Source organism: Nelumbo lutea, chromosome 3, assembly GCF_056320005.1.
Source record: "Nelumbo lutea isolate HS-2025 chromosome 3, American lotus-T2T, whole genome shotgun sequence".
Taxonomy (NCBI): Eukaryota; Viridiplantae; Streptophyta; class Magnoliopsida; order Proteales; family Nelumbonaceae; genus Nelumbo; species Nelumbo lutea.
Window position 1 is genome coordinate 114,437,256 of NC_142686.1, and position 288,358 is coordinate 114,725,613.

At 38.9% G+C, this 288,358-nt stretch overlaps 5 protein-coding genes and 2 long non-coding RNA genes across 14 annotated transcripts; 3 read left to right on the forward strand and 4 right to left on the reverse strand.

The window, feature by feature from the left end:
* The first annotated feature begins 12,537 nt into the window (after positions 1-12,537).
* LOC148867787 (uncharacterized) lies at positions 12,538-13,371 on the forward strand. The gene has a single exon (XM_088976061.1). The coding sequence runs from the start codon at positions 12,722-12,724 to the stop codon at positions 13,214-13,216; it is 495 nt and encodes a 164-aa protein (XP_088832187.1). The 5' UTR covers positions 12,538-12,721; the 3' UTR covers positions 13,217-13,371.
* A 27,649-nt stretch (positions 13,372-41,020) lies between these two features.
* UPL6 (ubiquitin protein ligase 6) lies at positions 41,021-175,351 on the reverse strand. 8 transcript variants are annotated; one of them, XM_088976063.1, is made up of 28 exons: positions 175,141-175,351; positions 174,603-174,772; positions 173,297-173,394; positions 172,573-172,700; positions 171,552-171,660; positions 167,508-167,688; positions 163,076-163,258; positions 156,373-156,555; positions 140,747-140,828; positions 140,437-140,555; positions 139,974-140,278; positions 139,661-139,757; positions 138,736-138,879; positions 138,376-138,462; positions 135,710-135,757; positions 135,110-135,196; positions 134,744-134,884; positions 134,495-134,620; positions 128,311-128,409; positions 107,933-108,000; positions 92,756-92,822; positions 80,496-80,666; positions 80,321-80,410; positions 49,779-49,859; positions 46,376-46,449; positions 44,835-44,906; positions 44,673-44,762; positions 41,021-41,495 (listed from the first exon to the last, which is right to left on the reverse strand). In XM_088976063.1, the coding sequence occupies exons 2-28, from the start codon at positions 174,759-174,761 to the stop codon at positions 41,429-41,431; spliced, it is 3,156 nt and encodes a 1,051-aa protein (XP_088832189.1). In that variant the 5' UTR covers positions 174,762-174,772; positions 175,141-175,351; the 3' UTR covers positions 41,021-41,428. The 8 variants fall into 8 exon arrangements, with proteins under 8 accessions (XP_088832189.1, XP_088832191.1, XP_088832188.1 ...); XM_088976065.1 differs by lacking the exon at positions 135,710-135,757; XM_088976062.1 differs by lacking the exon at positions 175,141-175,351 and having other exon boundaries at positions 174,603-175,106.
* Positions 175,352-194,596: 19,245 nt separating this feature from the next.
* On the reverse strand, positions 194,597-196,115 carry LOC148867789 (uncharacterized). Its single transcript, XR_016110229.1, has 2 exons — positions 195,892-196,115; positions 194,597-195,260 (listed from the first exon to the last, which is right to left on the reverse strand). It is a non-coding gene; the product is annotated as an uncharacterized LOC148867789 (long non-coding RNA).
* Positions 196,116-203,031: 6,916 nt separating this feature from the next.
* LOC148867790 (transcription factor MYB108-like) lies at positions 203,032-205,180 on the forward strand. The gene is made up of 3 exons (XM_088974673.1): positions 203,032-203,418; positions 204,004-204,133; positions 204,238-205,180. The coding sequence occupies exons 1-3, from the start codon at positions 203,262-203,264 to the stop codon at positions 204,854-204,856; spliced, it is 906 nt and encodes a 301-aa protein (XP_088830799.1). The 5' UTR covers positions 203,032-203,261; the 3' UTR covers positions 204,857-205,180.
* A 45,159-nt stretch (positions 205,181-250,339) lies between these two features.
* LOC148867791 (uncharacterized) lies at positions 250,340-254,339 on the reverse strand. Its single transcript, XR_016110538.1, has 4 exons — positions 253,417-254,339; positions 252,983-253,099; positions 252,016-252,190; positions 250,340-250,710 (listed from the first exon to the last, which is right to left on the reverse strand). It is a non-coding gene; the product is annotated as an uncharacterized LOC148867791 (long non-coding RNA).
* A 12,867-nt stretch (positions 254,340-267,206) lies between these two features.
* Positions 267,207-274,820, forward strand: A/N-INVA (Plant neutral invertase family protein). Its single transcript, XM_088979841.1, has 6 exons — positions 267,207-268,344; positions 269,002-269,167; positions 269,395-269,606; positions 272,395-272,888; positions 273,687-273,735; positions 274,078-274,820. The coding sequence occupies exons 1-6, from the start codon at positions 267,571-267,573 to the stop codon at positions 274,402-274,404; spliced, it is 2,022 nt and encodes a 673-aa protein (XP_088835967.1). The 5' UTR covers positions 267,207-267,570; the 3' UTR covers positions 274,405-274,820.
* A 9,188-nt stretch (positions 274,821-284,008) lies between these two features.
* Positions 284,009-286,829, reverse strand: LOC148867793 (gibberellin 2-beta-dioxygenase 2-like). Its single transcript, XM_088981077.1, has 3 exons — positions 286,352-286,829; positions 284,843-285,215; positions 284,009-284,466 (listed from the first exon to the last, which is right to left on the reverse strand). Exons 1-3 carry the CDS (start codon positions 286,744-286,746, stop codon positions 284,173-284,175), a joined length of 1,062 nt encoding a protein of 353 aa, XP_088837203.1. The 5' UTR covers positions 286,747-286,829; the 3' UTR covers positions 284,009-284,172.
* Positions 286,830-288,358: the final 1,529 nt, after the last annotated feature.

Consider the following 288,358-nt stretch of genomic DNA (forward strand, 5'->3'; position numbering starts at 1 on the left):
TAAATTTAAGATCAAAATGATCACAAAATAGTATATAAATACATAAAAATATAAATATTAAGGACATATATGAAGAAATATATTATGATTAGTAAACCGGGATGCATAATTTTATTTTTAGTACATCAATCAAGAGTCCAAGACACTAAACATATGCATCTATTGTATTTTAATTATCATATCATTTTTTTTATTTTACTATTTTAATTTTTTAACATTAATAAAAAGTCAACTAAATATTAAATTTTCAAGTGCGAATTAAAATATCAATTAATAATTTATAAAAATATAATCTTAACTTAAATTATATCAAATTTATTAAAATTTCTAAGATACATATCATATCATATACAAATTCATAGTTTTAAATTACTAAAATAATTAGTCCATTATTAATAGTTTTATTTCTATAAATTTTATGAAATAAAAAATCACTGTTTGAAATAAAGGTAGATTAGCGGATTTAATAGATTCAATTTAATATTATATTTTTCAATATTTTGTAAATAATAGATATGTTATTATTACTTATTAATGTAAATTAAAATATTAGTTAATAACTAATAAAAGTATATAAAAAATTTAAGATTTATATCATGTGTATATTTATAAATTTTAAGTATTAAAATAATTATTCTATTATTAATATTATATTTGTATAAATTTCTTGATATTAAAAATATTTTTTATATAAATGTGGATTTGATACATTATTTATTCTATTAGTTTATAAAATACTATTCTTAAATATTATTTTTTAATTTTTAGTTTGAGTTGTTAAATATAAATGTGTTTTTTATTAAAATTGCACGTGAACACAAAAAGTTAATAAAACCTATTTTATTTTACTATGTATCACAGTTAATTGTGGCTTAGTGGTTTAGAATTGCAGCAAGTTCTAAACATGTGTTATATGCCCTGAGCTTGAATCACCTCATTTGCAATTTTTTTGGAGATTATATATTGTGCAGATGCGTATTGACTAATACAATGTGATACAGGCCGATACACATCTGTATCCATACAATTGTTTAAAACTTCCTTACCAATAACGTCCGTTAACAATTTACCTATTATTCTCTTCAAGTTTTCAAAATCAAAGCATTGCTGATGGACGGTGGAACGGGGGAGGGCAGAGGCAAGGAGACCGGAAGACGATTCTGTTCTGTCAGAACATGGCCTCCTGTTTCTGTTATCGTTTAAGGTCTCAGTTTCACTCTCTGCTATTACCGAGAAAGGGGGTTCTGGCCAGCTCTGCTTCAGCTTATTGCTGGAAAGAAGGTTTAAAGTTTATTGCGAACAGGACACACATAAAAAATAACACTTGAGCTTGGGACTTAGGAGTGCCTTCCAATCGAACGAGAGCCAGTGGATGATCTAGATCTCAGGGCTCAAGCATTAGAAGCTATTTATTTGATTGCTATGCAGGAGGCAGGTCGACACGTATACTGCAGGTTGGTTATGAAGATGAGGAGGACGACCCAAAGTAATGGAAACATATAAGCAAATTGGCTCCTTGCTGGTTCAAGGTAGCGAGATTGAGGAAACACCTAGTCAGACGTTGAGTTAGCATTATGGTTGTTCAATAAATTAAGATTTTAAGCACAATTTCAAAACTAATTGCAAAAGCTACCGTGTCTAATTAAAACCCAAGTGGCAACTTTTGATTATAAGTTCATTTTGGAGATTAAAACCCAAGCAGTAGCTTTTAATTATCAGTTTGGGTGGAGGTCAGCGGGCTTCGTGTACCAAGGAAATTTATGTTGAATCCCTAGCTTTCTTGATCTGTTTGATTTATACTCTATTGATACATTGAACTTGAAATTCACAAGAAGAATATCTCTAGTATTCTTTGTTACCAAAATATATGCGGACTGTCATTAATGGAGGGCAGAGTATGGGAGATCACTTTGTTCGCTTGTTGATTGAAACGGCTAGAAATGTCTCTATTGCTCTTCGTTACTGTAATGTTCCCTATTATGACTATTGGTAGCTCTGTTGTTCTGTTCTTAGTGCAGTACAAGTCTGAATTTTTTGAGAAGATTTTGAGATCCATAGGAAACAACACGGAGGCCATAGGTCTTGTGGAATTGGAGGTGCAGATTGTTCGGCAATCCAATCTATGGGAAGCTGTTACAATCCAAAAACCCTCCAAAACCATGCTTCATATGCATTTAACAGCTACTGAACTTTTTCTTGAAATCGATGCCAAGAATATTGGAATCACTGTCGTCCCAAGTCATAATCATCTTCTTCCCCACAAATGAAATCAATGCTCCACCCCAATCCCAAGATGACTGAGATCTTCGTTGGTGATGGAATGTTACAGTAAGGGAAGTTCTAAACAATTGTCAAAAAATTTAGGGGTACTCTAAGATAAAATGTAAATAGTAAGGATAGAGTTAATCAATTAGCTAAACCATAAGGGTAGTTTAAGAAATAGGCCCCAGTATTGATACATGATATGAAATTTTGAAAGAGAAAGAAAAAGGAATTGGAAGATGTTTGTAAGAGAGAGAGAGAGAGAGAGAGAGAGAGAGAGAGAGGATAAAATGGGAAGAATGGGATAACAAAGAAAAGAGAGGGGTCAGGAGAAAAATTGTAATAATAGATATGGAAGTCTCCCCCACTAACTCTACTTGCACCCTGAAATGCTAGCATCCACCCGTGCATCAAGAACATCTCTCCATGAATTTAACACACATGTATGGTAGATATTTTTAATGTGTGGGTAAGTTACTTACTTAGGTAAATGTAATTATTTGGGTAAATTTTTCCCAGGAAACACTTACCCATGTAAGTGCATTTACCCATGTTCTTTTATTTTCCAAGTAAAAATGGAAATAACTATTTTAATCATAAAAATTCATTATCAAATAGGCACTTTTGTCCTATTCTAGTGTTTGAAAATTTTCCCTCAAGTGGGAAAGTTATTTGTCCACCTAGGAGATCCGGGTAAATGATACCTATTGGATTTTAATCTCATAAGAGATTAAATTCAATGGGTTTGATTGGTCAATTACATGAGAAATTGTACCTCCACACTTGATTGAAAAATCAGTTTTTCTCTTACAAAATCCAGTTTTGAACTTGTTCCACATTGGAAAATTATAAGTTTTGTTTTTAGTATTTCAATAGAAGTTGATTTACATTCCTTAGAATTAATAGATGACAGTATGGGGATTCGATACCGCGCAACGCGCGTGCACGCGTGTGCACGATGCAATGAGGCGTTTTAGAGGCGCACTTTTTTCACACTTCGCGCACACCCGCGTGGCTCACGATGGGTGGCTTTGGTTTTGGTGCGTTGCTGACCGTTGATACGATTCGATCGGGTGTGATCAAGAGGCACAATTCAAAGTTAACAGTCACTAACTGTTAACTACTTTTTAAACAATCACAATGTTTGAAATTGTGACTGTTCAAGGTGCATTCTCTAAACCAGCACCTACTTTTTCTTCATACCTCTTTACAAATTATTTAAGGAGCATGAATTAGACTCCAAAATACACAATTTCAAAATTCACTCACTCTCTCAGTCCGGTTTGCTATAGTCTCACAAAAGGTTTATTTGGAGATTCTTCAACTTTGCTGGTTGTAGTTCTCGCCCAATGCTCTGTTGTATCCTGTGAACGAATTTTCCTGTAACCCAACAGCAAACTCAGTAAAATTGAGTGGGGGCAAATAACATTCTAAAGACAGTGTCTTCAGACGCGCCTCATATCTTCTCCTCCAAAGTTATAATGACCCTATTTTCTCTAACAATACCCAGGAAAATAAACTTTCCTTGGTCCTCACATTAACCTAAAAAAAGAATTTGGGATTCTTGGTCAATGGGAACCAAAATCCCATTGACCAACTTTCCCCCCTCTTAAAATCCAAAAAAAAGAATACCCCCTAAAGGTAAATGCAGAGTTTTCATAAGGAATGAAACTCTTTAGCTGGGTCAATGATAATGTTCCATGCCAATGATAAAATATATGAAGCCCAAAGTGAGAGATTCAATAGTTTTGGGTCTCAAATATTTTATGACTGGTGTGGAGCATCATTATTGATTCTACAGTTTGCTGAACAACTATTGCATTCACTTAATCCCTAGATATGTGGTTGACCCAAAAGAGTGAAAGTGCATCTGCAAACCTATCCTTCACGGAAAGTGTGTACCTTGGAGGTGTACACGTTGCCCTATAAAGATTCTGTTAACATTATTAGTGCCAGTTTGATTTAACTTCAAACAAATAACTTTTTTTACAAGTAATTAATAAAAGTGATGGGACCACACATTAGGTGTTTCCTCACTGCACCGTTGAACCATTACAAAATTGGAGGTGGACTTAACATGTTATAAGGCGAAGTTATTGCTGTAAATGCTTAGTACATGATGGTGATGGAACTAGCTTGCTTCGCTGGTCTAATGGCCAATGGCCAAATGCCTTTGCCTTTGTCTCATGTCTCTTGATCTCAATTACCTTATAAGTCTAGACGTTTTTATGGATGCATCCTAAGTCGGTGCTGCTCTGTCTACCACCACAACCATCTGACCATCTCTCTCTCATCTATATACTGTCCAAATCAATTAAATCAGCCATGGACCATCGATTAACTTCCAACACAAGGAATTTATCATCAGCAATCTTTTTATATGAACAATATGGACAAGCAAGACAAATTAAGATTGGGCTATGTATGTATTTGGTATAGTTTTAGTTTATTAAATAAATGTTTAATATTTGATTTGTCTTCAAAATCAAGAAAATTATTTGATAAATCATTTATTGACAATTAGGTGCTACATCAGTGGAACAGTGAATAAATGTTCAACTATTGGGGGAAATGTTAAAATGAAGATTCTCCCAATGGTTGGTGCATAAAAAAAATTAAAATCCACTTTTGTAAATATTAATACATATGGATGAATATGATGGAAAAAATGCTGATTTGCTGATGAAATGACAACGTTTTGATAAACGCCCATGAAACAAAACACATGCTATATATACATTAACCATTTTCTCAAACAAGAGGGGTAGATTTCAATCAAATGTTAAGGTTGTGTTTGGTTTGAAGGAAAAAAATAGAGAAAGGTAGGAAAATCTTTACAAACCTTGTATATATTTTCTTATCTTTCTCTTCAAACCAAACATAGCTTAACGGATGTCCAAATCCAATATTTGGATTTGATCATGATCGTATGGGATTAAAATCCAATCCATTGACAGCCATAATTTCAGAGAAAATCATGAAATAGCAATGTTGTAACATGTGAGTGTTGGTAACAATCGATGCTTGCCCCCATTTAGCAAGGATTAGTGGCCATTGCTTGGTGGAAGTCATCCATTCAAAAGCAAGGTTTTTGAATTGGTTTTTATTCTCTAAAACACCCCCTAAGTTTATTGTACTTGGAGCGTAAATAAGTACAAGTCCATCCGTATCTTGTGTTGAAATTTAATTAATTATAATGGGGTGGCAAAGATTGAATAGTAAATTATATAGTCAATCAAACTTGAAAGAATGATAGGATCCATCTAATGGACGCCAAGAAAGGTGCGGAATGGGGGCGAATTTCAAAAAAAAATTTCCTACATTCTTCCAACTGGGAATCATATTATTCAAGGATCCTACTTGAACTATAAACAAACCAGATCTGAACCAAAAGGAAACAGGAAAGATTATACCTGATCCGGAGAAATAATATCTCCCAAAGTTGGTGTTCACGCCCAAAGAAGTGACCAAGATCCGCTCCTACTAAAGATGACACAGCTATGGATGGAACTGAACTAGCAGGGTGCGTCCTACACACTGGATTTTTCACAAGAACCCTCTGGAAACCTTGAACACTGAATCCTTTTGTCTTTCTTGCAAGACTATTGTCAAGAACTGCTTTCTTGACTTCCTGTTGCTACAAAGATCCAATCTTCCAACAGGTAGTGGCGGCGGCTGAAGGAGGAGAAGTCCATGGACGAAGAGGGCTGAATTGTCTCTTCTCTCTGGAGTCTGTGAGAGATCAAATCTCAGATTACAGGATGTGTTTCTTGCTTCCTCAAACCCCCAGTTCGAAATCTGATATTTCTGCTGGGGTTTTCTCCTCATTCTTCTTGATTAAGAAACCTCCCAATATTTTTGGGAGTTATCCCAATCCAAATTAGTATTTGGATAGAGGTTAATCTTAATCCTATCTGCAGATTAAGTTAGTTAACTCCTGATCTTATCAGGAGGTTACCAGATTCAAATCTAATTTGAATTTGGTCTCTTAGAGTGGATAAGGTCAATGGCCCAATCCTTTTACTAACACTAATCTCAGATTCGCCTCATGAACTGGTGATCATATCAGCCCAGTTCGAAATGGGCTTTTGGCCCATTAAGTGTTCAGTGTTTAACCAGTTTTCAACCTGCTGCCCAGTTGGGTTTCTTTGTATGGCGTGGGACCCAAGCATTGATCTACACACCAGCCACATGGGTTCGGCCCAACCTTTACAAGGCCCAGCCGAATTCACTGAAAGACTCAGTGACCCCCTTGATCCCATCACATGGACCCTATGGGCCCAACACTTACATTAAGTGGTCCCTGGGCCAAGCCATCTTATAAAAACCCAGGGACTGTGGGCAGGTGCAAGATTAGCCCATCAGGTATTATCCTAAATGGTCTTACACTTAACCTCTCAGCCCTTAATGATCAAGCACTGCCCGACAAGAGAAGACCTATCTCTCGGCTGCAAGGAACAGTGCCGCACTCTCCACTCACATGGATCCCGGGAATTAAAACCTTTTGCAAATCTTTTTGAAACCGTACATATATATATACATATATATATATATATATATCTTATTTTATATATATATATATATATATATATATATATCTTATTTTATATATATATATATATATATATATATATCTTATTTTTGCAAAACAAAATTCCAACGATTGAAATCAACTGCCGGCAGTTTGGTTTCCATCAGAGAGAGTGCATTACTGATCATTACCATTGTTCGACAAAGGGGCTGATCCAGTCACTATGACCACTCACTCAGATGAATTCTCAGACTGCCCCAACATGTCCAGGTTTTGACCCCCACTAAGGATCTCACTGATTGACACATCAAAGACAGCTCGATCTGACACCTAGTGATGTGTCATAATCGAATCTAGGGGTTAGGTGTAACTTTTCAGTTTTTCCCATCTGTCTCCAAGGTGTAGGGCAACACTAGAAATCTGGTCCAGTTCAAGGGTTCAAGCAATCCCATACTGCATGTGCCTTGGGTCTTATCCTGATGGCCAAAACAAGCCATCCCAACACTTGGTGGCACACCAGTATCAGCCTTAGCAGGATAAATCTCCCCATACTTATCCAATGGCTGTGAACATTTAAAACTAACACAAGTTTCTATAAGTGTTCAGTTTTAGGGTTTTACACAAAATTATACCAAACAACATGAATCAAACATGCACTTAAATTTATTTCCACTAAATAACAAAAGTACATCAAATCCGATTGAAGCTAAGGGCATACAAGACTGTTTAACAAAACTCTGATGCCATTTCAAAAAATCTTTAAATCTAAAAGCTTAAACTATTAGAATTGAATAGATTTTATTCTCCAGCACTAATTAGTAATTTAAAACACTTTGAATGGGAATCTAAATAGTTAGTAATTCAAAACGCCTTGGGCAGTGAGGCCATGTATGTGAGTAGGGTAGTTGTTGGGCTGGGCATGTACTAGATTATTTCTAAGTTATGAATGTAATAAACTAGGTTCTACCCCAAATATATATATAAAGAAAAACAGAATGTAACAAAGTAGGAGTGATGTGGGCCAGTATCAATTTTTCATTTGTCCTTTAAAGAGGGTTTTAAGCAATAAGAGATTTTCTGTGGAAGCACAGGCATTCAGCCGCCGTTGAGAGTATTTCTATGAATTTAACATACATGTAATGTTATTATTGGATGCTGTGCTTTTAAGAAATCCGGGCTCTAAACTTTTTTTTTTTTGCTTTATTTTTGTATTATATGATACCCATCAGAAGGGATTAAGTAGTGGAGAATTTGGCCCTACCACGAGTTACATGGGTTTGATTCTGTGCACGGTTCCATTTTTTCGAAGAACAATGACCCTGCCACCAGTGACCACCTAAGGTTGTGTTTGGAACCAATATCATTTTTCTATTGTTAGAAACCGGTGATGTAATGATGTGAGATTTTTATTAGAAAATGACACTATTTTTTGTTTGGTTTCATTGCTGTTACTAAAGTGTTTTTTATTGCCACATCAATTAATCGTTGCTAGTAACAGTATAAAAATAAGAAAACACTCTTTCTAGTGTTTTCCCATACTATGTCTTTCCGATTTCTTAGGTGTAGTCAGTTTTTCAGAGTTTTCCAAAAAAAAAAAGCCAATCAAACAAAGTATATACATCAAGGTCGCACTGATGTATTGCCATATTTTCGAAAACCAAATTGATTCCAAACACCTCCTTTGTAAAAAAAAAAAAAAAAAAAGAAAACTTTGATAAAGTCAGAGTAACCCGCCCCCATAGTCCCATATCCAAATTGATGCCAAAATCTCTGCTCCCAACCTCTAGGTTCAGCTCATGATCATCTCTTAAGGCTCAGATCAGAATGTAAAATCTTGTATTTTATATGTATCTAAACTATACATATTTGTATTTATCTTCCTTCCAAACTGAGCTAAGGAAGAGATCACATCTGCTGCAATCTATACAAGGGGCATTCTACTCTTATTTTAAACTCATAATAATCTGTTCTTTGATTGAGTTGGGTTGAGTATTCTTGTCTTTATTGATTGGTCAAAAGAAGTAATGATGTTATGACGTGAAGGGGTTGTTTGCCAACGGCTGGATTGGTTGAACTTGTGGCTGAACATAACTTATTGAATTATCTTTTTGGTGAATTACCTGATTTGAAGATTTTATACTCCATCGGTGTCGGCCATTTTTAAAATTTAACAAATGCTCAACAGTAGCCCACCCAAAGTTCTAAATGGCTCCATGGCCATTTTCAAGTCTATGCTTCACGGTTCACGCTTGGGTCTTCCTCTGTTTTATTTTGTATTGATATTTCGTTGGGAGATGAAAGGCAAAAGGAAATGTTGCCCCTTCTCAGTTCAGTTGATATTTCTCATGTTTCAATGTTGAATAATTCAATATTTCTTTCTTTCTTTTAAAATTTTCTTTTTCAGTAAGCTGTTAAATCAAAGGTACCTACTGGCTCAGGTGGTAAAATCAACAGGGGTTTGACAAAGTTTCTTCTTTTTTCAGCCTTAAGGAATCCATTATGAAAAAAGTATCTAAATCCAGAAAAAATTGTTTCTAATAATTTTCATAAATCCAAACTTCAAAATGATTCTTTAATTGAGAATTAATTCTCTTAATAGGGAAAAATTTGACTGTTCATGGTCGAGACTCGAGAGCCTTGGGCTGTTAATAGGGCTACCCCTACATGATACATTAATTCGCACAGAATACTTAATATGGGTGCAATTTGGATTGGCCCGAGGTAGCATATTACATTACTTTTGAGTTTGGGTCTTTCAACTGGGCCATTAAAATTTTGACAAGAATCCAACTTTAACCTGAGTTAGTGATGATAATTTTTCCTATCCCCCGTGGGTATTCAACTTCTTCAACCCAATGGGACCGAGGATGGGATTGTTTTGGCGGGGCAAGAATGGAGACTGGGATTAATAGGAATCCTTGATCAGGGCCCGTCCGACCCCGATTATATATATATACATATTATATGTATATTTTTACTAAATATATTATTATATTATCTGTAATATTATATATATCAAAATATATTTTAAATATTATTTATAATTTATAATTTTTATTTATTTTAAAAAATACTGTTATCTGAAAGCATTTTAGAGATTTGGGTCTCCACGGGGAACCCATCCCCGTCGGGGATCAGGGATGGAGGACAAATTTTATCCCCAACGGGGATTGGGGACGGGGATGGGGGTTAATTTCAGAATCGGGGTTGGGGACGAGGAATATGATCCCTGCCCCAAACTCGCCCCATTGCCATTCTTAACTTGAGCCTGCCTAAGTCTACATTTGACATTCTTTATTTTAAGGACATATCTCCTTTTTGTAGTTAAAAATCTCATAAGGGCATTTTAACTACAAAAACCTTAGTGTTCATATGGTCATTTTAACTGTAAAAAAGAGATAAGCCCTTAAAATAAGGAATACCAAATGTAGCCTAAATTGCACCCCAACACAAAACAGCCTGGATTGTAATGAAGTTCATGTGCATGACACATTAACAAGGCTGTGGGGTAAAAGAGTAATTACAATCAGTATTCTTTTTAGGGTGTTTGACAACATGGTTGGGATGTTATTCAATATCCCCTTAATTAAAAATACAAATAAGGAATTTATGGGGTAACTTTTTTTTTAACCCTGAAATTTACTCCAAGTGGAGGGATTGCCACCTTAGCATTTTATTAATCATCCCACATCTAGGGGTGTTGATTTTTATTCTCTAAATATCAAAGAACAGTTTGTCTCTAAACAGAATTTTATTCTCTAACATGCCCTCTTCACAAAAGCCTATTGGGCTTGAAGTGTGGATAAGTACAAACCCATCCATATCCTATGCTTAAACTAGCACCAGACCATTTGGTTAAAGAGGTTTTGAAGCGATCTCAAAGAGTGTTCAACTTAAAAGCTTAAACTGGTAGGTGATGTCAATGAATGGGTTTTTATTCTTTAACATAAAAGTATAGGAAAAATTAAAGGATTTGTGAAAAAGCACATGGGGAAATGGTTTACATTTTTGGGTTATTTACCCAAAATATTGCTGCCTCCTGCCTGTGTCATCGACATTAAGCCCCACCAATTCAGACTTGACCACGACATCAAAATTAACCTTCACGAACCAGTTTTCAACTTTTGCTGATTCGAATGAAAAGATGAATCATGAAAGTCATTCAGATCTTCTATCTGCAAGAACTCTATCTACAACTACCCATACGATACTATAGCCACACATTGAAACATCTTCCTTACATGAGGTTTGTTAAGAGTAGGAGATCTGGATTGGTCATATCCATCGCCTATATTTACTATCGGTATCAATTGGCTAAATAATTAAGGCTCAATTTAAAAAGAATATAAATACAAATATATATAATATAAATACATACAAAATAATACAAAATATAAGATTTTACACTCTACATATTTGCATTTATACTCCTTCCAAACTGACCCTAAGGCTTTTGACTGGCTGTAGTGAAGACTTGCGAAATAAATCCCAGATATAGTCATCGAATCTCTAACCGACAGTGAAATAACTCAAATTAATGGGTTCGGTTGGTTCGGTTGGCTTCCTTTTAAAAAAATCAAATTAAAAAATCACCTCCTATCTTTTTAGTCAAACTAAATCTAATTTAATTTTCCCAAAAAGAAAAACTCAATACAAAGGAACTTGGGATCACATCCCATTGCCACCAAATTTTGGTGACCAACCAGATTTTCTTTCTTCTTCTTGTTCAGATTATTAAATTATACTATTATAATTTTAAGTAATTGAATGCATTGCTCGTATAGATGAATGAATAAAGCATTAAATGTATTATAAGTACGTGTTAAAACATGGGAGCTGCAAGTAGCTTTCCGATGGCTTGCACTGAGGAGTCAATTAGCTTATTAATTTTTTCTTCCTACTTTCCCAGCTGATGACAGGACACAAGGAGATGTTCTGGAACAGATGTTCAACCGTGGAGGATTAAAAAAAATGTCGATGATCGGTTCGGACGATGGGTTTCTGTTGCTGGTGGGCACCCAGTTGGTCAGCCTATTTGGTGATTCCAATTCTAAGCTTTTATTATTTAATATTAACTAATCACTATTCACTTCACAACCCACCTTCTCCTTCTCTCCCCCCATTTTATTAATTTATTATGATGTGTGTATTGCTTTGCTGTTTGTGGTATTTAATTGGAATTGGCTTATTGGCCCAACTCCCCAACCAATCACATGGGCGTTTATGGAAATCGGTTTAGACTCTAGGGTACCTGTTGTTGATCGAGACGAGTCATCGATTAAGGCCCACTGTTGCGTGTGTGAAATGTGATGGAGGGGGCCCACGGTTGAAGGATCATCACCGAAACATCAAACAAAAGTCCACATACATGATATGACCACTAAGCCATAAATTATTTTTGTCACAGAGTTATTTACATTTCTCTTCGCACGAGGATTCTTGTGGTACGAGGCCCCATTCAGTCATTCAATTAGGGGTGTCAATTGGATCGGATTTAGTCCGATCCAGTATGAATCTATTACAGATGGATAGGTCCAATCCAATCCGATGATTATTTAGACCATTTTGGATCGGTCTAATTCAATGTCCGGTCCATTCAACCTGTTCAGATTAGTTTTAATTTAGATTGGTTCCAACCTAAGTCTGATTTATTGACACCCATATTCATATTTTACACCATTAATCTAAACTGGCCTAATTCAATATGTCTTATTAGTTTATCCAAATTGATTTTGATTTGGACGGTTTTTAACCCAAAACCGATGACACCCCTACACCCACCTTGTCTGGAGACACAATGGCATAATGAGTAAATCTATCCCAGAACAAGGAGCAGATTCGTGGCTTTCTCCTATAAAAATTTAGCCCAACTGAGGAAAGGAGAGTAGGCCTTGAAGAGTTAAGAGAGGAGAGTGAAGTTTGTGATAGATGGACAAGTCTCCGATCACACCAGAAATTAGAGCCAAAGCTGAGGTGTATGTTGGAGATGAGGTTTGTCAAGAGAAATTCCAGCTGTTGCTGAGGGAGGTAGGATTGCCTAGTGGTCTCCTCCCAGTAAAAGATGCAGAAGAATGTGGGTACATAGAGGAAACAGGCTTCGTTTGGCTGAAACAGAAGAAGAAGACTGAGCACAAATTCAAGTCGATTGGGAAGCCAGTGTCCTATGCACCCTATGTCACAGCCCATGTTGAGAAAAGCAGGATCAAGAAGCTGACCGGAGTGAAGGCCAAGGAGCTCTTGATCTGGGTCACCATAAGCGAGATTTACGTCGACGATCCACCCACCGGCAAGATCACCTTCAAGACTCCGACGGGTATGACCAGAACCTTTCCTGTTTCTGCATTCGAGATCCAGGAGGAGGTCAATAAGGAAGCGAAGCAAACCAAGGAAGCTAATGCCACAATTACAGTAAATGCCAAGTAGTGAAGTGAAAGCCTGATTAATGAACTCGCTAGCTTTCTCTCTCTGTACGTTTGTTATTCTGCTTTTTCTCCTTTTTTAAGTGTGCATGGGTCGACTTTTCTTAACCCACCCAATAATAATCCCTCCAATAATTGAATAAATTTGTCTTATTTTCATCCATGGGCTATTAGTAGGATCTCCACCAAGAAGGTGGAAATTAAATTAAAAACATGCAATATATGCATCCTCTTCTTAAAACAAAATTCATTCCCATTTCATTTTAACTCGATCGTCTTCACTGGTGGCCGGTTTCGTTTTAGGCTATGTTTGGTTTAAAAGAAAAGGTCCCTATTTTTTCTTTCAAACCAAGAACAGCATCACTGCTTTAAATTCTTCTTCTCTTCCAACATATTTCTTCCCAAATTGCACCAAGCCAACCATTAATATTTTACATTTAAACTGTGTTTGTTTTGAAACATAAAGGTAAAAAATTGAGGGGAATGGAGATGTTTGAGAAATAACTCTCTGTGTATCTCACGGTGCCGCATGGTCACCACCAAGTGAGTTTAGCTGATCAGGTACACGATTGGACTTATTCAAAAAAAGAGAGAGGGAAGATAAAATTGCAGGGATGAGAGAAAAGAAAGGGATTGTTGAGAGAGAGAGGCTCAGTTTGAAAGTGAGTAAAAATGCAAATAAATACGTACAAAATAATACAAAATGCAAGGTTTTGTATGAACAATGGAGTACCCACAACGCAACATGACCGAAGCCACTAGGGCTGGGTTTGGGCTGGGCCCAATCCAAAATGCACACAAAATTGCGAGGTGGACTTATCAGGTTTCAAGACGAAGTTATTGCTCACTTGCTCCGCTGTGTTAATGGTTAATCGCCAAATGCCTTTGCCTTGAGTTCAAATCAGCCCCCCACTAGATTGTCCCTTACAATGTCGCACAGTATATTTCCACCGTGTAATGAGAACATTTCCTGATGATGATATCATCATTTATGGGATTATCATCGGGAGATGTTCCCAATTCACAACGGAGATGTGCTGTAGAATGTTATGAGAGACAATCTTGTGAGGGGTTGATTTGGTCTCATCTTGGAGAGTTCATATCAGCCCCCCATAACATCTCACAGGACATTTTGGCTGTATAATGAGAGCATCTCCATGATGACATCATCATTTATAGGATTATCATCCAATACACCACAGAGATGTGCCGTGGGATGGTGTGGGGGACTGATTTGGTCTCATCCAAGAGAGTTCCCAATACACGGCGGGGTCGCAAGTTGTGAATACGTGGGTTTACGAGAAGCGTGAACCTAGCAACCAGAAATTACCACATCGTCAACTTAAAGATTGACTAATTTTAACGGGAATTTAGTGTTAGGTGATGCAATCCGGTTGGACCGGCGCCTCTACAAACTTCGGTCCGACTTATCTCAATCTGCCGAACAATTTTCATCAGATTAGGAGCAACAATGGAGAGGGGATCGAATTCGATTGTTTACAGTTGGATCAGCTCTTTCAAGCTGCTGGGTGCTTCGGATCCAAGGAATCACAGTCCACACTGATGATATTGGAGCGGCTCAATCAGCCTGCAATTTCCAATGGAATAGCCGCTTAGAGAGCTGCGTTTTATTTCAAAGAAGCTCTCGTTTCGCGTCTCACTGGCTCCAACCGGATTGACTATTCTCTCTCTCTTCATCCGAGATAATTTACAAGATCATAGCCTATAAGGCCCTTTAGTATATCTCTCCCGTTGTTCAATTTGCGAATTTCATCGCTAATCAGGCGCTTTTAGAGGCTGTTGGTGGAGCCATGTTCATACACATAATAGACTTCGAGATTGGGCTCGGAGGTCAATGGTCGTTGTTCATTCAAGCGATCGCAAGCAAGTCCAGGTCTCGCAACGTTCCTCCCTCCTCTCTTCGAATTCTGTTGTTGTACCAGCAGAATCGTTTCCTGAGGCGAACATGATAAAGGACAATCTCTGTCAGTTCACGCGTGAACTCGGAATTCGATTTGATATTGATTTCGTGATCATTCATGTTTTTGAAGTCATAGTGTTCGACTCTATCAAGTGTCTCAATAGTGAGATGTCCGCCATTAATCTCTCTCCAACTATTTTTAGGCATCTCAATACTTCCAATTCCATCCCAGCATTCCTCTAAGTTCTCTCACGGATGTCACCTTAGATCATCGTGTTCGTGGACGTTGATGGCTGTAGAGATACTGCAATGCCATTGTTTCATCGTAATTTTATTGGCGCTCTTGAATTCTACACTTCGGTCCTGGAGTTCGACACAAATACGAGAATACGAAGAAGAAAAAGATGATGACGATGACTGATGATCGTCAGTTGATTTCTTATCGCCGCCGGTGCATGTCACGTACACGGACGCAGGTAGGAAGCATCTGTTTTAAGTCTCGGCAGAGGAAAAGAGAAAATGAGAGGAAATTCGAAAATCTCCAAATGATTCAAAGAATTGGATTTTTTTGTCCTTTTGTATCCGATTCAATGGAATTACCTCACCTAACGATAGAATTCCCGTTAACGGTGCCTTGTTGGTGATTTTGTTTATGCACCCCCTAATAAATCTGAACAAAGAGTTGCCTGAAAATGGATTAAAGGCATTTGGGATTCAATAACTGAGCGTTGGTGCCTTTTTGGTGATTTCAATTCTTTCAAGATAAGTGATAATAAGAAAAGAGGGAGAGAGGTCATGGCGAGCCAAACAAGAGATTTCAACCAGCTCCTTAATGATTATAACCTTATGGAGTTGGAAATGAAGGGTCTCCCATTCACATGGAAAAATAAATTCACTTGGGAGCGTTTGGATTGGACTCTTGTTAACGATGATTAGAGGAGACTTTTCCCAAATAGAACCCTGCAAAATTTGCCATTCCTTTCCTTAGACCACACTCCCCTCATCTTTCATATGGACCCTCCTCAATATAAAGGTCTGAGGCCCTTTAGATTCGAACAGATGTGGTGCTTAGATCCGAGTGTGCAAGAGGTCATATCTAAAGCTTGGAACGTTGAATGCTCTGTATCTAAAGCAATCCAATTCGTAAAGAGAAGAAATAAAGTGGCGACAATGCTGGAAATTTGGAATGAAAAACACTTTGGAAATATTTTTAAGAAAAAACAAAACATTTTAAACTCTCTTGAAGATGTCCAAAAATGTTTGTTGAATGAAAATAATAATAGATCTTTGTAGAACTTGGAAGGTGCCTTGCAAAAACAACTAAATAATATTCTTACTAAAGAGGAAGCGTATTGTGCACAAAAATCAAGAATCAAGTGGGTTAAACTTAGGGAATAAAAACAATAAGTTTTTTCATAATTCAGCAATTATAAAAAAATCTAGAAACAAAATTACTGCTATTAAAAATGACAAGGGTGAAAGAATTGAAGATCAAGAGGGAGTATTATGTTTCTTTTATGAGAAATTCAAAAAGAGATTTCAAACATATGGGACAAGAGGAATACATGACTTTATTAAAGAGATCAATAAACGTACAACTGAGGATCAAAATAAATCAATTATTAGGGAGGTCATTGATGAGGAAATTGTTGAGGCTCTTAAATCAATCAAAGATCTTAAACCTTCTGGTCCAGATGGTCTTAATGCCCTATTTTTTAGAAACTTCTGGGACATCACAAAAGATTCCGTTTGTAAATCTGTCAAGGCTTTCTTCCACTCTAGGAAATTGTGCTGAATTCTGAACAAAACTTTATCACACTCATCCTAAAAAATGGGAACCCTGAAAATGTTAACAACTATAGGCCCATAAGTTTATGCAATATCATCTACAAAATTATTTAAAAAATCATTGTTAATAGGATTAAACCTTTCTTGGATAATATTATATCTCCATACCAAAGTGCCTTTGTGCCTAACAGGCAGATTAATGAAAACATTCTTATCGCTCATGAAATGTTACATACAATGAGAAAGAAAAAAAGGAAAAACTGGTATACTTGCTTGCAAAATTGATATGGAAAAAACTTATGATAGAATAGAATGAGATTTCATTAAGAAAGTCTTAAGGAAATTTGGATTTCATGATAAATGGATTACCTGGGTTATGGAATGTATAAAAAAGATATCTTTTCAAATTTTAATTAATGGTAGCCCCTCTATGGAATTTACCCCTTCTTGAGGGATCAGACAAGGAGATCTTCTTTCTCCCTATACTTTTGTTCTTTGAGCAGAAGCATTAACAAAGAAACTTGAAAACGAATCTCTATGTAAGAAAAGTCCAATTGTTCTTTGCGTAGTGCCCAAAATTTTCAAAATCTACACTCCAATGCTCAAAAAAACACACCAACGAGATTCAAAAAAATCATAGCAAAAATTTTGAAAATCCTGATCCAAGCAAAGTCTGATATTTATTTTGGGAGCCCCCATAATAAATGGTAGAGTTTTAAAGAGCACATTCTTGAATCTTAAGGAAAGGGTTAATAACAAACTAGCAAGCTGAAAAAAAAAACACTTTATCTTTGATAGGTAGAATGGCCCTTATGAATGCTACAACGAATACAATGCCACAATTTCTCATGAGTTCTTTCAAGCTTCCCCAAAGTATCATTGATGAAATTGATAAAAGCCAAAGTAACTTCTTATGGACAAATTCTAATGAAAAAAAACTGGTTCATTTAATTGGTTGGAACAAGGTGTGTACCCCAAAATGTTGGGGTGGTTTGGGGCTAAAAAACCTCCATTGGATTAATGAAGCCAACCTAGCAAAGTTGGGCTGGAAAACATTAATTAACAGTGATAACCTTTGGGTTAAAATTATTAAAATAAAGTACATTCAGAACGAGGACTTTTGGAATGTGAAGGAAAAGAAAGGTAAATCATGGGCATGGAGAGGTATCGTTAAGGGGAGAGATCTCCTTAAAAAAGGGTTAGGTTGGGAAATAAACAATGGCAAATCTATCAAGTTTTGGAAAAATACTTGGGTTGCAATACATCATTGGACCAAATTATTCCTCCTGATAGGATTGAAAATGATAATCTTATTCTTAGTGAGGTTATTGATCAGAATAGGAGTGCATGGATTGAAAATATAATTTGTAGCTTAGTTCCTTTGAATATTTGGGGGAAAATAAAATCTATATTTATCCCCTCAAATAAAAAAGAAGATAAATTAGTGTGGAGACTTATCTGTGATGGAAAATTTTCAATTAAGTCTGCTTATAAATTAAAATGTAACTTGTCTATTCATGAAGAGTTGAACCTAAAGTGGAATTCGACTGTTTGGAAGGTTAATTGTCCACCAAAATTGAAAACTTTTCTCTATCTCCTTCTTCATAAAAGACTCCCAACAAAATTGCTTCTGCAAAATAGAGGTTTAAGTGTGGATGGAAAATGTAGTTTTTGTGGAGATAATGAGGATGTGGATCATATTTTTAAAAATTGTACATTTGTTAAACAAATTTGGGATGCAATAAATCCCATTTTGGAGGGTCCTTCAGGTTTTAATCTTTCATTGGAATATTGGTGGCTTAAAATTGGTAAGAAAAATTCAAATGGAGGAAACAATGAAAGAGAAAAGTGTGCATTCTTATTATGGTACACCTGGAAAAATAGAAATAAAAAATCCTTTAATAATGCAACAACCCCTTTTTAGGTGGTAATTGAAAGAGCTCTATCGGCCTCTTCGGAATACTATGAAACCAATTTGAAGATCAATGGGGTGGATTCCCATAAGTCATGCAAATATGTTGTGTGGCAAACTCCAAAAATTGGCACTATTAAAATTAACTTTGATGCGTCCTAGCTAAACAATGGGTTGGGCTAAGTCGCAACCATAGGTATGAACTTCATGGGTGATGTGGTAGATTACAAGGCTTACCATTTAGGTTCTACGACAATCAACTTGGCGGAACCTTGGGCTGCATGGGAGGCCCACAACTTGGCAATGAATTTCCCAAACCACTCCATTATCATTGAAGGTGACTCCTTGATCATGATTTCTTGTCTGAAATGACTCATTGACCCCCCCTAGAACCTTTGGAACATCATTGAAGAGTGTTTGGATATGAAGAATCGAGCAAATGAAGACTTGGTCTACAATCATGTCTATCGGGAAGCTAATCAAGCGACAGATTGGCTCACCAATCAATCCTTTTCGTCCCTACAAGGTACAATAAGTCTCAATCTTAGTGATCTTCCTTGGAATCTAACTTGTATTTGTAAGTATGATTTATGGGGACGTGCTACCCCTTGTCTTGTGTAGGCCCTCTTGGTTTCTATAAAAAAAAAGAATTCCCGTTAACTTGGTATTTTTTAGGTTGATGATGTAACCATTTTTAATTGGCGGGTTCGTGCTTTCCGTAAATCTATGGGTTCACAGGATGCAAACTTATTCTCCCTCAATCTCAATCACCTGTTTAGTCCCAAGTTTGGCCGTTTTTTAGTATAGTCTGGATCTCTTGCCAATACAAAGTCTGTCCATGTCTACCCACATAAAATTGCAACTACACATGGAGAACATCTTATCCTCCTACATAGTATTATGTAGAAGAAGATATTCCTAATTCATGAGGTAGTGTGTTATGGGTAGACGTGGACAGAGTTCTCGTGGGCAGGTGATCTAGAGTCTTTCAAGTATGCATCTCAAGTTGGTCCTGTTTTATCTTCTCTTTCTCTAGTCCAAATCAATTAAGCTAGTCATGGTTGCTGCCATGAATCTATATAAATATATTAAGCTAAAATGTGTACGTAAGAAGGCCTAAGGATGAGGAAAATGGAAAAATTTTCATTGAAATTACAAGAATGCCACTCTCTACCAACTCTCTCTTTGTTTTTTTTTTGTTTTATTTCAAGTTACAAGAATGCCACACTCTCTCCTACCAACTTTCTTTCTCTCTCTCTCTCTCTCTCTCCTTATAAATTACAAGAATGCCACTCTCTCTCCAACTGAGGGAGACCTTAGCTCGGCATCTTGACTGCTATGGGACTTGCAATCAAAGGTAGTCGAGTTTGAGCCAAGCTGAGCTTGAACTTCTGAGCTGAAGCTTAAGTCTCTAATTTGAATCGAGTTTGAGCTAGACGACACCTCGACTATTAAGGGAGACATTGGCTCGACACCTCGGTCACTGAGGGAGATCTCGACTCAACACCTCGACAAATGAGGGAGACCTTAGCTTGACACCTTGTCAACTAAGGGAGACTTTAGCTCAACACCTCTCTTGCTAGGTAAACCCCTTAGCTCGACACTTCAGTAGTTGAGAGAGACCTCGATTTGGCACCTTGGCAATTGAGGGAGACCTCGGCTTGGTACCTTGATTGCTTGAGAGACCTAAAATTAAAGGTAGCCGAGCTCGAACTTCCAAACTTTTGACTCGAGCCAAGCTTGAGCTCAAGTCTCTAGTTCAAATTGAGCTTGAGCCTGATAGTTTATGAGCGAGCCCTTGTAATGCAAGGCCCCCTCCTCTAGTCATTTAATTAACTTGTAACATAAGTAACCCATTATTCCAACAATCTCTTTATATGGATAGTAGTACGAACAAGCGAGAACAATTAAGATTGACTATATACCTCAACCATTTTCTCAAACAAGAGGGCGGAGATCTCAATTAAACATTAATGGAATTTGGATTGAATCGGGATCATATGGGATAGGGGTGTCAATGGATAGGATTTGGGCGGATTGGACGGTTCAAAAGATGTATCGAGTCGGACTTGCCCAAATTTCTTGGACCATGCAAACAATGGATGGGAAGAGTCCAAAGAAGGGTGTCAATGGACCGGTTTTGGATTGGATCCCATCTAGACCAAATGTAATTTGGACGGTTCATAATTTTGTATTGGATTGGACTGGTCCACGTTTTTATGGTCTGCTATAATTAGTGAACCGAAATGGAAAAACCATATTGCTCTACAAACCGACTGAAAATTAATCAAAAGCAAAAGCTTTGGACTAGGTTTTCTCAAATAAGGTGGCTAGTTCTTTTCGCAATATTTCAAGGGCTTCTTCTTCCCTTTTGTTTTGCGATCAAACGCCTAGGGACACAAATCTATATCTATACTATATATAAAAGTGTGAATGTAGTGTGAAACTTTTTTTGGACTTAAATTACTCTCTATTTTTTGTTTTGAGAAAGAGTATGAAAGTTATTTTATTATAGTTTTAATGTCAGTTTTAATGGATACTATAATCACCATATTTGTGTATTTAATCCATCTCTAATTGTAAGGGTTGAAAAATAATTTCAACTATTACTTTTCACCTTATTTAATCCTATCTCATTAATCTTATACTTAAAGTTATTAAATCCTATATTTTTCTTTTATTAAATCCTATATTTAAGTTAATTTTCACTAATAAATGGTAGTAATTAGATCCATGTTAATATTTTTAACAATATAAACTCATATATTTTAAAACTGGCTAAAAAAACATTATTTATCCAAGTGATGGTTTAGCAATTTAACCATTCGAACCAAATTGATAATAAAAATGAAATACATTAGAACTCACAAAAAATGAAATTATTTTACTATTTGGCAAAGATCAATAGTTAAACTTTTGGATCAAATGTATTAACATTTAATATCAGAAATAGATTATAAAAATACAAAAATGAAAAAAATACATAAAAAATGCAAAAAAAAAAAAAAAATTCAAGCACATGTATGAGATTAATTAATTATCATATTAAACAAAAAGTAAGTGTGGCATATCGGAGTTATTTTTACACAGAAATATAAAACAAATATCGAAAAAATGAAAACATCTATAATTCTATATTTATTCTACTATTAAAAATATAGATAAGATTGTAAGACTTTCTTTTGACTAAAATCAATGTTTTAAAAACCGAACAAAAAACAAAACTGCTTTGACTTTTGATTTCTGAGTCAGCGGTTCAACCATTGCTACATCACCATTTGCCCTTTTCTTACATCCCTCTTCTCTCTAAATCTCTCTCTAATCCCAGATCATTTGATTCATTGGTGAATCTCAAAATGTAATATAAGATCGGTGTTTGATCTCTCATCTCTTGCATCAATTTTCAATTTCTTCATTGGAGTTGCAATTTTTTTTGTTGTTGCAACTTAAAAATAATAACAAAAATGAGAAAACTCAAAATCAAAATTGAATAACTAAAAACCCTAACTAATTTTGGCCATTAGGAATAATCAAACAAGATTTTGAGATATAAAAGTTTCTTTTATCATTTTTTATTTTCTAATTTCTATTTTTAAAATAAATAAAATTTTTGAATTAGTTTGAAAGCAATCTATATTTTTAAAGGGTATGAAAGTCATTTTGTTACAACTTTAATGCCAACTTTTGTTGGCTACTAAAATGCCCATATTTGTCTATTTATTACATCTTTAATCGTAAGGGTTGAAAATGTAACTTAAATTATTACTTTCCACCTCATTTAATCCACTTTCATTAAGTCTTATACTTAAAGGTATTAGCTTCCATTTTCTCTTATTAAATCCTATATTTAAGTTATTTTCACCAATAAATGGTACTAATTAAATCTATGTCAATATTTTTAATAATATAAAACCATATATTTTAAAACTAACTAGAAAACAAAAACATTCTTTATCCAAGTGATGACTAAGCAATTCAACCATTCGAATAAAATTGATAAACCTATGAAGTCATAGTTAGGTAATAAAATTTCTAAAATATTAATAAATATAAAAATTTCAAAAGTTGTAGAAAAAATTAAACACATTTAAGATACATTTATTAATCAAATTTAAAAATTAACTGTAATGAAAAGAATTATTTTTATTGAAAATGAAAATGAAATACATGCTTTAGAACTTACCAAAAATGAAATTATTTTACTATTTGGCAAAGATCAATAGTTCAACTTTTGAGTCAAATGTATTAACATTTAATGTCATAAATAAATAATAAAAAATAAATTACAAAAAAGAAAAAAATATATAAATGTTGCAAAAAAAAATCAGACACATGTATAATATTAATTAATTATCATATTAAACAAAAATTAAGTGTGACATATCAGAATTATTTTTACACAGAAATATAAAAAATAGAAAAAAATGACCACATCTATAATTCTATATTTACACTACTATTAAAAATATAAAGTGGAACTTTCTTTTGACTAAAATACTTATTTTTAAAATTGGTATTTATTTAATTGTGAAGTTTAAATTGTAAATTAAACTACTATTTTTCACTTCACTCAATTCCCTTTATTTAAATCTTACTTTGTTTTGATAAATGAACAAAAAAAGACACCAAAAAGATAAAATGTTATAAAAGAAGATTCTAATGAAGCAGGTAGACCTGTCAATGATACTTGGAACTTCACAACTCGATCTGATTATCACATACTTACATGAGATGTTTATGTAATCAGATTTGGATTTTGCAATATGCACTCGATTAATAATAAAAAACAAAAAACATATAAAAATAAAAAATAAATATACATATTTATAGAAATTTTTGGATGCATTATTAATCCATCATCTAGAATTACCACATGCAAAGCACATGGATGCTTATTAGTCACCGAAAAAGTGTAAATAGATGGTAGGTATTTTGAGACACAAATCCAACTCCAACTTCTGGCTTGTGCAAAGGAGAAGCCACTATTCAACATTCAAACGATTTTGCTTTGGAGTTCTTGGTTTCAAAGAAAAGTCATGGTTTTTACCACTCTGTAAATAGTATGTTTTCTTTTTCTAATCCTTGAAAATCACTAGAGAGGATACTGTATTAATACTTTGTCTCTTTTTGTTCTTTCTCCCACCTCTCTCTCTCTCGTATATATAATTTCAAAAGAGGTTGTTTTTGTTGTCGTAAGATCTCCTCATTGGATAGTGATGATGCACGATTCGATCGGTCCTAGCTGTCGGTAACCTTGCCACTAACGGAGCGGGAGATGCCTGAAACAGGGAGGAAACAAGAGATCCCCGGGGAAGGAACCCAGTGGGAATGCTCCGATGCTCAAGTTAGCACTCTTGAGAAAGCAAGGAAGATGAGAGACTCTAAGACCAGAAGGCGCAAAAGTATCACTTACCTTTACTTTGGGGGAAGAGGGCCTTTTATAACAACCCTAGTGCACTCACTCCCAAGCTTCTGCCAGATCAGGTGTAACCTCCTCTGTGGGGGCAGGCATAACCGCCACTGTCTTCTCTGTCAGGGCCATCTCTTTAACTACTGAGATGGCGGTAGCAGGTGGCCGTTGGAGCACAATTGTCATTTGTCAAATCCCTGATCAATCAGGCGCGCCGTCTCAGAGTACGGACTTCTTTGTCAGGTACGGTTATTCAGTCATGCAACCTGGAGCCGAAGTGCCAGGGTGGTTCCCGAGGTGAAGTCTTGAGTTCGGATAGGAGTTTGGCCCGGACTGACCCATTCTCCTTTCGCGGGGTTCCTTGTAAGGCTTGGGATTTCTAGGGAAAGCTCGGGTTCTACCTCCTGGGAAAAGTGGGTTTCTTTTGGGGAGCTCGGGCATCTTCTTGGGATATGGCTATGTTGCTGTGCCGAGCTGACGCTCCTGCTAGGTCATACCCGGTTGCTTCCACGTGTCACATAGCCAAGGGGTTGGGCCAAATCTACCTCTATCAATTGCTCCCCACTCCCCGTGCCCTGGGTCTTGACCCGACATGGGGAGTTCACGAACTGACGGGTGGATTTGCCCCGTGGCGTGCTTCGTCCAGTTCGGAGATCCTTCGGTCTGACTCGCCTATGCTCTTGACTCGACCAAGGTTGGCTCAGCTCGACCAAAGGTCAACCCGGGTCGCGTACAGCTCACGCGTGGATGTCAAACAATTATCAGATTTTGGACGTCAAAAATTCGTGCTAAACTGGTTTCACCTCTAGGGTCGTGTAGTCAGTTTTCTTGAGAGCCGTTGGATGGCTTTGATCTTGACCGATGATGCGCGGGTATAGCGGCTATAAATAGTGGGGGCCCTGGTCACTTTTCCTTCGCCAGTCTTCAACACTTGTTTCTTGAGCTCGCGTCCAAGGTCTTCAGCTCGTGTCACCTTTCCTAGTTCGGTAGTTTTTCCTTGGTGAGTCCCCTTAGCTTCATTCAATTTCCTTTCCTTTCAATGTCTAGTTCAGGTAGCTCGGGTAGCTTAGTCTTTTAGAAGGGTCTAAGGCGGAGACCTCGGGTCGGACTGCTTCTTTCGACAGCCTTCTGGATGAGCCAGAGGTAGGGCCTTTAGTCCGGGTCACCTCTAGCAGCCTGGCATCCACTTCTCGTCGAGTTCGGATGCCAGATAAGTTTGGATCCTCCACCATGACGTCTGAGAGACTTCGGTCTCTTGTTTGTCAGTTCAACCTGCCCAGGGAGTACACTTATAGCTTACCTTTGGGCGACTTCCCTTGGGAGCACGGTCCAGATGAGATCGTGATTTTTCGGGATCAGCTCATTGTCGGGCTACGCCTTCCTTTTCATCCCCTAATCGTTGAAGTCTTGAATCACTTCGGCGTGACCATTGGTTAACTCCACCCGAACTCCATCTGCAATGTTGTTGGGACCATCTCCCTATGCTGTGAATATGTCCTTCCTTTAGACTTAGAAATTTTCTCCGCTCTCCTCATGCTTAAGAAGCAAGCGAGCTTCCTCCCCGAGCACAGGCGGGCCTATTACCAGTCTCCTCGCCTAGGATTTAAACTTCTACACAAGCTTCTAAGTAAGGTCCCGATGTGGAAGCAATACTACTTTGTGGTCCAAAGTGCTATAGGGTGGCCGTTTCCCACTCATTGGAGGGCAGCTGTTCCCAAACCTGGTGTCATGTTGGATAAAGACACGACGGAGACCTTCTAGTCTTGGGCCCAACTCGGGTTCGAGTGCCAAGATTACCTTACGGAGGATAAGCTTATCCAGGTTGGTCTGAGTCTGGGTAGGTTTCTTACTCAGATTTTTTATTTTACTGATGCCGAGCTCTTTTTGCAGGTGTCATGCAGGTGGAGAAGACCAGTGGTGTCAACTTGCTTGATGGGATGAAGAGAAGAAAGTGGGTTACTAAGCAGGCTCGCGTCGAGTCTTCTCGGGCTATGGAGCCCGAAGTCCCAAGCCATCCTCTAGTCATCAACCTGGAGTCTCCTAGGGAGCCCGAGGTGGCTGGGCCTATCTCGGAGGTTACGGCGGAGCCCGAGGTCGCAGAGGCTCGGGATGCTGATACTATGGAAGCTTCCCATACCTAGACAGTATTCTCCAGTTCGGGGAGCCAGGAGGGGGCTGGTAGCGTGCTGACTCCGAGCTGTGCTCTCCGTAAGAGCAAGAAGGTTGTCTATCATGGAGAGGTCGCGAAATGGGTTGACCTTCCTCCGGGTCACATTGGCACACATGCTGCATCTCATGCCATGGTGGTAAGTCGGAGTGGTTTCCCTTGGTGTTTTCCTATGCTATTATTCTCTTCTTGCCGGACTGATTTGTTCTTGCTTGGTAGGTAAACTCCTCCATCCATGCCTTGACTATTCAATCGGAGAGGAACCTGAAGCGGGCAAAGGCTGTCGAAGAGGCTTCCCATGTAGCGCATGCCGAGCTAAGGGCAGCTCGGGAGCGGATCTATCACCTTGAGGGTGACACTTCGGCTCAGAAGAACGAGTTGGAGAGGCTCTAGAGAGAGAATGACACCTTGAGGCTCATTGTAAAGCACCTCGCGACCTCAAAAGGGGTCTTGGAGCACGAGGTGGAATACCTTAAGGCCGATATCAAGGAGAAGTCTGAAATCTTCTTCTAGGCCCTCAAGGACACTAAAGTGAAGGCCGTCGATGAGTATATCGCGTCAGAGCGCTTTGACGACCTAATGGTGGGCTCGTACTAGAGGGGTTTCAAACTTAGCCGGTGGATGATAAGGAATACGTACCCCGAACTCGATACCCGTTCCATAACCACCTCGCGCATTACTCCGGAGATGGCTCTGGCAGCTGGTGACGACCCGGATTCTAAAGATGAAGTAGACCCTCCGAGTGCTGCCAAGGTTCCTTCTTAGGGCAAGGGAGGTGTGCCTCTGAAGTGATATGCACCGAGCCTGCGATCTTGTTTTTTCTTCTTTTTGTCTTTGCATTGAATCGATTGTAAATGAAACATTGGTAATGAAATACCTTTTTGTTTAAGTGTTGTGCACAGTCATTCTTTCTTTTTGTCGAAGTGACTATATTGCTGAACTGTTAGAATTAGGTCCCCAAAGCGAGGGGGTTTCTCAAGGTGAGTTAACATAGTAAGGCTATACGCCCGATCCGTTCTTCGCCTGGGTCCGAGTTATTGGTTTTCAATAGGCCTGACTCAGAGCGGGCAATGCACCTCAGGTTTCACACCCGTGCTGCTTGCTCTTTCGGCACTAACACTTGGTCTGCATTGATGAGGTGCCAAGGTCATCATTAGCTCGGCGCTTTAGCCCTTTGGCTAGGATACTTTCCAAGGGTTTTCCCATGCCGAAGAGGCGACTGGGTCTTATGGTGCCGAGGTCCTTGTTAGCTCGACATTCTGGTTCTTAGGCTTTGGGAGTGGCTCATAGTCCACTTAGTTCGGTAATTTACAAGTAATATCGCCTTAAGTTGATGATGTTCCATGCCCGGGGTATTTGTCTACCCTCCAGGATTTTGAGCTCGTATGCTCCTCTGAGTACTCTCTTTACTCGGTAAGGTCCTTCCCAGTTTGGTCCGAGTTTGCCAACGCTGGGCTCAGGTACCATGACCTTGCGGAGAACCAGGTCACTGATGCGGAAGCTTCGCTTCTTGACTCTGGCATTGTAGTACCGAGCTACCCTTTGTTGGTACGCTGCGGTCTTGATGTAGGCGAGGTCCCTCACCTCGTCGAGTAGGTTGAGGTTGGTACGTAGCTCGTCGTCATTGGTCTTGTTGCCATATGCTTCCAATCATAATGAGGGGATTTCGATTTTGGTTGGGATGACTGCCTCCATGCCGTAGGTGATGTTGAAGGGAGTTTCTCTGGTGGCGGTCTTTTCTGTAGTTTGGTAGGCCCATAGGACGCTGGGTAGCTCATCCGCCCATAGTCCTTTAGCTCGGTCTAGCCTGGCCTTCAGTCCGTGGAGGATAGCTTTGTTCGTGACTTCTACCTGACCATTTTCTTGCGGGTGCGCGACTGATGTGAAGTTCTGCCGAATCCCCATGTCTTGGCACCATTCCTGGAATTTGATATCCTCGAACTACTTGCCATTGTCAGAAATCAATACCCAAGATAACCCGAAGCGGCACACTATGTTCTTCGAAAAGAAGTTCTGGACGTTTCGAACTGTGATTGTCACGAGAGGTTCAGCTTCTTCCCACTTTGTGAAGTAATCTACCGCTACTACTAGGAACTTCCTCCCACCTATTGCTGGCGGGAATGACCCAAGTAGGTCGATGCCCCATTGCGCAAAGGGCCATGGACTGGTGAGATACTTGAGGTTAGCGGCGGGCTGATGGTGGATATTGGCATGCTTCTAGCACTTATCACATTTTCTGACCAACTCAATGGCGTCTGCTTTCATTGTTGGCCAATAGTACCCTTGTCGTAGTGCCTTTTGAGCGAGGGCCCTACCCCCCAGGTGTCCGCCGCACAGGCCTTCATGAATGTTGTGGAGTACAAGCTCGGCTTCGGGAAGTGTAGGATTTTCGGTACAATCGTCCGTCTATTATGACATATTTGGCTGCTTGGCGCTCTACCCTCCTGGTGGCATTGCGGTCTGTAGGGAGGGATCCCATGTAGCAGGAAGCTTGCAAGTGGATCGATCCAGCTCAACTCTGCTTGGACGACAGGAGCTACCTCCTCTGCCACCCCCCCACCCCCCGAGAATTCTAGGCCGAGGTAAGTCTTCTATGTACACGGTCATAGTTGGTTCGCGAGCTTCGTATTCGCCTGTAACCTAATTGACCACGAGTTGGGAATCATTGCAGATGACGATGTGTTTTGCTCTTACCTCTTGGGCTAGGGCTAGCCCGGCTACCAATGCCTCATGCTCTGCCTCACTGTTGGATGTCGTGAACTCGAAGCGTAGTGCGTACTCCAGTTTTGTGCCACTCGGACCGTGAAGAACTACTCCGGCTCCACTGCCCTGCTGATTTGAGGAGCCATCTATGTTAAGGATCCAAGGCTTTTCATCCCAGTTCACGCTTGGCCTAACCAGGAGAGATACTGAACTGGGTGTGACCTCACGGTGCTCAGACTCAACCGGCCTGGGAGTGCTGAGCTCGCCCGGACTAGGGGCTTTATGCTCAACCGGGCTAGGAACTTCGGAGCTGAATGTGCATTCCACAACAAAATCTCCCAAGGCTTGGGCCTTGATAGCAGTTCACGGCTTGTACTGGAGGTTGTACTCACTGAGCTCGATGACCCACTTCGTCAATCGACTAGAGACCTCGGGCCTGAGTAACACTTGCCTCAAGGGTTTGTCAGTGAGGATGATAATGGTATGGGCTTGGAAGTATGGGCAGAGCTTGCGGGCTGCAATGACCAATGCGTAGGCTAGTTTTTCTATCTTCGGATATCTCATCTCCGCTCCCTGCAACACTTTACTAACATAGTAGATGGGTCGTTGGACCCGATCTACTACATTTATTAGTACCGAGCTGACCACTTTGTCACTTGCTGAGAGATACAACTCTAGGACATCGCCCTCTTCGGGCTGGGTCAAAATTGGGATGCTGGCGAGGTATCTTTTGAGCTTGTCAAACGTGAGCTGGCAACCTGGGTTCCATTCGAACCCTTTTCTTTTCATTGCCTTAAAGAAAGGCAAGCAGCAGTTTGCCGATTTGGACATAAAATGACTAAGATCGGCTATTCTGTCGTTCAACCTCTGAATCTCTTTTACTTTTCGGGGTGGTCTCATATTTAGGATGACCTTTATTTTGTTCGGGTTGGCCTCAATACTGTGCCGGTTGACGATGTACCCAAGGAATTTACCCGAGGTGACACCGAAGACACACTTGTTTAGGTTTAGCTTCATGCTAAATTGGCGCAGAATTTGAAAGACAGAAAGCAAATCTTGTATTAACTCATGTGAAAATTGGGTTTTAACAACCATGTCGTCTACATAACATTCTATTTTAGTGCCAACTAAGGGTTTAAATAGTTTATTCAGAAGCCTTTGAAAGGTTGCCCCAACATTTTTCAGTCCGAAGGGCATAACCTTGTAGCAGTACAAGCCAAACTTGGTTATGAAGGTGGTCTTTTCCTCGTCGGCCAGGTCCATCCCGATTTGGTTGTAGCCCGAGTAGGCATCCAAGAAGCTTAGCAACTTGTGCCCCGAGGTCGCATCCACTAGGCGGTCGATCATGGGGAGGGGGAAGCAATCTTTCAGGCAAGCTCGGTTCAGGTCGGTGTAGTCGACACACATGCGCCACTTGCCGTTGGCCTTTTTCAATAGAACAGGGTTGGCCACCCAGTTCGGGTAATGAACTTCCCTTATGAAGTCTGCTGCAAGGAACTTCCCGACCTCCTCGTTGACCGCCCTCCATCGTTCTGGGTCTAGGTTGCATTTCTTCTGTCTAATGAGCCTAACTATAGGGTCAGTATTGAGTTTGTGAGTTATGAGGTTAGGGTCTATGCCGGGCATTTCTGCCGCGAACCAAGAGAAAACATCTAAGTTACTGAGTAAGAAGCGTACCAGTTCGGATCGCAAGGGATCCTCTAGGGAAGCACCGATCTGAAGTGTTCAGGCTGGGTCCTCTGCCGAAACAGGGATGGGAACGATCTCCTCCATGGGCACAACTTGCTCCTCGTCCTGTTCCACGGGTCGCTCCAGCTCGAGGTAGCTGGCCACCTTGGCTTTTCCCTTGAGGGTGGCAACGTAGCATTTGCGGAATTCAAGCTGGTCGCCCCGCACTACCCCAATGCCGAAGTCCGTAGGGAATTTCATGGCTAAATAGTAGGTGGACACCACAACCCTTAAAGCGTGGGTGATCGGTCGACCTACTATGGCATTGTATGGGGAGGGGGTCACAACCACCAAGAAGTCATGTTTGAGCCTCACCATGCTAGGCCACGTGCCGACTTCCACAGGTACCGTAACCTTTCCCAGGGGCCTTACTTCTTCTCCGCTGAAGCCGACCAGTGGGGTGTTCACAGGTTTCAAGTCACTCTCTTGGAACTGGAGTTTGTCGAAAGCCACTTTGAATTTGCCAAACTGCCTGAGTCGACGAGGATGCGTCGGACTTCGAAATCATGGGGGTAGTGAACTCTGCGTGCGTCGTCCTCGGTGAAGAGTATGAGGTCTCCTGTCCTCAGCCATTTTCGGGAATTTTGTTCTTTTCTGGCGGCCTCATGGGTTGATGCCTGAGCTGCTGCCGAGGTGCAACCTGCTACAATCAATCCTCCAACAATCACATGGATTGTTCCCCGAACTGGCCTTTCCTCTCGTGGCTGCTTCTGTGATTGCTCTGCTGGCCTGTTGCTGGACTCAGGAGCATCCCTACTATGCTCCCCCTGCCGACCTGCCTTATTGTTATTATTATTACCATTATTCTTTACAAAATTCCTTAGGTATCCGTGACGAATGAGTTCATCTATTTCGTTGCAGAGATTCTTACAGTGCTCGGTACTATGACCATGGTCTCTGTGAAAGCTGCATTTGGGCTTGCATGGCCCACATGTATTGCATCAAATCATCGAGTTGGTTCTGGCTGGTCGCCAGGGGGACAATGGTTGGTTCAGCGAAGGTTGTCTCAACAGAGAGGGGAAGGGGAACATTCACAGGCGCCACTGTTCATGGCACATTTAGGCTAGGGATTCCATCCACCGAGAGGGGGATGGTGAACTGCCCGATGCAGATAGTGGGGGGCTGAGGGTGTTCCCTGACGGCATTCAGGTCGGCATTACGTCTATCATTGCCGAAGGAAGACATGAATGCTAAGTTTTCTTTCTTTAGAAAAGAGCTAGAGGTTGGGGGAGGCTTTTTGAAGCGTTCCCACAGACGGCACCTAATGATGATGCACGATCCGGTCGGTCCTATCTGTCGGTAACCTTGCCTCTAACGGAGCGGGCGATGCCTGAAACAGGGAGGAAACAAGAGATCCCTGGGGAAGGAACCCGGTGGGAATGCTCCGATGCTCAAGTTAGCACTCTTTAGAAAGCAAGGAAGATGAGAGATTCTGAGACCATAAGGCACAAAAGTATCACTTACCTTTACTCTAGGGGAAGAGGGCCTTTTATAACCACCCTGGTGCACTCATTCCCAAGCCTTTGCCATATCAGGTGTAACCGCCTCTATGGGGGCAGGCATAATCGCCACTGTCTTCTCTGTCAGGGCCGTCTCTGCAACAACTGAGATGACGGTAGCAGGTGGCCGTTGGAGCGCGATTGTCATTTGTCAAATCCCTGATCAATAAGGTGCGCCGCCTCAGAGTACAAACTTCTTTGTTAGGTACGGTTATTCAGTCATGCGACCTGGAGCCGAAGTGCCGGGGTGGTGCCCTAGGTGAAGTCTTGAGTTCGGATAGGAGTGTGGCCCAGATTGACCCAAGGTGCCAGGGTGTGGCCCGAATTGACCCGAGGTGGGTCAGTCCGGGCTTCGCCCTTCGCGGGGTTCCTTGTAAAGCTCGGGATTTCTAGGAAAAGCTCGGGTTCTACCTCCTGGGAAGCGTGGGTTCCTTTTGGGGAGCTCGGGCCTCTTTTTGGGAAATGACTATGTTGTTATGCCGAACTGACGCTCCTGCCAGATCATACCCGATTGCTTCCACGTGTCGCACAACCAAGAGGTCGAGCCAAATCTAGCTCCATCAGATAGCTTTTCTATTTTCTAGGGTTTTCAGATTCGTTTGTCAATGTAAGTTCTCTGTGTTTTGTTAGTGGCATCGGCTTGGTTCAAAGAACAAATGGCATTAATGAGGATGGCTTGATGTCTGGTGAAGCATTTGAATGGTTTTCTTTCCGAAACTTTGATGGGTTTATGTCTCCGTGTTGGCAACACAACTTTCACTAATGGCAACATAGTTTTTGTTTAAATGAAGTGACACTGTTTTCAGTAATGGCAACACGACAATTGAGGAAATAGCTAATAGTGGCTGGGTTGGCCTCAAATTCTCTATTTAAAGGAAGGCAAGTTGATATATATATATATATGTATGTATATATATTTACGATGTTTTTTAACTATGCAATTAATCAGAAGTTGTGCAGCCATCTGTTTTTGTAAATTCCCCTATGTGTAATTTCTTGTTCTACGGGGGTGTTGTTTCTCTGTTAGTATTTTAATGAATTTACTTCACATGGTGAGGTTAAAGGTAACATATGGTTGATCGGATACAGTAATTTATTTGATCAGATGCAAGATTTAGTTTAATTCTATGCACAAAAGAGCATATAATTGGTTCTGCTAGAACATATATATAGTTGAAGAGGAACATGGTCGTCTTACTTGTTCATCAGATACAGTAATTTCTTTGAAAGGAATGCTGATTAGATACAATGATTTCTACCTAGAACACATGGTTCATATAGCTCCATGGGAGTGTTTTGCCAATGAAGATTAGGAAAGAGGTCTCAACATTAGAGTTTTCACTTTTGGTGTTATTGACAAAGCAAGAAAGGCCCCAACATCATTTATAAGACATTTGATTAGGAAAGAGAAAAAAGGAAATGAAGAAGGCATTTTTTATATTTTTCTGAAAATTTTAATATATTTTTGCAATTTTTTTATATTTTTTTTCTGGGATTTCAAGTAATTTTGAAGTTTCATTTAATTTGAACCCAATTGGACCAACGCATTTCAATTGGTTTGGATTGGATCCTGTCTATATGGATTTGGACCGGATTTGTAGAGCTGTAAATGGGGCCATGCTGGGCCTATGGTTTTAGGTCTATGGGCCGGTACGACATGACCCATGCAACATGGCCGATATATATTTATATATATATATATGATAATTATATATTAATATATAATATATAATATATATAAAATTTTGTTTTCAATTTTATTATACTATTTTATTTAATTAGTGTATATATAAACAATTGTATACATCAAAATTCATATAAAATAAAAGTTTAAACATTTTTTTAAATAAGCCTCTCATAGATTGGTCCAATCTGGGGCCTGGCCCAAGGCTCAGCCCATGGACCAACCCTGCCCATGACATGACACGGCATGGGCCCACACGGGCTTGGGCCATAGGCCATGCTGTGCCATCCTAGGAGAGGGAGGCACAGCTTGAGACAGCCCGCGGGCCGTGCCATACCAGCCTAGCATGACCCGATTTACACCTTTACGGATTTGATCCAATCCATTTGTAAATAAAACAATGTTCGATTGGATTAGATTGGACCGAATCCAGTCCAATTGACACCTTTATGCTTGCAACAATGGGAAGGACTCGAAGATTGCCCGTCCAGTGAATTTAGACTCAGAAAGGAGAAAGGAAAAGAAGAGTAATGGTGATTGTTGGTCCTTGTAAATCTTGGGTAAATCTGAACCAACCAAAACAATCATTGAGAAGGCTAAGGACTGGGGCATCCAGAGTAAGACTGACATTCGAATAATAGGAAACGGTTTTTTCATATTCGAACAATAGGAAATGGTTTCTTCTTATTGTCCTTTTCCTCCATTGATGACTATATTTTGATTCTAAAGGAGGCCCCGTGGCTAGTGAATGGCAAATGCTTTGTAACCTTTCAGTGGAAGGTACGCTTCAACCCATTTACAACTAAGCTTGAAGATGTTGATCTTTGGATTAGGCTTCCTGGGCTCCCTCTGGATTGTTGGTCCAGGAAGAAATAGGGGTCATTCTCTATGATGTCGGTACTGTCATCAACTTGGATCCCAATCAAGACCATGTACCCTCGTGTCTGTGTAAGAGTTGATCTCACTTGACCATTCAAATTATATTGCAATCTCCTCTTACTTCAGATGGGCAAGAACACACTATCAGAGTTTTTTATGACAACATCTACCATCTTTGTGTGAACTGTGGGAGATGAGGACATAAAGCCATTAACTGCCCAATATCCCAAAAACCTATGGATGAGGGGGATTGCGAAATAATTTTAATTCAAAGAAACCTCCAACAGGACCAAGGTGTGCTAGACTTGGGAAGACTAAGGGCAAAGGATGGACCACTAAAAAGAATAATTGGTCCCATGATAGGAACCAAAGTCCAAAGGCAAGATCGAGGAAAGAGCATAACCAAGGCTAGATATATTAATCCTGGCCACACGACCATTGAACTCGTCCAACCATCGATGCCTAAGTTGAGGTGGGTTTAGAAAGGTGGTTCAAGTGGGGAAGAGAATGGGAGTAACCCTCCTAATATCAGCAACTCTAGACCAAGCATGAATAAATTTGATGATGGAGAGGACAATATAGAGGGGGAAGAGGAAGGTGAACATGACATAGAGGAAGAGTGGTGATGAGAGGTAATTTGGCCCAACTTGTTAGCATGTGGACACGTGGAACGACCTAATGATTGGATGGAAATTCTGTATTTTCGAATACCTCAGCAGGCCAAGTCAGCTCGGGCGCCTCGGCCAAGACCGAGGTCTGAGCAGCTTGTGGTGACCCGACCTGCTGAGGTGCCACATAGTCCTCTTCTAGAAGCTAGCCAGTCGTCTCCTATCTTTTTGGGGTCACATCGCATGTCAGCGATCCTTTTCCTTATCCCGCCCGGATCGGATGGATTTGATAAGCCTTATAAGTTCACACGAAGTCCATCTCCGAGTGCAAAACAGACTCCTGGTTATACTGGCAGGAGATCTCAGATATGTTACGTGAGGCCTACAACAACTCACCTATATAAGGGCATCACCTCTAGCCTCAGAAGATTTGTGCAAATTAGCTTTCATACTCTATTATCCTAAAAGCAAATCAAACTTGGTACAAACTCTTTGCTAAATTAAGCATCAGAGCGCCCACACCGGGTAAAACACCCCGGACCTCTGATCTATTTGTCTTCAATTCAATCCAACCATGTAGCAGACCAACGCTCGAGTTACCTTCCAGTCAGGAGCAACCAGATCATGCATCATCAAGTGGGATGGCCAAGAAGTTCATGAGGACACTCTGTTTTTCAATGAGAGTAATAAGATGATGGAAAATAAGCTAAATGAAAATGAACCTCAGAAGATAAATATGGTTAAGGACAATATGGGTCCCAAAACAAAGACAATAACAAATGAAGATATTATCTTGAAATTTTAGAGGGATGGGTAGACTCTAAGTTAGATGACAGGTTTTTGAGCTTGTCAAGTCTCACAAGATTGGTGGTTGTTTTTTAATGGACACTAGAGTCAATCCGGTTTGTGCTAGGAAATTAGCTATGTCTTTGCCTTTTATGATTGTATTGTTGATTATGTTGATTTTCAGGTGGGCTTTGGATTTTGTGGAACAAAAGCCAATGTAATTTCAATATTATAATGACTAATGAAAGATTGGTTCATGCTTTAATTACTGACTTTTTTTTTGCAATTTATCTTGGTTTTGAACCTTTGTCTATGCCCCCTAATCGTATGGAGCAAAGAATATTTTGGAATTGGATTAAGGAAATATCCATAAACATTAATCAAGTTTGGTGCTTAATGGGGGATTTCAATTCTCTGAGAAATTGTGATAAGAAATTAGGTGGTAGGAGAGTGACTACGAAGGTTTAAAATTTTGATACGATACGTTCGATATGGGGTGCATCATATCATTTCTTTGAAAAATAGATATGGGATACACATGAAAATCGGGTGTCTCATCTTTTTTCATGTGTATTGGACCCGTATCGGGGGTGTATCAGGGCGTATTGGTAGCATATCGACAAAAAAGATACGACTAAAAACTAAAAAAAAAATAAAGGGGGAAAACAAGCTTCTTTTCCTTGAAATAATCCTTCTTTCACCCCCAAGTGACTCTAAAACTCCAAACCTCATTCCTAGAGTGCTAGATTTGCAAAAATTTGCAAGAAACAAGTGTAAATCGTTGATTTTTGAAGATTTTTCAAAATTTGGAAAAATGCGGTAAAAATAGGTAAAATTTTTCAATTTTTTATAATATCATATGATTTTTTCCTTGAATGTTTAAATTTATGTTGGTCTACATTTCTTTCATTCAAAATCACATTTTTTTTGTGTTATCAGTAGATTTATGGAAATTTCATGAACATATTTGGGGAAAATATAAATTAACAAAAAATTTGAAAAGTAATTTTTTCTTTGCCCATAAAGACTAAATATGTTTTAAATCTATGGATCTATCTATCATATCCATAGAGCAATTGGAATTTCTTCTTTAATGTTTTTTTTCTATTTTCTATTTTTAAAATTAAAAAATAAATAATAATTAATTATATTTTATCATTTGATCACAACAATAGAATAAATTATAATTCTATGGATGACCTATCATATCCACATGCCAATTGAAAATTCTTCTTTAATAATTATTTTTTATTTTTATATTTTTAGAATAAATAAATAAATAAATAAATAAATAAATAATTATATTTTATCATTTGATCACAACAATTGAGTATATAATAATTCTGATGAGGGGTAATTTGGTCCTCCAATGACATCATAACACATGGCATTGCAGAACAACCAAGAGATACCTCGACACCATGTAAGCAGATCACTTCGGACACTTCACAACTACACCAGTGACCTTGGGGACACCCTGGTAGACCGAACTACAAACATTTAGGTGGGACCTCAAGTCGGTGTATGAGGCGACTAGCTTCCACTAGACTACCCTAGCCTCGACAAGACATCAGATTGGCATGAGGGGCGACCCACTTTTGCCAACCTGACTAGAGTTCAGCTAGCGACCTATTTGGTGACCTCCTCCTTAAGCGGGTTATCGTCTCTGACTTTCTCAAGATCACGATGCCACATTGGAAGAGCTGAGTATCACTCCGCCCGCTTCGGGTGCGGCTGGATAAGCCTTATCTATTTACATAGAATCCATCTTCAGGCATGAACCCACATCTGAATTAGATGGGTCGGAGATCCTAGATGTGTTTCGTGAGGCTTACGACAGCCTGGCTATATAAGTGCCTTGCCTCCAACCTTAGAATGTATGGACAATTCAGCTCTCAAGCTAACAAAGAATGGAGCTTCGAGAAGTGGAGTATCGTGTCTTTAGAGAAGCTAACAAATTTGCTGACAAACTAGTTAATTATGCTCATCATCCTCTCTTAATGTAAAAAACTTTTGAAAGATTTAGGTGGCATTTGATTGCACTACTAAGATGTTTGAGGTTTGAATCAGTGGCTTTTTAGACATCACAAACGTTTGAATTTTCTTACTAGATCTGAAATACATTTTCAAATCTTAATTCATAAGTGCTGGGGCGGGTGCTTAACTCACTCAGATGGTATTTAAACATTAGTAAAAGACAGTACTGTCTTCATAGAAATTTTAAAATGAGAAAGTTTTATTCTTCCTATACATTCAACCCTCTCTTTGTATTGAAGAAGCTCACCGCCGTTTCCAATATCTTTGAACCCTCTTTGCACCTGAGCAAACTCCACCACCGTTTCTTCTCTTCAAACCCTCTCTACACATGAGCAAACTCTACCGCCGTTTCTTCTCTTCCGACCCTCTCTTCGAACTGAAGAACCCTCTCTGCAGGTTGGTGACGAAGGAAATGAAGCTGGGTTTGGAGGAAGTAGAATGCCGTTTTGACGTGCATCCACATTCTTGTTTTAATTGCCCTAGGTTTGGATGTTATTACTGAAAATTTCTGAACACTTAGGTTATCACTGATGTGATCAAGTACTATGATCTTATAAACTGCTCTGAACTTGCCGCTGACGACTCTTCCATGGGACTTAAGGTTCTTGGTGTGTGTAAGACTGTTGGGGTTTTTTCCTCTTTAAAGTCAATAGTTTGGTCTCAAGGAATCCGACTCATACCGTTGAATGGCATGGATCAGTTAGACTTTGTTCTGCAACCGTTCGTTGAGGTTTCAACCTTTCAATATTTGAAAACATTCCTTGACCCGACATAATATTCATTCCTTCCTCCACCCGTCCAGTCTCTAGCCATGTCGAAGTAATTCAGGGAACAGGTATCGGCAAAACGGTTGTCTACGTACTCGATGTGCAGACACCAGACAGGTGGCAGACTCAAAGGCCTCATCTTTTCCTTCCTCTGCTTCTTCTGTTTCTCCTCTCCCTCCCATTGAAGCTCTCTACATCAACAACCGAAGCCCAAGCTCTGGTCAAGTGGAAGAACAGTTTAGCTTCTTCGGATGCTTTCCGTTCTTGGTCCCTCACCAATATCGTAACCATTAATTTATATTGATTATTTTAACTTTTATTAAATTTTAATCATTTTATTATTTTTAATAGTGAGTAATTATTTTTTATTAATTTAATTATGTTATTTGTTAATTATTAAATATTTTTTGTAATAATTATAAAATATTATGTATTTAATTATTTTTTATTCGTGTTAGTTTAATATAATTAATTATTAATTAGCAACCATTAATTTTTTTTTTGTATGATTTCAATATTATTTTGAATTTGATAAATTATTTTATATAAAATAATACAAATTGAGCTCAAATTTACCAAATAGTTTATTTTAGGAGTAAAATAATAAAATCAGGGCATTTCAAATGTTAACATCTTGGTCCAGCACAAACAAGTATTCAAAGACTCTAAAAAGTAGAAAAGCATCATATAGCCTTGTTCAGATTTCAGTCACTTTTAATATCTTTTTAACTTTCCAGATTTCAGATTTATCAAACGCCACCTTAGTTATTATTAAGGATAAAAGATTAAAACCTCTCCTAATACTTCATTCAAATACTGAAACATCCCTTCATTTTTCAAATTGGACTTAAACCTCCACTCTCATATTTATAAACTGTTATCCTTGACGAAAAAATAAATTGACTAATACACCCCAAAAACTGGGGATTAAAACCACATTACAGATAATAGCTGAAGAGATCCTCTGATTGGTTTCATTGAAACCGCTTCACATTTGTTTGTATATTTTACAAAAAATTGTTTAGAAAAAGTAAAAAAGAGATTTAATTTTTTATAAATAAGGTCTTTTGTTCAAGTTTGCTTTTGATCAGTGAGGAGCAATGTTCAAAATATCGTTACATATTGGCCCATATCAGCTTATCCTATCATAGTGGGGCCTTCCTGATACACCCCTACAGGGGGTGTTTCGGGTCAGGCCATGGTTCAGAAGGTAATCAGGACTTAAACTAACCCCTGTACTGGTTTTGAAAAAAAAAAATAAAATAAAACACAAAAAACACCGATACAGACCGATACGCAGGTAGGTTTAACACTTTTACTCTATTATTAATTGTTTAGATTTCTGGGGACATGTAGCCCATTTTTGTGTTGCCCCTCTTCGCCAGTTATCAAAAAAGAGAAAAAAGAGGCAGGGAATTTAGGAGAATTTGGGAACCCGCTACAGAAACTGTCGGACTCGTACAAACTATCGGGGAGTGAATCTTTCAGGTCACCATAGTGGTATTTGAGGACAAATCCAGATGAATTACCTTATCCTTATGGAATGACTTTCCATTTGATTGCTTAAGATGCATTGAAAAAGTAGGAGTTTCGATCTGGAGCCAGACGCATGCTAAATGCTGGATTCATGCTGCAATCTTTATGGCCGATCTAATCCATGTGACGATGCGAGTCAAAATCCTTGGTAAATGTACATTTATTTGGAGCTTGAGTGTATTCATGAACTAGACGCATCCAATAGTAGTGTCTGAAACAGAATAAATGAACAGAACATTTTGACGACCACGCCTCACACACACAAAAATGAGGCGTGGGGAAATGTATCTTTATCATTAGTCAAAGTCTTCTTGTCGTTGAAAAGATATTTGCAACAAGTAAACCAATTCACGGAAAGTGACGTCTCCAACCTTAAGCCATTATTTACAGAAAAGTCATTAATAAATGAGAGATCAACCATGGATACTTGTAATTGATAGCCATTCTTTGTTGCCTTGTTGGTACTTGGTACGCCAAGGTTACCAAACTCGTTTATAGACGAATTAACCTTCCAAGGCTGAGACATTTTTTCAGACTTTACATGTATACATAAAGTACACTAATCTAGCGCATCGCTCAATAATACATTATGTGGCTTCAAATTAAAAAAAAAAAAAGATTATGTACAGACTTCTCTTTTCATATTTCGTTCTGTTGGTTAGGCCTCCTTACCTGATTCCAAAGAACTTTTCACCGTCTAACAACTTTGAGCAGAACAAATATTCATCTAAAACTTTAAGGTGGTGGCCTCTATAACTATGTGGTAGCATTGAACACGTTACTAGATCTTATCAGCTCAAATCAAAACCAGCTTCAGCATTTATTGCATACATCAACTTCATTTCCAATTGTTCTTTACTGCATCATGAACGTCCACATAAAAATGCAGTTAATAACAAAATAGTTCATGAATCTTTTATGGAAACTCACTTTCATGTTAACAGAATTAGCTTACTGAAGCAATGTTGCATCACTGACATGGAATTTGGAACTGTTAAGCCAATGTACTCTTTTGACTACTAGATCAGATATGTACTTAAAAGGTCAATTAGGGTTTATGTTCATATAAAGGGGGAGGGGGGGGGGGTGTAAAAATGAAAAATAAATGCAAACGATACAATCCAATTCATTGCATGGATTCACCATTTTATAACAATGTGTATTTTTTTGATAAGTATTTTATAACAATGTGTGTTTCACAAATAATTGCCAAAGAGAAAACATGAGAACTTGAGTAAAATGGTTTGGTTCATTATGGTGCATGGTTGATCCTTCTATTATATTGGTTGGTAAAAAATGAGGGATGCTATGTGTATTCATAAAATTAGATGGAGTGATACGATTTTTTTTTTGTGGAACAGGTAAGTATTGTAATGTATGAAAATATGAGTGAATGCCAATAATATCATTCCATGTACAGTGAGAGCCTGTACATTGGGAATATACAAAAAGATTCAATGAAAAAAAAAGGTCCTGCTTGCAAAGAAGAGAAAAGCTGGACACCCTTGAAAGCCCTTATACACTTAACCAGGAACACAAAAAGTTTATAACCTTGTTTCTAACTGAAGCTACACCATAACAATTGTTATCAAAGATTTGGCTGTTTCTTTTCTTCCAGAATACTTAGGTAAAGTAAAATTTTTAAGAAATATACCCAGATGCATCTTAGCTAACTAAAAATTAGTTAAAAGCCTATAACCTTAGCATCAAGCAGAAAATACATAAACAAGTTTTAAAAGGTGAAAACATCCCTATTGAAAGCAAAATTTATAAGAAGATATACCCAGACGCATCTTAACTTTTTTTTTTTTTCCTTTTCTTAGAGAAAAAGAATCCCATGGAACCCAATACCTAAAGCCTATCCAAATTAAGTGGGTTAGACCATATCTATAAAATAGTGCTAATGGGCTAAATGAAGCACATTTATACCACTAAAAGAGTGTCCATAACTAAATCTTCTACTCATTAAATGTGAGGCTAGGTGTCATTCACTTGAAAAGAGGGGTGGTTACATAACCACCTTAACCCCTATTTCATCTCTTTACTGGGAGGCTAAAGCCCCCCTTTCCCATATCCAAACAACACTTCTTTGAGTCTAAGGAGTTCAATCTCTAGAGTGAAGAAAGAAAGACAAAAAGGTTATAGAGAAGAAACGAGGAAGAAATAGAAAGAAAAATGAAGAAAGAAAAAACATACATCTATTTTGTTATCTTCCAGGAGAGAGTTAAGCCTGTTTCTCTCTCTTTGGAGCGCTGTAACTAAATTCTTTTAATCTAATGAATTCCAGTTATTGATCAAAAGAACAAAAAAAAAAACAGAAGACAAAAGAACCATTTTTCTAAATACCAACAGGTAAAGGAAGGTTTCTTTTGAAAATATCTTCTTTAAAAATGTCCTCTCTCTCATATTACAATCTTCTCATAATCTTTTGCTCAGTCTCTAAACCTCATTGTGAAAGAGGAAATTGCAGTTGTAGAAGGAAAAATCATATAAAACGAGTGCTTTTTAATTTCTAAAGAGAGTTGCCACGAGGAACATATAGGGATCAAGCCAGATATAGCCTTGTTCTTTGACTTGGCTGAATATGGCTCCATAAAATCGTAGATTAAATGATTGAAGAATAAGGGTAAAAACTGCCAACAGTCCATTCGTTTAATCCAACTGATTGTGGTTCCCTTCCAAGTGCAAGATCTGGAAGAATATAGTTGGATGGCTATGACATGCTATGAAGAAAAGAAATAAGATGGGAACTTGTAATCCAGGAAGTGTTTGTACTAATCATTACAAATGTACAAAAAATAAGAGATATGATGTTGTAAAGTTGTTTCTTAGTTGTATTTGTAATTTTCATTTTTATAAGATTTTGATATAAAAAGAAATATAAATGGATTTTTTTATATAAGAGTTTATTTCTCTCTGTCCGAATCAAATGGATTTCTCTGCAAGATGTAATCAAGGTGACTGTTTGTATGATAAATTGATACTAGAAAAAAATGGCCTTACCCAAAAAATAAAAAAATCAATTATTTAATTGAGTGAACTACATTGTATGAAACTTTCTTCAAATTTTAAACCAACAATCACCAAATTCTGACTTTCACCATTGCAAGCATGGTTTCTTTGTTTTTACACTAAGAATGTACTGGGATTATAAAAACGTGATCTGCCTGATTCAGTTCCCTAAACCAAAACATTCTTCACTTGCATACCATCCTACATTCGTCCATTTCAGTGGTTCCTCAATTATCAACAGGGGAGTGATTTGAGCAAAAAAAAAAACCATCTAGGAGACTAGCATGACCAAAACAAGAACATAGAAGTAGATTTCCGTCTTGTACATGAGAAACTTTCAGATAGACAGATTTGTAATCCATGCATAACAACACTTACACAACTAGCTGACATCTTCACTGAAGGTGTCTTAGGAGTGTGTCTATTGCAGATTGTAAACAAGTTGAGCATGAGAGATACATTTGTTCCAACTTGAGGGGGAGTGTGGATATGGTCATTATATTTCTTGCTTTATGGACTGCTCCTAACATCTAAACAATCCAATGCTTGCCTTGACATTGCTACACCCAAGGTTCAAAGTATTGGTACGTATCAGCCCATATCGGCTGATATGTATCGTATTGGGAGCTTCCCAATGCACCCCTACAGAGTGTGTATCGGGGTTTTGACCGGTTCAGGGGGTGGACGGACCTTAAACCGGCCCGTCTGAACCGGATTTGAAAAAAAAAAAACTACCGATACGCCTCTACTGGCATATCGGGCATATCGATATTTTGAACCTTGGCTACACTAAAAGGCAAGATACTGAGGTAAGATTGTATGGCTTTGGTATTAAGGTTTCATTTGGCATTTTTCTACAAAAAATACACTTAAATTGAATATCCTTCATTTCTATTTATCTACAAATATACCTCCTTGATTGGTTTTCCATACAGATTTCCTATGGATCTTGCTGGGAAGTATCCGAAATCATAGTAAATGAACTGCATTATTTAGCTGTAGAATTTAATTAGAGTAACACACCTTCTATAGGGTGGAAGCTTCAAAAGATTCATGCAAGTTGCTGAAGTTGGTAGTCGATCAAGAGCTTCTTCAGAAGCATCACCAGCAGTCCTGAATTAAACAGCTCGAATGAACAATCCAGTTAGAGAAAGGGAACAATACACAACAGTTATAAAATGCTACCTTTGTATGCAGAATTGGGGCTCTAGGTATTTGAAACCAAGCAGTGGTCCTCGAGAGCATCCAGTGACAAACCTAGATAGAACATGGGGTCAGTTTGTACCATAGTTGATAGCGATTTTAAATTCTACTAGAAAGCATCCAAGGAGCAAGACATGAATGAACACAGTAATTGCGAGTTGTAAGAAAATATTTAATTCCGTAAACCAACTTGTAATCGCGAGTTGTAAGAAAATATTTAATTCCGGAAATCAAATGCAACATCTTGATTTGATATTGGATAATGGACATTGTTATATGAGTGATACATTCTAAACCTTTTGAAGAAGCGCTATAATAAGTAATACATGAATACTGGCGTGGATATGAATGAACATTGATGTTATAACTAATTTTTAGGTTGCTCAACTTATCCTTTGTAATACATTGATACTTTTGAGTGGAGTAGGGAAATGGATTTAGTTGAGACGCTGAGGAGATAACTGAAGGCATAACTTCTGAACTGATTATGTTTCAATAGAATACCAAATCATGATGGAGTATTAAGACGTGTGTTGACAGTAGTAAGCACTCAGAAATCCTTCCCTGTCCAAAACTTAATCTGCTTATATACTTCTGTTGGGGTGCTCATGGTTCAGTTAATTGAACCGTGGGCTGTTTTTTTGAAACTGAACTAGTCCTACCACTTTTTGCAATTCTCTGAACCGAAACAAACCAGTACCACTGGTTAACCAGTTTTGGGTTTTGACCAGTTCAGTTCTTCAGTTTTTTATATTTATAATATATTATAAATATATAATATATGCATATTTATATATATAATAAATATATCTATACATAATATGTGACATATTAAAAAAATATATAATATACATATAAATATGTACTGGTCGGTTCGGTTAACCTCCATTTTTTCTAAGTTAACCGAAAACTGAACCAGTCCTTCAATTTTTCAGAAATACTGAAATGAAACCAAACCAATCGATTTGGCTAACCACATTTTCAATTCGGTTTTTTTTTTTATTTTTTTATTTTTTTATGAGAACCCTATACTTCTGAACGTTTCTTAAGGTAGTAATTGTTCTTTGCTGATGTCTAAGGTAAAATCTTTCACTGCTTTGAAAATTTCATGCTAGCTACCAACTCCTAGATTCTGGTTCATCAGGTACATCAGGTGGAAGATATATATATTAATCCCTTATTTGCTTACATGCATATGCACTCATTTATGCATGTCAAGTAATCCAGAAAAATTGTAATGAATGATGAACAAGATGCTTTGATCTTTTCCCTTGAAGACATTAAACACTAAGGACCCATGTGGGAGCTTTGGATGTCATCCAAAATTGCAATTTGTATAGACCTATGTACAGTCTCTCAATGTACATGGGTTGGTGTATATGTTGGCAGTTTTATATTGATACGATACTTTACCATTCCAAAAAAAAAATGCAATTTATCTTGCTGAGCATAACATTACTATCAATCAATACAAGAGATGGAAATATAGCTAAAGAATCTTATGGCATATATTATTAACTCACTTCAAGAATTTTATCTGATTCTCCAAAGAGAAGTTCTTGAGAACTTCCCAAAACATCTTGATCACATAGTGTTCCTGCCAAAGAGAAAAGTTCAAGGATTATCAGACAGTCTCTGTACAACTGTGAGATTACAGGACAAATACCAGCTTCCTGGCTGAGAAATAATGGAATGCAATAAAAATGAACAAATACTGTAACCATGAATCTAAATGCATTAGTAACGGATGAATCAATACTAGTTCCCACTTAAAGAAGAAAGAGAAATATAGAAGAGACATACAACATGGATTGAATGGAATATAACCCAAATGCATTTATACATGCATGGCTTTAATAACATATATCTCAACCGAGCAGAAAACTTAGGAGCAATATTTTGCAGCTCTAGAATCTCTGCAGCTTATACGTCAATCTGGTGTGGCAGATCACAACAGACAATCCATGAAGTTATTCAAGGATTGAGCATAGCACAAGCAGATTGAGTGTCCGGTAGAGACCATGAATACAAAAACACATTGGGTACAGAGATCTGCAAATGGGTTGGCTGATGCTTTAGCTAAGCAAGGGGTTAACAGGAGTCAATTGTATTGGGTTACATTCTAGTTTGTATGACGATGCTGCGGCAGGGTAGTAAATGCTACCTACACAATGGTTCTTCGTAATGCTTTGTAATACTTCTGTTGTATATTAATAAAATGCTTCAGTAACTAATCAAAAAGGGGAATAACACAAGGAACAACTAGTCAACCACAAAGTTATTTTAAAGCTTTATTTGTTTCTTTGTATTTCTAATTATCTGAAATAATATAGAACACATATGAAAGAAATAAAACAAAAGAAGGTAGTAGAGGAGTCCTTTTAAAATTTCTTCCAATCAATGCTCTTCTGGTACAGAGTTGTCACACACAAAGGGAACATCAAATAGTTAAGGTTGCACTCTTTCTTTGGAGAATGAAGGCAACAATTCCTATCCTAGCCTATCTAGCCCAACTTTGAATATTTGCAAAATGAAAGGCCATGTTTGGGAGTGCTAAAGATAAGTGTTTATTTGGGATGGGACCACACCACTAAGCACTTATGGCTGTCTGGGAAATAAGCCTTAAAAAATAAGGGCTTATTTTTTAAGCCCAAAATTTCAGCATTTTTAAGTGCTTATACAATAAGCACTTATTCAATTTTTTCTTCCAAAATTATCCCTAGTTGAATTTTAAAATACAAATTATAAAACTACCCCTAGTTGAATTTTATAAAAGTACTTTTGTAAAAGCGCTTTCAAAAATGTACTTTTATAAAAGTTCTGTAAAAGTGCTTTTATAAATGTATTTCCTTAAAAGTGCTTTTATAAAAGTACTTGCATAAAAGTGCTTTTGTAAAAGTGATTTTATAAAAGTTTTCATAAAAGTTCTTTCACAAAAGTACTTTTATAAAAGTGCCTTCATAAAATGCCTTTATAAAATTGCATTCATAAAAGTAGTTTTGTAAAAGTGCTTTTACAAAAGTGTTTTTGTAAAATTTGAAAGAAAATGAAGGACAAAATAGTCATGGATGCTTATTTAAGTGCTTATTGGAGAAAAAGACTACCATATGCCCAATATGAAATAAGTGCTTATTTTAAAAAACAAGCACTTGAAAAAGTTGGGTGCCAAATGCAAATTAAGTGCTTATTCGAATAAGCACATGTTTTTAAGAACTTATTTTTAACATAAGCACTCCCAAACATGGCTGAAGACTGCAAACTATATATTGAATTAGACCTGTTCATGGGCCGGGTGGCCTGACGGGCTTGAACACGCAAATGATCCTGCGGGCTTAACCCCGGGCCAAAAAGCCTAGCCCGCGATAAATTCGAGCCGAGCTCGGGATTTGCCAAAATAGCCCGGCCCGAGCCCGGTCCAACCCGACCTATAGACTAAACTTAAAAAACCCTAACTCCCTAAGCCAGACCTCTCTTCTCTTCAGTCTTCACATCCTCTTCAGTCCTCGCACTCTCAGGCAGCCACACAACCGGTGGTGAGTCCTTTTTCTCTCTCTTTCTCTCTCGTTTTTCTTCTCACTTCTCTTTCAAATCTCAAACACCGGCGAGGCGACGAATATAGGCATTGGCGGCGGTGGTGAGTTCTCTCTCTCTCTCTCTCTCTCTCTCTCTCTCTCTCTTTCTCATATGCGAACTAACACACTTTTCACGTCGGGCTTTGGGCTCGGGCTCGGGCTTCGGGCTTTTTATTAGGGCTGGGCTCGGGCCCAAGTTGTAGGCCCATTGGTCGGGTTCGGGTCGGGCTCGGGCTCGGGCCTAACAAATTTCTATTCATGAAGAGTAAAAGCCCGGCCCGGGCCGGTCCATGAACAAGTCTATATTCAATATCACTCTTTTATTGCATGGTTGTAGTTTTATTAACCTGTTTATGAAATTGCATCAATTCCTTAGTTTAGAACATATCTCTTTCAATTGACTAATCAAGACCTCACATTGACAAAAAGGCCAGAATGACTAGTCATCAAACTCATCACATCACTATATAGATAACAGTGGTTGCAACTTGCAACTATCAATGATGAGTCTAGGCCCTTGTCTATTTCCATGTCTACACCTCTGACATACAATCTCTCGTCTCAAGAGATCTCTTGTTGCTTCCAAGTGGAGTTTGAGAACGAAGACAAGTATTTGAGTCAAATAGAAAGCATTGTGGGAGCTTCTTTAGGCATTGGTTCTACTTTTGCATATTCTCACTTAGGTACACACCACTGCAAATCATGCTTACTATTCAAGTAATCAGGTCTCTACTTGGATTATAAATATAGACTTTGGGGCTTTTGACAGCATGACCGATGTCTCACTTTTATTGCAGTCTTCTAAGCTCTATTCTAGAAAAGACAAGGTATTGATTACTGATGGCCCCTAACACCCATCTCTAGGAAGAGAAACATTACTGTGTCTGATAGTTTAAACCTTTCTTCTTTATAGATGTTTCCAAACTTATATAGTTTGTGAGAAATCTTACTGAATTTTTAAATTGTTAAACCCCTCTTTTCCTTGATCAATTTGTGCCCAAGATTTGGAGATGAATGGGATTTAGGAATAGCCATTAGGCGAATGATGTCTGCCTTCTTGACACTTACCGATGAGGACATAGTTTGACATTTGGATTTATTGGGTCCAAGTCTATGGATCAATTAATGCTATTGTCATACTCAGTTGGGTCATTGTCTTTTTCTTTCTTGAGTTTATTGTTTCTTTCATTTAAGTCGTAGGATTCTTAAAAGCAGCAGAAAGAGGCTATAAAGTCCTCAATTCAACTTCTATAAGATAATACTATAAAATATGAAATAATGATGAATGTGACTTGAAAGGTGAATGAATTTTGCACCGCACTCTTGCTTTTTTGAATGCAAAAGAACCACTTACATTATGATAGCCACCAGCATAGTTAGTATGGCAGCGCAGGTCTTCAACATCCAATCCCTCCAGTGAGCCTGATATCAAAATCTGGGAAAACACTTATTGTCAAACAAGGAATAGGGATTGCATATATAATAATGTCTTGCCAATTTAAAAGTAACTTGTAGTTTAAATACAGTGATCTACGAATTCATGCATGTAAACATAAATTTCATGTTTTTTGATGGGTAACTTGTAAGCTTTATTAACAAACAATACAAAGAATGTTATATACAAAGAAAACAGTCCCTTATGTTAGATTAGTTTCTACCACCTAACCCTTTTGCATACTTTTTACGAAACCATTAAGTGGTTGTCTCCCAAAACGGTTCTTCCCTGGCCCGGCTTTCCCCATTCTTCACTGAGCAGTTGACAAAGCTATTCACTGATCTATGCACCCATCTGAAATTGTCAATCAGTTCCCTTGCTAAGTATTTTTGCTTCTCTCGATGTATGCCAATGTTGCCATGTTTCCTGCAGTCCTGCTACCTGTTATTTCTAACCCAATCCATCACTGTCTTGCTGTCCCCTTCCACTATGAAGTTTCTTCAGTTTAGAGGTTCCCTATCCTCTGCAGCTTGGCTTTGAAAAAACCCCTGCAGCACAGGTAGCAGTTCAGTCATGGTATTATCACCATTGCCCAAATGGAGCTCCTAGAATTGAGTCATAACTGTCATTAAACACACCTCCTATGCCTGACATTAGTGGGTTACCCATGCTACAACCATCAAAATTGAGTTTTATTTGGTTCTGAGCAGGTGGGGCCCAATTGAAGGTAGTATTGTGTCTTGAACTGGAAGAGTTGGCTACAATCTGCCACCTGCACAGAATATCCTCCTTTTGAAAAGGAATGAAGATTTCAGCAATCTTGATCCAATTGACCACTCTTATAGAGATCTCAATAATTGCTTCCTTAGTTTGCTTCTCCTCCAAGTAGGCCAAAGGATGGCTGCCCTAGTGCACCTCTATATGATTTTCCTCTTCTCCTAGGTGGATAAAAAAATAATGCTTAAAAAGGTTTTCCAAATTTTCTAGTGGGGACTACTTGCAACCAAAGAGAGCGAAAAACCAACCCCAGATGGAATAAGTAAAAGGGCAGGAGATTAGTAGGTGAAGTGTAGTTTCCCCACTTGCATCGCAAAGGAAGAATTTATGAGTTGACAGGCATCAGTTAGGTCTCTGATTTGGTAAAGTCTCACAATTGTTGATCTTCATATGGTAGCTTCCCAATCCCAGAAAAAAGACCTTATTTTGGGTACGTACCAGTCCGTTTCAAATGGACTTGAATGGGATCACTAGAAAATGCTTTCCTATTTTACCAATGGTGAACTAAGTATAAATTTCTATAAAAGGCTGTACAAGGGATGAAGATTGAGATCAGTTCTAGATGGGCTCCAAATTGATATATTGTCAAAAGAACAAAAAGATGAAAAAACAGAGAGGATGGTGGGGCAAGAGGGGGAAAGATGGTGCGATAGGTGGAAGGGGAGGCTGAAGTTAAAAGATAAGGCAGGGATAAATGATGTGATGGTGAAATGAAGATTATAAGTTGGAATGTTAGAGGCTTGGAGAGGGTAGAAAAGAGAAGACTCATAAAAGAAGTGTTAAGAAGAGAAAAGCCAGATGCGGTGATGCTCCAAGAGTCTAAGGCACAAGAGGTTGATAGAAGGTGGGTGAGGTGTCTGGGGAGGCAGAGATATTGGATGGGCCATGGCCCCATCGTGTGGAGCTTCAGGAGGAATAGCCACTATGTGGAATGATAATACGATGGAATGTGTGGAGGAATTAATAGGTAGGTTCTCAGTGTCAATAAAGTTGCAGAATCTGTATGATAATTTTAATTGGGTGTTGACCAATGTTTATGGGCCTAATTCGTATAGGGAAAGAAATGAGATGTGGGAAGAACTGACAGATGTGAGAGGTTTGTGGCAAGGCCCATGGTGATTGGGGGGGATTTAAATGCGATCAAACATACTGCTGAGTCGAACAATCCGAGACAAAGGATAACCACCAACATGAAAAGATTTAATAATTTTATAGACACATTTGAATTGAAGGAAATCGGGATTGGACAACACAATATACTTGGACTAATTGCCAGGAGAATCTGATGTGCTCAAAGTTGGATAGGTTTCTTGTGTCTTGGGATTGGGATGAACATTAGAGTAACATGGTGGGTAGGACACTACCTAGGGTCGTCTTAGATCATTGGCCGATATGTATCGGACAAGGGATAGACGAGGTGGGGCCGTCGCCCTTTAGGTTTGAAAACATGTAGTTAACGACCTCGGAGTTTGTGCGGAAGGTTGAGGAGTGGTGGAAGGAGGATAACCCCTAGGCTGTGTGGGAAGGGATTAGATTTCGTAGAAAGCTTCAGAATTTAAAAGTAAAAATCAAGGAATGGAATCTTAACAAATTTGGGAGATTAGAAGAGAGGAAGGCTAGTTTAATAAACAGAATTGAAGAAATAAATAAGGAGGAATCAGGTTCATTGGCTGCAGGGGAAAGAGATGAGAGGTTTAATTTAAGAAAAGAGTTGGAATCCACACTCCTTAGAGAAGAAATGACCTGGAGGCAGAAATCAAGAGTGTGTTGGATCAAAGAAGGGGATGGGAACACAAAATACTTTCACATGATTGCGAACGGGAGGAAAAGGAAGAATCTGATTTCTTTGTTAGAAGTGAAGGATCGTACAATAACTAGTCATGATGAGATTGCAGAGGCTTTGGTGGATCATTTTAAATCAATCTTAAGAAGGCCTATCTCAGGAAGATGGAAGCTGGAGGGTTTAGATTGGCCAGTCCTTGAAGGTGCTGTTAGTAGGAGCATGGAGAGAAATTTTGAATTAGATGAGGTGAAGGAAGCAATTTTTTATATGGATCGCTCTAAAGCTCCCGGGCCCGATGGATTCACTATGGCTTTCTACCAGGATTGTTGGGAGTGGCTAAAGGATCATTTAATGCGAGTTTCTGAGGAGTTTTATAATAGGAGGAGTGTCAGTAAAGGGGTAAATGCCACTTTTATTGTGTTGGTCCCCAAGAAATCTGGTGCTTGCCATCCTAAGGACTTCAGGCCAATCGGTTTGGTGACAAGTCAATACAAAATACTTGCAAAAGTCCTCTCCCTTCAGTTAAAAAAGGCCCTCCCATCAATCATTTCTCAATTCCAAGGGACTTTTACCCTAGATAAAAAAATATCAGATCAAACTCATTGCCAATGAGTGTGTGGAGGATTTCAAGATAACAGGAAGGAAGGGCATTGTGTGTAAATTGGATCTAGAGAAAGCCCATGACTTGGTGGATTGGGAGTTCTTAATTGAAGCATTGAGGATGTAAATAAACCCTAGTTGTTTCTAGGTCAAAGTAGAGAAGAATAAAGAAGAAAGTAAAGAGAGAAGGAGAGAAGAAGAGTATTCGGCCAGACTAGAAGAGAGGATGTTCAAAAGTCACTCTCCTAGCCGACCCACTTGACTTTTATTCATGAAAAACTTGAGTTACAAGAAAGACAATTTTGTCCCTCATAGAAGATGGGACACATAACTTAAACTCAGATACAATAGACATTTCACTTTCAATAAGATACACCAAAATGACCAAAATACCCCTGACTCGAGCATTCTAACACTCCCCCTCAAGCTGGAGAGTATATATCATATAGTCCCAGCTTGTTACAAATGTAATCTACTCTTCCCCGAGACAATCCTTTTGTGAAGATATCTGCCCACTGATTTCCTGAGCTCACATGAGATGTAGTTATTACCCCACTTATCACTTTCTCTCTCACAAAGTGACAATCCACCTCAATATGTTTAGTTTTTTCATGGAAGACAGGATTGGATGAGATGTGAAAAGCAACTTGGTTATCACAGTATAGTTTCTTGGGTTTGTCAATTGAGAAACCCATATCCTGTAGTAGGTTCTTCAGCCATACTAGTTCACATGTGGTATGGGCTACAACCCTGTACTTTGCTTCCGCACTACTTCTTGCCACCACTATTTGCTTCTTGCTTTTTCAAGTTACAAGATTGCCACCTAGGAAGGTACAATACCCTGTGGTTGACCTCCTATAAGATATAGAGCCAGCCCAATCAGCATCTATGTACCCTACTATCTCAAGAGGTCCTCCTTTTTGGTATAACAAACCACGACCTGGAGCACCCTTTAGGTAGGAACCCGGGGATGTTGCATAAACTGACTCACCACACTCACAGCAAATGATATATCTGGTCGGGTAATGGTCGGGTAGTTCAACTTTCCCACCAACCTTCTGTATCTTCCAGGATCATCAAACTCTTCACCTGCATCCACACTTAACTTGGCATTGAATTCCATAGGAGTCTCTGCTGGTTTAGCACCTAACAACCCTGTTTCTTCAAGTAGATCAAGAACATATTTCCTCTGACAGGTTGATCCCCTATTTTGACCTCGCAACTTCTATTCCTAAGAAATACTTTAGCTTCCCTAGATCTTTCGTATTGAAGTGGTCCTGTAAGAATTTTTTTAGCCTGTCAATTCCATTGTTGTCACTTCTAGTTATGACAACCTGACACTATTTCATCCCAAAGGCCTTCACCACTTCACTGAACCTGCCGAACCATGCACGAGGAGATTGTTTCAATCCATAGATTACCTTTTTGAGCCTGCACACCTTACCAGCCTCCCCCTGAGCCACAAACCTTGGTCGTTGCTCCATATACACCTCCTCAACAAGATCACCATGTAGGAAGGCATTTTTGATGTCAAGTTGTAGGAGAGGCCAATCATACATAGTAGCCAATGAGATCAACACCCGAACTGAACCAATTTTAGCCACAGGAGAGAATGTCTCCATATAGTCCACACCATATAACTGAGAATAGCCCTTGGCCACTAACCGTGCCTTCAACCGTTCCACATTGCCATCAAGAAGATGCTTCATTGTATAGACCCATTTACACCCAATAGTGTGCTTACCAGGAGGAAGGGTGGTGAGTTCCCACGTATGATTATGTTGTAGAGTAGAGAGTTCTTCTTCCATGGCTTGCTGCCACCCTGGAGAGGCAAGGGCTTCCTGTACAGTCTTGGGAGTGGGAACCGATGAGAGTAATGATATAAACTTGCAATGAGAAGCAGAAAGGTGAGCAGTGGAAACATAGTCTGAAATGGGATGAGAAGTACAAGTATGTCTACCTTTCTGCAAAGCAATAGGGAGATAAAGATCTGAGGGAGGAGGAGCAGTAGCAGGATCTGTCGGCAGGTGCTGAAGTGGAGGAGGAGCCGAAGAACTTCTGCGAGTATACACTTGAGTAATTGGCGACCTCTCTATAGTAACTGGCATATGATGTGCATCTGCAGTAGGAGTGAGAGCTACGGGAAGGGGGTCCACAACCGGAACAGGAAGAGGAACCACAGAGGGAGAAGAAGAGACCCCAACATTGGAGAAAAAAGGAATGAAATCAAAGAAGGTGACATCAGGGCACACAAACGATTTATGAAACTTAGGGTTATAACACTTGTACCCTTTCTAAGTCCTTGAGTAGCCAAGAAAAATACACTTCGTAGCCCGAGCATTTAGCTTGTCTACTCCAGGCCCCAAGTGTTGAACAAAACAAACACAACCAAAGACTCTTGGGGTGAGAGGAAAGGAAGACAAAGTGGGGAACAACACGGAGAAAGGGGATTGACTTCCAAGGATTGACATCGACATCCGATTTATTAAAAAACAGGATGTAAGAACAACATCACTCCAAAAGTGCTTTCGGACATGCATATTGATCATCAAGGACCGAGCAGTTTCAAGAAGATGTCTATTTTTCCGTTCAGCTACACCGTTTTGTTGCGGGGTGTAGGCACAAGAAGTTTGATGAATTATTCCATGATGTCCTAGGTATTGCTGAAATGATGAGGAGATGTATTCTTTGGCATTATCAGAGCGAAGTATTTTCATATAAACACCAAACTTAATGAATATTTCAGCATGAAATTTCTGAAAAATAGAGAACAATTCACTACGGTCTTTCATAAGATAGATCCATGTCATCCTTGAAAAGTCATCAACAAAGATTACAAAATACTTAAACCCATTGTATGACACCACTTTAACTGGACCCCATACATCAGAATGAACTAAAGCAAAAGGACTCGAGACACGACTATCAGTTCTTGGACTGAATGAGACTTGATGATGTTTTCCCAACTGACATGACTCACAATCTAATGATGAAAGATGACTCAAGGAAGGAACTAGCAGCTTCAAAGCCTTGAGAGAGGGATGACCAAGTCTATAGTGCCATTGGAGAGGAGTAAGAGACGATTGAAAAGCCACTAGAGGGCCACCACCATCAAGGTAATACAAACCACCGGCTTCATGCCCTCTACCAATCTTCGTCCCCGTCTTGAGATCCTGAAACACACAAGAAGAAGGATAGAAGGTTACAGAACAATTAAGGGACTTGGTTAATCTACTAACAGACATAAGGTTAAAAGGGAACTTAAGAACATATAAAACAGATGCTAAAGACAATGAGGAGAGATCAACATCACCAACACCACAAATAGGAGATGTAGAACCATTAGCAAGTGTAACTGTTTGAGATGTGGAGGTGCGAGAAAGGGAGGAAAATACATTAGGAGTCCCAGACATATGGTCCGAGGCGCCAGAATCAATGATCCAAGGTGAGGCTTTGGAAGCTAAACAAGTCATACTTGAATGGGCAAGTGTAGCTGTGTTCTGTTGAGATGTTTGAAGGAACTGCTCATATATTGCCCATGGTACACTCACCATTTCCTGCTCGGAAGCACAAGTGGGTGTGGAGGGGGTTGGTGCAGTTTGTTGGCTTTCAGTAATTGTGCTACTACTCTTAGATGTAACATGGTTAGCCCAAGTGTTGGGTGGACCACGCAAATCATAGCAGAAATTAACTGTGTGCCCCTCTAAGCCACAATGTGTACATTTTCTCTGAGCATTAACCCTTCCTTTTCCACGGCCTCCCCCTGACTCACGGCCTCCAGTCCGGCCACTGGCCCGGTTAAACATGTGTCCACCACGGTTGCTTGGAGGACCACTGCTGCCACCACCACTTCTACTTCCACGACTACTCCCTTTAGTCACTACCAAACCAGATCTATCGGAGAAGGAAGAATGTTCCACTGGCTCGATGGATGTCCTCTTAAGACAGGCAAAAACTTCTTCAAGTGAGGGGAGAGCTGATCCCCCCAATATCTGTGCTCTGATAGGCTCATACTCAGCCTTCAAGCCCACAAGAAACCTAGTCACATCAAGTTGTTCGTGTTGCTGTTGTTGGATCTGGACATCTGATGTTAGAGGGTGATACACATTTAGCTCATTGTAGATGTTTCTCAAACTTGCATAATACTCTTCTAAGCTTTGACTTCCTTGCTTCAAATTGAAGTACTCTTAGTATAACTGATATACCCTAGTTGTGTTGTCTTGTCCAGAGTACAACTTTTTAGCATGATCCCAGATCTCTTTGGCTGTATCTAGGAACATGAAGTTCACACTAATCTTTGGTTCCATGCTGTTCCAAAGCCATGTCATTATCTATGCATCATCTTGTTCCCAATCACTGAACCCGGGAGAATCAGAGGAAGGTTTCTCCTCCCTCACATGTTTTACTTTCCTCTTGGCCTTCAAGAACACCTCCACAGATTTTGCCCATGGTACATAGTTCTCACCATTCAATTTGATGGATGTCATTTGAACACTTGGATAATCTGAAGAGAGCATGATGCCTGTTTTGTTGTCATTCCCAACTACAGTTGAAGCCATCTCAATTATGTCTCCTCTGAATATACACCACAATCTCACACTTGTCATAAGACTTATCTCACTTACAATACCACCAACCCACTTTCTTCAACTGCACATTACACACTACACTCTAAAGCTGAAATCATTCAGTCAACACATCAAACACTTGGACTGCACACTGCAGGACCATTTACCACCAACACACCACTACTGAAATTACTCAATCATTTCATCGAACACTTGTTCTGCATACTGCAGAACTGATTACACACAAGGTCTAGGGGCTCACTTTTAAGCATTTAAAAACACAGATATGTCAGTCACCACAACACAATCAACATCACACCACTGCTATCGTGGACATCAGCAGTCTACCACTCTTCTTTCAGCACAGATGTGAGCAAGAAAACACAAAAAAAACATGATTGATATGTGTATCAGTTTCACTCAGCACCACAACAACTAACTTTCGAAGCACACAAAAAAAATCAGCATTCACAGTCCATCTTTGAACACACGACAACAGTGTCCATACCTGTATACGACCAGCCCTCTTCGTACACTGAATAGAGGGTCTAGTATACCACTTCAACGACCACAACAGCACCGGCCAGAGGCATTCTCACCTCCAGGCCCTCAAAACGACAACTCCTTTCCAACCCTTTATCGAGTCTTCAATCAGATCAGCTGTAGGATGATGAAACCTACTGTGAAGTTGGCGGCGAACCCAGGAAGAAGACAACAGCAAGAAAACGAACACCAGACTTTAATGCTCTGATACCATGTAAATAAACCCTAGTTGTTTCTAGGTCAAAGTAGAGAAGAATAAAGAAGAAAGAAAAGAGAAAGAAGAAGGAGAGGAGAAGAGTATTCGGCCAGACTAGAAGAGAGGATGTTCAAAAGTCACTCTCCTAGCCGACCCACTTGACTTTTATTCATGAAAAACTTGAGTTACAAGAAAGACAATTTTGTCCCTCATAGAAGATGGGACACATAACTTAAACTCAGATACAATAGACATTTCACTTTCAATAAGATACACTAGAATGACCAAAATACCCCTAACTCGAGCATACAAACAGAGGAAGTGTGGTTTTGGTGCAAGATGGTGTAAATGGATTAAAGGATGCCTACAATCTTCTCACTTCTCTGTGTTGGTAAATGGTGCAGTCAAGGATTTCCCTAAGACAAGTGAGACAAGGGGACCCTTTATCCCCTTTCCTCTTCACTATTTTAGCCGAGGTCTTTAGCAGATTGATTTCGAAGGCAGAGGAGACTGGTTTGTTAAAGGGTTGGAAAGTAGGAAGGGAGAGGGTGGTGTTAACTCATCTACAATTCATGGATGACATTATTATTTTTTGTGAGGATGGAGATGAGTTAAGAGCAAGAAACCTGAGAATGCTGGTAAAACTCTTTGAAAAAGTGACAAATCTGAGAGTGAACCTTAATAAGAGTCAGGTGGCAGGGATCAATTTAGCACAAGAAGATGTTAGTGTATGGGTTGAGGAGCTAGGTTGCTTAAGAAGTGATTGGCCACTCAAGTATTTAGGCCTCCCCCTTGGTGCAAATCCTAGAAGCATAGGATTTTGGAATCCAATCGTGGAAAGGTTTGAAAAAAAACTTGATGAACTATATTTCTTTGGGGGGAAGGATTACTCTTATTAAGTCTACCCTAACAAACCTACCAGTTTACTACCTCTTGGTGTTTAGCATGCTTCAAGCTGTGGGAAAGAAACTAGAGAGAATAATGAGGGACATTATGTGGGAACCGGGCGAGAAGAAGAAAGATCACTAAGATGAGAGCTAGTATCTAGGAGGAAAGAATGTGGAGGATTGGGCTTATGAAGGTTGAAGGGAAAGAACGTGGCTTTGCTAGGAAAGTGGTTATGGAGGTACTCACAAGAAACTGACAGGCTGTGGCACAAGATTGTGACTAGTATTCTTGGGCTCTTTGAAAATGGTTGGGATGCTGGAGTGTCTTATAGGGTTTCTAGTGCTTCACCGTGGAAAGTGATTCACAAGCTCCTCCCATTGTTCCTCAATCATGTCAGGTTTGATCTCAACTCTAGTAGCAAAGTTAAATTTTGGGAAGATGTATGGGTGGGCGATTCTTCTTTAAAGACCTTGTTCCCATCAATTTATGCCTTGTCCTGCCTTAAGGGAAAACCGGTTGCTGATTTCCTGTCCCCTTCTCCATCACAATCTGATTTTGCCTGGAATCTGGGTCTCCGCAGAAATGTGTGAGACTCGGAGTTGGATTTGGTGTCTTCTATCGTTCAGCTGCTTGACGGGGTTTTTATAGATCCTGCTAAGCAAGGTACTAGAATCTGGATTCCTAACCCTCTTGGAGATTTCAGTTGTGTGTCCTTCAAAACCTTGACATCTTTTCAACCTAGGGTCCAATTTCCAGTCCAAGAAGTCTGGTGTGGCCCTATTCCCCCTAAAGTGGGTGCTTTTTGTTGGGAGGTTTACCATGGTGCAATTAACACCTATGATCTGATGCAGAGGAAGATGCCTGGTTGGTGTCTATCACCAAATTGGTGCTGTTTGTGTGAATCTAATGGTGAAACTGCTCTTCATTGTTTCCTGTCTTGTAGCTAGTAGCATCTGGGATTGGTTTTTTCCTCTCTTTGGACGCAGGTGGGACACCCCGGTGAGCTTGGCAAGACTGTTTGAAGCCTCCACTTTCAGGTGGCCAAAAATAAGAGGAAAAACTCTCTGGAGATGCACACAGGCAGCAGTACTTTGGATGTTATGGGAGGAAAGAAATCAGAGAATTTTTTAAGGAAAGAAAAGGTGCAAGCAAATACTGATAGAAGGGATTATGTTAAAAGTGACTTCATGGGTAAAACCGATGGAATTATTCTCAGATTTTACTGTGGATGATATTTTCAGAAATTTGAGGACTGTTGCATCCTCGTCATCTGCAAAAAAGAAGGCAGTAAGGAGTTGGGATCCTCCTGAATCTGGTTGCCTCAAATTAAACTTTGATGGGAGCAGTTTTGGCAACCCGGCCATGGCTGGAATTGGTGTGGTTATTAGAGATGACACGGGGAGTGTAGTGGGGCTCTTTTCTGGCCCTATTGGGTGGGGGGACTCCATTACAGCTGAACTAAAAGCAATGGTCTTCGGAATACAAAAAGCCATGGAAATAGGTGTGAGAAAGTTGGTTGTGGAAGGCAACTCCAAAGTGATTATAAGCTGGCTAAAACAGGACGGAAAGACTCCATGGATATTCAGAAATGAGATCAAGAAAATTAATCACATTACAAAGGATATCCAGTTAATAGTTCAGTGAACTCCAAGAGTAGCAAATGGGTTTGCGGATCAGCTAGCAAAGCAAGGGGCTAATAGGGAACAGTGTTTTTGGGCTATGTTGTAAGATTGTAAGAAAAATATTGGGTGGAATGTTATTGGACATTGGGGTAGCTGAGGCTACCCAAACTCTGTACTAATTCTCATATCTTTTTATTAATAAAATTACTTTCACTGATAAAAAAAAAGATGAATTGAAGAGCCATTAGAACAGGAGCTGTTGGAATGGTACAAGGGACTTGGAAGGGATGGATTATTATGGTTTTACGTAATGTTCTGTTACAGTTGTTGGAATAGTGAAGTGAGATGTAATGAACGGGTTTAAACAATTTCATGCTATTTCACCTTATAAAAGAAGCATAGACATGCCAAGAAACAAATTCAAGGATATTTCAAGCATAGACACTGCATCTTATTTCAGGTGCAGTGTTATGGGTGATCTGGCAAGAAAGAAATTCAAGGATATTTCAAAACAAAAGCTGTCAACAAGATGCAGTGTGGCAGAAGATTGTGGGGAAGCTCTGTTCTTGGTCATCGACTAAGTTTAAAGTTGACAGTTCTTTTTGTAGCTCTCTGTTTAATTTTGACAGCCTGTTTGTATCTCCTAATGGTTTTGTAGTTTGAATCTATTCTTCTATCTCCTTTGTACAACCCCTGGTTGTACTTTTCTCTTGAATCAATTGATACTTTACTTCTTATAAAAAAAAAAAAAGCAGCACAGACACAACTTTGTTATTCAGATTCTTAAAATTGCCAGGGTGGTGGAATTGAAAGACTGCAGGCCAATAAGCATCATGAAAATTTCATAAGATATTTGGAAGTACCTTGCATATATTCAAGCCTTAGAGTGCTTTTGTTTCAGGAATACAAATGCACGGTGTGGTCCTCATGGTGAATGGACTGATCAATTCAAACACAATATTTTGTAGATCAGAATTTTGTGCAATGTCAATGTAAACAAAGCTTATGACCATGCCATCTGGAATTTCCTCGATTATATATTGGGGACGATGGGTTTGGGAATGAGATGGCACAGCTGGATGAAAGTGTGTTATTACCCCCACATCTTTACTCTTAAAAGTAACTCCAACCAGAAGTTCTTTTAAGAGTTCCGGGGGTATTTAAACAGGGAAACCTCTCATCACCACTTCTTTTCATATGCATAAAAGAGGCTTCTGATCAAATCACAAGGAGGGTGGCTGGTGGTGGCTAGGTTTTGGGTTGAGGATGGATTTGATAAGGTTGAACTTCTTCAAAATGCAGCCAACACCATTTTTTCCTTGGAGACCTCCGAAGAGAATCTCCACAACTTACTAGGAGTCCTGTAATTAGAAGTGATATTGAAACTGCACATTAATATCAAAAAGAGTTCAATCATTCTTGTTGACCACGTAGGAAAGATGGAAGATTTGGCTGATTTTTAGCTGTAAATTGATCTATGCATCAATCAAGCATTTGGGGTAACTTATCAGTGCAAGAGATTTTTTTTTTTTTTTTGTGATGAATGAAAGAGAATTTAATTATCAAAAGACGAGAACATTACAAGAAGCCCAAGGAGGGGCACAAGATGCGACCTCTCCTTAGTGAGAATTATATCAATGTAAGCTGACGTTCATATTCCTTGTTAACCAGTTAGCATTCCTCAAGATGTCCTTGTAGCACCATATGACTGAACGTGGAATTGTCAACCAGTCCACAACAACTTTGGAATCTCCTTCAATTATTAGGTTCTCCACTCCAAATTGGTTTGCAATCTGAATGCCTTGTATAGCCACTAATAATTCAGCCCTATCAGGGTCTCTTATTCCCACTGGGCTAATGAACAAGGCTAAAATGTTTCTTTCCTTATTTCTCAATATCCATTCTATGCTAGCAGGGCTTGGGTTGCCTTGACTACTTCCATCAAAATTCAGCTTTACACAACCTTTAGGAGGACTCTCTAATCCCAACTGCAGTAATCCCATCCTTCCTGGAAGAGCTATTTGCCACAACTAACCAATTCCTCCAAAAATCATCAAAGGAAAAGGATTGAAAGGAGTCCAAAATTTCCAACTGTAGTAATACAGTGGACCAGACCTGATATTCTTATTTTTGGCTTTATGCATGCTTTCTTGTACTATTATAGGTAGCAGGGCATTTTTGTCCTTTTACCTAATGTTATGTTAAACATATAAATAATACTGCTTGGGGCGGCAGTAAGATACTTTTCGCCCATTTCTCTCTTGTTCTTCTATTCTCTTCCATCTTCTTCTCCCTTCTTTTCTCTTCTTCTCTCTTCTTCCTATTGATTTCTGATTTTCTCTTCTACCTAGAAGTTCTGCTAACAACAGTAACTTCAAGTTGGTATCAGAGCAGGTTTAGTTCTGCTTGTGAATCTCATGTAGGCTCTTCCCAGCCGGCTACAGGAGGTTTTAATAGGGATGGAGTTTTAGTTCTGTTCGTGGCCTGATTCTTGGAGATTGGTGGAGTTTGAAGACTTGCCTAGGACGCTTCTGTTCTTGGAGTTTGCCCAGCAATAAAGAAGAATTAGAGAAACTATTTTTGAGATGAAATTTAGGGTTCAAATCTCGGATTGAAGGTGCTGCCCAGAAGTTTCTGGGTAGTTTTTTCAGCTCTCTAGAAGTTTATAACTAAAAGTAGGGTTTTTCTGAAACCTCTGAGAGGTGCGGCTACTTTTTGGAGTTTACTTGACTGAGTAGGGTTTTCTGAAATCTCTGAGGGGTGCGGCTATTTTTTCTAGAATTTTCTGAACCGGGTAGTTGCTTCTCTTTTGTTCTCTCATTTTTTATTCAAAAAGGGAGCCAAGTGTGTTTTTGTGCTTCTGTGTGTTGGACTCAACATGGAGTTCTTTGGGGGTGAAGAGAAACCTACTGGAGAGGGTGCTGAAAGGGCTATTAATATGACTGATAACAACTCTTTTCAGGTCACCACAATCAGGTTTTATGGTTCTAACTATTTGGAGTGGGCTCAATCTGGCATGATGGCAATTGGAGGAAGGGGAAAGTTAGGCTATGTGACTGGAGACACTAAGGAGCCAGCCAAGGATGACCCTTCCTATGCCAAATGGGTTCAAGAAAATTATCTTGTGATGACATGGTTGTGCAACTTGATGCAGCCCCATATTAGTTGGTTGAGAACTGAAGTAAACAATTTGAAGCAGGGGGAGAAACCCGTATCAATTTATTTCTCTACTCTGAAATCCTTATGGCATGAGATAGATCATCTTGAAACAATTGAGTAGGAGAGTAACAAGGATGCAATGACCTATAACAAGTTGGTTGAGAGAAATAGAGTTTTTGAATTTCTTGCGGGTCTGAATTTTGATTTTGACGTTGTTAGGCAACAGCTTCTCACTAGGGAAAATGTTACCTTGTCTCAAGCCTATTCCCTAGTACATAGTGAAGATAGTAGGAGGAAGGTTATGCTACAAAATTCTCAAATGGAAGTGGCATTAGTAGCTGCAAGACACAAGTATAGAGGTGAGAGGGAGAAAGAAGTTGAGAATGAAGGAAAGAGAGGTGTGTTTTGTGAATATTGCAAAAAACCTAGGCACACAAAAGACACTTGTTGGAAACTTCACCCAATCTTGTACCAGAAACACTCAGGAATAAGAAGGGAAATGCAAATGCAGCTATTACATCAGATGGTTCTTCCCTTTAAGGGCCTTGATCTACTTCTTTGGAGGCCTTAGCTACAATCAAGGCAGCTTTGACTCAGTTGGAGAATGAAGCTAGGCTTCCAGGATCATCTCAGTTTGTCTCTACTACTACTGCACCTCCTTCCTCTACATCAATCTTTGCCCACTCAGGTACAAGAGCCATTGTTTTTCATGCCTCTACTCTAGGTAACACTAACCCTACTTGGATTATAGACTCTGGTGCATCAGATCACATGACAAGCTTGTCTTCATTATTCACTTCATACAATTTGTCTTCAAGCAGAGATAAAGTATCCATAGCTGATGGATCCCTTGTCCCCATTTTTCGCAAGGGAAACATTAGAATCTCTTATGCCATTACCTTGTCCTCAGCTTTGCATGAACCTAAGCTTAGTACTAATTTACTTTCAATTAGTAGCCTTACAAAAATCAAGAATTGCTCAATAACCTTCTTTCCTGACCATTGTATTTTCCAGGATTTGGTGACAAGGAACGAACTAGCCATGAGATGAATGGAACCTACTTGTTTGAGCACCTACTTGGAAGTGATAAAGGAGTTGCAAAGTCTTTTGTTTCTTAGTCTGTGAGTCAGATTATGCTTTGGCATAATCGTTTGGGTCATTTGTCTTTTGGGCCTTTAAAACACTTGTTTCCTGCTTTGTTTAAGTCAGTTTAAATGTCTTTTTTGATGTGTGAGAGTTGTGAACTTGCAAAGCATTGTAGATCCTCCTATTTTTTGAGTATTAAAAGAAGCAATAGTCCTTTTAAAATTGTACATACTGATGTATGGGGCCATATCGTATTCCTGCTATTGGGGGGTGGGGGGACAAGTACAAGTATTTCTTATTGTTTGTTGATGATTACTCCCATTTCTCATGGGTTTATCTTATGCGTTCTCGAGATGAGGTTCCCACCTTAACCTGTGCTTTTCATCAAACGGTCCTCACTCAATTTGAAGTTAGAATCAAAATTTGCAAATATGATAATATCAAAGAATATTTCACTAAACATCTGAATTAATATTTTCTTGAGTATGGGGTTGTTCATCAGAGCACTTGTCCCCATACACCTCAGCAAAATGGGGTAGCCGAGAGAAAAAAATAGGCACATCCTAGAAGTTGCAAGAAGTATTATGCTGAATTCTCAAGTTCCCATTTGTTTTTGGGGGGGATGCTATTAATACAACTATGTATTTCATCATCCCTCTTAAAGTTTTTGGGTGCACTTGTTTTGTCCAAATTCTAGGACTCCATCGTTCTAAGTTTGATCCTAAAGATGTGTAGGGAGTTGAGAGTTTACCACAGGAGGTGGAGGCAGGTTGATTTTGGTGTTCATAATCAGTCCAGGCCAGTTCCTCTCTCCTCTGTAGTTCTGGATTCAAGTACTTTTCCCTCCTTGCCTGTTGATACATCACCCTCACCTTCTGCCACCCCCTCTAGATGATCTTGATCTTCCCATTGTAGTTCGCAAGGGAAAGCGTTAGTACACTTCATCTACTGCCCATTGCATATCTCAGTTTACCACCTATGATCATCCTTCACCATCCTATGGGTCCTTCTTGGCATCTATCTTTGCTATATCTATTCCTAGGTCTATCCAGGAAGCTCTTGCAGTACCTGAGTGGAAGAATGCAATGGAGGAAGAGATGGGTGCTCTCATTAAAAATAAGACCTAGGAGCTAATTGACAAGTCAGAAGGGAAGAAACTAGTTGGGTGCAGATTGGTGTTCACTGTGAAGCATAATGCAAATGGCTTAGTTGAAAGGTATAAAGCTCGACTGGTAACAAAGGGGTATACTTAGACTTATGGCATTGACTACCTAGAAACCTTTGCACTTGTTGCCAAGATGAATACCATTAGAATTCTTTTATCCCTTGCAACGAATTTTTCATGGCCTCTGTTCCAATTAGATGTGAAGAATGCTTTCCTTAATGGAGACTTGTAGGTAAAGGTGTATATGGAGCTACCTCCTAGGTTTTATGATGACGTTGTAGGGAAGAAAGTTTGCTAATTGCAAAAGGCTCCATATGGTTTAAAGCAATCTCCAAGAGCCTGGTTTGACATATTTAGATTGGCTCTTGAAAGGTTTGGTTATGTATAGGCCCACTCCAATCACGCTCTATTCATTAAGATAAATGGTGCTTCTCTCACCCTTCTTGTAGTGTATGTTGACGACATTGTTGTGACTGGTTGTGATGTTGATGAGATTGATTCCCTCAAACAATTACTTAATGAGGAATTTGAAGTGAAAGGCCTTGGTGATCTTCGATATTTCTTGGGAATTGAAGTGGCCCGCTCTAGCCATAGTATCTTCATTTCACAGAGGAAATATGTCCTTGATTTCCTTGAGGACACTGGGAAACTAGGGATTAAACCAGTAGACACACCTATTGAATTGAATCATAAGATAAGTGACGAAGGGGGTGAGCCTCTTGAAGACAAAGTAATGTACCAACGACTAGTTGGAAAGCTCCTTTGTCTTACTTGTCCTGACATCTCCTATGTTGTTAGTGTTGTCAACCAATACATGCATTCTCCTAGAGCCACTCGTCTATTGGTTGTGGAAAGAATCCGTGCTTACTTGAAGAAATGTCCAGGTCGTGGAATACTCCTTAAAAATAATGGTCATATGAAAATTGATGTGTACACTAATGCTGATTGGGCTGGATGTGTTGATGATAGAAGATCGACTTCAGGGTACTGTGCTTTTGTTCAAAGTAACCTAGTGTCATGGTGTAGCAAGAAGCAAAATGTTGTTGTCCGTTTAAGTGCTGAGGCAAAATACAGGTCCATGGCTCATGGTGTGGCTGAAGTGTTATGGCTGAGATCCCTTCTTGAGGAACTAGGGATTGAGTATGAGAAACCATTGAGGTTGTATTGTGATAACCAAGCTGCTGTCGATATCGCTCATAACCCCATCCAACATGAGAGAACTAAACATATTGAGGTTGACCTTCATTTCATCCCCGAGAAAGTTGCTTTTCAAGATGTTTGCTTGCCTAATGTCGCCTCTGATATGCAGCTTGCTGATCATTTCACCAAAGCAGTCACCAAAGTCGAATTGGAATCAGATTTGTGCAAGTTGGGAATGATGAATATCTATTCCCAACTTGAGGAGGAGTGTAGTGATACAGTGAACCAGACCTGATATTTTTATGTGTGGTCCCATGAGTTCAGTCTTTTATTTCTTATTTTTGTCTTTATGCTTGCTTTCTTGTACTGTTATAGGTAGCAGGGCATTTTGTCCTTTTACCTAATGTTATGTTAAACATATAAACAATACTGCTTAGGGCGGCAATAAAATACTTTTCACCCATTCCTCTCTTGTTCTTCTTCTAATCACTTCTATCTTCTTCTCCCTTTTCTCTTCTCTCTTCTTCTTCCTATCTATTTCTGATTTTCTCTTCTACCTAGAAGTTCTGCTAACAGCAGTAACTTCAAGTCCAACCAATGAATTGCCCTAGTCAAAATGCAATCCTTGACAATTAGAAGGCTTCTTTCCTTTTCTTGGAAGCGTCTCGTGATTCTTCCCAAATTGTCCAAAGTTTAGCTGCTTTGATACTTCTACATAATTCTAACTCTTTTTGTGCGCCACACAAAAAAGGAAGGATCAAACAGCAGGCTTACCTCTGTAGTTATGTTCCACCTGCACCAAAACAAGGCAAAGATCCAATTCCAATTAGCAATAGAAAAAGAATAGGATAAAAATAAGTGGGAACAGTCCTCATCATTAGCCTTGCAAAGTATACACCAGTTAGGAGACCAGCACATGAAAGGCTTTTTCTTCTGCAAGCAGTCCAAAGTATTGTTTATTCACAAAACATCTTCTAGCAAAAAATAATTTTAGGGGGAACAAGCCTAGTCCTAATCTCTATAACTAGAAAACCCAATTGTACAAAGAAGAGCAAAGGGTTTAAAGAACGAAGCAAAAGTAAAATAACCTTTCGGATGAGGGGACCAAATTCTCAAATCCAACTTAAGAGGATCCCAGCAGATATTGCCAAGGAGCAAAAGAAGATCCAAAACACAGCCAAGTTCATCATCATCCCTAAGACCCCTTCGAAAGCTAAAGTTCAAGTCAAGGGAGAGGATAAGGATGGGAGATGAGAAACAACCTCTTTTTTAAGTAGAGAAAGAGAGTAGAGCAGGGGAGAAAGGTCCTAGTTAAGTTGCCCACCCAAATCTCTTCCCAAAAGAAAACAAAATTCCTAGAATAAACATCATGCCTAACAAAAAGGAAGGATACTATGAATTGCTTTTTTGGGAGTTTCCAAAGTAGCTCAACGTGATACACCAGCATCCCATCCATTTTTCAAGCATCACAAATTCTTGTTACCACCTCATGCAACAACCTCGCCCTTGCTAACAACCATCTCCACAACCATTTTTCCTAAAAGAGCTACATTTTTGAGAACTAAGTTTCCTAGACCCAAGCCACCCTCCTTACACTTGCAAACAACCTCCCACCTTATTAAATGGTCCTTTTTCTCCTCTCCTGGTTCCCAAAGAAAATTCCTCATTAATCTCTCCAATTTTTTAGCTTCCTTCACAGGAATCCTAAACACAACGAGGTAATAAACTGGCAAGTTAGCTAGAGTGGCTCTTATTAAGGTACTCTACCCCCTAGTGAAATATAATTCTTTTCCATGACACCAACCTTTTTTTCAAACTTTTCCAAAATTGGGGTCCAAAAATAGCTCTCCTTTGGATTGACACCTAGGAGACCTAGATAAGACAAGGGCCAGAAAGAGATGGACTACTTAAGTGTTGTGAGGATTATTTAATTGTTATTTTACAATTGCTGTTAGTGTGCTGTCAGCCAGTTAGTTTCTTTCTTTCTTATTAGCTTGTTACTAGGGAGTGCCACCAGGGGCATACTTGTAATTTCTCATTCCTTTATATTAAGTTAATGTAAATAAACAAACTGGCTGCCGCCATCTATAGTTTTGAGACTCTCAATCGTATCTTCCTCTTCTCCTCTCTTCTCTCTTCTCTTCTCTCTCTCTCTCTCTCTCTCTCCATGAATGATTACATGGTATCAGAGCATCATTCTAGGCTATAAAAAAAAAAAAACTGTTTCTCTCATCTGAACCTAGCATCATTCTGGGCTATTCTCAGTTCCTTGTTTTTCTTTGATTTCTTGGACATGGAAAACAGAGAAACCTAAATGGACTGGTCAGGCCACTTGCGGCTACTTCCTTGGTCGTAACACCAAGGAAACCCTAGCAGAAGAAGGGCGATGCAGTAAAGACTCCCTTCTCTTTGTTCAATGTTGTGAAAATTAATTTCTGGGTTTGCACCTTCGTACAGGTGCTGGACAAGGTATGTGTTCTTGTGTTTTTTCTGTGGCCAATGGTGTGAAGGCCTTATTTTTTGGTTTTACACCTTCATTTAGATGCTAGACTGTTAGTAAGCATGTGCTGTAGTCGAACTGCTAGTATACTATTCTAATGGCTGGTTGCTGGACTGATTTCTGGACTGTTTTAATGGTTGAACCATTACTGGGTTGATTTCAGCAGTTTTTTTTTTCCTCTCATTCCAGAAGTAAATTTCTTGGGGGTTTAGTATTCTGATTGTGCTTGTTGTGTAGTTGTGTGAGATTTGTCTGGTACACTTGTGATTCTGGTTCTTGTAGTGTAGACTCTCTCCCTCAATGGCAAATTATGATTCAGCTTCTTTGGGGGTTACACCAACCCGTAGTACAACTGGTAATGGGAGGTAAAAACATGATGTTTCCCATGCTCATTACCCCTTTAAATGGTTTAAACTACTTGGAGTGGGCTAAAAGTGTAAAACTTTATGTAACAACAAGGGGAAAAATTGGTTACATAAATGGAAGAGGGAAAGAACCCGAGAGTGAGACAGCTGAACATGATAGGTGGGACCAAGAAAACAATATGATGATGTCTTGGCTCCTTGCAGCCATGGAACCTGATGTGAAGAACTTTATGTGGGCACCGCTAGTGAGATTTGGGAACAGGCCAAAACCACCTATTCTGAGCAAAGGCATTATGCCAAGAGTTACCAGTTGCAAGCTGAATCCTCAACCTGTAAACAGGGGAATCGTAGTTTGTTTGCCTATTATTCAGCCCTTATTTCAGTGTGGAAAGAATTGGATCACTATCAGGCTATAGAATGGAAACATGATGATGATGCTAAGGCCTATAAGAAGTTGGTTTCTCAGCAGTGGGTTTTTGCATTCTTGTTGGGTCTAAACCCTACTTATGAACCCTTGAGAGTTCAGATCTTAGGAAGTAAAGAGTTGCCTTCTGTTCAAGAGGTGTATGCCCTCGTTCAATCTGAGGAAAGTAGGCGGAGTGTGATGGTTACAAGTGGGGGAGCAACAAGTAGCATTGGCTGCAATGGGTAGTAACAATATGGGAAAGAAAAGTGACTCCAAAAAGGTTGATGATAAAGACAATTTGTTTTGTACCCACTGTTGGCACTCGAGACATACACGTGAGACATGTTGGGAGATTCACGGGAAGCCCAAGTGGGTAGTGAAGAACCAAGAACAGGGTAGAGTACATGGTTAGAAGAAGCCGAATACAACACATAATGCAACACATGTGGCAACCCAAGATACTCAGGACCACTTTATTGGTTTTGACCCCAAGGAAGATATCATGAATTCCTTCAGAGATCACTTGGAGTCATATGGTAGGGCTTTGCGACAGATGGATAGTTCAGTTACTAGTACTCCTACTTCATTTGCGTCTACATCAGGTAATGCGACTTCTGCATTCCATGTCACCACTACCATCGACTCCCCTTGTATCATTGACTCAATGGCCTCTAACCACATAATCGGTAAGCTAAACTTGTTTCAGACTTATAGCCTTTTGTCAGGAAGGGATAAAGTGAGGCTTGAAGATGGATCATTCTCCTCCATTGTAGGCCAAGGATCAATATCACTTCCCCATGGCGTTAACCTGAATTGTGTATTGCATGTCCCTCAACTTCCTATAAATTTGCTTTCAATCAGTAGTATCACAAACTCTTTAAACTATAGTGTAACCTTTTTTCCTGGTTCATGTGTTTTTCAATATCTAACTTTTGGGAGGACGATTGGTAGGGGGAGCCTAGTAGATGGTCTCTACATTCTCGACAACAAAGCTGGTTTCTTAGTGTCGTCCTCAGAGTCATATAGTCAATCAAATAAGAGTCAAATTTTTTTGTGGCATAGTTGGTTAGGTCATGTTTCTTTTGAAATAGTAAAGTCCTTGTTTCTAATTTTATTTAAGTTATGTTTAGTGTTAGAATTCCAGTGTCAAACATGTCAATTGAGCAAACAATGTAGAACAACTTTTCACTCAAATAATAAAAGATCAAGTTTTCCTTTTCATGTTGTGTATTTTGATGTATAGGGGCCTACTACTATAATATTTGAGGGCGGGTATAAGTACTTTATCACATTGATCAATGATTTTTATCGCTATACATGGGTATTCCCTATGCGTAGTAGAGACGAAGTTCCAAAGATTGTGAAAGACTTCCAAAAGATGGTGTTTACACAATTCCATGTTGAAAAACAGATCTTTCAATCAAACAATGCAAAGGAATATTTCCATGGTGAGCTCAATGAGTTCTTTGCCTCCCATGGATTCATTCATAAGAGCTCATGCACAAAAACACCACAACAAAATGGTGTGGCAAAAAGAAAAAATAGACACCTCCTTGAGGTAGCTCAAGGGGTGATGTTACACATGAATGTTCCAAAAAAGTTTTGGATGGATGCTATACTTGCAGCTGCTTATGTCATCAATCACATGCCCTCTAGAGTGTTGAACTACATGCCCTCGAGGTAAGTTAGACCCTCGATCCGTTCCTTGTATCTTTCTAGGGTATCCCTCCTCTCAAAAAGGGTATCGGTGCTTTGATCCTGTTAGTCGCAAGTTTTTTGTGTCTATGGATGTGTCCTTGTTTGAGTCTGAACTGTTCTTCCCTGCTTCTACTCAGGGGGAGAGTAGTGTGGAAGAGGAGAAGCAGGTTCAGGTCCGCCAAGTCTCTCTTCCTTCTATTCCAAACCTTTCTCCCTTTCGTGTCTTCCAACATACATGTCGTAGAGATTAGCAATGTGATAAAGATGTGGAGCAGCCAAAAATTGAGCAACCGACACCGTTAGACTCCCAGGTGGTAAGTCCAAACCCTATTGTAGCTATTGATACTCCTACTCCCACTGTGGATGACCTTGACATTCCTATTGCTCAAAGAAAGGGAGTCGGGTCATGCACTACCGAACACCCCATTACCCATTATGTCTCTATGATCGCAATTCCCCCTCATACCGAGCCTTCCTATTTGTAGTTGATTGCATCCATGTACCCAAAAATGTTGCATAAGCCTTAAAATGCCCTAAATGGACAGATACTATGAAGGAGGAGATTAATGCCCTCCATAAAAATCAAACTTGGGAATTGGTGGATCTTCCAAGGGGGAAAGACCCAGTGGGGTGTAAGTGGGTGTATACAGTTAAACACAAAGCGGACGGGACAGTTCAAAGGTACAAAGCAAGATTAGTAGCCAAGGGGTACCCTCAAGTTACGAGGTTGAATATGATGAGATTTTTGCTCAAGTAGCTAAGATGAACTCAATTAGGGTCCTCTTGTTATTAGCTGCTAACCTTGACTGGGAATTGCATCAACTGGACATAAAGAATGATTTTTTAAATGGTGACCTAGAGGAGAAGGTGTACATGGTTCAACCGCCTGGATTCTGTGCCAAGGGAAGTGAAAATAAGGTGTGCAAGCTGAGAAAGTCTCTTTATGGTTTAAAACAATCTCCCAGGGCTTGGTTCAGTAAGTTTCACATGACAGTTCAGCGGATAGGGTTCAAATAATGTCAGTATGATCACACACTCTTTGTGAAGAGATGTCAGGAACAGGTTGTTGTATTGATAGTGTATGTGGATGATATTATCATTATGCGTTCTCGAGATGAGGTTCCCACCTTAACCTGTGCTTTTCATCAAACGGTCCTCACTCAATTTGAAGTTAAAATCAAAATTTGCAAATATGATAATATCAAAGAATATTTCACTAAACATTTGAATTCATATTTTCTTGAGTATGGGGTTGTTCATCAGAGTACTTGTCCCCATGCACCTCAGCAAAATGGGGTAGCCGAGAAAAAAAATAGGCACATCCTAGAAGTCGCAAGAAGTATTATGCTGAATTCTCAAGTTCCCATTTGTTTTTGTGGGGGATGCTATTAATACAACAATGTATTTCATCAACTGAATCCCTTCCCGTGTTTTGGATATGAAAACTTTTTCATTATTGCATCCTAAGAAAGATTTGTACACCATCCCTCTTAAAGTTTTTGGGTGCACTTGTTTTGTCCAAATTCTAGGACCCCATCGTTCTAAGTTTGATCCTAAAGATGTGTAGGGAGTTGAGAGTTTACCACAAGAGGTGGAGGCAGGTTGATTTTGGTGCTCATAATCAGTCCAGACTAGTTACTCTCTCCTTTGTAGTTCCGGATTTAGGTACTTTTCCCTCCTTGCCTGTTGATACATCACCCTCACCTTCTGCCACCCCCTCTAGATGATCTTGATCTTCCCATTGTAGTCTGCAAGGGAAAGCGTTAGCACACTTCATCTACTGCCCATTGCATATCTCAGTTTACCACCTATGATCATCCTTCACCATCCTATGGGTCCTTCTTGGCATCTATCTCCGCTATACCTATTCCTAGGTCTATCCAGGAAGCTCTTGCAGTACCTGAGTGGAAGAATGCAATGGAGGAAGAGATGGGTGCTCTCATTAAAAATAAGACCTAGGAGCTAATTGACAAACAGCTATAGCCCTCTCATCCACTAGCTATAGTTTTGAGACTCTCAATCGCATCTTCCTCTTCTCCTCTCTTCTCTCTTCTCTTCTCTCTCTCTCTCCATGAATGATTACATTAAGCATTCTATTGCAGACTCAGTAGCCCTCTCATCCACATTTACACCCACCACACAACTCTTATCCAAGTTTATTTTGAAGTTGGAAACACTCTCAAAGTACTATATTAAACCTTTGAGTCACCGGGACTTATTCCTTCCTATCCTCAACGCATTACTACCTCTTCCTTATCTGCTTTGGAGATTTAACCTATTGAAAAACATTTGCTACTAGGGTAACGATAAAGTGGGAGAGGGGGTCACCTTGCCTTAGACCTCTACAAGATGGAAAAAATCCCTTAACCACACCATTGACCAATACTGAATAGTGATAGGAGCTGATACAACCCTTCCACCAACTACACCATCTCTCTCCAAAGCCACAACTTCTAAGAACCTCTAGCAAAAAGCTCCAATCCACCAAATAGTAGTCGATCAAGACTACAGTCAGTCTTGAATTTAAAAGTAAAAAGGTTTCAGATGGTGAAAAGAGAAGAAAGAAGAAGAAAAGAAGGAGAAAGAAAAGTACACAAGGGTTTTAGAAAAGAGAGAGAGAGGGACTGATTAATTGAATCTGCCGCCCCACTCTTAATATTTATATGTTTACTAATTGTAGAAAAGGCAAAATTGCCCTTAATGCTTACATGGCAAATAAACTAATAATAAGCTGTTTGAAATAACTACCAATTAACACTGACATAACTAACAAAGAGTACATGCTGAGCTGTCATATGAACATAGTGGGGACCACAGCCGTGGGGTCCACATCAGTGTTATCTACACTCCCCCTCAAGTTGGGAATAGATATTTATCATTCCCAACTTGCATAAGTCTGCCTCTAACTTCTTCCTTGGTACAGCCTTGGTGAGAAGATTTGCGAGCTGCATGCTGGAGGTGATATACGGGAGACACACTTCTTGAGATGAAACCCTTTTTCTGACAAAATGTCGATCAACTTCGATATGCTTAGTTCTGTCATGTTGTATCGGATTGTGAGCTGTATTAATAGTAGCCTGATTATCGCAATACAACATCAAGGGCTTCTCATAATCAATACCCAACTCTTCAAGTAATGACTCCAGCCATTGGATTTCAGCCACTCTATTAGCCATCGATTTGTATTCAGCTTCAGCACTGGAGCGAGAAACAACACTTCGCTTCTTACTCCAAGAGACAAGGTTACCTCCTACAAAGGCACAATATCCAGAGGTAGACCTCTTGTCATCAACACTCCCAGCCCAATCAACATTTGTATAGACCTTTATCTTCAAGTATGCCAATATTCTCTCAACTGCAAGGAGGTGAGTAGTTCTATGAGAATGCATTTACTGACTGATAACACTGACTGCATAACTGATGTCTGGTCGGGTAAGACAAATATATAGGAGTTTTCCAACCAACCGTTGGAACATAGCTTTGTCTTTAAGAGGCTCTCCACCATTTGCACTGATCTTGTGATTTTGTTCAATGGGTGTATCTGCAAGCTTAACACCCAACTTTTTAGTTTCTGCTAACAGATCTAGAACATACTTCCTTTGAGAAATGAAGATCCCATGTTTAGATCTAGCAACCTCAATACCCAAAAAGTATCATAGTGCACCCAGATCTTTCACCTCAAACACTTGATGAAGGAATTGTTTGAGGGACTCAATCTCACTATTATCATTCCCTGTCACCACGATATCATCCACATATACAGCAAGGTTAAAGAAGAGTCCAGTCTTTTAAAGAACAATGTATGGTCTGACTGGGCCTATACATAGCTGAATTTTCCAAGGGCTTGTCTGAATCTATCAACCCAAGCTCTGGGGGACTGCTTTAGTCCATACAAGGCTTTATTCAACCAGAAAACCTTCTTACCTGTCTCTACATCATAAAATCCAATGGGTAATTGCATGTAGACTTCTTCCTATAAGTCTCCATTTAGAAAGGCATTTTTAACATCCATCTGGAGCAAAGGCCAAGAATAACTCGCTGCAAGGGCTAACAGAACTCGAATAGTGGTCATCTTTGCTACTGGGGAAAAATTCTCCAAGTAGTCTATACCATAAGTCTGAATAAATCCCTTTGCAACTAACTGGGCTTTATACCTTTCAATGGAGCCATCAACATTATGTTTCACGGTAAATTTGGCTTGGTCAACTAGCTCCCAAGTATTATTCCTCAGAAGGGCATCCATTTCAACCTTCATTGCATCTTTCCACTCAGGAACTGACAAGGCTTCCTGCATTGTTCTGGGGATAGGAATATCAACAATGGAAGTGAGAAAGGACCTGTAAGAGGGAGACAGGCGATTATAGGACAAAAATTGGGAAATGCAGTGAGTTGTAGATGTGGTGCAACGCCGTTTCCCTTTACGGACTACAATAGGGAGGTCAAGTTCATCCAAAGAAAGTGAAGTAGCAACAATGGAAGGTATCTCAGTGGGACCTGGATCCGAATCCGCAGAAGGAACTGGGGCTGGCCTGGATTGTTGACGACCGAAATCAACCTGCTGCCACCGCCTGTGATAGACTTTCAACTCCTGACACCTCTGACAACCCTCCCCATTATAGTCCTCATCACTCAATGGAATGGCTAAAGGAACTTCAGATGAGTTAACCCCACTCTCATTGCTCTCCCCTTGAGGAAAAAAAAAACCCCATTCTCACTACTCTGCCCCCAAGGAGAAACCCTAGGGTAATAGGGGGCCTCCTCAAAGAAAGTAACATCCATCGAGACAAATCTCCTCCCAAAAGTAGGGCCATAGCAGCAATAACCCTTTTGAGTGTGTGCATAACCGAGAAAAATGGAGGCCTTAGGGTCAAATTTTGAACGATAAGGTCCAAGAATCTGAACAAAGCAGGTGCAACCAAAGGTTTTAAGGGGAATAGTAAATAAATCTTCATCTGGGTATAGAAGGGTAAACGGAGGCTTCATGTCAAGAACCCGTGAAGGAACCCGATTAACGAGATACACTGCTGTGAGAATAGCATCACCCCAGAAACGGATAGGCACATTGGAGGTAAGCATAATGCTTCTAGCCACCTCCAAAATGTGCCTATTCTTCCTCTCGGCAACCCCATTCTATTGTGGTGTATAAGAACAAGTGCTCTGGTGAATAATCCCACGATCAAGCAGATAAGAAACTAGTGGCTTTGTGAAGTATTCTTTCGCATTATCAGATCTAAAGATTTTGATTTGGACCCCGAACTAGGTTAAAATCATCTGATGAAAGGTTTGGGTCAAAGCAAGAACCTCATCTCGAGAACGCATAAGGTAAACCCAAGAAAAACGGGTAAAGTCATCAACAATTAACAAAAAATATCTATACCCCACCATAGAAGGGATGTGATACGGGCCCCAAACATTGGTGCACAACATCAAAAGAATTACTACTTCTTTTATCACTCCATCCGAATACAATATTCTTTAGAAAAGTAAAATGAAGGCAGAAGCATGAAATATAGACAAATCCAAGGCAACTTCAGCAGGAAACTTTAGAGAAGAATAAAAAGACCTCCAATAAACACCAAAGAATTAGGGCATCACAAACTAGGGCTCCAAGGACTGATAACCAAGAGAAGAAAATATCCTAGGGCAGCACAAAAACTAGGGTTCCAAGGAATGATCACAGTTGATTATGACAATAGTGTGATGCACCAACCTGAAATGAGAAGTTTTCTAGGTTAGATTGAAGAGAGGACCTGATGTCAGTTGAAGTTCCTCAGTCAGAAGCAAAAGGAACCTGGTTCGAAACTGCTACTGTTGAGGGAGGAAGAAGCCAGACTGTTGAGATTCCTTAATTTGTGACTGTTCAAAACTGAACCAAGAAAAGCTGTTGCCGCACTGGAGAAATCAGTACACAGACGGAGGAAGAAAACAAATCTGCTGCAACCCAGGAGAGAAGACCAGAACTCCAAGACTTGTTAGTTTCCGCTGATTTTATGAGAGAAGGTTCTGGAAGACAGCCAATCAGAAATCCTTCCAGACATAAACTTTCAAGAGGAACAAGGGTTAGGATTAAAGAGAACAGCCTTAACACCAGCCAAAACACCCTGAGAACAAAAAACCCTAAAATGCCCAACGAATGAGCAAGGAAAGAGAAGAAATTATAGAGCAGTTTGCTCTGATACCATGTCAACAGACACAGCAGAATACAGAATTCTAGGGATGAAGAATGGATGATTCGACCCTTCCCCAAGGGTCCTTTACATAGAAAGTGAAGTTAAAGAAATTACAGAAAGGCCCTTGTAGGGCAACACAATTTAGAGAATTTACAGAGAGGCCCTTGAAAGGCTGAAGTGAAAATAATAATAAATACGAGAAATAATACAATAAGGACTACAATAAAATGGTACATCAGGGAGTTTCTTCACACAAGCCAACATCCTAAACTGAGGGACAATTTCAGATATTGATTCTGTTCTTGTTGAACTCTTATGAGAGAAATCCTTGCACATATTCAGTGTTTTGAGTGGCATCTCATGATAAGAAAAGACACCTATGTGTCTACTGCAACCTGTTAGGACATGTTCTTCTAGAATGTACAATAAAACCCCTTGGAATGATAATCCTAGATAGCCCAAAGGATAACTCAAGGGTTATTGATGGTATATCTAAAGAAATGAAGCAATTTTTCTGGAGTATCGTTTCTATGGCAATGTCCTCTGCATTCTCTTCTATCAGTTCCTACTTGCTCTAGTCCTTTCTAGGTCATAGATTCTAGTGCATCTTAATCACATGACAGGTGCTACCACGGGTAAGCTCCTTCCAAATCATACTTTGAGGATAAATATATTGTAACTGCCCATGATGAAAAATAGGAGATTATTGGCACTAATATTTCCTTTTTCCGCATCTATAACTATTCTTATAAATTGCCCAATGTGCTAATTCCTAGATTAACTACAAACTTGATCTCCATCAGTCAAGTAGTAGTTGATGGTCATATTGTAACATTTTCTCATAATGACTGTGGCATTCATGACCAACAGACTTGGGACAATGAGAGGGAAAGGGTGCAAGATAGGATGGTTTTTCACTTTGGAGTTTAAAAGATAGATATCAGAAGTTATTGATCTAATATTAGTTTCTTGACTTCTTTTGTTATTTCTAATGCATTTGACAACGTTTGGAACTTGTGGCATCATCACCAAGACAACCCACATTCTGAGAGATTAGACTGTTTATGAATTATCTTTAATCAATAAATATCCATCTATTTTGAATTTAGTTGAAAGCTTTTGCATTACTTGTTCCTTATGCAAAAAAAAAAGACACTTATTGAGAAGTTATTCATTAAAGAGTGCTTTCCTCATGGTCATCTAAAAGAAATTGCATATATGAAGTCATCTCTTGGACATCATAATGATAAACCAATGGAATGCAAGTTGAAGAAATTTTTGCATGGCTTGATTTCATGATTATTCATTCAGGACCTCAATGTATCACTTTCCTATTTCTCATTTGTCATTACCAGCTAATTTACTATATGCCAGAAGTGACATCAGATCAACGTGCTTGTCCAAATTCTTCATACTGAGGGCATTCAATCAGATTGTTTGATGGATTCTATGCAAATCAGCATCAAACTCTCAACTAAATTCAACACAAAAATGCCTAAATACCTTAGCTAAATAGATTTTTTTTTTATCAGTAAACCTTAGCTAAATAGATTATTCTATGCAAATAAGACTTATTTGATGGATTCTATCAAATCAGCATTGAACTCTCAACTCAACATAACTAATCCACCGACCACCTCCCAACTATATGGGGTCAGCTGCATGAATCCTGTTCTGCCATTCCACTCTATTCAGTACCATGCCAAATAAGCAACAAATATTCAAGCAAAGAAAAAAAGAAATAGTAACTATGGGATAGGTCTTAGCCAGCAGACTATATCAAAATCCATACTACCTGAAGTTCATGCTCATTGAACATATCAATCCAGTCTTTCTGTATAAGTTGCTGAAATCCCCATAAGAAGTGTGAACTTTGCTGGCGTATCTGCCAAAGGAGCATTTCATAATATCAAACAATAAGATGTACTCCTAAAAATAATAAAGTAATCTCATTTAATGGATTATATTACCTGAAAATTTAGACGATGGTTGGCAATAAGATGAATAAATGTAATGACATTCTCGTTTGTAACACGTATATCTTTTCCTCCTGGGAGTAGCTCCTCTTCAGTTTGCTCTCCATACTCATTGTTTACAATAACAAAGTATAGTTCTAATTCTGAAATGTCACCTTCATAATGCTACAGATTGCAATAAAAGATAGAACATGGAAATTTGTAAATAAACCAGTGTGTTAATATGAATCTGTAAAGTCCTTGAAAGAGGATATATTGATAAATTGAAACTGCATAAAGAGAACATTGCAAATCCAGCATCACCATTTTAATGCTCAAATAAACAAAACAGCTATGACAAAAAATGCACTACAAAAGGTATCGTCTTCAGCGCCAATTTTCATTACACTAATGTAAGCATTTCATAACAAGCTTGGTTGGTGAAACTTGTTGGATTGGGTTGGACCTGGTCCATCTGTAATGGAATTATATTAGACTGGGTTGAATTGAACCAATTACTGGTCCATTGATAGAAGATAAAGAGCATGGGTGTCAATGGGCCAGGAGCACAAAGTTTGGGTTGGACCCAATCTAAATTGAAACCAATTTGAACAGATTGGACAGTCCAGACATTGAAATGGACCAGTCTATAATGGTCCAAAGTATTCATAAAATCGGATTGGACCTGGTCCATCTGTAATGGACTCATATTGGACCAAGTTGGGTTGGAACAATATCCGGTCCATTGGCAGCCCTGCTTCCACTTAGGTTTAGCAAGTGCTTCATATACAAACTTGTGAGTAAACACAAAGGAATAGATGTAAGGCCTTATAGTAAGGAGATAAGTGGTAGGTCAATTGTTGTGAAATACAAAGAACAGAAGTGCTGCTTAGATCAGGATCATCAAACACATTGGGAAGGGTGAATTGCATACCTAAAACTGGACTTCCAAAGACAACTAAGGGTGTTAGAGGCTCCTCTAAAGTTACAAGAACAACCTTCTTGTATCATTGGTAAACTGTACACCAGCACTCATTCTACAGTACATCTCTCACCTCATTGGTGTGTTTTTTGTAAAGCAAGTTGGAAGTCTATATACCATTTACTAACTTGATAACATAAGAGAGCTCTCTGGTGACAAGGCTGTCTTTCAATCACATGCTTTGTGAAGGCAGTCGGGTTGCAGACACACTTGTAAATTTAGCTTGCAGCCATCAAGCTTCCTTATGTTTTAATGTTCCTTCTGATATTCCTAGCCACACCCGTCATCTGGTTTTTGAGGATTAGCTCCAAATTCCTCTTATTAGGAGCTAGTTTCTTTCTGTTCTCAGGTTTCCAGATGATTCTATTGTTATATTATGAGCTGGTTGCCTGTTGTATAGCTTTTCCTGAGGGGTAAGGCATTACATCCCCCTCCTAGGTCTTTTTGACTACTCTAATAAGATTTTTGGTAGCCACCCCTCTACCAGGAGTAAATTTTGGGGTTTAAAAATAAAATTCATTGTCTAACTACTGATAAATAACAAGTTAATATTCAATTTTAGAATATGAACAACACAGATGAGGAAATTAGATACTCATATTTCCAATATCAAACCGATCTCCAACCACATAGACTTCTCCCCTTCAAGTTGTTTATCTCACATTTGAGTTGATATGCCCTTAACACAATGACATAACCATGTAATTCTGTTAACCTACCAAGGATGACTTGGATTTGTAGCTTCTGTTTCCTTCAATACACCACTCAAATAACCAAGTTTAAATGTCCTCCAATATGCATATGTACATATTGAGACCAATGTTTTAAACAGTGTGGGAGGTGTATGCCTGGAGGTGCCCTCAAAATGTCCTGAGGAGCAAGCTGGAAGCATTTATGCTTTTGAGGTGTATGCCTCTGTAAATAGGTAGATTAATCCTATTCAGTTCTAGGTTCAAAGTATGTAAGAAGAATAAGAAGAAGAAGAAGAGGAGAAAGAGGAGAAGAAGGGTTCGACCAGAAGAGAAAAGGTCACTCTACACAGCCGACCCACTATGTATTTATAATGTATAAGCTGAATTACAAAAGACAGTATTGTCCCTCATTAAAGGTGGGACACATAACTTACACTTGAAAAAAACAAACCATTCACTCTCAATTAGATAGACAAAAGACCAAATACCCTTGTATTGTCGACTCTAACACTCCCCCTCAAGCTGGGGAATATATGACATATAGCCAGCTTGTCACATATGCAATCTACTCTGCCCCGAGACCGCCCCTTTGTAAATAGATCTGCCCACTGGTTTCCTGAACTCACATGAGTTGTAGTTATCACTCCACCTATCACATTTTCTCTTACAAAGTGGCTGTCAACTTCAATATGCTTTGTTTTCTCATGGAAGACTGTATTAGAAGAAATGTGTACAACAGCTTGATTATCACAGTTTAACCTTGTTATGATTCGGCCTGCCTTCGAGTTCTATTTGTTTGAGATCAATTATGTAGAAAGAGGTAGAAAGGTGGAAGAAAGAAAGAAAGAGAGGGAGAGAAAGAGAAAAGGAGAAAGTCTGGTTCGAACTAGAAGTCTCAAGAACATAACTCCCATTTGGCTAGACAATGCTTTTTATTATTAAAATAACTGAAAAGACATACGTGCCCTTATTTAAGGAAGGAGCACTGGTTCAAACACAACATTACAGATCAACAACCTTAATCTGGGTATAAGGACAGAAATACCCCTACGCTAACACTCCCCCTCAAGCTGGTGAGTATATATCATATACTCCCAGCTTGTTACATATGTAGTCCACTCTTCCCCGACTCAAGCCTTTTGTAAATAAGTCAGCCCACTGGTTTCTTGTATTAACATATGTAGTGTCTAGCTCTCCATTCAGCTTGGTTCTTTCATGAAACACCGGATTAGAGGAAATATGAACACCAGCTTGATTGTCACAATAGAGCTTCATTGGAGTATTGATGTTGTACCCTACTTCCTGTAGAAGGTTCCTTAGCCATACTAATTCACAAGCAGTGTGCGCCATAGCCCTATATTCTGCTTCTGCACTACTTCTTGTAATGGTCAGTGGTAAACCGTCTATCAGACATAGAACCGGCCAAGTTAGCATCAGAATACCCTTCTATTTCAAGTTTTCCGCCACTCTTGTATATCGGACCGCGACCCGAAGCCCCTTTTAAATACCTCAATTTTCTCAGAACTGCATTCCAATGAGGAATCATAGGTTTCTGCATGAACTGGCTTACCACAAGTCGTCGGTATCTGCCAGGGTCTTCAAACACTTCACCCATATCACTGCTTAGCCTGGTATTTGTGTCCATAGGTGTTTCAGTTGGTTTAGCACCCAACAAGCCTATTTCTTCCAGCAAATCAAGCACATATTTCCTCTGGCAAAGATTAATACCATACTTGGATCTTGCTACCTCTATCCCCAAGAAATATTTCAGTTTACCAAGATCCTTTGTCTGAATATGATCCTACAGATAAGTCTTTAGCCTGTCAATACCCATGTTACCATTCCCGGTAATAACAATATCATCTACATACACCACCAACAGTATTTTTCCTCCCGTAGAGTCATGACTAAATACAAAATGATCAACTTTGCACTGTTTCATACCAAACTTCTTTACTACCTCACTGAACCTACCAAACCATGCTCGAGGAGACTGTTTAAGCCCATATATAGCCTTCCTTAGTCTGCACACCTTACCATCCTCCCCCTGAGCAACAAACCCTGGAGGTTGCTCCATGTAGACCTCCTAAAGTATGTCACCATGCAAAAAGGAATTCTTGATATCAAGTTGATATAGCGGCCAATCATACATGGCTGCAAGAGAGATCACAACACGAACTGACCCTATCTTAGCAACCGGTGAGAAGGTCTCTGTGTAGTCAATACCATAGGTTTGGGAGTACCCTTTTGCAACCAACTGCGCTTTCAGGCGTTCAACACTACCATCAGGCAGATACTTAACCGTATAAACCCATTTACAACCAACAACTTGCTTCCCAAGAGGAAGAGCGGTGAGGTCCCAAGTATGATTATGATGAAGGGCAGAGAGTTCTTCTTCCATCGCTCGGCACCACCCTGGAGAGGCAAGGGCTTCCTGGACATCCTTAGGGACAACAATAGATGATAACAAGGTGACAAACTGACGATGGGAGGCGGAAAGGTGAGTAAGTGAAGCATAATTAGAAATAGGATGAAGGGTGCAAGTACGTTTACCTTTCCGCAAGGCAATGGAACTGGAGTCACTAGTCGCGGCATGATTGGCCTAGGTTGAGGGTGGACCATGTAGATCATAACAATAGTTAATGGTATGTCCATCCATACCACAATGAGTGCACTTCCTCGGGCCTGAACCATGTCCTCTACCACGGGCTCCCCTTGAATCTCTGCCCCTAGTACGACCACCACCACGATAATAAGTGGGCCCACCATTGCCACTTCGGCCATACACAGGACTACTACTACCACCACGACCAGACTGAGCTCCCCGAGCTCCACCTCTAGCACCATGGCCTTTCGATACAACAAAGGCAGATCTATCGGAAATATTAGAGTTCTCAATAAACATGAACTTTATTGAAGGCGGATCTATCGGAGATATTAGAGTCCCACACATCTTTGGCAATGTCAAGAAACATGAAGTTTACACTAATCCTGGGTTCCATACTATTCCACAACCATGTGATGATCTAAGCATCCTCTTGTTCCCAGTCTTCATACACGTGAGAGTCGGTGGAGGGTTTCTCCTCTTTTATGTGTTTTACCTTCTTTGCCTTCAGGAAGACTTCGACGGATTTAGCCCAAGGCACATAACTCTCTCCATTTAGTATAATGGAGGTCATCTGAACATTCAAGTAGTCTGCAGGCACAATCACATTAGGTTTACAATCACTGTTATCTCCCATTCTATTATCACCGATTCTGCACATTTGCTGAATTCTATTACCACTGAATTCTGCACACTGCACACGACTAGATCACACTCGTCACACTGATTTCAGCCCTTGTTGTTGCTGAAAAGTGTGCTCTTTACACCATAAACCCTACTCCTACGGCTACTTGAAATCTCACCACTATATGATCACAACTCTTCCTTCGAAATACACAAAAAAAGAATAAACCCTAGCACGCTACTGTCTGAAACCCCAGCATATGATCTGAAACACACTTCCTATTTGATCCATAATAGATATCATGCATAGAAATCTCTTACCTTATCACCGAAGGAACAACCACACGAGCAGGAAATCAATCCACACAAGGCAGCCACTTCACCACATAGATCGACCCTCTATTCTTCATCGATTAGGGGAGGGCGATCTTAGAAACCATAGCAACCGACCACACAAGACCCGACTGAAGGCATAGAAACCTCCAAGGGAAGAGGGCGATCACTCCTTTTCAGCCCTTTCCCTTATCTCCAGTTGAATGCAGAAAATCAAGAGAAACCCTAGACAGGGTGCGTAGAGAATAGAAATCTAGGCAGATAGAAATCTAAGTAGATTCAAGTGGCTCTGATACCATGTTATGATTCGGCCTGCCTTGGAGTTCTATTTGTCTGAGATCGATTATGTAGAAAGAGGTAGAAAGGTGGAAGAAAGAGAGAGAGAGAGAGAGAGAAAGAGAAAAGGAGAAAGTCTAGTTCGAACTGGAAGTCTCAAGAACATAACTCCCATTCGGCCATACAGTGCTTTTTATTATTAAAATAATTGAAAAGACATATGTGCCCTTATTTAAGGAAGGAGCATTGGTTCTAACACAACATTACAGATCAGCAACCTTAATCTGGGTATAAGGACAGAAATACCCCTACGCTAGCAAACCTCATGGGTATAAGCATTGCTCCTTGCCACCACTGTTTGTTTCTTGCTCTTACAAGTTACAAGATTGCTGCCACGGAAGGTACAATATCCTGTAGTTGACCATTGGTCTGACACAAAACCAACCCACTTAGCATCTGTATACCCTTCTATCTCAAGAGTTCCTCCACTTGTATAACATACAACGACCTAGAGCACCCTTCAAATACCTATCCTTAGAACTACTTCCCAATGTGGAACCCGAGGATGTTGCATAAACTGACTCATCATACTTATAGCAAATGATATATCCTTTGATACAAGTACCTTCCAGGATCATCAAACTCTTCACCCGTATCAATACTCAACTTAGAATTCGATTCCATAGGTGTTTCAGCAAGTTTGGCACCTAACAACCCTGTTTCTTCAAGTAGGTCAAGGACATATTTCCTTTGATACAAGTTATTTCCATGCCTTGACCTTGCAACTTTTATTCCCATGAAGTATTTCATCGTAACAAGATCCTTCATGTGGAAGTGATCCTATAGGAAGTTTTTCAATCTGTCAATCCCATTGTTGTCACTGCCAGTTATGACAGTATCATCCTCATACACCACTATCAACATTTTCCCATCTTTTGAGTCACGACTAAACACAAAATCTACCCAACTACGCACGTGGAGATTGTTTCAGTCCATAGATCGCCTTTTTAAGTCTACAAACTTTACCATCCTCCCCCTGAGCAACAAACCCTAGTAGTTGCTCCATATATACTTCCTCAATCAGATCATCGTTTAGGAAGGCATTCTTGATGTTTAGTTGCAAGAGAGGCCAATCATACATTGTTGCTAATGAAATTAATACCCAAACTGAGCCAATTTTAGCCACGGGAGAGAATGTCTCCGTATAGTCAACACCGTATAACTTAGAATAGCACTGGCCACTAACCTGGCCGTAATCATTGTATGATACCAACGTATGACACCACTTTCATAACCTGGCCGTAATCATTGTATGATACCAATGTATGACACCACTAACCTGGCCCTAAAAGAGATTCTATGGTGTTTCCCAACCTGGCACGACTCACAATTCAACGATGGAAGATGACTTAAGGACGGAATCAACAACTTCGGAGCCTTGAGAGATGGATGACCAAGTTTGCAATGCCATTGGAGAGGAGTAAGAGATGACTAAAAGGCAAATGGTGGGCCATCACCATCAAGGTAATACAATCCACCTGCCCCATGCCCTCCACCAATCTTCATCCCCGTCCTGAGATCCTGAAACACACAAGAAGAGGATAAAAGGTTATAGAACAATTAAGTGACTTTGTTAATCTACTAACAAACATAATGTTAAAATGGAACATGAGTACATATAAAACAGAGGATAAATATAAGGAGGTAAGATCAACATCACCAACACCACAAATGGGAAAGGTAAAACCGTTAGCAAGGGTAACTATTTGGGATGTAGAAGACTGAGAAAGTGAAGAAAACACATTTGGAGTCCCAGACATATGATCTGAAGCTCTAGAGTCAATGATCCAACATGAGCGTTGGGAAGCCAAGCAAACCATACTTGAACGGGCAAGAGTAGTTGTATTCTGCTGAGAGGATGTCTGAAAGAACTTCTCGTATACATCACGTGGTACACTCACCATTTCCTTCCTAGAAGCACCAAGTGTTAGGTGGACCATGTAAATCACAACAGAAATTAATAGTATGTCGCTCTAATCCACAGTAATGTGCATTTTCTAGTTCCATTACTTCTTCCTTTACCACGACCTCCCCCTGACTCTCGACCTCCATTGCGGCCACTAGAACGATTAAATATAGGACCACCTTGATTTCCTAGAACCCACGGCCACCACCTCTATTTCCACAACCTCCCCCACTAGTCACCACAAAACCAAATTTGTCCGAGAGAGAAGAAGACTCTGCACAATCAATAGAAATCCTCCGAAGACGGGCAAACACTTCTTCAAGAGAGGGGAGAGCAGACTCTCCCAAGATTTGTACTTGAACGGGTTCATATTCAGCCTTCAAACTCACTTGAAACCTTGTCACATCAAGTTGCTCTTGTTGTTGTTGTTGAACTTGAACATCTGGTGTCAGAGGATGATATACATTAAGCTCATTACGGAGATCTCTCATTCTTGCATAGTATTTCTCCAAGCTTTGCTTACCCTGCTTCGGATTAAAGTACTCTTGGTAAAGTTGATATACTCTAGTGGTATTATCTTGGCCAGAATAAAGTTTCTTAGCATAGTCCCAGATTTCTTTAGTTGTATCCAGGTATATAAAATTAACACTAATTTTAGGTTCCATGCTATTCCACAACCAAGTCATAATCTGTGCATCCTCCTATTCCCAATCACTAAACCCTAGAGAATCAGAGGGGGGTTTCTCCTCTCTCACATGTTTTACCTTTTTCTTGCCTTTTAAAAACACTTCCACAGACTTGGCCCACGACACATAGTTCTCATTGATCAACTTAATAGAGGTCATTTGAACATTTAAGTAATCAGAAGAAATCATAACACCTGCCTTATTGTCACTACCATCTCTAGTTGATGCCATCCTAACTGATTCACCTCACTTCACAAAGAAATCACTATTATAAACAAAGTAGTCACCTTCTACTATTCAGCACCACACCACACACTACTCGACAAAATATAATTATGACCACACTACTACTGTCATGAATTCAGCATTCATAAACCCTACTTTCAACTCACATATCCAAGTATAAACAAAAGAAAAAGAGGTTCATATGCAAACCATCGAATAGAGGGTATTTAGTACACCACCACAACGATAACCACCACAGCAACTTGAGGCATATTTACCTCCAAGAACAAAAACGACCGCTCCTTTTTGAACCCTTAACGAACTTCCAATCTGTCTAAGAGATACTCAAAAAAAAAATCTGATATGGCGATGATCCCAAGAAGACAAAGGGCGATGAGAGAAGATTAAAAAATCGAATTGGTTATACCATGTAAATAGGTAGATTAATCCTATTCAGTTCAAGTTTCGAAGTATGTAAGAAGAAGAAGAAGAAGAAGAAGAAGAAAAGAAGGAGGAGAAGAAGGGTTCGGCCAGAAGAGAAAAGGTCACTCTACCCAGCAAGCCCACTTTGTATTTATAATGTATAAGCTGAAATACAAAATACAGTATTGTCCCTCATTAAAGATGGGACAAATAACTTAAAATTGAATAAAACAGACTATTCACTCTCAATTAGATAGACAAAAGACCAAAATACCCTTGTACTATCGACTCTAACAGCCTCAAACACCTTTTAAATGAGGCGTATCAGAGGCATATGCCTCATGCCTCCGAGAAAAAGAAAAACAAGAACTCCTCCCCCCATCTTCCTCTTAAGGCTTATGTTAGATAGTGTATGCCCTTAACTCCAACCAGCTTGATGTACATTATGACATTTATTGTAAATGAATAAAGTACATATTTGGTTCATGTTTTATTAGTGTGTTTTTGTGTAATACCCTTAAATTGGACACTTATGAGACTCGTGTTAGTTTAGAATCTTCATAGCTGTTGGATAGATCTGGGGAGATTTATCCTGCCAAGGCTGACACTGATGTGCCGCCAAATGGATTGGGGTGGCTTGTCTCAACTACCAGGGTGAGACCTGAGGTACATGCAGTGTGGGTTTTCTTGAAACCCTGAACCAGACCAAATTCCAGTATTGCCCTAGACCTTGTAAATAGATGGGCAAAACTGGATTGTTACACCTGACCCCTATACCTGACTATGGTACTACACTAGGTGTCGGATTAGGCTGTCTTCGATATGCCAATTAGTGATATCTTAAAGGGGATCAAAACATTTCACAAAAGGTTTGCAAAAGGTTTTAATTTCCGGGATTCATGTGAGTAGAGAGTGCAACACTGTACCTTGCAGCTGAGGGAGAGGTCATCTCGTGTCGAATAGTGTTTGATTATTATGGGCTGAGAGGTTAAGTGTAAGACCATTTAGGGATAATAAACCTGATGGGCTAATCTCACATCTGCCCATAGTCCTTGGGCCTTCATAAGATGACTGGACCCAAGGACCATCTAGTGTAAATGTTGGGCCCATTAAGAGCTCATACTGATGGAATCAATGTTTCACTGTATTCAGTAGTGAATTCGACCAGGCCTTGCAACAAAGGCTAGGCTGAACCCATTGGCTTATGTGGAGATCAATGATAAGGCCCCACGCCATACAAAGAGAGCCAAGCTAGCCAGCATTAAAAGTGAGCCTAAAAGCTTAATGGGCCTAAAGCCCATTTTGAATTGGGTTAATTGGATTGATTAAATAAGGGGCAAATCTGGGTATGGATTAGCATATTAGGATAAGAGGATAACTCCTATCCACTTAAAGAGTCCAGATCCAAATAGAAATTTGGATCAGGAAACTTCTAATTTGATTAGGAGTAGCTGATCTTGATCTGTAGATAAGATAAGGGATTATCCTTATCACTTAAAGAGTTTGATGCAAATAAAGATTTGGATCAAGAAACTCCTAATCAGATTAGGAGATTGACTCTTTAAGGTCTATATAAAGGAGGAGGGTGAACTGGAATGTACATACACAGTTCTATTGTTTTCTGCATTCAACTCTCTCTCCTTCTGCTCTTGCCGCCCTACCTTGTTCAATCTCCACCTCTTGGAGTGGTCAAGATTGAATCTTGATATTGTTTCTTGGTGGAAGAAACAATCTTGAAGTTGTGCTCACATCCCTACACATATCTTGCTGAAGAATTGGGGTTCTTGCTGAAGATTCTATTGCTGATCCTGTCGCACCCTAAGTTGTGTCATCTTCAGTGGAGGAAGTATTTGGTACTCTCTTTGGATTTTGAAACACACCTCATGCCTTCGGGTAGTGGAACACCTCATGCCTTCGGGTAGTGGAACACCTCACATCATGCCTGTGTGTTTTTAAGCAATGGATAGTTCTATTTTGTATTAGGGTTTTTGGTTGTAATGGGAAGAATTGTATATCCTCTGTTCAGCTTCTCATTGTATAGGGGTTTCTTTGTATGCGTTTTTTGATATTAATGAAATACTTTACCTTATAGTTTCAAAAAAAAAAGGGTAGGTTTCTCTCCAACCCACTAGGAATATCTCAGATATTTGTACCACCCCTAATCTCTCCTCTGCAAGTATTTGTTAAGTATTTTCCCTCAACTGTATCCCTAGAGAGAAATCTTCCCTGGTGCCACTGGGAGAAACAGGAAAAAGTAAGCTCATTCAGTCCAGGGACTCCAACTGTTTCCAAAATCAAAGACGAACACTATAAACTGCAAAATAGAGCCTAGAAAAAATTTAAGCACCACCACCAGTAGCACCAAGAGATGATCTTTAAGCATTTCTATGACTTCTTGATCTTCTAGAATCTACTCCAAGAATCTCCTTGGGCATCAATCTATGGAGTAAAAAAATCTCAAAAAAACATCTATGCCAAGGATAAAACAATAGATCAATTAGCTTCCAAATCATTCCATGCAGTTTGTTGATCTTGAAACTGCACGGGCTTCACTAGGGGATGGGGTGTAATTTCTCTAATACCAACTTGTTATTCGGTATTTCAGTTAAAGTAGAAATTTAGAAGTGTAAGAATATGAGAGAAGAATAAAGAAGAAACAGTTCAGATTATAGTTGAAAGAGCGTAGAAGAAGAGAACAGAATGTTGAAGAAAAACATCTAATCTAGACAGCTATCCTTACATTCATATATCTACCAGTGCAAAAAATGATCAACTTACCACTGCTGCCAGACTTTAACAAAAATGATACACTACAAACAGAAAATAACCAATAACAATAACAATAAAACAGGAAAAACCACAAGAATAAAACCAGCACCAAACAGAGGAGATGGAATGAAGTCTTCCATCTCCTTTAAAGCATCTTCTCTGTAGAGATAATTTAAAGAACAACCTCACAGCAAAAAGATTTCATCTGTGGGGGCAAGTGACCAGCCTAAATAGCTTTACAAGGGAAGGCTTGAAAAGAAGAATTTGATTAGTAAAGATTTTCTGTCTATAACGATTCCATCAAGTTGAAAATATTTCTCATTCTGAAATTTTCTATGAAGTTTCCCATAAAATTTCTGATAAGAATTGAAATGTTCCTTCAAATCAAGATCACCTATATTGATCTCAAGTAAGAGAAGTGGTTGAGGAGAAAGGGAATAAGACAATTGCTATTTATTTAACTTTGTTTTATTTGTTTCACAAAGACCTTGCATTTAAATGTCCTCTTTATGAAACAATTTTAGGGTAGATTACCACTTGGATAAGATCCAATAAAAGTATCTATCAACTTTGATCTATAGCACAATTTCATAGTCAGCAATGATAAATTTCAAATCTGATTTATTACATGCTTCTACAAATTATGATATGCAAGTATGGCAAAATGGGAAAATATATTAGAAGTAAATATCACCTTTAAGAAAATGAGGTGACGATATAATTCTGGATCTAGTGAGGGCAAGTCATTTAAATAGTTGTACCTGAGCAATAGAACCAATGGAAGTACCGTTATTAGAGCAACAGAAAAGGAAAACCATACTATCAAGTGAAGAAAGGGAACAAGAAATCTCTTCATTAAAAGAAGACTCTTAACTAAAACTGAGAACCCTAAACCATGAGAAAATTGCATGTGTTAACCATTATGGATGCTATAAAGCAAGTTTAAAAAAAAATGGTTTCAGTCTAAACCTGGGACCCAGGGTAACGGAGTTAATTAGCAGTTAGAAAAGCTTATGGAAACAATTGTAACTAGCAAAAAGGGTTTTTCTATTTGGTGCAATTAGAATTCTTCTCCATACAGTGTAGTGAACCAAACTGGCCATCAAATAGATACCCTTTGAATCAGCCATGCTCTTACTCCCCCAGTTTTCACATCAGCATATAGCCCACCATTTTTTTGAAGAAATTCCCCCAGTTGTGTTGAATACCCAAATGAAATAGGGCCATCACCAAATGTAAATGATAGTCCTGGCTACCCAGCCATAGTTGTCAAGGTGACGCCTACGCAGGCCCATAGGCGATAAGGCACCCCTTGAAGCTCACCTCGCCTAACTGCCAAGCAGATATTATAAAATACTTTTTAATTCTTTATTTTTTAACATTATAATTATAAAATAGACATTATTAACCTAAAATGTTCATTTTGCGTGTTTACATACTAATTTCTTTTTATTATTTTCTTATTTGTTAGGGATTAATCAACACAAACATTGCTAAATGCTGTATTAAACTCTCAAAGACTAATAAATAAGGAAGAACTTGAAATTTTGTCTACTACTACTTTTTCTTTTCTTCTCATGAATATGTTGATTTTCTATATTTTAACATGAACTCTATACTTTTCTTATGAAAAATATGAATAATTATTAAGGAAATATGGTTATGGTACCCAGGGAACTACCCCAGGATCTATGCTTTCTACATAAAAAATCCATCACCTAGGTGACTAGGCAACAAGGCACCCCCTTGTTGCCTAGCCTCGCTTTGGTGCCTTGAAAACTATGTACCAGCATCTTCGGAAAGGTAGACTAGATGTCAACCTAACCTTTGACATTATTTTGCACTAAGTGGCAACTCTCACACTTGAACCAATGTGGTGTGCTAGTGTCAGTGAGCTCACATTTTGATTCATGCTGCTAGCACATGCTGAACTTTAAGCTTAATTGCACTTATTCTGGACAATAGGCAAGGTCTTCAGGAGTGAAATTTGCTCTACAAATAGATGGTGGCTAGAAGGAAGAAGGGATCTTATTGTAGCCCCAGCCATCGTGCCATGTCAAAGATTATTCATAATTTACAGTTCTTCAGCGAACAACATAACTGATAAAGAGAGCCTCTTCATACCAAGAAAGAGCAGGAATTTTTGTCTTTGTCCACCCTAATATAAATAGAAGAGCTGGTGCTGCCAGCCTAACTTTGACTCAAAATCGGTTTTGGGTTTAAAGACAGTTCAATCAAGTGTATCTTCAGATTTTTTTTCTTCTTTTTTGGATCGAATCTAGAGGGAAAGTACATCTGCTGATCTCTAAGTGGTTCCTGCATTGTTTCTTCCCTTTTTTTCTTGGTTGTGTGCAGAGAAACCCTCTGTAAGAGGGGTGAACAGATGCTGTGAAGGTGTTTTTAGTCCTATGTGGACCATGTGATCCTTTTTTGTTCCCAGGTAGGAGGGTTGTGTTGGACTGGATGAGCTGTACCTGCTGTGACAGCAGCTTTATCCATTTTCTAGGTGGTTGTAGTACTCATGTTGCCTAAAATAGGATGAAGTGATCCTCGTAGGGGCTATCCAGACCAAAAATATATTTAGTTTTACTTCTGCAATTCTTTTTCAGCAGTGTAATAGTGCTTTTCTTTGGTTTCAACAGAGGGGAATGATCCTATAGTTCTGGTTTGTGTGAAATCAAGTGTGTTAGTGACAGTGGTGACAATTTCCTTCTTTTTCTGCTGTTCTTTGTGATTGAATAGTGCAATCAACTCATTCCTAACATGTCTTCTGAGGATTCAGTTGTCTCAGGTGTCTTCAAGCCACAGTGGAGTGAGTGGGGGATTTGATATGAACTTGTCTATGGCTGTAATTCCCTTTGATGGACTCAATTACCTAGAATGGTCGAAGGGGATTAAACTCTATATAACTGCAAGGGAAAAATAGGTTATAATTAATGATAAGACTAAAAAACCAAAGCCTGGGAGTGCAGACCATGATAGGTGGGATGAAGAAAACAGAATGGTGAAGTTGTGGCTGTAACTATCCATGCTGCCATAGGTGAGGAAGGCCTTCATGTGGGCAGAAACTGCTTATGAGATTTGGGAGCAATCTAAAATTACTTATTCAGAGCAACGACACCATGCAAACATATCAGTTGCTAGCTGCTCCTTCAACTTGCAAGCAGGGTAAAAGGAGTCCCTCATCATACTACTCAGATTTGACCTCCACTTGGAAAGAATTAGATCACTATCAGAATATGGAATGGAAATGTGATGTGGATGCCAAGGCCTACAAGTCTGAATTCTCAGCAACAGGTCTTTGCCTTTCTTTTGGGGCTGAACCCTATGTATGAATCTATTAGGGTTCAGATATTGGGTAGTACAGATCTGCCATCAGTATAGGAAGTGTATCTAGTACAGTCAGAAGAGAGCAAGAAAAATGTGATGAATTATTCAGAGGGGGAGCCAGTTGGTCTGGCAGTTAGGGGAGGTGCAAATATTAGTGGAAGTTCCTTACGAAGGGTGATTCTCAAAAAAAGGGTGGATGAAAAAGATAACTATGGTGTACTCATTGCCACTAGGGACACCTGTTGGGATCTCCATGGAAAGCCTAAGTGGGCATAAGAACTAAGTAAGAAATCAGTTCAAGAACATAATAAAAATCCTAGTTAGTAGGGTCAAAAGAAGTATGACTCCGCAAACATTGTTTCTCAAGAACATTAGATTTCAGATCCCACTATGAACCAAGGTAGCCCTTCTGATTCCAATCCAAATGAAGATATCATCAACTCATTCTGTGACCATTTTGAGTTGTATGGTAGGACACTTGTTAGATGGATTCTGGCACTACTCCCTCCACTTCCTTTGCGTCTACATTAGGTAACTCTGCCATAGCCTTCCATGTATCTTCTCTTACTTCAAAGTCTCCCTAGATCATGACACTAGAGTCTCGAACCATATGACGGGCAAGTGCAATTTATTTCAGTTTTAAAATCCACTTTTTGAGAAAGATAAGGTGAGACTAGTTGATGGTTCATTTTGCATCATATTTGGTCAAGGAACAATTTCCCTCCCATTGGTCATTACTCTCTCAAATGCAATGCATGTACCAAATTTCCCATAAACTTGTTTTCCATTACAAATTCATTGAAAGGCTCAGTAACCTTTTTTTCCTTCTTGTCTTAGATTTGAACACGATGGAGGTGATTAGTGTAGGTAGTATGGTCAATGGTCTCTATGTGTTGGAGAATAAAGCTAGTTTTGAAGCCACATATTCTTGTTTTGTAGCTGTAGAGTCCATGAATTAGGCTTATTTATAGCAGTCGTTTTAGTTATTTATCTATTAAAGTCAATGTCCATGTTTGAGTTGAAATATCAAACTTGTCAGTTGAGCAAACATTGTAGAAATGAGTTCCTTTAAAGAATAATAACGTTGGATTTCCTTTTCATATTATTCATTTTGATGTTTGGGGCTCTATTACTTTACCCTCTGAGTAGGGCTGTCAATTGGACTGGATTTGGCCCAATCCGGTCCAATCCAATATTGGTCCATTTACAAATGGACTGGACCAAATCCATATAAACCAAGTCCAATCCAGTCCAAATAAAATGCAAATGGACCGGATTGGGTCCAATCCAATCCAAATTGAATCAAACACCAAAATAACATGAGAAATCCAATAAATATATGAAAAAGCTACAACACTTGCTACATTCCAATCCCGTCCAATTAAAATGCAAACGGACCAGATTGGGTCCAATCCAATCCAAAGTGAATGAATAGAAGTACATTAACAAAAGTTCTTTCATAAAAGTACATTTGTAAAAATGCTTTTGTAAAAGTGCTTTCATAAATGTACTTTGATAAAAGTAATTTCGTAAAAGTGCTTTCATAAATGTACTTTGATCAAAGTACTTCGTAAAAGTACTTTCATAAAAGTGCTTTTATAAAAGTACTTTCGTAAAGGTACATTCGATCGTCCAAACTTAATTGTCCAATGTATTTAATGGATTGGATTGGACATTCGATCGTAACGGATTTATAGTGAACTAAATCAGATTGAACAAATATCCGGTCCATTGATAGAAAAGAATATAGGTGTCAATGGACCCAGTTTGGGATGGAACTGATCTAAATTAAAATCAATTTGAATAGATTGGACAGTTCAAGCATTGAATTGGACCAATCCAAAGTGGTCCAAAATTACTCAAATTGGACCGGATTGGGTTGGACCAAATCTGATCCAACTGACACTACTAACAAATAATAGAAAATACAAAAAATAAGAGAGATCTAAAAAACGAAAGTGGATAAAAACAAGAACATTCCAATTGGACCGGATTAAGTCCGATCTGATCCAATCTAACATAGGTCCATTCACAAATGAACTAGGCCTAATCCAATCCAAATCCATACAAACCAAGTCCAAACCGGTCCAATTGAAACGCAAATGGACCAAATTGGGTCCAATCCGATCCAAATTGAAAAAAATTTCAAAAATTACATAAAAACCCCATAGATTATAAAAATCTACAATAATATATAACAAATTCACAAAATATAAAAATGCAGAAATATGGCTGCAAAAGATGCAAACAGTTTATCCAAACAAAAATACAAATATTAAGAAATTTATTGAAAAATACAAGTATTAATAAAAACACCAAAATTACAAAAAAAAAAATGAAAAACACAAAAAATTATATAAATTCGGAAGAAAAAGGAAAATAATAAAATTAAGAAAACATTGTTTTAAAAAGTAGAAATTCAAAGAAATACCTAAATTGAAAAAAAAAAATGAATACACTTCAACAAAAAACCTGTGAAAGAATAAAAAATGACAAAATTCAAGAAAAGTAATTTTTAAATAAGAAAATAAAAATGTATAAAAACAAAAAAAAAACAGAAAACCATAAATTATAGAAAATGGGAAACAAAAATTAAAAATTGCAAAAAAAAATAATAGAAGTTGCAAAAAAAATTACAAAAAAGCAAAAAATAACCGAAAATTATAAGAAATTTCATATAAATAATAGAAACTATAAAAAATCAACAAAAAATATAGAAAAAACAAAAATTGTAAATTAAAATACACGAAATTGTATAAATTTCAAAAAAAAAAAGCAAATAGTGCTCTACAATGGTGAAACACCAGAGAACTGATCGAGAAGCGGTTGCAACTACGAAAGAAAACAAACAAAATAACATGTGTGTTAGGTAATGGTTGAAAGACCAAAGAGGCAACACAAACCCAATATCAGTCATTGGTTGTCGTTGCACGGGTAAAAAAAAAATCTCTAGCCTTGTTTTGCAATGTCAGAAAGACAGATCTACTTTGTTTCCATTAGAGGTGAAGAAAAAAACAATGCAGGCAACAATGGAGCTATTGGAACCGTTGTTTGTAAATCGTCGGCCGCCGCTTACGTCTCCCTTATCTCCTTTTGTTGTTGATGAAGAAAAGCTATGCCCCAACTGAAACAAATAGTGAGGAACCGCTATTGGATGTGGGAAAAAGTGATTCCGTAACAAAGCTTGTAGAGAGAGTGGTTGGACGCTCCAGGGAGATTGAAATACAAAGCGTTGCCATCGCTGGAGAAATAAAGGGATAGAAAGTAATGCCACTGGAGACAGAGAAAGCATTGTCAGAGAAATACAGTGCCAATGGAGAGAATGTGAGAGAGAGAGAGAGAGTCATGTTCCATTGTTCATTGTTCCAATATATGTCTTTGGTTGTTGTTTAAATAATTTAGTTATTTGTGTTAGGGTCCGTTTGGCTAGTTAAAGCATTTTTTCTGTTATTTCTGTTATTGTACTCACTTACAGCAGGGGCACAAGGGTCTTTTCCCTTCTTATTTCAGACGCCCTATATAATATAATAGAAGCTAGCGCCGCCAGCACGGTTCTATTGCTCCAAACCTTTTCTTCTTCCTTTCTTTCTTCTCCTTTTCTCTCTTCTTCCCTTCTCTACTCTACTTCCTCATATTTCAATCGGATTTATTGCCAAGATGGTATCAGAGCAAGGTTGTTGAATCTGGGCGACCAAGTTTTTTTCTCTTCAAGTTGCTGAATCTGGGCAGAACAGAGGACTGAATCTGGGTTGATCAAATCAGATCTGCAACTGGTACAACCCTAAAGTTTTTCTTTCTTCTTTTATTTCTTTCCTTGGTCATGTACCAACTGGAGAACAAATGAATCCAAACCACTGAATATAGGCAGATTTTTGTGAGGGTTATATTTTTTATTTGTTGGATCGTGTGATCCTGTACCTATGAAAAGGTGACTGTAGGTCATAGATGACTTGTTTTCTCTGCTCGTTAGTCTGATTTCATGTGTGTTAGGATCTCTCTTATTGATTAATGTTGTGGTGGAACTTACTGGAAAACCAGTAGGCTGGGACTGTTCTTCATGCAGATCTGAAAATCAGTCTCGTCATAGTTCTTCTTTGGAAATTGGTGCCAATTTTTGTGCTCAGATTAAATCCAGAACCGAATTGTTGCGCGTGGAGCTTTTGTCAATATAAGGAGGGTTCCTAAGTTGAGAGTTTAGATAAAAAAACCTTGTGTTTATCATGTCGTCTGAGAATTCTGCTACTTCAGAGATTTCAGAGAGCCACAATGGAGTGTGTGGGGTAATGGCTATGAATTTACCATGGCTGTATTCCCTTTGATGATCTGAACTACCTTGAGTGGTCTAGGGGAATAAAACTCTACATCACTGCTAGGGGGAAAATAGGATACATCAATGGGAGAGTAATGGAACCAAAGAACAGAAGTGTTGAATATGATAGGTGGAACCAAGAGAATAGTATGGTGATGTCATGGCTCTTGGTTTCCATGCTGCCACAGGTAAGGAAGACTTTTATGTGGGTTGAAACTGCTTGTGAGATATGGGAACAGTCCACCTATTCAGAGCAGAGACACTATGCCAAGATATACCAACTGCAAGCTAAATCCTCTACTTGCAAGCAGAGGGAGCGGAGTCTCTCGATGTACTATTCTGGTTTGACATCGATATGGAAAGAACTTGATCACTACCAGAATGTGAATTGGAAGTGTGATTAAGATGCAAAGGCGTATAAGTCACTTGTATCTCAGCAACAGATCTTTGCATTCCTCCTAGGGCTGAATCCTTCATATGAGTCCATCAGGATGCAGATCATGGGTAGTAAAGACTCGCCATCAATTCAGGAAGTGTATGCCTTTGTGCAATCAGAAGAGAGTAGAAGAAGTATGATGTTTGGGGCCCTGTTACTCTACCCACTGAGGTTGGATATAAGTACTTCATTACCTTGATTGATGATTACTCTAGATACACTTAGGTTTACCCTATGCGATCTCGAGATGAAGTGCCAAAAATTGTGAGACTTTCAACGCATGGTTCAATCAGTTCCAAACTGAAATCCATATCTTCCAGACGGACAATGCGAAGGAATACTTCCATAGTGATCTCACGGAGTCTTTTTGCTTCGAGTGGATCACTTCAACGAAGCTCTTGTGCCAAGACACCCTAACAAAATGGTGTTGCTGAACGAATGAACCGTCACCTTCTCGAAGTAGCTCGTGGCTTATTAATTCATATGAATGTGCCAAAACGCTTTTGGATGGATGCAGTTTTGTGTGCTACATACATCTTCAACTGTACGCCATCTCGGTTACTAGAGTATAAGGCCCCACATCGGCTTCAGTTTCCTACAGCTCCGTTGTCCACCATTCCGATTCGTGTTTTTGGGTGTCGTTGCTTTGTCCATAACTTGTCCCCTACTCGTGGTAAGCTTGATCCTTGGGTTATTCTTTGTGTTTTCCTTGGTTACCCTTTATCTCAAAGGGGGTATCGTTGCTATGATCCTACCTCTCACAAGTACTATGTCTCCATTGATGTATCATTCTTTGAGAATCAACCTTTCTTTTCGGTTTCTCCTCAGGGAGAGAGTAGGGTTGAGGAGAAACAGGCGGCTCAAACTCAACTACCTCCTTTACCCGATCCTCCTCCATTCCGGGTCTTTCATCATTGCCATAAAAGCCAGCAGAGTTCAAGAGTCGTGGAACCTAACACTATGCAACCAACATCATCGGATTCGCCAGAGGCAGATCCATCTCACCAGCCAGGTACACTTGCTCCTATTGATATGCCTGTTCCTCTCAATGTTGATTCCCCTGTCATCAATGATCTTGATGTTCCTATTGCTAAGAGAAAGGGTGTTAGATCTTGTACCACTAATCATCCTATCTCTAATTTTGTGTCCTATGATCACATTTCACCTTCATTTCGTGCATTCCTATCTTTTGTGGACAGTGTCCCCGTTCCTAAGAATGTAGCAAAAGCTTTATCTAAACTTGAATGGATAGATGCAATGCAGGAAGAAATTGATACATTACACAAAAATGGCACTCGGGAGTTGGTGGATCTTCCTGAAGGGAGGGAACCAGTGGGATGCAAGTGGGTGTTCACAGTGAAACGCAAGGCTGATGGAACTGTTGAAAAGTACAAGGCTAGACTGGTAGCAAGAGGTTTTACATAGATATATGGAGTGGACTATGCAGAAACTTTTGCTCCAATAGCCAAGATGAACTCTATCAGGATTCTTCTTTGATTGGCAACAAATCTTGACTGGGAACTTCACCAATTGGACATCAAAAATGCTTTCTTGAATGGTGACTTGGAAGAGGAAGTGTACATGACCCAACCTCCAGGTTTTTGTGCCAAAAGCAGTGAACAAAAGGTGTGTAGGTTAAGAAAATTTTTATATGGGTTGAAACAATCACCTCGGGCTTGGTTTAGTATGTTCCACTTAGTAGTTCAAGAGATGGGGTTCAAACAATGTCAGTCAGATCACACTTTATTTGTGAAAAGAGGTGAAGGGAAAATTGCAGCTCTAATTGTATATGTGGATGACATAGTGATCACAGGAGATTAGGAGGCTGAAATACGGAGACCAAAAAAAGTCTTAGCCACTCAATTTGAGGTGAAAGATTTAGGCCCCTTACGTTATTTCCTTGGAATTGATGTTGCTCGCTCTCACAAGGGCATCTTTATTTCCCAACGGAAATATGTACTAGATCTACTAGAAGATACAAGCAACTTGGGGGTAAAACCAAGTGATTCACCAATTTAATCTAATCACCAGCTGGGAGACAATCAGGGAGAGTTTTTGAAAGATGTGAAGAAGTTCTAGAGACTCGTAGGGAGACTCTTGTATTTGTCTATGACCAGGCCTGATATTGCTTATGTAGCGGGTGTCCTTAGTCAGTTAATGCACAATCCTAGGACAACTCACTTTGAAACTGCAGAGAGGATCCTTAGATACCTCAAGAAGTTTTCTGGAGCTGGTTTGTTGTTCCAGAAACATGGTCACTTAAAGGTGGAAGTATATACTGATGTTGATTGGGTAGGAGCAGTTGATAACCGAAAGTCTACCAGTGGGTATTGTGCCTTTGTAGGAGGAAACCTGGTCTCATGGGATTGCTCCAATCATGTGGATAAGAAATCTGTTAGGTGAACTGGGTTTTGTAGTGAGCAATCCTATGTCACTCTACTGTGACAATAAAGCTACCATCAATATTGCTGCTTACATGATAGGATGAAACACATTAAAGTGGACAAGCATTTTATTAGAGAGAAACTTGTAAATGGAGAAGTGTGTACTCCATATGCCAACTCAGACGAACAACTTGTAGATATCTTCACCAAAGGTCTTCATCATGTGTGGCACAATGATTTGTGTGACAAGTTGGGCATGATTAACATCTATGCTCCAACTTGAGGGGGAGTGTTGAAATAATTTAGTTATTTGTGTTAGGGTCTGTTTGGCTAGTTAAAGTGTTCTTTTTTTGTTATTTCTATTATTGTACTCACTTACAACAAGGGCACAAGGGTCTTTTCCCTTCTTATTTCTGCTACCCTATATAATATAATAGAAGTTGGCGCCACCAGCACGGTTCTATCTCTACTTCCTCATATTTCAATCGGATTTATTGCCAAGAGTTGTTGTTTTGTTCATGACCTATCTCCCCCTGTGGTAAGCTTGACCCTTGTGACATTTCATGTGTCTTCTTGTGTTATCCTTCTTTTCAAAAGGGTTATCAGTGTTTTGATCCTATCTCCAAGAAATACTCTCTCTCTATGGATGTATCCTTCTTTGAAAGTGACCTTATTCCCTATTTCTCCTTAGGGGGAGAGTAGGATTGAGGAGAAACACATACAAGTTCAACCTCCTCCTCTTTCTAATCCACCATTCTGTGTTTTCCTTCGTTTCCAAAAGAGCCAATTGGATTCGAAAGCAATAGAGCAACTTGAAGCCACACCACTGACATCATCAGAATGGATATAAGTGTGGGCCAATTGATTCTCCTATCAATCCTAAACACAAGTTGGGTGATTCTGATGATGAAACAATAAAGGATGTGAAACAGTTCCAGAGACGTGGGGAGGCTCTGTATTTGTCTATGACTAGGCCTAACATTGCATATGCTATAGGTGTCCTTAGCCAATTCATGTATGCTCCTAAGGCTACCCACATGGAGGCCACTGAGAGGATTCTTAGGTATGTGAAGAAGCATGCAATGGATGGTTTATTATTCCAGAAGCATGGGTCTTTAAAGGTGGAAGTGTATACAAGTGTTGATTAGGTTGAATCTATAGATGTTTGGAAATTTACCAGAGCTATGTCACATAGTGTTGCTGAAATGTCATTGTATTGTGACAATAAGGAATCTATCAATATTGTTGCCAATCTAGTTCTTCATGATAGGACAAGCATATGGAAGTGGACAAACATTTTATCACGGAGAAGATTGTGATTGGCGAAGTATGCATCCCTTATGTTAGTTCTAAAGAGAAAATTGCAGATATCTTCACAAAGGACCTTCATCACCTAGGGCACAATGACTTAATGTGACATGACAAGTAGGACATGATTGATATCTAAATCCCAACTTGAGGGGGAGTCTTAACAGTAGTTGTACTTAGGCCATAGGGCATTTTTGTCTTTGTACTTTTACTTTTCTTATTAGTTGGGTTGCCCTAATATAAATAGAAGAGCTAGCATTGCCAATGTAACTTTGTGATTCCAAATCTATCTTTCTCTATAATACCTCCTACTAAGAAAACATTTCCCAAGTCTTGTCCAGGATTTGTCACCATCTCATGGTAAACTTGGCCCACATTCAATTCCTTGTGTTTTTCTTAGTTATCCCTCAGCCCAAAAGGGATATAAGTGTTATAATCCATTTCTCGACGTACATTCATTTCTATGGATGTGTCCTTTGTTGAGAAGAATAATACTCTAGATGAGAAGCATGTTTGTGTTCCTTTTGTTCCCGTTCAATTTGTTATTGCTTCTAACTCCATCTATTGCCTCTCATTGTTCTCTTGTTTGTGCCCCCTGTTCAACATGTTTACTCCTTGACCTGCATCTCCTAAACCAATGGGCTCTTAGGAGTCAAACATAAAGAGTAGTATGTGTCCTGTTGAACCAAGTACACTTTCCTTGTGTGACCCTAAGTGTGATCTTGAACTCCCTATTGTTGTGCAAAAAGGTACTCGCCCATGCACTACTAAGCACCTTATTAGCCATTTCACCACTTGTAGCAACTTGTCTCCTTGTCGTCCCTTTTTTTGCAATATCCAATGTTTTTGTCCCCAAGTTTGTTGTAGAGGCCCTAAACTCTCTTGAGTGGAAGAAAATTATGCTAGAGGAAATTGATACTCTTTGTAAGAATTGCATGCGGAATTTGGTCAACCTTCATTAAGGGAAAAAACCTATGGGGTGCAAGTGGATTTTGCAATTAAGAATAATGTTGATGTTTTAATAGAAAGGTATAAAGCCAAGTTGGTGGTCAAGGGCTTCTCCTAGACATATGGTGTCGATTACATAAAGATGTTAGCTCCAATTACTAACATGAATTCTATCCATCTTCTTCTCTCCCTTGCTCAGAAATTGGACTAGTAGTTACATCCAATTGGATGCTAAGCATGCCTTCCTGAATGGTAATCTTGAGGAGGAAATGTACATGGTTCAACCTTTGGGTTTTTCTTCAAAGGAAACAAAAGTAAAAGTGTGTCATCATAGGAAGTCGATGTATGGCCTAAAACAATCTCCCAAGACTTGGTTTGGCAAACTCAATAATTCAATCAAGCAAGATGGCTTTAGACAGTGCCAGAGTGACAATACCATCTTTCTTACAAGGAACTAGGAGTCAAAGATACAGAAACTAAAGAAGTTTTTGGGAGCTCAGTTCGAATTTAAAGATCTAGGCCCTTAAAGTATTTCCTTGAGATTGACGTTGCAAAGTCAAACAAGGGCATCTTTATTTCCTAGAGGAAGTACATCCTAGATGGCTAGATCTCCTATAGGACATCGGTAAACTTGGTGTTAAACTAGTAAACACTCCAATTGATGTTAATGGGGTGGCTGAAATGTTGTGGTTGAAGAATATGCTTGATGGAGATGGGAGTGGAAGTTCAGCATCCAATGTCATTGTATTGTGACAATAAGGCAACAATTAATATAGCCCACAATCTTGTGATGCATGAGAGAAACAAGAATATCGAAGTAGACAAGCACTTCATTCATGAGAAGATCAAAGTGGGTGACATTTGCATTCTGTATGCTAACTATATTTATCAATTAGGTGATATTTTCACCAAGGGTGTGGCAAGTACCCATCATGTTGGCATTTGTACCAAGTTGGGAATGATAGATATATAGAGCCCAACTTGAGGGGTACTTAATGTCATTTTTCACACCTTTTAAACACCCTGATATGTAAGTCAATCTAGGGAAGAGAACTGAGAATCAATCTCTGTTGGCCTATAAATCAATGAACTGTTTGGCTAATGCCATGGCCAAAGAAGAGGTAAATTAAGTCCAATTGTTTTGGGGTAAATTTATTGAGCAAAAAATTTAAATAGAGAAAGATTAGGGAAACTTGGCATGTTTGTATAAAATTAAAAAAAAAAATGGAGCCAGGGCTAAAAATACATATACTCATTAAAGATCTTTGTCTTGGAAAATAAAAACATATTGACCTATTAAGGTTTGAGTCTAGACTAGATTCAACTAGGTATCAAGAAACAACATGTTATTCGAATGTTATTATTTCTCATTCTCTGTATAGGAGATTCTACATTTGGTGAGCAAGAATAAAAATACAATTTGTTGAGAAGACATGCAAAGACTGTCTTAATAGCATTTAGATATAGAGATCCATAAAAAAAAATAGCATATAGATATATCAGGTATAATATTTGTTCTAGGAATTTAGTCAGGCTACTTTGGCTTCACTGTGGAAAGCAATCTCAGGGATCCTCCCCCAGTTCCTTCGATATATCAGGTATGATGTTTGTTCTGGGAATTAGTCAGGTTTTGGGAAGATATTTGGGTGGATAAATCAGCCCTTGAGGAGTTATTTCCTTCTCTCTATTCAGTTTCCCTGAGGAAGAATAAGATTGTGGCCAGGTGCCTCTCTTCTCCTATCACCCTTGACACTTTGAATTGGGACTTAGTTTGGAAGAGGGATAAGGGAGGAAGAATTGACTTGTGTGACAGACCTTTTGCCTCTCTTGGCTAATGTTTGTCTGAACTCCATTAAGTCAGATGAAAGGATTTGCCCCCTTCGCCTAAAGGTTCCTTTTCAGTTGCTTCCTTTTTCAAAATGTTTTGCATGACCCGTCTCTTCTCCCTTTCCTATTAAGGAAGTTTGGACTAAGCCTATCCCCTCATAAGTCTCTATATCTTGTTGGGAAATGTTCCTTGGGAAGGTTAGTATTTTGGACATGGTGCAGAAGAAAAGGCCTTATTTGTGGTTGTCCCCAAATTGGTGTTCTCTTTGCAAATCCAATGGTGAGGATTGTTTTCACTTGTTTTTATCTTGCCCTATTGCTACAACTATCTGGTTGTGGATTTTTTCCCTTTTAGGTTGCAGGTGGTTGCTGCAAGCAAAAGTCTGTCAGCTGTTTGAACCCTCAGTGCTTAGTAGGCAATCCAAAAGAGGAAAACTGGTGTGGAGGTGCATTAGAGCAGCTTCCTTATAGACTATTTGGGATAAGAGGAACACTAGAATCTTCCACAATAAGAAGAGAAGTCTTTCTGAATTGAAGGACTTCATAATGATAAGGGCAATACACTGGTTAAGAACAAACCTAACCCAACTCTTTTCCTTTGATGACTTCTGGAGGAACTGATCAACAGTGGCTAGCAATTCATCCTCAAAACAGAGTTATGTTGCATATTGAATCCCTCCTGCTGAGGATTTTGTTACACTAAACTTTGACAGGGGCAGCCAAGGTAACCTTGGTCCCTTTGGCATAGGAGTCTTGAGAGATAAGGACAGAAATGTTTTAGCTTTATTCTCAAGCCCAGTTGGCTTAGGAGACTCTACCAAAGCTGAGCTACTACTGCTGTATAGGGGACTCAGCTAGCCAGTCAACTTGGTATAGGAAGGCTAATAATTGAAGGTGATTCCCAGGTCGTTGTGGGATGGTTACTGGATCCGGATTCGACTGTCTGGGGATTAAGAGACCTCCTTAAGAATATGACAGTGAAGATCCAATGGGTAAGAAGATCAGCTAATGAGATGGCTGATACTCATGGAAAACAAGAGGTTAACAGGGATTCTCTGTTCTGGGCAGCTTTGTAATTGTTTAATCTCTCTTTTAGTGAGTTTTGTACTTTTCATGTAATTGTGTTTGTCTTAAGAGTGTGGCTGCACCTCAAGCCTCTCCCTGGGCTTATTTGTAACAGTTCTACCTTTATTAATGAATTTATTTTCAATTATCAAAAAAAAAAGCATATAGATACAGAGAATCACCACTAATTTGAACTTTCTTGGAATAAAAGAAAACAATACCAGATAGCAAATATACAGAGTAAGAGACCAGAAGGAACCATACTTTTGTTTTAATTTGCTCAGGAAGAATGTGGCAAATGGTATATCAACAAGAATCCCTTCAAACATTGCCTGCAAGATAAAATAGAACATAAACATGATATTCCACCAAAAAGCAATATAGATGTATTTGTTTTGGTTTTGATAACCAAGGATAATAAAGCAAGCAGTATAAACAATATTTGAATTTATGTTGATGAACAATGTCATAAACTTAGAATAACCTTTTGAAATGGAGGGTTAATGAATAAAAAGCATAATTAACTGTTCCATAAAAGGTTAATAATAGAAAGTTCATAAGCTAAATCTGGTAATTAATTGTGTCATTTGACAGCAGACTCTGTTGGCCTAGCACCCAACAACCTTGTCTTGTTAAGCAAATCAAGCACATATTTCTTTTGAGACAAATTAATGCCATTACTGAATATCCCCACCTCAATGCTTAGAGTATAACTTAGAGACTGTTCAGCAACGTTCCGCAGGAGTGTTTCTCTCATTCCTGGTGCTCCCGTGGAACAGAAACAAGTTTGAAAAAAAATGCGAGATGCAAGTCATTCCTGAGTGAGAACACCCGCCCAAAAAATATGTTCTTTGGGAATGAGAAATCAACACTCCCGGAGAACACATTCTCAAGGAACGCGTGATTCCCACATTGTCCCAGTTTATTTACGAACACATATTCGCCCTTCCCACATGAGAGAAGGGGCAACGTCGTCATTTCGCATTGATGACATAAACTCTCCACCCCTCCAAGCCCTAACCCTCGAGCAGACTTCTTCATTTGTTCCCAGTGATCCCGCTACAAACCCACTGCACATCAAGGACCAACGGTGAACAACCAGTTTATCATCTCCGATGACCATTTTCTAGTCAGAATCTCATACACATAAGGTTTTATTCGTTGTTAGCGTTTCTAACTGTGTATTCTCTGTTTTTTTGTCCTAAAACTTTATCCATGCTCTGTTTTTTCTTCCTAAATGTATCTCCTCCTTTGCTGTTATCTTCACGAACTCAAGCTACTATATGCTGATTTGGTGAAACATCTCCTACTACTACACAGATCTTGTCTCAGGAAGTAGGTAACTTCAATGTGAGGATCATGATTGGAGTGCTGATTTAGATCCCCAGGCCTCCACCCCCCCCCTCCCCTGTTCTCAAAACAATCAGAAAAAAAAAATTATATAAATGTTAACAGATTGTATGATTGTAGGTCTCTAATGGCTGTCAATTAATCAAGCCGATTTTCTAACCATGACAATTTGCTCGTTATGACTTGACACATGTTTTGTATGGTTAAATTAATGCTTAATGTGGATGGATTTGCACAACAGATGTTAAGGAATAGTTTTGTTATCCAAATGCTATTTCTGTTTTTATAGAACAAAAATCCGTTCTCGAAAAACAATTTGCCAAACACCTATGTTGCTCCTGAGGAACAAGAAATAAAATTCTTGTTACAAAAAGTGCCTAAGCTTCTCTATACCCTGAGTATCACACTCAATGATGACAATGTCATCACCATGGACTGCCTGTATAATGCTACCAGAGGTGGTAATGCAACTTAATACAAAAGCATCAACTTAGCACCAAGCCAGCACTTCATCCCAAACTCTTTCACTACCTCACGAAATCTTCAAAGCAAGGCACTTGGCAACTTCCCATCAGCAACAAACCCAAGAGGTCGCTCCATACACAGTTCCTCCACTAGAGTGTAACCATTATATAGAAAGGCATTATTAATGATGATTTGGAGAACTGACCTATGATTAGCTACCAGCCTACCACTAGAGTGTATGCACCTTGCCTAGGTCCTAGGTGCAACACTTTCAAAAGGCGTGTGCATGGTGCACCTTGTGCTTCAGCCCAGGCGTGCTCCTTTGTTATTTTTTGAACCTAATGGCTGGGCCGGGGGCTTCGCCCCCTATTTGCTACAAAGGCAGATACCCATTGGCTAATGTTCGTCCTTAGTAAAATATCTTTTTAAAAGGCAATTCATATTATAAAATCATTTATTTTTGTGTAAGGATTAAGAATTGAAGACCCTAACAAGGATTTGTTTGGGCTTGCCTCAAGGGGCTTGGTACGGATCATAGAATCAAGAATGCAAGATGTTTTAAAGTAGAACCCGTAAGACAGTAATGTAGCTGCTAGGCCCAACCCAACCCAAGCCATAATCACCTTTAGTGGCATTGTTATTTTGGTTAGCAACTAGACAAGGTGCTCATACTCATTACATGTTAAAAGAGCACTATTTTGGGTGCATTTGGGTGGCAGGCTAGTTAAGAAATTTCATCTCAGATTTAGGACATTCCCGTCCACTAGTTCCTCACCTCAGGGACCTACTACTTTATAGTTGATGAGGTAAAGATCCTTAGCCGAGCCATGGCATAGTTAAGGAGCACCTTCCTTGCTTCCTCTTCCTTTGCAAAAGCAAGTAATGCCTCGGCACATAGTGTTACTGGTCCTTTGCATTCCTGCTCCTAGATTATTCATTCAGGAGCTACAGATCATATGACTCATTTGTCCTCATTATTTACTTCATATCAACTCATGTCTGGACCTGGTTAAGACAAAGTGAGAGTAACCGGTGGTTCCCTCTCCACCTTCTCTGGTAAAGGTAAGGTTCACCTCAGTAAGGAGCGGTCATGAAGCTAGGGGTGTTTATTATTTTGACAAAGATATCAGTTTAGTTCTGCAGTCATCAGCTTTTGGCGGTTGTTAGGACAAAAAGTCAATAACTAAGGTGCATCTATGACATGCTAGACTAGGTCATATGTCTTTTCTTTATTAAAAGAGTTGTTTCTATAATTGTTTCAGTCAATTTCAAGTCAAATTTGGCTATTGGTACTTTATCAGTTTGTCCCATTTCAAACAGTGAGGTTTGTACTCCTTTTTTATTTGGTTCACTCTGATGTTTAGGGCCCTTCACCTCCTTGTTTCTATAAATGACTATTGGTACTTTCAGTTTTACTGATTATTATTCTCAACACATGTGGATATACTTTCTAAAAAATCACACAGACGTACCAAGGGCAACAACAATAATGCTCTATAAAATGAGGGAAACTCAATTCAATGTTCTCCATCAGTCTTACAATGCAGCAGAACACTTTGAGAGTTGCTTGGATGTGTTCTTGGAGGAAGCTAATGTTCTACATCAGTCTTCTTGTGCTCGTACTCCTCACCAAAATGGGATCATTCAATGCAATAATAGACATTTATTGGAGACTGCCCAGGCCTCATTATTTCAGCAGCAGGTGCCGAAGAATTATTGGTCTCAACCAGTTCTTACAGGCTCCTTTTTGATAAACTAAATGTCATCTAGGGTGTTGGGCATAAAAACCCCATATTCTATCCTGTGTCCTATGTAAGTTGACTTTCTCTTGCCTCATAACATCTTTGGATGTGTCTGTTTCATTCATATTAAGGATCCTAAGCAAACAAAGTTGGATCCTAAGGCTATTCATGGTATTTTCTTTGGGTATTCTCCTACACAGAAAGGCTACAAGCATTATGATCCAATTTTTGGATAAAAGTTTGTAACCAAGGATGTTGTCTTCTTTGAGTCTCAAGCTTTCTTTGAGTATTCCAAGAATCCCCTTCAAGGGGAGACTAGTAGGGTGGAAGAGGATTCTTCCTCTCCTTTTGTCCCTTTTCCTACATCCTCTTCCCTAACCCTTCTAGTTCTGACACTTCAGGTGAACCTAGTGAGACTCCAGTTGACTCTACAGGTAATGATGGTGCACATGCAAGACTTTAGAAGCATCTGGAACTGCTTACCTACAGAAAAAGAAAAAGAAACCCTCTAGCTTGTGATGATAACCAACCTGACTCCATCCAGTCAGATCTTGCTAATCCAAGTAACTCTTCACCTATTGTTTCTCCTCCTAATTCTAACTTGGACCTTCCCATTGCTCTTTACAAAGTTGTTCGTTCCTATACTACTCACCATCCCATTGCCAAATATATGGCATATTCTAGCTTGTCTCCTAGTTATTATACCTTTTCTCTCTGTTCTTTCTTCTATTCATGTCCTTCCAAGTACTCTGAAGCTACACTGAAGCTATAAATGATCCCAAATGGAGGGAGGAAATGAATGAGGATATGTGGAATTTGATGAAAGAAAAACAATGTAAATTAGTGGACTTACCAAAGGGGAAGAGTATTGTGAGATGTAAGTGGGCATTCCCAATGAAGTATAGGGTAGATGGCTTAGCGGAAAGGTCCAAGGCACAACTTGTAGCAAAAGGATTTAAAGGAGGGGATTGATTACAAGGAGACATTTACACCTATTTCCAAGTGCAATACTGTTTGTGTTTTGTTATCCTTAACGGATAATTTTTCATGGGAACTACACCAGCTAGAGATAGAGAATGTGTTTCTGAATGTAAACTTGCAAGAGGAAGTATTTATGAATCCCCCTCCTAGCTATGATTTTCATGGGAAGGTGTGCAGGTTAGTGAAGGTTTTACATGGGATGATGCAATATCCTTGTGCCTGGTTTGAGAGAATATGTGAGGCTATGAAGAATGTGGGGTAAACTCCAAGTGGTGCCAACCATACACTTTATAATAAGACAGGGTGAACCTTATTGCTCTCATAATGTATGTAGATGATAATGGCTATCACTGGGAATGACTTAGAAGAGATAATGAGATTGAAGAACTTTTTACCCTCTAAATTTGAGATCAAGGATCAGGGACACTTTAGATACTTCCTAGGGATTGAGGTTATGAGGTCAAAAGGAATACACATTTCCCAAAGAAGTATGCCCTAGAACCTTCTAAGAGAGGTATGTATGATGGGGAGTAGACCTGCTAATTCTAATGGAACTAAACCATGGATTGCAAGAGTTTGATGATAAAGACTAATCAAATAAGGAAATATATCAAAGTCTAGTAAGAAAATTTATATACTTATCTCTTACCATGCAGGATATAGGCTATGCAATTCATGTGGTTAGTCAGTTCATGCATACTCCCAAGGTTCCTCATATGAAGGCTGTTGAGAGGATTCTCAGATATTTGAAGACATGTCCTGGAAAAGTGGAAAGGGAATTCTGTTCAAGAAGCATAGCAGACTAGGGATTGAGGCTTTACTGATGCAGATTAGGTAGGTTCTATAGGAAACAGAAAGTCTACATCAGGGTATAGCATCTTTGTTCGTGAGAACTTGGTTACTTGGAGAAGCAAGAAACAGAGTGTTGTTGCAAGATCAAGTGTAAAAGCTGAGTATAAAGCAATGGTTCATGGTGTTGCTGAATTGTTGTGGCTCAAAATATTACAAATAATATATTGTGCTGTGACAACAAGACTGCAATCAATATTACAAATAATCAAGTACAACATGATAGAAACAAACATTAGAGGTGGATAGACACTTTGTGGGAGAGGGCTGTCTCTAGTGAAGTTTCTATTCCTTATTTTTCGTTAGAGATGCAGCTAAATGATGTTTTTTTGATAAATAATATCACATTTCATTAAGATCAAGAGAAAGATGCAGTCCCTTGGAGAGGCACAAGATGCTGCCTCTCCAACACAGGAAACCCAAAAAACAATGCTCCGACCATAGGTTTACCTTCAACAAAGTTCCATGAATTACTTGGCAAGTTGGCATGATGGACATCTATGCGTAGAGAACACTGATGTGGTCCCCATTGTGTTCGTATGGCTGTAATTGACAGTTAGTTATGTTAGTTAGTTTGTTAGTTGGTAGTTTATTTCAGCCTTTTGTTGTTAGTTTTCTTTTATTATTTTGCCATGTAAGCAGTAAGGGTAATTCAGCCCTTTTACTGTCATTCGAATATTAATATAAATTATAAGAGTGGGGCGGCTATTGTAAGTCACTCTCTCTTTTCTGAATTCTCACCTTCGAGTTCTTCTCCTCTTCTCTTCTTCTCTTCTTCTCTTCTCTTCTTCTTTTCAATCGTTGTTTGCCTTTTTTCTCATTAAACCTAGGACAGATACAGATTGTAGTCTTATTTGACTACACTATGCCCAGCTTGAAGGGGAGTGTTGTGAGGAATGGTCACACATGTGGGCCTAATGTTTCTGTTTATGTGTATGTTTTAGGTGTACTAGTGGGCCTTAAGTTATTGGGTCCATCTCAGATTTATGCTATTAGTTTCAAGTCATTATTAATCAGGGGCAAACCTGTACTTTTATGTAACTTTAAGAAGCTAGCATAAATAACACTTAGGGCCAGTTGGGGATAGACTGCTGCCCAACTATTATCTTCTCTTCTCTTCTTCTTATCTTCTCTCCAATTCTCTCTCCCTTGCAGGTCGGCAAACAAATATCAAAACAATAATTGACAGCATGGCCATCTATTGTGCAATAAGTACACGTTCAAGGTCCCTCTACAACCTCTACCATGACCTCCCCTGATTCATGGCCACCTTCATGCCCTCCAGCAACACAAGGAGTAATACCTATTGAGCAAGAGAAAGAAGAGGAAGAGAAGAAGGAAGAAGGAAGAAGAGAGAAGAGGCTGGCAGACTTAATGCCTCAAAAGAATTTGCTTCATGCGAGTGAAGCATTTGTATTTATACTATACTGGTCGTACGACACAAGTGGTATGGAAATTACAAAAATACCCCTGCAGGCACTAAATTTGTGTACAGTAGATACAATAACATCTATCAACACTCCCCCTCAAGTTGGAGCATAGATATCAATCATGCCCAACTTGTCACAGAGATCTTGATGTCTGGAATGGTTTAATCCTTTTGTAAAGATGTCTGCTAGTTGGTCTTCAAAGCTGATATATGGAGTGCATACTTCGCCTGTGATGACTTTTTCTCTAATAAAGTGCTTGTCAACTTCAATGTGCTTTGTTCTATCATGTAGTACCGGGTTAGCAACAATACTTATAGCTGCCTTGTTATCACAAAGTAGAGTCATGGGTTTGTCAACTGGAAAACTCAACTCACCCAACAGATTCTTTATCCACAAACCTTCGGCTACTCCGTGTGCCATTGCACGGTACTCAGCTTCAGCACTGGATCTAGCCACCATCGTTTGCTTCTTATTCCTCCAAGTAACAAGGTTTCCTCCTACAAAGGTGCAGTAACCACTAGTAGACCTTCTGTCACTTTGAAATCCAGCCCAATCTGCATCTGTATAAATTTCAACTCTCAAATGTCCATGCTTCTGGAATAATAAGCCAGCACCAGGGAACTTCTTAAGATACCGCAGTATCCTCTCTGTTGCTTCAAGATGAGTAGTCCTAAGTGCATGCATGAACTGGCTAAGGACACCAACAGCATATGCTATGTCTGGACGAGTCATAGAGAGGTACAACAATCTCCCTACAAGCCTCTTAAATTGCTTCACATCTTTAAGAGGTTCACCTTGGTGTCACTTAACTTATGGTTGGGGCCAATGGGAGAGTCAGCTGGCTTAACCCCAATCTTTCCAGTGTCCTTAAGCAAGTCTAGGACATATTTCCTTTGGGAGATAAAGATACCCTTTCTTGATCGGGCAACCTCAATTCCAAAAAGTATTTGGCAGGTCCTAGATCTTTTACTTCAAACTGAGTGGCAAGGAAACCCTTCAAAGATTGAATTTCATCATTCCAGTCACCAGTAACAATTATGTCATCCACATATACTATTAGGGCAGCCATTTTACCTTCTCCCCTTTTCACAAACAGTGTGTGATCTGACTGACATTGCTCGTATCCCCTTTGCTGAACTGCAGTATAAAATCTGTTGAACCAAGCTCTTGATGATTGCTTCTGCCCATATAAAGACTTCTTTAACTTGCACACTTTTTGTTCATTTCCTTGAGCCAGAAAACTGGGGGGTTGAACCATATAAACTTCCTCTTCAAGGTCACCATTCAAACAGGCATTCTTGATGTCAAGTTGATGTAGATCCCAATTCAAATTAGTAGCAAGAGAGAAAAGTACTCTAATAGAGATCATTTTCGCAACAAGGGCAAAGGTTTCTGCATAATCAACTCCATACACTTAAGTAAATCCCTTTGCCACTAAACGAGCTTTATACCTCTCCACGGTTCCATCAGCCCCATGCTTAACAGTGAACACCCATTTACATCCAACTGGATCCTTTCCTTTAGGGAGATCAACAAGTTCCCACGTGCCATTCTTATGAAGAGCATCAATTTCTTTCTTCATGGCATTTGTCCATTATGGTACTAAGAGAGTTTCTGCCACATTCTTGGGAATGGGGATATCGTCAATGGAGGTAAGGAAGGCACGAAATGAAGGTGAGATGTTCTCATAGGAAACAAAGTTGAAAATGGAGTGTTCAGTGGTGCACAACCTAACACCTTTCCTGTGGGCAATAGGAAGGTCAAGATCATTAGCAACAGGGAGGTCAGGACCATCATTGGGAGTCAAGTTAACTGAGTGAGTATGATCTTCCCTCGAGAAGTTTGATGGCACTTGAGGTACAGCTTCGGGATTCTCCACAGCTCTTGAACTTGGTTGACCTTTACGACGATGAGAAAAAACATGGAAAGGTGGAGTATCAGGAAGAGAAGGGGGAAAAGGAGAAGTATTAAGAAGAGGAGGAAGCTGAACTAGTTTCTCCTCATGCCTACACTCCCCCTGAGGAGAAACAGGAAAGAAGGGCTCCTCTTCAAACAAGGTAACATCCATGGAGACAGAGAATCTCCGAGAAACAGGATCAAAGCAACGATACCCTTTCTGAGAGAATGAGTAGCCAAGAAATATGCACGGGATAGCACGAGAGTCCAATTTCCCCCGAGTGGATAGGTTTTGGACAAAGCACTGACAACCAAAAACATGAGGAGGGATAGAAAGAATAGGGGCCTTAGGGAAGAGAAGCAGATGTGGGGCTTTGTACTCTAACCAACGAGAGGGAATGCGGTTAATGGGGTATATAGAACAAAGAACAGCCTCAAGGAGGTGTCGGTTCTTCCGTTCAGCCACACCATTTTTTTGTGGCGGGCGGGCAAAAGAGCTCCGATGAAGTGAGCCATGTGAAGCAAAGAACTCCATGAGGTCACTATGAAAAAACTCTTTTGCATTGTCTGACTGAAATATGTGTATCTCGGTCTGAAATTGGGTGAAGATCATCCACTGAAAATCTTGGATAATTTTTTGTACTTCCTCACGGGTTCGCATTGGGTATACCCAAGTGTATCTGGAATAATCGTCAATGAAAGTAATGAAATACTTGTAGCCACTCTCAGAAGGTACAGTAACAGGGCCCCACACATTAGAATGCACAATGTGAAAAGGAAACTTAGATTTACTATTTTTTTGAAGGAAATGAGTTCTACAATACTTGCTTAACTGACACGTTTGACAAGAGAAATTAGAAACAGACACTGACTTACACAGTTATGGAAAAACAACTTTCAATGACTCAAAAGACAAGTGACCCAAACGACAATGCCATAAATACATTTTACTCTTTCTGAACTGACTCATAGACTCTATAACAAGAAGACCAGTCGTATTCTCCAGCATATAGAGCCCATCAACCGTACGACCCCTACCAATCGTCCTCCCCAAGGCTAGATCCTGAATCACACAATAACAAGGGAAAAAAGTCACGGAACTGTTTAAGGAATTTGTAACACTACTGACTAAAAACAAATTCATAGGAAATTTTGGAACATGAAGAACATTAGAAAGAGTAAGGCCAAGGGGAAGAGATAGAGTTCCTTGACTAGCTATGGGAGAGTATGATCCATCAGCTAGTCTCACTTTATCTCTTCCGAAAAGAGGGTGATAAGTTTGGAAGAAAGAGGACATACCAGTCATGTGTTTTGACGCTCCAGAATCAATGATCCATGGAGAGTCAAGGTCGTGAGAAGCAACATGGAAAGTTGTGGCAGGATTACCTGACGTGGATGCAAATGAGGTTGTGGGAGGAGCATCCATCTGGCGAATTGTTCTACCATAAAGCTCCAAATGGTCACGGAAGGAGTTTACAATATCATCCCTTGGATCAGATCCAGAGTAGCTATGTTGGCTATGTGGTGTTTGAGTCACAGTAGAAGTGGAGGGCTGATTCTCCCGAGTAACCATGTTGGCCATGTGGTGTTTCTTGGTACCTTGTTGCCCGGGCCTTTTAATTACATCTGAGCCTTGCTTCTTAGGTAGAACTTGAGCCCATTTTGGTTTCCCATGAAGATCCCAACAAGTATCTTTGGTGTGTTGGGGCTTCTGACAGTTAGTGCACCACAATTTCTCCTTATCTTCTATTTTCTTCTGGAGATCCCCTCTCCTGGAAGAAGATCCACCACTAATAGAGGCACCCCCTTCTGCCGCCAACACAATTGCATCCCCTCCGGTGTTGTTCATCAAGTTTCTCCTCCTCTCTTTAGACTGGACAAGAGCATAGACCTCCTGAATTGATGGAAGATCCTTAGAACTGAGAATTTGTACTCTGATGGATTCATAGATAGGATTGAGACCATGCAAAAAGGCAAACACTCTTTGCTGTGAGACGAGTATCTTATACAATTTGGCATCTTCATCACACTTCCAATCAATATTCTGGTAACGATCCAACTCCTTCCAAACAGAGGTCAAGTCAGAGTAATAAACTGATAAATTTCTCTCCCCCTGTTGACAAGTAGATGATGTTGCTTGCAGTTGATAGATCTTGGCATAGTGTTGTAGTTCAGAATATGTGGATTTTGCCTATTCCCAGATCTCATTTGCAGTTTCAGCCCACATGAAGTTCTTCCTTATTTGTGGTTGCATGGAGATCAAGAGCCACGACATAACCATACTATTCTCCTGATCCCATCTATCATGTTCAGCATTTCCAGAAAGTGGTTCTTTGACTCTTCCATTTATATAGCCTATTTTTCCCCTTGCAGTTATGCATAACTTGATCCCTCTTGACCACTCTAGGTAATTTAACCCATCAAAAGGAACAACAGCCAAGGGGAAGGATAAGTCACTGACCCCAGTCATTTCATTCAGCATTGTGGAGATTCCGGATGTGGCTGAATCTTCACTATTCATGATTCCATGTTTAGGAGTACACAAAACCCAAGGCACACTGCCTTACAAAGCTGCTACAGTCCACAACTAGGCACTTGCTGATTTTCAGTTTCACAGAGAACCAAACACAAACACTGCAGCTGCAGTACTAGTTTGTATGACCTACAATTTGTAGGAGTCCACAGAACAACATACGAACACTGCACTTGCAATGTAACCAAGTCAGAATGACCTACAGTTTTACAACTTTCATGCAACTTCTCAGTAGGAACAGAAATACAAAGTAGTAGTTCACCACACACCTAATCGGATGATACCAATTTCAGGGCATCCAAACAGTCATTGAGTGTTTAGGGCATCAACAGTTACTTAGAGTAGCTAAATAGCAATAACACACAAGAGAAGAGAAAAAAAATGTAGTCGAACAGTCACCCTACTCAGATTTTAGGGCATTAACAGTCCATCGAAGAGAGCAAGAAGAGAACAATAAAAAAAATCTTCAGTTGAGTACCAGGTCACCCGAACAGTGGATAGGCAGTACACTCTTGGACACCATCTTCTCTGCAAGCCAGAACCCTTCTCCGTACATCAGGTGATAGTTTTCTACAGTCTTCTTAGCCGAGCAACTACAGATACCAGCACCTGGGCTAGAGGATGAAAAAAAAAAAACTTCGTAGCAGAACCCTTTTCTGCGCTAGGAAGTTGAACAGTCAAGTTGATTCTACTCGGCATTGGAGACTAACTGCAGCACTAGAGAATGATTTCTCTTCCTTGCCTTTGAACATCGGGAATATAGTGACCTTAGCTGGCTATTTTCCAGGCCTGGATGGTTTTGCTCTGATACCATGTTGAGCAAGAGAAAGAAGAGGAAGAGAAGGAAGAAGAAGGAAGAAGAGAGAAGAGGTTGGCGGACTTAATGCCTCAAAAGAACTTGCTTCATGCGAGTGAAGCATTTGCATTTATACTATACTGGCCGTACAACACAAGTGGTATAGAAATTACAAAAATACCCTTGCGGGCACTAAATCTGTATACAGTACATACAATAACATATGTCAACAATACCTAAGGCTAATTTACTACCTCCTCTGGCCCCATGACAACCACCTTTTTTGCCATGTCCTCCACCTTTAGAACCACTGGTGCAAATCACTCAAAGGGAAAAATTGTCTTGCTAGATCAAAGAGAGTATCTCCAAAGCCAAACAAACACCTCACTAAGACGGCAGCTTGGGTGCCTAAAATTTAAGCTCTAACTTGCTCAAAGAGAGAATCTCCCTCTACTGTTGTTGCACTCTAATATTAAGGACAAAGTGATTGGTAGATATCAACTCATTTTGAACTACTCTTAAAACTTGCATTGTACTCTATGCTTTAATCACAGTGTTATGACATGAGTTACACCTAGAATAGTTGGTAAACTCTAGTAATATTATCCTAGCCAGAATGCAACTTCCTAATATGGTCTCATATTTCTTTTACAGTGTCTATAAACATAAAACTGGCACTGATATTTGATCACATGATATAATTTGTGCATTCCCTGCCCTGTTCATCATAACCAGCACTACTAACCACCAGTTTCCCCAGTCTTCAAGTACATGAGTCTACCATCTCAGTGAGGAAAACTTTTGCCCATGGCACATAATTTTACCCATTTAGTTTAATGGATGTCATTAGCACTGCAAAATAGTCCAGGGGAGCAATCACACTAAGTTTCAGTACATAACTTCCACTTCCTGAAGCTGCCATATTTTATTTTACTCACAAATGCAACAAAAGAAGAGGACAGCCAATATCAAAAGCATTTCACTACCACTCTAATCCACCATGAAATAGTTTGAAATCATGTGACAACTTTGGCATACATGCACTACTAAGGTACCAGCAGTATTTTTGAACCAAGAGCATCAACAACAGCACCAACTTTCTTTTTCAAATGCTGAATAGAGGACTACCACTCTAATCCAACCATGAAATAGTTTGAAATCATGTGACAACTTTGGCACACATGCACTACTACGGTACTAGCAGTATTTTTTAACCAAGAGCATCAACAACAGCACCAACTTCCTTTTTCAATTGCCAAATAGAGGATTCTAGTCACACAAACAGCATCCTGCAATCACTCATGATGACTGCTACCAACACCAGGGCCCAATTTGCTATGGATGACATTAGTCAAGTACCCTTCAAAGGTGAGGAAAACTAGTAGCACTTAGCAATGTAAATGTCAATGGGGTAGCCTTTCACCTTTTCCTATAAGGAATCTGTATTCTCGATAGTCGTGTGGACTGTAGAGCCCACTGCGCACTCGTCTTCATATTTCTCGAAATACAATCAGTGATTTAAAAGGCATGCCCACACAGGTGAGGCACATTTTAGGGTATGCACCTTGCCTAGGTCCCAGGCACAGCACTTTCAAAAGGCACGCACTTGGTGCATCTTGCATTTCAGCCCAGGCATGCGCCTTTTGAAAATTTGCACATTTGTGGGTGGGCTGGAAGGATTCACACAAACATCATCTTGTAAACTGAGGACAGATTTGTAAACCAGTATCTCAAGGAGGATTGGGGTTAAGAAGATTAAAATATTTCACTCTAGCTTTGCTGGGAAGTTGGCTATAGAGGTTTGCTGCTGAACCTATGGATGCAGTCTGTGGAAAGGAATACGCTGATAAAACTCAGGATGTCCGTATAAGTTCAGATCAGAAGAACGAGAAGGAGAAGAGGGAGAAGAAGGAGAAGAAGAAGAAGAGAAGGTGAAAGTCTCTGCCGAACTAGAGAGAAAAATCAATCTTCTCTAGTCAGCCCTTCTTTCATTTATATTCTTCATATTAGAATTACTATTGTGCCCTCACTAAGTGAGAGCCACATCAGCTGAACAACTCATATATAACTAAACATAAAAGGACTATAATACCCTTCTACAGCCGACTCTAACACTCTCCCTAAAGCTGGTGAGTATATGTCATATAGTCCCCGCTTGTTACATATGTAGTCCACTCTTCCCCGATTCAACCCTTTGGTAAACAGATCTGCCCATTGATTTTCTGTGTTCACATATGTTGTACTTATCACTCCACTAAGCACCTTCTCACGTACAAAGTGGCAATCCACTTCTATATGCTTCGTCCTTTCATGAAACATTGGATTAGAGGAGATATGAACTGCAACTTGATTATCACAATATAGCTTCATAGGAGTGTCAATCAAGTACTCCATCTCCTCTAGGAGGTGCTTCAACCATACTAATTCGCATGTCGTGTGCGTCATAGCCCTATATTCAGCCTCTGCACTACTTCTTGCTACCACCGTTTGCTTCTTACCTTTCCACGTTACTAAGTTCTCACCAAGAAAAGTGCAATACCCTATAGTGGACCTTCTGTCAGATATGGAACCAGCCCAATCAACATCCGTGTATCCCTCTATCTCAAGACTTCCTCCACTCTTATATAACAAACCACAACCTGGAGCTCCCTTCAAATACCGCACAATCCTTAGGACTACCTCCCAAGGTGGAATTCGAGGATTCTGCATAAACTGACTCACTACACTAACCACAAATGAGATATCAGGTCGAGTGATGGTTAGGTAATTAAGCTTACCCACCAACCTTTTGTACCTTCCCGGATCCTCAAACTCTTCACCTTATCACTACCCAACTTAACATTTGGTTCCATGGGTGTTTCAGCTGGTCTGGCACCCAACAACCATGTTTCTTCTAGCAGATCAAGAACATTTTTCCTCTGGCACAGATTAATACCATTCTTGGACCTCGCTACCTCTATCCCTAGGAAGTATCTTAATTTGCCAAGACCCTTTGTCTGGAAGTGATTGTGCAAGTAAATCTTCAACCTGTCAATCCCTAGTCTATCACTGCTTGTGACAACAATGTCATCTACATATACCACCAAGAGAATCTTCCCAACATTTGATTCATAGCTGAATACGGAATGGTCAACCTAACACTGTTTCATCCCAAACTTCTACATCACTTCACTAAATCTCCCAAACCATGCACGGGGAGATTGATTAAGTCCATAAATAGCCTTCTTGAGTTTGCATACCTTCCCACCCTCCCCCTGAGCAACAAACCCAGGAGGTTGCTCCATGTACACCTCCTCAAGGAGATCACCATGCAAAAAAGCATTTTTGATGTCAAGCTGAAACAAGGGCCAATCAAACATAGCAGCAAGAGAAATCAGAACACAAAGTGATCCAATTTTGGCAACCGAAGAGAAGGTGCCTGTGTAATCAATACCATATAGCTGTGAATAACCTTTAGCAACTAACCGAGCTTTCAACCGTTCAACACTCCCGTCAAGTAAGTATTTAACCATGTACGCCCACTTACAGCCTACAACATGCTTACCAGGCAGAAGAGTGGTGAGGTCCCCACGTATGAGTACAAGTTAGGGCCGAGAGTTCTTCTATTGCTTGGCGCCACCCTGGAGAAGTGAGGGCTTCCTGGACATCCTTGGGAACAGAGACAGAGGATAACATAGAAACAAACTAGCGGTGGGAAGTTGAAAGGTGAGATACAGAAACATAATTAGACATGGGGTGGAGAGTGCAACTGCGTTTACCTTTCCGCAAAGCAATAGGAAGATCGAGGTCAGAAATTGGGGTTGGGACTATGTTGGTAACAACTACCGGATCTATCGACGATGACGAAACTGGAGGAGGAGCTAGTGCCTAACGATGCGTATACACTTGCCGGATAGGTGGTCGTCCCGTAGGTAGCTGCACTGGAGGCAAAGACTGGGTCACAACTAGAACAAGTGGAACGGGGTCATCAACAGGAACTGGAAGAGGAGGAGATGACAATGGAGGAGAGGTATCCGACCCGGAGAAGAAAGGAACAGACTCAAAAAATGTAACAATAGAACACACGAAAGAATGTTGAGAACGAGGATCATAACACTTATACCCTTTCTAGTCCTAGAATAGCCAAGAAAGACACACTTAGTGGATCTAGCATCTAACTTGTCCATTCCCAGCCCAAGATTATGAATGAAACACACATCCAAAAACTCTGGGAGTAAGAGGGAAAGGAGACAACGTGGGAAACAAAACAGAGAAAGGAGACTGACATTCAAGGATAGACATGGCATGCAGTTAATAACAAAGCAGGATGTAAGTACAGCATCACTCCAAAAGGGTTTGGGGGCATTCATCTGATGTAAGAGGGACCGAGTAGTTTCCAAAAGGTGACGGTTCTTTCTTTCAGCCACCCCATTTGTTAAGGGGTGTAGGTACACGAGGTTTGATGGATAATGCCATGTCGTTCCCAATATTCTTGAAAGGGTGTGAAAAAATACTCGCGACCATTATCAGAACGAAGAATTTTAATATGTACACCAAATTGATTGCGAATTTCAGCATAAAACTTTTGGAAGATAGAAAACAGTTCACTCATTTATTTATAAGATAAAGCCATGTCATCCTTGAATAATCATCAACAAAAATTATAAAGTACTTGTAACCATTATAAGACACTACTCTGTTTGGACCCCAGATGTCCGAATGGACTAAAAGGAAATGTACGACTATCAACTCTAGGACTAAAGGAAACACGACGATGTTTCCCAAACTGACACGACTCAATTTAAATTAGAAAGACAACTCAATGACGGAACAAGTAATTGGAGAGCTCTAAGAGACGGATGACCAAGTCTGCAGTACCACTAATGAGGGGAAAGAGATGACTAAAGGGTTGTTGCCAAACCACCTTCATCAAGATAATACAATTCACCAGCTTCATGCCCTCCACCAATCTTCATCCCCGTCTTGAGATCATAAAACACACAAGAGGAAGGGTAAAAAGTTATTGAGCAATTAAGAGACTAAGTCAATTTAATAACAGACATCAGGTTAAAGGGAAACTTGAGAACATATAAAACTGAGGATAGGGATAATGAGTCAATGACAACATTACCAACACCACATATGGCTGATGTAGAGCCATTGGCAAGAGTAACAAATTGGGAAGTGGAGGATGGAGAAATGGATGAAAACACACCTGAAGTCCCATTCATATGATTAGAAGCTCCAAAGTCTATAATCCAATGGAAAGGTGTGGATGCCAGACAAGTTGTACCTAAGTGTGCAAGGGTAGCAATGTTCTATTGAGATGTACCCTAAATGAACCACTCATACTCATCCCGAGAAAGCATCTGTAGACATAGTGGGGATCTAATCAGTAACTTGAGATTCTTGTCTTGAGTTGCCACCATTTACAGCTACATGATTTGCCCAGGTTGAAGGTGGGCCATGTAGATCATAGCAGAAATTGATAGTATGTCCCTCCATACCACAATGAGTACACATTCTCTTGAGTATTACCACATCCTCTACCACGGGCTCCCCCTAAGTCTCAATCTTCAACACGACCACCACCACGATTATACATGCCACCACCACTACCACGTCCATGCTGACCTCCTCTACCACCACGACCTCCCCCTCTAGTAACTACAAATGCAGACCTATCTGACATAATGGAAATCTTTGTGGGTCCAACTGAAATCCTCCGAAGACAAGAAAACACTTCCCCAAGAGAGGGAAGAACAGATCCACCTAGTATCTGTGCCCTTAATAGGTTCATATTCGGGCTTCAGCCCTACTAATAATCTGGTCACATCCAACTGCTCTCTCTGTTGTTACTGAATTTTGACATCAAGTGTAAGAGGGTGATAAACATTCAACTCATTTTGTAGGTTTCTCATACTTGCATAATAGTCCTCAAGACTCTAATTCCCTTGTTGCAGATTGAAGTACTCTTGGTACAGTTGATAAACCCTAGTAATGTTATCTTGTCCAAAGTATAGTTTCCTTGCATGATCCCAAACCTCCTTGGTTGTATCTGAAAACATGAAGTTCACACTAATTTTGGACTCCATGCTGTTCCATAGCCAAGTCATAATTTGAGCATCCTCTTACTCCCATTCATCATATCCCGAAGAATCAATTGGGGGTTTATCTTCCCTCACATGTTTCACTTTCTTTTTGGCTCTCAAGAAAACTTCAACAGACTTAGCCCAAGGAACATAATTCTCACCATTCAATTTTATAGAGGTCATCTGCACATTCAAATAATCAGAGGGCACCATTACACTTGACTTGTAATCATTGTTGTCTCCCATGACTGCACAAGAAAAAAGGAGAAACTGTACCACTAGATCGTCACTCTATTGCCCTAAAAAATCACCACACTCCACACGAATGACTGAACACTATTAGGGTTTCTAGTATCAGGTTTCAGCAACAACACTCACAACTCTTCACCACTATTAGCAACAGCACCACTGTTGTTGTCTACTGTCGGCACTAAAACCCTTACAACACACCTCACGAATAGGATATTCAGTTCTGCAACATAAAAAAAAATTGCTACATACCACAACTTAGTTCGAAGATCATGTACCTGTCAAGTAGAGGGTACCAAGTCAGCACTGTCACCATCACAAAACCAGCCCTCTTCGAACTGCCAAGTGGAGGGTTTTCTACCAACCACACAAAACCACAACAACTGCACTCATTGGAGGCATGGAAACCCCCAGAAGGAGAAAACGACCAGTCCTTTTCTTTCTTTCTGGAAAACTCCTAGTTATCAATGAGAATTCTGTAATACCCTAGAAAAGAATGTGCGGAACAAAGAAAAGAAGAGACAACAGATCTGAACTGATTATCGTGGCTCTGATACCATGATAAAACTCAAATTAGATGTTTGTATAAGTTCAGATCAGAAGAAAGGAGAAGAGGAAGAAGAAAGAGAAAAAGTATCTGCCGAACTAGAGAGAAAAATCAATCTTCTCTAGTCGGCCCTTCTTTTATTTATATTCTCCATACAAGAATTACTATTGTGCCCTCACTTAAGTGAGAACCACATCAGCTGAACAACTCATATATAGCTAAACATAAAAGGACTACACTACCCTTCTACAGCCGACTCTAACATACGCAAAGCTCCGACCCTTTTCAGAAGGGAAGTTAGATTTAAAGTTGGGAATGGGAGAATGATCAGGTTTTGGTTGGATGCCTGGACGAGAGAATTCGCTTAAGGATATGTTTCCCACCCTGTTCAATTTGGCTGACGATAAAGAAGCAGTGGTAGGGATAATGCTATTTGCTGGGCTCCAACCTTTGGAAGGGACTTCAATGATTGGGAGATTCATTCAGTAGTTGGGGAATCTCTTGGTTTTGCTTCAGTCTCAGGTTTTGAATTTGCATTCTGAGGATTCTCTAGTGTGGAAAGGGAACAGAAGTGGGGAGTTTTCAGATAAATCATTCTACAACGCCATAAGGGGAGGTTTTGAAACCCCCTTCCCAAGCCGGGCCATTTGGGTGGCTCCCTCTAAAGTTTTTTGTATGAGGGGCAGCTTTGAGAAATGTCTCACCAGAGAGATGTTGGTAAGAAAAGGTTTTAACAGCAGTGACCTGAGGAGTAATTTCTTTTTTTACACTACAATTTTGCCTCAGAGATCTGGAGCCACTTCTTAAGTAGTCTGCCTGTCTAAGGGTAAGCTGGTGTATGCCAGCTTCAGTTAGAGCCGGCCTGGAGGCTTGGCAGATCCGAGGGATGACTAAGAAAGGAAAGATTTGGTGGTCTTCTATTCCCTTGGCAATTATGTGGGAAGTTTGGACAGAAAGGAACAGCAGAGTCTTTGATCTTAAAACTCTACTGTAATTTTTTGAGGATGGCCTTTTTTGAGGTCCTTCTGTTTTGGTGTGTACAGATGCTCATTGTACAAAGGACCTTCTACATAAATACAATTATACTTTACCTTTGCTCAAAAAAAAAAGTGCATTTGTTCTGTTTTTTTATTCCTAGTAACTGGGCGGGGGACTCCGCCCTAGGAGGACCCCCGACCAAACCCCTTGAGGCAAGCCCGTACAAGTCCATACTAGGGTCATACTTAATCCCTTTCTTTTCCTTTCTTTTTTTCTTACTTTTTTATCTTTTACTTTCTTTTTATGAGGTGTGTGTGAGGCACATGAGACATATGCCTCTAGCACACCTCATGAAAAAGGCATATGAGATGTATGCCTCAGAGGTCTCAGCACCTATGGCATATGCCTAAGGGCGTTTTGGAGGTGCCTCGCCTGGAGGCACACACCTCCCATGCCTATTAAAACATTGAACTAGACCATGTTGGTTTCGGTTTTCCTGATCCAACACTTGCATGTCAGCATTGATACATATGGGCATGATCCCTATTCAGATACTAGTATCCCATACTTGTAAGGCATGACCATACGGTTGGTACATCTGATTAGCATCAATCTCACTAATGTTAATTGTTAAAATTTTATAACTCAACAGTTTATGGGATTTTAGCTCATTCCTTCCATTTAGTATCAACAATCAGCTACACAAGTCAAGTCCAACCATTAATTGCATTGTACAACAGCAGACTATAGCATACCTTTCCCAGTATACTCCCAAGAAAGTGGAAAAATTGGAGATGCTGTTCATGTACCAGTCCCGATCCAGGATTAGGATATAGTAGGTTGTCAGTTGTTGCCTGGAAATAAAGCCAAGTATGAAATTAACAAAGCATAAGAGACAAATTAACAAGTACAACCAACTACCCATGAACAGGTATTGTCTTCAGCACAGAGTATGGGTGTCAATGGACTGGGTTTGGTTGGACCCTGTCCAAATCAATACCAATTTGAACGGGTTGGACAATCCAATTAGACATTGAATTGGACAAGTGAAATGGATTTAAATTGGACTGGGATGAATAGAACCAATCTAATTTAAAACCACTTTGAATAGAATGGATGGTCCAGACATTGAATTGGACCAGTCCAGGATGGTCCAAAGTACTCATCAGATTGTGTTGGACCTGGTCCATCTGTAATGGACTAATACTGGACTGGGTTGGGTTGGACCAATATCTGGTCCATTGACAGTCCTAGCACAAAGGGCCAGTCATCAACAGATAAGGTTTTAAGATACTTAAAATTGAAACATAAAGGAACACTATGAACAGTCTGTGTATCATATAACATTGTAAAGCAACAATAAAATCAAATAATACATGAAAAACAAACTTTAAACATAAAAATAATATAACTGAAAAGGACTAAACCTTAAAGAATACACAACACTGAGAAATCATTATTATAGGGATAATTGATAATTCTAGGCCTTTGAAGATCCATATTAGACAGAAGAAAGCTAATCCGAAAATACTAATTTGGCAGGATGTCAATTCTTGAGAGCAAGGCTTATTTAGCCTACAGGGGTGCTCTTGTCATTTTTACTGTATATTAAAGGTTTCACCTTACAGTCATGTTGGGTAGTTAATTTGGTTAACTATTGATAAAGTTATTTAGTTCTTTGTCTTACAAAAGTCATAGTGCAGCTTTATAATTTTTAAAAGTTGGAAATAGAAGTTGCTAATAGCTAGCTGGTACCATCTTCTTAGTTTATACTAGGATACCAAGAAATTGACACAGACACAGATATGAGAAAAACAGCTATATGACACTCTATTTCCTAAAATTCTGGACATAGACATGGGTATCCTATATAATATGCTTAAATCATGCTTACTATCTAGTTTCAAGCCAAACATCATTTCTCAAAACTTATGACTTGTCTGGTGAAAGGGTCAGGGGTAGGTGGGAGTGTTTCAGATTTTCTAAAAAGCTCCAAATTATCACAGAGGGGTTAAAGGTGTGGAACAAAGAGGTGTTTGGAATAGTTGGAGAGGAAAAGGAGAGGATTCATAATAAGATTGGGGAGCTGGAGCAAGGGAGGAACATAGGGGGCTAAGAAAGTAGCTAAAGAGGGAGTTGGATGTGTTGTTGAGAAGGGAAGAAAACTATTGGAGGCAAAAGTCTCAATGTCAGTGGTTGTAAGAAAGGGATAGTATTTCTAGTATTTTCCATAAAACAGTCAACAACAGAAACCAAAAAAACCGCATCTTGAAATTAATAATTAATGGCATTAAAACACCAGATATGGTGTTGATTGCTAAATCCATGGTTCTCCACCTCCCACTAGATTGGCTGTTTCAGGGCTGGATTGGCCGTCTCTAGATAGTAACTTAGCTTTATCCCTTGAAAAGCCTTTTGAGGAGGAAGTGAAGAAGGCAATTTTTGATATGGATGCATCAAATGCCCCATGTCCTAATGGATATACAATGGGTTTCTTTCAGAAGTGCTGTGAAATCATAGAGCGTAACCTAACAGAGGAGTTCAAGGAATGTCCTGAGAAGGATACTTTACATGTAAGAGCCAATCCCACTTTCATTTCTCTAATTCCAAAGTCCACCAATGCTTCTAGACCCCAGGACTTCAGACACATTAGCCTAATTGGGAATCTTTAAATATCATAGCTAAAGTCCTTTCTTTGAGATTGAAACAAATCTTGTCTTCCTTAATCTCTTAGAATCACGGAGCTTTTATTTTTGGTAGGCAAATCACTAATCAAGTCCTTATAGCCAATGAAAGTCTGGAGGAGATGGAAGAGAAAAGGGAGCAAGGCTTGGGTCTAAAAGATTGATTTGGAGAAAGCCTATGATTTTGGGAATCTTTAAATATCATAGCTAAAGTCCTTTCTTTGAGATTGAAACAAATCTTGTCTTCCTTAATCTCTTAGAATCACGGAGCTTTTATTTTTGGTAGGCAAATCACTAATCAAGTCCTTATAGCCAATGAAAGTCTGGAGGAGATGGAAGAGAAAAGGGAGCAAGGCTTGGGTCTAAAAGATTGATTTGGAGAAAGCCTATGATTTTGTGGACTGGTCTTTTTGGACTTGACTTTACTAAATTGTGGATTTGGCAATAGGTGGAGAAAGTGGATTAGCAATTGCACTCAATCATGTCACCATTCCATTCTTAGCATTGGAGTATCAAAAGAATTTTTCCAGGCAAAGAGAGGTTTGAGACAAGGGACCCACTATGCAGCAGTTTAAGGGTTGGGTATTAGGAAGAGAAAGTTTAGGGGAAAACAATTTCTAGAATCTTATCCTCGATAGTTTTTCTAAAAGATTAGCCGCTTAGAAAAAGAAATATATTTCCCTTGGGGGTTGAATCATACTCATAAAATCCACCTTTAGCAACCTCCTAGCGTACTACCTTTGTGTATTCAAAATGCTATCTTTGGTTGCAAAAATGATTGAAAAGATTGTGAGAGACTTCTTTTGGGAACCAGGAGAAAGGAAAAAGGATCACTTGATCAACTGGAAGACAGTTTGCAAAAGTAAGGAGGAAGGGGGATTGGTTCTTGGACAGGTAACACTATGGAATACTTCTTTGCTGGGTAAATAGTTTTGTAGATTCCCCAATGATTCTGACAAGCTATGGCATATGGTCACCAGAAGCACTCATGGACTTCTCACCAATGCTTGGGACACTGATCTTCTTGCCAGAGCCTCTTTATTTCCACCTTGAAAAGTAATCTCAGCTATTAGTCTTCTCCTTCCTCTCATCAGATATGATGTCCATTCAGGTTCTAAAACTCTTTTTTGGAAAGATCTTTGGTGGGGGGAGCAGTCTATTAAAGATCTGTTTCCTTCTCTTTTCAATCTTGTCATAACTAAAGATTGTTGGGTGTCGCATTGTGTCACTACTTCCAACCTTGGTATGCATTGGGACTTGGGCCTTAGAAGGGGTTCAAGGGATTGTAAAACTTCTAACATCATTGCACTTCACAATTCCTTAGAAGAAGTATTCCTTGATACTAGCAAACCTATTAAAAGAATTTGGACTTTCACCACCTCCAGTTCTTTCAGTTGTGCCTCTTTCTTCCGAGCGCTTCATAGGGATCCCCATCTTTCTGCTATTCATAGTTGTCAAGGCGACGCCTAGGCAACTAGGAAGTTTTCCATGGGCGCCTCGCCCAAACACCCCGAATTTTGTATACTAGGCGCCTGCCCAGAGACTTAAGAGGGAGCCTAAGCGACTAGGCAGGCGCCTACATACATCTACCAACTTTTTTTTTAATTTGTTATTTTGATCTTTTATTAGATGTTTTATTCTTTTAAAATAAAACCGGTTACATACTATCGTTATTTTATTATTAAGACAACAATACATAGTGTCTTTCTTCTTCTTCAGTTATATGCACAGGGGTTTCTTCAGTTCGATTGGAGAGGGAGGAGAACCAAAGACGTCACTCCCCAGCCCAACTCCATCGCACCTCAGCTTCAGCAGGTAAGTTCTTCTTCTTCTTCTTCTTCTTCAGTCATTTTTTGCCTTTTTTTCCGAATAAACAGGGGCTCTGCCTCTATACTCCTCCCTTCCTCCACAGCTCCACTCATTCTTCTTCTTCTTCTTCTTCTTCTTCTTCTTCTTCTTCTTCCACCCCTGATTGTTCTCAGTCGCTAGTCCTAGTCTCAGTCCCCTTTTTTTTTTTGAAAAAACAGGGGCTCCGCCCCTGACTGTTCTCAGTCGATAGTCTCAGACTCAGTCCCTTTTTTTTGGAAAAAAAAACAGGGGTCTATACTCCTCCCTGCCCCTAATCCCCTATACTTCTTCTTCCACCCCTGTACTCCTCTCCTCCCTTCCTAGTTCCTGCACTTATTTATTTATTTTTTTCGGTTAATAGTTAGTGTACATGCTTGCTAGTTGGTGTATAGTTAGTGTACTGTGTACATGCTTGCTAGTTTTTCAGTTAATAGTCAGTGTACATGCTTGCTAGTTAGTGTATAGTTAGTGTACTGTGTACCAGTGTTTTAAAAGGCATGGGAGGCATATGCCTGGAAGCATGCCTCCAGGCGAGGTGCTCCCAAAACGCCCTGAGGCGTATGCCAGGGGTGCTGACACCTCTGAGGCGTACGCCTCTTGCGCTTTTTTCATGAGGCGTGCTAGAGGCGTACGCCTCTTGCGCCTCATGCACATTTGAAATGAAAAGACCAAAAAAGAAAGACAAGACCCCCCTGTGAACTACTGTTATGCATCTTTATTCTTCTTAATACAAAAGATTTTTATTAAAAATAAAGAAAAAATGAGATCCCCCCTCGTCTTAAGGAGGCTTACGCCTCCTTGTGTTCAGGAGGCGTATGCCTCTTGCGTTCTGAATTATGCATCATGCCTCTAGGTAGTGGAACACCTCGCTTCACGCCTCCGCATTTTAAAACATTACTATGTACATGCTTGCTAGTTATATGAAATTTATAGTTTTATACTCATTTGAATGATTTATAGAGTTAATAGTTAGTGTACATGCTTGCTAGTTAGCACAGAAAACCAATAAAATAGCTTACAAAAGCATAGATAAAGTAAAAACTCAAAAAAAAAATAATATTTTCAAATTCCAATGCCTAGGCGCCCTGTGGTCGCCTAGCCTCGCCTTGGTGCCTTGAAAACTATGCTGCTATTTGTCCTGTTGATGCCATTTGCAAAGATCCAGTTTCATCTAAGATCAGAGATTTCTGTTAGGAGGTATATCACGATAAAATTAACACTTGTGAGAATTAACAAAAAAAGGAAACCTTGGTGACTGCTTTCTCCTGTAATTTTGTGGCCGCTATTGGAGCCATTTTCTATCCCTTTTTTTGGTTTCAGGTGGATTCTTCTGACAGATATGAGGAGCCTATTTCTCAATTCGTTTTTCTACCATTACTCATCATAAAAAATAAAATAAAATAAAAAAATCGCTTTTCTCCCTTTCAAAGATAAGAGGAAAGGTGCTATTGAGATGTACTAGGGCAGCTATTCTATGGTGCATTTAGGAGGACAGGAACGCCCAGTTATTCTTGGACAAAGAAAAAGGTATAGAAGAAACCACTGACAACGCCTAAATAAAAGTGGTGCATAGGGTGAAGACCATGGATTTATTCTCTAATTTCATAGTGGATGGCATCCTTAGGAATTGGTTGCAAGTGCCAAGCTCTTACAACGGAAGGTTAAGCCTATGACCAATAAGGCTCCACTTTCTTTGGGCTGGTTAAATTTGAATTTTAATGGATGCAGCTTGGGTACTCTTGGACCTTCAGGTATAGGTGGAGTTTTCAGGGATGAAATTGGAAATTTCTTAGTGTTCTTTTCTGGACCTCTAGGAATAGGAAACTCAATTCAGGCAGAAAATTGGGCAACACTCATGGGTTTAAGGAGGGTGTCTAAAGAAATATCAGGAGGTAGCTTGAAATTATAGATACATATTCAGGAAGCTACAAAGCATCATAGAGGAATTGCAAGCAACAGTGACTTGGGTTCCAAGGGCTTCCAATGGTTTGACAGATGAACTACCAAATAAGGGGGTATCAAGGGACCAGCTGCATTGGGGCCAAGTGGATTGGTTAATTGCATACTTGTATGGTGGTTAGCTAAGACTAGCCTTTTTTTAGGTTCTCTACAGTACTCACTTTTATACTGTTTAATAAAATTCAGTACTGTTATTCATCAAAAAACACTTGTGTCGTGTCAATCTTAATTAAATTTCAAACAGTTACAGATTTTTCATAGTAGGATTTGTTAAAATATATAATTTTACATATTCTAGAAGTTTCCATGTAATATCAGGTGGCATATCAGGGACATATTGTGTCTGATACCAATAAACCATGCATGTACAGGCATCAATTCATTCATGAATGCATGAGGAGACACACATTCATCCATGCATATGTTTGTCTTCCATTAAATTAACAACCTTAAATAAACCATACTGCACATCAAAGGCTGCTCGTGTGATTCTCTCCATGAAATCTTTGAAAATCCCACCACCATCAATCCCAGCCTCCTCAACTCCAAATTCATTAACAAATGTTACTCGGATCTGAAAAATATATTTAAATAGAAATTAGAAAATAACTCTCAACCAGAGGGAGGGAGATGGAGAGTTCTATCCAATAACAAAGAACTATTCTGAAAAGTGCCTCCAAAAATAAGCAAGTCATACCAGTTCCCGTAGATCCTCTTCAGACAATACACTCATCTGATTAAATGCATCTTCAAAAATATGATCCCGTCTTATTCTGAACCTGTGCCTAGAGAAAACAGCACGAGGCCCATTCCTTTGCCGTGCTGCTGCTAACTGTGACTGATAAATTGGAAAGACTAGCTTAGTATGATAACATGAATGAGATTAAAAAACATATTATCAAAACAAACTGATATAGGAATATTTGCATGATGAGAGCAAGCAAATAAAAATTTTCAACAGATATATTGGTGAGCCCATGCCAGAGGCCAATGTTATGTATCAGAATGCAAAATGGACAAGCAAGGAAACTCCAGGGGAAATTGAGATCAGTTAATTACTTACAGTTAATATTTTAACCCTACTTGTAAACGGAACCAAGAAGGGAGCTTGTTTCAATATGTCAAACGCCCTGGTATTTTCAGCAACAGCCTGCAATGAGGGATTACAACATCCACAGCCTGTTAAATTCACATCCAGAGCATAGAACGAGTCTATAACATGTAAGAGTGATCATGGGCTAGGCCACACTTAGCACCTATTATAAGGACTATAGCCCAGGCTTGAGCCTGGCCCGGACCCCTGGTCTGAGGTCAGGCCGGGATTTGAGCCTGTAACATCAAATAAAAAAGATTTAAATGCTTATAAAATTTTTGTATTGTATAATGTACACACAGGACAAACTAAATTAACAATGTACAATTCAGCACCACTCTCCATCCTCCTAAATTATATATATATATATAATAGAACTAGTATCCTCCATGTCAGCATGTCTTCTTCAAACACATTTCACGCTGAGACATCAATGGAAACATTTTGGTTTTTGCTTGGACTTACAAACATCTTGAAATCTCCCGCTCATAGAGATGTTTCTTCCAGGAAGTTTGAATGTAGATAGAAAACCCAGGTTCAAATTAGTAATAGTTCATATGCCAACATTACCTTCATTGTGAATCTTCCTTTAATGTGTCCTTCAGATCGTCTCTCAGCCTCCATTGTGGAGTTAGCAGAAAAGGTTAAAAACTCAAATAGTATTAGTAAAAAGTTTACAATGATAAAAATATAAAATTAATAATCTTAAAATTCACTATATTATAAAAATTAATTAAAACTAGTTAATATTGAGTAAAAATATTACAAGATTATTATTTGATGCAATTATAAAATTAATAATATTTACTTATTCGTGAAACATAAAATAAATAAATATATAATTTAAAATGATTTTTTATTAACTTAATGACCACTTAAAATCCAATTAAAAAATAAAATAAAATTAATAGATATCATCTAAGAATCTAATAAAATAAAATTATTAACAAAATATAAAATCAATTTAAATAATAAAAATTAATACAAATTTGTCTAATAATAAGTAATAAATTTTTATTAATTTAAACCCATTTAGATTCCAATCCATTTAAAAATTAAAAAGTAATGTTAAATTATCTAACAATACATAACCCAATAATGTTTGAGACTTTGGGTTGGACTCCATCTGGCTCAGCCAAATAAGGGATGTCAAAAGGTTTCTTATACTTAAATCTTGCTTGACAAATCTAGACATGTCTCATATAAATGATATTTTATTATAATATTAATTATCAATCAAGATCCATGTCATGAGAGTTTGGCAAGTTTTAGTACTGGCTGCCAACCTGACAAAACTCTCTCCATTATCTAGGCTTGGGACCAGCAATGTAAGACAAGCTCATATTGGCAGAATAGTATGAAACCTAAAAGTGAAAAACAAAAATGTATATTTTTATTACAAAATCTAATGAAAGGGTCATTACTTGCAATAATGGTAAAATCTCAGGCTGGCAAGTGTCAGAATTTATTTCAAATCTACTTTGTGTAAAAAAAAAAGTGCCTCAAATGAGCAGAAATTGCATGGTTGTCTATTGTTTTAGGCTAATGGTTATAATCCATCAGCCATGGCTCATGGTTGCCCAAATTGCATGGTTGTCTATTGTTAAATAGATGACCGCAGACCTTTCATTATCATAGTTCATCAATGTGAGACCTTGAACTATTGGCTAATTGCATACTTCTATACCAAGCATCGATGAAGTAAAAAGAATAATTCAATGGCTAAAAACATCAGATCTGTTCAGAGGTTATTCCTTTGATGATCTCTGGAAAGGTTGGGCAGAGGTGGTTCCACAGCCCCCAAAAAGAATAGACTACAGATAGAGTAGAGACCTCCTACAGAGGGTGTGGTAAAGCTGAACTTCAATGGCAGCAGTCTAGGAAACCCAGGGCCTTCGGGTACAGGAGGGATTTTAATAGATAAGGATGGAAACATCCTATCCCTATTTTCAGGACCAGTGGGAGTTGGCGATTCAACAAGGGCTGAGATATTGGCTGTGGTGCAAGGAATAGTTGAGGAAGATTCTAAGGTGGTAGTGGGTTGGTTGTCAAGTCCAGAAATAGTTCTATGGGGCTACAGGGATCTTCTTAAGAAAGTTAATTGGCTCACAAGGAATATGTCAGTCACCTATCAGTGGGTCAGCAGATCAGCAAATGCTATGGCTGATTCTTTGGTAAAACAAGGGGTCTCAAGGGTTGAATTATTTTCTGCTACTCTATGATTGTATTCTGTTAAGAATTTGTTTATGCTCTCACCTCTAAGGTGAGGTAACATCTCGTGCCTCCTCTTAAGGTGAATGTACACCTCCTTTCTTATTGTTAATAAAATCATTATTCATATATAAAAAAACATGTTACCTTCCATATCATACCATTTAAAATTGCTTGTTCCTTTCAACCAAAGGGCTGACAAACACATCGACGAATTATGAAAATGAAAGCTTTGCATTCATCTATTTAACAATGGTTAACCAAGGATAAGTGATGGATGATTGAATGTTACAATAAAGGTCTTTGATGTAATATGTCAGCTATGTACTGCAGGGGTATTATGGTCCTTTTCCTAGCAAGTCTTTTCGTCTCCCTCACAATGTTTTCTCTTTTCTCCTCTTCTCTTCTCTTCTTCTCTTCTTCTTCCTTGGAAAATAGTCTTCATGCTTTACTCTATAAATATAAAATATTTTATATAATATATGTTTTTTCATATTATAAATAGTATATAATACATGGTTTTCAAAACCAGACCGGACCGGATGGTCGGACCAGAAAAACCAGGAACCGGCCGGGTGACCTGTTCCGATTTTCTCCAAAACCGGATATTTGCCAAAAAAACGTTGATTTGGTCTGCAAACCGCTAACCCGGGCGTTCAAACCATTCAACGGTTTTGACCGTTTTAATTTTTTTATTTTTTTATTTTTTTGTCAGAACAGGTTGTCTGTTTGGTTCAAACAGTTGGACTGTTCGACCCAGGAACGGGACCCCTGATCGGTTCGTTGTCCGGGTCGGTTTTAAAAACCTTGATATAATATGCATATTATATAAAATGCAATAATATATATTGCAGGCCAGACCAGGCTTTAGGTATTGGGCCCAATCCTGGCCCAGAAATTTCTGGGCTCAATGCGAGCCCAAGACCACACCAGGCCTAGACACAAAACCTAGGCCCAAGCCCAGAAATTTCTAGCTTGGGCTGGAAATGATCACCCCTAATAACATGCAAGTATGAAGCCTATACCTGAGAAACAAAAACCTCATCAACTGCTTCTTGAGCATGAAAATCACTTGGGGCTGTAAATTGTCGTCTATTATTCCAATCTTGCAACTGAAATAGCAAAGTACATAGATCAGTAAAAAAAGGGAGAAAAGAAAATGTGCTACTCTGCAAAAAAGTAATATCTTAGTACATAACAAAGACATATATACATTCTAAAACTGACCAGCTGGAAGGGTAAAGGAAATATAGGAGTCTGCTACCAACATTTAAAAAATAATGAAATTATGTAATGATAGAAGTGCATAACAAAGTTCAAAGAAATTTAAAAGTTAATGCAGAGAAGGATATAGAAACTCAATAAACTGTAGTACGTTCACTTACCTGTGTGAGGAGTTCAGATGTTACAATGCTGACTCTGCGTTGAATGAATTCCAAAGAATGCCTTTCATGACTGGAGACGTTGGTTGTAGATTTAACCAAGTTATTGGACTTTGCGGGAATTACCCAAAGTAGTTGCCACAGGGCCTGCAGAAAAATGTGCATTAGAACATTAATAATTAAAAGGTAACATCATAGGATCCATTCATTTCAACAGTGGGATGAAAAAAAAAATGCATAAAAAGTTAATTGGTAGTTAATGTCTGAATTTAAGGTATTTTGCAGTATCAATACCTTTGATCATAGATTATAGCAAATTCACTCGCTTTCACGGTGTAGAGATAATGAGCCAAATGGGCCTTAGTTTCTTTGTTTTTCTGTAAGTTATGTTTATGACTTGTGTTGGTAGGTAGTGAGCCTTAGTTATGGGCCTGTTTTCTTGTTTTTATTATTTTTTATTGCTGTCTTTAGTGATGGACGCCCTACTAAGGGCACTCATGTAATTGTCCTTATTTTTTACAACAAAAGAATAAAAGATATCATTGGGGGCTGAAGAGAGGTTTCAGAACAACTCTCTTCTTCTTCCTTTTCTTCCATCCTCTTCCTCCATCACTTCTCTCTCTCTCTCTCTTCAATCTCCTTTTCTTTTTTTTTATCAATACTCTTCAATCTCCTTTTCTCCTATTTCTTTTTCTTTTAATTCAAACTATTGTAGGTGTGGTTTACAACTCACAGATTTATCCTAAAGCTACAAATTAGAGTCATTTAGAGCAATTTCCAATCCCTAACCGATTATTACAAATTGTTCCTCATCTTACCACCTTGTGTCTCTATCATATTCACTTGTTTTCTATAGACTTGTCTTACTGTTATACTGCACCAGAGTGCATGACATAATACAGATAATCTGTGTTAAACATGAATTTACCTGTTTAAGAATAATAATCAAGCCTCTAATATCCTTCAATGAAAGTGGTTTCTCCTGCTCATAGAATTCCTCATTATCAACTATCATGAGCATATGCCTGATGCATCACCAAAATTGCAATCTTCATGAGGCAAGTTGTATCATAAATTCACAACACTATTAATAATAACTAGGACAAACCTTCTTCAAGATGGCATAAAATAGAAAAACAAAACCCGGATAAAAGGCACCCCACCCATCCAAACTATCAATTACTTGCAAGAAAACCAAAGTTTTTAATTCTAAAGAGAAAAATCCAAACAAGTAACCTTACTTGTACACAGGACAAAAGACAGACAAAGGTAAAAGCCAACCAGGGGCATCTCCTGATGGATAGGTTGTTAGCTTAGACAAAGGCGGCCACCATTGATTCTCATAGCACCATTTCATAAAGTTCCAAAGAATAGGAACAAGCTCAGTTCTATAAGCTAGTACAGTCATAATGCGCTCAAGAAGTAAGGTATTGAATGTAACATGCAGAAAAGCACAGACTGCACCAACCGCTTCCACCTCCTTATCTTGTGGCCCATCTTTATGTGAATTATTAAGGAATGAAGTGCCTCTGAACAAAATATTTACCTGCCCAAGAAAAAGCAATTTTATTATGAAAATAAAAGAAAGCAATTTACATTAGAACCAGAAGTACATGATGCAAACTTGTTGCTTTGGAGTTAGAGAATGATGAAATGTATCACTTGTTATGGAGACTGATACACCATGAGCTAAGTTGGCACTACCAATTGCTGAAGAAGGTGTGGATTTATTGCATTGGAGATCTGTTGTTCCAAATCAGAGTTCATAACTTCTTGCTTAACTTCCTCATCAATATCCATTTCATCCTCACCCAATGTGGAATCTGAAAAAAAAATAAACAAGAATAATACATATCAATGGAATGTATTATAATAAACAAAAGCTAGGGGACCTACAAAATCAACTTCATAATTCGCTCAGATATTAATGTAATATGAAGATGTGACCCCCCCCCAAAGAAAAATAACTAGAGAAAAGAAATGTAGTACAAATTATATAATCGTGAAGGCATACTTCCTTTATTTTCTGCATTTAATGATTTAGTCAGGGGTAGTGCTTCCAACATAAATGTTGATACAGCTGCAAAATCTATGGCCTGAAACAGGAAAAAAATAAAAGAACACAAAAGCAGATCTTTAGGACCAATTGCTACATGCAGAAATCAGTAAAAGTTGGACAATGACCAAGCAGAAACTGTAATTTTGCATTTTATTAACCTCAATGAGCAAATCACCAAGTAGATATTAGGATATAACATCTATTCAACAAATATTCTCTCAAAGAACCATTCAACCTAAGTGCAGGAACAAGAAAGTTTCAAGTTTTCGCATAAACATAATAATGTTTGTAAAGAACACTGATGTGGCCCCCACAGTGTTCGTATGGCAGCAATATTTCTGTTAGATATGACAGTGTTAGTTGGTAGTTATTTTCAGTTAGTTATTTCAGCTTTATTATTAGTTATTTCTTATTCTATTTGCCATGTAAGCAATAAGGGCAATTCAGCCCTTTTACAGTTAGCCAATAGTTAAAAATACTAAGAGAGGGTCGGCAGAAATTATGACCTACTCTCTCTCTTTTCTGAAACTCTCTTCGTGTACTTCTTTTCTTCCTCTCTTCTCTTCTTCTTCTCTTCAATTTCTTCATCCCTTTTTCTTTTAATTCAAGACTGATTGTAGTCTAGATCGACTACTTGGTATCAGAGCCGACCTAGGAGCTCTTATGCTAGTGTGATTAGGCCGACTGCATGAGAACCACCTAGGTTTGGAAGTTTTTCAACAAGGAAGGAGGATCAGCTGATTCTTGGAGGTTACTGATAGTGTGCAGCTGCTACTAAAGAGATTGTCGAAGTCTGGGAGAGTTCCAGTAGTCAGGAAGAATCAGAAGAAGCTTCAAATCCTCAAGATTAGAGTTTTGCATCAACCAGAAGGTGGCAGCCAGAGATTTTTTCATGAAGTAAGCTTTTTCTTGCGATTCAGTTCAGAAAAGAAGATCTTGGTTTAGTCTGAGAGGTGCGGCTTCAGAATTTTTTGTGTTTTCTTTAGGGTTTTGAGAGAAAACCCAAAAAATTCAGAACTGTTATGTTTCAGATCAGAATTTGAACTGGTTTCATTCAGAATTCTGTTTTCAGTGTTCTTTGGAAGAACTAGGCCGACTGTTATAAGTTGTTTGGGTGCTGTTTCTCCTATTACAGTAATTAAAAAGTTTTTTTTTTATTAATTCTTGATCAAGAAAGGAGTTCAAGAGTCAAGGGGAATGTGTTTTTGAGACTAGCAATTCTGGTAACATGTCTGAAAATACGTTTCAGATTACAACGGTTAAGTTTGATGGATCAAACTACCTAGAATGGGCTCAATCGACCATGATGGCCATTGGGGGTAGGGGAAAATTGAGCTACTTGTTCGGAGATGTGAAAGAACCAACTAAGGAGGACCAAACCTATACCAAATGGGTTCAGGAAAACTATTTGGTTATGACATGGCTGTGCAACTCTATGCAGCCACATATCAGCCGGAACTATTTGTGGGCGAAAACAGCTAAGGAAATCTGGAATGTCATGAAAGAGACCTACTCCCAACCCCTTAATGTTGCTAGGGCTTATGAACTGAAATGTGAGATTAACAACCTTAAGCAAGGAGAGAAACCAGTCTCGGTTTACTTTTCTACACTGCAATCTTTGTAGCATGAAATTGACCACCTAGAAACACTTGAGTGGGAAAGCCAGAAGGATGCACAAACTCAAAGAAAGCAGGTTGAGACTAATAGGGTTTTTGAGTTCCTAGATGGTTTGAATCCTGAGTACGATATTGTGAGACAGCAACTACTTACAAGAGACAATGTGACCCTATCACAAGTATTTGAGTCTGTTCAGATGTCCAATTTGAGATGTGAGAGTTGTAAGTTTGCAAAGCATTGTAGAACATCTTATTCATTGAGTAATAAAAGAAGTAATAATCCTTTTGATATTGTGCATACCAATGTTTGGGGTCCTTATCACATCACTGCTATGGGGGGTACAGATATTTCTTGTTTTTTATTGATGACTATACCTAGTTTTCGTGTGTTTACCTTATGCGTTCTCGAGATGAGGTTCCTACTTTGACCCAGATCTTTCATCAGATGATTTTAACCTAATTTGGGGTCAAAATCAAAATCTTCAGATCCGATAATGCGAAAAAATACTTGGACAACCAATTAGCCTCCTCTTTGCTTGACCATAGGAGTATCCACCAAAGTACTTGTCCTCATACACCACAGCAGAATGGGGTTGCTGAGAGGAAGAATAGGCACATATTGGAGGTGGCCAAAAGCATCATGTTTAACTCCAATGTGCCTATTCGTTTCTGGGGAGTTCCGTCACGGGCTCTTGACATGAAGCCTCCATTTACCCTCCTATACCTTGATAAGGACTTGTTTATTGTTCCCCTTAAAACCTTTGGTTGTACTTGCTTTGTTCAGATTCATGGACCTCATCGTTCCAAATTTGATCCTAAGGCCTACAAATGTATTTTTTCTCGGTTACGCACAAACTCAAAAGGGATATTGTTGTTACGAACCCACTTCTGGGAAAAGATTTGTCTCTATGGATGTTACTTTCTTCGAGGATGTACCCTATTATCCTAAGGTTTCTCCTCAGGGAGAAAGTAGTGACTGTGGGGTTAACTCATCAGAAGTTCCTTTACCTGTTCCATTGAGTGATGAAGGATGTAATGGGGAGGGGTGTCAGAGGTGTCGGGATTTGAGAGTCTATCACAGGCAGTGAGGGAAGTTGATTTCGGTCATCAGCAATCCAGGACAGCCCCAGTTCCTTCTGTGGATCCAGATCAAGAGCCCTTCCATTGCAGTCCGTAAAGGCAAACGGCGTTGCACCACATCCACAGCACATTGCATTTCCCAATTCTTGTCCTATGATCACTTGTCCCCCTCTTACAGGTTCGTCCTTACATCTATTGTTGATATTCCTATCCCTAGAACAATGCAGGAGGCCTTGTCAGTTCCTGAGTGGAAAGATGCAATGAAGGTTGAAATGGATGCTCTTCTGAGGAATAATACTTGGAAGCTAGTTGATCAGCCTAAAGGGAAGAAACCGATTGGATGTAGATGGGTATTTACTGTGAAACATAATGTTGATGGTTCCATTGAAAGCTATAAAGCTCGGTTAGTTGCAAAGGGATTTACTCAGACTTATGGTATAGACTACTTAGAGACTTTTGCTCTAGTAGCAAAGATGACCACTATTAGAGTTTTATTGTCCCTTGCAGTCAGTTACCCTTGGCCCTTGTTCCAGATGGATATCGAAAATGCCTTCCTCAATGGAGACTTGCAAGAAGAAGTCTACATGCATTTGCCTCTTGGATTTTATGATGCAAACACAGCAAAGAAGGTTTGGTGGTTGAATAAAGCTTTGTATGGACTAAAACAGTCCCCTAAAGCTTGGTTTGATAGATTCAGACAAGCCCTTGAAAGGTTCGGCTATGTACAGGCCCAGTCAGACCATACATTGTTCATTAAGAGAGTGGACTCTTCCTTGACGTTGCTTGCTGTATACATGGGATTTGAGGTGAAAGATCTAGGAGAGCTACGATACTTCTTGGGTATTGAGGTAGCTAGATCTAAACATGGGATTTTTGTTTCCCAAAGAAAGTATGTTCTAGATTTGTTAGAAGAAACTGGAAAGTTAGGTGTTAAGCCTGCAGATACACCTATTGAACAGAATCACAAGATCAGTGCAGAGGGTGGAGAGCCACTTGAAGATAAAGCTATGTTCTAGCGGTTAGTTGGAAAACTCCTCTATCTTTGTCTCACACGACCGGACATCAATTATGCGGTCAGCGTTGTCAGCCAGTATATGCATTCCCCTAAGACTACTCACTTACTTGCAGTTGAGAGGATATTAGCATATTTGAAGAGGTGCCCAGGTAGAGGTATACTATTCAAGAATAATAATCACATGAAGAAAGAGGTTTATACAGATGTTGATTAGGCTGGAAGTATTGATGATAGAAGGTCTACCTCTCGATATTGTGCTTTTGAAGGAGGTAACCTGGTCTCCTGGAGGAGTAAGAAGCAAAGTGTTGTTTCTCGTTCTAGTGCAGAAGCTGAATACAGGTCCATGGCTAATGGTGTGGCTGAAATCCTATGGTTGAATCACTATTTGAGGAGTTGGGTATTGCGTTATGAGAAGCCCTTAATGTTGTATTGTGATAATCAGGCTTCAATTAATATAGCTCATAATCCGGTACATGACAGAATTAAGCATATTGAAGTAGACCGACAATTTGTCAAAGAAAGGGTTTCATCTCAAGAAGTGTGTCTTCTATATATCACCTCCAACATGCAGCTTGCAGATCTTCTCACCAAAGTTGTTCCAAGGAAAAAGTTAGAGGCAGATCTATGCAAGTTGGGAATGACAAATATCTATTCCCAACTTGAGGGGGAGTGTAAAGAACAATGATATGGACCCCACTAATGTGGTCCTCACAGTGTTGGTATGGCAGCAATATTTCTGTTAGATATGACTGTGTTAGTTGGTAGTTATTTTCAGTTAGTTATTTCAGCTTTATTATTAGTTATTTCTTATTCTATTTGCCATGTAAGCAATTCATCTTTTCTACAGTTAGCCAATAGTTAAAAATACTAAGAGGGTCGGCAAAAATTATGACCTACTCTCTCTCTTTTCTAAAACTCTCTTCGTGTACTTCTTTTCTTCCTCTGCTCTTCTTCTTCTCTTCAATTTTTTCATCCTTTTTTCTTTTAATTCAAGACTGATTGTAGTCTAGATCAACTACTATGTTCAACCTGATAATGGAACGATGGAAAGGTGTGTAGGAGAAGATCCACTCTCTAAGCATCATGGAATGGAGATTTTTGAATGTTGGATCAAAATCCTTTGACATTAAACGAAGCTTTACTCAAAAAGATGATTTTGTACTAACGGAAAGGAGCAGGGGAGCTTGGACACAAATAATTTTGTCTCGAAAGGACATTCTATGGACTAGAACCTGCATCCGAGAAGCTCTGGAAATTGAACGAAGATATTTTGCAGACCGTAAGAGAGCGTTCAAGGGAAGAATCCTATGTTTACAAGTTAAATAAAATACCTAGGGCAGGTTCATCCATCTGAGCAGATGGGAAAAATCAAACAAGGTAAGACACATTTGTATCCCAGAAGAACCAACTTCCGTTGGCTGTAACTCTTTCATCCATATTTTAGGCTGGGTTGTTCTGCCTAGAATGAAACCCCACCATACTAATCTCACACAAGAAGCCTTTCCATCGCTCGAAGTCAAAAGCAGAATCATAAAATCCGAGGGGTCTATGTTTCTTTCGACTGCACATCAGGGAAAGTCGTTTGGAAACAGGAGATTGGCTTTCATCTGTACAAAAACACCTACGTTAAGTTGGGATGAAGTTGAAGCTGAAGTGTCTGCCAATCTGCATTCTGAATCCATGTTGAAACAGCACCCTTTTGAACAAAATAAAGAAGTGGGCATTGCCCCTTCGGACCTTCGGAAGACTTGATTATCTCTTGGACCAAGCTCAAAGCAATCCTTGTTTTCGGTGATTGGGCTCAAATTGAACGTTGGTGGCCAAGATTAATGCAGTCCCTAATTAGTTGAGATTCAACAGATGGCTCGAGTTAAGAGGGCTACCATTCCACCTCTGGACGAAGGAAATTTTTTCTCTGATAGGAGACACCTACGGAGGTCTTGAAGACATAGATCCCCGATCCTTGAATCTCTCTGAGTTAAGTTTTGCCAGAATCAGGGTGAGAACCCGTGGTATTCATGCCATCCCTTGTTCAATCCCAGTTTTGGATAGAAACGTCTAGTTCTACATCTCTGTGGAGGTGGAGAAGACAAACAAGTCACCTTCCAGTCTCTCTGAGCCAACTCGCTCAAAGGTCTCTCCTCCACGTGGCACTTCCACTTTTGTTACTCAGAGATCTGGTCGCAATAGAGGCATGCACAGAGAAGGCAGAAAGTCGACAATGGCTCCTCGTGAATCTGCATAGGAGCTCTTCTCCTCCTCCTCCAAATCTAAAGGCTTTGTGGAGTTCAAAAGACGCGAAGAAGATGGATAGGCACAACCCCTTATTAAAAAGTCTCAAATCTCAAAAGCCCCCCTAATTCCTGCATTGCCAATATTGCCCCAACCCCTAGTTAGTTTGAAAACTTGGGCCGCTCTTCTCAAACTCAAGGCCCACTTAAGTCTACCAGCCCATCTAGCACCTTAAGCCCACCAGCAACCCCCACCTTCAGCCAGGCTGTTGTCGAAACTCCTCCTAGTTCAGGCCGGCATCTTGGTAAAGTTTTCATGGCTCCAACTTCGTCAGTGAGCTCTGGCCTGCCATCTGCTAGTGAAGAAGAAGACACAGAGGACGATCTCAACTTGAATGCTACTGAAGCAGATCCAAACCCTCGTGAGTTTTCTCTTAAAAGAGTAAAAGACATGTTCGCAGACAAAGGGAGTCGGGGTTGTGTGGAGATTCTCGAGCAGACCCAGCCAAGCTATGGAATGTCTTCAGAATCAGACCCCCATGTTCGCAGACAAGGGAGAGATACGTCATCCTCCTTTCCTAACCAAAACCACAAATTACACTCAGAGAGTTCCCCCACCCCCCATTCGGTTCTATCTTCTCTTCAGCCTCCTTTTTCTTGCTCTACTTCTGCATCTCACTGTCTTTTCTCCCATTCCACTCTTTCAGGTTCAAATGAGTTGCCATCCCACCCAATGAAGATCATTCCAATTTAGACAGTTGTTCCACCAAGCAGTGGTAGGAAGGAGCCAGAGAATTTGGGAATTGACAATATAGCCAGATCTTTGGGAATTGTGAGAAGAGACAAAGAAGACGAAAAGGAGAGAATCTTTAATAAAGAGGTGACTAAATCTAGCAACGCCCTGGAGAAAAACAGAAAAAAAAGGTCCTAAAAAAGAACTAAAAAGGCTTTAGTGGGGTCTAATGGATCGCATCTCAAAAGGAAATAGGATGAATAACGGGAAATCTGTCAAAGTGACTCATTGAAGATACTAAGTTAGAATGTTAGGGGTTTGGGAGGTCAGCTCAAAAGAAGCTTAGTGAAAGAAACATTGAAGAGAGAAAATCCAGATATAATTGTCCTTCAGGAATCAAAAAAAGAAGTCATCGACAGAAAACTTATGAAAGCCATATGGAGAATAAGGGGTAGAAAATGGGCTGCTGTTCCAGATGAGGGTTCCGCTGGAGGTATCATTCTAGCATGGAAGAAAGATGAAATTTCAGGCTTGGAGATTGACAGACGTGAATTCTCAATCTCAGTTCTGTTCACTAATATTAAAGAGACTTCAGCTGGATCGTCACTGGTGTATGGTCCTAACTCTCCCTCTGACAGAATGAGGTTTTGAGCTGAGTTGGAGTCCCTGCATGTGAAGGAGGACATTCCATGGTGTTTAGTGGGTGATTTCAATGTCACCAGGTTCAGTTCAGAACATTCTAATGGTAGAACCCCAACCAGAAGCATGAGAAATTTCTCTAATTTTATTGAAAGACAATCTATGTGATCTCCCTCTTACCAATGGACTTTTCACCTGGTCAAACATGCAAGAAAATGCCATAAGCTGCAGACTTGACAGATTTTTGCTATATCAGGATTGGTTGGAGAGATTCCCAAACCTGTGTCAAGAACTTCGTCCAAGATGTACCTCAGACCACTGGCCCATATTGCTGAACACCAAAAGAATAATTAAAACAAAGACCCCATTCGGATTGGAAAAATTCTGGCTACAATACAAAGATTTCAGTAAAAAGGTTGCAACATGGTGGGAAGACTGCAAAGTAGAGGGCTGGGCTGGATTCAGACTTCTTCAGAAATTAAAAGCTTTGAAGAAAAACCTTAAAGCTTGGGGGAGAGAAGAATTTGAAGCTGTTGAACAAGAGAAAAAAAGAATTCTTTCGGAATTAGAGGACTTGGACAATAGAGCAAAATGGGACCCTCAACGCCTTAAACAGAAATAAAAGAGCAGAATTAAGAAAGGAATGGAAGAAACTAGTTAGAAGGGAAGAGATCTATTGGAGACAAAGATCAAGAGTGAGATGGTTGAAAGAAGTGGAAAATAATTCCAGATTTTTTCACACCTATGCCTCAGGAAGTAGGAAGAATTTTATTTCTAAGCTCAATCTTAATCAGAGAGAAGTGGAGAATCCTGAGGAAATTTCTGAAGCTTTCCTTTCTTTCTTAAAAACCTCTACTCCAAGGATAGTGAAAATCAGTTTACAATATTTAATTGGGATGGCACTACCCTATCAGCTGAAAAGAGAGATTGGTTGGAAAGAAGCTTTGAAGAGGAAGAAGTCAGGAAGACTATTTTCAGCATGGACGGAGATAAGGCTCCAAGGCCGAATGGCTTCCCTATTCTTTTCTTCCAAAAGTGTTGGAAAATTGTAAGGTCAGATCTCATGGAGTTTTTCAGGGACTTTCATCCATCTACCATTGTTAACAAGGGCCTTAACTCTACCTTTCTCTGCCTGATCCCTAAGAAAGGGGGAGTTTTGGAAGTTAAGACTATAGACCTATAACTTTGGTTGGGAGCATATACAAAATTTTGGCAAAGGTTCTGGCCAACAGACTTAAAGAAGTCTTAGAAGATCTAATCTCCCCAAATCAGTTTGCTTTTGTAAAAGGAAGACAAATTGTGGACAGCATTCTTATTGCAAATGAGTGTGTGGAAGACAGAAAATCCTCTGGGATCCCGGGGGTCCTTGTGAAACTTGATCTTGAGAAGGCGTACGACAAAGTGGATTGGGACTGCATTCTTGATTGCTTAAGGCTAAGAGCTTCTGGGAGAAACTGGATCAGGTGGATTAATGGTTGTATTGGCTCTCCTTGGTTTTCAGTATTGATAAATGGTGAAGCGAAAGGTTATTCCAAGGCCAGCAGGGGTCTAAGATAAGGTTGCCCTCTTCCCCCATAACTTTTCACTTTGGTGATGGATATATTTAATTCTCTCTCTGACAAGTCAATTCTTCTCAACTTGGTGAAAGGTTTTGAAGTGGGTAGGGATAAACTTCACATCTCTCACTTACAGCTCGCCGACGACATAATCCTATTCTTGGATGCCTCCATTACCAACATCACAAACACTAAAATGGTAATCGAATGTTTCGAGATTCCAATTCCGGATTGGGTTTTAAAATAATGAGCAAACAAACCAAAAGCTAGAGAGATACCACCGCCGGAGAGAAACCATTGTCGGAAGTACTGTCGGAGTTCGAGGAATACCACCGCCAGAGAAAAACCTTCCTCTTTGTTTAATTGCCGGAGGGAGCGGTGGAGGCATTTGTCAAACAAGAGCCACTTTGCTGACAGGGATCTTTTATGAACATCACCAGGCACTACCCGTCAAATCAAAAACTTTAAGTTGGTTATTCTCTCTCTATGAAAAGGTAGAGGAGGAATGCTTACTAATAGTAGTTAGACTATCACAATAGGAGGAATTCCAACAAAAGTCACACCTGACTTGTCGGTATTTTGCAAAATCAAACTACAAGAGGAAAGAGAGACATAGAAGTACAAGTCATAATATTAGGAAGGAGAAAAAGAAAAAACTTCCCCCATAGCAGTGTAGCAGTAAGACTTTGAGTGGTCTTCCTAAGGTACCCAAAAGGGGAGTTTTGTTGTCGGGAACACGATCCATAAGCAACTATCAAACGGAACGAAAGGCGACCTGCGGGAGGACTTAATAAGAGAGTGGTGTTCACATCTATTCTTGCTCAAGAGCTACACGAACACCAGGAGAAGGGCATAATTCCAAGGCCTTTGTTATTTTCCTTTCTTTAGTAGTGTAAGAACACGAATGCTTATATGCTCCAAGGTTGAACATCCGAAAAAGCTAGAAATTGATGCATGTTTCAAGGTCGAACAACTATGATTGCATGATGGGAGGAGGAAATTGATACGATTACCTCAAAAAAAGGATTCGATAGGGCCGGGATGTCTTTGATGGTTTTGATTGCTGAGGGTCTAAGTTTTTGTTTGTTGAAATTTGACTAGTTCGACACCAATCACTCGACCTGACATTTTCTCCTTGGGTGAATTCTCTTTTCAGTTGGGTCCATGCATCATGACCTTAGTGTGAGAGTGAATGGCAGCAGCAATGGTACACATGAACCCACCGACACCGCATCCAATATCTTTGCTGCATACACTTCGTGCCATCCTTGCACAGTCGTGGACTTCCTTCCCGACGAGAAAGAGAGACTGTAAGAGAACTAGAGCTAGAGATAAGAGAGAAGAACCACTGCATAAGGATGTAGCAGCGTCAATGGCTTCATTGACAATCCATCATGTGTGAAGGAGGTGAGGGGAGAGAGTGAGAAAGAGAGAAAGATTTCAAAGGGTATTTTTGGAATTTTTGAAAAATATCGGTCACATGATGTCATATGTGATCGACTGTGACGGAAAGTTAATGGTAGAGGAGGATTTAGTCAATTGTCAGAAACAGTAGGGGTACTTTAACACAATACTGAAACAGTAGGGGTAGAGTTGGTCACTTTCCTAAACCTTAGGGGTACTTTAAGAAATTTAGCCAATATAAAATATATATATATGGGTCGTTTTGGGTCAGGCTGCGAACTAGCCCACAGACCTGAAACTGCAAGCCCAGCATGGCCCATAAAATGTGTTGTGCTCGGCACGGCTCGCGAACCATCGTGTCGGGCCGGATCAAAATCGTGTCAGGCCACGGGCAGCATGGCCCGATTTACACCTCTAGGTTTGGGAGACTCTTTAAGGGCTGAACTACTTGCAGCTGTACAAGGAATCCTGCTTGCAAACGAACTAAGAATAGAGCATTTGCTTATTGAAGGGGACTCCTAGGTGATTGTGGGTTGGTTGAAGGATCAAGATTCTGTGATTTGGGGCTATAGAGATCTTAAAAAGGATAATTGGCTAACAAGGAATATGACAATCAGAGTTTAGTGGGTAGGCAGATCAGCAAACTCAATGGCTGATTCACTTGCAAAAGAGGGGGTTTCTCAGGCTTCTTTATTTTGGGCTACCTTGTAATTTTATTTGAATTTATAATTCTGTGACTAAATCTTAAAGGAAAGGTTGCATCTCATGCCTCTCCCTGGATTAACTGCAACTCTTATTTGCTGGATTTATAAAATTTTACTCATTTATCAAAAAATAAACAGAATATATGATATGTAAATTTAATAATAATAGAAGTGCAAATCAGGGTACACTCAGGATTGGAGACCAAAAGATAACTCAATGTGACCTTTTCTAGTACCTTGGTTCAATGATTCATAAAAAAGGAGATTGAGGGGGATGTCACCAATAGAATTAGAGCAGGATGGACAAAGTGGGGGCCTGGAGAGGTGTATCCGGAGTTATAAAGTTTATAAAACAATAGTAAGGCCAGCTATGTTGTATGGAACGAAGTGTTGGCAATCGATAAACAACATGTTCAGAAAATGAGTGTGGCAGAAATGTGTACGCTGGGATGGATGAGTGGAAAAGCTAGAAAGGGTAGGATCAGAAATGAAGTTATTCAAAGGAACCTAGGAGTAGCTCCAATAGGTGATAAAATGGGAGAGAGTAGACTAAGATGGTCTGGGCACATACATAGAAGACCATCAACAGCACCCATAAGAATAAGCAATTCGTTGCAAGTTGAAGGGGCTAGAAGGGCTAGGGGTAGACCAAAAAGGACATGGGTATAAGTAGTAACAAATGATTAAGTGCCAATAATTTAACAATCAATATGGCATTAAACAGAACAGAATGGTGAAACAGGATTCATGTGGCCGACCCAATATAGTTGGGACAACGCTTGGATGATGATGATGATAATGATGATTCCAGTCTTTATTTATGAAAAAAAGTTCTATAATTTTTTTATTAAAGATAGAGAAAGAGCATTATAAAGTGTTTACATACATCATCAAATAATCCCTTAAAGGCGGTTAGCCACATCTAAGATCCTTTACAAATCCCACCCTTGGGGTCCCCCAAAACATCTGATTTCTCAATGCTCCCTGTTTTTCTAAGCCAGCTTCCAGTCCATTGACAGATCTTGGTATCCATGTAGCATCAGCCCTTAATTTTTTTGATAAATAACATTAGCACTTAATTCCTTCATGATATTAGTTATCCCCCTAATTACATATATGTGCGCCCACAGACCCTCCTGATTCTTCATCAGCCAACATGTAACAACACAAGAATCAGCTTCTACCAAAAGATGTCTAAAGCTCATGGTCTTAGCCCTTCTTACTCCTAACAGAGCCCACAGCACTAACCCTACTTGAGTCACTATTTCCTTCCAGATAACAAGGCTAGTATATTTCTTGAACCATTTTTGAACATTTGCCATACATCTGATTGACCTGGATTCCCGAAGCTGCATCCATCAAAATTTATCTTTACGAATCCAGCAAGTAGTGAACCCATACTATTGATGTGATAGCTCTTATCGTTGAAGATTCAACCACCATTCTCCAATTCCTTGGGATGTCACATGTAGCAAATGGTCTGAATGCATCTATTGAAATGCTCGGTTTTAGATGACTTTTTTGAGAACTAAATGCAGATGATTGGTCTGAAGAAATGAATCTTGAAACTTTGCCCAAAAATCAAGAACTAGAGAAAGTTTTTTGTTCAGCATATTAGGTGGAATCTACTGTGGCATACAAGATTGCACTTATCCTCTGGAAACGGGTCTGTGGAGTTCAGTTTGGTTGTGGTTTTGGTTATTATGATCATAAAAACTTGATATGAATTCCTAAAAGAGTGAAGTTCTTCACTTGGGTAGTGGCTTGGGAGAAATGTCTAACCAAGCAAATGCTACTAAGGGCATAAATATATCAGATTCCCTCTGCCCCTAGTGTATGGAGAAGAAGAGTCTTCCAATCATATCTTTCTTCACTGAAGCTCCACATACAAGATATGGATGAACTTCTACAAGGCTATATCTTTTCATTGGCGCTTGCCATCCTTTGTTCGGTCTCTGCTACATGGATGGAAGGTTGCTGGAATGGCCAGTGAAGGTAGATGCTTTTGGTCTGCTATTCCCTTGGCAGTTATGTGTATGGTGTAGATGGAAAGAAATTCAAGGCAGTTCAAGCAGAAAAGTAATCCTGTGGAGGGAGTGTTTAATGGCATGGTTGAGGCATTAAGGTAATGATTATCAGATATAGTTTATTTCAAAGATAACAAATTCTTATCTTCTTTTTTGACTGTAATCTTTTTGAAGATACTTGAATACTTGTGGATTTGTACAGAATTATATTGTACAAACCCTTGTATTTTGTTATACTTATTAATACAAGATTGGTCTTGTTTTATGTGGTACTAGGAAGAGCTTAAATGTCCAATCTTATTTACAGACCCTTGTATTTTGTTATACTCATTAATGCAAGATCGATCTTGTTTTACATGGTACTGGGAACAGATCAAATGTCCAATTTTAGATCTGGCAATTACAGACAGGGGGAGTGATTCTTTGATTTTAACCTTATTTGTTTTGGTTAAAGATCACCGGTGGTGCATGATGTTGATTTGTTCAAGTGTGTCCATCATCTGAATTCATTGTGTTTTGCAGGTGTTTGACAAAATTCTTGAAAGGCTATATAGGTTTTTATTGAGGGGGTCTTAACATTCACTTCCGTTTTCTCGCTTGTTTCATTTTTGGTGTCAGGTTCTTACATTACTTCTTCCCAGGAGGAGTCTTTGTTATCTTTTGGTTTTATCATTATTTTCTATTTTATTCAATGGTTACGGTGGCAGGGGTACTTATATCATTTTCAGTCGAGAGTCATATGTTTTCTTTTCGCAAATTTTCTCTCTAATCTGTATTCCTTGATCTAATATTTATAGTTTCTATTCGGTAGTTATCCTTCAAATATTTTAAAGTCTAGAATGTTCTTGAACTAGAAAAAAAATGTATTAATATTCAACTAAAGCAACTGCTTAATTGAGAAAAAGAAACACATGCCCCAAAGACCATTACTGAAATTTCAGTTGTTCATAACGATGGTAAAGTTGAAAATTGTTTTCTTTAAGTTTGTTATGATAAATGCATGCCAATCAGAGCACAGTTGTTTATGACATTAGCAATCAATAGAGGTGATCATGTGATAGTCCAAGTAGAGCACATGGTATAAGTGACATCATTCTAGCTGGCAAGGCTAGCATACTGGGCTTGAAATCTAGGCCCAAGCCTGGCCCTAATTATATATTTATAACACATATTAGTCCCATATAACAATGGATATGGTACTGAACAGGAGATGGAATGGGATTCTGAGAGATAAAGACAGCAATATGTTGTCTCTTTTCTCAGGACCAGCAGGTGAAGGTGATTCTGTAAGGGCAGAGCCACTAGCAGCGGTACAAGGTATACAGATGGCTAGTCAAATAGGAGTGAACAATTTGTTAGTAGAAGGGGATTCCAAGGTAGTAGTGGGCCGGCTAATTAACCCAGACACAGTTTGTTGGGGCTACAGGGATCTGTTAAAGAAAGTTAAATGGATGACAAGAAATATGACTATTAGGTTTCAGTGGGTCAGCAGATCAGCAAATGCAATGGCTGATTCTCTGGCCAAGCAAGGGGTGTCAAGGGGAGATCTGTTTTGCGCTACTTTGTAATTTGTCTCATGTTTGGGCATGTTTAGTGTTTATGATTCAGTCCTCGGGGGAGGTAACATCTTGTGCCTCTTCCTAGGCTGTTTGTATTTCTGATATTTGTTTTAATAAAATTTCTTTCATTTATCAAAAAAAAACAGGATGGAATGGTAGACTAGTCCATTACCCTTCGTTCTTGCTCCTCTCTCCCCCATTATCCTTTCTTTTTTGTGGCATGTCAGAGAAGGTGTTTACAAGTGTTTTTTAACCATCGCTGACCTGGACAGTCGAACCGTTCGGCCCGGGAAACATCGAGGCAACTGGTTCCATTTCACACTTAACCTGGTCCTTGGCCAAACACCTTTGATTTGGTCAACAACCCCCTGACCCAGGCAGTCGAACCATCGACCCATTCAATGGTTTTAGGCCATTTTTATTTGAAATATTTTTAATTATTTTATTTTTTTAAGTTGGAACAGGCCATCCATTCAAACTGGACAGTTGAACCGCTGACCCAGAACCAGTGGCCAGAACGGTTCCGGTTCCATGTCAGTTTTTAAAACCTTGGTGTTTACACCTCACATTCAATTAAATTGAACTACTGGAATCCAAAGAATCTTTTGAGTATATGATAATTCTTGGCTGCAATTGCGAAAATATTGTAGGAAGCCTGAAAAAGACCTTCATCTAGCATGACAGTTGCGGCAAAAAAAAAAAATTTAATGTTCACACTTTACCTTATCATGTGAATTAAATCTTCATTTAATGTGAAACACATCCATAAACCAGTATGCTTAGTGATTATAACATGCACATTATGCGAGCCACAACATGAAGTAACTCTCAGAAACATAAAAAGTTGAAGTTTTAAAGCTTCAAGAGTCTACCTTTTGCCAACTAAGACTAGCTAGAAAGTCTAAATAGCCACTTCAATTTCAAAATAGAAAAGATGAACCGAAAGACAAAAGAACCTTAGTGGGACAATATAATCAGTATAGTATAAACCATAATCTTAGTGCATCACTTCCTCACCATATTAAACGAGCAGCCTGGTTGGGATAAAGCAACTGCAGCAGTTTCTAATATATTCCCCAGAAGGCATGCATACCCTGGAAATTCAGGTGACAAATCATCAGGAAGAACATTAGCATGGCTATGCACACACAACGCCATCTGATGAATATAATGTTCACTAAGCTCTCGCTTTGCAAAGACCTGGAACACCAAAGAATACTTTTACTTCAGTGGATCACAAAATCATTCGGTACACAACTATCAGGAGGAAATATGATTAAATCTTATGCAGATAACCATCCAAGCTCTAATAAAAAATCAAAGAGACAAGTGCTGTGGAAGCTTTCTTATGATAGTTGCAATTCTGTAATTTTTGTTTTTCCTAGTTCTAGTAGGATTGGTCATCCATATAGATTCTATACATGTGTTTATCAGTTTATGTGTATGTAACTGTTAAAACGTTGAAAGATAAAAGAATTGAGTTTATTTAATTTCTTACAGCTTATGCTAAATGTGATGAGTGGTTCTTGTCTCCGAGAGAGATTTTAGGCAACCAACTGAGTGGTTCCAAGTTCTCTCTTCCCTCTCCCTCTCTCTTCTTTAATATTACAAGCAGCTACATCAAGTCAGCAACCAACCATAAGTTCTTTACTAATGCATTCATTTAACATCCCAAAGGACTAAAACTAATCTAGATAAGTTTTCTATATTTCTTCACCAAAACTCTAAGGTTTCCCATTCCATCTGTTCTCATCCTTTTATGCCAAAACATCTCTGTTTTTAGCTAGTTAGTACCTTAATCAATTCGGTATCAAATAAGACAATCATACATCAAGTGGTATCAGAGCTAATAGTCAGTCACCATATTATCAAAAAGTAGAAAAATCTATAGGCATGAGTTATCTTCTAAACAACCTTATGGATTTAGAATCCACAATGGTAGAGGTTTTGAACCATACCAAAGGATCTTTACTTGACTTGTTTGAGAAGATGGTAGGAGAGAATAGATCTAATAATGTTAAATACACTGGTCAAGAAAGAAGATGGGAGAAGTAGGCTTATTATGGCTACTTCTTACAAAGGGCATCAATGGAACGGTTTTGGATTGGACCCCGTCCAGTCCAAAATCAGTTTGAACGGACCAATCCGGTCCAAAATATTTATTAGATTGGATTGGACCTGGTCCATCCATAACAAATTTATATTGGATTGAGTTGGATTAAGCCAATATCTGGTACATTGATATAAGATAAGAATATATGTGTCAATGGACCGGGTTTGGGTTAAAACCAATTTAAATCAAAATGAAATTGAACAGATTCAACGATCCAGACATTGAATTGGACCGGTCCAAATTGGTCCAAAACATTCATTGGATTGGATTGGACCTTGTTCATTTATAATGGACTCACATTGGACTGGATCAGATTGGACCAAATCCAGTCCAATTGACACCCCTACTTCTTACTTTACCTTGTCTCAAGAAAAAAATAAGCTTATTAAGGCTAAATAAGCTATTTAAAAAGATAATGAAAGAAAAGAAGACGCCCAATGAATAGAGAAAGAGAAATATGGTGATTATATTTGAGTACAAAGGTGATATACAAGGTTGTAATAACTAATAAGAGATTTAACACATGAGTCACATTATGAAACTTCAGGAGAATAATTAAGTGAAGGTTTTGACGTGAAACAACTATATCACATAACCAATTTGGGTTTACACCAAAGAGATTAACCATGGAAGCTATCTTTCTTTTGAAACAATTGATAGAAAGAGTTAAGAGAAAACTAAAAAAGAAATCTCCATATAGTTTTCACTGATCTAAGAGAAACATACAATAGAGTCCCTAGAGAGATAATATGGAGGTCTTGGAAAAGCAAGAGGTTCCAAATAGGTAAATAGACCTAACTGAAGATATGTATGAGGGTGTAACAACCAATGTCAAAACACCTACAGAAGAAACACCAATAGTAGGGGTGGCCACAAGCTGAGCTTCCCACGAGCTATTCGAGTTTCGCTCGTAAAAAGCTTGGTTTGGTTCGGTTTAAATAGAGCTTCAAGCCGAAGTCGAGCCTGATATATAGGCTCGTTTGCTAATCGAGCCAAGCTCAAGCCCAATGAAGCTCGGCTCATGAGGCTTGCGAGCCTAGTATAACAAATAAATAATTTTTTATTATATACATAAATACATGCATACATACATACATACATAAACATATGCATATACATATAAACATATAATAAATATTTTTTATTATATATAATAAACAATTTTTTAATTCTTATTTTTTTTATGTAAAATAAAAGCATTTTATATGTATGACTTTTATTTTTATATGTATAATAATAAATAATTTTTATCTTTCTTTTTTATATAAAATAAAAAATTATTTTTATGTGTACAATTTTCTATTATTTAGAAAAAAAAACATGACTTGCAGTCGAGCTCAAGCAGACATGAGCTCAAACTTGTGAGCTTTGAACTGAGACGAGCTCGAGCTCAAGTCTCTAGCTTGAATTGAGCTCGAGCTCAAGCTTGAGCCTAACACAGTTTCAGCGAGCTGAGCTCAAATAGTCAAGTATTCGGCTCGGCTTGGCTCGAATCCACCCCCAATCATCAGTTACGATGGGTCTTCACTAAGGTTCAACACTTTGTCCTTATTTACTTGCACAAATCATGGATGAATTGACTAAACATAATCAGGAGGAGGTCTCATGGTGTATGTTGTTTTCTGATGACATTGTTCTAATTGGTGAAACCAATGAAGGATTAAATGCAAAATTAAGTTTATGGACAATACCTTAGAAACAAGAGGTTTCAAAAATAAGTAGGACTAAAACAGAATATAAGATATACAAATTTAATAATAGTAAATTTGCATACCAATTGGGGGTAGAGCAGCTAATAATTGAAGGGGATTCCAAGGTGGTGATGGGCTGGCTCAAAAACCCCGAGGATACCATTTGGTGCTACAAGAATGAAATTAAGAAATTTAATTGGCTGACGAGGAATATATTGGTTTCTATACAATGGGTGGGGAGATCATCAAATGCTATGGCTGATGTGTTAGCCAAGCAAAGGGTAAATAGGGAAGAAATATTTTGGGCTCAGCTGTAATTTCTGTAATTTTTAGTGTAGCTGCTAGGAGGGGCTGCAGCTCACACCTCTCCATGGGATTCTGTACAAAGTTACAATTCTAAATCAGGTTCTGAATTAATAAAATTTTACTATTACTCATAAAAAAATTAATAATAGTAAGAGTGTACATCAAGGCACACTTAGGATTGGAAACCAAGAGATGACTCATCATGACCTTTCTTGATACCTTGGTTCAATAATTCATAACAAGGGGAGAAATTGAGGATGTCACCCATAGAATTGGAGAAGGATGCAAAATGGAGGGCGCGTATACAAAGTGTTGTGCACTAGGAGGTCAATACCACTTTTATATTAAAAGGAAAATTTCATAAAACAGTTGTAAGGTCAGCTAGGCTGTATGGAGCAGAGTGTAGAGCAGTCAAGAAACATGTCTAAAAAATGAATGGCAGAAATGCTTATGCTGAGATGAATGAGTAGAGCATCTTAAAAGGACAGCGCTAGAAATGAAGTCACGCAAAGTACCCTAGGAGTAGCTCCAACAGGTGATAAAAAAAATAGAAAGTAGACTAAGATGGTTTGGTCACATGCACAAAAGACCATTAAAAGCCCCCATAAGAAGTGATCTATTGCAAGTTGAGGGGCCAAGAAGGACCAGGGGTAGACCAAAAAGGACATGGGACAAAGTGATGAGAAATGATTTGAGCACTCGTAATTTAACAATAGATATGGTATTAAAACAGAATGGAATGGCAAAACAGGATTCATGTAGCTAATCCCATATAGTCAGGACAAGACTTGGATGATCATGATGACAACAAAGATAATGTTACTAAAGACTTTAGGAAAGAAATGGGCATACTGGATCTCAAGGGAAGAAATGATCCACAAGCATTATTTGATTGGTAGTGGACCAGTACTTTGATTGGTATGATATGTCTAACAAACAAAGGATCATATTAGCATGCTTAAAGCTCATTGATAAAGTATAGTAGAGAAGCTTGGAGCATGGTTTAAAATGTTCGTAATTTCCCTAATATTTTGACGACATATTTCCATTTCCATGGGTAGCGATATGAAATTTTACCGGAATTAAAATATTCCCCAATGAACACTACCAGCACTATGTGGAATACAAGAGATAGCTTCAACAACATATTTCCATCTCCACATCCATGGAAAGCAACATGAAATTTTACCGGAATCGACATATCCTCCAATGAACAATAATGAACATTATCAACACTATGCGGAGCACAAGAGTTAGTATTATAACCAGTGATTTAAAAGGCACGCCTAGGTACAGAGACGAGGCACATTTTAGGGTATGCACCTCACCTAGGTCCTAGGAGCAGCCCTTTCAAAAGGCGCACGCCTGGTGCGCCTGGTGCACCTTGTGCCTCAGCCCAAGCATACGCCTTTTGTAAATTTAATGCTTTTTTGCTTTTTTTGAACATAGCGGCCACGCCACTCCAAGAAATCCCCTATTTGCTAATGTTGTTCATTCATTCATCCTAATAAAATATTTTCTTAAAATGCAACTAAAATTATAAATTCATTATTTTTTGTGTGAGAACAAAGAATTTAACACCTAACATGGACTTATTTGGGCTTGCCTCGAGGGCGTGGCACAAAGGCAGCTCGTAGAATGAGGAGTGTAATATGTTTTACATTACATTAGCTACTTGAAGTAATGCAATTGAGTAAAAAAAGATATTAGAGGTTTTACATGCTTGAAAATGTTTTATATGTTTGATTTTATTTTTAAATTCTCATTTGAATATGCTTTACATCTTATGTTTATGTATTTTAATTTTAGATAATAGGTTTTTTAAAACATTTATTTTAAAATTTAAGTTTATATTTTTTATTAATATTATGTTTAAGATTTTTTTTTGAATTTTTGGCATGTTTTTGAATTTTCTGACATTTTTCTTATTTTTGCGCCTTGCTTCAAAAAGGTGTGCGCCCGCCTTGCGCCTCAGCCGCAAATTGACCTCTGCGCCTTGCGCCTTTAGAACACTAATTATAACACAAGATGGTGACAATATTGTAGATATGCGGAGTAACAATGTTATTGTCTGCCTAACTTACATGTTACCACTTTGAGATAATAACATATTCATTTCAAACATAAAAAATGAAGTTAAATATTAGATTTTGTTTGTTTAATAGATTATTTGATTGATCTATTACAACCATTTTCATTTTCTATGAGTTTAAAGTATGCTTTAACTCATTCCATTACAAAGCTTTCAATCTTAAGGTTTACAGGACAATTTCATAACGTATTCTTTTGCCTATAACCTTAGTTTCTTAGCTTTGTTTAATGATTTGGAGCAATATAATAATTTAAAAAGGTGTACCTATGCTTCTTTTATCATTATATATTTTTGCATATTTTACAATGCATCTACCATGTCTATGATTTTTACAATATTTCCATATGATATTTCCAACATGTTTCCTATATTTGGATGACTGGCACTTCCATCGATACCAACATTTTAAACCTTGGCTTGGAGCAACAACTAGAGAATAGAGGTGATGATCCTATTGTTATGTGTGGCAAAGTAAAGAAATATGGCTAGTGCTAAACTGACCTATGAACTCTGGACTTTTTTATTGGAAATGGTAACTTAATTAAAGAAAATTCAAAATACAACTGTCAACCCCTAAACTAGGTGATCGTTTGGATTTCAAAGGTTATGTGGTGTTTGGTTAAACATCAAACAACACCTCTGAATTCTGAAAATTCCTCTCAAATTCTCAAAGGTTGGATCACCTCTAAATAAATTCAGCACTATGTTCAAAGATCACTTGTCCTCCAAACTTTTTAAGCACTAGTGTTAGTCTTTATTATTTTTTATTTTTTTTCAAAAAATTAGCAGCTTGCTTTGAAAAGGTGCACACTTTGACTCGCACCTTATGCCTCAAACACAAAGAAGGCCCTTTCACTTTTAAAAGCACTACACACACACACACACACACACATCTTTTATATATCAAGGAAATAAGTTACCATTTCTCAAAATAATCATAAAGATCACAATTTCCAGATAAATGCAGCTTATGAAAATTAAAAAGACTGAATAGATTTGGATTTCAGAGGGAGTTTGGAAACCATATGTTGTTATATTATATCTTTAGAGAGGCTAGAGCTATCATGTCTAGCTTGAACATCTCAATCCAATGAACACTCAGATCAGCCAATCATATTGCTAATGACTTGGCACAGGTGTGACTCAAGGCGTTCTACTACCAAGAGGTGTGAGGCATAGTTCAGAAGGCAAGAGGCGTAAGCCTCCTTAAGAGGAGGAGGCTAGGAGGATAGAGGAAGGGAGGATCTCATTTTTTCTTTATTTTTAATAAAAATATTTTATATTAAGAAGAATAAAGATGCATGACATTAGTTGAAAGGGGGGGTCTTGGTGAAGCGGAGCAAGACCCCCATAACTCAGGGCTGCATCGAAAAAGGGGGCCGGGGGGGTCAACTTCATGCTTTTCATGCAGTAGTTTAATTGTAATCCCTGCCAAAATTGGTTGGCATTGGCTAACTCCAGATTCCATCACAATCATAAAAGCCAAGTACCAAACTAAACATGTTAAAGCAAAATTACCTCTTTTAAATAGGGAAAAAGCTGCCACAAGAAAGGAATTGTAAGAATTTGAGAAGAAAACCCCCATCTTGGATCAATATTTGGACAACTACATGGTTGGTGACCAATATGAGAAATGATGAGCATTATAACATGCTCCGATGAAGATATTTTACCACCACTGTCTTGAGCCTTCATACTTTTCTGCACAATCAAAACCAGTAAAACAGTTTGGCAATCATAGTAACGTAAAACACAATCAAAATGCAAGACATCATAAAATGGAGTCAAAAGTGAAATATGGAATAAATGCTATAAATGAATCTTATGAAGGATAACCGTTGCAAATGCAAAAGAAGAATAAGGCAGCATGTCCTAGATTCAAAGATAATCAGTTCCAGATTTTAGGATCCACTCATTAAAAAAAATTGAAATTTTGAAAAGGTAAAGTTTTTTCTTCTTTTTTTTTGAATAAAAGGTAAAGTATATTTGTATTTCCAAAAGAAATGAGAGGAAAAAAAACTCCCAAAGGTATGACTGTACAAGTATGATATTCATAGAATTACAGGATATTGATATTTCATTCATGGATACCTGTATTTAAATTTTCAGATCAATCAGAGAGGAGGGGCATCATCTGGCAATTGCATAGCAGATTATTTTCTGCACTTACCAAGGAACCCATTGGGGTGTGTGGCCCAAGCTAGAAGAGTCCAGTTATCTTTTCTTTCATTAAAATTTGGTCCAAAAGTTCTAAATAAGGTCTAAGAGATTTCTCACTTAAAGTCGGGGTTACCAAGGGAATTTCATAAAATACAGAATTCTGCGGCTTATTATTGGTATATTGGTATTTGAACATTGGGTACACTAGGGATTAAGTAGTTTAAGAATCCAAATCTTACATAAGTATTAAATGTTATTTATCTGTGTCAAAGGGTACTTAAAGATTTTATATGGCCATATGAATAGCAATGGAAATAGTGGTTTTCAGTGAAATCTTATATGGGATCCTTATACCCGTAACTGTGTCTGGGAACTGGGATCTTAAGAAATGGAGAGTCCTATCCCTGTTTTCCATATCCATGCCAGTATTCATATCTCAGAAGCATAGATTTGTAGCTGCTACTACTTCCTTGCTTTTAGATCTTCCATGGATTTCTTTTTTTTTTTATTTTGTTTTTTGTTATCCAACAGGATATATTGTATTCATTGGCACAAAAAACCTTGCTATCCAAAATATTTGATTGTTAGGAAAAATACAGCAGCTCAACTTGTCACTACATACAAATTTCTGTTCACTCACCAGGTCTGGTGCCATTTCTTCAGGCTCTTCCAAATCAACTGGATCTTCCCCAGCCCTGTTGCTGGTTCGCTTTCTTCTTGGAGGACTGTTCCATACTCAGCTCAAGTCTCAAGGAAATTTCCTATGGAAGTGTCTTCCCTTTGCTCTAGGCTGGTCATTTGGAAAGAAAGGAATTGCAGAATCTTTGAGTCCAAGTCAGAGCCACTAGAGGCAATTATTGGTAGAATTGAAAGGATGTTGATGAGCTTGGCAGGGCCTGTTCAAATCTTTATGTGGGTATTTTAGTCAATTCCTTTTTTTCATTGGCTGACCATCAGTTTTTGAGTTTTCTCTTGTAAAGAATCTGAATGTACATCATCTGTGCATATTGAAAGAGGCACCATCTTTTGTATATGTGATTGAGGGATCCTCACCCTCCACTTTTTTTAATTATAATGCACATACTTCATTATCTTTCAAAAACAATTATGTTTATAATTTTACATATCATTCCCGGGCCTAGGTATTCCTCAAAGAAGTCCTCATCACCCCAGTTTTTGATAGATCGTCAACCACGCAATTGGCAGTCCTTGGGACACACCTGAACAAGCAGTCCAGGCTTCTTCCTACTGATTTTGCTTCTCTAACCAGAAACTGGAAGATCCAAAGGATCTCTTCTGTAATCTGTACACAACCAATGGCCCCCTCCATACCCTACCGGCTGTCTGGCCCAGAGCCCCAGACTAGCTGAGAAAAATACCGCCTCTATCATCTCTTATTGCCCCTCCTATTCCTCATGTACTGAAGTTACCAATGCGGCATACATCTACATCAATATTTAATTTTATATTGCCCATGTCAGGAAGCCTCAACTCCACTATACTGGGATGATTCTACTGGAAAAACCATCCAGTATTTGCCAACCTCTTAACAGTTAATCAGTTGTGACTCCCTTGAGTTGTTTATTCACCAGCATCCAATGTACCATTCTCACTGTAATCACTTCTATTAGGCACCATTTGATTTCTGGGAAGATTGGGGTGGGATGGGATAGGATGGGATTGGGTGAGAAAGTGTGAAATTTTCATTTTACAGTGTTTGGTCACACAAGGGGAAATAGTGGGAACATTCGTTTTCCTATTTTTGGTTTGTCGGAAAATAATTAAGAGAAAATATGTTGAAACAAAATGCATGAAGCAAAGTTTAAAATAAATCTACATGTATTAAACTCCAAAAATTAATATCATCCAACAAATTGTTAAATTAAGAGATGGCTTTACACCGTCTGATGACTGCATTCGGCAGCCACCACAAGTATCACAAATACCTCTTCTTGATACAGTGACCAATAGAGAAAAGAAAAAATGAAGAAATAGAAGTCTAGCTCAGTCGATCAGTCCGATTGGGAAGTTTCAGGTGAGAACCATGATCTGGATATGATTAGAACCCAAATCCCTGCTCTGATACCATGTAAACCTAGAAGAAAGAGATGAAAGTGGGAGATGAAAAGAGGAGATGGCTTTACACCAAAAGAATGGACCGGTGGCGCCTTAGATTCTATTTATATTATTAGGGTGATGGCTTTACAATAAAAAGAAAGACAAAGACAAAAAAGCCGTTGCAGCAATATACAAAACAGAATTATAACAGATCCAAACCCAAATACATGACTATAGAATCCAATTTGAAGTTTCACTACTAGAATGGTGAACAACCATTTGATGTGGGTAGATTCCAAAGGTTGGTTGCCAAGTTAATTTATCTTTTGCCAAACATGATATTGCTGAAATAGTAGTAGTGAGCAAATTTATACATTCACCACAATCCAATTATTTAGCAACTATAAACCATATCATATGTTATATTAAATGCACAACCGAAAAGTGATGAAGTCATAAAGACATGGGCATAAAAAGGTGGAGGCTTACACAAATGCAGCTTGAGCAAGTTAAGCTACCGACAGAGATCTAGGTATGGTATATTCATAAAGGGTAACTGGGTTACCTAGATAAGTAAAAACAGTTGGCAGTTGTTCATTCAAGTTCATAAGCTGAATACAGGGTGATGGCACATGAGTTGTGATGCCCCATAAAAGGCAATATGAATCTATATTGTGATAACAAAGCTGCAGTTACTGCTCATAAATCAGTACGGCATAATAGGACAAAACACAGAAGCAGGCATTTCTGTTTTTTAAGCAATAAAGTTTCTTTCACTGATAAAAAAAAAACACATAAAGGTGGGCAACCAATTTATCCAAGAGAAGGTGGCCCAAAGGAGATTTATTTATCATTTGTGAAAATAAATAGCAATTTTTCTAATTTCCTCATCAAGCAGGGAAAGCTCAACCAGTTATTGCTTGAAGGGGAGTGATTATTTTAATACCACACATGCTGTACATATAGGGGCAGTATGATAATTCTATTGGTATTCTTATAATGAACAAAGGATGGAATAGGCTGTTATGTAAGCCAAAATACAACTTCTTCCTTTTCACCTCTTCTCTTCTTTCAAATATTTTATGTTTTCCTTCTCAAATAGTTTATTTTGTAATGAGCCCAGAGTGCCTAATGATGTCTATTCTATATTTTTTTTATTAGAATTTCATTAAAGCAAAAAAAAAAAGTTTATAATTCGAGTATTAAAGATCACATTAGTAAAGAAAATTTTATTAACCATACAAAAGATGTTCAGTACATCAGGTTGAGATATTTCAACCACCCAATATGCAAAAGATTCACAATAGCGCCCAAAACAGCTGATGTATATTGACCCCTTGTTTTTCTAATGAATCTGCCATCCCATTTGCAGTTCTTCAAACCCGAATGTAGGTGTTTAACTCCCTTGATAGACAACCATTTTCAAGATGTTTTCGTAGTTAAAAATAATTTTACAATGCTTCTGTTAACCTCCATAAACTTCTAAAAATTATTTCCACTTCTAAATGGACCAAATTTTAAAATGAAACTGAGGTTTAAAACCTTTGGAACCAACATAAAAAGGTAATGTTCTAAATTGACAAAAAAATGTGGAAAGATGCAGTCAATAATGCCTCTATGCTTAAAAATAAATGGAAGATTGCTTATGGTGAATGCGCATGTGTTTCCTTGGCCGCAATAAGATAAACCATATAAAAGAGGACAGGGATTTAATTGGGATAACAATATGTACCTTCCCAGTAAGAATAATATCTCTCAACAAGGCAAATATATTTCTTTGTGTGAGATAGCCAACAATTGTGCAAACCCATGGAAGTTTCGGATCTGTCAAGACAACCACAGTCTCTAGCAGGATGGTTATCGGACTACTAGAAAACTGATATGACATCAAAAGATGATCCTTCAGCCAATCCCTATGCAAGACAATATACAGTAAGCCACAACTGTCATCTCCACCAAGTTAAATCAAAGGCACATCAATGAACTTAGCTTTTTTATCAGTAACTGCAAATTTTCCAGTTGACCCATAATGGGCTACAAACAGACAATGACTAATGCTTTTATTTTTGTGGAGTGAATGTGAGTAAAGAGTGGGAAATTTATCCATCAATGGAATGTCATCCTACCAAACATCCTCCCCCACAGTCTGATTCTTACCACAAGATCCCAAGGTAAGCAACATATTAAGCAAAGAAGAAAATGAGGGTAATATTGCAACAATTGATTTCTAGGCAGATGTAAATAAAGCATTAGCCGATACTCCAGCATCCCATCCATAAGAGAATGAGCCCATGAGTACTCTTAAGAGGAGCATGCCATAGTTTATCGTCTTAAAGGAGCCTCCAGGGCCACTTTCCTAATGGTGATATATACATGTCCTTCAATCTACTGATTGCCAACCCTCCTTCCACAGGATTGTGCACTACTCTCCAAATGATCGAGTGGTCCTCTTTGGTTTCACCTAGCTCTCACAAAAAGAAAAAAAAAACAAAAAAAAAAAAACTTAGCAATTGCTGATGGGGATCCAGAACAGTTGACACTAACAAAAACTATATTGATAGGTTCTCAAAGGTAGATTTTCTCAAAGTGAGATATACTTTCTCATAGTGTATCTCCCCACCACCAGGTCCCAAAAGCTAGCTCACCTTGGGTTTCCTCCTAGTGGTAAGCTTAGGTAATTTAAATGCCATCATTCACCACCCAGCCTAACAACCCCACATACCTCTCTACACTCCCCTAGCTAATATTGTTCCAACCAAACAACTTTTCTCTCAACTGATTTTCAAGTTGGACACTTTCTCAGAGTCTTATCAACATGGTTAAAATGTCAACCAACATATATCAATGTTGAGACCCATCGATAGACATTATAGCGAGTTTCAAAATTACAAAAAGTTGGTCAACATATCATATATTTTGGTAAACATCAACCAAATTGTCTCATACACACTAAAAATGCAATATTCTTATTTTTAAAAAGAAGACCCAGGACAAACAACAGATTATATTTCACATTAGGAAAGACAGAGCATGGGATCTAATGAATGGATAATACATATGCCATAAAGAAAAAATCAACTAGGAGTAGCCAATTTATGATCTATCTTGCAACTCCTTAAGCAAAAGAAAGGACAGAAGAGAGAAAAGAAAAAGGGAATTTACACTAAACATACCTGCAAATCTATGCAGCAAACTCACAGCATCTCAGTTGTTTACATTGAAAAATTAATAGGGGAGAAAATGGTTTTTACATACTTGGATGGAACTTGAAACCCACAAGCCAATAGCCACAAGGCCCACAACATAATGGTGACTGCAAAAGGTTAGGCTTGGGAATTCTCAGCAAGTTGGTAGTGGCAACAATTAAGTTGCTTCATAGTGGCCAATAGACCTGTTCATGGGCTGGACTTTTACTCTTCATAAACATGATTTTGATCCTAATCTTCGCAACTTCTTGTGGAATTTCACACCATTCCTTCACTTTACCTTGAAACTCCAGATGTGTTAACTACATATTTTCAAATCTGAAAGGTCTAGGGCCAACACTAAAGGATTCTATACCTATCTTAATAGGCCAATGGTCTGAAGTGACCCTAGGCAGAGCTCTAGAGACCAAGTTGCCCCAATGATTTCCCAAGTTAGGATGAAGAGGAACCTATCCAATTTTGAGCTCGAAGGGTTATCCTGGAGGTTAGACCAAGTGAATTTGTGTTGTAGCAGTGGAATCTCCTTCAAATCACAATCTTCTACAAAGTCATTAAATCTTCTCATACTAGTTTTGATTGACTGATGGGGGTTATTTGTTTCATTTGAAAATCTTATTACATTAAAGTCCCCTCCCACACACCATGGGCCATCCCATAAGCCTTTTATTGCAAAAACTCCTCCCACATTGCAAACGACATTACGAGGGTTACTACCCACGTGAAGCCATCCTCTACATTCCTAAATTTGATAGATACAGAAAATCTTCCTATCAATTCCTCCATAGGTTCCATTATCTCATCTCTCCAAACCATCACAATTCCCCCTGAGGCTCTGTAGGACGGAGCAAAAGACCAACTCACTCCCCTGGACCTCCAAAAGCTTCTAACCTATCTTGCATTTATCTCAGACAATTTTGTCTTTTGTAGTATCACGATATCTGGATTTTCCTTCCTAAGAAGATCCTTTATTACTCTTCTCTTCCTTGCACTTCCCAAGCCTCTCACATTACAAATAAATATCTTCATCAATGCTTTTTCCAGAACCCTTCTTCCGCCAACCTCCTTTCCTTACCTAGACTACTTCCTCCTATCTCCCCTTCCACTAAACTCTAGATCCCCCTCGATATCCAAAAGTAACCTTTCCACCTCGAACCTTTTTTTTCCTTTTTTTCTTTTATTTTTCTTCATTTTTTCATTTTTCCCATGATACTTCTTCATCTCCTCCTTCCCCCCCATTAAGATCACCACCTTTCAACTTCCTATCACTCATTTGCCTCGGCAGATGAGTACCATAAACCAAAGGGACACACATACCTGGCCGAAGAGCAGACAAGGTAGCACAAGGGCCGAAGAGTAGACAAGGAAGCCGAGGAGTTCGCCCTAGTTTTACAAGGCAAAGAAGTGGTTTGGATTAGATTGGCAACCCCTTCTGATCTTACCAAGAGCCAGCCATATCTCTATATCTCCCTTCTCAGTCTAATTTCACATAACCTAATGGAGTCATGTCTCTCTAAGCCAATCCCCATACTGTACTGCTCTCATTGATTAGCTCCCTCGATTAAGGATGGTGTAGCTTGCACAGCATTAGTAGCCATCATTTCAGCCTTTCTACTTGTGTCAACCTTGCCACCACCAAAACTATTTTCATCTAGAAAGAAAATTTCCATATTGAGGCTGTTATCCTCTAGAAAATCCCCTTTATCTTGCAAATCGACACTACCCAGACTATACGTGTCCTCCATGTCAGAACCTTCACAGGATTCCACGTCTAACCAATCCCCATTCTAAAGTCTAAAACAGTCAGGTCCTTCTGCTTTTACACACCTCGGATTTCATCTATCCAGCAAGATCTTTGTTTGTTTCTTGACTAGGATCCACTGTAGCAAGCAGCTACCAGTCATTTTCGTTCCTAAGGAGCAGCAGCCAACAGAAGGGCGAGAGTTTATTCCAAGACGTGTTCCACACAAATATATGCCATAAAAGAAGTTTCCTTCCCATTTAAATATGACCGTAACTGTAGTAGACTAGGGAGTTATTCCAAGACGTGTTCCACATAAATATATGCCATAGGCCTCTGAATACTGAAAAGAAACACAACACCAAAAAAATGTAACCAGAGGCCATAAGCACCAACCCATCTCCTGCAACTTCTTTCAGAATCCATTGTAACTAAATAAAAAGGCAGTAAACAGTACCAAGTCGATGAACCTTCATATCAAAGTTCCAACACTAGTAACATGTTTGGCCCCAAACTCACACTGAAAGGTAAATAAAGTAAAGTCTTCCAAGTCTCCTAAAACTGGTAATTCCCAAACATTTCCAGCCCTCGATCACCCATTTCCTGACTTCCAAGGAAGACTTCTATTCTCCATGCCATGAGGGAGACTTAAATTAAAATTTCCTTAATTTGACATACAGTGGCATAACCTTATCTTTAAACCCATCCTTATCAATAAGCAGAAGTCTACTATTAACATTCTCTCTCCATTACAAAAAAAATATATATATCCATAAGTTCCAATTATGGTTCAAATGCAGCATGTTTTGACCATAGGGTGAATAAAACCAACCTGTTTTGATGAACTGCCTTAAGACAGGCATATGCAAGCCGCTTCACTCTATTCTCCACAGTATTCTTCAATGAATAATTGGCACCTGCAAAAAGGCCCAAGGTATCCCCTGTTGCATGGCTAAAATCTGTCAATATAGCGTTCTAAGGCAAGAAATAAACATGCATAACCATATAGAAAAGGAAGTAATATGGATTTAACCATAAAGAGAATAAAAAAATACAGTCAGACTCCATAACCATCACTAGAAAACAATGGCAAAAGCAATGGGAATTTCCGCAATCACTGCTATATCGAGATAGATGTATTCAATTTTTTTTTCTTTTTGACACAATAGTGAAGCAATTTTACTTAGTTAATTTTGCACACAATTTTACAATGGCCCATGGAAATCATAGGCAGTAAAATGTAAGGTAAAAAGCCAATCTTGTTGCAAGGTCATCACATAATCTGCAAAAACATGTCTGCACAAAAGCCGGCAAGCTTGGTGATAAATTACTAGAAGAAAGAATGGTGCAATTGTTAGGGAATACAAAGGATACATGAAAGAATACGACAGGCTTTCTTTACCTTCTCCAATAAAAGTAAATAAACAAAGGATACACGAAACTCTTATAGAGAGAACAATAATCACATCATGGGATTTGTTATTCTGCTTCTTTTAGTTTTAATGAATTAAGGGCTCAAAAACCAAATATGACAGGAAATAATTACCATTTGTTATATATTATTTTAGGAAACCCAGAAAATGATATGCCTGGGAAAATGGAACATCAGAAACTGATAAAAGTTTACCAAAGAAATTGGTTAAATTAAAAAAAAAAGGAACAAAGTAAGACTTTACTAGATAAAGTTTGATTTGAACTGGCAAACAAGATGAAATAAACTGAAAGTAAACAACTAGAGGTTTTTTTTATATGGACAATTAAAGTTTATTACACTGCAAAATAGCTATGAGGAAAAAAAAAGATATTTCAGTAAATTCCAAATAGGATAGACTGAATAGAGTCATTAGACCCACCACTATCTCTAACAAACAGGTGAAATAAGCGGCATGTCTCCACAAGGATCGCAAAATCACCACTGTTATGTGCATTGAAGAAAAAGAGCAACTGGCAAAGGAACTGTGAATCATGATTGAAACAACCCCTGTTGATAGAAACCAATAACAACATCAATGGAGCAAGTGGCAGAGGAATACTGCCTAGTAACTAAACATTAAATGAAGCAACAAACAAAGTTGAACAAGGTTTTAGTTGCATTTTGCTTCGCAAATTGTTTAAGGGACTGTCTCCACAAGAATAAGTAACTACTACCAGTGCTTTTATTTATCAGTAACAGAAGCATTTCATTAATGAAAAAAGAGAGATAAGTACAAAGGCAGGGGAGATAAACTTTCTTAACTCCCCCAAAATTAAAAGATTCAAATAGGCCCAGAACAAATGATCTCTTCCCACCCCTTGTTTGGTAGTGCATCTGCAAAGGAATTGACGCACCTCTTTACCCATTGTCCTCACTATCATATCCCAAGTCAGCCACTTAGAGATTCTCTCTTCATTCATGTAGCTCCACATGCTACTCTCCTCCTTTTGCAGCCAGTCTATTACCAACTTCAAGTCTTCCTCAAAAATTAGCCTCCTTCATTTAAGCTCCTTAGCCTTTTTGGCACCTTCCAAGACGGCCATAACTAAAACTAGTGCTTTAGCCTCATTACTAAATCTACTAAACATCTAAAACCAGCGTACCTGTCTACCTTTTGGCAGTGATCCCCAAAGATCATGCAGAACTGCTCTCGGACTTTAAAACGTTCAGCTTCTGCAGCTCTCCTCCCTCTGAAGCATTTCTGCAGCAACCATTTAGTCAACTTGTGTACTTTGCATGGCATATGTTAAATGAATGATAGACTGCTTAGATACTTCTATAAATGCAGATATTTGTAGTATTTCAACAAATAAAGCAGCAAACAGGACCAAATGTCCAATTGCTTAACAATGCAATGCAAATCTTCTTTCTAGCTACCATGATTTCTTATGCCTCTTCTTTTTCCTTTGTGTATTGGGACGGGAAGGAAAAAGGAGGAACAACAAAAGCCCCAACAGGCATCAAGTTTCAAAGAGCAAGTTTGCCTAGATTAACTCATTAACATGAGAAAAAATGTTGAGGCTTTCCAGATTAAGTGTGGCAAGAAAAATTTAGACATTTAAACTGCAAAAAAATTATAATTTAAATAGAACATTCTTAATTTCTTTTTATAAATAGAACATTCTTTATGTTCACAACATAGCAAGTGAAATTTGATAGGACGAACTAAAGAAATGGCACAAGTTCGTGATCAGCTCTATCAAATAACCCTATTTTACGTCCCTAATTACCAGCAAATAGCTTCAATCATGATTATAATGATGATAAGAGCTGAAATTAACCAACTTATACTGTTATACATATACGGGTTTGACTATGATACCGGAAAGACATAATACCAGAAAAACTTGTAACCAATCAACCGGTATCATTAAAAGTGGTAACCAATCAGGTGGTTCTTTATCATATTCACCGGGGGTTTTGATTGGTCAAAGCCCTTCCGGTATCATGTCTTTCCAGCAGCATAGGTTTTTCCTATAAATACATATGTATACTACAGGCACTACTTTTAGTTCGCAGGTAGCACATTCTATTTTATGTTTGATCACATTACTCTCTTTGTTTACGTTGTGTATATAATTACAGGCAGCAATATGCACATTGATAAACAAATGTCCGGATTCTTCTAATATCATGTAGAAAGAAGGAAAAGTAATCTCCAGACTATTTTTTTTATCAGAAACGGTAACAATCTCCAGATTATTTTCAGTTAGTTGTAAGTGGTCATGCAGTGGGGAGAAGTACGGAATACGCGTAATCACCTAAACTACACTTTGCTTCTTCATAAAACCAACCAAACCTTCAAAAAAGTACTGAAGCTCAGTTCATTGCAGTGCAATTAAAACAGAAACAGATATGAAAGCAAGATCGTTTATCAATCACTCCACGGAGCAATGCTTAGATGCAAACCTGGATCTTAATCGCAGCAGAATTCTGTTGCCTTAACCCTAACCGCCGCTGCCTCTCAAGCCGCGTCTGCTCCAGAAGCTTCTGTCTGTCCCTTTCTTTCGAACTCCGTCCCCCTAAATCGACTCTCTTTCGCGTTGACGAATCTCCCGTGAAGAACATATTTCGCTATACTATACAATCCAAGAAACAAAATGCGAAACCCTAATTCTATTATTTAAATCTCAAAAGAACGAGACTTAATGAAATCTAAAATTCGAACGAAATGTCCGTTATTTCGAATTCTAAATACAGATACTATTGCGCGGTGGAATAGTTTGCCCTAGGATCGAAAAGGAAGAAAAAGAAAGAAATTAATTTTTTATCTCCAAGAAAGACAGAGAGAGAAAGAGTTGCTTGCTACGACTGATATTGGAGACTGGTTCTCCGACCTTTAAATGGAAAATTGGAGATTAAAAGCGGAGAGACGAGGAGAACAAGGGGAGAAAATATAAACCAGAAAGAGACTTGTCTCCTTGGTCAAGGGACACAGGTGACATACCCATGGCTGCAGTCTGGGCCCTCTTAAGCTGCCACGTGTTTGATACTTAAAAGATCAATCTAACGCGACAGTCTGTATGGAAAATCAGCTAAGACGTCTCTCCCTCCGGAGTTCACATTGGAGTAGGGATCTCCTGCCAACAAAACAGGTTCCAACTTCCTATCAGCATCATCCGAAACCGCACACCTCACCAGTCACGGACCCTGCCATCATAATAGTGGGATCCGTCATGTAGAAGATATGCGGTGGGATTATGTTGGTAGGTGGTTGAAAGTTGAAACCTGTTTGTTGGCAGGTGATCCGGGTAATCGCAAATTCGCAATCAGAATGACGTGGTACATCATGATTGGCCAAGAATCGTCTGATCCCAAGAAGACTCTTCCCTCCGAGTTCTGACCAAAAGGCCACACAATTCTACAGCCGCACATTGAGAACACCTCTTTTCATTTTGTTGTCGTTAATGGGGAGATGTTCCCTGGCTGCGGTTTCTTGCGCAAGGTTGTGACCAGCATTTTGTTGATAGCAGATCTGAACTCAGTTCCTCCACTCTAATGAATACGAATCCTCTACAATTTATTGGCCAATTACGATACACCACATCATCAGTTTATTGATGAATAGCTTATGTGTTTGGGAACGGGATATGCTCTTCATACATGGCGTCTCACAGATATATGATACATGTACATTAAAAACATCTCTCATGAATAATAACTTCTAAATATGAAAGATATTCCAAATATATTATCGGATGTGTGTGTGAAGCCGGTGTGAAGCACCCTGTATGAGGAATAGATCCGGTCTCATGTGTTTTAACTGGTTGAAAATTTGTTCTAGATTTAATGTGTTTAGACCCACACAATTTTTAATAGGGGTAATCATGGACTGAGTGGCCTGGCCTGACCCAGGTTACCAGTCCCAATTCCAGCCTACAGCTTTATGTAAAAAATATTAAATGTACACAATACTTTGTATTATATGTCATATAATGTGAACATAACTTATTTTATATATTATATAACATAAAATATTATATAATATGTATTAATACATATCATACATGTATGTGCAGGTTGGGTGGGTCTGAACTTGAAGTATTGGGCCAAAAAACAAAACCTAAATCCAGGCCCAGGCCCAAATTTTCAAACCACGATGAAAATGATCAACCCTAAATTTTAATACACATCATGTGTGGCTTACACCCTCAAACCCACAAGATCCAATGCATTTGGACTCAAATGGATTTTCTTTTTGAGTTCACATAATTCATGGCATGTCGACTGTGGTTTCACCTTTAACCGACTTGACTGATTGAGGTATTATAATTACTTCTAAAATTATTTTTAAATAATTCAAAGAAGCCTAGAAGCAATTTAGTATGGATTCTATCTCTACGTTAGAGAGTTTGTCATAAGCTTTGCTTGAAATTCTACTGTAAACTGCAAAAGGGGTTCAAAATCTAAAACGGTTTCTTCGACTTGCTTTCAGCAGACCATGGCCGTCTTTTTATTGCCCTAAGAATTAGGTTCATGATGGTGGTGTTAATAAAACAAGTTTTCTAACGTGGCTTCTATTGTTGGGTTTGGTTGTTTTGGCTGAAAGAAGGGGTAAAAGGATATACCATGAATCATGATTTTTGAATCGTTATTAATCTAGACAGTCAGATCATTTGGCCTAAAAATTGTTCAGACAACCAGTTCTGCTTCATCCTTAATCTGTTCTTTGGCCAAATGCCATTGACTTGATCAACAACCTATTGACTTAGATAGGGGTGCAATTTTTTTCGGGTTAGATTGAGATTTTGTCAAAACTTCAATAGGTTCAACATGAAATCCAAGCCCAAAACAGTGTAAGCTGTTAACTCGGACCAATTCAATTTGCACACCTAGACTCAAACATTCAAACTGTCAACCTATTTAACTCGAATAATGATTTTGATCATTTTTTATATTTTATTTTATTTTTTTTTAATTGGACTGAATTATATATTTGTTCAAATTGGACGATCAAACCGCTTACCTAAATTGGTAATTCGGTATTTAAAGCAATGATTATCAAAATCAATGAGCAGTCTTATGAGAGTCTTACGAGGAAGAGGAATTATAGGAGAACTAAAGTAAAAATATAGATGCCTCTTCGAGCCTTCTACTTTACATTTTATAAGTACGAGAGAACACATGCTTTGCACGTACGTGTATGTATAGCGTCAAATATTAATGTCCTCTTTGTCGATGTTGCTTTTTGCTTAAAATACCTTCATGGCTTGGACCCCTATAACAAGGAGAAGAATAAAAATTATAGACTCTTGATGGATAAAATAAATACATATATTAGGTCTTTGGATTTTTAGTTTATTCAAGTAACTCACTCAAGGAGGAGCGTTATAGGTGCAATCAGCAAAGTTTGAGCAAGACAAGAGTTTCATAGGTTAAACTGGAAGGCTAAAAGATGAACATCCACCCGTTGAAGTGAAAGGGAGGCGGTAAATCCATCTTAGCAAACAATGTCACCTTGTGAGAGTATTGTTGGCAATAGCCAATAGAGTATTGGGGTGATCTATATTGTCAAACGGTTGAATATCTACATCAAGGTAAACCATCTTGTTATGCTCTTTAAATTGTAATCACACATCAACCGTCTCACCCAATTACTAGCTTGATTGACTTGATTCATGACTCCACTAACATCCCATATACATAATTTACGGTAGTTGATGATATCATGATATAATAAACCATGGTGAACTGGATTGGTTCTCGGGGAGTATATGGGCTCAATTGGTTGATCGAGGCTATTTTGAGGCCTTAAGATCTCATGGTATTCTTCAGGGACATTGGGTATGGCCACTAAGAGGGAACACACTATTTGCCTTGTGTAGAACATATAATAATCTGCAGATCTCAAGGAGAGATAATAGGATCGATTATAAGCCATTGAATGGAAGTAGAGGTGTCAATTGGACTGGTTTTGGTTCAACCCGGTTCAGGCCAATGTAAATCCACTTAAAAATGGACTGGACCCAATCCAGTCCAAATCCATTAAAATGTAAATAGACTGGATTGGATCCAATCCATACCAATTGAAAATATCAAAAATTATATAAAAAACATAACATATAAAAATTACATAAATAAATTAAATGAAGAAAATCTTTTGGCATTGAAAAAACACTTTTGTAAAAGTGTTTTCATGAAAGTGCTTTTACAAAAGAACTTTTATAAAAGTACTTCATAAAAGTGTTTGCTTTTATAAAAGTATTTTTGTATAAGTGCTTTTATAAAAGTACTTCCAAAGAAAAGTGTTTTCATAAAAGTACTTCCATAAAAGTACATTTATAAAAGTACTTCCATAAAAGTTCTTTTGAAAAAGTGGCTTCATAAAAGTGCTTTCATAAAAGTACTTTTTTAAAATTGTTTATATAAAAGCGTTTTCATAAAAGTATTTTTATAAAAGTACTTTTGTAAAAGTGTTTTTACAAAAGTGCTTTCTAAAAGTACTTTCATAAAATTAATTTTATGCTGACTTCAGTTTTGATCGATTTCAAATAGACAAGGGTTTAGCCTCATTATCGAATTATTGGAAATTTGGTTTATGTCCAATTCAGACCAATAAGAACATGGACCAATTTATTTTAGATTGATACAATCCAGTAATTATAATAAACCGTCCAAATCCAATTTGATAAGGTTTGGATCAGATTGGATCCAATCCAAAATAGTCAATTGACACCCCTAAGTGGAATTGAGATACCACCCCATCTTGTATGATCATCAATGAATGCGCAAAGATGGCTAATCATCTTGATTGTAGTGTGACTTACTCCCATTCTTTGAGAGAAGCAAATCAAGCGGTGGATTGGGTGGTGCATCAAGCTCTCTCTTTCATTTGTAACAATGACTTTTGGGACAAAGCTCCCCACCACACCCGGTCTTGTGTAGCTCCTCTTATTTGACCAAAAAAAAAGCGAGATACAATCCACCCAATCTAGCCCAACTTGTAGCAACTAGGTTCACAAGTATAGGAGTTAAATGCACACATGAAATACCTGCTAAAACTCAATGCTTCAATGCTTGTCAAATTTTCTTAAAATTATAACAAAAACATTTTTTTATAAGCCCGAAGGCAATTTCATTGATTTAAATCTTTCAACAGTACAGGTGCAAGAAATGGCGGAGAAACAGACCAAGTATTTGGTCTGGAAATAGTACAAGCATGTTTTGCCATACAGTGAGCAATAGAATTACCCGTACGATGAATGAAGGAGATATGGAATTGATCAAACTCCAGCAGCAACTTCCTGCAATCGACCAAAACATGATACAACCTTCAAGGGACCTCTAGAGATCGGTCCAACAGGAACTTAACAATCTGCTGAGCATCTCCTTCAACCCCCATGGGCTCATTAACTTCACTAATCCGTTTCCTTTTCTATGTAGGGCCCAGACAACCAAGTTATTATCACTTACCTTTTAAATAGTGCAAGGGAGGGGAGTTGAAACGTTTACCTCCAACGTCTCCTCAGCATCCACGCTCATATTAATATCTTTGAAGTAATTATCATTTGTCTTCCCCACGTCCTGAGCAGTGGGATCAAGGACCATGCGCACCTCCTCATTAACCTCTTCTTCCAAAATAGCCCCTGCCTTTTCATCTTCCACACCCTCAGTCAATCTGGCCTAGATTGGGGTCTGTACATAAAAACATTACCAAGAAACATTTATCACATAAAAACACATAAGGTGTCAATTGTTGGTTTTGGGTTGGACTCCGTCCAAATCAAAATCAATTTGGTTGAATTGGACCAATCCAAATTTGATGTTCCAAAGTATTTATTGGATTGGATTGCATTGATTCTTGTGCATCCGTATGGAATTATACTGAATTGGGTAAGATTGGACCAATATTTGGTCCATCGATAGAAGATAACAATACAAGTGTCAATAAATCATGCTTGGATTGGAACCAATATAAATTAAAACCAAATTTAAACAGATTGGATGGTTTACACATTGAATTAGACTGGTCCAAAATGGTCCAAAGTATTCATTGGATTAGATTGGACTGGTCCATTTGTAATGAACTCATGTTATTGATCCCAATCCAATTGACACCCATATGTCCACTCAAAAGCTTGTTGGAAGCAATTAAGAAATAGGGGAAAAGAAGCTCATCATTCCTAGTCTCCTTTAAGATACCCCACACCTCACCCAATGACATGGGCCTGGATCCCCTTTGTTTTTTGTAAAGATGAAATGCTAATAACCAAACAAACTAGAACAAATGACCAAAGTTTTCAAAAATTTATATGAGTAAGAAAACCTGGATGGCATATATTAAATTAGATATGAATAAGGCTTATGACAAGGTAGAATAGAACTTCCTTAGGGGTGTTCTACAAAAATTGAGTTTTTGAAATAAATGGATTAATTAAGTTATGGAATATGTTTCTACAGTTTCATTCCATATTCAAACGAGGTGATCATTATCTTATTATCTCTTCCTCTTCTACTTGGAAGTGTTATTTGCTTCTTTAAATAAGTTGCATTTTCAAAATAGAATCTCATGTATAAAATCAATAGAGAATGTCCCACCATCTCACTTTTTTTTTCATATGATAACTACCTTTTTACTAGAGTAAATCATATAAAGGGGAAGATTATGTTAGAGGTTATTCATCAATCTTACGAAAGAGCATCTAGGCAAAAGGTAAATTTGTTCAAATCTAAAATTTTCTTTTAGTAATAATCTCCATCTTAGGCTTCAAAAGATACTAACTCACTCCTTAGGGGTAAGGAAAGTGGCCCATCCCTTAATTTATCCAGGTCTGCCTACAAAGATTGGTAGATCCGTAAAAGCCTTATTCACTTACATGGTTGAAAGAAAATAAATAACTAACAAGAGTTCCTCCTTGTAAAATATGTATTGTTAGCCATTCCCTCTTACCTCATCTTTTGTTTTTTTTTTTCTTGCCTAAGAAAGTATATGAAACTCAAGCGAAATTATGGTGGGGGGGAGTAGAAGGAGGTAGGAAAATTCACTAGATAAGTTCGCCTAATCTTAGTGGAAACAAGCATGGTGGAGGCTGTTCGGGTGATGGTTGAGCTAGTCAAGGATGCCATGTGGTAATTTCCGTGCCCCCACTCAGGCCACATCAACGCCATGCGTTAAGAGCATGACTAAGAACGAATATCCTGCATGAACAAGGAAACGAACTCCACTGGAAAATGAAACCTCCCGAAGACCTCAATAAGCACCCTCATCTCGACAACCCTGAAAGCCCTATCCATTTATGACACGGAGCTCAACTATAAATAGGTATTCCTCGCTCGAGGTAAGGGACTTTTGGAACTACACTCTTTGGATACCACTTTGCACTATCTCTTTGGCTTGGACCAGTGGTATTTCAACCTGCTCGGCCCAGACACATCCTTCTCGATCCTACTGACTTGAGCATCGGAGTACTTACCGGGGAACAATTCCTCGGGCCTCTGACCTTTCTCCTAGTTTCAAATCTCAATTCATTGCTTTGTGTCCTCGATTCAGAACACCTTGCATCGGACAACATTAGATTGGTGTCATCCATGGGAGAAGTACAAAAAGTCATTTCCCAAACCCATTATCTATGCACTAAAAGCAACCATGCCTAAAAATACATCCGACTGCTCTAGAGCCCATTCCCCATTTCGAGGATCTTGCTACTTTCCAGCTCTCCCCATTGAGAGCCCTAGCATCAAATGACGGTCGACCCTGCACAGTTCCTCACCATGCAGCAAAAAGTTGACTATATCCTCGCCATGATGGAGACACTAGGACAACGGACACACGACCCCCAAGCCACTCGCCCTGCTGTGCAGGTGCCTACCATGTCCGGTCCTCGCACAGGGGACTCCAAAAGGCACCATGTAGGTCGGCACAGGCCTGCCCGACCACGAGTGTCCGCAACCATCTTAGAGGTCCGACCCCAGGTTGAACTCGTGCATGCAACACCCGTAGTAAATCACATCGCTCTGGTACAAGGATTTCGGTGTGAGAAAGACTTGGCTAATGCGTGTAGTAGCCCCCAATCTCGATAGTCGAATCCAGCTTAGTATGAGTTTTCCAGGCAGCCCCCAAAAGTATAGAAGTCCATCAACGTGGCACTGGCGAAAAGGGGCACCAAAATCAGGGACCTATGACAACAATTGGCCAAGCTGGAATGTAGCCAAGTGGATCACAACACGACCTCTCCGACGGCCCAACTTATATGGCAACGTCATGGTCAACAACACACAAAAGAGCTTGTCTTCGTCCGAGAGATCGTTGATGAGCTTCCCCAAACGAATGGTGACCTCCTCAGTTTGAGAAGTACGATAGAGCCTCACACCCCAACGATAACATTGAGGGTCTCATGTGCAAGGCCTTCACCGCAACCCTGCACGGAGTCACTAGGATCTAGTATGCCTCTCTTCCACCATGATCCATTTCCTCCTAGGAGAAGTTGGAAACACAGTTCTTGGCGTAGTTCACCGCCAACCAAACGCATTGGAAGACCTCGGGCAACCTCATGCAAGTGCGTAAGAGGAAAGGAAAGATTATGAGGGAATACTTGGCAATGTTCAATGCTGAGACCCTTCAAGTCTAAACTCTAGACCAGTTAGTGGTCGTAACCACCATCATGAATGGGATACACTTCTTAGGTTCAACTTCTATTTGCAAAAGAACACTTCGCTAACCTAATCGCGCTTATGAAGCATGCGTAGAAGTATATGAACACCGAAGAGGCCCAAGCACTACACAGGGAGGAGGAAGATTAGCAAGACCAGAAGCGCAAAGACCACGAAGAACAAAGATCGGACCAAGATGTCAAGAAGGAGGATCACTGACCTGATCGGAGACCGAGAACCCCACTACCAACATATCACAACTTCACTCCACTCAATGCTCTATGGGCCAAGATACTGATGCAAATTCGTGACCGCAGCTTCGTCAAGTGGCTCGAGAAGATGAAAACCCAAAGCAACAAGAGAAATTGAGACAAGTATTATGATTTCCACTGAGACCACGACCATGAGATCAAAAACTGTCATGACCTCCACCACCTAGAAGACCTCATCCGGCGTGGATACTTTTGTGGCTTCATCAACATCAAAGATCATAAACCCAAAGAAGAGACACACCTCACCAGCGAGCCCCCAACTCGATCTCCACCCATCAGGGTCATTGTTGTCATCTCGGGTAGGAATTCCATTAGGGGGAAGTATAGCTAAGCACGGAAGACCCACACCGAATCGCTAGACTGCTAGGAATTAAATGTAGTGACGACAATTGGCGTCGAGCACTAACGGCGAACGTGCTGTTCAAACTCAGTGTAAAGAATTCCCCTTCATGCACAAATGACCAAACGCTGATGGGCGAACTCCACATTGACCATTGGTCATAGCATGATGGAAAACTCATCAAGGACCCAATCGACCTATAACCGCCGAGGTACGGACAAACCATCGATGGGTACCATAGAAATGATGTCCCCGCCACAAGAAGGCAAGAGGATGGCCATTGAACTCCGCACACCCTCTCGACTTGCAGTCGGAGCAAAGCTAACTAAAGACCATGGCTAGCCCAACGAAAGAGCGTGAAGCTCTCCAATCCCAGGTTCCACCGAACTCCCTCGCATCATTGAGAGCTTGGAAGCACCTAGGCCAGACTAAGACTGAGGCCACTAGGCCAAAAACCTCGCCTAGTGCAAGATTGAGGCCACGAGGTCGAAGACCTCAACTGGCGAATGTCAAGCCAAGAACCTCGGTTAGCCCAAGATTGAGGCCACTAGACCAAAGACCTTGCCAACGCAAGACAGAGGCTATGAAGCCAAAGACCTCAACCGACGAGCATCAAGCCAAGCACCTCAACCAGCCTAAGACCGAGGCCACTAAGCCAAAGACCTCGACCATCTGGCGTAAAACCCAAGACCTTGGCCAACATAAAATCAAGGCCATGAAGTTCAAGACCTCGGCTAGCACGAGACCAAGGCCATAATGCCGAAGACCCCAACCACAACATCAAGTTCGAGACCCAAACTATCCTGAGAACAAGAATAAGAGTATAGCCTATGAACCCTTTCAACCAACCTAATTCCGAAGTGAAGCAACTTAGAGAGGAGAGAAGAAACACGAAACATGCTTGATAAAAACACTAAATTACCATTAATCGAGAATCTGATACATTGATTATAAGCTTGACATATCGGGCTGAATACAAAGACCCTCAAAAAAGGAGAAGAGATAGCACATCACTTTTTTGCTAGGGGGTCCTCGGCACACTATTGGGCGTCAGCAATGACATCTTCACAAGTAGGCTCTTCGGTTTCAAACAGGCTGAACCCCTGAACGACATTAACCACCTCTGGGAACTAACGCATCACCCACCACTGATAGAGAGTGAATCGCTCCTGCCAAGAGTCGGTAGCATAGTAATCCAAGTCATTTTGATGAGCCTCCAGAGCTCTATACTCGGCGACGCCCTCCTCCTTCGCTTGAGCTATCTTCCCCTTGGCCTCCTCAAGCCCCTTTGTTAGTACATCTCGCACCTCTTTGAGATCATGGGCACGACCCTTCAGCATGCGGACAATGTTGTCCCTCTCCTTGATGCCACGCTTTAGCTCGGACAACTCCGCCTTCAGTTGGGCATCCTCGATCCCTTATTAATCATAAAATCGCCGTTGCCCACAGAGGTAGTCGACAAGGCCGACGACCGAACAAATCAACTATAGGGCAACAAATAGTTAGTACAAAAGAGAAGAAAGAAAAACAAGGAAGAACAAGTAAAGTTGAATTTACCGCCATGATCTACTGGAGAACCACGCTCTCTAGGAAGCTATTGGCTTCCTTCCTAATACCAAGGAGCATCACACCCTGGGCAAGCTGCTCGGCCACCCTCTTCATATCAAGGGTGACCTCCAGTCGAACCGACAATTGTGGCACACATACGCCGGCCAAGCCCTCAACTAAAGCATATTTCGGAGCGTCCCCCTATGCAACAAAGACCGCCCAAGCTGAGTCGTGGCCTCGTCGGAATCAACCACCAGGACTTCCTCTGTCAACCTCGACCTCTTCCCTTGCCGAGGCATGCACTCTACCGAATGGCGTTGGAGCTCCATGGCCCCAAACTGTGTGCCTGAGGTTCTAGCCACCTGTGCCTTCATTGCGGCCATGGCTTGCATACATTGATCTCTCTCAACACCAACCATGTCCGAATCTACACAAATCACCACAAAGTTAGAACCAAGTAAAGACAAACTCATCGAAAAAAAAGAGACTACACAGTCCACGGACTGGACATGGATTGTTCAGCCGAAGGGCACATCAGCCTAGCCAAGGTCAGCAATCGAGACGATGTGTACTCCCCGATGTGCACCCGCACTATCTTCCTCACAACAACTATCTCCTCCTTTGATAGATCGGCCTAGAAAGGACCCTTATCCTTGGTCCTCGAAAAGGACAAGGTAAGGGAGAGCGGCCAACCTCCTTGGCACTTCACAAAGAAGAAACCCTCTTTCCAATGCTTAATGGAAGAGGGAGCCCCAATGAACACCTTGGTGTTCGACCAGGCCGATAAGTTGTAGTACCCCTGCTTGTGCTTCTTTAGGTGGAGGAAGTATCTAAATCTCAGTAGGGTAATCTCAATATCCTTGAGAGTGCAGTAGCAGAGCAGCCCGACTGGGTACTAAAACAAGTTCAACATCAACTGAACAGGTAGAACCTGATACCACCTTAGGACGGCCACTACTCTGGGATCTAAAGGGAACCTAAGGCTAGCAATCAAACTATGGACATACACATAAATCTCCCTAGGACGGGCCAAAGTGGCCCTCTCCCTAATCCAAGGACAACTTAATCCGTACTCCTTAGGAATGCGATACACCTCCCATATTCGAGCCAAGTCGGCCGGAGAAAGGCTACACGGAGACAAGGCAAACCTTTCCCCAAATATCCTCTCGAGGGCTTGCTCTTCCGACTCCACATCGACTTCAGCCACCTCGTTGAAACCATCCCCCCAAGCACCAACCTCTCAGACCTCACCGTTGCCCTCGTCACTGACCTCGACCACATCGGTATCGGTCTCCGATACCCTAACTCTGGTCACCTCGCGCTAAGGACTACCCTCACTCTCATCCTCCAAAGTATACCTAGTAAAAAGGAAAGACAAGGAAGATGTAGTGGAAGACATTTTATCAAAGAAAAAAGAAGCTTGGGACACTTGAGAAATCAAGCAAGGGATGTTAGCCGAACTCCAAGGCATAGAATCTTCCCAAATGACAAAGTGAAATGGCTCTCCTACCCCCTTTTTATAAAGGCAGCCAACGGTCTAGATCAAATCGGATCAATGGCATCGATTTGACGCCGCGCTTTGCACGTGTGACCTCGGGAGGACGAAACAACACATCTGTTGACCCGTAATGGAAATGACACAAGCATTGAACCAGCCAGTCTGCCTAGCGAACCAATCTTGCTCTAGGCCAATCAACTCGAAGAAACTAAAGTTCCTCAGTCAAAGACCACAAAACTCTTCCACGCCCAGCCACGACCAAGCACTACACTCCTCAACTTCAGAACTAGAGAGTGGTGTTCGAGTGATGGTTGAGCTGGCCAAGGATGGCACATGAAAATCTCTGCAACCACTCCCCTCAGGCTACATCGATGTTGCATGTAACGAAGAGCACAACTAAGAAGGACTGTCTTACACAGATAAGGAAACGAACTCCACCGAGGAAGAGGAAACTTCACCAAGACCTCGACGGACACCCTCACCTCGACATCATCAGAAACCCTATCCACCTAGGATATGGATGCTTAACTGTAAATAGGTATTCCCCGTTCATGGTAAGGGGGAGTTTTGGAACTGCACTATTAGATACCTCTTTGCACTATCTCTTCAGCCCGGACTAGCGCTATTTCAACCTACTCGTCCTGGTCACATCCTTCTTGATCCTACTAACTTGAGCATCGGAGTACCTATCCGGGGAACAATGCCTTGAGCCTTTGACCTTTCTCCTAGTTGCAGATCTCTGTGCGCGGCTTCATCCTTCCACCTTGGCTTTGTCCAGTTGGTAGGACTATTTGACTGTATTCTCAGTTTGGAACACCTCGGATCGGAGAACATCAGAGGCCTTGGTTTTAGTGAGCCCCATTGCTTCAACCTTACTCTTCTAGCAAAACAGGCTTGGAGACTTTGTATTATAGAAGACAATCTTTAGGTTAAGGTCATCAAAGCAAGATATTTGAAGGTAAAAATTTTCTTACCACCTCCCTCCATGGAAGAGATACTTGGGATTGGCAAAGTTTATTAGCAAGAAGAAAAGTTTTGCCATAAGGTTCTTATTGGGCTATAAACCTAGGAACATAGACTAAAATTTTGGGTGACCCTTGGTTACCTAGTGTGACCTACATAGTCTATGAACCAAAACCGAATAATTATAATTTGAAGTAGGTTAAATACATTGTGATCGTAGGGGAAACAAGATATAATGAATCCTTAAATTAGAAATAATTTTGTGAATGAAATTGCCAATAACATTCCTTAGTATATCTCTAGCTTGGAAATTGGAAAGACAAGTTGGTGTGGATGCGAAAAGCTAATGGTTCCTTCTCTATGATGTTAACCTATTTTCAACTAAGATCCTATTGAGGAAAGAGCACTAAAAGGCCATTTGGACCCTTAAAATCAACCTAAAAATCATTATGTTTAGTTATTTGGAATATATATATATATATATACACACACACACACACACTAAGAATGGCAATGGGGCGGGGCACCCCTTCCCCATCCCCGCCCCGTAGTCAAAATACTTTGCCCTGTCCCTAGTGTCAAGGCGGGGCACCCACTCCCCATCGAGGATGGGGAATCCCTGAATTTTCCCTGCTCCAAGGCAATTACTTAAAAATTATCTATTTTGTGGACAATTTACACATAAGATATAGGAATTTGGGGTATTTTAGGAATTGAATTATAATACTTTATGGGTACTTCAAAAATGGAATTATGGGATCCTAGGATTTTTAGAATTTAGAAAAAAAAATAGAGATATTTTGAATATCAATATTAAACCCAGAGATATTTTATTAATTTACCTTTGGGTTCGGGGAATTATATACAAAACCCGTCCCCACCCCATCCCCATTTAGAGTCGAGAAAAACCCACTCCACCCTATTCGGGGTGGGGCGGGTTAGGGCCACGATTTTATGGGAGAAATTGCCATCCCTATACAGATACTTCTTCTCTCTATCTTATGTATTTGAGAAACGATGAATCTATTCTCATGCCCATCTTTTATGTGATCATGCCAAAGTCACTTGGGTTGAAAGTATGTTGAATAGTAAGATTGAAAACTTTGCTCGTTCCAGTAACTTTGCCTGTTGATTTAAATTATGGTTGATTGGTGCTAAAATGATAAGGACATTAGAGATGAATTTCTCTAGTATTCTGCTATTCTTATTTGGTCTATTTGGAAGACTGGAAATGACAATGTATTTGATGGCACTAAACTAGACCCAAATCTATCTCTTTCTTGTCTTTGCTGGATGCGAAAGGAGAGGGCTTTGATTTCCTAGCAAGGATGACAAAGGGTTCGTTTGGTTTGTAGTTGGAATCAGAATCGGAATTGGAATTGGAATCAAAATCCTCTAGAACCAGAATCGAAATGGTTCATTTCCATAGTTTGTTTTGGTTCAGACAGGAATGAGAATTGGAATTAGCAAGAATGAGATTTCATTCCCAGAGGGGCAGGGAATGGCTAGGGGTGATCATGGGCCGGGCCAGGTTGGGCCCGGGCCGACTCGGGGTTTTGTGCTTGAAACATAAGCCCTAGCCTAGGTCTATACGGGCCTGGGCCGGGCCGGGTTAGGCCTAATTCTGGGCCAATGTCACTCATATATAAATATATAAAACATTATTTATCTATATATTAAATGACATAACATGCATATAAACTTATTTTATACATTATATAATATAAAATATTACATATAATATAAATTATACATGTCATGTTATAATATTTATATATAAAATATATAATATAATGTAAAATAACATGTATACATATGTATATATTATACACAAAATGTGTAATTTTAAATATATGTGAGTCGGGACGGGCTTGAAGTATTAAGCCCAAGCCTGGCCCTAAAATTTATGGGCCTGATGTGGGCCCGGGCTGGGTCTGAACACAAAACCCAAGTCCAAGCCTAGAATTTCTAGGCCGGGCCGGGATGGGCTGAAATGATCACCCCTAGGAATGGCCATTCTCTCAAATGGGAGAGTGCCATTCTATCAAGAATGGAAATGAGGTTTCGATTTCACCCAACCAAATAGTTGGAATCGGAATAGCCCATTCCAATTCTGATTCTGATTCCAAACCCCTATTACAATAAACCAAACGGGCCAAAGTTCTTTAAGCTCAGTTTGAAAGGGGTACAAAAACAAATACAAATACAAATGAATCCCTGACTGTTAACGAGAGCAATAAAGCTCCTGATTCCCCAACTGATTTATCAAGCCATTCGCAAGATAAAAATCATCTACAAAATAGAATGGCGATCCAATCTGTGACATTGGATTTCGCAATTAGAATTTTGACTTAGAACTTTCGAAATCAAAACAACGAATACAGGGATGAATTAAAAAAAATTCAAATAATATTATTTATAAGATCATGGGCTTTTCCATTGCTTTTGTCTTTTATTTCTGCTTATGTCTATGCTTCTAGCAAGGTGTTCTGAGTTCGTGAGAAGGTATAGAGTAAGAAATCTCTTGATGGACCTTCTTCCCATAGATGTGGGACATATCAATATAATAAATTTCATCATTTATATTACAAAAAGCCTTTATTACTATTACTACTACTACTATCATTGCAACATTATTCTTCATTTTCCATCATTATAATAATATTTCTTATTTGATATGCTTATTTTTGTTTAATATGATAAATATTGAATATTAAAAACGTGTTAAATTTTTTTATTAATTTTTATACTTTTATTTATTTTTATTTATATCATTTAATTATGAGATCGTGGGTTGACCTTTTTGAGACATATGGATGAACTAACCCACCACCAAATAGAAGAATGGTGTCAAATTCATGTTTATCTGAAAAACATAGGTTTTATGTTCAAATTATTAGATATAGATTTAATCAATAAAATTTGTTGGTGAGAACTAAAACACGGTAAATATAAGATTAATTTGAGAGAATAGGAGTTAACACCTTGAGTATAGGGCTTAATGAGGGATAATTGAATGAAGTGTAATAGTTCAAATTACATTTTCACCCTTACAATTGTAGGGATGGACTAAGCTCAAAAGTAGAGGTATTTTAGCCAAGTAAAAAATCCACAAAACTCATCTATTTTAGCCAAGAAAAAAACTAAAGACGTTATGACTTTTTTGGTTGCAAAAGAGTAAAGAATTCTTCAAATGCACATTCTTAATCTTTAAAGGAGTGTGGATTTGTTTTCCTCTCTCTCCCACTTTCTTAATCTCCCTCTTTCTCTCATATGCCACTTAACCAGTCTGAATAAAAGAATTGTTCCCATTAACTAAGACTACTGATAAATTCAACATATTGTAATTTAATTGCAAAAAAAAAAAATGTAATTTTAATACGGTTCAGTTATTTACTATCCATATAAACTATAACCCTTTTTTTTTATTTTTTTTGTAAATAAAACTATTATGTTTTACCAATACTAAAAAGAACTTATTATGTGCATGCTACCAAACATGAAATTTAGCCAGAACTTAAATGATATGTTATGTGTGTCAGAGGACCATGAACATCCCTCAATTATGTCCCACATCTAAGAGATTTCTTGGGCAAGAAATCAGAATGGATAGATTCTATTTAAATCAATTTGTCCATCAGATACTCCTTACATGTTTAAAAGGATAAACACTTGACATTTAACATCAATAGAAAAATAAGAAACATCTGAATTCTTTTATATGGGAACATGTAAAGGAAATAAGTTGTAGAATGCATGTAATATCATATGCCGTATCATATGTGTGTATAAATCTGGGCCTGACCAGGCCTAAAGAGTTGGGCCAAAGCATAGTCACAAAATTATAGCCTAGGCCTGGACAGAAAAACTAGGCCCAAGCCCAAAGATTTCTGGGCTGGTCTAGGCGGGAATTCTAAACTGCGCTAGAAATGATCAACCCTAATACCTAATCAAGAATCTGATAGTCTTGATACCTTGGCTAGAAATGATCAACCCTAAGTACCTAATCTAAGAATCTGATAGTCTTGATACCCGAGTATTAAAAATATTTAAAATCTATAGCTTTGAAAGTCTACATAGCCAATTTTACTTTCCATCTCGTCAATTTATTGAACGGATAATTTACTAGAGAAATTATAAATGTAGCTTTTAGAATCACAGTATCACACCATGGATTTGACTGAAATTTACTAGAAAAACTTCCAGAGAGTTGAATATTACCTCAAAATGCATGCTACCAACATTTCATGAACCACACAATAGATTTCAAAGAAATTGTCTCTATTTGTTTCACACACGCGCAAGCCCCCTACTAGAACATTGGACCCGATACCTAACCTAATTAAAGTAAACTTATTAGTGGACCTGATTAATGACGAGGTCTAACATAGTGGACTCATATCTTACTAATTGGAGTCAGATTCATGGTTCAACTGGACCATTATCCTCCTCTTTTTTGGGTGGCTGGTAGTCTATTTGCATGTAATTGACAATCCTAACTATGATAATTTAACACAAGCAGCCAGAGTCTTACTAGTTATAAATTTAAGGTCCATTTGATTGGTAGTCACAATCGAAGCGGATTGGTCTATTTTCATAGTCTTTTTGATTCAAACAGAAATTGGAATGAAAATTGGAATAAATTAGAATGGGATTTCATTCCCAAAGGAATGAGAGAGAATGGCCATTTCCTCAAATGGGGAATACCATTCCACAAAAAATGAAAAATATGATTCATATTCTGCCTAACCAAATAGTTGGAATGGAAATGACCCATTAGTTCTAATTCCAATTCAAGACCCCCATTCCTGTGAACCGAATGGGCCCTTACAACTATGCTCCTGATACGTTAATTTGTAGTAATTAAAATGTGATAATTCACTTCAGATTGACTTGATTAATTGAGGTTCTTCAACAATCCGGTGTTCTCATGTGTTATACTCTGTTAATGCTTTGTTTGTCCAAGTTAAGAAAGCTCTTTGTTGATAACGTTTCTATATATTCTGTTCATCCATGAGCTTTCATCATGTAGTTATCGTAATCTTTAAGAACATATATACTATCAATTGGCCACTCAACAAAAGATTCAAACCTGTAAACTGTGAATACTAATATAGCAGCAGGTTAGAGGATGAAAAAGCCCACTCGTTCAATGTCAAAAGTTTCAGGTTTAAGTTGAAAAAGGTGAAATGAATTTTCAATAAAATACTCTGAGTCTTCTGTGGCCAGTTCAAAGTGCACTAACCACCGAGAGGAGGACCCTAGGGACTACTGAGATTCATGTAGTCGGTTTATGGAAGAACTCTCTTCATCGGCAAACAAAATATAAATATATAAAAAAAATCCAGTCCAACCTCTAAAGTGGGAAAATTTTGGTTTGACAAGCTTCTTTGTTTGACAATCAAGTTCATTACTGGTCAACCCTAGGGTGTCTGTCTTACTATTATGGAATCATTATGCTTAGTTTGAGTGTTTGAAATTGAGCAACTAAAGAAGAAGCACATAGGCTTATTTGAATTTTGTCGCTTGTATATAGAAACAATAAAGAATTCACACACAAGGCGCAGGATGGATTAATACTTTTGAAAAGGAGCTCCATTGTTGTTATATCTTTATGTAAGCTTTTTCTAGAATACATTGCCCATGGTCTAAATGCTTGCATGTCTCCAATCCAGTTGGGCCTAGCTTGCCAGGAGTTGTCCAGACCAACTGTCTCCAATTCTGAGATGCCATAACAAAAACATGTTTTACTGCGCCCTGAAATGTGTTTTTTTTTTTTCTTTTTTTTTTTTTTTGTTTCATGAATCATGATTGACTGACTGAGTTGAGATGGGCACTTGCTTTAATTCTTTAACTATAGGTTTAATTTCTTCCTGAATATCTACATGGATCCTCAGAAGTGAAACCCACCCACTATAGAAACATGTTTTCCAAATTTCCTTACAATTGCATTGTCAAAAGTGACTTTATTCAACTTGTGAGCAATCTGGAGAAGAGGTTGGCTGCATACCAGAGCTTCTAGACGCATCTCTGGTCGTCTCTCTTACAGTCATTACACATTATATTAATTAGTGCTCATTGTACTAATCAGGGAGGACAATTAATCCATTAATCTGTATGTGTTTTTGCTTTAATTATTCTTCCATACGAACCACTACTAAAACTGGTGTATACCAGGTCGAAGCAGGCTCAAGCTAAGATGACGTATGTGTGAGGGGAGAGACAGCACAAGGTGTGTAATGGTAACTAGCGTCGGCCGTTGACGTAGTCTAATGAACACGTGGCAAAGAAGGTGCATGATGTGGTAAAAGAGTAAGAAAAATAATTATTTTGTCTTTATTTCGGAAGAAAGAAGAAAAAACACAGAGAAGTGTGGAAGAAGGGCACGGTAGGGGAGTTTGTGGAATGTGGGATCGTGAGACATCCACATCTCATCATTTAATTTGACATTTATTGAAACATCAGACAAATTACCGAATAACCAAAGTAAACCAAATTCCGTGGCGGGTATCAAGGCACAATGGGATGGGGTGTCGTCCCCCAACCCCAAGGTCTAACCCAGGTCCATGCCGTGAAACAGACGCTGCTCCCCGTTTTACCACAATCGTATGCAAAGTATATCACACACACGACACAAATCACAAGTCCCCAACCCAACACACATGTCTATCTGTTAAGCATGCACAAATTAAAAGTGGAAAGAAAAGAAAGCGACTAGGGAGTAGTAGTAGTAGTAGTAGGGAGTATTGATGATATAGTGATTTGTGATATCCAATCAACTGACCTTTCCTCCAATTATGCTATCCAGAGTAGTGAGTACATTCAGTGCCATTCCTTCAGGTTGCCAACTAGCCCCCTCCCTAATCCCTATACGTACTGGAGCTTGACTCTTGAGGGGATAGCCATAGCCAGTGAGCCCAGAGCCCCGAAGAAATCAGCAATTGATTAGCTTATATATATATCAACACTAATCCCCTAGAAACTATGCTAGCGCCAACCGTCAATGTGGAGTCGTACAAACAACATCAATTCCGTGTTCCGTATCATCATCATTATTCTCTATTCTTTGTCCTCATCTTCATCCTCCTCCAATTCCTCTTCCTGTTCATCATTTTCGTCATATTCACCGTCGTCGTCATCACTCATCCCTGCTACTCCCGGGATTAACATTGGACACACACGACAACAGTACTAACAAGAACCCAATTCTCATTCAGTCATTTCTACAAATAAGATATATACATGCCACTTGGATGGAGTGACCCTTGACGGCCACAAATAGTCCATTAGTTTACAACATTAGAACGTAACTGGGTTGGGGGCGGTTGGCTAAGAAGAGATTTCAGCACTAGTGTTGGGGTTGCTTTCTTTCAAGACTTTTGACATACATTTCCTAGCCCTGACAAATTTTTGAACGCCGTGGATGGATAAAGCCAGTTAGGTTACCCCTAGCCGTTGAACCCTATATGGCTATATCCCTCTAATCACCTACCAAATGTCAATCATCCACGACCCCCCAACCATCACCCACCGGTCGGGTGTCAAACTGTCAATGGTTTGCTTCAATTACCAACGCAATACGCATTAACCCATCATCATCATCATCATCATCATCATCTTCCAATAACATCACCAAACTGTCTACATCAGGAATCCCGTGGGTGGACAGATGGCCATGTGCCACGCGGACAACCTACCACGTGGGTAATGCCGCATCATACAGGAGCACCTATCTCCATCTCCATCCTCACAAGTGTGAACTTTGACCAAAAAGAAGAAATGGAATGACAACGGTGGAAACTGGAAGGGTAAGAATAACCCCGGCTTTTGGTGTAAGTAAGGCTCTCCCATTCCGTCTACAACAAAACCATCAAGTCATTAATATTAATTTAAAACCAGTGAGTGAGCCCATAATTCTCCTACCTTGCCTAGTGCTGCAACAACAGGCTGCTTTAAAACTTTGAACCTTTAGAATTTAAATAAGCATTTCAATCAGATTAATCAACCATCATTATTATTATTACAATAGGCTAGACGAAACCAACTTAGTTACGTTTACAATTTTATAAATGAGAGAGTCGAAGGACCCAGGCGATGCACAGGCATGTACTTGATCAAATTGTAGTTTATTTGCTCGAACAAAAGACTCAAAGGGTCCAAGTGAATGAAAGGCGTGCGTGCGTCTAAGGGACGAGACATTTGTGCTCGTCACTTTCTGGGTTGCTTTGGCGGCTGTTAGGGATAAATAATCAAACAGTTCGTGTACAACAAATACAGATAAACATACTCCTAGCACTTGTATACTTAATATGAATACATGTAGATCAATAATAGTCAAAGAATTTGGGAGTAGAAATAGAAAAAAAAAGCAGGACAGAATAAGTTTGGGTCAAAGACGTTTCAGCTCAGAATTCAGATAGAGAGGAAGAGTTGGGAGGAATATATAAATGGTAGATATGTTTTAAAATATATGGTGGAGAGGATTACATTCCGTATATCAAACACCGTCCATGGAAACCTTGACGCTACGGACCCTGAAATTCCGGGCTCGCTTTTGACAAAGTACAAGAGATCGAAGAGAGAGGGTGATCTCTGTCGTGGATCATATTCGTTCCCAGCATGCCTTCTTTCCGGTGATCCAATTCCCACAGAGCCACTCACTGATATACCCATGAGAAGAAAAGATTACAAAACCTGAAAAACAGATTCCTAATTTTATTTTTTTTGAGGAAAGTGTGGATTTACTTGAAGACCAGACATGGTCATTTTGACCATCTAATTTTGATGGAACATCCCTTAACCCTTTTGAACCAATGAACCCTCTTTCTTTATTCTTTCTTTTTGTAGGGTGGGGGGAGGGGGCATAGCATCCATTGACTGTTCAAAGGCGGATACCTTACTTAGATGGGTCATATCATCGATTGGATTTGGATGGCTCAGATGACCAAATATATTATTAGTATTCTGTGATATGCACCTCTTGTATATGTTGTATGCAGGCTATTGTGACTCATTTTCAATCAGGGCCATTCAATTAATTGAGTTGAGACTCCAACTTTTGTCTTGAATGTTAGACCCTTGCTGGTTTTGACTGAACATCCTTTTTTAAAAAAAAAAAAACTTTGTTAGATACCTAATCGTTGGTTGAGAATCCTGAGATTTATGGATTAATTCGGAAGCTGCACTAATAAATAGTAAGAATAGTATAAACTGGTAATAGCTCATCTTTGGCTCCATGGAAATACATAAAGATCAAAATTTTACAATATATTAGCCGATATGTATCGTATTGATAGGTTACGGATATATTTAATAGGGACTTTTTAGGGTTTTGATCCATTTGAGAGGATACACAAGCCTTAGATCGATCTCTTTAACCAACTTTTGAAAAAATAATTAAAATAAAGATTAAAGTAAGGTTTTTAAAATTGAATCAGACAACTAATCGATCAAGGGTCGAGTTTCTGGGTCGAACAGTCCGATTGTTTGAACTGGATGGATGAGTCATTCTGACAAAAAACAAAAAAAAACAAAAACCTGTTAAATTATTGAACAATTTAAATGATTCGACCGCTCGAATCAACGGTTTACTAACCAAATCAATGATTTTTTGAAGAAATAAAAGTTCTGAAGTAAAACAAAATTAGTTATCCTACCAGTTTCCGATTTTTCTGATCCGATTCGATTTTAAAAATCATGAATTAAAGTGTGATCGAAAAACTTTATACTCTTACATCTAACATATTGAAGTGTATCGATATTTTAAACTTTGAGATAAACAAAAGAGATAATCCATCCCCGCCTAAACCCATAAATCCTCCTCTCAACCTTCTTGTAAGTGGTATTGGATTCCGAATATCTGGGACAATCAGCCAGCAATTGGTACCTTGCAACCGGTAATAGCTCATCGTCTTTCAGTTTCTGAAGAAAAGAATTTCCGGCTTTGTCACATATCCAAGGGAGGTGCTTTCTCTTTTCCTCGTTTCTGTTCGACTTTTGTCCCTCCAGTCTCCTTTAGGGGAGTAAGGTGCCGACTTCTAGAATCCCTCTAGAATGGTCCTCCACCTCTTTTAGAGCTTAGAACTTTAGACGCATAGGCCTCCCTTTCATCAACCACTATTTTATTTTATATTAATTACTGTCTTACTGATTAATTGGTGGTTTTCGTTTTCTGTTCACATTTTCACTGTATCCTTATATTTTAATGTTTGTTATTATTATTACTATTGTTAGTATTATTATTAATTATTAATTTTATTACATTTAAGAGCCTCCAGAAAATCAAGGGATCAACGCTAACAGGCAGCATCTACTTCACATCTTTGCCAGAAAAGAGTAAGCGAAGAAATGTTAAAAGGTGAATCACAAGGATATAGAGCATTTCATAGAGTCCAGATTAGCTGGAGACGAAATCATGCATACTATTGTCGTGTTGGACTAACTATTCTTAAAGTATGGGTCCCTTGTGGGCCAATGTATATGAAATATTGGCATGTTCACTTGTTATAGGCAACTCATAATTTTTGTCCAATTGATCATCTGGATGTATTTCATGAGGATGACAAATCTGTCAAGCTTTAAGCACAAGGGCTCTAATTTAAAGATGCTAACTTTTTTAAAATCTTGGTCATTTGGGACCCTAGATCTGAAACAATTTATTTAAAAACTAGAAAATGTGGGTGAACATTTTTGTTATTTTACTTAAGAAGTTTTATATTGTATTATTGCTTTTTAATTTTTATTAATTTCAATCTCATATCCCAAATTTCTGAAATATTCAAAACTTTTTATATATTATTGTTTCTTATAAATTATATTCATATTTTATTTTGGTGGCTATACTTGAAACTGAAGATTAAAAATTAAAACCATGGATATAGGATGGTATGGAGTTTTCCTGCATGCATTAATTTGTAAAAGCCAAACATATGCTGTGTTCAAGTAGAGCGCGATATCATGCATTCTGCAATGGTAAACAGACAAAATGCATTGTTTATTAATTAAGTTAGAGTTTTAATTATCACTGAAATTTAACTCATTTTGCAAAATTTGTGGGCATAAGTTTTGAGTAATTAGTCACACGTATTAATCAAGGGAGTTGGTCACTTCGGGGTCTGCGGTTAGGTACGTAATTGAAGTTGTTAAATACATGAAAGCTGAAACTGTTGATTTTAATATTATCCCCATATTAAATTTACATTCCCCGACTAGTGATCAATAGGAATGGGATTTTGTTACAGCCGTGCACTAGGAACATCTCCATACTTAAAAATGTTTTCATTCATAAGAAAATGTTGTTATGAAATCCAGATTCGACCAACACCCCACCTCCCCCTCTGCTTGTGTTTGACAATCACATAGTTAAGATCTAACTAGTCTGATGTGTTCCTATCCATGACGCATTCCAATAGTTACAAATGAACATATGTCCAAGGAGTCAATAGGGTCAGGACCATTGTAACCCCATCACTGATGGGTTGTGTGGAAAACATGTCTGGCCGTATTAGAGTTTAATTGTTTCATTAAGGTTTGATAACAAAAAAACATTAACGCAATTGTGGAAAAACTTGGATAATAACTTATTGTTTTAATGATTATGATGGCCATTCAATCCTTTTCATGTTTTTTTTTTTTCCTGATTAAAGATTAAAATATTTGTTATTTTAATATCTAGCATGACTGAAACATGATAAATATTACTACACTTAATTAATATTAAAATGTTAATAAGAAGAGACGTAATGGAAAAGAGGGGCCACTAATACTTGTTTAATTAGTTATGAATGCCATTTTGGTGGATTTATTTTATTAATATATCTAGTTATGCCAGGCAAGATGGTAGCAATGGCTTGGATTGCGACGTGAGGGTAGGATGGATTCCTGAGAAGGAGCAATGAACTGGAAGACAATCCAACCAGAGCAACACTATTGCAGCATCAAACCTATGAAATGTAGGGGGGAGGGAGGGTATGATAGGAGGAGATTGAAAACGATCTGAGCTCAATCTCTTTGAGTTTTTCAGTCTTTTTACCAACTTCGCTAGCCAGTTGGCAATCCATCATTTGCCATTATCATTATCATAACTAATTAAACCAGTCGCTATTTAACCATGCAGTGGTTAGATATTTACTTGCATTAAATGGAGCTTCTAAGTTCTAAAATCTATTTTGGTCAATCTTAAATTTGTTTGGTACCATTGCCGTTTATTCACGCAACAAATACGCCAATTGGAAAATGATAAATTATTTTTGGTTATGTGTATTTTTTTAATATTATATTATACGATGCCAGCGAGGCACCATTAAGCACCACATAGGTAAAAACGAGAACATATTCTCTCTTCAATACAAGAAGCTTCATTTTGATGTTCTCTTAAAATACTGGTTATGCACAATCGAGGTGAGAATGTTGCTTGTGATGGTTGGGACACACTCATGAAAGCCATTCAACCAGACAGTGCATGAGAAAATTAACGTGTACATACTACATAGTGCTCATATGGAAGGATGGCATTAATACCAAACACTATCTTTCTTCTATGTTTGGATTTGCCTTTGTATTTAACTGTTGATTTGTGCATAGAAGTCATGGTATTTAATACTTTAATTTAGGAAATTTATGGTTTTTTCCATCTCAGGATTTTTTTTCCACTTCTCCTGAATTCGGATATATTCCTCACAGAACATATCTCACACTGTTTCCACAACATATCCCAATTGTGCATTGAGAACATCTTCTCCTAAAGGATAACATTAAGTGTGGAAAATGCTCTTAATGCATGGCTGTGATGCACCATGAGATTAGTATGAGATGAACTTTGTGAGGAGCAAATCGGAATTCTAATCCCCTACTTGTTGGTTGTTACTGTTCCAGTTATACAAATTAAAATTTATAAAATAAGAAAAATCTATAAAACTCATTAGACTCAATTTGAAACGAGTCTAAATACAAATGTATACGATATAAATACATACAAATTAATATATACAATGAAAATGCATTCAAACTGATATAAAATACATAGTTTGGAACGAGTACAAATACTTACTATGGAATATATATGGATGCTCGATCTTTTAGAAGTTCCAATCCAACGTTTTTTAACTCAAGGAGGACTAGGCAGCGTGGTACCCGCAAGGACGACGCCACCATGACTGACTGACTTGACTGACCGGAGTCTTTTGTATATAAAACATAAAAAGGTGTTTCTGAAATCCCGCGTAATCGCCGATACTTGTGTGACGCAATCTTATTAACTGCAGGTCTACAACCTCTTCCCGGCGATAGCCGGTAATTGGTCCGTACAACGATCGCACTTCGGAATTCCTGTCGGCAATGTCTCGAATGTGCTCATGGAAGACGGGTTAAGTTTTGCTATTTTGAAAAAGCAGCCTGCGCTGTTTTTGAGCCTTCATATGTACGACACGTTTATGGATAAAGGTCTAAGAGTATTTATGACTAACATTCTTTTAATTTAAAAACAAATAAAAAACTAGATGAAATAAAGTATCACGTATGCAAAGCTTGAAACTAGTGGAGGCTTTTTTTTTTTAGGGTTTCTAGAAGAAAGGGCATTTTATTGATCTGAATATCATTAAAAGATAGTATTTTTTTAAAATAATTTTGTTTGAAGGCGATGACACTGTTGATTGTCTTCCTCTTGTGATTATTTTGAAAAATATCGCCGAAGCTTCAAAAGTTTCAGGCCTCTTATGAAGCTTCAAAAATTTCATAAAGATCCAGGAAGCTTCGAGTTTTCAAAAGTCCCACATTGGGTTTGAGGTCATCTCGAGCGGGTCTCCGTCTCTCATGGCATTGCGTGCTGAAGCTTCCTGATTCGGAAATTGGAAAACTCGAAGCTTAATGGATTTGGAAACCAACTTACATTCTTTACACTACGCGTGCTGTAAAATCTATTTTTCCTCTTCAGTCTTCCCCTCTGCAATAACATCGAATCCAGGGAGAAACGAAAAGAGAGAGATAACCTCAAACCTGATGTGATGTTCAGCTTCAAGAGAACGGTGTCACCGCGATTCCAGAGTAGTTACCGCGAAGAAGAACGTGCCTGTGCCCTGCTCGGCCTCTCGCATGAACAATATATTCGGATGAACAAGAGGCAGAGGAAGACAATGAACAATTTAAAAAAATTACTTTATTTTAATTATTTTATAAAAATATTACTTTTTATCGATATTCAGAGGCAAAAAATTGCCCTTATTCGCAAGAAACCCTTTTTTTAAACAGCCCAACTTAAAACAAAACTATTAGATTACTAACAAACCAAAAACCCCAAATTCCCGAAAAACTTTTTTCCGGACCAACAGCCAAATCCAGATTTACTGCTCATAGGATGATCTTTACACTCACTTCACTATTGGAAACTATACGGGACGGGTTTGGGTTGGATTTAGGTAAATCCCGTTTTGAATTGGTTATTAATCGAGACAAAATCATATACTCAAAATTATCCCAGTTAATAGTTAGGTCTATGGGGCCAATAGACTCAATTATACTGAAAATTATATTTATTTATTTAAATAATTATATAAAACTTAAATTTTGATAAAATTTGTTAATAAAAGAGAAAGAAAAATATTAAATTATTTATATAATAAATTAGAAAATTTAAACTAATATTATCTTATTTATTATCTATAAAATTTATTATTTCAGATATAAAATACAACAAAAGTAATAAAAAAAAACTAACTCAATTATTAATTAAGACAAAATTATGAAACCAGAACCATTATAATCAATTCGATTGATTAATAATCGGGTCTATGCGACTACAATATGCCATGTGGTGGGTGTCTGGAGGAAATCCGAATTTGGGACATGGTAACTACGAAATGTGTGGGGTAAAAATTAATTACACTTGTTGGGTCGATATGTCGTGCCTAGAAACGGTCTCAACAGCCAACCCCAAGCTCTCCTCCAATCCTACCACCCTGACATCTCCAAAAAAGAGCCTACTGGAAATTCAGGGTCGAATATGTGGACCAGTGAGGCCCAGAAATTGGGACCAAAGCATTTTCCTTTCCTATGTAATTAAGAGACACAAGACTGGTCCTGAAATGAGAATTGATAAAAAAAAAAGAACTGAGAATTGACGAGTTATTAGTATGTACCAAACCATGAATATTGATGGTGGAGCGCAGTTCATCTTATATATTCCCATGTCCCGTGTCCCATTTTAAAATTCCCAAACCACAAAGGCCAAACCTTTCCTAGGCGGGCCTTTGAAATCTATTCGCTGTAAAGTTAAGCATCCACTGGCGGACTTGTTTTGCCACGTATGCACAGCACCTTTGTTCTCCCATTTTCTTGGCAATACGAAGCTGTCGATCAAAACATGTGGCACACCCAGAAAATCGCAGCCGGACCAATTTCATGCGGCTCAGATGGACGGGGACCACAAGTGCACTGCAAAATAGAAACTACAAAGAGAGAAAGGAAAAATGGAAAATGCGATAAAACCGGTTCCGGTTCCCAGAAAAACTTGTTACGAAGAAGAGCGGTAGAGACGCGGAAAGTCAAAGCGTCAAAGTTCAAACCCTCCAACTCATTAGTGAATAGTTAAAACAAGTTTTAGTGATTTATAAATAGCTAATCTATACCCTCAAGTGGCGTGTTCTCTCACATGCCATCTATTTATTATTTTCAATCCCAACTATCTTCTACCTTCTATAAAAGCCCCACTTCTCTATCCTCCTAATTAATCCAAATCCAATTCATCGCTCTGTCTCTCCCTACTCTCTTCCTCTCTCTCTCTTTCTTTATCCCTCTCAACTCTCAATCATACAAGCTACTACTTGTTCTTTTTCTCTGTTGATCAAACTCTTCCATTTTCGGGAATGGATGCTAATGGGAGAAGTTGTAGCTCAGGAACTCAAAGTGAAGAAGAGATAGACCTGAGGAGGGGTCCATGGACAGTTGAAGAGGATCTCATACTCATTAATTACATTGCTAACCATGGCGAAGGTCGCTGGAACTCCCTTGCTCGATGCGCAGGTATTACAATCAAACAAACTCACTGTTTACGGTTTCTTTCTTTTCCTTTTTAATTTGTCTCTGGTTTAAAACAGGGTGTGTTGAAGCCTAGGACTGGTTTGAAAGCCAAGAGTTTCTAGCTAGATCCAAAATCCATGAGCAAAATAAATAAATAAATAAAAACAGGCAAGATAGAAATGATTAAACATTTTTAGCTTATCCTTTCTCTTTTCCTTGATATTGATGAGAAAAAAAAAAGATAGTAGCAAATACAGCAAAAAGCTTGAAAAAGATGGAATCCCCAGGGGTTTAATGACACTTACGAGGTGGGTGTCCTTGAAGAGATGATGGGATTTGAGCTAGAAGAGCCATGTTTGGCTAGAACTTAAAAAAGAATAAAAAAAGAATTAAATGCAGTAAGGGAATATCCATTCAAAATCTACAGGATATTAAACTATGCAGAAGGAAGAATAAACAGTAAACAAATGGGATTCTCTGAAAACTTTACCAAAATTGCAAACGCTGTTTCTTTTCTTTTCTTTGTTTTTCTTGTTGAGATCTCTTATCTCCATTGAATTCGAATCTAAACCTAATTCTTCTAAACAGGTCTCAAGAGAACCGGAAAAAGCTGCAGACTAAGGTGGTTGAACTACTTACGCCCCGACGTTCGACGTGGAAATATCACCCTCGAGGAACAACTTTTAATTCTCGAACTCCATTCTCGTTGGGGGAATCGGTATGAGCCACAGAATCTCCTATCCTCATCATATTATCTACTCTTTCTCTCTCCCCTCCTCCAGTATAATCTGATCTTGTTTTTGTTTCTGGGAATTGCTCCAGGTGGTCGAAAATTGCTCAACACTTGCCAGGAAGAACAGATAACGAGATTAAAAACTACTGGAGAACAAGAGTTCAGAAGCACGCGAAGCAACTCCAATGCGACGTGAACAGCAAACAATTCAAAGACACCATGCGCTATCTCTGGATGCCCAGGTTAGTCGAGAGAATCCGGGCAGCTGCGGCAGCTTCTTCAGGCGCCAATACGACGACCACCTCCCCCACCACCACCCATCACCAAATTAACAATAACAATTCAGACGTCATCACGGGTCAGGTCCTGTCGTCTGCAGGCAGCAACAACGAGTACGGGGTTTCGCAGATTAACGCCAGTTTCACCCCAGAGAATTCTAGCACCGCCGGTTCATCAGAATTATCCGTAGGAACCCAAGTATCCCCGGTCTCAGACCTGACCGATTACTACAATTTTCAGCCCAATAATTACGCCGATAATTTCCACGCCTCCCAGGTTAATTACCAAGAATCCCTAACTAGCCCCACTGGTTACTTTAACCAAGGGTTAGATTTCGAAGCAATTGAGCAGAACAACATGTGGTTGGACGATGGGGACGTATCGGACAATTTGTGGAACGTTGAGGACATTTGGTTTTTACAACAATAGCTCCTCTATGCTGTTCAGAAATTTCAATTGTCGGAGGAAACTTTGTAGAGAAAAGGAAGGGGGGGGGGTACGAAGATAAGACAAACATAGAGAAGCAATGAATGAAATGATTAGGATACGACGGGGATTTGGGAAGAAGGGAAACCCAATTGTGAATTCTAATAATTCTATTTTTCTTCTTTCTTTCTTTATTTCCTTTTTTTCGTGTGAAGATCGATGTATTTTGAGGTTTTTAAATCTTATTCTTTTTTCAATTAACTTTTGTACTGATTGCATTTTAGAAGGCATGTCCAAATTTAATAATATTTTCAAAGTTGTGAATAATTGGCTCCACCATCTTACATGCATCTTTTGATTATTTTAACCATATAATTAACATAGTTGGTAATTGGCTTTCCGAGTCATGGAATTTTTGAAACAATAAAAGGCCTGAACCAGATTAAAATGACTCGTTGGTTGCCCAGTGGTCTAGTCAGTGATGAGTGTTTTAATTAACTTGATCTTATCTGGTTGCATCTCTAACATCACTTGCGTGGAATTGTAAGATCACCTTATACCCAGCTGGTATGTGTTGATAATCTACTGTTTTTTTTTTTTTTTATATGGAATCGGAAGCAAATTATTTTGTTTGGTTTCTGTGTGTATTATAATTATAATCGCAAAGTTTGGAACCAATGGGCTGGGACCCCTTTGTGCTTCCTCCACATTAAGTACATCAAAGCTCAGTTTGGAAATAGTATAAATACAAAGGTATACTTTGCACTGTATATAATTATATTTGTACTTTCAAACTGGGTCCAATATACATCTATTTATCACTGATAATTTGTGTACTAAATGTATCACTTAGAATTGGGATTTTGAAATAGAATATTGAGAGAATATTTCTTCCTCTCTTTTTTGTTTCTTGTTACATCCACCTGAGGGCATTTTAGATACTTCATTTCTATTTTGGGGATGGTTGTCAATGTTGTGCTTTTCTTTTCTTTTCTCCCCTTTCCATTTTTCTCTTATACAATCCCGATTGATTGGAAATAAAATCATGCACACTGGGCTAGATAACCTATCATAGACCACGAAGAAACATGTTCATGTTCCGTAGATATAGAGTCTAGGCTAGTGTGGGTCTAATGTGGGCCTTTGTATACAGAAAACTGGGGTATGATAGATTAACTAGCTTGGTGTGCATGATTAATTTTATCTCCAGCTCATGTCATAGGAAAACTTTTTATGAATAAAATGTTTTGGGTTGATAAATAAAAATTGTTCTTAATTTTTACCTTCACTGTTAATTTGATGTTTCAGTTATAAACGCCAATGATTCTCCTACACACAAGTATTCTGACAGGAACGACTCAAATCTAATCTGACAATACATACACTTGAAGAAATTTTCATCGATTTTTATACTTCAATCCAAAACGTTTCAGGTTGAAACGGCAATGGTATCAAATTAAACCACAACCTATGTTGTTGCCATGCTGTTTGATTTGCACTTGGCTTTCTTCTCATTCACATTTTGCATGTTCATCAATTTATTTTATTTTTTTGGGTGTATATATTTTCAAGTTTCAACGCTACTCCTCAAAGTAATTGAACGTCTTCGCCCAGCAATGAGAGAGGGAGTTCTAGCATATAAGGGCAATTTTTAGGGTTTAATATCAATAAAATAATATATTTAAAAATAGGTTAACATTTTAGAAATAATATCAATAAATGGTAAAAATACTGTTCATCATCTTATTCTTGTCGTTTGTTCAACGTCTGCCGTTGCCTGCCACCACCTGCCATCGCCGCCCATTGCTACTCACCTTCGCCTCTGCCTCCGACAACATTGCTAGAGGTGGCAGTGGCTGCACTGGTGGTTTCTCTGTCCAACGCCGCCACCTCTGCCAACCTCCGCCTCCGCCTCCAACAACATTGTTGGAGATGGGTGGAGACAGAGGTGGTGGTGGCGACGGGTAGAAGAATGACCACCAGCGTCATCGTCGCCACCCATGCCTCCGACCACTTTCGACAACGTTGCCAGAGGCGAAGGCGGAGGTGGGCGAAGGTGGCGGCATTGGACAAAGAAACCACCAGCGTCGCCGTCGCCACCTTAGATAACGTTGCCGGAAGCGACGACGGGCAACGGCGAACAGTAGCTCTGGTGGACAAATGACAAGAAGAAAAAGATGAACATTGATTTTGTCCTTTATTGATATTATTTTTAAAAAATTAATTTATTTTTGAAATTTTTTTAAAATATTACTTTTATTGATATTAACCCCAAAAATTGCCCTGGTATGCTATTACACGTAGATTCCAATCAAACGGATGTGAGCAAATTCTAAGCCATCCATGGGCCAACGTTCCTCGAGAAGAAGAATGAAAGAAGTGGACGTTGAAGGAGAATAGAAAACGTGATGGAAGAAGAGAAACAGTGATGGCGGCGGAATCTATGTTGTCCGCGTGCCTTTTCATGGAAGTGTCGAAAGTGGTCCCAAGTGGGGGACGGTGTTATTAGGATTCCACGTGTCACATTAAAATAATAAAATATATTAGGCTCCCTCGACCGAAGCACTGACAGCCGCAACCGTTGAAACGGCCGGTTCTCTCTCTCTCGTTCATTTTCTTCTTGTCGTCCAAGAAACAGACGACCTGCCACGTAGACTAACCAAAGTCGTTATAACTTATAAGCCCGAAAATAATGACTAACTGCACTTGCATCCATAATCCGCAAACCTCAAGACTTATGTCTTTCCGTCACGTTACCATCTTTAAGCTCCGGGGGGACCCACTACCACACTGAATGGACGAATATCAACGGGGTAATGATCATGTGCGAGCAGTAGCGCTGTATCAACGGTGGGAGCCCTACCGTGTTCGCCAATAGTTTGCTAGAAAAATGAAGCATTTCAAATTATTTAAGTTTTTCAATTTTTTGGGCCAAGTAACCAACGGGTGATGGACACGTTAGCGATAACACGATTTATTCGGCGTGATCGCCTCCGCCGAATATTCTATTTCTGAAATTATGCTTCTGTCGTCTACGCTGATAGTCTAAATTAGGGACCCACTTAATGTCCCCGTAACTATATAGTCTGGTCTCTGGTCCCCCAACGGTCCAAGTGTCGAACCAAGTAACCAACAGTGTGCGTTTTCTTGTTCCTTTTCATATTTCCCATTAATCTGGACGTTTGTTTTGCTATATAAGAGAAGAGTTTTTTAACAAAATTTAAATCAAACATAGCCTAAGATAACCTAACTCACCTCACCTGGTAAATCTTGGTAGTGTTATATTTGATTAAGGCGTATATAATAAATCATCATCATCATTTAAGCTTTCTATCAATTATATAGGATTGGCTGCACCAATCCTATTTCACCATTCATTCTATGTAGTGTCATGTCCATCGTTAAACAACGAATACTTAAATCATTTTTTATTATTTAAGTCCATATCCTTTTCCATCTATCGTAACCCTTTTTAGCCCCTTCTATTTGTAATAGTTTACTTAATTCTTACAAGCAGTATATGTGGTGATTTATGACTAAACCATCTTAATCTTTTGTTTCTTACTTTATCATTTATAACTTTGATTATCCCGATTTGGATGATTTATTTATGTAATCAAATCTGATTTGGATTTTACAATTTACATCTGATTAATAATCAGGTTGGGTGTTGATATAACTTCATTTGGTTCGGTTATATATATATATTGATTTTAATATATAAAATTTATATAATTATATATAAAATATAAAAAATATAATATTGTATATTAAACTACATATGAATTTATATAAGATAATAAATTCAATACTTAGTATTTTTGTTAATTTATTATATATAAATCAAAAGTTAATTAACTTTTTTTTTCTTTATTTTTGAAGGTGAAGGAAGAATTGGATTAAACCGATTACAATCAAAGTTCGAAAGGATTTAAATTTGATCCAATATCTTCAAATCCGATTGGATTATGGATCAAATTGTGATGTTGCTGGATCAAATCCATGTACATTCCTCGTGATAATAATAATAATAATAATAATAATAATAATAATAATAATAATAATAATAATAATAATAATAATAATAATAATATCAAACCAGTAAAGTTGTACGCTTGTACCATGTGAGCCAGTTGTCACCTTTTATCAATTGATATAATAATTATATTCCGAATTGTATCTTCTTCTTTCTTAAGGCTTAGTTTGGAAAGAGTACAAATACAAATATGTACAGTACGAATACATACAAAATATTAGGTTTTGTACTCTACATATTTGCATTTGTACTCCTTCCAAATTGAGCCTTTAGGTTGCAGTACAATTTTATTTGCACTAGTACAAATGCATGAGAGTGCAAATGAAAAAAAAATGTAAATTCTCATTTAATTTTATTTGGGGGGGGTTACTTTATTCTGCGTCCTGTCTCAATTTACTTCATTTGTATTGCAATCAAACAAAATAAGTTAAAATTTGAAACAGAAAAAAAATATCAGAATTTACACACAAATTATTTGCACTGTCATGATTTTGCATCATTACAAATTTATCTGAATTGCAACCAAACAAAGCCTTATGCCTCACTTTGGAAGGAGTACAAATATAAATATATACAATATAAATACATACAAAATACAAGATAGATTTTGCAATCTACATATTTGTATTTGTACCCTTTCCAAATAGGGGCGGAGCCAAGTGTATTGGTGGGGGTCCTTGGCCCCCCAAACTTTTTTTGTTAAAACCATTGTTCATATGGTTATTTAGTTGAGACTGGGTCAAAATCGTAATAAAGTGGGTCCTTGGCCCCCCAGAACTTGAACTAAATGTAAAAGATCATCCTTAACTCCAACTCCCAAAATATTTTTTTTTTCTTTAAATAAATCTGTAATAATCTCTACTTTTTAGGCCATTTTCCCCTAAACCCACTTCTATTCCATATCTCATTTTCTTATTTAATTTGGTCCCCAAAAGAAAATTCCTAACTCTACCACTGCTTCCAAATCAAATATAAGGATAAATGGTTTTGGAAAGCATCTGGTTAAGGCCAGTTGACAAAATCCAACATCAATTTAGGTTGGAATGGAGTGTTCCATCTCTTTACATTTGATTTGACTATAACCTGAAAGTTAGGATCACCCCGGTAAAAATAAAAAAGCTAGTACATTCTTTCTCAGGTTGACGTACGAGAGTTGCTTGTGCAACCATTGAGCCTCATAGACTAAATTGTATTCTTATCATGATGCAAACCACATTATGTAAATATACCATAATCTGATAAGAACAACTCCAAATACCAGCTTTGGTTGAATATAACAGACAAAACCGATATTTTATTAGAGTTTCTTTCCCCGGAACATGCATATGTATAATGAACTTTTTCTTTTCTCTATATATACTAGCAAAATGATTTCTCAGTACCATTCTGATGATGCTAAGCACCTATGGAACTAGTTTGGCCACCATTTTTGGGTCAGTGGTTGAAACGTTCGAATCGGATGGTTGACCTGTGATATCATAAATAAAATAAAAATATAAAAATATTTATAAATTCTGAAAAGATACTACAAAATATTTATAAATAATGAAAGATACCATCAAATTTTAATAAATACAAGGTAATGAGGCATATAAGGTCGGATCTGGGTTTTAAAAACTTGTTTGTTGAGCCATTTATCATAAATTTTTATGACCTACGAACTGCTGCCCAAATTGAGCAGTTTAGTAGTTTCTGATCAATTCAACGTTATTTTTTCTTAAAAAAAAGCGGTCCAATCTAAAACCAGATCTGAAACCATGACCGGTTTCCGGGTCCGATCATCCAATTGTCCAGGTCTAACTTTTAAAACAGTACTGGAAAAAAGAGAAGGGTGGATATCATGCATAGCCTAAATCTGTTAAATGCTCTCTCTCTTACCATTTTTAGGGTGATTGGAATTCGAAAGTCATCGGGCTTTGTCTGTTGGCATATTCAACATTTGTGCGAAAAGCTTAGGCTTAAATGAAAGAGAATAGAGAACATCCCACTTTGAGACTTGATGCCCCACCCCCACACACACATTGCATATGTAAGCTAGCGACGACATGAAAGATTTGATTTGATGTAATTTAACCATAGTGACATGCCTTTAGAATTAGTAGAGCATGGGTACTGGAAATGCTTGGTAAACCTTTCCTACCCGTAACAAATTTGGGAAATATCTATGAATGGAGTTCCAGTAGTGGTAAGAAGGTATCTTGTACTGGCCAAGGCTGATATAACCCTTTGATCATGAGTCATGCCCTCATCTTATTCAAACTGGTATTTTTGTATAGTTCGAATGACATGACTAAGGTAGTCCCTTCGGCCACAGCAAGCCATATAAGGAAATTCATGATAGTAGATATTAATTAAAGCTAGCTGGGGGCCAATCTTATTTCATTACCTAACGTTGTTGAAAATTAATTAAAGTGAAGCTCGAGATTGGATATACTAAAGTTAATGTGGTAGATCATCAATACACGTTATTTTATCAGCTCTTACCCTTTCTTCAACAAGTATGATCATTTTGTTTTTCATAATAAACAATAAAAAATAGAGAAAAAACCTGCGACTCTGGTCGCAGAACAATTTCAATGATCCTCAGGTAATTTTTGAATAGGCCAGTGTGTTAATCAGGCATCGGTTTGACGTGATATTTTGTCTTTTTCATATACACTGGCATGACGGAGTCCTTGAGTTGTTCTGCAACTCTGGTCGCAGGTAATGCTTGCTTGATTTAGGAGATATTTGGTTCCCTTTGTTGTTTCTTGAGAAAAAGATGCCGTATCAGAGACACATCAGCAACTGAACTTCAATGGTCAGATCTACTGTTTGATTGGTTGTTTTCTCAGAAAAATGCAGAAAAACGCATAGTAACGATTCATGAAAACGGCACCCCTTTGGGGATATGGCGTTTTTTATGTTTCTTGCATTAGCCAACTGTTGCATTGTATGGCAAGTGATGTGGTGCCTTTCTGGCATTGGATGTGGGGCTGGATGTTTATGATACAAACTGACATCTGTGCTCCACAGCATATCACAACTGTGTATTGAAAACATCTCCCACCGATAATTTCGGGGGATGTTCCCAATGCAAGGCTGAGATGTGCATGTGGGGCACAGATGTGGTCTCTTATGATGCATTGCATTGCATAATGCATAACTTCTTTTTTTCTCTTGTTGGTCAGGGGCTGAGGGGTGGCAGAGGGGAGCCATGCCCCCTATGTCTTGAAAATCCCCATGATAGTTATTTAAATCCCACATATACTTTTCCCTTTTTATCCATATTTCTTTATCTTTTGGCCTCTCCTATCTATGTTTATTAGGCTTTGGCCTCCCTCAATAAAAAAATCCTAACTCCACCCCTGTTGATAGTAATACAGTGCAACAAATTAAAAGCCCTAGCCAACCATTGCTTGACTCAAAGAGGGGGAGGCCGCTGTTGCTCCATTGCTATAGTAACCCCCATTTTTTTCATGGAGGATGAATCGTCCACCTCTGACCGCCAGCGGGTGGATTTCAGCTGATTTTTTTAAATATTTTTCCCTTTTGTTCAAATTAGAGCAGGATGAACCGTCATGAATGGCCGGCCGCCGGTGGCTCCCTTTGTTCAATATATTTGTTCCTTCGAATTTTTTACTTTTTTCTGCTGTTTGTTTCTATTTTGAAACCTAACAAAACCAACCATGCATGTTGACAAACACCCCCTTAATCTGAAGGAATATAACGGATATTGTAATGGACAGTTGCAATAAAGTAGGTAGGCCGGTGGCTTGAAAGTTATTTAATATACACGGCTTATAGCCTGGTCCATATTAAGGAATGCATACATGAGCAACCAAATGGAAGGAGCTACTGAAAATAAGACACAGCTGCAGCACTGTTTTGCACAACTGTGCTGTTCCATGATTGGTCGCTCGGCCGGGCATCATTTTCATACATTCGAACTGGAACAAGGGGATCAGAAAAGGGAATATCTGGGAATCAAAGAAGATAAAAACAAATCAAAATTGTTATTAAGAAATAAGAATCGATTAATTAATTAAGAATCGTTGTAATCCATTTTATTTGGTGCCTCTATCGTCGTCATCATGTATTATTTGATGAAACGTGATCTTAAGATTCTTTCATCTTTCTTGTCTTTTTAATTTTATTGCATTATACCCATATTTCCACACACCAAAGTAAAGCAAGCAAGCAAACACAAAGAAAATCGTAAGATTTACATGGTCCAAAAATATAGTATGTCTATATACATGCATCAACAAAAAGAGATTCACTACTCTCAATTATTGGTATTACAACCCTAGTTTCCTCCTTAGCAAATTTGCTAGTTGAGTTGCTTAGTGAGCTTCCCTGATCAACCAAGAAATTTTACATTGATTGGAGAAAACTAGTTTGGGGCTAAGGCAGCAAATTCAGATGGGTTCCCCACATTACATTCATCTTGTGCATTGGGAACAGATCCCCGTGACAAATATGGGAGATGGGAGATGTATGGGGAAATGTTCCCAAGCACGGGGTGGATGTTCTGTGGGGTATATTTGGAAAATTGTTTCTCTTATTCATAATGATCTTACCTACAAGAACTGCAGTTGTATATTGAGAATATCTTTTATAGGCAATTTTTTCTATCCGCAATGGGGATTCGACTTCCCCAATCCGATGGAATCGGGGATGGGGATTGTTTTGATGGGACGGGGATGACGACAAGGATTAATAGGAATTTCTGATTGGGATTGAAGTCGGGGATGGGGATTAAGGTCTCCACTACGACCCCGATTATATATTTAAATGTATATTATTTATATATTATATATCAAATTATATTTAAAATATAATTTATAATTTATATTTATTTTAAATAAATTTATTTTTCAAAAAAATATATTATTATCTAAAAAAAATCAAGGATTCGAGTCCCCGTGAAAAACCCATCCCCATTGAAGATTAATGATAAAAGATAAATTTTATCCCCAATAGGATCGAAAATGAGAATGGGGCTAATTTCAAAATCAATAGTTTTTGAGTTTCCCTCTCCACCATCTACCTCTTAGTGGAAATTGAAAAATATCTTCATCCAAACCAAAACCACCTTTCTATCATATGTACAGAATAAGTAATTCTACTTTCATAGGTCCTCTACCTTGATGGATGGTCAGCTGGCTCGGCCACAAGATCCAAATACCCAACCACACAGCTTCCCTGTATCCACAGTATTTGGACAAATCTCACCAATCGGCTCACAGAACGCCCCTCTCCTACTTGCCTCCCTACTCGTTAATTAATAATAAGATGCCAGTAATGTTAATTTGGACTGTTTTCACCCACCCGCTCACAGAAAACCCTCCCCTACTTTGTCTCCCTAGGGCTCCGGCCCTGGAACATAAACATCCGCCCAGTTGATCTTTGTTTTTTATTGAAAAGTCCTTCTCGAGGGCTCTTAAAATCCTTCCTTAGAAGGTTATATTTTGTTTGAAAAAAAAATATAAGGAAAGGATAACCTTTCCTTATGTTTCCCTTCTTTTCCCTATCTTTTCCTTCAAACCAAAGGTAGGGAAAGTATATGCACAGTACTCCTTAGAATACAATCCCACATAAGAACCACTCCAAAGCACCCTTGAAGTCAGCTAATCAAGCTTCCAGAGTTTCATATTCAGCCCTTAGTCCTACTTTAATTTGGCATCCCAACTGAAATATCCGCATTAAAATAATATATATCAATACAAGGAGCACGGGTCAAGCTGCTGAATTATCGTTCCAAGTAAATGGCTTTAGTGCCTTAGTGGTATTCGGTGAGGGTCCTCAAAGAAATTTCTGACTCGAGGCTTTGTTTGTATGACTCGTGGAAACTCTCTAGAGGGTCTTCTTTTGACGAAACAGCTGAACTTGTTTGAAAGTAAAAGGAAAATATATATAAAAAAAAAGCAGCTATATTAAGCTCAATTAGGTCCTTACTGTTCTATCCTGAACTGCAAGTTGCATGAGCCGCCATGGGAAAACAATCCATGCTTCTGTTTTAGTGTTTGTAGATATAAGGATAACGATTTATTTATATATAAATGATAAAAAGAGGCACTACTCGAAATTAATAGTAAATGTTCTAGCAGTCTAGCCCTAGCTATTGCCACAATGTGACTGTTTGAATGTTAGAATTATTCATTTTGCCTCCATTTATCTACCCAAACAGTTCTTTTGACCTTTTCATGAGTGATAGATAGGTGGTTCACAACTATGAGCTTCCAGATGCCCAAGTTTAGTTTTTAGGAACAAAAGACTGGCCTGGGCCTGTGGGCCCTGGGTCCCAACAAGTGTTTGTTTGGGCCATTAAAAATTGTCGTGGAAAGGTCCAGTTCCCGTCGAAGGGTATTCACTCATATGGGGTGTCAATTGACCGGGTTTGGGTTGGACTTTGTTTCAATTAAAATCAATTTAGATGGATTAGACCAATTCAGTCCAGATTATTTATTGGATTGGACTGAACCTGGGTCCACCTGCAATGAATTTATATTGGATTGATCGGATTGAATCAATATCCAGTTTATTGATAAAAGATAAGAATACAGAAATCAATCTTAAATAGGTTGAAGAATTCGAACATTGAATTGGACTGGTCCAAAATAGCCCATTTGTCATGGACTCACTCATATTGGGCTGAATCAGATTAGACCAAATCTGGTCCAATTGACATTCCTACTCAGTACTCACTCTCAAGTCTCAACCTACCGGTTTGAACCCGGGTCATTAGTCTCCTCCAAGGAGCGTGGAGCGGTGGATGCAATAGGTCATTAGATGAGGAATATGAGATCATCATATGAGTCCACCTTTTTTTGCCAGATACAATGCACATTGCAAGGTGGTCTTGAACAAATGAGCGCCTTGGGTCTCCGTCAACTCTGAGAGTGATTATCTTGAATATTCTATAAACCTTATTCTTTGGTCTATACCACGTTTTTCCTATGGTAAGGGTTTTGCCACTGAAAATCCAGACTCAAATGGACACACAAACTGCGCATTAAATTCTTCAGTACCTACTGTAAGTGAGACCTATTTTGATTGAGCTGCTTTTACTGAGCCGCCTTAAAAAGCTACTAAAACCAGCTTCACCAGACAGCCAATTTCTTGGCTGAATGAAAGCATATTTTCCTATTATTTTTATTGAGCTGCTTTGAAAAACTACTAAAACCAGCTCCACCAGACAGCCAATTTCTTGACTGAATGAAAACATATTTGCCTATTTGGGCCTTTTGGGGATTTTTTTTTATCAAGCATCACTTATAAACTATTAAATTAGGTGATCTCTCTCTACATTCTACATTGGGGTAACAACTAAAGTGGTGGGTCCCAGTGTTTCAATGGCTGACACGTAGAAGCATATTGCAAGGGCAATATGCTCAAGTATCACAATTGCAAGGGCAATAATTGTACGAAATTTGTCATTGGAAAAACTTTCATGAAGAAAATGATAATTGTTTGGGACGATACGGTGCATCTCTCAAGCTACAGTACTATCGATTGTCAACTAATGAAATGCAAATGTGCTCCATTGTGGTAGGTAGACCCAGCCAGTATACTATTGCCTAAGCGATCCATGGAGCTATTCGCATTTTGCCACTATGGCCAAGAGATATGGTATCCTAATCTTGTTATAGATAATTTCACTTTTCAAAAAAGGAAAAAAAATCTTGCTATAGATTATTTACAGTGGCTTCTCTGTAAAAGGTTGAATAACAAATGCAAACGCATTGTACGTTTATATTTGGCAAAGAAAGAATAATACAAAACGAAACACACATATATTGTGCATTGAGAGGAGTTATGAATGTTCTTTGCACCCTTTATTCTCTTCCAACATGAGAGAATCCCAACAATAGACATATATGGTCTTATGCATACACAATAAGGTTGGGCTAAAGCTGTGACGTGAACGGTGAACTTCTAAGTTATATGTGGCCAATCGAGGATGACGCCTATCCCATATATGGATGGTTTGGGTTGGATACTCTATTCCTCCATATATGTAGCAGAAATAGGCTAATAGCGCTCACCCATAATTATGTTCCACTTGTTGATTGGTTTGAAGGGATAATGTGCAACAGTCCATAAACAGGGAAGTCCCTCTTACTGTTAGGACTGTCAATGAATCGGATTTTGGTTATCCCAATCTGGTCTAATATGAATTGACTACGGATGGGTTAAGTCCAATTATCTGATGAATACTTTGGACTATTCTGGATTTATTCAATTCAATCGGTTGAAATATTGGTTTTAATTTAGATTGGGTTCAATTCAAACCTGGCCCATTGACACCTATACTCTTATTTTCTGTCAGTGGATAAGATATTGGTTCAATCCAACCCAGTCTAATATAAATTCATTACAGATGCATCAGGTCCAATCCAATCTAATAAATATTTCCATCCCATTTATATTAATTTTTGATTCAGATCTGGTCTAATCCAAACCCAGTCCATTGACATCCCTAATCGTTAAATTCCTCAAGCTGCATTACCACATCAGCCCCATTTGGTATTTTGGTTGTTAGAGTAATACTGAGTCGTCTTTTAATTTAATAACTATCCACACAATGGGCTTAATTTAGACATGTCAATGCTTTTCACTGCATGGAGAAATATTTGGGGTTCTCCAATCCTCTACTGTCCAATGAGGAGACTGGAGATGATCCTCTACTGATATGATGTCTTTCTGGTAATGGCGGTTATTAGACCAGTACAGAATCCTCTTCTCGTGGCCAGTTGAGGATTTGATGAACTAAATACATTCATTTGATGGGATCGTCTATAAAAGGAGAGTTGGGATCACCGTCAAACAAAGCAAGTTTCAATACCCTACCAAAATCTGACACCACACAACACAACTGGAATCCACCGGACTCGCCATGTATGAGATGTGTGCCGTATCAGACATTATTATAGGGTGTTGGAACCTATTTTGCAGGCAGGTGGTCCGAACTCTTAAAATGATAATTTACAGGCGATTAAATCATGTATGCAGTTAGATTTATTTTTCTTTTCATGAGCTATACAATGGGTATGGGTGGGGAATCCATCCCCCAAAATCCATACCCACAAACCCGTGACAGTGACATTTGATCCCAAGTTTCTCTACAATTAGCCACAATCTTAGCAACTGAATATCATCAGTTGGTTATATAGGCAGATATTTATATAATAGGTTCATATCTTAATCGGGTTAAAACAGATAAAACCAGTGTGAATATGCCTGGACCACCGACATCTAAGGGTGTTAATGGATTAGTTTTGAGTTGGATTAATCAAAATCCATTTAGATAAATTGGACAGACCAATAAGACATATTGAATTTGGATGGATCGAAATGATATGTTGGATTAGACTTGGTCCATCCATAATAAATTTATATTGAATTGAGACAATATCTGGTCTATTGATAGAAGATAAGAACATAGGTATCAATGAACCAGGTTTGAGTTGAAATCAATCTAAATTAACAGGAATTTAAACAGATTGGACAGTTTCTAGACTGGTCCAAAATGATTAAAAATATTCATTGGACTGGATTGGACCAGATCCATTTGTAATGGATTCACATTCAACTGGACCGGATTTGACCAAATCCAGTCCAATTGACACCCCTACGACATCCCTGCCTAGACACCTAGACGATGGCCTCATTAGCCGATGTGTGATGTGTCCATATACATTTATCAAATGCATTGCAACGAAATCCAGGGGTGTTCACAGTTCAGATCCAAGAACAATCCAGGTTTAATCACTTTCTGTGGGCCTTTAATTTTATTCCATATTGAGCTCCAAACTATGACTTGTGCAAACTAAATTGGAGCCCAAAACAAGGCCCACCGATCCAGCATTCAAGGGAAAACTGCCAAAAGTATTGAGTTAAGCTACCACTAAGTCCGCTTGATTCACTTATCCCCAAATAAAAAAAAGTTCGCTTGATTCACATTAAGCCTACGAATGTCTAAATGCATAATTCAAACTAGTAGAGTCCAGATAATAAATGACCACTCTTGTCTTCAAAGGTGGAGTGTAGTTCTACCAGTTTTTCTCACGGGTTCAAAAGTCCAAGAGCCATCAGAATGAAATAAGAGATGGCCACAATTCTAGGCCAAGTTGCTTGATGTGAGGCCCAGCACCAAACAGTACCTTCCTTTTTTTTTTTTTTTTTTTCAATTGGCAAAATAGGGTTGATATTAGGATAAAACAGTTTCATTTGTTTCGATCTAAAAATTGATGGATCTTTTTTCATAATAAAATGTTTGGGATTTATATTTGCCTCTTTTACAATTGAAACATTGTAAACGAATTAAAAGGACCAGAAAACAAAGTTATATGGGGCGCAAAGAAAACACCAAAAAGAAAAGAGAAAGGATGTGGAGGCAGGTTGTGGACTTCAGTCAAAGTATGGCAGAGCTGTAGTGCTGCATAGGTGACTGAGTAATTTTCTCCTCACCGGAGAAGTTAGGAAGATCAAAAGTAAGGGTAACGCTGCATTTGGCATTCCTTATGTTAAGAATTTATCTCTTTTCTGCAATTAAAAACTTGGGCAGCATTTGACATTTCTTATTTTAAAGACTTTTTTACTTGTGATTATAATGCAATTATGGATATTGAGTTTTTAACCGCAAAATCAGAGGAGCTATGCTAGGCACAAAGGAATAGGATTCAATCGGAGCAAAGTCCATTCAAACAGCCATAAAAATATTAAGCATAAAAATACGAAAATATTCCCGATGAAAGACTATAAAGGATGTTTGAACAGTATTCGAACAGACTTTGCACTGACTGAAGCCGATCTCAGGCACAACAGGCACGAGACACATGGATTAAAGAGGGTGCCAAAAATAACAGATTCTTTCACGCCTCAATAATCAATAGGCGGAGAGGCATCAGAGGAGGCTAGCTCAAAACCGAAGATGGGTCCTTGAGCATCCAGGTCCAAACCTTGAGCATCTCTTCAGAGACAATGCTATAAAATATGCTAAGATCGACTCCCTCTATGCCTTGCTGACTGAAGAAGAGACAAGAGATGCAATCTTAATTTGAATAGGATTCCCTCAAAGCTCCTGGGTCAGATGGGTTAAATGCATTCTTTTAGTGCTATTGCAGCTGTAAAACTCGATTCATTTGGTTTCATTCATAATATTTGCGGCAGCTATTTCCAGGACTGAATTCTATTATGATCATGTTTGTTGGCTGCTCTAGGTCTCATTCTTCCAAGCCTTATTCAATTTGGACAAGAATAAATAACATTAGAGCGTTTAGTTATAAAATTCTTGCCATAAGCCCCATTATTTTTATAATGATAAATCAACTCACGGCATAAAATTTGAGGTAACCTGTAGTATGAAAAATAATAGTGCTCCATATTCATTTTCATTCATCAAAGAAGCTCTATGCCTGTAGTCATAATTGCCGGTATAGTTGTTTACCGACAGACAGACGGTTAGCTTTCCATTTTACACCAACAAACATTAACTGCCAACCATCTTTTGACAAGCATTTATACTGGTATTAATTCATCAGCATAGATCTTCTTTGAAGAATGAAAGTGAGCAATATGATGCTCGATTATATGATGCTTTATTATATTTTATAATTTTCTTAGTATATTATGGTTATCAAATATACCGATTTGAATAAATTGTTACACATATTGATATTGTACTTCTTCATGTTATTAATTTTATTTTTAATTTCATTTCTATTTAAAAGCTCCAAACTCTTTCTTTTTTTTAATATGCACAACACAACTGTATACTCAATTCAGCAATTAGTTTTAAATAGGTGCTAATTGCTTCCTTTAAACTTTCTTCTATATTTTCTCTATTCAACCAAATGCAAAAGTTTTTCTAGTTTTTTAATCTTTTTTACCTTTTCATATTTTGTTTGTGTTATTGATGTGGAGGCCACACGTTTGATTTGTATTTATTGGTGTGGGTATTGCATGTTTCCATTATATATCTACTAATGAGTATTGTATGCTTACCTATATAATTATTTTGGTTGATGAAAAAGAAAAATAAAATTGAAATTTATAATCAAATGGGTTTAAAATTCATTCTCATCATTTCCATGAAAATAATTCTTTTTTTTTGAAAAAAAATATTTGGTTCGTAGATTTTTTTTATTCTATTCATTTCTATTCCTTTTTGCACATTCTAGAATCTTATTACTGGGAAGAAAGAACAAAAATGAGAGTTGAGCCAAATTTAGCCTATATTGCTGGTCCAGATACCCAAAAAAGAAAACACCAGAAACTAATGATTTCTAGCCTATAGGACTTTACAACATTCTTTATAAATCAGTGGCTAAAATCCTAGCCTCAAGAAGACAAATAATGGACAACCATGTAATTGCCCAATACACTATGAATAAGAAAAGAGGCAGTTCAACTAGTTATTGATGAATGGAGCTGTTAAAAGCATTTGACTGAGTAGAATGCACCTTCCCACAATCAGACATAAAGTATTGGGGCTTGCACATTGACTTTATCGAGTTAATTCTTTGGAGTTTGGATCTTCACTACATGGTTCTCTCTCCTCGTTACCAGTTTTTAAGTCTCTAGAGGGGCATATAGAAATTAAAGGCTGTTCATTGTTGCCTTATTCAAAAGTTGTGAAGTTCGAGGTGTGCTCCCGTCTTTTCAAGCACTGATCTCACACGCACAACTTACAGTATAGTGGGAATATCTCCCCTCCTTATAAATTATTATTTATGGGAGATGTTTCCAATGCACGGTGGATGTGCCTGTGAGATGCCCCCTGTGTGAGGAACAGATCCCGTTCTTTACCTGCAAGACGACGTTTTAATGACAGGTCATATCCCAAATAATCTAGGAATTCACATCTCTGCCCCATAAGGGGTCACCCCACAACGCCCCATAGTACATCCCCGCCATGTGTTGAGAACATCTTCTCCCAATGTTTCCAATACAGAGATGTGCTGTGGGGCATTCTGGGGCGGAGATGTAAACTCTTAATCTAGATAGCTGCAGCAGGAATATCCTTGACAACTCTTGCAGCTGGTTTGGGCAATCAGTCAATTACCTCTCGAGGATAGTAGTCTTTTCTTGGAGATGTCTATCAAGACTCAATAGCACTGAGATGGTAGAGCATATCGACTTTTACTGTACTACTATAGTCAAATGCGCCTAGCTAGTTTGGTTTAAATACTTCCTTGACTATGGAAAGTAAAAAGTACTCTTTAGGGATTGGATTCTCATTTGGAAAGAGCAACCAGATCCCAATAACCCCGAGGAACTATCTGTGCTATTTGAAAGTCTAGTTTTTATCTAGACATATGGAAGCACTGCATGGTAGCAGCTTGAGCTTATAAGAAGACTCAATACCCTACACTGTGGCCGGTTGAAGCAAGACTCCCGCCACCAGGCTGGACCAGGCCTCTTGAAGGTAGTTTTAAAGTGAAAGTTGATATATAGAGATTCTTCCCTCTTGGGCTCAACGATAGCACTACAAAAAAATAGGTTTTACCGGTGGTCCCAGACCGCTGACATTGACTTATACCGACGATTTTTATTTCTTGGTATAGCCACCATCGGGGAAAATCATGACTGCCGGTAAATCTATACAAAACCGTTGGCATAGGTGGCATCAATTTGGGCTATTAAATTAAGCATCGTCAGCGGTTTGTCAGAATTGCCAGCTTATCCTTTATTATATGACCGCTGGGAAAAGTAAAAAAAAAAAATTATTTTTGAAATGTATTATAATACCAGCATTGCAAACCGCTGGTACAAATAAAAGTAGACTGCTAGTCATCTATGCCAGCAGTTCTCAACGCCGACACAAGTTAAAATCATAAGATTGTTTGATCTATATTGGTGGCTTAGACTGCTGGCTTAGGTTTCGCCAAACGATGGCTTACTTCTTCAGGCGGCGGTCTGAACTGTCGACTTAGATTATACCTGATCGCCATTTAGGCGTTATTTATGGTTAAGCCTGCAGTTGGGTGATTGTCGGTTTAGATCTGTGTTTTTTTTCTTATGGTAGGCCAATTTCAACATTTTTATACTTGCACTTTATTGATCCATGACTTTAATACTTGCTTAATACACTCTTGAAAATAGATACATGAAAACTCAATCAACTTAAATAAAAGATGCAATTTAAAACTCAAACTACTAATTTAAAGATGAATTATTATAATATCCAAAAAAATTGTTCAAATACACTATCAAATTGATATATAAAAATTACAAGTACATTAAAATAAATAAATTTCTTAAATAATGTAGCACATCTTCCAATGAAAACCCACTTGGTGTAGTGGTTAAACCTGAAAATCATAGCATATAAACTGTTATAGAAGACAATTGTTTTGCATCTTTGAAGTATTGCAGAATGGGAGATCAAGTAATCGCTCAAGAAAAGAATATATTTTGAACATGCTGCAATTTACTACTCACTTCCATCTCCACTGGTGTCTTCTCCATTGGAATCTCATCACATCTTATTAAAACATCAACACAAGAGAATATAGGTTCCCAACAAAACCACCAAGCACATTGCAAATCACTTGAGTTGATAAATGGACTTTTAGTTCATAGACTGTTCTAGATTGCTTGTTTTAGAGGTTATAATCCTAGCATTTGCCCTTGTGTTTGAGTTATCAAGCATTCTTGACAACAAAAGCGAAGATATAGAGTGACCTTAAGCCTTTGCTAGCCAAATAAGACATCTTGGGAGGTGAGTGTTGTCCAAGCATCCTATGAACACATGTAAATAATCATAATCAGCTAAGAAATTTTCCTAATTGATAGTCATTAAGAACACCAAACCGATCACCTACATTTATTATATATTGCTAGTTTTTTTTTTTTGTATATATCAGATCTCAAAGGTACCTGGGGGATGATGAATGATGTTTGTTGTGAATCCTACAGAGACAACTTCTGCAAATGAAGTTTGTTGCATCAAATCATGTCAAATTACTTTGACATTATGAACCATTGATGCCTTTTGTCTAATTTTGGAATAACTAAAAGGATTAAGGATTCTCATCATTTCTCATACATCCAACATGCCTTATTTTGCTTGCTTTTATGCAGTTATCTCTATCCTTGCCAAGTTATTACAAATTGGGAATAAGGTTTTGTTTAAAAAATATGAAAAAATAAAACATTTATGTGTATGGAATATCAAGTTCAAAAATATAAAGATAAATCAATTGAACAAAGAAGCAATGTGTCTTTTTCACTTTTTGAACCTACTGTAACAAACAAAGGAAATGAAAATATTGTTGACACACTAATATCCATGTCTTTCATGACATCAAGCATCAACAACTATCACTTGAAATAAGAAGAAGAGGAAAAACTTAGTCTTTAGTTAAAAATTTAGATAACTAGTACTAATATTCCAGCTCAATTGTATGAGAAAAGAAGTAGCATTCCTGGTAACCAATTATATGCTAGCATTGGCAGGTAGAACAAAATTCCCCCTTTTCACTCTCCCTCTTCCTCTTTTCATTCTCTTCCCAATAAGCTTAGCTAAATCTCATCTACAGTAACCCCTCATCTTTTTCTTTAACAACGTTATGGAATGGGGGGCTGAAATTTCTCTACACTAATGGATGTAATAATCTTTTTTCTTTCTTGATTTCTTCTTCTTTCTCTCTGCTGTGTATTTAATGTATCCATTGATATTTCTATATCCATAGAGATTGGAAGTACCATAATGAGTCTTGACCAAACTGGTCTATCGGATATGGGTACTATAAGGCCATCGGAGCTGATAAATCAATTTACAGCGATAGTGTGCATGTCGGGTACAGGAAGGCATTGGTCTTCTACAAGGGGAAGCCTGCGAAGACGAACTGGATTATAAACAGAGTACAGGGACGCTGAAGACATTAATTGTCGTCCTAAGGAAAAACGCCATGACATGAAAGTATGGGTTTTGATCATTCTTTTCATTAGTTTTAATCAGTTCTGTGTTCATTCCAGTTTGCTCTGAGCAAGTTTTCTAGTCTTCTTCTTATCTTTTCCCCATCGAGGTTTAATATCTGATCGGACTCTCTAATGCTGTGTTAACTCCAAAGAGTTGATTAAAAGGGATAGAATTTAATGACATGTTATCTGACAAAATTAGATCCCCTTCTTGGAAAAGACATGAAACAAATTAATTATGTACTTTCTATGTATCATCCCCTTCATGGAACAATATATATGGATTGATATGTTATGAAATTTTAAACCTTGGGTTAACCCTCTATGGTGTGAAATCAATGCCATTCTTTTACTATTGCAGTTCAATTTGATATGATCAACTTAATCCTCTATGTCTTATGCTAAACAAAGAAATGTGATAGACCATATCTTCTTTCCCCTTGCAACATCATTTTAGCTCATTCAGTATAGTATATAATCAATAACAGTTCCAATCATTTTATTATTCGTAATATCAAAAGAATTACAATTTTCAATACCAAATTACTAAAGTGTATTTGCCTATGATCTTATTCAATGTAGTCCCTCAACCAACTTATCACTACCATGTGTCTTTGCCTATTTTTGTGAAAATACAATAATAAGTGTTTGGAAGAAAAATCTATAATGAGCTGAAATCAAATGCGCTTTTAATATGTGCTTAGTTGTAACCTAGGAATAAAAGTAATTAGCAAATAAACTATCATGAATATTGTGTGTGTGCTTCTGTTCTAGTGGATGTAGAAATTCAAATTCGATTGGTGAAAGAAGAGATATTTTGATAATTGGAAATCAACTTCTTCTAAATTTGATTGACATGTCTAAGGTGGCCAGTTGTAATGGAAGTTTTTGGTTTTTCCTCATTGACAAGACTAAGGCGGAATCCGAAAGATAGAACAAATTCATGGAGAAGGGATATTTTGATAATTGGAAATCTACTTCTAAGTCTGATTGACGTGTCCTATTTGCACGTTTAAGTTGGTCAGCTGTAATATGATTTTTCGTTTTTTCCTCATTGATAAGCTTAAGGCAAAACCCAAAAGACATAACAAATTCAAAGAATCTTAGCTTTTTAGATCTCTATATTATAAATACTCCCATTGTCCTCTCATTTTCACCCCTATTTCACTTTGTTTTTTTCTCTCACTTTGCTTTTCCTATCTCCATAGTCAAAGAGTTCAAAGTATTAGAAATACAAGGTGTATTGAGAAGGCAATTCTAAGAGACATATCGAGATGCGCTTTCGAAACACATGGATATAAAACAACATATCAAGAAACACATGGGTACAATCAATCCAAATAAATCCTTAAAAAATATATTAGAAACAATAAATATTCCTTTTATATGATTACAATTAAGTTATTTAAACATGAAAATCATATTTTAATGGTTTATATGAAGTGTGAGATATCAGGACATAATTGGTAAACACTGAAAAATAATTTGTGTGAATATTTATTAGTATAGAAATTTGAATAATCAAATTTTAACATATATTGACAAACTTTAGCCAAGAAGGGAAAGATTATAAAAATAAACATTATTAATACAATTAATTAGGGTATGACATATTGCTGGCCTTTACGGTCATTATATGTGAATGGCCAAGGTTTAGATCCAGCTTATGGTTTTTAATAGGATATTGATGAAAAGATACAATATAAATTAATTCTATACAATCTGTATATTGATCTCTTCTTGGAACAATACATATTTTTTTGAAATTTTAAACCTTACATCAAAGTCAATGATAAAAAAATGGAAATATATTTATTATACAAACTCTTATGCCAAGCTATAGAGGTGGATTTGAGCCAAAATAAGTTAATTTGAAAATATGACTAATTGAGCTCAACTCGACTTGACAATGGGCAAAGCTTTGTATAGAAAATAAAAAAATTACATGTAAAAAATTTTACATATAAGGAATTATATATATTTTATCAAAATATAGGTTCCCAACAAAGCCACCAAGTACATTGCAAATCACTTGAGTTGATAAATGGACTTTTAGTTCATCGACTGTTCTTGATAGATTGTTATAGAGGTTATAATCTTAGCATTTGCTCTTGTGTTTGAGTTAACAAGCATTCTTAACAAAAAAAAAAAAAAGGAAGATATAGAGTGATCTTAAGCCTTTGCTAGCCAAATAAGACATTCTAGGAGGTGAGTGTTGTCCAAGCAACCTATGAGCACACGTAAATAATCATAATCAATTAAGAAATCTTCTCAATTTATAGTCACTAAGAACACCAAACTGTTCACCTACAGTTATCACATATTGCTAGTTTTTTTGTATATATCAGACAAACATAATTTATCCATTGATATACAGACAAACATGAACCGTACGTGAGGTAGACGGAATGATATTTCTTTACCCATAGAGATCAGAAGTACCAGAATGGGTCTCAGCCAAACGGTCTATCGGAGATGGGTACTGGAAGGCCACCGGAGCTGATAAATCAATTTACAGCGATAGTGTGCATGTCGGGTATAGGAAGTCATGAAGGGTGAGAAGACGAACTAGATTATGCACAGAGTATAGGGACGTTTTGTGTTCACTCCAGTTTGCTCTAAGCAAGTTTTCCAATCTTCTTCTTATCTTTTCCCCATCGAGGTTTAATATCTAATCCAACACTCTAATGTTTTGTGAAATCCAAAGAGTTGATTAAAAGGGATAGAATTTAATGACATGTTATCTGACAAAATTAGATCCCCTTCTTGGAAAAGACATGAAACAAATTAATTATGTACTTTCTATGTATCATCCCTTTATGGAACAATATATGTGGATTGATATGTTATGAAATTTTAAACCTTGGGTTAACCCTCTATGGTGTGAAATCTATGCCATTCTTTTACTTTTGCAGTTCAATTTGATATGATCAACTTAATCCTCTATGTCTTATGCTAAACAAAGAAATGTAGACCATTTCCTCTTTTCCCTTGCAAAATCATTTTAGCTCATTTAGTATAGTATATAGTCAATAACAGTTTCAACCATTTTATTATTCATAATATCAAAAGAATTACAATTTTCAATACCAAATTACCAAAGTGTATTTGCCTATGATCTTATTCAATGTAGTCCCTCAACCAACTTATCACTACAATGTGTCTTTGCCTATTTTTGCGAAAATACAATAATAGGTGTTTGGAAGATAAATCTATAATGAGTTGAAATCAAATGCGCTTTTAATATGCATTTAGTCATAACCTAGGAATAAAAGTAATTAGCAAATAAACTATCCTGAATGTTGAATCCTGAATATTGTGTGTGCGCTTTCGTTCTAGTGGATGTAGAAATTCAAATTCGATTGGTGAAAGGAGGAGGGGTATTTTGATAATTGGAAATCAACTTCTTCTAAGTTTGATTACATGTCTAAGGATGGGGTTTTTCGGTTTTTCCTCATTGACAAGATTAAGGCGGAACCCAAAAGACAGAACAAATTCATGGAGAAGGGATATTTTGATAATTGGAAATCTACTTCTAAGTCTGATCGACATGTCCTGTTGGCATGTTTAACTTGGTCAGCTGTAATATGAGTTTTCGTTTTTTCCTCATTGATAAGCTTAAGGCAAGACCCAAAAGACAGAACAAATTCACATAATCTTGGCCTTTTAGATCTCTATATTATAAATACTCTCATTGTCCTCTCATTTTCACCCTTATTTCACTCAGTTTTTTCTCTCACACCTTGCTTGTCCCTGTCTCTCTAGTCAAAGTGTCCAAAGTATTAGAAATACAAGGTGTATTGAGAAGGAAATTCTAAGAGACATATCAAGATGCACTTTAGAAACACATGGATATAAAACAACATATCAAGAAACACATGTGTACAATCGAAAATCCAAATAAATCCTTAAAAGATATATTAGAAATAATAAATATTCCTTTTATATGATTACAATTAAGTTATTTAAACATGAAAATCATATTTTAATGGTTTATATGAAGTGTGAGATATCAGGACATAATTGGTAAGCACTGAAAAATAATTTGTGTGAATATTTATTAGTATAGAAATTTGAATAATCAAATTTTTACATATAATGACAAACATCAACCAACCAAGAAGGGAAAGATTATAAAAATAAACATTATTAATACGATTAATTAGGGTATGACATATTGGTGGCATTTATGGTCATTATATGTGAATGACCAAGGTTCAGATCCAGCTTATGGTTTTTAATAAGCTATTGATGAAAAGATACGAAATAAATTAATTCTATACAATCTGTATATTGATCTCTTCTTGAAACAATACATATTTTTTGAAATTTTAAACTTTCGTCAAAGTCAATGATAAAAAATGGAAATATATTTATAATACAAACTCGTATGCCAAGCTATAGAGGTGGATTTGAGCCAACATAGGTTAATTCGAAAGTATGACTAATTGAGCTCAACTCGACTTGACAATGGGCCAAGCTTTGTATAGAAAATAAAAAAAAATTATATGTAAAAAATTTTACATATAAGGAATTATATATATTTTACCAAATATATATATAGATATATAAAAAATTTTACATATAAGGAATTATATATATATATATATATATATAGAAAATTAAAAATTATATATATAAATTAGGACTTCTGTGTGTAAATAAATGACCAAGTATGGTCATTCAACAAAATTGGTCATGTTTTGAAAATAATCACAAAAAAGAGTGAGGGAACACTTTTTTTTTAATTTTTCTTAACTAATTTGCCCTTAACTATGAAACTCGCTATTTGAACCATTTCTCATTCTTGTTCTTTTCTTCCTTCTACTTGCGAGTCCCTAGTTTCTCCTTTTCTTCCTTCTCTACATCTTTTCACTTCTGAAACTTATCTTATTTCATCATTTTCTCTTTCAAATTTTATTGTATTCATCCCTCTTAAAACCAAACTAAAACTCTAACATTATTCTAAAAGAGTAAACATTTCTCTCTAATCTTTATTGTGTGGTTTTAGTGTCTTTTGATTAATTTGCAACAATACAAGTTATGGCATGTGAAGATATTGTTTCGAATGATGGATAGAAATTGAATAAGGCAAATATAATAGCGAAAATATCAGAGAATGAACCAAATGATGATAATTTGGATGACGGTCTAATTTTTGACGTGTCAAGCAAAACATTGGAGTTTTCTCTATTCAATACTCGAAAAGATTCAATGAAGTATTTTCCTAACATTATCTTAATTACCCACAAGCAATTACCATTAATCATGATAATCACTAGCAAGTATTCCTGGCACAATCCACCATTAGTCCAATCACCTTCGCTTCTGTCAATTCAACATTTGTAGAGATTGTTATCACTATAAAAACTCACTAGTCTAATTCATATTTGTCAAGGCACTTTTCCCAAATGCCTTGACTTTTAGCAACTAGGCAACCTTATAGGTGATTAGGGCCTGCCCTTTTATATTGTTTTATCTTATTAATGTATGTGTTAAAAGCTTTTGTTATATGCTATATATATATCAATTATACATTGTTTTAATGTTTTGTCATTGAAATTTAAAAGATCAAAGGCTTTGAGGAGAGAAAAAAAGCAAGAAAAAGAAAGAGGAAAGAAAGAATAAAATTGTAAAGAAGTTTTATTTTTCCTATTCTTTCTCCAATTAAATAAAACAGAAACTCCATCATTGTTTTTTCTATTTTATTTTTCATCTTGAATATTTATCGTATAAAGTTAATAACCTTATTTAGGTGATAATTGATATGAAACTGCTCTTTTAAATACTTATTATAGTATTAATATTTTTGAAAATAATGAAATTAGTATATGTAAAATATTTTTACCTTTTAGATGTGATGATTTGACACATTTTAGAGGAAATTTAATGTTCTTATTAAAGAGAGTTGCCATTTTTTCAATTACTATACATACTGAATGGTATATAAAACTAGGGAATTAGCCAAAAATTAGTGTTTATATTATAAAATTTTTATAGCCAGGCAAGCAACTAGGTGCCTCAACCCAGAATTGCCTAGGCACCTTGAGAATTATGATCCAATTGCAGAATGGGCCTAGACAAGCCAAGACCTCTATCATCATATATAACCAAATCCACTCCCTTAAGTAGTGTCTGATACATCGTGCTACCTCCATTGACATCTGATCCTCTCCTTAGAAATATTTATTAAATATGAAGATACCAGATCATCGATATATAATGTATAAGAACACATCCTTATATGATGTTGGTTGTCATCATTCTTCATGGTACAAGTATCAAATTTCTCCACAAGCCATTAGTGAGCATCCTAAGTTTGGTTCTCATCAACCCTCCAGCCCAATGCAAACAACACAACTGAGCAAACTGACATGACCCAACAATATGAGAAACGGATTCCACCTTGTCACACCCAAACTGATGAAACACTATCATTCGGTGAAGTGTTATTTATATGATTTTTATGGACTATATTGTGTGGTTTTATGGACTATATGGAGAAGATTGCTAAACTTTATTGTGTGGTTTTAGTGTCTTTTGATTAATTTGCAACAATACAAGTTATTGCATGTGAAGATATTGTTCCGAATGATGGATAGAAATTGAATAAAGCAAATATAATAGCGAAAATATTAGAGAATGAACCAAATGATGATAATTTGGATGACGATCTAATTTTTGATGTGTCAAGCAAAACATTGGAGTTTTCTCTATTCAATACTCGAAAAGATTCAATGAAGTATTTTCCTAACATTATCTTAATTACCCACAAGCAATTACCATCAATTATGATAATCACTAGCAAGTATTTCTGGCACAATTCACCATTAGTCCAATCACCTTCGCTTTTGTCAATTCAGCATTTGTAGAGGATAAAAGCTTTGTTATCACTATAAAAACGCACAATTCACCATTGTGTGTGTATATATATATATACACACACAATTATACTTTGTTTTAATGTTTTGTCATTGAAATTTAAAAGATCAAAGGTTTTGAGGAGAGAAAAAAGCAAGAAAAAGAAAGAGGAAAGAAAGAAAAAAGCAAGACCTCTATCATCATATATAACCAAATCCACTCCCTTAAGTATTCTCCAATACATCGTGCCACCTCCATTGACATCTGATCCTCTCCTTAGAAATATTTATTAAATATGAAGATACCAGATCATCGATATATAATGTATAAGAACACATCCTTATATGATGTTGGTTGTCATCATTATTCATGGTACAAGTATCAAATTTCTCCACAAGCCATTAGCGAGCATCCTAAGTTTGGTTCTCATCAACCCTCCAGCCCAATGCAAACAACACAACTGAGCAAACTGACATGACCCAACAATATGAGAAACGGATTCCACCTCGTCACACCCAAACTGATGAAACACTATCATTCGACGAAGTGTTATTTATATGACTTTTATGAACTATAAATCCCAACATTCAAGATTCAACCATGCCTGACTTCTTTGCATTCTAGAGCCCCATTTTCCATTGGTGTTGGAGGGTTTCAATCTACTTTGCTTTAGTTCGGAATTGAAAGATTCAAGTATTTGTTGGTCACTGAGATCGTTGGAGAAAATGGAGAAGATTGCTAAAATTTTCTATCATTTGTTGATCACAACAAGGTAGAGCTTCGTGTTTGTTGGTTTTCCCCCAATCACAAGTTCAACACTTGCAAGAAGTGGACTGTATTAGAAAGACGGTGAGAAGAGGGAGAGGCAGAAAGGGTGAATGAGCAAGAAACAAAAATGATCTTATGGCTTGTTTTTAACTAAGGGCAATTTTGTCAAAAAAGTAATATCCCATCCACTCATCATTTTTGCAATTGTTTTAAAAACATAACTGAATTGGTCAATAAACAAATCTTTATCATTTAATTTGTAAAAAAACCCCATTATTTATTATTATACATATAAAAAATTAAAATTATTATATATAATTAATCTTGATTAAGCTTACAAGTTTTACGAGCTGGACTTCATAGAACTTGAACTCGACTCAAAGCTTGATTTAGATCGAGCAAAAATGAGCTTTTTATAAATTTAACTTAAATAACTTATGACAAACTCAGTTTGTGCGTACTCCTATCATATTAACTCCCTTAAATGAGAAACAAATGCGCCGGAGAAACAATCAAAAGTTACAAAATATAATTTAAAATGGGCCTAGATTAAACCGTATGATCTATGATCTAGCCACTCTCTATTATGTGGCTCCAAACCTGAACCTCCTAATTGATTATATCAACATGCAAACATAAACTTAGCTATGGCCTTTCAGCACTCTTTTGAAGCTTCTTGGTCCCTTGTACCATAATATTTCTCAATTAATAATAAAGAAAAATATTCCATATATCATTTCGAACTTTCACTAAAGTATTCTTTTTAACATTCAGTTAGATGAATGCACATATTGTGAATTTGTCATGATCCCCTTCAAGCTAAACTTTTCCCCAAAGTTTAACATTCAGATGAATTTGTCATGATCCCCTTCACTAAAGCAATCTTTTTAACATTCAGATCAATGCACATATTGTTAACTTTCACTAAAGTATTCTCTTTGTTGCTTCTGGCCGTAGGGTACAACATAAAAGGAAATGTTAAAAAGAAAAAAAATGGCAACCAAATCAAAGCATCACGGTTTGGCTACCGAACCATGAGGCTTTTTCTTGGACTGAGCCGGTACTAGAAAATTAGTAACCAAAACCATTCGGTTAATCGATTTTTTGGTTTTTTATTTTTTATAAAAGAAATTATAAAAATATATAATAAAACTTATAAATATATATATATATATAAAATATTATATTTTAATTAATAAATAATATATATTAATATATAATGCATATTTGTTAATTTATAATATATAAAAAATATGAATATATATATATATATATATATATATATATATATATATATATATATATATATACATAAAAATATATGTATACCGGTTAATTCGATTAACTATTGGTTTTCTATATTGGTTAACTGAAACCGAACCGACCGATTCAGTTAATTGAATTTTTGGTTTGGTTTCAGTAGATTTTTTCGGTCACTTCAATTTTTTAGTGTTTTTTTTTTTGCTCACCCCTAAGCATCACTCCCTTTATAAGGTTACGTTGGTATATTTCATAATCTAGAAGGCTATTTTCATAGCTTATCTAATATTTAAGACATCTCAAGTTGGCTTTCTTTTCCGTGCACTTGGTTTAACAATTTTCATGGCTATGGCTATGGCTTCAAACAATGCCGTTAATCTTATTTTGCTCTTCCTTCTCTTCTATCTGTCAACTCTCCCTTCTGTGGGGAGTCAAGAGGCTGAAGATCATTATTGGAAATGGCTATCGTGGAATGTCAAGAACTATCAAAAGAAGACAACTCTTGGAACAACGGCAGTTGACGAAGCAAGGACCGCAGGTCTCGATGTGAAGCTGAGAATTAGAATAGAGAATGCCAAGAATATTTGGGTGCAGTGAATTGGCCATTGGCCTTGCATTGTATTTATAGTGGAGGAGTTTTACAAATAGAGAACTTTATCTTAGATAGAGTCCTAGATAACAACTAAGAGATAACACACAGAACAGATCTCATCTCATTAGGATAACAACTATCCTAACTCCTAAGGATAATAGTTATCCTATGGATGGAGTCCTAGATGTATAGGAGTGTAACTACTGGGTATACTCTAATACGCCCCCTTAAACTCCATGCTCATCATGAACATGGAGTTTGTCCCTCAAGAAGCAAAATTGATCATCAGTGAGAGGCTTTGTGAAAATGTCAGCAACATGATCTTTGGAAGAGATGAACCGCACAGTAAGTTGTCGTGCAATAACAAGATCCTGGAGAAAGTGAAAGTCAACCTCAACATGTTGAGTCTGAGCATGGAACATAGGGTTGGTAGCAAGATTGGTGGCACCAATGTACCTTAGTGGCAGATGTAGCACAAGCACGAAATTCAGACTCGGTGTTGGAGTGTGCAACCATTGCCTGTTTGCGGGAGTTCTAGGCAATGAGATTAGGCCCTAAGTAGATAGCAAAACAGCCGGTGGATCGGTGGTCATTTGGACACCCTACCCAGTTAGCATCTAAAAATGCATGAAGCACAAGAGAGATAGACGATGTTTGTGAGATGTGCAGGTCATGCATAATGGTATGTTTAAGGTAACGCAATATGGTATCACAGTTGCCCAATGAGCATCAGTAGGGGCTTGTAGGAACTAAGAGACTTTGCTGACAACAAATGAGATGTCTAGACGGGTGAAAGCAACATATTGAAGGGTGCCAACAACACTCCGATACTCAATAGGATCAGTAAGAGGAGAGCCATCATGACGAGTAAGTTTGGGGTGAACAACCAAGGGAGAGGAAATAGGTTTGGTAGCATCCATGTGAGATCGCTGTAGCAGATCAGTAGTAATGTACTGATGCTAACTGAGAAGTACACCATTAGAATGCCGAAGAAACTGAATACCAAGAAAGAAGCAATAGGGCCCAGATCTTTAAGAGAGAAATGGCGAGAGAGCTCTTGAGTGCAGTTATGAATAGCACCTTGGGAGTTTCCAATAAGCAAGACATCATCCACATAGATAAGTAGATACATGGTAACATGCTTGGAACAAAACACAAATAGAGAAGTATCAGCTACAGAGGCTCGAAAACCCATTTGTGCTAATTGATGAGTGAGACGAGCATACCAAGCTCGTGAAACTTGATGAAGTCCGTAAAGGGCTTTGTGCAACTGGCACACATGGTCCGATTTGGCAGGATCTTCAAAACCCTTAGGTTGTTTAATGTAGATATCTTCAAGAAGTACCCCATTCAAGAAAGAATTATCAAAATCAATTTGATGTATACACCACTGATTCATCACAACAAGAGAGAGAATGGTACGAATGGTTATGGGTTTGACAACCAAGCTAAAAATAGCTATAAAATCAACCCTGGGAATCTAAGTAAAACCCTATGCTACCAAATGTGCCCTGTACCTATCAATGGTACCATCTGCCTTCCGTTTGATCTTGTAGTCCCACTTGCTCCTGATCACATTCATGTCAGACAAGTAGGGAACAAGACTCCAAGTGCCATTAGAAACTAGGGCATTAAATTCTTTAGTCATGGCATCACGCCAATATGCAGAATTGATTGCTTGTGAATACTCGAAGGGTTTGAAAGTATCATGTCTAGACTAAACTTACAGAGACTGTGGTAAGGGATACCTGGTTGCGGGATGAGAGCGAGGTCGGAGAGACCCATCCATCGAACGAGTCACCATAGGATGTTGACGAGAAGGCTGAGAAAAAACTAGTACTAAATAGGGGTGCAAACGGTATCCGATTATTCAATTTCGAATTCAATATCCGACATAATTGAATCGAATTGAAATGGATCGATAAATTTAAAGATTGAATTCAAATTTATACATTTTACCGATTAGCTTATCGAATTTGAATTCAAATTAGTGTTGATCCTATTCGATTAAAATTTGAATTTGATTAACTATATACATTTAATATATATTAGTAATAATTATATACATTTAAAGTCTTAAAAGAGGGGTCATGTCCCTCATAAAAAAAGTTGACAAATGATGTCACCTACACCTACCTACTCGAGTGGTCATTTCAATGACCCTTTCCCTCCACTCTTGGGCCTCTCCCCCCCCCCTCTCTCTCTCTCTCTCTCTCTCTTTCTCTCTCGTCCTTTCCTCTCCCTTTTTTAAGTTTTAATTTCATTCTTCTTCCTCCTCTTATCTTCCTCCCTCTCCCTTTGTCTTTTCTATTCGCACTTCTCTTCTCTTCCTTTCTCTCCCTCTTTTTTTTTCCAATCTTTGCAAGCTATTAGCACCGATGGCAGCATCAGTGATAGAAGTCGAGCACTGGTCACTAGCCACTACCATCTCCTCTGCCACTGCTCAAACTCAAACTCAAAGCCTCAAGGCTCTCAACTGTCTAGCATCATGGTCATTGTTCTACAATAGTTCAGCATCACCGGCCAACACTTCTTATTACCATCGCATTTGCATCGTCAGGAGCCCATGACTGCCATCATCACACACTCACACTTGGCCCACCGCCGAAAACCCATGACTACCGCTGTCAATCTCCTGCCTCTTTTCTCAAACTAATAACTTGTTTTTCTTTCCAAAATCAATCATTTAATATTATAGGCCTCATGCCGGTCGAATTCGAATCGATTCAAATATTCAATTTAATAATAGAATTCGAATTCAAATTGAAACAATGAGCTTTTTTTATAATCGATTTCAGATTCAAATCTAGCCTGACTCGATTCAAATTTGATCCATTTACAGGCCTAGTACTGAGGTAGCAAGATTATCCTACAAAGGATGGGTCCCACGAGGTCTAATCTCAGGAGAGGACGTACCTGTGGAAGAGGATGCTGAGTGGGGAATGTCGTCAGTCAGCGATGGAGAATCTGAACATCCCTATAGCAGTGAGTCAGATGCTGGTGAATCTAGAGGAGAAGCCGGAGGTGCTACTGGAGGTGGCGACAGCATGTGCAAATAAACCCTTGTAGGTTGAACAGAGTTGGTGGGAGCCATCATAGAATACCCTGGGAACTTGTGTTCATAAAAAATAACATGTCTAGAAATGTATTCTTTCCCACTCGTAGGGTGCAGACAACGATACCCTTTATGTTTGTTGGTGTAGCCAAGAAAGATGCACTACTGGGAACAAAAGTCAAACTTTTGGCGACTGTATGGCCAAAGTAGGGGATAATAAGCACATCCGAAAACTTTGAGGAACCTGTAATCTGGAGGAGAGCCGAAGAGAACCTCATATGGAGACTTGTGCTGGAGAGTGGCAGTAGGAAGCCAACTAATCAAATAAACTGCTGTAAGGTCGGCATCTTCCCAGAAGGAGAAGGGGAGCGATGGGGAAGCCAGAAGAGACAGGGTTGATTCAATGACATGACGATGTTTTTGTTCAGTACAACCATTCTGTTCATGTGTGTGAGGGCAGGCGAGTCGATGTGCGATGCCAACAGAGTCCAAGTAAGAAGACAGTTTGCAATATTCTCCACCCTAGTCTGATTGTAGAGCCTTGATTTTGGTATCAAATAAATATTTGACATGATGCTTAAAAGATAAAAAGACATCAAACAGATCTGATTTCTGGTGCAACGGATATAACTAAGAAAATCTACTAAAAGCATCAATGAAAATTACATAATATTGAAACCCTGCATTTGATAAAATTGGGGTTGGTCCCCATACATATGAAAATATTAAATCTAATGGATGAGAAACAACTAAAGAGGATGAAGGGAGAGGTAACCTATGACTCTTACTGACTTGACATGACTCACAAGATAAATTAGAGCTGAAACTAAATTAACCTTCATAAAGGAGACCAAAATGGGTGACAACTTGCATTGCTAGATGCCCAAGATGTTTGTGCCAAACATCAACAGAAGCATTCTCACCAATCAATGCAGAAGACTGATTTGTATTGGCCACCTCACCCGGAAACCAATACAACCCGTCTCTACTGGTTCCCCGTAGTAGGATGTTCATCATATAATCCTTTACAAGAAAATAATCACCATTAAATTCAAAAAATAATTTGTTATCCCAAGCAAATTTCTGAATAGAAAGTAGATTTTTGGAGAGCTCTGGTACATGAAAAATATTATTTAAAGAAAACTGGCTAGTAGTAGTGTGTAAAATTGAAGAACCAATATTATTTATTTCCAAACCTGAACCGTTACCAACTTTGACTTGATTTGACCGATCATATTTAGATCGAGTTTGTAGATTATCAACATCTGGAGTCATGTGATGTGTTGTGTCACTGTCCGGGTACCAGGTTGGATCAAGGAAGACTAAGAGGTAGGAGCAGTATTGTTGTTGTAGGCCGATGGTTCTACTTCTTCGTTCTTGTAATTGAGATCATATCGCTGACAACATTAAATCACACCATGTCCTGGCTTATTGCATAGCTGGCAAACAGTTGTGTTTCTACGCCCTCTACCACCATTATTTGCACAATTTTTTGAAGAACCACGCCCCCTACCTCTCTTGTGGGTGTTCCCGAAAGGGGAGTACTAATTATTATTCTAATTTTTATTTTTAAAATTAGCCATATTGGTCGCAGGGGGTGAATCAACTGTGGTAGCATTCTATTCTAGTCAGCCTTCGTGGCCAAGAAGAATACCTAAAATATCATCAATATCGAGGTCCTCTATGTCGGACCTATTAGTGATGCCTGTAACAATAGATTCATATTTGGATCCTAGTTCGCTAAGATATAAAAAATTAAATCATTCATCTTTACTAGTTCTGCAACAGCTGCAAGCCTATCTGCTATGGATTTAGCTTTTCTGACATATTTAGAAATGAACGTACCTCCCTTTTTGAGACTCTAAAGTTGTCTTTTGTACTACATTAGCTTGGATCCTGAGTAGTTTGCAAAAGACTTAGTTAGAATATTCCAAACACCATGAGATGATCGATGCCCTACAACTTGGGCGAACACGTTCTCCGTGAGCGACGCAATGATCCAAGACAAAACCAGTTGATCCTTCTCAAACCATTCTACATGTGCTAGATTGAGAATCATCCTACCTCCATCTATTGGATCTGGTATATATTGAGAAGGTGCATTGACAGAACCATCTACGTAACCCATTAATCGGTTGGTGTAGAGAACTGGCAACAACTGCGCCTTCCAGAGCAGGTAGTTGTTGTTTGTGAGCTTGATAGGAAGATAATGGATCCCACTATGGGGAATTGAATTCGAAACTGCCACGTTGCTGGAGGTTGACGCACCTGACGATTGTTGAGAAGCAGAACTGAAGCCGCTAGAAGCCATGGGATTGACAATGCTCTGATACCAAATTAGAATAGGGAATGCCAAGAATTTTTGGGCGCAGTGAATTGGCCATTGGCCTTACATTGTATTTATAGTGGAGGAGTTTCACAAAGAGAGAAATCTATCTTAGATAGAGTCTTAGATAACAACCAAGAGATAACACAGAAAACAGATCTCATCTCATTAGGATAACAATTATCTTAACTCCTAAGGATAACAATTATCCTAACTCTTAAGGATAATTGTTATCCTATGATGGAATCCTAGATGTACAGGAGTGTAACTACTGGATATACTCTAGTACTGAAGAAAGCAGAATTGAACGAAGCATGGTTTTTAAAACCAAACCAGTGACCGAACCGGTCAGGGAGAAGTGGTGATTACACGTCCATCCAGGAAGCTCTTCATAGTATTCGATCCATTAAACAACACCCGGAGAGTTATCTTGGAAATAAAGCTAGGTGTTTATAGGTATGTTTTATTTGGAACTGGAACCAGTAGCGATTTTCTCCAGATAGTGAGTGAGACGACGACAAGATTAAATTTTCTCTTCTTCCTAGTTTTTCTGTGTATATATACTTAATTAATAATTTTCAGATGTCTTCCTTGTAACTATATTTTACTAGCTAGCTAAGCTATATATGGTGGCTTACTGTAGTTTTTGTTTTTATCTTTTCTCATTAGAACCAAATAGATTTAAGATTCTTGTCTGGTTGAAGACCTAGAGCGATATAAAGCACTTTCTGGCATTCAGCTGTACTAGGTATATATGATAGGAGTAATAAGATTAAGTTAGCAGAAAGAAAGGGGTTAATTTCTTTTCTGTTTTCAAAAAACAAAGTTAAAAAAAAAAATCTTAGAACTGAGGAAATTAATACTGACTCTTAGAGGGGTTCTAGGGAGAAGATTTCGATTCCTAGGACCATACCTTTTATTACGATATTTGTAGGGGATTCGGATAACCCACCCACCATAACAGGGAATGACACTGCAGCTGTAGCTGGAAGAGATGGCAAAGCATTGAAAACGCTTCAGAGTGCGACAGTGGCCGTCAATGCCAATCAATATAAGATTTGAGGTATTCATCTCTAATTAGTAAATGAATTTACCAACCATGGAGACCCATTGTCACCCTTCCTTTTTATTTTGGGGATGAGCCGACTATCTTTGATGAATAATTTGGGGCTTGCTCCGGTGGGGAGGTTGACTTTTCTAAATCAGGTATTTATTTTAGCAAAAATATTTCTTCTAGACATTGTCATATAGCATTGCAAAGAGTTTGAGAGTGCAAAGACTCGGTAGCAAGGAGAAATATTTGGATATACCGATGTTTGTTGGAAGAAATAAACGTATGGTTTATAAGGAGGTGGTGGCTCGAGTTCAATCAAGATTAAGTGGATGGAAAGCCAACTCACTGCCCCAAATGGGTCGAATTGTACTTATTAAAATTGTGGTATCGGCTCTACCTTCCTACATCATGTCCGTTCACTCGTTACCAGTGGCTACTTGTGAAAGTGTTGAAAACTTAATGAAAGATTTTTTTTTTCCATGGAAATAATTCGTTTGGTGGGGATTTGATGTGGAAGAAATTTTGCTCCCCTAGAAATAATGGTTTCTTGTGTATGGTGGGGTGGAGAATTCTTACAGAGGAGGATGCGGCGTGAGTCCAATTGCTTAAAACCAAATACTGTAACCACAACACCTTCTGTAATGCACCAGTTAGGGGGTCTTCTTCCTGGTATGGGGGGATCCATGGATTCCTGAAGTAGATGAATTTAAACTCGGTAATTCTCTAAGAAATGAGAATTTGGGTTAAGTGAAGTGATTACACGCTCTCGAGAGTGGAATGAAAACCTGTTTGAAGCTCTCTTTCCTAATGATATTCAGGTGGCAAATAAAAAAGGTTGGCCGGCGTTTGTAGATTGACTACGCAGGGGGATGAGTACAATCTTGCTACACGATGTTAGCTAGTAATGCAAGGTTTTCTAGAGTAGCGGGAACGGGCCTTTTGTTTGTTCTTATCTTGTGCTTTTTCTAAAGCTGTGGGTTTGGAGTGATAGCTAGCTAGGCTGGCATTTGCGATGATTCAGTGTGCTCTTGGCTGAAAAACTTGAGATTATATCTACTAACTATTATAAGGACCCAAACTAGAGTCCATTTGCTGCAGGTACATGCACTGGTGCTTCGGACAATTTGGCTGGCAACGAACGTACGAGTGCCAATTCAAAGGAAAACAAGTTCAATCTGTGGAGGATGTGGACTGGAACGAATGAATTCGGAAATCCATGCATGCAAGGCTTACAGTTTTGGGGTGCACCCAGTTGATGTAGATGCCTATATCTGGTTCGATGGTATGGTGCTTTTCATTTGGGACTTGGAGAAGTGGCCTGTGTGGTCATTGATAACCAGGGGAAATTTCTCATTGCACGAGCTTGTTCTATCGAAGCGATAGATATGTAGAAACAACAAAAAATGCGAGCTTCACTTTTGGCAGTGGAGACAACAACCGATTATTATGGGAGACGGATTCAAATCAAAGGTGATTGCTTCTCGGTGATTATACACATCACACATGCAAGGTTCCAAGCCAATAGTACTATGGAGATGGAGGCATATGTTGAGCGATGCTAATACTACTCGCATTGCCTATTGTCTTTTTCAGATTTTGAGATTTTGAGGAAAAGTTGGTCAATGGGAAAAAGTTGGTAGATAAATAACTTTTCCACTCTCAGGAAAAGTTGCAACACTTGAATAGGACAAAAATGACTCTTTTAATAATGGATTTTTATGGTTAAAATAGTCATTGTCTTAGCTACATGAGAAATAAAAGAACATGGGTCGGTAAGTGTTTCCCAGGTAATTGTATTTATCTGGGTAAATAATTTACCGAAAAATGAACGGGACCTTGGTGTTTGGGTACTAAAACTTGTGGAGTTTGGGAATAACATCCTCCTTGTACTTATAGTGATCTAATAGATAAAATTATATTTTGCAGTAAAAAAAAAGAAAAAGAATTTACCAACTGAAGGCTGGCTCGTTGGTGTACCAACTTCAACACGGAATCCAATCCCGCAACCAGCACTTTAGGGGGAAAGGGGTGAAGGGAATACAAATAATAATAATTAGTAAATGAATTCTCCTTTGCTAGCACGTGGTTGTCTCAATTTCTTCAATTCTAGTTTATTTGAAAATCAAAGGAACTCGTACAGATTCCATGGCTAGGCATTCCAAAAGCAAAACCATGAGTTTTGTCTTGTTCAGAATCCAAAGTTACAAAAGTTCACGGGTGCTTTCAGAGGAAATACAGAAAAAGTTTTAGATTCCACATAAAGAAGGAAGCAAAACAAAAATGGAAGCTTTTCCTGTCATGTACTTGAGAGGTAGAGCTTTTCCTCACTGATTGCTGAACAGTATGGGCCAATTATATTTTAGGCTATTCATTTGGATCATATAAATTCCTGATGCGGATGATGGAATATCATTATACCAGCATTTGTTTTCTTCCCTATGGGCTATGGGCTATGGGCTATGGACTATGGGCTGTGTGTGTTTGTCTGTTTCTCCCCTTCCCTTTTAATTTGTTCTGATTGCTCAGTTTGGAAGGAATATAAATATAATTATATACAATACAAGTATATGCAAATTAATGCAAAATACAAAATTTTGCAATCTACATATTTCTCTTTATACTCCTTCCAAATTGAACTGGTGTTCGAGGAAGCCAGAGCTTTCATTGTAAAGGGGCAAATATAAAGTATTCAAATGTAGGCAATCCATCTCTATTATAAAAAGAAAGAAAATGTAGGCTATTTCTAGACTTGGAAAAAAGCTTAGTTGAATCGAGATTTCAGCATAAAAATTTGAGCCCATTTTTGGCTGAAGAAAATATAATCGTTCTTTTAAATTTTAAGAGAAAGTTTTACTATAATAAAAATTTTTTTAGCAAATTGTTGATTTTTCTACCTCCAAAACTGTTGCAAAATACTTTTGCAACAAATTCCAACATGATTTTGTCCACACAGCTTACCTTACCAATGGTGAGTCTCAGTTTTAGGATGAAATATGTCAGTCTCATATTAAGATCTGCCGCACAGATCATGTTGAAAAAGTATTTCGTTGATCCAATCCCTTGGCTATCGGTCATCAGATATTATAAGTCAGCTTGAAAGAATATAAAGCAATATGGTGCTAATAATGTTTTAAAACTTATTTTTGTGCTGAATTTTGTAAGAGGAGAGCAGGAAAGAACAAAATAGCTAGAGGCGTAGCAACTTTTGTAAGAGTGGATACAACCATTACAGTGATGACCAACAATGATAGTTAATATTACCAATTGCACCCTTATTACTTTGGTTATTTCTAATCGTTTTCTTTGGAGACCAAGTGCCAAATTTTATTTATTTCGAAATAAAATGCTTCAATGTTTATAATCTTCATTCATGATGATGATGATGATGATTTGATCTCCGCAGTCTGGGCTTTGCTGATTGAGGGATTCATGATTTGGTTTGGTCACAGAACACAGCTCCACATGATAGTGGATCAATTGGAGGTCAAGCAGTGGCTCTTCGCATCTCAGGCAACAAAGCTACATTCTATAATCGCAGTTTCTTTGGAAATCAGGATACTCTATATGATCACAAAGGCCTTCACTACTTCAACAATTGCTTCATACAAGGGTCTGTGGACTTCATCTTCGGATATGGAAGATCCTTATATGAGGTTTGTAATTCAGTTCCACGTGCTCGATGTTTTGTTTTATATTTCTGTAATCAGCGTTGGGATTCACGTGAATAGTGTATGACAAGAATCCTATATTGGAAAAGAATGAGAGATGCAAGAATTTATTACATGGACTTGTTTGGATAGATTTTTATAAAGTACTTTTATATTTTTGATATAGTGTTTGTTTCATATACTTTATATTTTTTCTTTGTATGAAAACACCAAAAATACGAAGTTTGCTTTTTATACTTCGTGTTTTTGGCAAAACATTACTTTTGTTTTGTGTGAATGGTAGGTTACGTGTGACCACCCTTCCTTAAAACTCTCAACCCTACCTTAGACTGTGAAACCAATGGAAACTGTCACCGGAAGTACAAATAGACATGCTTTTGCCAAAAAAAAAAAAACAAAAAAATACTACTCCTGTTTGAAAAGCATACTTTCCAATATTTTTTTTACCCAAACGGATTTTAAAACAAAAATGACAAAGTAAAAGTATTTTATGTAGTTTATACTTTAGTATTAGAAGTCTAGCTCCCCTCGATACACAAGACCAGGCCCTTAATTGTGGGCAGTGGGCTAGCATGCATCCATGTCCATACTGATCTATATTCATGGCCTCCCATACTTGCTTCTTTTTGCTCCAATTAAGTTGAATCAGACTTCATTTTTGCCCTACTATTTGTAACATATATTGATATTTTTATGTGCAGAATGCTATTTGAACTCCATATCAAAGAAGGTGGCATATCTGACTGCTCAGAAGAGAACAAACGCTTCCTTGTCTAGTGGATTTTCATTAAAAAATAGCGTGGTTAAGGGAGTGGTGTGTTGTACCTGGGAAGAGCATGGGGTGACCATTCCAGGGTTGTCTTCTCTTATACATTCATGGACAAAGTTGTTTTACCACAAGGATGGAACAGTTGGGGCGATCGGGAACGCGAGTAGTAAGTCTAAACATCACTGCATTTATCACAAAAAGTTTGGGGTATTCACATATTATTTCCTCAAAGAGTAGGTGATTAATTGCAATTGGCAATTGCTGTCTGTGATAAAATTTTTATCAAAAGAAGTAGAATAATTGCAACTAATGGCAGGCCGAACTTGAGCCCGGTCCAAACCAAAGAATTTTTGGGCTCCAAGATGGATCTGGGCTAAAAAAACATGGGCCTGATCTAAATTCAGTTTGGTCCCGGGTTGAAGCCTCAGGTAGTCCAAGCCCACAAATATGTTCAGACTTTGACCAATCACAACCCCATTTGAATTTTGATAAATATCCATCTGATTGGCATATCAAATTCATAATACATATTCTAGTTATTTATCATCAGCCCAAGCTCATACCCACATATTGTGCATTTTATTTATATAAATATATATTTTTAATTATATATAGGGTAATTTATGCATATATGTATAAAATATGTACATATTGGCTTAAAAAAATGCTTCAAAAAAATGTACATATTCATTTCTCAAAAGCATTTTTGGTGTATTTCTACTCCATTGGACTCTAAAATTGGGGTATAAATTCTAATAAAAGATGACCGTGCAAAACATATTTAATAATCCCTTCAAAACCAATCAATCCCCCTACACCCTACAGATTTGCTCAAGTTCATTTGAGCCTGAACTGAGCCTTAATTGTATCAGGTTAAGCTTGGGTTGAGCCAGAGTTGATAAACTGAGGATTCGACCTTGGATTGATTTATGCTCAAGTCAGAACTTGGCCACAGAATTGTTGTGCATTTTTTTTATAGGTTGAGAATTGAGAAAACTGAGGAGCTAAGAATCCGTAATCCTAAACGTTTCCTCACACTAAAATTTAATTTAATAATGAGAAAATAAAGGAATCAATAGTAATCTTGATCTCTGTTGTGCTCAAAATTTGATGTTTCCCAGTACCAGTAGCGTATATTATGGAGAATACAAGCGCAGCGGGCCGGGTGCCAACCTGAATGACGGGAAGAGTGGCTGCGCTTGGGCAAAAATACTGACAGACGAGGAGGCAAAGCCTTTTCTAGGGACGTATTATGTGGATGGAAACACTTGGATCCTCAGCCCCTAGAAATCAGAATCGTAATGGTCCAAAGTATTTGTTGGATTGGATTGGACTTATCCATCTGTAATGAGTTTATATTGGATTGTGTTATTTTGAACCAATATCTGGTCTAATGATAGAAGATAAGAATATAGGTATCAATTGACCAATTTTGAATTACAATTAATTTAAATTAAAACAAATTTGAACAAATTAGATAGACCATATATTGAATTGGACCAGTCCAAAATTATAGATTATATTAGACCTGATCCATTTGTAATTAACTCACATTGAACTGGATCAAATTGGACCAAATCCGGTCCTATTGAACTGAATCTCCTGCTCACGTAAACTTTGCCCACATCTACCCACATAACATTGCATCCATACATAGAGAACATCTCATCCTCCTACATGGTATTATGCAGGGGGAGATGTTCCCAATTCATGGGGGTAGTGTGCTGTGAGTAGACGTGGACAGGTGATCCGGAGATGTTATTAGGAGGGAAAATTCCCGATAGGTACCTTGTACGTTAGGCCGAGTGCCAATTTAGTACCCGAATTTTAAAACGTGACAATCTAGTACCTCAACTTTCATTTTGCGACAATCTAATACCCAGCGTTAACCAATCGTTAAGTGGCATACAAAAAGATAAAAATGCCCTTCATCTCCCCCGCCTTCAGTTGCTCTCCGGACTCTAAGCCTCTCCTTCAATCATTTCTCTTGCGAGATCCTGAGATCACTTGGCAGACTACTGGTGACAGTAAGCTTCGATCTCAGGCATCTCATCTTCTCCCTCACTTTCTCTCTCCATCCACTCTGTCGATGATGAGGAACAGAAAGCAATGGCCAGCACCATCGTCTCCTCATCCTCCACTGCTTTCGTCGTCGTCGTCGTTGTCCCCTCCTCAACATACACCAGTAGCACCAGATCTCACCTCTTCCATGCCCCAACCACCCCCACCTTCCCTTGTACCATCTTCAATTAAAGTTTAAGAGAAGACTAAATTTCAAAGAATGGGTTGAATTCCTCAATATTGAATGGTTGTACATGGCTGATTATTTATAAACTATAATAAAGAATAAATTAGAAACAATTACAAGAATAGAAATAGAGAAATAAGGAAATTTCTTCAGTAGGAAACTTGCTAAGAGGAGAGTTTCCTTTTTGCTCTGTTTGATCTTTCTTTGGTAAGAGATCTCTATATAGTAGTTGGTCCTTTGGCAGGAAGATTAGAACCTTCTTTGGTAGGAGATCCAGGGCTCTCCTTGGTAAGTGGGCTAGAGCTCTCTTTAGCAGGAAGGCTGGAGCTATCTTTAGCAAGAGTGGAGAAACTAGGGCTAGCCAACCTAGGGTTGGCCAGCTCCTCAATACGCCCCTCAAGCAAAAGTGGGTTGGAAGCACTTGAAGCTTGGACCTAAGCCATTCAAACTGTTGAGAATAAAGAGGCTTAGTGAAAATATCAGCAATTTGATCTTGTGTGGGCAGGAACCACATGATCAAACACTTTTTAATGATAAGATCCTGAAGGAAATGGAAATCAACCTCAATATGTTTAGTACGGGCATGGAAAATGGGATGAGCTGCAAGATACATAGCCCCAATATTATCACAGTAGGGAACCGGAGGAGATTGAAGTTTGACCCCCAAATCAGAAAGAAGAGAATTTAGCCACAAGAGTTCGGTAGTGGCATTTTCTAGAGCCCAGAATTCAGCTTCATTACTAGAGCGGGCAATAGTTGGCTATTTCTTAGCACTCCACAAGATCAAATGAGAACCAATAAAGATACGGTAGCCACCAGTAGATCGTTTGTTGTCAGGGCAACCGGCTCAGTCAACATCAGAGTGAGCAGTCAATGTCTCCAATGTGTGAACTAAGAAAAATAAACCAGCATCAATGGAACTCTTTAGATACAGTAGAATATGTTTAACTGCATTCTAGTGCTCAGTAATAGGGGCATGCAAAAACTCACAAACTTTGTTAACTGCAAAGGCAACATCCGATCAACTAAGAGTGACATATTGGAGTGCACCAACTATGCTCTTGTACTGAGTGGGATCAGGGAGTAATTCGCCATCAAACCGAGAGAGACAAGAAGAGGTGGCCAACGGACTGAAAACCGGTTTGGCTGCAGCAAGATTAGTTTTCAGTAGGAGATCCAATATGTACTTGCATTGAGAGAGAAACAGCCTTGAGGTATCACAGTGAGACTCGAGGCCAAGAAAATAGTGCAACAACCCCAAATCCTTCAGAGAAAAAGTCTAAGACAATCTGCGAATAAGTTGAGAAACATGCAGAGAAGAAGAGCCGGTAACAATGATATCATCAATGTCGACAAGAATAAAGATAATGATCTAATACTAATTGTAGATGAATAAGGAAGGATCACATTGAGAGCTACGAAAATCAAGATCATGTAGTTTATTATTTAATCAAGAAAACAAGGCCCGGGGAGCCTGTTTAAGCCTGTAGAGAGCTTTATGAAGCTTGTAGACATGATTTGGATAATTACTATCCTCTAACCCTTTCGGCTGGTGCATGTAAATCGTCTCAGTAATAAAACCATTAAGGAAGGCATTATGGACATCCAACTGGCGGATATCCCATCCACAGGAAATTGCAAGTGATAGAATAGTATGCACAGTTGATAGTTTGACAACGGGACTGAAGGTCTCAGTGAAGTCAACTCCCGAAACTTGAGTAAAACCCTGCACAACAAGGTGGGCCTTGTAACGTTCAATCAAGCCATCTGGGTGCCATTTGATTTTGAAGACCCACTTGGACCCGACCACGTTCATAGAGGAATCGTAGGGAACCAACTCCCACGTGCCATTCTAAAGTAGCGCATGAAACTCAACAGCCATAGTAGACACCAATGAGAGGATTTAATAGCCTATCCGTAGGAAGAGGGCTCTTCTTCATGAGTAGTAGCATCATGGAGTAGAGAAAGAGGAAGAGGATGGTGAGTAGCTATTAGAGCTTGAGCCGATCTGGTTGCCATGGACCGAGTTGTCATAGTATGAGTGTGAACAAGGGGTCCCACAGCAGGGGTTGTATCTAGAAACTCTTGAACAGGTCTGGTGCACTGAACTGGTAAAGGATCATTAGTCATGGAAGCTTCCTGTTCTGGTATAGAGGAAGAAGTGGCATATTCCTCATTAGTAACAGATATAAATGGCAAGGGATCAGGGATACCTTAGGAACAAAACTAGTAGAGGATAGACACGTGTCAGCATTATGAAAGTCCAGAGAGGGAAGAGTAACTCCAGTAGGAGCAACAAGACTGGGAGATGGCGATGACTGGACCATTCCGGGGAAGGAATGTTCATAAAAAACATGGCGAGCAATGATCTCCTTGTTGGTAGTAGGGTTGTAACAACGATACCCTTTATGACTGCTGTTGTAGCCAAAAAAGATATATGGAATAGAGTGAAAATCCATTTTGTGCAAATTATAAGGCCGAAGTAGAGGAAAACATTTACAGCCCAAAACTTTCAACATAGAATAATCAAAAGGTTTGTCAAATTACTTCTCATAAGGAGAGAGATTACCAAGTCCTAGAGTAGGTAGTCGATTGATAAGAAAGACTACAGTTTCAGTAGCATCGGCCTAGAAGGACTGAGGGAGAGAAGAGGATGCCAATAGAGATAAAGTGGACTCGATAATATGCTGGTATTTACGTTCAACACTGTCATTTTGTTCATGTGTGTGTGGACAATTGAGACGGTGAGAAATACCAGCATTGTCAAGATAACGGGAGAGAGAGCAAAATTCACCACCCCAATCACTTTGAAACATCTTGATCTTTGTAGAGAAAAGATTCTCAACATGGTTCTTGAATTTAAGAAACACATTAAACACATCCGCTTTTCTCTCAAGAGGAATAATCCATGAAAATTTTGAATATGCATCCATAAAGAGAACATAATACCGAAATCCTTTATTAGATAAAGTTAGGGCTAGCCTCCATACATCAAAAAATACCAACTCAAGCGGAGAAGAAACAACAGTATTTGAAGACGATAAATTTAAATGGTGAGCTTTGCCCATCTCACAAGCTTCACAAACAAAAGGATAAATAAAAGAACCAGAATAAGGTAAACCAATCTTAAAGATAATATTTTTCACAACTCTTAAGGAGGCATGACCAAGTCATTGATGCCATTTTGATAGGGAGGTTTTCTCTCCAACACAAGCTTCTAAGTTTTCTTTACTCTCTTGCACTGCTCTAGGAAACTGATATAGTCCATCTCTACTGGGTCCTCCAAGTAAAATTCTCCTCGTATGGTCCTTCAAAACAAAGAAATTTACTTGGTAAATTTTTGGTAAGAGAGGAAACATGAAATTTTATCCTTGGTAAATTTACTTAAAGAAAGTAAGTTTTTGGTAAGAGAGGGAACATGAAATATATTTTTCAGAGTAAACTAATTATCATTATAAACTAATGAAGTCGACCCTGTATTGTTTATAGTCAAACCCATGCCATTACCAATCTTTATTTGATCTGAACCTTGGTATTCAGATCAAACTTGTAAGTTGTCAACATCTGGTGTCATATGATGGGTGGCGCCAGTGTCTGAGTACCAAATTGGATCAAATCCAGATCCAGCCATAGAGCCATTGTGAGGAACACCATTGTGAAAAGTTGTAGGATCTGCTGGAGCTGGCCAACCCTAGGTCGGCTAGCCCTAGTTTCTCCACTCCTGCTAAAGATAGCTCCAGCCTTTCTACTAGAGAGCTCCAGTTCACTTACCGAAGAGAGCCCTGGATCTCCTACCAAAGAAGGCTCTAGTCTTCTTGCCAAAGAAGGACCAACTACTATACAGAGATCTCTCACCAAAGAAAAATCAATCAAAGAAAGAAGGAAACTCTCCTCTTAGCAAGTTTTCTACTGAATACCTTTTCTTATTTCTTTGTTTCTATTCTTGTAATTGTTTCTAATTTATTCTTTATTATTGTGTATATATAATCAGCCATGTACAACCATTCAATATTGAGGAATTCAACCCATTCTTTGAAATTTAGTCTTATCTTAAATGTTAATTTGGTATCAAAGCCTATGAACTACAATACATCAGTTGCTTCTGAAGCAATGAGCTCGAGCTCAACCTTCTCTCAAATTGCTTCTCTACCAATGAGCCTCAGTTCAATTCCCAACATCTCTTACTATCTTACTATCAAACTTAATGGAGATAATTTTCTTCTTTGGAAAGCTTAGTTGCTTCTAGTACTTCGAGCTCACAAACTCATGGGACTAGTTGATGGCAAGGTTCAAAGTATCGTTATATATTGGCCCGTTTCGGCCGATTCGTATCATTCTGGGACCCTTCCGGTACACCTCTACAGTGGATGTATTAGGGGTCTGACTGGTTCAAGGGATGGAGGGGTCCTAGACCGGCTCCCGTGAACCAGTTTTGAGAAAAAAATAAAAACGAAGTAAAAAAATGAGTATCAAAACGTCCGATACGCCCCTACTGGCATATCGGGTGTATCGATATTTTGAACCTTGGTTGATGGATCGACCAAGCCCCCTCCAACAGAAATATCAGATCTTAATGACAACAGTAGGATGATTCTAAACTCAGACTTCACTACCTGGGTGCAGCTAGATCAACTGGTCCTTAGTTGGCTCGTTGCCTCTCTTACTGAAGGAGTTCTGGCGCAAGTTGTTGGTCTCTCCACTGTTGTTGAAGTTTGGAGTGCTCTGGAAATGTCATTCTCTTCTCACTCTTGATCCAAGGTGCTACAACTGAGGCACCAACTTCAAAATCTGAAGAAAGGAAATTTCTCATCAGTGACTACGTCCAGAATACCAAAAACATTGCAGATAATCTTTCTGTAGTCTCGGAACTAGTAGCAAAGGAAGATCTAGTTCTATACGTCTTATATGGTTTGGGAAGTGAGTATGGATCTCTTATTACAACTATCACAAATCGAGTCGATGCAGATCAACTCAATATTAGTGATGTCCTTGACTTACTTTTGAGCCATGAATCTTGGCTTTTGCAACACAAATTTTCTAGTGAAAATCCTAATGTGAATGTTGCCAAGAACAATAAAAATACTACTAACAATTTTCAGACCCCTTAGAATTCCTACAATCAAAACAGGGGTGGCAACAATCGTGGTAGAGGCAGGGGGCGTGGAAGTCAGTCCTCAGGCCATGGACAAGGCCGCGGCAAAGGAGATAACATTATATGTCAACTGTGTAACAAACCAGGCCATGGTGCACTGAAGTGTTCCAAACGGTTTGATTTGTCATATCAAGGAGAAAGCAGCTCCTCAATATCTTCAGAACCAAAACGGTCATTGCACCCCCACTCCGATCTTCCCCTTGCAGAAGACAACCGCCACCACCTCCGTTCACCCTCCGATTTAGCACCCAACTCACCCCTCCGTCGACCCAAGCGGGAGGATCGACAACACTACATGGAAGACTGACTTAGGGGTTGCTCTAAATCCCCAACTTGCTTCTATAGAAATGAATTAAACCACTCAGAACCCACATGCGAGAAAGAAAAAGAGATTGCCTAGGAGAAGAAGAAAATAAAGATTGACTAACCAAGCTCTGCTTGTGTTTCCTTGATCCATTTATTAGAGGCATTTCGATTCCATTGGGCATGGAATGTGGCTTCTTTGCATCTGGCTGTGGTGGCGATATTGATTCCTGGTTTTGCTTCTGTTGCATAGTTACAGCAAATCCGGACACAGTTATCCATAAATTTTTATAAGTAATAAATAATTCAAAAGAAAGTATACAGGAGATTTTAATGCTTTGTCACCTCCAAAGTCCTTAAAAAAAAGAGATTAAAAAGACAAAAAAATATAGTTGTGAACACAGATATGATTCTTTAGATTCTTTTAAAGCAAAACGAAGTGAGCACGAACAATTCTCAGAAAATCTAACTAAAAAACACGTATCTGAAACTCAACACCCAGCCCACCCCTTCGTCGACCCAAGCGAGAGGATCGACAATGCTCCGATCTGCAGCTCACCATGACTAAAGGAAACGACGGCTGGATTTCCTCAAGCACCGAATTGATGATGAAGTAGTTGATGAGCTTCTATCCTCGGGAATGGACTGAGAGCTTGAGAAAGGAATACCTTCTCCTCATTGAGGGCTTTTTCTCGGTTCCTCTACCTTTCTTCTTCACTACTTACGGCCGAGCGATCAAAGTGATAAACTTGTTATATCTTATATCCATTGATTCAACACTAGTTTGGATCCATCCTTCTGAAATTTTGTTGGGTTTGTTGAATGAATATAAATATGCAGGCTCAAACGAAGGTAGCAGAGGCACTTTGGTTGATCGTGAGGAAGAGGAGGGAGGAGAGTAGAGGAGAGAGTAAGAAGAAAGACATGCTGGCAGCATTGTTGGAGGGGGGAGAAGGTGGGTTCTCAGATGAGGAGATCGTCGATTTCTTGCTGGCCCTACTGGTCGTCGGTTACAAGACCACCTCCACCATCATGACTTTCTGTCAAATTCCTCGCCGAGACACAGTTGGCTTTGGCTCAGATAAAGGTGGGTTTCAGTTTTCTCATTCATCTCTGTTGCCTTCTTCTTCCGTTCTTTTTCAAGTGCAGTTGTGGTCTAGCCGGTCCGGACCAAGATTTGTTTGTACACGGTTGAGGGTGAATTCGGGGGAGCGCCACCTATGGAAGCCTGAAAGGCCATGGTGATGAACTGGTGATCGGTGGTCGTACATGCAGGGAAGCTACCTGGAAGACAAGCTGGAAGCTGGTTCGTGTCAGTTGAACCACAATAATAAGCACCAATCATGCCGATGACAAGAGATTTGCTGCTGCGACTAATCGGAGGTAAACAGTGTTCAAGGGTAATTTTCACACAGTAGGTATAGATTGTCACAAAATGAAAGTTTGGATACTAAATTAACACTCGACCTAAAATACAGGGCATAACTATCCATGTGTCAAGTTCCTTTATTAGTAATAGGAGGGAGGAGGTTAGGGCCAGGAGCCCAGGGCTCGAGTGCATCCAACTATCCATGTGTCAAGTTCCAACCGACAAGGAAAGCGGAGATGGAGAAAAAAGCGTATTATCGGTAGCCCCTTGTTTGTTATTTTGCTTTTTCTCTTTGTTGGCCTTGACACGTGTCACTTGGATAATTCCCAATCAACTAGAGCCTTGAGTTCCACGTGGACCTACCTACCTTAACTGACTACTCTGAATACAACCCAAAAGTTCAGAAAAAAAATTAAAATTAGTGGATAAGAGACAGTGTGCCACGTCACAGGAACTTATCCCACCCTCTTTTATCTTCTCAATTCACGTGCGGCCTACTCCACCACCACGGAAAAGGGCAAATTTGATATTTTATTGGTAAGGAAGTTTTTTTTCCAGAAAATTAGATATTGACGTCTACTGCCACATCTTATATTGATTCGGCGTAAACTCCATAACAATCCACCAAGAGCAAGGGACAATTATTATTCTCATGAGGAAAACAGGTGAATTGTTCCAACAGTTGAATTTGAATCCGTCATCTTCGTGTCTGGGTCTCAGGACCCGTAGATGAAACGCCGTTACAGTACATCTCTAGTTCTATATGAGCCGTTGGATTGTAATCATTTGGTTTTTTTATTACACTACAATCTCACCTCTAAAATACCCTCATTCCAATCTAATGAATGAAGATTTGGCCCGACCTCGTAATTACGCAACATGTGGTAAAGGCAATAGCTCGGTACAACAGCACACCTAAGGCGAGAGCACCAAGGGGAGGAACCAGTGGTCCGAACTCCCTACCAGTGATCCGAACTCTCTACCATCAGTCCAAACTCCCTACTAGGAGCCCGAACTCTCCCTTAGGCCCCGAGCCACTCAAAAGACAATAACTCGAACTGGCCTGCCCTATGACAGCACTTCGCCTCCAGGACGCCAAACTGAACAACCGTACCATGCCTGACACCGAGGAAGTTCGTATCCAGGGAAGGCGCACCTGACTGACTTGGGATCTGATGCTTGACAGCCGCACTTCAAACGGCAACCTACCACCGCCACCTGCCGCCACCATCTCCAGTTACAGACACGACTCCGACAAGGAGCAGTGGCGGTTCTGTCCCAATAGAAGGGATGACACCCGAACTGGCAGAAACACAGAAGTAATCATACCTGACCTGGCAGAAGCCTCGGAGTGAGTGCGCGAAGTGGTTATAAAAGGCCCCCTACCCCCAACAATAAGGTATGCAAACTTTGCGCCATATGGTTTTATCTTGCCTTTGAGAGAACACTAACTTGAGCTTCGGAGCAATCTCACTGGGTTCCCCCCGGAGTTCCCTCATCTTCTCCGTTTTCAGGCTCCCCGTTGCTCCAGTCAGAGGCAAGGTCATTGACAACTAGGACCGGCTGGATTGCACACCATCAATTGGTGTCGTCTATGGGAAACGCTTCTAAAAGCCTCCCTCTAAAACTCTCTTACCTCTCTTACCTCCTCTTCTTCCAAAAAACTCCAGCACCCATGGCTTCCTCCAACAATGTCGGACGTGGCACAGAAATGACCACCACCGGGGAACAACTCCAAGTTCCCGTGGTGTGCATCGGGTAGTTCACCATCCCTCTTTCAGTGGATGGGATCCCTAGCTTGAATGCACCACAAGTAGTGGAGCCCCTGAACCTTCCTGCCTTGAACGTCCCTATTCCACTCCCTATCGAAGCAACCTTCGCTGAACCAACTGTTGTCCCACTGGAGACCCGCCAGAACCAGTTGGACGACCTAATGCAATGCACACGGGCAATGCAAGCCCAAATGCAACAATTCCAGCAGCATCAACTCCAGCAGCACTAGGTACTACACCACCTCTCCCAACACCATTATCAGCAGCAGTTCCCTCAACTACCCCTGAACCAGTCACTGCTTCCACCTCGGCACCCTGTTCCGAAGCTGGTTAAGGCCTCCCCTCAAGGTGGACGCCCTCACCGAGGAGAGGCTTCCAAACTCCAGAACCCCCTAATAGCCAGGCCTCATCCCCAGGCCGAAAGGAAAGAAAAATTACCCCCGCCTCGCAGCTCGCAGGTGGGTCGGGAACCTTGCCCACAAAGTCAGCACCTCGGCGCTCCAAGCCTGAGTTTCCGCTCACGGAGAACCGGTTCAGCACCCTAGCAGTAGACCAACATTCCGGGCCCATCGAACTCGGCAACACAGAGGCCAGTAGCGCCAGTACCAAGCCCGCTCAACGAAGGCATCGATGAAGTCGCCGAACTACCACCCGTGTCCTGCCTGAGCTCAGAGGAAAGGAAGAAATGAGCTTGGACGAGGTAAAAGCTGCTCCAATTCTCTCAGTTCCTTCCCCCCTCGCATCAGAACTCCTGGCAGTCCCCATGCCCAAAGATTTCAAGCTCCCACCCTTGGACAAGTATGATGGGTCCTTTGACCCCAACGACCACGTCGATGCTTTCCAGTCCCAAATGCACCTCGCTAGGGCCAGTGAATCATGCATGTGCGTGGCCTTCACCACCACCTTCAGGGGGGTGGCCCGCACCTGGTACCAGAACCTAGCCCCCGGGTCAATAAGAAGCTGGGCCCAGTTCGTGCAGATCTTCACCGCACACCTCGTTACTAGCAAGCGGTGCCCCAAAACCGAGGAAAGTATCTTTGGGGTAGTCCAGAGGGAAGGAGAATCCATCTGGGGCTACATCAAGCGGTTCAATGAAGCATGCTTGCAGATACCGAGATTAGACCCCGCAGTACAGCTCGCGGCGGCCAAGAGAGGGGTAACGCACAAGGAGTTCAAATGACACATGGTGGCTAGCCAGCCAGCGACCGTGGCCGATTTCCTCAAGCTCACGGACAAGTTCATGAGAACAGAGGAAGAAATCAACCAAAGAACCGAAGGCGGGGTCGAGAAAAGAAAAAGAGAAGGTGAGCCCTCCAACCCAAGTGATAGAAAAAACCAGCCCCGAGAGGCAATGCCAAGCCAGCCATCCCGAGCTCCCTTAGCAGTTCGGATGGATTACACACCGTTAAACACAAGGCGGACCGAGATCTTGATGATGATGAAGGATGCCCCCTACGTAAAGTGGCCACCTCGCCTAAAGAGTAATCCAAACGAGAGAAATAAGAATATATATTGTAGTTTTCATAGAGATCACGGTCATATTACCAAACAATGTAATAATCTCCGAGACGAGATAGAGGGACTCATCCGTCGCTGATACTTGAGAAATATTGTACAACATAATGATAATAATAATAAGGCAGGTCGACAAGGGGAATACGAAAAGGATGTCCTCGAATCCAGCAGCAGACCGGCCGAAGCCTTGTAGCGACCGCCTCTAGAAAAGAGGCCAGTTTGGGGAACCATCCATGTGATAGTGGGAGGTTCGGTAGTAGCTGGTTACACTTCGGCAGCAACAAGGACGTCAGTTCGCGAGGCAGCCCAAGAAGAACAGAACCCTCCAAATAGGCCAAAGACAGAAGAACCGATCTTTTTCACGGAAGACGATGTGCGAGGTGTCCACTATACCCACGATGACGCACTCGTCATAAAACTAAGGATCAGCGACTTCGAAGTCCAGCGCATACTTGTGGACTCAGGTAGTTTGACGGACATCCTCTTCAAGTTGGCATTTGACCAACTACAGTTGCAGAGAAGCGAGTTGAAGCCCGCAAACACTCCTCTGGTGGGCTTCAGCGAAGAGGAAGTCAGGCCCCTCGGGAAGATAACAGTACCTGTGAAAGTCGGCACATGGCCTTGCGCGGTCAGACTCAACCACGATTTCCTGGTGCTCGCGACCCCCTCCCCATACAATGCCATAATAGGGCGGCCAGTTACGCATATTCTGCGGGCAGTCGTCTCCACCTATTATCTGGCAATGAAGTTCCCCACGGACTTCAGTGTGGGGGTAGCGCGAGGTGACCAACTTGAGTCCCACAAGTGTTATGTTGCTGCCCTGAAGGGAAAAACCAAGGCAGCTGACGACCTCGAACTGGAGTGGCCTACAGAGTAGGGCGAGGAATGAGCTTCGCCCACAGAGGAAACGGTCACGATACCGACCTTGGCTATAGATCCAGCTCGAACACTACAAATCGATGCTTCTGTCAAAGAGCCTCTACAAGCTGAACTGGTGAGTTTCTTACTTTAAAATTTAGATATTTTTGCATGGTCCGCGACTGATATGCCCGATATTGACCCTGGCCTTATAACTCACAAACTTAACACTGACCCTATAGTCAGACCCATTAGACAGAAGAAACACAACTTAGCCCCGAAGCGCTGGAGGGCGGTTGACGAAGAGGTCGAAAAGCTAGCGGACTTCATAAGGGAAGTTCATTACCCGAGCTGGGTAGCCAACACAATGTTGGTGAAAAAAGCAAACGGCAAGTGGCACATGTGCGTTGACTACACCGGCCTGAACCGAGCTTGCCCAAAAGACTGCTTCCCCCTCCCCCGAATTGACCGCCTAGTGGATGTGACCTGGGGACATGAACTGCTAAGCTTCTTGGACACCTACTCAGGCTACATCCAAATCAGGATGGACCAGTCCGATGAGGAAAAAACTAGCTTCATAACCGAGTTCGACCTGTACTGCTACAAGGTCATGCCCTTCGGACTAAAGAATGTTGGGGCGACCTTCCAAAGACTTGTAAATAAGCATTTTCGGCCCTTAATTGGCACGAAAATAGAATGTTATGTAGACGACATGGTCGTCAAAACGCAGTTCTGACAGGAATTAATACAAGACTTAGATTCCGTCTTCCAAATTCTATGTCAATTTAGCATGAAACTGAACCCCAACAAATGTGTCTTCGGTGTCACATCGAGTAAGTTCCTAGGGTACATTGTCAACCGGTGCGGTATCGAGGCCAACTTGGACAAGATAAAGGCCATCCTAGATATGAGACCACCCCGAAAAGTAAAAGAGGTTTAGAGGCTAAACGACCGCATAGCCACCCTCAACCGCTTCATGTCCAAATCGGCAGACCGTTGTCTCCCTTTCTTTAATGCGATCAAATGCAAAGGGTTCGAATGGACCCGAGACTGCCAGCTCGCATTCGTCGAACTAAAGAGCTACCTCGCCACTGTGCCAACCTTAGCCAGGCCCGAGGAGGGCAAGGTCTTAGAACTGTACCTCTTGGCGAGCGACGAGGTGGTCAGTTCAGTACTAATAAAAGAAGTAGATCAGGTCCAGCGGCCCGTCTATTATGTTAGTAAAATTTTGTAGGGAGCAGAGATGAGATACCCGCAGATAGAAAAGTTAGCATACGCACTAGTAATTGCAGCTCGAAAACTTTGCCCATATTTCCAGGCTCACACCGTCGTCGTCTTGACTGACAAACCTTTGAGACAAGTCCTACTCAAGCTCGAGGTTTCCGGTCGGCTGACGAAGTGGGCCATCGAGCTTAGCGAGTACGACCTCCAGTACAAGCCATGAACTGCCATTAAGGCCCAAGCCTTAGCAGATTTTATTGTCGAATGCACATTCAGCCTCGAAGCCCCCAGGCCGGTTGAGCCCGAGATCCCCAGTTCGGGTGAACACGGAGCTCCCAAGCCAATAGAGTTTGAACCCCGTGAAGTAGCAGCCAGTGTATCATCTTTCCTAGTTAGGCCAAGCGCAAACTGGGATGAGGAGCCCCGGATCCTTCATGTAGACGGTTCCTCAAACCAGCAGGGCAGCGGGGCTGGAATAGTCCTATGCGGCCCAGGTGGCACGAAATTGGAATACACATTACGCTTTGGTGAAAGTAAAGGAGGCTCTGCAGTGATTCTCGGCTCGTGGTCAACCAGGTTACAGGCGAATACGAAGGACGCGAGCTCTCTATGATCGCATACTTGGCGAAAGTAAAGGAGGCTCTGCTCAACTTCCAGTCACACTTCATCAAGCAAATCCCAAGATCAGAGAACACTGAGGCTGATGCCCTGTCCCGGTTAGCCAACATGAGTCACAACACCATGAGAACTGTGTACATAGAGGACTTACCTCGGCCTATCATTCTTGGTGGGGCAGAGGAGGTCGCTCCCGTCCTTGAAGCAGAGCCGAGCTGGATTGACCCACTCGTGAGCTTCTTGCTAGATGGAACCCTCCCTGCAGATTACATTGCAGCCAAGAGGGTGCAGCGTCAGGCAGCCAAATACGTCATAATAGACGAATGGTTGTACCGACGGTCCTATACGCTCCCTTACCTGCGTTGCTTGTGACCTGCCGAAGCCGAGCTCGTACTCCGCGACACTCATGAAGGACTCTGCGGTGTATGGGGGGTAGAGCCCTCGCCCAAAAGGCACTTCGACAAGTATACCAAGTGTTTTATGGGCTCACCGGACTACAGAAAAAACCTCCATGGGAGAGGCCCCTTTTAACCTCACCTACGGCACTGAAGTAGTAATCCTAGGGAAATCGAAATACCTACACTGCGACTAGAAGCATATGTCGATCAAACAAACAGAGATGAGCTACGTACCAAATTCGACCTACTGGATGAGGTAAGAGACCTCGCGCACATTCGGACAGCAGCCTACTAGTAAAAAGTAGCTCGGCACTATAACGCCAGAGTAAAAAAGCGAAACTTCCGAGTCGGCGACCTGGTTCTCCGTAAGATTATGGTGCTCGAATCCAGTGTGGGCAAACTTGGATCAAATTGGGAAGGGCCCTACAGAGTAAAGAGAGCACTCGAAGGGGCATACAAGCTCGAAACCTTAGAAGGCAAACAAGTGCCCCGAGCGTGGAACATCGTCAACTTAAGGCGATACTACCTATAGACTGCCAAGCGAAGTGGACGAAATCGCTACAAGAGCCTAAAAGCCAGGATGCCAAGCTAACGAAGTAACATCGGCATAGGCAAAGAGACGGGCAAAGTGAAGTATTAAACATCAAAACAGGTCGCGCAAGTGCAGTAACCTGGGAAAGAAACAGATCGGGCACATGGTCAGTTCGGAAAATATGGTCAGCTCGAGAGAGAACAACCAACACTTAACCAAAAGAAAAGTCATTCCATTACAAGACAAGGAAGCATACATTTGATAAAAAAATCATTTTCACAAGCCCGAAGCTATTTCTTCTTCATCAGAAGGCACTTCAACGATACTCGAAGGTCCTGCCTCACCCTCGGAATCCGGCTCGCCATCAGCAGCGTTGGTCATCTCTTGAGTTATGCACGAAGTGGATATGGCACTAATATCGAGCTCAGGGTATGTGTTCCTCATCAACGGCCTTCTTCTTGGCATCCTCAATGCCTTGGGAAAAGATATGCGTTCTCTCCCTTATGTCCTCCTAAAGATATTCAACCTGATGCTACAGATCCAGCCTCAGGTCCGCCATGTGCTTCACAACCACCCCCATGGCCTCGGCATCCCTCTGAGACCTTGCATGCCTGGCCATAGCAGCACGAGCAGCCTCCTCGACAACATGAGCAGCCGCCTCAGTAGCTCGGGTAGTCGCCTCGGCGGCACGAAAAGCCTCTTTGGCAGCCCGCGCCTACCTCGAGTTTCTCTCCATCTGGGCCGCTAAGGCATGAATAGAAGAGTTCACCTACCAAAAGGAACAAGTGATTAAGAGAACGACAGCAAGAGGGATGAAAACAAAGAAGCCCGACAAGAAATTTGACTCACCACCATAGCATGAGTAGCGGCGCAACAGGTGATCTGGTTCAAGGGAAGATCGGTCCACGTTGTGATCTCCTCGGGGAAGGTGGCCTCCCTACTCTTCTGAAGGGCATAGTTCGGCGACAGCACGCTTCCTAAATTCCCCTTGAACTCCTGAGCCTGAGGGCCCAACTCGCGTATGAGCGGACCCAGAGTAAGCGGGAGCACTTGAGTAGGCGAGGGCACCCGTGTGAGTAGTCTCGGCATAAGGGGCTCCTGCCGCTTCTTGCATTGAAGGAGCCAGGCTCCGCATCCTAGGGACCCGCTTCCTCCTCTTCATACCTTGGAACAAGTGCCCACCGCGAGTCCTCTCTGAGTCCATCACACCTGCAAAAAAGAGTTCAGCATTAGAAAAAATGAAAGAACAAAGCAAAACAAAAACCTCTTGAGCAAGGAACCTACCTGAACTCAGTCCGGCCGCAATGAGCTTGGCCTCCGTCAGGTACTGATGGCATTTTAGTCATAGCCGTGTCCATTGCCGGAGGCCCTTCACCATCTCTTTATCAAGAGTGACACCAGAGTCAGGGATGGCCGTCCCCCACCCGGTCTGAAAAGGCCACCCTTGTGCACTTCGCACCCCGAAGTAGTCCCGTTTCCACGCCAGGACCTTGTTGGGAAGTTCATGCAAGAGCTTAAAACCCGGGCGAGGAGACAGGTAATATGCCCGCCTACCCCCGGGAGGAGGACCTGCTTGTTTCTTGAGCATTAAAATAGAGGAGAATATCTCCAAGTCAAAAGGAAAGCCCTGTTCGCAAAAAAGGGAGATTGTCCCCACCAAGTTATAAAGAGAATTCGGGTGAAGCTGGCCGACGGTAACGCCGAAGTGGTTTATGACCTCGACAAGAAGGGGGTGGAAAGGCAGTCTTAGCACCGCAGCGAACTGCTCTCAAAATATCACAATCTCATCAGGACCGTGTTCCCAAGGAAAGCTACCTGAAGGAATGAAATAGGCGTACTCCCCAGGAAAATTGTAAGAGATAATAAGGGATTGGAGCCCCTCGGGCGTCATGGTCGAAGGACCAAACTTGTCTGGCATCCGATCTCGACGAGAGGTAGACACCAAACTGCCCGAAGTGGCTTAGCCTACGGGTTCGAACTCGTCCTCAAGTTCTACCTTAGGTTCGCTAAGGCCATCAGGGGATGCAACTCGGTTCGTAGAACTTGCATCAGACCCACTAGAAGAACCGTCTGAGCTATCCAAGCTAGACATCAAGGAGAAAAGGTGGACTTCAGGAAAGTACTCACCCGAAAAAAGGTTTGAACAGACTCCAGAAACTGGAACAAGCAAAAAACCTTGAAGGCGAACTAAAAAGCCTTGACACGAGCTAAAAGACCTAGACACAAGCTCAAAAAGCAAAACACATAAGTGACAAAGCGACTGGGGTCCCCTACTATTTATACCCACAGTAACCGAGAACCAACAATGCAGGTCAGAGCCAATCTGACGGCTCGCATTCACGCTGACCACACGTCCCCTGAGACTTAGACGTGATTGGCGCACGTCTTTCTGAAACTGACGAAACGTCGGCGCATGTCTTTCTGAAACTGACAAAACGCTGTGCACATCTTTTTGAAACTGACAGAACGACCAGCGCACGTCTCCTCGCCTTTCAAACAGCAGCAACACGTTTTTCAAAATCGAAAAGACCCGCTGTCACGTCTCCCAGTGACGCGCTTTTTTGAAATTCGAAATATGCGCGCGCCACCACGTCTGTCAGCATTTGTAAGCAGGTAGGTGTGTCTCCCGCCTTTCTGGCGCTCGAGAAAACCAAAGAAACTTGACAACACACCTCGCGCTATCAAGATTCGAAGTACGGGACAAATCCACCTACCTCCTCGCGAAACAACCCCCGCGTCAGGGCAAGACCCTTGGCATGAGGAGTGGGGGGCAATTAATGAAGAAAGATTTGGCCCGACCTTGTAATTACGCAACACGGGGCAAAGGAAACAACTCGGCATAACAGCACGCCTAAGGCGAGAGCACCAAGGGGAGGAACTAGCGGTCCGAACTCCCTACCAGTAGTCTAAAATCCCTACTAGGAGCCCAAACTCTCCCTTAGGCCCCGAGCCACTCAAAAGACAGTAACCCGAACTACTTGCCCTATGGCAGTTCGGGACACACCTCTCCGAACTGGCCTTCTTTATGGCAGTTCGGAACACACCTCCGAACTCAAGACTTCACCTCGCTCACCACTCCAGCACTTCGCCTCCAGGATGCCAAACTGAACAACCGTACCATGCCTGACACCGAGGAAGTTCGTATCCAGGGGCGGTGCACCTGACTGACTTGGGATCTGACACTTGACAGCCACACTTCAAACGGCAACCTGCCACCGCTATCTCCAGTTACAGAGACAGCTCCGACAAGGAGCAGTGGCGGTTCTGTCCCAACAGAAGGGATGACACCCGAACTAGCAGAAACACAGAAGTAATCATACCCGACCTGGCAGAAGCCTTGGAGTGAGTGCACGAAATGGTTATAAAAGGCCCCCTACCCCCAACAACAAAGTATGCAAACTTTGCACCATCTGGTTTTATCTTGCCTTTGAGAGAATACTAACTTGAGCTTCTGAGCAATCTCACTGGGTTCTTCCTGGAGTTCCCTCATCTTCTCCGTTTCAGGCTCCCCATTGCTCCAGTCAGAGGCAAGGTCATTGACGGCTAGGACCGGCTGGATTGTGCACCATCAATTGGCGTTGTCTATGGGAAACGCTTCTAAAAGCCTTCAAACTCCCTACCAGTAGTCCGAACTCCCTACTATAAACCCGAACTCTCCCTTAGGCCCCGAGCCAAGCCCAAAGGGCAGTAACCCGAACTGGCCTGGCCTATGGCAGTTCGGGACACACCTCCAAACTCAAGACCACCCTGCTCACCACTCTAGCACTTCGCCTCCAGGATGCCAAAACCGTACCATGCCTGACATCGAGGAAGTTCGTATCCAGGGGCGACGCACCTGACTAACTTGGGATCTAACGCTTGACAGCCGCACTTCAAACGGCAACCTGCCATCGCCACCTGCCACCGCCATTTCCAGTTATAGAGACAGCTCCGACAAGGAGCAATGGCGGTTCTGTTCCAGTAGAAGGGATGACACTCGAACTAGCAGAAACACAGAAGTAATCATACCCGACCTGTCAAAAGCCTCGGAGTGAATGCACAAAGTGGTTATAAAAGGCCCCCTACCCCAACAACAAGGTATGCAAACTTTGCGCCATCTGGCTTTATCTTGCCTTTGAGATAAACTAACTTGAGCTTCGGAGCAATCTCACCGGGTTCCTCCCGGAATTCACTCATCTTCTCCATTTCAGGTTTCTCGTTGCTCCAATCAAAGGCAAGATCGTTGACAGATAGGACCGGCCCGATTGGGCACCATCACAATCCTATATTCATGTATTAAGATTCCAATTCAACCAATCGTCGTTGGAGAGAATCCATTCCGTTGTCGTTTTCAATTGAAGGCGTGGAGGAGAGAGAGGGAGAGAAATAGCCCATCACGCCACTCATCCAAAAGACACGATCGTCGATCGACTTGGGAGTTAGGACACCACAGATAACCATTGGATTAGAATCCCATTTTACAAAATTGACAGGTGAGATTATAGATAGAGGCCATTGGGGAGAGAGAGATAATTGAATCGAGATATATTTTTTTCGCTCGAAAGTCGAAAGAGATTTTTATCTCAAATGGGTAACGTCTCTCCACCAGGGACCGACCAAAAACATAAGAACAGCATCTGCGGTCCAATAATTAACAGCCACGTGGTTACAAGCGTAACTTCCGATAGAACCACAGTAAATGGATGCGTGGAATGGGAAATTGGTTTGATTCTTCTCTTCTCGAATTCAGCACATTTTTTTCCAACTGATTCCAACCGACCTTTTTGAAAAGACCCAGGCTCTGGCATTCAAAACGCGGTAGGTCGGTCTCTTTATTTTTTTTCAATTTATTTTAATATTATAAAAAGAAAAGTTTAGAGTTTAGACTCCAGAGGGACTATTATGAAAAATAAATAAATAAAGTTTTGACGAATCATTGCTTTATTTCATATCATTCTTAAATGTCGCAAATTTCCTTAATTAGAGATGAGTTTTACAAAACGACCTTGTCGTATGTCCTTTGCATCTGCTGATCACATGACTGAGAAGTGGGGATCAGATCTCCACCGCCTACAGATTATTTATATTAAATGCTGAAATATGAAGTATGAACAATTTACTACCCACAAATTGTTCTAACATCCCTATCCATTGTGGGGAGGGATGTAGAAATGGCTAACATCCCTAATCCATTGGTAAAGAAAACGTGCTTATAAAATCATTCCATTTTTGCATCATATCTTGTTTTTATGAGAAGATATTTCTGAGTTCGGCTTCAATCGGGACAAAGTCTATTCGAACAGTTTTTACTGTTTTGCATTGAGAATTTTTTCTTAGATGTTTTATTTCATAAAGAGATATTCTAAATACAAGATTAGAACATAAATTTACCCTGATAGAAGCCCATCTCGATATTTCTAATACACATCCATAAGGGGCTGTGAAAATATTGCCGAGATGTGGTATTGTGATCACCAAATCCCAATTCTTAGTGAAATAGACTCATACATCAAGTGAAACTGGAATTCGAATTGGCGTCCCACAGAATGCCACAACACATCCCAAGTGTGAATTAGAAATATCTCCATCTAAAAAGTTCAGGTTGATTCCTCACATATTGTTCCCTACACCAATTTTACCATGCATTACAGCTGTATATTTTCATGAATAATTAATAACTTTGATCACATTTGCGCCTCACACTAATCTTACAATATATCCGAGCCGTACATCCGAAAGGACCGAAACATTTGAGATAAGATCTGTTCTGCTCCTCACATAATGCGCCTTACACGCCTCATACGCAAATTCTATCATGTATTGAGAACATCTTTCGTGCTTATAAGTTATTTTTGACCGAAGATATTCTTAATGTACGGTGGATGTATATATTAGGCGCCTAAGAGTGAGGATCAGATCCCGTTCACGTTTGAAATGTATTGTGGGGAGCAAATATAAAGGTTGACTCTTGTCTTGACCATCACCACGGATAGAATAGTATTTTTAATCCGTTAATCTACTTTTTCACTTTTTTTTTTTTATTTCAAAAAATAAAAATTAGAAAAAAAAAAGAAACAACGGTGCAGTCTCCTCCATCTTCGAACCTTCCCTCCGCTGTGCCTATAATAACCATTAAAAATTGAAAAAAAAAGGCAGCGTTGGCTTCTCTAAAGAAAGAAAGAACCATTTTCATCTCCGGCAGCCATTTCTCTTTCTATTTTAGGCCTCTATAAACTACCTATCCATCCGTTCAACTAAATTTCGGTATTATTTTTCTCTATTTGTAGATTGCAATCTTACTCTTCCGTTATTTTTCTATCTCAGTTGTTTCTCATTTCTTTATTTCTGTAATCGCTCTGTTTTCAAATTTTCAAGATAAACAGAGTTGTATATAATTAATCCATTCATCTGATTTATACTTCAATTTATTTCCTTAATTTTGATTCTTCGTGGTATGAATCCGAGTGGGTCTTTTGGAATATCCACGATGAGACCCTGCTGTAAACTCCTAATCGGTTGCAGAGGCTCGGCGTTCTTCGGATTCTTACCGCCAACATGTCAACATTCGCTCGCTAATAACTTGTCAGGTTTTCGATACAAATTGCTCCAACATCGTCAATTACATAGCAATTCCCCTCGAATTTTTGGTTTTAAATGTGTAGCCAATCCAGATCAGAGACCTTTTCGTTCTCCTGATTCGAATTGGGGTCAATCTAGGGTTTTCTCTCGCTGTTGTAATGTTGGGCAAGATAGAGGCACTTCTTTTATTGCTAATGTTGCCTCGGATGTTCGACATCATTCCACGTCCGTCGACTCCCATGTTAATGACAAGAGCTTCGAGAAAATTTACATTCAGGGTGGTATCAACGTGAAACCTCTCGTCGTCGAAAGGATTGAGAGAGGCGTTGGTGACGGAAAAGGACAAGAACAACAGGAACATGTACATCCGGTAGAGACTTCTGAAGGTCTTAAGGAGACCGAGATTTCCACACACAAGAGAGAGGTCACGGAGATTGAAAAGGAGGCATGGAAGTTGTTGCAGAATGCGGTTGTTAATTACTGTGGCAGCCCAATCGGGACTGTTGCCGCTAATGATCCTGCTGATAAGATGCCGCTCAATTACGATCAGGTCTTTATTCGTGATTTTGTCCCGTCGGCACTCGCCTTCCTGCTACGGGGAGAAGGGGAGATCGTCAGGAACTTTCTTCTTCACACTTTGCAATTGCAGGTTCTCTGTGCTTCTTCTTCGTCGTCTTCTTGATTGGTTACTTGTTGCAGCCTACCTATTAGTTATATTCTTTTTAAGATTAAATCAAAAGTTTCATTGGTCTATGAGGCTACTATGTTGGTGATGTTTTGGAATATTCCAAATATTTTGAATTTTTTGGTGGTACAGATATTTGATTTCGGGTTATGATATGGTTAAGGTCGGCCTCATTTATCCGTTATTCCAGATGCCTGTGCATGTTTTCTTCTTTTGTCCCTCTAACTAGTACATGGGACTTTATGAATGATTTACTCGCAATCTGTGATGTTAGTAATCCACTGGTTTTATATCCTATGATAATGTGTGGTTTGTGGAAAGATGGAATTTTATATTGACTTTTTTTGTTCTTCTGTTATTATTCTAATGTTGGTAAAATCTTGGGTTCCTGCATGTTACCACCATTCGTCTGGGGTTCCCAAATGTGATCATGGTCGTCAATTTTCTTATTATGCTCGCGGTGTGTGTATTTACATTTGCCATTTTATGGCATGAAAGAACCTTTCTGTTCTTCTTTGTTGGTCAGCCATTTGGTCTTGTAATAGATGCTTGCGTTGTGTGGTTCTTTTGTTAGTTTTTGAATTTCTAGATTTTAAATGTTATGTCATGTTTGTTAATTAGAGCTGGGAGAAAACTGTGGATTGCTACAGCCCAGGACAAGGGTTGATGCCGGCAAGTTTTAAAGTTAGAACTGTACCTCTTGATGGCAGTACCGGAACATTTGAAGAAGTTTTAGATCCAGATTTTGGTGAGTCAGCTATTGGCCGTGTCGCTCCAGTTGATTCTGGTGAGTTTTAATACGAATTGTTAATTATAGTTTGTTTTGTTGCTGTTGTTATCATCCCCATATATGGACATTCATTTTTTTCTTTATGCAAACTCTGGTTTGTTCAGTAGTTTTCTTGTCAGCTCTATGATACAAGCGGGAAATAAGGAATTTATACACTAAGCATCATTTAGGATTGGACTCTGATTTTCTTTTCTTTTTTCTTGGTTTTTTGATTATTTTGATAGGATTGTGGTGGATTATCTTGTTAAGAGCTTATGGAAAGATCACTGGTGATTATGCATTGCAAGAAAGGGTCGATGTACAAACTGGCATAAAGCTCATTTTGAATTTGTGTTTAACTGATGGCTTTGATATGTTCCCTTCTCTGTTAGTCACTGACGGTTCTTGTATGATAGATCGACGGATGGGTATTCATGGCCATCCCCTTGAGATCCAAGTAAGTTGGGACTCTACATGCACCTTTGCAATCATTTCTTCTGTACACTTCAGCTTTCAATTCTGTTGGGTTGTCATATATATTAATAGTCATTAAGGGCTCGTTCGCTTTTCAGCTTTTGAGAGGAGGGAAAGTCAGTCAATGGGAATACCATTGACCGAGATACCGATTTCTTTTTTTGGATTTATGTAGGGTCTACATAAAATTCATTTTTCCTGGTTATCACTTGCCCAAGTATCTCCTAGGTGGGTAAGTAACTTTACCACCTGGGGGGAAAGTTGTCAACACTTGGATGGGACAAAATTGCCTCTTCTGAAATGGATTTTTATGGATAAAATGGTCATCGTCTTATCTAACTGGAAAATAAAAGAACATGGGTAAATGCAATTGCCCGGGTAAGTACATTTACCCAGGTAAGTGGCTTCCCAAAAAAACGAACGGGGCCTAAAGGTAACTATTTAAATAAATGCTATGCCCATATGTTGTTTATTGTAAATGCTTTTCTTGTGGGATTTATCCGACAGTAAGAGATCACCATTTAACTGCACTAAATGCTTTCCTTTTGTTTCATTTTACATAGCTAGCTTCAATGTATCTGATGAATTACTTCTTGATCTGTTTTATTATGCTCTAATTGTAGATAAATAATGTTGCATGGTCACCCTTTCCAACCAAGAAAATATGTTGCATTGTCTAGGTTGTTTTAGGATAGCACTTTTCAGTGTCAAGTCTTTTGGTTTTTGGAATGGTAGTTGGCAACATGGCAATGGATGACTGCGCTAGTGAGGAGTGACTTTGGTTCAAGTAAGGCTCTAAAAGAGCAAGGGGATGACCACAAGAAAATGAGCTTGAAGCGGTATGAAATAATCTAAGGACTAGTTGGATTGTATTAAGTGACCATCCTGCAATCAGTATCAGTTTTTGACTTAAATGATCTGGTGTTACAAAAGCTGTTTTCTGTTTATTTGGGTAAGAAAAGCCTCAAGTTTCTAATAGACGGTTATATAGCTGCAGAAATTATCTGCATTGAGTAGGTTCGTCTGGGCCAATGGCATAGTGGCCCCACAGTGTGACAGTGCTAAGCACGGGGCTTTAGTTTGCCAGAACTTACATTCCCTTGCTTGGTTTTGGGAACTTTGCTTGATATTGCAGTTCTTAGCCACGACTAATGCTTGGATGAACATGCTATGGTTAAGCTATAAGCACCCAGCTGTGCTTATAACTCATTGGCTTGAAAATAGAAGTTTGCATTTTTTTGTCTGAATTTTTAAACCAGTTAATTATAAAATGATATGGTGCCCAGTGAGTGTGCATTGATTAGATGATCACTGATTCTAGTGCTGAATAGAACCGATCACTACACCAAGTGTTGCACGAGCATTCCTATTTACCATGATTCAGGAAATTCATCACCTCTTTTCTTTTATTTTTTATTTTTTTGGTAATAACCTCTGTTCATCCATTGTTTTTGTTTTTTTGGAAATCTTTTTAGTTGGGAAATTTTGATTGAGCATTTAATATTCTAATATTAAATATTTTTATTACATTTAAGCTATGACATCTAACGAAAATTGTCAGCTTTTCCAACTTTCAGTTCTTCTGTACATCAGAATGGTGATTCAAGATCATGATGATGATTTAAGAATCATCGTTTTTGGTATTTGAGATTACCCCCTCCCTCATACAAAACCCAAAACGCTAATGCTGAAGCAAAGTTTCTCCAGAACTACCCAAACTTGGTTTCATTGTGTTTCTGTTTTTTCTGATGTGGCAAGTTGGCAAAACAGGATGCTCATGAAACGAAATGGTGCCAAACACCCTCTATATGCGCTGTTTTTATTTTGTGTTTAAGAGAACTTATCATGTTTGTAAAATTCTTTATTTATTCTTTTTCTCCTAAAAGCAACAATACCTGAATATATTATTGTTTCTTCCTTTTCATCTCTCGGTGTAGAACACCTAAACACTAACTCTAATCAGTAAGTAAACCTGTAAGGGGAAATTGGTTGAGATATGTGAGTTTAAGTTTATGTGTAAAGCTAATATTAGAACTTAATTTGTTCTTTATATCAGGCTTAATGTTCAATTGATACTTTTCTTCTGTAGAAATGTACTACACTCTGATCATGTTGCCCTTTGGAAGCATTTCTTTTTGTGTTGCAAAAAGTGATAACTCATCCATACCATTTGAGCCAAGGATAATAATAACAAGCTAGTGTTTTATAACATGGGTGATAATTTCTAATGTAGTCCCATTGTTGTTATTGATTTTAGTCAGGGAAAGTTGCTGGTAATGGAGAACTCTTTTAATCTTTACAGTTTAGAGGGGAAGGTGGATTAGTGTTGGATCTTTTTTGTGTTGGTGAGGTCAATTAGCCATCTATTTGGGTAATATAATGTAGCCTAAGTTAAACTTGGTGCATAAACGTTAACTTTTATGAATTTGATTTCTTATTTTGGAAAAGGACTGAGAACTATTGAAAGGAATATTTTTGAAGGCTAACGAAGCATGAGTTGCTAGAATACTTTACCTTTTTTGTCTTCTCTCTTTGTCTAGATCTTTCGTATGATGAGGTTTGTACTGTGTGGTAATAATTATTTTATCTAGTACATTATGATCCTGTCTTGCATCTTATTTTAAGAATTGGTTGTTTCTTCCCTATTGCCATTGTAGTATGTTCTAACCTTCATCCCACATTCATGTTATCATTTACAAGCTTGTTTTGCCTCTGGTTATTTTTCCTTCGTTGTTGTGGTTTATAATCCATTGACAAGCTTGTTTTGGCAGGCATTGTTCTACTCAGCTTTGCGTTGCTCCCGAGAGATGCTAACTGTCGATGATGGATCCAAGAATCTTGTGACAGCCATTAATAACCGGCTCAGTGCATTGTCATTTCATATTAGAGAGTACTACTGGGTAGATATGAAGAAGATAAATGAAATATACCGTTACAAGACAGAGGAATACTCTACGGATGCCATCAACAAGTTCAATATCTATCCTGATCAAATTCCTTCTTGGCTAGTAGAATGGATCCCAGAGCAAGGTGGTTATCTTATTGGCAATTTGCAGCCAGCTCACATGGATTTTAGGTTTTTCACACTTGGCAACCTTTGGTCCATTGTTTCATCCTTGGGTACTCCTAAACAGAATGAGGGTATATTAAATCTGATTGAAGACAAATGGGATGATCTTGTGGGACAAATGCCTCTTAAGATATGTTACCCTTCTTTGGATTACGAGGAGTGGCGTATAATCACTGGTGGTGACCCGAAGAATACGTAAGTTTTTTCAATGCTATATGTATATATTTCACCTAGAGGTGTAAATTAGGTCATGCCGCCCACAGCCTTGCATGGCCCTGCACGATTTTGAGCTGACACGGCCTGACATGATTTTGAGCTGGCCCAGCCCAATGGTCCACGGGCCGTGCCGTGGCCTGGCACGATTGTATGGGTTGATGGGTCGTGTCGGGCTTGGAGTTTCAGGTCAGCGGGCCGGGTCAACACGGCCCATATATATATTTATATATATAAATATAATATATATATATATATTTCATATATAATATATTATATAAATTATAATTATATAATAATATATAGTATATAACATATTAATAAAATACATTTTTTTTTCAATTTTATTATACTATTTTATTTAATTATTGTATATATAAGAAATTGCATACATCAAAATTCATATATAATTAAAATTTTAAGGTTTTTTATTTCAATTTTTAAATTAAATAACTTTGGTCCAGTGCACGGCCCGGCCTGGCCCAAGGCTTGACCCACGGACCAGCCTGGCACGGGCCAGTGTGGGCTTGGTTTGTGGCCCGTGCTGGGATGACCCCCCAAAATATCCTAGGGATGGGAGGCATGGCCCGATGGTCCACCGGCCGTGTCATGCCGGCCCAGCACGACCTATTTTACACCTAATTTCACCTATTATATAGGAAACTGGAACAAAGAAGTCAACATTTAACTTCAAATCTTTTAGTTGGTTACATGAATTATTTTTGATGTCTAAATTGGTTGAGTATTCTGAACATCATTTATGTATTTTGACTGTTACAGACCATGGTCATATCATAATGGTGGATCTTGGCCAACACTTCTGTGGCAGGTATATTTGAATTTGTTTTTAAGTGTTTGTGTGAATTATCATATAAAAAATGGGTGAGGGGAGGGCGTGGGTAAACCTCATTGCCTTTCTATTGGAAAAGGTGCATGTACATCTGGGATGACAAGATAATGCTGCTTCCCTTGTAATCTGTTCATGTTGCAGGGTTCAACCTGTTTTCTTGATGTATTAGGATTCTGTTTGGCCAAAAGTCGGCCCAATTAGATGATATAATAAGAAATGATGTACAACACGGGTTTGAGGGTATTGGATGCATAGACTTGGATTGTTGGCTTGATTACTTTTTGGATGTTCTTTAACTCTTTATGATATTAAATATTTCAGTTCACATTGGCTTGCATCAAGATGAAAAGGCCAGAATTAGCCAGAAAGGCAATTACTTTGGCAGAGGAGAGGCTCTCAATGGATCAGTGGCCTGAATATTATGACACCCGTAATGGAAGGTTTATTGGGAAACAATCACGGCTTTACCAGACATGGACAATTGCTGGGTATCTGACATCAAAAATGCTTTTGGATAATCCAGAGATGGCATCAATGTTGTTAATGGATGAGGACTATGAGGTTCTTCAGACATGTCGCTGTGCTTTGAGTAAAACTGGACGCAAAAAGTGCTCCCGTGGGGCAGCCAAAGCACAGATTCTTGTGTAAGCACCATACTTTTATACTGTACAGTGAAACGCCTGGGAAGAAAGCACAACATTTTCAATCTGAAAATGTGACATGGAGAGGTCCATCTTCACAGCAGAAGCGAAATGTTGTCCTTAGAGGTCTTAGTGGAGTTGTCCAATATATCGTACATCTCATGTTGTATAATATTTGTTGTCTGGTAGAGCCAAGGTCAGTTAAACAGACTCATCTTTTGAACACAGATGAGGTGCTGAAATGTGTTCAATAGCTGAGAGACCTTTTTATAATTTATTTTTGGTCTGTAATCAACAAATGAAAGTTGATTCTTGATGTGTTCGGGATGATTGGAACCTGGTTTTGTGGTTCAGAGCTGAACACTCATCTGTATGTTATTAACTTTTAACAATTAGCCCGATATTTATTATTTACTTACATAACTGCAAGGAGCTTCTCTCTCTCTCTGTTAGAGAGAAATAATAATTAGGCAGGGAATGCGAAATATTAGTCAGGTAGGCTCAGTTTGGAAGGAGTACGAATACAAATTTGTAGAGTGCAAAACCTTGTATTTGTATATATTTGTACAGTACATATTTGTATTTGTACTCTTATGGGAATAAGGAATTTATGCAACCCTCTTCGCGTACTCGGAAGATCATGTGCCATGATTTCGCACTTAAAAGAGTGACATTACCAGCCAGCATGGCCATATGTGGAGTCTATTTGATTCATGCATCAATTTCAGAGCCTGAACTTGAATGCATCGTTTTTTTTGGTATGCAGGGAAATAAGCAGAGAAGACCTTGAAAAAAAAAAGACCTGGACAGAACAGTGAAAAGCAAACACTAAGGTCTTGTTTGGTTTGAAGGAAAAGGTAGGGAAAGGAAGGGAAAGACAATAGGGGTGGATTTGAGCCGAATTGAATAGTACCAGGCTCGAGCTCAGCTTGAGACTATTCTACAAGGTTCGAGCTCGAGCTCGAGCTCGGTTCGAGCCAGAACCTTGAGCTCGAGCTTGGCTCGGCTAGGCTCGTTTTATATTTTATAAAAATATTTTATTATAAAAATATTTTATAAAAATAAAAATTTTATATAATTTTTTTATTTTATATTTTAAAAATTAAGAATTATAATGATTAATAAGCTTATGAACTAAGCTTTAGTAGGCTTGAGCTTGGCTCGTTTAATAATCGAGCCACTAAATTGGGCTCGAGCTCGAGCTCGAGCTTGGCTAAAACCGAGCCGAGCTCGTTGCCACCCATAAAAAATAGGAAAACCAATACAAGGGTTGTAAAGGTTTCCCTACCTTTCCTTTCCTTTCCTTACATTTTCCTTCAAACCAAACATAGCCTAAGGGCTCGTGGTTCATGGGAATAGAGGTCTGGGATGGAATTGGAATGGGGTCATTTGGATTCCCAATGTTTGGTTGGATAGAATTGGAATCCATTTTCTCCATTCTTGGTGGAATGACATTTTCCCATTTGAGGGAATGGTCATTCCCTCCCCTTCTTCTCTTGGGAATGAAATCTTAGTCCAGCTTATTCTTAATTTCCATTCTTATTCCTATCTTAACCAAATAGACTTTATGCAAATAGACCATTCCAATTCTGATTCTGAATCCAATTCTGTTTGCAAACCAAATGAATCCTGAGAAAGTGTCTCTTTCAGGAGTCTCCTTACAAATAATTAGAAACAAATCTCTTGTAAGAGTCACCACTCAAGAAACCGAATAACTTTAGTGGACTATCCAATCTGCTATTTGGTAGTGGACTATCCAATCTGCTATTTGGTAGTGGACTATCCAATCTGCTATTTGGTTGCCTTCTCTTCAAAGGTGTATGTACAGTAAGTTGAGGTTCTCTGCTAGTTCCTTACAGTCTTTGAGCAACGATTGGTTTTCTTTATTCTCAAAAAAAAATTTGGTCTCTTTGCTTCCAAATGGTCCAAAGCAGAGAACTTATTGTTTCCCATTGAAGTATCATATCGGTTTCTATCTTATCCTCTAGCCATTGTTCTAAACTTTCTCTGCTTTTGGCCCTAGATTTCCATTGGCAACTAAGAAATAAATGGTTCTCGTCTTCCATTTCCCCATAGTGGGAGAATCCCGGATCTATTTGAACTTTTGAAAGACTATCTAATACATTTCCTTTTGTTGGCAGTTTCTTTTAGATTAACAACACATGAAGATTTTTATTTTTGGGGGAAGCAGGATGTTCTAATTTTTTTTTTCCATTCTTTTAATAATAAAGCTACTCTATTCCCACCATTTGAGAGAATACTCTGTAGGCCGACTTTATTGTAAACTTTCCATCTAGATTGTTTCCCCAAAGTGTGTCCTTCCCATGAGATTGGAATCGCTATAATTTCTTTAGTTATTCTCTTAGGCTGTGTTTGGTTCGAATGCAAGATGTAAAACCATGACAATGCAAATGATTTGAGTGCAAATTCTGACCTATTTTTGTTCCAAATTTTAACTTATTTTGTTTGATTGTAGTACAAATGAAGTAAATTAAGACATTAACAAAATAATGTAAAATCCAAAATATAATTAAACAAGAATTTGCATTTTTTTACATTTGCACTCTCATGCATTTGTACTAATACAAATAAAATTGCACTGCAACCAAACAAAGCCTTAGGGACATACATTTGCATGGTTTCTCTCTTCTATATTTTGCTGTTCCAATCTATGAAATCCTTTACTCTCTAATTTTTATTGAATGATGGATCTCTCCGTTTCGATTTTTTTTTTTTTTTTTTTTTGAGAAAAATACAGGGAGGTGTCCTATACTTAGAGGTAGTAGCACTTAAAAGGGCCTTAACTTTTACTTGAGACAATGTTGTATCCTATACTTTCAAAATCCATACTTAAGTCACATGATTTCACGTGTGCCTTGAAACATTTAAAAATCCCAATACTACTCTTTGCATATCTTATGAGGTTGTTTTACTCTCTCCTTTACATTATGTTTGGTTTGAAGGAAAGAGTAGGAAAAGGAAGGGAAATGCAAGAAAACCTATATAAGATTTGTAAATGTTTCCTTCCCTACTTTTTCCTTCGAACCAAACATAGCCTTAGTGAGTTTTTAAAACCTTAGGCTTAGTTTCGAAGGAGTACAAATACAAATATGTAAAGTGTAAAACCTTGTATTTTGTATGTATTTTTACTGTACATACAAATATGTAGAGTGCAATACCTATCACAAGTGAACTACTGTAGGCCACATTTATATTGAGTACTGGCGTATTCACTCATGATATATAGCCCAGCTAGGTGTGCATGATTGTCTTTAGTTCATCTGGACTGATAAAAAAAGGGTAGAAGGGATACAAGGGTAGAGGGGGTACACGTGAAGACCAATAGAAATAGCATTTGGTATATGCTATTTATCTATGGGTCATTTACTAAAATATTCTCTATAGTTTCAACATATTAAAATTTACCCCATAGTTTGTGTTTTGGTAAAACACTCCTATAGTTTACAACCAATTTACTTAATCATTGGTCTTCATTAAGAATATTCTCATTTGAAAATGGTCATCTAACCACCTAAACCGAGTGGAAAATGCTCACGGGCATAGGCCCATAGTTGTTTATCCCATAAGTACCCTTAGCACTTCATTTCAAGCTTTTAGAAAGAAACTAACTTGGAGAAGATGTTGAGGCCATGTTTGATTCACTGCTCTGGATTTCATTCTTTTAATTTTTGCTTATTCCAGTAAGAATGAATAAAATTAAAGTACTCAATTACAAAATTCTTTCCATGGTTTACATTCTTTTTAGAATGAAAAATCAGCCCATAGTACAAAAATTGAGGTAGCTTGCAACATGAAAAATAACCATGCCCCATCTTGCTCATTTTCATTCTTTGAGGCTCCGTTTGGCTTGTGGGAAGATTTGGGTGAGATGGGATGAGATGGGATGAGATGGGATAAGATGGGAAAGTGTAAAAATTTACCTTTCCATTGTTTGGTTTTATATATGGGAAAATAGTAGGAAAACACTGTTACGAGGGAGAATAGAGAAGATGAAGATGAAGGGAGAGAGAGAACTCCATGACTGAAGCTCCGAAGAGGTCCCCCCCTCCACTGGTGCTTAATCGACCACCATGCAGTGGTCCTCCCTTCTTTGCACTTTCTCTGTAATAGAGAATGAACTTGGGAACTGAAGTAAAGCAACTAGGGTTGAGAAAGCAGCGGTGATCAGAGTGAGAGAGAGAGAGATAGGGAAAATGAGGGAATGAGAGACAGATAGGAGTGGGAAGATGGGAAGAATAGGAAGAAGGTGAGGGAGATGAGAGATCGCTAAGAAAAGGAGAAAGAGAGGAAGACGGAGTCACATTGTTTCTCTCCCTCCTGTGTTCGTTAGTGTTGGTTTGTTTTTCTCGGCCCATCCCTCCTCTATCCATTGTCGATGGTAAGAGGTAACAGTGGTTTCTCGAGTTTTTCCACTAGGGTCGCATTGTTTTGGTGAGACCCCGATTCCATGATTTTTGGATCTGGCATCCCACATTTTTCTCATCCCATCCCTCTATTTCTCTTAAAACAAATAAGAGAAAAGGGAATATTTTTGGAATATTCCTTTTTTCTCGTCCCCATCCCACAAACCAAACAGAGCATGAAAAAATTCTATGCTTACAAAATTGCTACCATAAATGTTTACTAGCAAACTACCTGGAAACTCATCTCGACAGAATTAACTGCCAGCCATCCACCAATAAACATCTATGCCAACAATTTTGGAGACTTAGGCTAGTGGTTTATGATTACTGACACTATTTTTTTTTTTAAGAATGAAAATGAGCAACATGGACACTTGTTAGTCTAAAGAAAATTCATTTTTAGGAAAAAAGTTTTTAGTTCATAGCAATATTTTCTAATTCTGCCCATTATTACCCATTCTTGTCCATTTTAGAATTTCATCTTAGGTAGGAATCCGAAAGAATGAGAATTGAAAAATAGATTTAGAGTTTAAATAAGGTAAACCTTGACTTAAGATAAAAGAAGAGATGTCAATCATGGTGGTTTTTTCCTTCACATGATCTATGTTTACAAGCTACAATTGGCTTGCACAAATTAGAACTGTAACCTCATTTGTGATATCTCTTATTCATCTTTTTGTCAATATTGTAACTAGTAAGAAAGGTTGTGCACATTTTAGCAAGGGACAAGAACAACATTTTCATTTTTATTTTATTTTGATTACTGTCATTTTACACTTCTATTTAATGCAAGATGAATTAGGCGTCTGTTTGGCATTGATGCCATTGCTCCAAAAAATGGCGACACATCAGTGCCACGTTGGAAAAAACAGTGCTAGACCATGAAATGCTTGTTTGTTTGGAACTGTTTTTCCATAAAAACGGTGTTCTGAGCTACGATTTGAAAATCGGGAAGGCATTTTTTGGAGCTCGTTGCCGCCAATAAGGACATAACGTGGCACTGGATAACGGATACCAGTTCTAAAAATGTTTCTTGATATCAAAAAATATTGTTATTGCTCTAAGAAATGGCCTACCTAACAACAACGTTTCCAGACACCATTTTTTCATAAAATGGTCTTCCAACCCACACATATCAACAGCACCAATACCAAACATATACCAAATAAATCGGTTGCAAGCCATAAAACCCTAACTAAATTAGGGTTTAACTAGATCCGCTCCCAATCCGATCCTTGACATGCCCTGCACCCTAGTTTCACTTTCACATGTTAGGTAAATAAGGCACTGGATATCTAGTAGATGCTCATCTCAGATCTCACCAACATTGATAGATTGTAGACGGTCTTTAACAGATCTACTTACAATGGCTATCCTAGTATCCTAGCCAGATGGGCATATAATTATACTGATATTTTTGTTACCCCGGAAATTGTAAACAGTCTAACACACAAAGTCTCCATCGTTTTACCCTCTTTCTCTCTCTCTCCTCGATTCATTGTGTTATGTTGATTGGACTACTTTCCGTCTGACTGACTGAAAGCTAACCACAGTGGGGATCGTTGGAACATGGATTCAAATACCCATGGTTTATGATTGTTTGCCACATGAACGAGAAAACAGGCGCTGGGATTCGTTTCCGTACTTGACAATCCAGTCCACCATGGAAAAATGGGTCAGAAGAAACACTTCTGTTACTTTTCGAAGTGGGAAAAGGAAATGAGATGAGGGGGGGAAGGTACGTGGATGCAGTGGGATTGTTACCGTTTGGTACACTCACTCGACAGACTCAGGCCGGGACCCGACTGGGACTCGACCGGACTGCGACTGACTTGTCGAAGGTACACCTTCCAAATCATTGTTCCAATTCATCAAATATATAAGAAATTCAAGAGCTTGCTTCTACTCTGTTCTCATTCCTCAATCAATGAACTTGACCTCTCGTTCATCTATTGTTCAAGTATATTTAATTGATTAGCCCCAAAATAATTAAAGGGGTACGTCCATGAATTCTTCTTATTTTGCTTTTCTTCTACGTTCTACATCTACCCCAATGAGAGAGAGAGAGAGGTCATAGTTCATGGGTTCAACAGAGATCAGATTATATTACTCAGAAACTAGAAAAGAAAGGGAAAGAGATGAGAATGAGGTGGTAAGCCGAAGTAAGTAAGCCGTAAGCCCACCCAACCAAAATACACCCTGGGTTCTTGAAAGTTACCTCCTCCTCTCAACAATCAACATTTCTAGAAACGCGTAATGTCAACTGTCGTCCGTTCTCATCTTTGACTAATCTCATCCAGAAAATTAGAAAAGAGACGAGTCGACACTCATGTTGGCTTACACGTTGACGCTGTACAGTCGAAGAAATCAACGGAGAAAGTGTCCCCGACGATCACTGTGTTAAAAATATGTCAGAGCTAGCTACGAGCTACCCTGTTTGTCCGAAACTTAAGACATTTATTATTTTATTATAAATATATTGGCCAACCAGAGACGAACACGAATCCCAGCTTCCAACAGGCAACACAGAGAGAGAGAAGAAGGCTTGACAGACTTGGAATTATTATGAAGCTGTCAAAACTACAGCCCTCAAAGAATCAAAGTGCTTTTAAGTGCTCAGCTTTCATGGGTCCCTCCACATATCCCGGTCTCCGATGTTGGATGGATAGGTTCTCTTCTGGCTGGGTTCTGGTCTTCTGTACCTGTAGCGTCTTGATCAGCGGTTTTATACTTTTGAAACTGCAGAGACAGAGACATGGACAAAAGATAACATGGCCAACAGAAGAAGAATACCACAATCGTTATAAATACATTTATCTTTACAAATATGGAAAGGAAGTGGAGCCAGATATCTATCTATGCATGTGTTTTGTGTACGATGGTCAGGACCGACCATTGTTATGACAGAGGCAGACGCAGACTCGATGCTGATCACTACTATAACATTCAGTGTTGAGTCTCTCTGATAATTAAAAGCTGCTGCTGGCGGATATGAGTGGTCTGCTCTCTGCTGCTGCTGGAGCTGGTGCAGTAGTAGTGCACACCCAAGAAGCAAGAACAAACCAGCTCCCATTAATATATATATATATATATATATATATATATATATATATATATATATATATATATATATATATATTATAAGTTAAAAAAAAGAAAAAAAAAACAATTAACAAACACTGTGATCATGAATGCTAATTATATATGCTAAGGCCAGATGCAACAATCTGCTATTCTTCTCCATGTCTGGGCGTCAAACCCACTCTCCAACCCGTTGCAGTTCCGGTCGGCGGCCCAAAATTTTGCTGCAGCAACGGCCTTCTTCGTTTGTCTGCGTGCATTTCCATCCTCATGATCTCCTTTGCTCTGCATGCATTCTTTGCTAGTATTAATAATGCTCATGGAAACGCCACTCTGCTCCCGTTTCATAAGAGCTTCCAAGAACAATACCAGTGAAGCCATGTTCACTCTGTTGGAGAGTGATTGGCACTGATTAAGGAGTCTTATTATTAATTGATATATTGCCACTGATAAACCCAAAATCACTTTTATACCCCTTTCTGATTTAACCAAATTATAATTAATAATTAATAATTAATTATGCCCGTCAATTCTTTAAGGTTAACTATTTCTTCCCAGTTCCCCTGCATTATTAACCATTTATATATTTAGGATCATGTTTATAAAAGCTTGACAAGGATATTTGAGTAATTAAATTCATTGGGATTAACACATCTTTTTGACACATGGTTTGGTTTGGTCATCAGATATTCATTATATATAATATATTGGACGTGGAATTTTTCAGGCACTTCGCTCCATATCTTAGTCTTTCATTGGGTTGGTCATCTAATTAAGCTTGCTTTTATGAGTCGGTGAGCGTTGAACAACCCTCTCTCTCTCTCTCTCTCTTATATATATATATATATATATATAGGATCATAAGATACTGACTATCAGATTATCTATCAAAAATTTCAAGCCCAAAAGAAGAAAAAGGAAACCAACAAGTCAAGAAATTGAATGGTTAGGACAATACAATTGAATTTTAGCCCTCTACCAATAAGGCAACCTTCAAGCTTAGGTGCAACCCGTGATACGAAAATGCAGGTCTCCATCATCCAGTGCATGGCGTGTATTACTTTCAGTCACTCCTCCTTGCCAAATATTTACTGAACTCGATTAAATAGTTATTTCTTAAAATAATAATAATAATAATAATAATAATAATAATAATAATATGTGCACCGACAAAAAATTATAAATGATAAACTCAACTGGTGGATTCGTGAATTACTTGTCATAGTTGGTAAGCCTGATCCTGGAAAATCTCTACTTACTCTTTGCTAAAGAAAGATAAGTGGGTGTTAAGTTTTAACTTTTAATTGATGAGTTCAACTGGCTTAATTGATAAACTATATATGGAAGACTTGCACTAGAGCTTAGAAGTTGGAACTCTCTTCACCTCCTAACAAGGCGATATTTATTAATTTTAATCTGTTTAACCATCTAATTACTCATTAGGTATGTCCATCTCCCACATTACAAGTATCGCATTACCAGTACTAATAAGGTGTGTACATGCATGCGTTGTATCATGCTGCAGCTACGCTTCTTATAAGAGCGAATAATAAATTAAATGCTATTAAGAAACACTTTTTCCTGCTTTCTGTTTGAGCAATTCAAATCTTTCATCAGACAAATAAGTTCAAAAGTTACTTCGATTACAAGAATTAGTGCGTCTTCATTCATAACTCTCTTCTATCTATAACTATGGGCTCTCCCTCTCCATTTAAAATAGTGTAGTAAGGTGGCTATTGAGTACTATTTAGGGAAGAGAAAAGAAGAAAACGATCAAAACCAAAGAAGAAAGAGAGTCGGCTGAAAAACAATAACAATTTCCTTAAAGCTAGCTAAGACATGTATCATGAATTCTGGGTTGGGTTAGGTATTTGGGTGATAAACCTACGGTTTCAGAAAGCTAGATGTTTATTTAATTTATTTCACTATAGTATAGCATCTCTGCTTGATCTTCAATTGTTGGTTGATTGGGGTAATCTATTTCTTTTGGTTGAAGTCCCTTGTATCGTCGTCTAGTTGTTCAGACTTTCAAACAGTCTCATCAATTAATACAAATCCTTACATCAGAAATCGAAGAAACCCACCAAAAGAGCTGAGAGCAGAAAGAGAGAAAGTGAAACAGAAAGGAAATTAACCATTAAACTTCCTACTTGTACAATTAAAGTACGACATTTTCATTTCTTAGTACATGCATGCATGCGTAGATGTCTATCAGGAAGAAGAAGAAGAAGAAAAAGAAGGGAAAATCCATGATGAAGCCAGAGCATCCATTATATTGATGGTTGAGTTGAGTTGAGTGAATTAATGGCGTCCTGGTGGGAGGTGGGAGTCCTGAAGAGGTCAAGACGAGTGTCGCCCAATCGAAGAGAGTAAGTGGCTTTCTTATAGTCGGCCCAAGTGAAAGGTCTATAGAGAGGGGGGCGCTGGGGTGTGACCATCTCCGGAAGAGGGGAGATCCATGCATGCAGCGGTGGAGCCCCAAAGTAGATGATCGACAACCGTGGCTTACATGAGTTGGCTATGGCCCTGTGTCTCACGCTCCGAAACCTCCCGTTTGTCAACACCTGCAATCCATATCCACCAGCCTTTTGAATTTTGATTAATTAAGCTATCTACATCTGTTAGCGGGTTAACAAAGAATACAGACCAGTTCATGGGCAGAACCGCCAAACCCAGTCTCATCGTCACGGTGGCATCCGTAGAGTGAAATTAAATGGTTACTGTTTGTCATGTTGCCATTGGATGGGACATGTTGCGTGGGTGCCAGCGTGGCAGTAGACAAAGGGACCCAGATAATCTCAAACACAGTTACAATGTGGGGGAGAGAGAGAGAGAGAGAGGGAGTCTGAGAGGAGGGGAGGACCCATGATCCTACACAACTTATTCTATTACTGTTGAGAGACAAAGAGAGAGGGAAGAGAGTTAATTAGAAATTCGAACCTGCAAAGCATCTCCAACATTAATGCAGAAAGAGGTAGGGTCAGGAGGGATGGGGACCCAGACTCCATCGTCCAAGGATATCTGCAAGCCCTCGACCTCATTGGATCGCAAGACAGTCAAGATCTGGGGGTCGGTATGCTCGCCGAAGCCGATCCTGTGGCGGTGGTGGTGGTGGTGACGTGATGTGCTCCAGTCCTTGTAGTCAGTGCCAGGTGGGGGATAGTGATTAAGCCTGAAGAGTGAGTCACTATCAACATCTCTGACGAGGGAGCTTAAGACAGTCCTGTCAGGGACCCGCAGAGCTTCTGCAATCAGATCCAGAATCTCACATGCCAGATCTCTAACTGCTTGTATGTAATCATTCACAGCACAGCTGCCACAAACACACACAAAAGCGTCAATCCTTTCCTTTTTCCTTTATTTGGTAACGAGTCCCTCATTCTCCATTATCCATCATTATTTTCCTCTATTAAGTATCAACCCATCATTCAAGATTTCCAGAATTCTGCCCTTTTCTCCTTGATTTGATTGCCATTGCCTACCCCTTTGTTCGATGATCTCTCCCTTGTCATTATTCTTGTTTGTTTTCATTAATTCTTTCATTCCATCTCATGCCTCAATATTCATTCATTCCTTTGGATTTTAATCACTAGCTAAATAGAGTTATTCCTTTTTGAGAGACAAAGGCAAAGGCAAAGGCAAAGGCAAAGGCAATCACTGAACACTGATCAGTGATGATTATTCAATGTACCATACTGTAATCCCTAACAATAATCTATTCAAAAGTGTACAACATGTGGTTGTTTCATCTTCTTGTCCTTCTTCTTGTCCCCAATCAAATCTACATTAATAGCCTAAAATAAAAATCCTTTTTTTTTTCTTGTGTTTGCCTTCATAAAGGTGTCCACAGTCTACTAATTTTAATGTTGGATTCTGGTTTGGTGGGGGCAGAAGATTACTATAAGATCAGCTAGCAGACCATCAGCTGCATGCCTCTTCCTTTTTCTCCTCCTTCTTCATAGTAGGACATGGATAGGGCTAGGCTTTTAGTAGTCCATTAATTATTAACAGTAAAAGACGGAAATATAGTTGAAATAAAACTAGGTTAAAAACCCAATTCCTTAATTTGTGAATACCCTTTTCTTTTGTTTGCATGGAAAGAAAATTATAAACAAATAACAACCCACACTAGAAAGAAATTACATCCATGATTCAACAAACTGCCATCTATGTATGTATATTATGATTATCTAAAGGTGCCAATAAAGTCTCCTACTAGTTGGTTGCAGAGGAGGCCTGGGATCGAGTCGCAAGGTTTTGGGGTTTGAGGACGGGCTAGCTAGATACCACGTTGTGTTGTGTAGAGTGTAGCCCCTTTTGACCCCCCCAAAAAATACCTTTTATATTTTGATTTCTTTTCTACGTGAGAAGAAGATAGTTTTGTATGGGAGAGGGTTGAAAATGAAGAACCATAATAATTGTATCAACGGAGACGAACGATAAAATTACCTGAAGGTTGTGGGGTCAGTAGAGATGGCTTTGGAGGCTTGAGAAATGGATAGAGGATTTGTGTGGAGGAGGATGTACTCAACTTCACCCTTGTCGCCATTGAAGCCGATGCTGTTGCAGCCATAACCAAAAGGGTTGGCGGGACCAGCTTTTCGTTTTTCGGAGGCGGGTTTGGCAAAGAAGTGAAACCCTTCTTCTTCTATTCTGGCAATAGCATCCTTGGGAACGCCATGATTGATCACCTTGAAGAAGCCGTAGTCTTCACAGGCTTTGAGAATGAGCTCCCTAACCTGTGGCCCCTTGCGAGACAGATCTATCACAGGAACTCCTCCCACTGCTTGCGCCTTCTCATTTCGAATTGTAGTTGTCGTAGTAGTAGTGGAGGCCACCACCATAATTCTGTTATTTGTTGCAATAATATAAGAAAAACAAAGGAAAGCAGGAATAGAGAAAGAAGAGATAGAAAGCAAATTGTGAGCTCAACGCTTTCAAATGCTACGAAGTGAAGGTGGTGAGGACCAAGTGGGGATGATGTGGATATTTAAGAGAGAGAGAGAGAGAGAGAGAGAGAGAATATTAGTATTATAAAAATCTCGTGGATTCAGGAACCGTAGACTTCGGGTGAAGTACAAGTAGCAAATTCATGTTGACTTTTTTATTTTCTGGGTTTAATTTTCTTGACCTTTATTTTTTAAAGAAAACTTCTTTCCGCCTCTTCTCCCTTCTATCTCTCATATGTATACTTCTCACATGCATATACATGCATCTGAGATGTATTAATTCCTTTATTTGTTCAATAATTAATTAGAATTGGCTAATGTAATGCGTTACAAGATATTTAGCTAGCAATTAATAGATATTTTGTTGATAATATTAATATGGAGTAGACAAATACAGCACAGCGATGAAATATGTTTTATTTGGGTGGATGGAATAAATTGTAGAGATATTAGGGATTAGAAATGATTCATTTTGAGGTGTAGATGGAAACCCCATTAATTTATGTGGGTGGTAGGGGGAGATGGCCGGACGGGAGACATGATCAGGAAACCCCATTAATTTATGTGGGTGGTAGGGGGAGATGGCCGGACGGGAGACATGATCAGGATCTAATACCTACTCTCCTCCTCCTAATGCTACTGCAACAATATCAACTAAAGCAAAAGGCTACGTTCACAAATAGAATAAAGGGTAATTTGACCCCTAAAGCTTAGGGTTTGCTTTCCCATGCACACGACACTTACTCCCAGGATGAAAGGCCGGCTAAAAAGAAGCCTGGCCTCCCCTTCGAAACCTCCCCCTCCCTCTCCCTCTGTTATTCATATTCCTTTCTTTTCTTTTGACTTATGGTCTCTCTCTCTCTCTCTCTGTGTTTCAATTTTCATAATTTCATATCGCCGCTCTGGACCTCTGGACTGTGGACTGTGGAGGTGCATTCATAGATAATACAGTGAGTCTAGTCGGTGATCATGCCTTCCCAACTCAGGCATTGTAACAACCAAGCGACCACCCGTTAATCATGTCTCCCTCATAACCATCCTACCTATTCCTACCCTACCCCTACCCCTTCTTTACGTGACTACAGTCACCCCATGTCCTCTCTCTCTCTCTCTACTAACAACTAATGTTCAACCCTAACCCTAATTTCATTTCTTCTTTCATTATCAAGAAACTTTTTTATTATTATGTTAAATAATAATTTAATAAGTGGATGAGGATCAATAACCATACCTTTCATTTTAAATCCTATGGGCAAAATAGTCGTTGAGAAATCGGGACACAAATAATTGCCTTTTTACCTCTGCTTTTTGTTTAAGGAAATTGTATAATAATAAAATAAAAAATTTAAAATAATACAATATTATGAAAATAATAATAAGTTAACAACCAATACAGTGAATGTAGTGGTGACTTGGAGGCAGCACACTGAGGTGTTGGTATTGTGCTACGTGACCAGAACAGAGCAGAGAGTTCATTTGTGGGAAGTCTATCGGCACTGACCAGCCC

Coding starts and splice junctions, on each gene's coding strand:
- LOC148867790 (XM_088974673.1), top strand. CDS start 203,262: ATGGATGCTAATGGGAGAAGTTGTAGCTCAGGAACTCAAAGTGAAGAA. Junction 203,419..204,003: donor CTCCCTTGCTCGATGCGCAG/GTATTACAATCA, acceptor TCTTCTAAACAG/GTCTCAAGAGAACCGGAAAA. Junction 204,134..204,237: donor CATTCTCGTTGGGGGAATCG/GTATGAGCCACA, acceptor GAATTGCTCCAG/GTGGTCGAAAATTGCTCAAC.
- LOC148867793 (XM_088981077.1), bottom strand. CDS start 286,746: ATGGTGGTGGCCTCCACTACTACTACGACAACTACAATTCGAAATGAG. Junction 285,216..286,351: donor ACTGACCCCACAACCTTCAG/GTAATTTTATCG, acceptor TGTTTGTGGCAG/CTGTGCTGTGAATGATTACA. Junction 284,467..284,842: donor ATGTTGGAGATGCTTTGCAG/GTTCGAATTTCT, acceptor TATGGATTGCAG/GTGTTGACAAACGGGAGGTT.
- LOC148867787 (XM_088976061.1), top strand. CDS start 12,722: ATGGACAAGTCTCCGATCACACCAGAAATTAGAGCCAAAGCTGAGGTG.
- UPL6 (XM_088976063.1), bottom strand. CDS start 174,761: ATGTTCTTCACGGGAGATTCGTCAACGCGAAAGAGAGTCGATTTAGGG. Junction 173,395..174,602: donor CTGCTGCGATTAAGATCCAG/GTTTGCATCTAA, acceptor TGGTTGCTGCAG/AAATGCTTCAGAGGGAGGAG. Junction 140,829..156,372: donor CAGGCTGCTCGTTTAATATG/GTGAGGAAGTGA, acceptor TTCCTGTTTCAG/GCCATAGATTTTGCAGCTGT.
- A/N-INVA (XM_088979841.1), top strand. CDS start 267,571: ATGAATCCGAGTGGGTCTTTTGGAATATCCACGATGAGACCCTGCTGT. Junction 268,345..269,001: donor TTCACACTTTGCAATTGCAG/GTTCTCTGTGCT, acceptor TTTGTTAATTAG/AGCTGGGAGAAAACTGTGGA. Junction 273,736..274,077: donor GGCCAACACTTCTGTGGCAG/GTATATTTGAAT, acceptor TAAATATTTCAG/TTCACATTGGCTTGCATCAA.